Source organism: Pseudophryne corroboree, chromosome 4, assembly GCF_028390025.1.
Source record: "Pseudophryne corroboree isolate aPseCor3 chromosome 4, aPseCor3.hap2, whole genome shotgun sequence".
Classification (NCBI taxonomy): Eukaryota; Metazoa; Chordata; class Amphibia; order Anura; family Myobatrachidae; genus Pseudophryne; species Pseudophryne corroboree.
This window is the reverse complement of record NC_086447.1, coordinates 700,161,031-700,449,388: the sequence shown is the minus strand read 5'-3', so window position 1 is coordinate 700,449,388 and position 288,358 is coordinate 700,161,031. Positions and strand designations below refer to the sequence as shown.

The following is a 288,358-nucleotide window of genomic DNA, read 5'->3' as shown; positions in this document are numbered from 1 at the left end:
CTATAACCTATAACTGGCACTGCAGTAGTGCTCCCCAGTCTCCCCCACAATTATAAGCTGTGTGAGCTGAGCAGTCAGACAGATAATCAGATATATATAATATTATATATAGATAATAGATGATGCAGCACACTGGCCTGAGCCTGAGCAGTGCACACAGATATGGTATGTGACTGAGTCACTGTGTGCTGTGTATCGCTTTTTTCAGGCAGAGAACGGATTATAAATAAAACTGGTGGTCACTATCAGCAAAACTCTGCACTGTACTGAGTACTCCTAATGCTCCCCAAAATTAGTAAATCAAGTGTCTCTCTAATCTATTCTAAACGGAGAGGACGCCAGCCACGTCCTCTCCCTATCAATCTCAATGCACGTGTGAAAATGGCGGCGACGCGCGGCTCCTTATATAGAATCCGAGTCTCGCGATAGAATCCGAGCCTCGCGAGAATCCGACAGCGTGATGACGTTCGGGCGCGCTCGGGTTAACCGAGCAAGGCGGGAAGATCCGAGTCGCTCGGACCCGTGAAAAAAAACATGACGTTCGTGCGGGTTCGGATTCAGAGAAACCGAACCCGCTCATCTCTAGATACCAGTATTCAACACAGTATTATCATCAGGAGCATTTTTCCCCACAGAAACTTCACGCTGAGCAGACATAACGATCCACCTTTTACCTGGCTCCTGTTGGTCGCCATCATTGAGGAACATGGTGCTCCAACTAATCTGACCCTTGATTATTTACTGAACCGACACCAGACAGCTCATTATTATCACAGATGCTGAAAAAAATAGGGTTATCACATATCGTTGCATCAGTAATTACATCACCATCATTCATGCTGGTGGAGTGCATTCGCCCCAAACCAGATTCAAGTACCTTACTCTTAGGCAAGTTGGGTAACACACATATTGGACAGGGTCCCCTATCCCCGACTCGTGTTAAGATGCCTGTGGAAAGACAGGGTTACATCCCATCACATTAATCGTGGTGGCACGGGACACATTGTTGCATATGGCATTAAACCCACTACTTATACAGGTGGTACATAATCTGCTAACTGCACCCCACACAACTCTATTTCAGGGCATGCACTATCTGACAGAATAGATTCGGCCCCGTGTAACGACAAAGAGTTTTTTCCAGAACACACCGGTTTGCATCACCCTTATAATCACATATATTTGTAACCAGATGCCAATCAGCAGGTGTCACCTGAGGAAAAGAAGGGTTAGTTCCTGCAGCAACACAGTTCATATCACTTGTACTATCACAAGTCTCTGTCACAGTAGAAAATGCAAAATGTTTACGGGGCACTACGTTTACCCAGGTTCACTTCTGTACAAGATCCAGCAGTATCACATTTGTCCAGAGCAGAGTCACAAGGTTCAATATAAACAGAAATCGCAGTAATAACAGTTTCAGGAACATAATGGCATATCACATGTCACATGTCCACGGTCAGTATATACGAACCCATCTGTGCGAGTATCTGCAGACACTCCCACCTCTCTCCTGGACAAAGTCTCCTCAATAATTCTGTCCTTTTTAACATCAGTCTCCTCTAGCCGCAATCTCTGCACGTCTTGTGGTAGTATGCTGCTCACACCCTCAGCTGCTCCTAGCAGGGTAAGCTGTGCCGCGGGGGGACGATATCTCAATAGCATAGTCCAATGACTGTAGCTTGTGGGGGTACCTTTTCCTGCTTGGGCACCTTGGCAAGCTGGGCTGTTGCTTCTTCAGCTGCTGAACGAAGCTGCAGTAAGGTTTGTTGCTCTGCTTCCACGCAGTGACACTGATCTTGCCAGAACGGGGTATCATCATTGCACGCCAGGACTTGCAGCTGACACTCTTTAGTTAATTCCTCCATGCTCAGCATGGTAACTAGTTCATCCATGTTTTGGTAACCGTCCCAACTTTGGTTCTCTGGCGATGTATTGGATTGCCGCTCTGCAGCCTCCCTGGCCGACTCATGTTCTGCAGTCTCCCTGGGGCTGGCAGAGTTGTCAGACCTCAGTTTGGTATCTGTTGTACTGTTAAAAGTCAGCTGATTCTCCAAAATGCAGCGGGCATTTGTTTGGCTGCCTCCGTCCAGTTGCAACACAGGGGAATCCTCTGACCAGGGCTTGCTGACAGGAGAGTCTTTGCCTGCGGACTGACTTTTGAGCCTGGCCAGCTCCAACTGGTATAGGCGGTCAGCCTGCCTTTCCTCCCTGGCAGCCTCACGTTCCAGAGCTGCTTGGCATTTGGCATGGAACTGTTACACCAGCTGGATAAGCCATGTCTGAATATGTCTTCATATATGTAAGCGCACTCTGTAAATATTTATCCAGGTCAGGACCTTCAATGTAGATGTAAGAGGTTCCCGACCTCCGCTGGGTATTTGCAGTACTGTCTAAGTTCCCATAGTCAGTCATACTAGGGACTTGTTTCAGGCAAGGTTTCCCCATGGTCTCATGGTGTCGCGAGCAATCACTTTCTTGTCTCGGAGCCATTTGTAGCTTACATTCTCTCTCAGCCTGTCGGTTTCCAGAACTCCTTACTGCCATAGAACTCTCCCTTTGCACCAGCTGTGCAGCACTGGCAACCTCTATCTCTCTCGCCTCTCGTGCACTGGAACACTTTCTCCCTGCCAAGCACGCAGCTCCGACATTCCAGGAATTCCACAGCAGGCCTCACATCAATAACAGAGTCCACATCAGAATCCAGCGTCGCACTGTCACATCCCGCAGTACATAACAGTCCAGCAGTGATCGCAAAAACGCGCTATAGCGCGTTTTTTACCCGTTTTTGAAGACATGGGACTCAAGTTTACAAAGTGGGCGGGTCCCCGGGGACGCGCTCCTCATTCCGCCAATCTGTAAGGGGGATTTGTTTAACTGACATGCAGGCCCCGTGCTGGATGATATAAAGAGGAGGTGGAGCCAGTTTCCCCTCCTCTTTGGCGCCAGGCTGCTTGCAGAGGAAGGGTGACTCTGTGTCCGTAAGTTTATAGTGCGGATGGGGGACGGGGGTTGCCACAGGGACTCTGAGAGGTGCTGGCAATTATGTGCAGGGATCGGAGTCCGTGATCTAGTGGGTAAAGCTGGGCAAAGTGCCTGGGGCTTCCCGCGGTGCCGTCTGAGGCAGTGGCCGCGCTACCGCTCTTGCTTTGAGAGAACACATCAAAGGCAAGAGCGGTAGCGCGGCCACTGCCTCAGACGGCACCGCGGGAAGCCCCAGGCACTTTGCCCAGCTTTACCCACTAGATCACGGAGGACGCCGATCCCTGCACGTGTGGTGCGTTCCCTGTCTGTGTCCCTGTGTCTGCTATGGCCCGGGGGGGGGGGGGGGGGGAGGGAGGGAGGAGGAGGACGACGGTGATTACTGCAGTGTGCCTCAGTGCTCTTACCTGGTGCAGTGTGCCTCAGTGCTCTTGCCTGGTGCAGTGTGCCTCAGTGCTCTTGCCTGGTGCAGTGTGCCTCAGTGCTCTTACCTGGTGCAGTGTGCCTCAGTGCTCTTACCTGGTGCAGTGTGCCTCAGTGCTCTTACCTGGTGCAGTGTGCCTCAGTGCTCTTACCTGGTGCAGGGTGCCTCAGTGCTCTTACCTGGTGCAGGGTGCCTCAGTGCTCTTACCTGGTGCAGGGTGCCTCAGTGCTCTTACCTGGTGCAGTATGCCTCAGTGCTTTTACCTGGTGCAGTGTGCCTCAGTGCTTTTACCTGGTGCAGTGTGCCTCAGTGCTCTTACCTGGTGCAGTGTGCCTCAGTGCTCTTACCTGGTGCAGTGTGTATAACATGCTCTACCGGGCGCATTGTATATAACGTGCTTTACTGGGCGCATTGTGTATAACGTGCTTTACTGGGCGCATTGTGTATAACGTGCTTTACTGGGCGCATTGTGTATAACGTGCTTTACTGGGCGCATTGTGTATAACGTGCTCTACCGGGCGCATTGTGTATAACGCGCTCTACCGGGCGCATTGTGTATAACGCGTTCTACCGGGCGCAGTGTGTATAACGCGCTCTGCCTGGCGCAGTGTGTATAACGCGCTCTGCCTGGCACAATGTGTATAACGCGCTCTAACTGGCGCAATGTGTATAACGTGCAATAACTGGAGAAATGTGTATAACGTGCTGTACCTGGTGCAATTTGTATAAGTCCTCTACCTGGTGCAAAGTGTATAACGTGCTGTACCTGGTGCAAAGTGTATAACGTGCTGTACCTGGTGCAAAGTGTATAACGTGCTGTACCTGGTGCAAAGTGTATAACGTGCTGTACCTGGTGCAAAGTGTATAATGTGCTGTACCTGGTGCAAAGTGTATAGCGTGCTGTACCTGGTGCAAAGTGTATAGCGTGCTGTACCTGGTGCAAAGAGTATAACGTGCTGTACCTGGTGCAAAGTGTATAACGTGCTGTACCTGGTGCAAAGTGTATAACGTGCTGTACCTGGTGCAAAGTGTATAACGTGCTGTACCTGGTGCATTGTGTATAACGTGCTGTACCTGGTGCAAAGTGTATAACGTGCTGTACCTGGTGCAAAGTGTATAACGTGCTGTACCTGGTGCAAAGAGTATAACGTGCTGTACCTGGTGCATTGTGTATAACGTGCTGTACCTGGTGCATTGTGTATAACGTGCTGTACCTGGTGCATTGTGTATAACGTGCTGTACCTGGTGCAATATGTATAAAGTGCTCTACCTGGCGCAGTGTGCATAGGAGGTTCTACCTGGTGCAATGTGTATAAACGGCACTACTGTGTGGTGTAATGTGAATTGGCACTATTATGTGGTCACGCCCCTTCCCCACGAAGCCACGCCCCAAAATTTTGTGGGGCGCCTTCGGCGCGCATTCCCTCTGCTTTGCAGTCTGGGAAGTGGGACACCAATTCACTTCCTGCCTAATGCTACACAGCCCAGCAGCATTGTCACCCCCATCACCCCAGCTTGCAACACTTTTGTAGTGTCCAAACAAGATTAAGTTTAAAAGAACCTTCATTCCGATGGGACCCAGAAAAAGACCGGTAGGACCCCAATTTTCAAAAGTGAGGGGTCCCTGGGACCCACTTTTTTTTGGGCTCAGCGCGATCACTGGTCCAGTACGTAATACATCTCCTACTGCCTCAGCAGCCCAGGCCTATGCATCATTCCCACGAACAGGTTTGCAGCCATCATGATGCTCTGTATCTTTTCCATACTTGATAGCAGTCGGCGAATATTTATCCAAGGCCATATGCACAGGCCTCACATAGATAACAAGTCCACATCAGACTTCCCGCAGTACATAACAGTCCAGTATGCAATACATCTCCTACTATCTCAGCAGGCCAGGCAGATGCACTATTCCCATGCACAGGTTTGTCATCATCCTTCATCAGATGCACTCTGATGAAGATCTTGGATCTCACTTTCATCAAAATAAAATAGAAAGAAAAATGAGAGAGGGGGAGGTGAACAGAAATTGCCTTTCATGTGTGCCTTTTAAAATGATTATAAAGCTCTGCGTTCTAGTTCTGGTAAAGTGGATTTTCCTCTCAAGGAATTATTCCCAAATTCGCTTAAGTTCTTATAAAAAAAACAATTATTAATCCCACCGCTGCCAGCCACTTTGTCACGACCACCAGCCGATTCTCCAGATACTCCAATCCGAGAATCGCCATCCATGAAGAAATGAACAACACAGTGTGGGTGAGAGGGGAAGATATAGCCCCCTCACAGCTGCAGCCCCCGCCATTTCCTTAACTCTCTCAATGCTGTGTATCTGGCCTGGCTTTCCTGTAATGTTTCTCCTAACTATAGTTTATAGCTTCTTAGATAAGTGTCAGGTCCGGGTGTTTTTGTGAATCCGTTAACCCGGGACCAACCACAGGTGTAGGTGCTGGGGTATGAAGAAAGCAGCGAGGACGAAAAAAGTTCCGTTTCATATATTTATTAAAAATAACAATTCAGTAAAGAGTTAAATGACAAGTTGTTAATCATCATATTATACTGAAGTATTGCAGGAATGGCAGAAATAATATGCAGGATGAATCTCAAAGACAAATAAAAGAAATGTTCATGGAACTGTATATGAAACAAGCTGATGAATAAATGTTGAATTGTCCAAATATAAACAAGCTTTGATGCTGAACGGCAGAATGTGTTTAACTGGGTAATGCAGACATGAAGAAATAACTAAGGATTTGCAATGAAGTTTTGAGAGTTAACTGAGAGGCTGTGAAGAATTATCCTTGTTATGGTAACATAGAAAATAAAAGTACTTAATTGGGTTACTTGCGGGTTCCGGAGATCACTGTGAAAACTGTAGCAGATGACAAGGTGATGAACGGGTTAAATGCCGAGTAGAACAAACGAACAGCTGAGGGTAATGGAATCCTCCAAACTTTGTATGGTAGGCAGACAAGTTAACCTCATGCAAGACTCTGGGAATCCAACTGCTTCCAGTAGGTGTGCAATTAACTGACAGCACAGCGGGGAGCTGGTGGATCTTTTAGCAGTGAAGGCTGCAGACGGACCTCTGGGAACGGAGGCAATATCTGGACCACGGGAATCACACAGGAATGCACGGAGAGAGCTCAGAGCTAGAGCACAGCGTTGATACAACAAAGCACTGGCCCAGAGTAACATAATCCCAGCCTACTTAAAGGCAGCACAAGCACGGGATTGGCTTACACCTGCCCACAGGTGTTTTCACAAGTGCTCTGTATTACCTATTTGGTCTCCAACATGGCCACCTCCTATACAGCAGACACACCGCAGTGCCTTAGGCCATTTGGTCCCCGCACTCCCAGTTCCCAGACTCTGCATTACCTGTGCCACTGATCACGCCGCGTCCCCACACGGGCGCACAGCACCGCGAGCAACCGCACTGGCAACGGATGAACCCCAGAACCCGCAAAGGTGAGAGACCGGTTCGTGACAGTACCTCCTCTTCTACGGGTGGTCTCCGAACACCTTTGAACCTTGTCAGGATTTCTGGAGAAGTATTTCTGTACCAGTCTTGGAGCATGAACATCTTCAGAGAAAACCCAGGATCTCTCCTCCGGACCGTAACCCTTCCAGTCGACCAAAAACTGTAAACGTCCATATCGTGAACGTGAGTCCACAATCTCTTTAACTTCACATTCCTCATCCTGCACAGAGTGAACTTTAGGAGATTTGGACTGGGTAGTACGGAACTTATTGAGAATCAAAGGCTTCAATAAAGATGTATGAAAGGCGTTAGGAATTCTCAAAGATGGTGGCAACTTGACTTTGTATGACACAGGATTGAGTACCTTTACAATGGGAAATGGACCAATAAACTTGGGAGCAAATTTCTTAGAAGGAACTTTGAACCTGAGATTGCGCGTAGAAATCCAAACTTGGTCTCCCACCTTGTAATTCGGTACAGCTTTACGTTTTCTATCTGCAAAAGATTTATAACGAGCGGAAGTTTTGACCAACGACTTACGCACACAACTCCAGATTCTAGATAGACGTTGAAGCTCTTGATCTGCTGCTGGAACCTCTAGGGCTGGCAATGGATGGAACTCTGGCACACGAGGATGAAAGTGTTATGCACACCAGTGCCTGCAGGAATGTACTGGTGTCTGAACTGTTATGCACACCAGTGCCTGCAGGAATGTACTGGTGTTTGAACTGTTATGCACACCAGTGCCTGCAGGAATGTACTGGTTTCTGAACGGATAGGGATGCAAAACAAATGAACTCACAGACAGACTAGGGAATATGACATTACGTACACAGAAGGTGATAGGGTAACAAAATAAACACAAAGTGAACAGAGAAGCCCAGAGGCTAAGAAACTGGGTGTCCCCATAGTATTAGTAATTGCTCTGATGGAAAAAGCAAGATGTTGCGTTTTAATACGTAGAGAACCCGAAATGCTGTTGCTAAGGGCAACAGCAAAACCCTAAAGGGTTACCAACGGGCGTGGCAGTAAACTCCTTGGTCAGAGATGGAATAATAGACACAAGGAGAGTCTCCACAATCCTAATCCTCACTTGCAGTGCACAGGTTCAGCTTACTGCCACTAAACTGACACCTGAACCCCTTGCACAGTGAGACAGGATTTAGGCAGGCAAATCTGAGAATACAGCCGCAAACTTGCTAAGTTCACAGAGTAGCAAAAGAACCCCAGCAAGTTAAACGACTGACTCCAGTCTTACTGCTGGGTCTGGATTGGCAGAGTGTAGTACCAAATCCCCAGGCCTATTTGCAGTAAGCAACAACAAATACAATGCTACACAGTACTGGCTAACTTTCAGGAACTGACTAACCAACAAAGATTCAGCAGCATCTGCTTAACCTGAGAAGAGGCCTTATATAGCAGGTGCTGTCCACGCCCCACTCAGACCTCACAGACTGTGAGCACAAAAACCAGCACCGGATCCCCTGCCGTGCACAGAGCCTGTAACCACTGCACAGCAAAAGACCCGAACCGGAGTATCAGCTGCGCTCAGGTTACTCTGCTAGCACTTGTCTCCCGGTTGCCTTGACGACGTGGCAGCACAGGGCAGGAGACCCTAACAGTACCCCCCCCCCTCTGACGAGGGGTCAAAGAACCCCTACCAACGGGTTTATCGGGGAACTGCGAGAAGAAAGAGCGTATCAGTCTGGGGGCATGAAGATCACAACTGCGCACCCACGACCGCTCCTCCGGGCCATACCCCTTCCAGTGCACCAAAAATGACAGCCGACCCCGAACCATCTTGGAGTCAAGAATCCTTTCAACAACAAACTCCCTCTGGCCACGTATCAGAAGAGGGGAAGGTCTTCCACTGGAAGAAGGATTACTAATCGCCCGTTTTAAAAGGGAACAATGAAATGTTTTATTGATACCCAAAGAACGGGGCAGATCTAACTGAAATGCCACCGGATTGATAACCCTGGTGATCTTATAAGGGCCGATGAACCGGGGGCCTAACTTATGAGATGGCTGTCTCAACTTCAAATTCTTGGTAGACAACCAGACGAAGTCTCCTAATTTGAAGCTGCAGGGTCTTTTCCGCTTATCAAAAACCCTTTTGGTCACTAATGACACAGACACAAGGGCTTTCTTCACTTTCCTCCAAATACCTCTAAGGACCGAAACCACAGAGGAACCACCAGGCGTGGAGTCCAGGGGGTCAAAAGAATTGGCCTTAGGATGATGCCCATACACACAAAGGGAGAGATCCCTGTAGCAGAGTGAGCCGCGTTGTTATAGGCAAACTCCGCCATGGACAGATGAGCAACCCAGTCAGTCTGACACTTGGAGACATAACACCTGAGGAACTGCTCCAAGGACTGGTTCACCCTTTCAGTCTGCCCATTAGACTGCGGATGGTAGCCTGACGACAAGCTGACAGAAATCTGGAGATCGGAACAAAATGCCCTCCAGAATTTGGCCACAAACTGGGATCCGCGGTCAGAGACCACATCAAGTGGCAACCCGTGGAGACGCACAACATGCAGCATAAATAATTCAGACAGGCGTCTGGCCGATGGCAGCCCAACCAGTGGAACGAAGTGCGCCATCTTTGAAAAGCTGTCAACGACAACCCAGATGGCTGTCATCCCCGAGGATTTGGGCAAGTCCACCACAAAATCCATTGAAATGTGGGTCCATGGCTTAGATGGGATAGAGAGTGGATGTAATGGGCCAACAGGAACCCCTCTAGGAGTCTTATTTCGGGCACAGATGTCACATGCCCGAACCCACTGATCCACATCCTTAGCCACCGAGGGCCACCACACCGCCCTAGATAGCAACTCCCGAGTTCTGGCAATACCCGGGTGACCTGCCGACTTCTTGGCATGGAATTCCAGGAACACTCGCTGTCTTAACCTAGGAGGCACAAACAAAAGACCTAGCGGAAGGTCTGGAGGAGCCTGCTCCTGTGCTCTAAGGACTAATGATAAGAGGTCCTGGGTAATGCCCACTTTAATACATGATGGGGACACAATGGGCAACGGCTCCTCGGTGGTCTCCTGGATTGGAGCAAAACTCTGCGAGAGCGCATCAGCCTTGATGTTTTTTGACCCAGGGCGATATGTTATCAAAAAATTAAAGCGAGCAAAAAACAAAGCCCATCGTGCCTGCCTGGCATTGAGACGCTTCGCTGACTCTAAATATGCCAGATTCTTATGGTCGGTGAGAATTGAGACCACAAACTTAGCCCCCTCAAGCCAGTGTCTCCACTCCTCGAGTGCATCCTTAATAGCCAACAATTCCCGGTTACCCACGTCATAATTCATCTCGGCAGGCGAAAATTTACGGGAAAAGTAAGCACAGGGATGAAGGCGATTATCAGACACTCCCATCTGAGAGAGCACTGCCCCAATACCCATCTCAGAGGCATCCACCTCCACCACAAAAGGACGCTCTGGATCTGGGTGTCGCAGCACCTTGGCCGATACAAATGCCCTTTTGAGACGGGCAAAAGCCGCTTTAGCCTCACAAGACCAGTGAGCAACATCCGCCCCTTTCTTAGTGAGTGCCACCAAGGGCGCCACTATAGACGAAAATCCAGCGATAAATCGTCTATAAAAATTCGCAAAGCCCAGGAAACGCTGAAGCGCCTTCAAACTAGTGGGCTGCACCCAATCCAGGACTGCCTGTACCTTGGAACCCTCCATTTGGAAACCTTCTGGGGAGATAATATATCCTAGAAATGCGATTTGCTGAACTTCAAATTCGCACTTCTCCAGCTTCGCCCCAAGCCGGTGGTCTCTGAGTTTCTGGAGGACTAAGCGTACATGCTTCCGATGTTCCTCCAGGGAATGGGAGAAGATTAGGATGTCATCTAAGTATACAACTAAGAATCTATCCAAATATTCCCTGAGTACATCATTCATGAAATCCTGGAAGACTGCCGGGGCATTACAGAGCCCAAAAGGCATCACCAAATATTCATAATGCCCTGAGTGGGTATTAAAGGCAGTCTTCCATTCATCCCCCTCTCTTATTCGGATTAGATTGTACGCACCGCGTAGGTCAATCTTAGAAAAAATGGTGGCAGTACGAAGCTGGTCAAACAAGACCGAAATGAGAGGCAGTGGGTATGAGTTTTTAATCGTGATACGGTTCAATTCCCTGAAGTCGATGCAGGGTCGCAACGAACCGTCCTTTTTACCCACGAAGAAGAACCCCGACCCAACTGGAGACTGTGAAGGTCTGATAAATCCCTTAGCCAAGTTCTCCTGAATGTACTCTGCCATAGCCTGAGTCTCAGGACGTGACAGGGAGTACAACCTGCTCTTGGGAAGCTTAGCATTCGGCAACAAATCAATGGCACAGTCATAGGGGCGATGGGGAGGTAGTACCTCTGCAACGTTTTTGGAGAACACGTCCGCAAAATCTGCATAACACCCTGGCAATCCTGGCAAACTTAGCTGCGAGAGCCTGACTGGAAGGCTCAAGCAACTCCTGAAACAATCAGTACCCCAACTAAGAATCTCCCCAGAGACCCAGTCAAATTGAGGATTGTGGGCCCTTAACCAGGGTAACCCCAACACCAATGGGGCAAAAGTACAGACAGTCACATAAAAGGACAATTTTTCAGAGTGTGTGGCTCCAATAAACAAAGAAATCTGGCTAGTGCAAGAGGTAATTTTACCTTGGAATAATGGTTCCCTGTTTAACCCACAAATCTCAATTTCCGATGCCAAGGGTACTAAGGGAACAGAGTGTTTCAGGGCGAATTGGCGGTCCATAAAAACCCCGTCGGCCCCACTGTCCACAAAGGCCTCAGTCTTGACAGTTTGACCGAGGATCTTCAAGGTCACCGGAATGATAAAAGTCTTCTTGGGAAATTCTGACTTCTGGCCTGACAGGATATTTCCCATCACCCTCAGGCCCTGAAGTTTTCCGGCTTTTCTGGGCATGACACTACCACATGACCTTTATTCCCACAGTACAAACACAACCCCTGCTGTCTCCTCCGCGTCTTCTCACGCGAGGAGAGGCGGGTAGCCCCAATCTGCATAGGCTCCTCAGAAAATTCCTTAGAGTCTGAGGTTCCCTTGGGAAAGAAGGAAACCTCGGTCTCCCTTTCAAGCCTACGCTCTCTCAGCCGTCTATCCACCCGGATGGATAACTGCATGAGCTGATCCAAGCTATCAGGCAAGGGATATTGTACCAGTTGGTCTTTTATCTGGTTAGAAAAACCTCTTCGGCACTGGTGTCTCAGGGCTGGGTCATTCCACTGGGTATCATGGGCCAACCTCCGAAACTCCGTACAGTAAACCTCAACTGGCCTTTGACCTTGCTTAAGGATCGAAATCTTAGCCTCGGCTGAGGCCGTCTTGTCAGGGTCATCATACAACATGCCCAGGGCCGTAAAAAAAGCATCAACACTTTTAAGCGACGGACAGTCAGGCTGCAACCCATATGCCCAGACCTGTGGGTCTCCTTGTAGCAAGGAAATCACTATGCCCACCCGCTGAATCTCCGACCCAGAAGACTGAGGCCTAAGCCGGAAGTATAGCTTGCAGCTCTCCTTGAAACAAAAGAACTGCGAGCGATCTCCAGAAAAACGATCCGGGAGATTTACTTTCGGCTCCTTAACCCCTGAAGGTGCTGCTGCTGCGGGAGCTCCGCCAGCGGCCTGGGAGGTGTGCATTTTAATGGACAAATCATTAAATTGTCGAGTCAGGACCTGCACCTGATCGACCACCTGTTGCAACGTATTTTGAGGGGTATGCTCCATATTCCCACAAAATTTCAACAGGAGTATTGGGCTGCTGAATATGTTATGCACACCAGTGCCTGCAGGAATGTACTGGTGTCTGAACTGTTATGCACTACAGTGCCTGCAGGAATGTACTGGTGTTTGAACTGTTATGCACACCAGTGCCTGCAGGAATGTACTGGTTTCTGAACGGATAGGGATGCAAAACAAATGAACTCACAGACAGACTAGGGAATATGACATTACGTACACAGAAGGTGATAGGGTAACAAAATAAACACAAAGTGAACAGAGAAGCCCAGAGGCTAAGAAACTGGGTGTCCCCCTAGTATTAGTAATTGCTCTGATGGAAAAAGCAAGATGTTGTGTTTTAATACGTAGAGAACCCGAAATGCTGTTGCTAAGGGCAACAGCAAAACCCTAAAGGGTTACCAACGGGTGTGGCAGTAAACTCCTTGGTCAGAGATCGAATAATAGACACAAGGAGAGTCTCCACAATCCTAATCCTCACTTGCAGTGCACAGGTTCAGCTTACTGCCACTAAACTGACACCTGAACCCCTTGCACAGTGAGACAGGATTTAGGCAGGCAAATTTGAGAATACAGCCGCAAACTTGCTAAGTTCACAGAGTAGCAAAAGAACCCCAGCAAGTTAAACGACTGACTCCAGTCTTACTGCTAGGTCTGGATTGGCAGAGTGTAGTACCAAATCCCCAGGCCTATTTGCAGTAAGCAACAACAAATACAATGCTACACAGTACTGGCTAACTTTCAGGAACTGACTAACCAACAAAGATTCAGCAGCATCTGCTTAACCTGAGAAGAGGCCTTATATAGCAGGTGCTGTCCACGCCCCACTCAGACCTCACAGACTGTGAGCACAAAAACCAGCACCGGATCCCCTGCCGTGCACAGAGCCTGTAACCACTGCACAGCAAAAGACCCGAACCGGAGTATCAGCTGCGCTCAGGTTACTCTGCTAGCACTTGTCTCCCGGTTGCCTTGACGACGTGGCAGCACAGGGCAGGAGACCCTAACAGAAAGCCGAAGTTAATATAAAAGGGCGTAGATTCTGAAGATGAATGGAAGCGATTATTATGAGCAAATTCTGCCAATGGAAGGTAGTCAACCCAGTCATCCTGTGAGGACGATATATATAGCCGGAGAAATGTTTCAAGGTCTTGGTTGACTCTCTCAGTCTGAGGATGATATGCAGAAGAAAAATTCAACTTGACATTTAAAGATGAACAAAGCGACCTCCAAAACTTGGCCACAAACTGTGTTCCCCGATCAGAGATAATCTCTCGAGGAAGGCCATGCAACTTGAAGATTTCAGAGATGAACAATCTGGCTAGTAAAGGGGCTGATGGTAACCCAGTTAATGGAATGAAATGTGCCATTTTCGAAAATCGATCCACTATCACCCAAATGGTATTTCGCCCTTTTGATGGAGGTAGATCGGTCACGAAATCCATTGAGATATGAGTCCATGGTTGTTTGGGTATGGATAATGGATGTAATAAACCTGGTGGAGAACTTCTTGGACTCTTATGTTGGGCACATTTAGGACATGCTGCTATAAACTCTTGGACATCGGCTTTGAGACGTGGCCACCAATAAGACTGTTGAATAAATTTGAGAGTCTTTAGAACCCCAGGATGACCCATGAAGGAAGAGGAGTGAGCCCAGGTAAGCAGCCGTTTTCGAAGATTTGTGGCGACAAAGGTCTTGCCAGGCGGAGGAACTGGAGAGGTTCGAGTCATTAAAAAGGACGTAGGATTCACAATGGCTTGATTCGTGGTAGCATCATTTAATTCAGAAGAAGCAAAGGACCGGGAAAGGGCATCTGCCTTTTTGTTCTGAGACCCTGGACGATAGGTGAGCTTGAAATCAAATCGTGTGAAGAAAAGCGCCCATCGAGCTTGTCGTGGATTCAAACACTGAGCTGACTGCAGATATAGAAGATTCTTATGATCAGTATAAACTGTAATGCGATGTTGTGCTCCTTCTAGAAGGTATCTCCACTCCTCAAATGCCAACTTGATGGCAAGTAATTCTTGCTCACCGATTGCATAATTACGCTCGGCCGGGAGGAACTTACGGGAGAAATATCCGCAGGGATGGACTTTTTTTATCTTCAAAGACTTGTGACAACACAGCTCCTACTGCTTCTGTAGATGCATCCACCTCTAGTAGAAAGGGACGATTCAAATCAGGCTGTCGAAGAATGGGGGCTGACACAAAGGCTTGCTTTAAATCAGAGAAGGCTTTGATTGCTTCAGAAGACCAGTTCGTAGGATTTGCTCCCTTGCGAGTTAGGGCTGTGATGGGAGCAGCTAACGTAGAATAATTCTTAATGAATCTCCTATAGAAATTAGCAAAGCCAAGAAATCGCTGAATCCCCTTGAGAGTTGTAGGAGTGGACCAATCTCGGATAGCTTGTACCTTACCGGGATCCATACATAGCTCTGATCCAGAAATGATGTAACCAAGGAACGGTATGGAAGATACTTCAAAAGTGCACTTCTCTAACTTACAATAAAGTTGATTTTTCCTCAGACGTGTCAGTACCTCTTTAACTTGGTGACGGTGAGACTTTAGATCCTTAGAGAATATTAGGATATCATCCAGGTACACTACTAGACACTTGTAGAGAAGATCACGAAAAAGTTCATTAACATAGCTTTGAAAAACTGCAGGTGCATTACAAAGACCAAAAGGCATTACAAGGTATTCGTAATGCCCATCCCGGGTATTAAAAGCAGTCTTCCACTCGTCCCCTGCCCGGATGCGGATTAAATTGTAGGCCCCTCGGAGATCCAGTTTTGTAAACACAGTAGCTCCCTTTACCCGGTCAAATAATTCTGGAATTAAGGGTAATGGATACTTGTTTTTCACAGTGATCTCATTGAGTCCACGGTAATCTATGCATGGTCGTAACCCACCGTCCTTCTTCTTAACGAAAAAGAATCCGGCTCCTGCAGGTGAAGAAGATGGTCTGATAAATCCTTTGGTTAGATTTTCCTGTATATAATCAGACATAGCTTGCGCCTCTGGGATGGATAGCGGGTAAATTCGTCCCCTAGGAGGGGTTTTGCCCGGAACCAGGACGATTGGGCAGTCCCATTCGCGATGAGGAGGTAGAGAGTCTGCTGCTTGTTTACTGAAAACATCCGCAAAGGATTGATACACCGGAGGTAGGTCGGGAAGGCTAATTGACCGGAGAGGTACAATTGAGGCTAAACAGTCCTTGGTACAAGATTTACCCCACGAAAGGACTTCCATGGTTTGCCAATTAAGTTGAGGATTATGTTTCTGCAGCCAAGGTAAACCAAGTATCACATCTTGAGAGGCTTTGGGAATCACGTGGAAGGAGAGGTATTCGGAATGGAGCACACCAACTTTCATCTTGAGACATACGGTTCGATGAGTAATTATACCATCTGGAATTCGACTTCCATCCACTGCTGTAACAGCAACTGCTGCTTCCAGAGGCATGGTTTGAACTTTAGACCGTATGACAAAGGCTGAGGAGATGAAGTTCTCGGCTGCCCCGGAATCTAGGAGGGCTGAAACTTTCACTGTAGAACTTGGAACTTTTAATTAAATAGACAAGGTCGGCTCTTTCCCAGAACGTGATTCTAAAGTAACTCCTAGCTTAACCTCCCTTGGATAAGCTAGGAGCGAAAGTCTCCCAGGCCGGAGTTTGCAGGATTTAACTAAATGTTTGGAGGACCCGCAGTACATGCAGAGGTTACCCTGTCGACGACGAAGTCGTTCCTCCTCTGTGAGGCGAGAGCGACCAATCTGCATAGGTTCTTCTGTCGTCACCGGAGACTGTGATGAAGAATCTTGTCGAGGCCTAGGATGATAACGTGGACTGGATCGCTCTGCCCTGGATTTCTCTAAACATCGCTCCCTGTAGCGTAGGTCAAGTTTGTTACAGAGAGAAATCAATTCATCCAGTTTAGTTGGCACATCCCGGATAGTTAAATCATCCTTGATTCTCTCTGAAAGTCCATTCCAAAACGCGGCGATCAGGGCCTCCTCATTCCAGTTTAACTCTGAAGACAACGTGCGAAACTGAATAATATATTGACTGACAGGACGTAAACCTTGACGTAGACGGAGAATCTCCAAAGATGCTGAGGTGGTCCTGCTGGTTCGTCAAAGATTCTCCGGAAGGATGATACGAACTCTTTGTAATTAGAGAGGATAGGATCACCTCTTTCCCATAATGGTGATGCCCACTCCAGAGCCTGACCGAAGAGGAGGGCAATAATATATGCAACCTTAGAACGAGCTGATGGGAAACTGGCGGACAACAGTTCGAACTGTATCTCGCATTGATTCAGGAATCCTCTGCAAAGTTTTGGAGTTCCGTCAAACTTACTCGGAGAGGGTAACTGCAAGCGGGACGTAGGCAGCGTCACAGGAGAAGCTGTAGTGGTAACTGGGACAACCGGAGTTGGAATCTGGACTTGAGACGTTTTAATAGCCGTATGAAGAGTCTCTAAACGGTCTGCCATAGTTTGCATAAACTGCACTATTTGTGTCTGTATAGACTCCTGGTTTCCCAGACGGGAAAGGATATCTGACGTAGCACCGCCTCCTGCGAATTGGTCACTTGACGGATCCATGTGGCCAGTGCTTACTGTCAGGTCCGGGTGTTTTTGTGAATCCGTTAACCCGGGACCAACCACAGGTGTAGGTGCTGGGGTATGAAGAAAGCAGGGAGGACGAAAAAAGTTCTGTTTCATATATTTATTAAAAATAACAATTCAGTAAAGAGTTAAATGACAAGTTGTTAATCATCATATTATACTGAAGTATTGTAGGAATGGCAGAAATAATATGCAGGATGAATCTCAAAGACAAATAAAAGAAATGTTCATGGAACTGTATATGAAACAAGCTGATGAATAAATGTTGAATTGTCCAAATATAAACAAGCTTTGATGCTGAACGGCAGAATGTGTTTAACTGGGTAATGCAGACATGAAGAAATAACTGTTTGGATTTGCAATGAAGTTTTGAGAGTTAACTGAGAGGCTGTGAAGAATTATCCTTGTTATGGTAACATAGAAAATAAAAGTACTTAATTGGGTTACTTGCGGGTTCCGGAGATCACTGTGAAAACTGTAGCAGATGACAAGGTGATGAACGGGTTAAATGCCGAGTAGAACAAACGAACAGCTGAGGGTAATGGAATCCTCCAAACTTTGTATGGTAGGCAGACAAGGTAACCTCATGCAAGACTCTGGGAATCCAACTGCTTCCAGTAGGTGTGCAATTAACTGACAGCACAGCGGGGAGCTGGTGGATCTTTTAGCAGTGAAGGCTGCAGACGGACCGCTGGGAACGGAGGCGATATCTGGACCACGGGAATCACACAGGAATGCACGGAGAGAGCTCAGAGCTAGAGCACAGCGTTGATACAACAAAGCACTGGTCCAGAGTAACATAATCCCAGCCTACTTAAAGGCAGCACAAGCACGGGATTGGCTTACACCTGCCCACAGGTGTTTTCACAAGTGCTCTGTATTACCTATTTGGTCTCCAACATGGCCACCTCCTATACAGCAGACACACCGCAGTGCCTTAGGCCATTTGGTCCCCGCACTCCCAGTTCCCAGACTCTGCATTACCTGTGCCACTGATCACGCCGCGTCCCCACACGGGCGCACAGCACCGCGAGCAACCGCACTGGCAACGGATGAACCCCAGAACCCGCAAAGGTGAGAGACCGGTTCGTGACAATAAGGTAAGGGCCATAAACTAACCTCTGACTCCCCACTATACATCAGTGTCCTCTACTCCTATATCTGTGTAGCTATGAGTTCACTTAGTGGACAGGCTGGCAGCCATGTTGTGTCACAGACTCCATTAGAATATACATGTAGACATTACATACAAGTCTTATATCTCTGGGTGCGAGTGAATGTCCCATTTGCCACAGGTGTGTTCAAACTGAAATCTAAATTGCAGTGTAAAAATAAAGCTGCATAACATTTGAGGGTTACATGCAAAAGCAGCTAGTATTTACCCTGTACAGAAATGAAAATTAGGGATTAGGGCTACTGGCAACACCACCCCCCATTCCCCCCCCCAAAAAATAAAAAAAATAAACCCTTAAAACTTTAGGCAGCCACCTTATGGGTGTGTTGGAAGAGCTGCTAATTACTTTTTAAAATGTTGACAGTTACATCCAACTCATTGATATCGTAAGTACTTGAAAAAATCGATTATTTGGAACTCTCTAGTTTTCTATGTAAGGGCACATAGCTCAATGGATAGAGTGTCTGACTGCAGTGCCACATGCAGTGGGTAGGAATCCCAGATATGTCAACATCTTGAAATGTAATAAAGGACTGTGGCCCAGATTTATCAAACCTTGGAAAGTGGTAAATTGCATGGTGATAAAGTAGCTTGTAACATGTCAGTTAGGAGCTGATTGGCTAGTACTTTATCACCGTGCAATTTACCACTCTTCAAGGCTTGATAAATCTGGGCCACTGATGTGACTGAATAACAAAGAGCTCTCAAGTTAAGTTCATGAATGTTGTATAGGTATTAGGGAAGGAAGGGTTGGAGACGGCGGTCAGGAGATTCTGGGATTCAAACAAGAGGTAAGCTAAAAGTGAAAGTGATTAAAACAGATAATTGACAAGTGCTACCACCATCGCCCCCTCATCCTGCAGCGCTATGTGCAGTGGCACACTCCGCATAAACCTAGTTACGACCCTGGTTCCCAATATGGTTTTCTGCTCTTCAGCTGTTTGCTTCCTACATTTCTACTTCTCACCTTTATTCTTCATGTACCTCAGATACCTTTTTCCTCCCCAGTCTATGCCTCACATGCTCACCTTGTCACCAGCTTATGTCCAACATGTTTTCCATCTCTCCTGAAATCTCTACATCATGACACTGGAATAGTCACGTGAAATTGTAATGTCCTTAATCATACCTCCCAGCATGACCCTCTCCAGGAGGAACAAAATGCTCTGATTCTGGACAGCACTCTAAATTTATGATTGCTGGCACCTGGTTTGAACAGGTTAATGGATAAGAAAGGTGTTTCAGCACAGGTGAGGGCAATCATACAGTAAGAGGGAAGTCCAGGAGCAGAGCATTCTGTCCCTCCTGGAGAGGGTCATGTTGGGAGGTATGCCTTAATGCAAGAAGAACATTCTGCTACGGTAGCAGAACAGCAAAGTAGGGTATGGACATGATCAAACACAGTGGTTGGTACTGAAATACTGTAAGTGGTGAAATGGAGCTGTATCACATTTCCTGACCATTCCACGCTCCAGCTATGGGTAAATGAATAAAACTTACTTTGCTGACAGGATTCCAACAAAAACCAGCAGGTGGCGATATAAGTCCAGCACTACGGTTTGTAATTTGAATAAACTTTACAGCTCTAACAAAAGCTGTCAAATAAGAGTTTTCTATAATGTGAAAGGGCGGAAAAGAAAGACTGTGTTGGGGCACACTTATATATGAAAGTAATATTGCTAAAATTTAGCTTATAATATATACATTAAAAAGAGAATTTTCTCACACACACACAAAAAGACAAAACAACAATACCTTTTCTCTTTTCTTTTAAAATTGCATACAGAAATATGGACACTTATGGGAACCCTTGCATGGTGATCAGAAAACCTGTACTCAGGCTCTGAAAATCCTTATAGTTACAAAGATACACTGCCAGACCCTCCAACATGACCCGCCCCACTAGGTACAAAATGCTCTGTTCCTGGACTTCCCTCTTAATTTATGATTTCCATCATCTGTGTTGAACTAGCTAAACGATAAGAAAGCTGTTTCTTCACAGGTGATGGCAATCATAAATTAAGAGGGAGGTTCAGAAACAGAGCATTTTGTACCTCGTGGGGCGGGTCATGTTGGAGGGTATGCACTGCCTGAGTATAATCTCGGGAGTCACCAGTCTCATTGGGGCAAATGTATTAAGCCTGGAGAAGGCATACAGAAGTGATAAAGCGGTGATACGTGCAAGGTGATAATGCACCAGCCAATCAGCTCCAATATGTAAATTGCAGTTATGAGCCGATTGGCGGGTGCGTTATCACCTTGCACTTATCGCTGCTTTATCACTTCTTTATGCCTTCTCTGGGCTTAATACATCTGCCCCACTCTCCCATAGTGTCACATGAAATGCAAATGTATAAACAGTCGGCATATATATTAATTAAGTAACATCACATTTGATGGCATTGTGTATATTCAAAATCTCTACTAGGAGGTATTCCGACTCCCGTGACAGATTAACAAAATATATGCCCAGATTTATCAAGCCTTGGAGAGTGATAAATAGCATAGTGATAAAGTACCAACCAATCGACTCCTAACTGTCCTTTTTCAAATCGCAGGTAGATGTATTAACCTGTAGAAGGCACAAGGAAGTGATAAACCAGTGATAAAGCAGTGTGAAGTGCAAGGTGATAATGCGCAAGCCAGTCAGCTCCTATCTGTTAATTTACATATGGAAGCTGATTGGCTGGTGTGTTTATCACCTAGCACATATCACTGGTTTATCACTTCTTTATGCCTTCTCCAGGTTAATATATCTGCCCCATCGTCCAGTGTGTATACAGTATTGTGCAAATCAGGCCCTATATTTCCTGAAGGTTTGATGCAGGGGCAGTTTAATGGAGGAGGGGGCCTGCGTGCCCCCCAATTGATCTCTGTCACAGATTTCAAGGTAGACTTTGGCACTGTGCAGGTCTCTGAGAATATGGCGCCATGTTCCCAGTGATTTCTGCAGTGAAAGCACCAGACTCCAAAGAGGTAAGTATTATGTCTGAATGTAGGGTGTGCAGTGTAGGCCTCCCTGTATCCATGGGCCCAAGTGCACTGCACACCTTATACCCATTATAGATACACCCATGGGTTGATACATCTACACTCAGACAAGCAGGCCCCGGTGGCAGTCAGAACCCCAAAGCAACAGTACCCCTGCACCCATTGTAGGTACACCCAGTGGCGTCACTAGGGTTGGTGTCACCCAGTGTTGTAACTCGTGGTGTCACCCCCCCACCCACCATGGAACTACTCTCGTATCAGTCCATACAGAAACCCTGAGAGCAGGGGCCAGTGCTAGGGTGTTCGGTGCCCCCTGCAAATGACAAATTTGCGCCCTCCCTCCATATGCAATAAAGGGACAGTGTGTGCCGCAGGCACTTGCTGCAAAAATGGAGTGTGGTATAACAAGGTAGGGGTGTAACCACCGACCGTACCCCCAATTCAAATTACAACACACAGTAGCACAGTCTTATTCACATTACACTGCACGTAGTGTCCATGATTCATATTGCACCACATGTTACAACACACAGTAGTGTCCCTTAAACACAGTACCCACAGTTGGTTCCCTTATGCACATAATACCCACAGTCTGGGCTGGCCACATAAATCATGGGGCCACATACACTGATATAACTTTCTTTTAATTAATTTGTAGGCAGCCTTTAAAAAGCACTCTTCAGTGCTGTGTCCCCATTTATTGATCCCCGGACTCCTCTGGGGACTCGAGGTCTGGTATGAGTGTCCCCTTTGTCCCCCCTGCCGCCGGGCCTGCCCATGGTACCAGTGTCCCTTAGAAAATAACGCCCACAGTAGTAGTGCCACACAAATGCTCACTCTAGGAGTGCCCCTTACACATAACGCCAACAGTAGTGTCACACATAAATCCCACATCACCCTCCACTTTTATAACCCACCCCTAATATATTTTATGCCCATCAGCCCCCACCAGATATATACTTTTAGCACATCAGACCACCATCCCCTTATATAATGTATGCACATCTACCCCTTATCTATCCTACACTGCTGCACACTTTTTAATGTACCTTTAGTTGGCTGTAGCTTGGGGCAGTTCTTCAAGGAACGCAGCAGGTTGCTTCAGGCAGCACAGTGCTGGATGTAACTCCAGCCAGGGACATAGAGATGCAGGGAGCCAGGGACAGCCGAGACCAGGGCTGTGTTCTGCTACATTATCAACATACAAGTTCTACAGCGGGCGCCCGGCAATGCTGCTTGTATCGGCTGAGGCAGCAGCATAACATTGTGGGTGGAGGAATCGGCCTGGCTGCACTACCCATCCCGCGAGCTTCCCCATCTACTGTCAGCGCGGACAGTCACTGAGGCTACGCTGCTTGTTAGGCAGAGTTAGCTCTGTGATAGCGGAGGAGGAGGGGGGGCGTGTAGGAGTGCATCCTGTCATCTGAGGGGGTTGAGTGCAGAAATTAGTGCAGCACTTGGTGACACTTGAGGTGCTCACTTTGCTGCAGCACAACAGCCAGGTCCTTCCTCTTAACAATACGAAGCAGCACTGATTGAAGTCTCCCCCATTTGTCCCTCCCAGAATGGCATGCGGTGCCGGCGTGCATGATGATGTCACAAGGAGTGACGTACAGGACTGAGCACCCGGCATCGTTTCCAGGGAGATTGCGGCAGTACGGACCTGGCGGCTCCGCCGCGGCGTACAGGCAGGCGGGTGTCTGAAGTACGGAGTACTGGATTACATGAGTCGGCGGGGGTGCGGGAGATTGGTGTCGGGGAGGAGTGGGTGCCCCAACAGACAATTCAGTGGTTGGAATGGGGGTGCGTGTGTGCAGCTCGTTTTGGTGTCACCCCATTGTAGGATGACACCCGGGTGCGGGCCGCACCCCCCGCACCCCCCTCATGACGCCACTGGGTACACCCCTATCTATGAGCAGAGACAGAGTAACAGGTCAGCCAGGGTGGTTTCCCCTGAGCCCCCCAAACTTAGCTACATCACCAGTGTGGGGGGACATTGTAGTATATATGAACTGGGGATTCTGTATGACATACTGTGAGCTAGGGAGTACTACAGTGTGTTTACACAGTACACTTTTTAATAACATTGCCAGCTTATTATATTAGCTTTATTGGTAGCGCCCCCCCCCCAAAAAAAAAATAATAATATATATATATATATATTTTTTTTTTAAACTCCAAACCTTACTACAGCCCTGTCTATGTTGACACTGCAGCAAATCTATTGATTTAACTTGGTTGTGCTTTGTGTTATAAGACACATATTACATATACTGTATTTTGTAAATGACGAACAGAGGTAAGTGTGATGTTGCCAATGTTCCTCATACAGATGGAGCCATGCTAATCGTGGCTCCATCTGTGCCGGGGGGCGCGCCCGCCTAGGTGCGCCTATCACAGCATCTGGGACGCGTATGTGTGTGAGATGCGCACATGCCCCCATTCACTGCAATGGGAGCGTCTCTGTGTACTCCCGTAGCGTGGCTAGGCACCGGATCACCTAGTCACGCCGGGAGTGCACGTTTGCGATGGAGTCGCATCAGATGAGCATGGTTCCATCTGTACACCTCACAAATGTGATTAGATTTACTACATTAGGTACATTAGGACATATAAATGATAAAGTGGGAGTATTCAGTGAGGCAAGAAAGCTCTCCCATCAGCTCACAATCTGAAAGAGAACATAATGAATAAACTTGATTTTTAATGGACCAGTCAGAAACTATATTGGCAAGCATGTACTTAATAAAATGTTATTTGGACTAGCCACCCAGCAAGTTTCTAATTAAAATGAAAACACAATTTGATAATTGTAATGTACTATTCAAAATAAGGATATTAGAAATCTCCTTGGAGTTCTATAACCTATATAATTCTTTATACACTGCAACTTTACATGGTAAAAATACTTGTGTATTCTAATATCTCATAACCTATCAGGATCACAAAACATGTGTATAGTGCAGTGGTTCCCAAACATGGTCCTCAAGGCACGCAAAAGGGGCATACACATGAGAAGATATTATCATGCATATCGTCCAGTGTGTATGCATGATAACGGTAACAATGCGTGCTCCCGCGGGTCGTTATCATTAATCTTTACCAAGTGAACATGCATACCTCCCAACATGGCCCTCTCCAGGAGGGACAGAATGCTGTGCTCCTGGACTTCTCTTAATTTCTGATTTCCATCTACTGTGGTGAAACACCTTTCTTATCCATTAACCTGTTCAAAGCAGGTGCCAGCAATCATAGATTAAGAGGAAAGTCCAGGAGCAGAGCATTCTGTACCTTCTGGAGAAGGTCATATTGGGAGGTATGAACATGCATGTCAATTTTGTCTATGTCATTGATGGTTATGTGCATATTGTTCAGTGTGTATGCACTGAACGATAATGATAATGATAACGATGTCATCATGGCTGCTCCCAGGACAAAATAGGTCTTCCTAGTTGGGGGAGCTTCAGAAGGAAGATATGTAGACTTACCTGCAGTAGCTTTGGAGATCCATTTGTCTAGTTTGTCTCCAAATAAGGCCTCTCCTGTGAAGGGTAGGCCTTCCATGCCATTCCTGGAGTCCGCGTACGCAGTCCACTAGCGTAATCATAAGCCCCTGTGTGCTGACACTGCCATAGCCATGGTGCGTGCATTAGGCAATCCCACTTCTTTTATGGCTTCCACCATAAAGTTCGCAGAGTCCTGTATATGTTGCAGGAGTAAAACAATCTCCCCCCTAGATAAGGAATCCAACCCCTCAATTAGGTTACCTGACCATCTAGCAATGGCTTTAGTAATCCACGCACATGCTATAGTGGGTCTCTGGGCCACTCCAGTAGCCGTGTACAAGGATTTGAGTGTAGTCTCAATCCTGCGATCAGCCGTGTCTTTCAGGGAGGCTGCACCAGGGACAGGCAACACAATTTTCCGTGACAGCCTGGATACCGATGCATCCACTATCGGTGGATTTTCCCATTTTTTCCTATCCTCAGGAGGAAAAGATGAGATTAACCTATTAAGGATCTGAAATTTCTTATCAGTATTAACCCACTGTTCTTCAAACAGGGTATTCAATTCCTTTGACACAGGAAAAGTGACTGAGGATTTCTTTTTTACATTAAAATAAGATTCCTCACACTCCTCTGCCACTTTATCAGGAATTTGTAGCACATCTCTGATAGCTTCTATAAGAGCCTCTATTCCCTGTGACAGAGCAGCGTCCCCCCCTTCTGAATCCACATCCCCCTCCTCCATGTCTGACCCCTCAGTGTCAGAGTCAGACTGCAGGATATAGGCCAGAGTTCGCTTTTGTGGACAAATGGCAAGGGACTGAAACGCTTGTTTGGGGACTGAGTCTCTGTTTTTAATCTCATCCACAGACTGTCTTAAGTATTGCGTCTCTTTCTCATTGTGGGACAATTTATTAGAAATATTTTAAATAATTCCTTTGAGGGAATCCAGCCACGCTGGGTCAGCCCTGCTAGCCTGAGAAGGTGCACCACACTGAGTACATAGTAGTGAGCTCCCTGGGGAAGAGGAACACCCTGCCATACATGAAATACACTCTTTGCCTGACACATTGTAAATGTGACAGCACACACACACACACACACACACACACACACACACACACACACACACACACACACACACACTTAAAAGCACAAATAACCCACAAAGAGCCCTTCCAGGGAGACACAGAGGTATTTGGAGCCAGCACACCGCGCCCTTATTGCTAATGCCAAGCTTAGGCGGGTCGCAGACTAAGTATTCAGATTGGGGACTTAGTACACTAATAATCGCTCCCTCCTGCTATGACCCCCTGGTACAACTGAGGTAATCTGGAGTTACACCGGAGGAGCTGCGCGTCCCTGACAGTCAGCGTCTGTGTCCACTGCAGAGGGAAAATGGCGCTGGTGAGCTGCTGGATCCTCTCATAGTGAAACCCTGCCCTTTCAATGGTGAATGCAATCTGCCCCGGTGAGAAGCCGTGCGTCTCCGTACCCTCATGCCACCATAATGGCCGGCAACCTGCTACTTGGGACGCCGGCTTAGTTCTCACCACTCTTCTTTTTTCTGGCTCTGTTAGGGGTGGCGGCGTGCTGCAGGAATATACGCTCGCCGTGGTGGGGCTTGCGAATAGTTCCCTCAGAAGCTAGTGTCCAGTCGGTGGGGAACGAGACCATTAACCCTTCAAGAGGATGGGCCATCGCGCCCCCCTCCCACCCCCCATAAGTCCCACGAAGCAGGCAGGCTGGTGCCACCCAGACCTGCCTGAAAATAACAAACAGAAAAATAAATGCAGAAAACTCTTCAGGAGCTTCCATAAGCGTGACCGGCTCCTCCGGGCATATTTTCTAAACTGAGTCTGGTAGGAGGGACATAGAGGGAGGAGCCAGCCCACACTATCAAATCCTTAAAGTGCCCATGGCTCCTAGTGGACCTGTCTATACCCCATGGTACTAAATGGAACCCCAGTATCCTCTAGGACGTAAGAAAAACTGGGGGAAGTGTTAATTATAGGGGACTTTAATTATCCTAACATTAATTGGTCATTGAAGGCAGGTGGAACAGCAAGGGGTAGGGCGTTTTTAAACGTACTTAGAGATAACCATTTGTCCTAAGTGATTGAGAAACCAACTAGAAACAACACCATACTATATCTGGTGATAACCAATAATGTAGAGACAATAATGAACATTAATGTAAGGGAGCCCTTGGCAAATAGCGATCACAATATGATCACATTCGTGATATGTCACCAAAAACAGCGTTATAAGGTTTTGACTAAAACTTTTAATTTTAGCAGAGCGAATTTTACCTTGCTCAGACAATCGATAAAGGGCGTAGATTGGGACCAAATTTTAAATGGTAAGCGTACTACAGAAATGTGGGTCACCTTTAAAACGTTGCTGTACAAATTTATGCATAAACACATTCCAATGGGCAACAAAAGCAAGAGTAGCAGGTTCAAACCTATCTGGCTAAATAAGAAGGTAAAGGAATTGATGGACAAAAAAAGGGGAGCCTTTAAATCGGACGGGAGTATGGAGACCTTCCACTACTACAAAGAATGTAATAAACTATGCAAAAAGGAAATTAGAGCAGCAAAAATAGAAAATGAAAAACTGATTGCAAAGGAAGTTAAATCTAACCCCAATTTTTTTTTTTAAGTTTATCAATGGTAAAAGGATAAAAAAGACAGCATAGGACCCCTAAAAAATGAAGTGGGTGAATTGTTAAATAGATGACTATGAAAAAGCAGAGTTATTGAATAAATTCTTCTTGTCTGTATTTACTAGAGAGGATAAAACGGTAGGAATAGAATAAGATACAAGTAAGGCTAAGGACCAAAATTATTTCTTGTGTTTAAGTGAGGATGTAGTCAAAGAACGACTGAAAAAAAACTAAGATCAATAAATCACCGGGGCCAGATGGACTGCACCCAAGGGTTCTCAAGGAGCTAAGCTCAGAGATAGCAAGGCCATTACATTTAATCTTTAAAGCTTCCATCATGACAGGCGTGGTTCCAAGGGACTGGTGAATTGCAGATGTGGTGCCACTTTTTAATTAGGGAACTAAATCTAATCCTGGGAATTACAGACCAGTAAGCCTAACATCTATAGTGGGGAAAATAATGGAAGATGTATTAAGGGATAGCATTCAGGAGTATTTGGGATGCCTTAACATAATTAGTGAGAACCAGCATGGGTTTATGAAAAATAGGTCATGTCAAACTAACTTAATTAACTTCTATGAAGAAGTAGGTGAAAATTTAGACAAGGGAAATGCTGTGGATGTGGTCTTTTTAGATTTTGCAAAAGCCTTCGACACAGTACAAGAGGTTGTGACTTGAATTAAGAGAGCTGGGGTTTGGAGACAGCGTTTGTACTTGGGTCAAAAATTGGTTGGAAAATAGAGAACAGCGAGTGATAGTCAATGGATCATTTTCGAGTTGGACTAAAGTATTAAGTGGTGTACCTCAAGGGTCTGTACCAGGCCCTCTGCTGTTTAATATATTTATAAATGATATAGGAAATGATATTGAATTTGAGAGTAAAGTATCAATTTTAGCGGATGATACTAAACTGTAGGATAATTAGATCAGATCAGGATGTTGACTCTCTTCAGAACGATTTAACTAAACTAGGCGGTTGGGCAACAAAGTGGAATATGTGGTTCAATATAGAGAAATGTAAAGTTATGCATTTCGGGATCAAAAACAAACAGGCAATCTATACATTGAATGGGGTAATTCTTGGAAAATCAATATTGGAGAAAGATTTTTGGGTGATCATTGACAATGGACTTAACAGTAGTCTGCAATGTCGAGATGCTGCAGTAAAGGCCAATGGGGTATTAGCATGCATAAAACGGGGAATAGAGACCAGGGATGAAAGTGTAATCCTGCCACTGTATAAAGCATTGGTACGGCCCCATCTAGAATACTGTGTACAATTTTGGGCTCCGTACTATAAAAAAGACACAGTTGAACTAGAAAGGGTTCAGAGAAGAGCTACAAAATTAGTTAAGGGCCTAGAGTCATTGGATTAGAGGATAGACTTGTTAAAGTCTAAAAATATTGAAGAACACACAGCACGTATAAACTGCACACACATGCCCACTGCGCGTGCACTTGTTCTGCCGGGCGTGCACATATCCGCAATTTGCGTATATGGTCGCTCCAGCGGACCTGCGCATCGGCGCGTGGTATGGGTATTTACGGCAGAGTTTGTGTACGCATGGAGAGCCATCAAAACACATTACATATTTAATCCAAATAGTGCACAATGGTACACATAGTCTCCTTGCACCACATCAGAAAGTTATAGCTGTTTAAATGGTTGCAGAACAAAGGGATTCACCTTTACAGGATAAGAGGGGACAGACTAAGGTTATAAGGTGGTATTTGGTATCCAGCTGTAGGGTATTTTAAGGGTAACATTCCGGTGTTGGTCTGCGGAAGATCGCATGTTCCTGCGGATAGTTATGTGCAGAAGCAGAATATAGAGATAAACTGTATTTACTGTATATTAAGCATGCGGCGGGAATCCAGAGGAGACCACCCACCAGAGCAGTTGAGAAAGACATCGCCTACCTTTTCAAATCAACCTATGACCTCTCCTGTACTGTAAAAGTGCATTCCTGTGTCCAATGGACAACGGGAATACAGTATCCATTGTATTGCTTTTGGAAGACTTGTATAAATAAAGCCTGCTGCAGCCCGGCCAGACACAAGACTCACAACGTTATCTATTTGATGACGGAGGACCGGACCGGGAAGCGCACGCGAATATACTCACGTATGTACATTGACTGTAGCCATTATTCTGTTATATATATTGTCTTGAATTGTAGTGTATAATTTGTATTGTAAACCCCCTTTCAGAAATAATCCACTGTGGTGTCGGAACCCAGCGGTAAACTCACAATTGGTGTCGTGTGCTCATTGCCCTGCTAAGGTTTAAAGTGTACTATTATTGCACAGCATTGCTGTAGGTTTAAAGTGTATCGCTGGGTGTGTATGCGCTGCGAGTACTTTGTACCGTCAGCACGGCGTGTGTACGCAAAGTCCGTACACTACGGAACCCTTTTACGTTAATAGTGTAAAAGGTGCGTAGTGTGAATTAAGTATAGCGGCCACAGCGGCTAAAGGTTTAAAGTGTATTTAAGGTGTGTTTAAGGTATAGCTTTCATTCCTGTAAAGATAATCAGCTTTATCAGACTACTTAGGCTGGATATGTTTACACTGGAAAAAAGACTCATAAGAGGGGACATGATTAATATCTTCAAGTATATCATGGGGCAATATAAAGAGCTTTCAGGGGATTTACTTATTAAGAGCTCTGTACACAGGACACGTGGTCATCCCCTTAGGTTGGAGGGGAGGAAGTTTAAGACCAAGCGTAGGAAAGGTTTCTTCACAGCGCGGACAGTGAGTTTATGGAATTCACTGCCAGAGAGAGTGGTAATGTCGGATTCAATCGAGACATTTAAGAAAGGATTAGACAAATTTTTAGCTGGAAATAGCATTGAAGGTTATAAGTAAATTGGAGATAATACAGGATATAGCACTATAGGTTGAACTCTATGGACAATTGTCTTTTTTCAACCTCGACAACTATGTAACTATGTAACTCTGACACCTAAAGCCCCGTACACACGGGGAGAGATATGTGCTGAGCGATCTAGCACAAACCGCTCAGAACACATCTCTTCCCCGCTTAGCACATAGGGGGTCAGTCCGAGTTGATTGCTCGCTAGCTACTTTAAGCAGCCACGCAACGCATAGTTGCCGCCCACGGGGGAGTGTATTTTCGCTTTGCAAATGTGCGAATGCGTGTGCAGCCGAGCAGGACAAAAAAGTTTTTTGCAGTTTTTGAGTAGCTCTGGACTTACTCAGCACTTGCGATCACTTCAGTCTTTTTGGTACCGGATTTGACGTCAGACACCCGCCCTGCAAATGCTTGGACATGCCTGTGTTTTTCCAAACACTCCCTGAAAACGGTCAGTTGACACCCACAAACGCCCTCTTCCTGTCAATCTCCTTGCAAACGGCTGTGCGAATGGATTCTTCGTTATATCAATCGCTCAGCAACGATATGCTTTGTACCCGTACGACGCGCCTGCCCATTGCGGTGCATACGCATGCGCAGTAGTAACCTGTCCGCTGCGCTGCGAAAACGTCAGCGAGCGATCAACTCGGAATGACCCCCATAGCATGATGTGTGCTGAGTGAGGGGGCGACTGGGACGACGACGCTCATTTCACCTGGCGGTGAAATGAGCGATCAATAGACTTGGCAAATCTAGAGTTAGCGATAGCGACGCGCGGGGTCGTGCATCGCTATCGTTGTGGGGAATACACACGTAGAGATCCGTGATTAAGTTCTAAGCATAGAATTTAAGCCCGGATCTCTCCGTGTGTTTCCCCCTTTACTGCTGTCCTCTTTCTAACACTCGGAAGCTTCTCTCACTTGCTTAACGCTGATTTTTCACTTCTATCCCTCATTTGTGTGATGCCCTGGGGTGGTATGGCTGGGGTGGTTTGGAGGTGCTCTGCACCCCAGAGGCGAACCCCTGTGATGTTAGGGACCTCATATATTGCTAATATATGCCAAGAACCTCAGATATGATGGTTGTTACAATTATAATTTTAATGGTGTATGGTGCACCTGCACCCTTGTTCCTATATTGTAACACTCATGAAATACATAGGTTCTGTAGTTGGCTGACTCAAGCCTGAATTTGACTTGGTTTTAATTAGTGATGTGCACTGGAAATTTTTCGGGTTTTGTGTTTTGGTTTTGGATTCGGTTCCGCGGGCGTGTTTTGGATTCGGACGCGTTTTGGCAAAACCTCCCTGAAATTTTTTTGTCGGATTCGGGTGTGTTTTGGATTCGGGTGTTTTTTTTACAAAAACCCCTCAAAAACAGCTTAAATCATAGAATTTGGGGGTCATTTTGATCCCATAGTATTATTAACCTCAATAACCATAATTTACACTCATTTTCAGTCTATTCTGAACACCTCACAATATTATTTTTAGTCCTAAAATTTGCACCGAGGTCGCTGGATGGCTAAGCTAAGCGACACAAGTGCCGACACAAACACCTGGCCCATCTAAGAGTGGCACTGCAGTGTCAGACAGGATGGCACTTAAAAAAAATAGTCCCCAAACAGCACATGATGCAAAGAAAAAAAGGGGCGCACCAAGGTCGCTGTGTGACTAAGCTAAGCGACACAAGTGGCCGACAAAAACACCTGGCCCATCTAGCAGTGGCACTGCAGTGTCAGACAGGATGGCACTTAAAAAAATAGTCCCCAAACAGCACATGATGCAAAGAAAAAAAGAGGCGCACCAAGGTCGCTGTGTGACTAAGCTAAGCGACACAAGTGGCCGACACAAACACCTGGCCCATCTAGGAGTGGCACTGCAGTGTCAGACAGGATGGCACTTAAAAAAATAGTCCCCAAACAGCACATGATGCAAAGAAAAATGAAAGAAAAAAGAGGTGCAAGACGGAATTGTCCTTGGGCCCTCCCACCCACCCTTATGTTGTATAAACAGGACATGCACACTTTAAAGAACCCATCATTTCAGCGACAGGGTCTGCCAGACGACTGTGACTGAAATTACTAGTTGGTTTGGGCCCCCACCAAAAAAGAAGCAATCAATCTCTCCTTGCACAAACTGGCTCTACAGAGGCAAGATGTCCACCTCATCATCATCCTCCGATTCCTCACCCCTTTCACTGTGTACATCCCCCTCCTCACAGATTATTAATTCGTCCCCACTGGAATCCACCATCTCAGATCCCTGTGTACTTTCTGGAGGCAATTGCTGGTGAATGTCTCCGAGAAGGAATTGATTATAATTCATTTTGATGAACATCATCTTCTCCACATTTTCTGGAAGTAACCTCGTACGCCGATTGCTGACAAGGTGAGCGGCTGCACTAAACACTCTTTCGGAGTACACACTTGAGGGAGGGCAACTTAGGTAGAATAAAGCCAGTTTGTGCAAGGGCCTCCAAATTGCCTCTTTTTCCTGCCAGTATACGTACGGACTGTCTGACGTGCCTACTTGGATGCGGTCACTCATATAATCCTCCACCATTCTTTCAATGGTGAGAGAATCATATGCAGTGACAGTAGACGACATGTCAGTAATCGTTGCCAGGTCCTTCAGTCCGGACCAGATGTCAGCACTCGCTCCAGACTGCCCTGCATCACCGCCAGCGGGTGGGCTCGGAATTCTTAGCCTTTTCCTCGCACCCCCAGTTGCGGGAGAATGTGAAGGAGAAGCTGTTGACGGGTCACGTTCCGCTTGACTTGACAATTTTCTCACCAGCAGGTCTTTGAACCTCTGCAGACTTGTGTCTGCCGGAAAGAGAGATACAACGTAGGTTTTAAATCTAGGATCGAGCACGGTGGCCAAAATGTAGTGCTCTGATTTCAACAGATTGACCACCCGTGAATCCTGGTTAAGCAAATTAAGGGCTCCATCCACAAGTCCCACATGCCTAGCGGAATCGCTCTGTTTTAGCTCCTCCTTCAATGTCTCCAGCTTCTTCTGCAAAAGCCTGATGAGGGGAATGACCTGACTCAGGCTGGCAGTGTCTGAACTGACTTCACGTGTGGCAAGTTCAAAGGGTTGCAGAACCTTGCACAACGTTGAAATCATTCTCCACTGCGCTTGAGTCAGGTGCATTCCCCCTCCTTTGCCTATATCGTAGGCAGATGTATAGGCTTGAATGGCCTTTTGCTGCTCCTCCATCCTCTGAAGCATATAGAGGGTTGAATTCCACCTCGTTACCACCTCTTGCTTCAGATGATGGCAGGGCAGGTTCAGGACTGTTTGCTGGTGCTCCAGTCTTCGGCACGCGGTGGCTGAATGGCGAAAGTGGCCCGCAATTCTTCAGGCCACCGACAGCATCTCTTGCACGCCCCTGTCGTTTTTTACATAATTCTGCACCACCAAATTCAATGTATGTGCAAAACATGGGACGTGCTGGAATTTGCCCAGATGTAATGCACGCACAATATTGGTGGCGTTGTCCGATGTCACAAATCACCAAGAGAGTCCAATTGGGGTAAGCCATTCTGCGATGATGTTCCTCAGTTTCCGTAAGAGGTTGCCAGCTGTGTGCCTCTTATGGAAAGCGGTGATACAAAGCGTAGCCTGCCTAGGAACGAGATGGCGTTTGCGAGATGCTGCTACTGGTGCCGCCGCTGCTGTTCTTGCTGCGGGAGGCAATACATCTACCCAGTGGGCTATCACAGTCATATAGTCCTGAGTCTGCCCTGGTCCACTTGTCCACATGTCCGTTGTTAAGTGGACATTGGGTACAACTGCATTTTTTAGGACACTGATGACTCTTTTTCTGACGTCTGTGTACATTTTCGGTATCGCCTGCCTAGAGAAATGGAACCTAGATGGTATTTGGTACCGGGGACACACTACCTCAAACAAGTCTCTAGTTGCCTCTGAATTAACGGTGGATACCGGAAACACGTTTCTCACCACCCAGGCTGACAAGGCCTGAGTTATCCGCTTTGCAGCAGGATGACTGCTGTGATATTTAATCTTCCTCGCAAAGGACTGTTGGACAGTCAATTGCTTACTGGAAGTAGTACAAGTGGTCTTCTGACTTCCCCTCTGGGATGACGATCGACTCCCAGCAGCAACAACAGCAGCGCCAGCAGCAGTAGGCGTTACACTCAAGGATGCATCGGAGGAATCCCAGGCAGGAGAGGAGTCGTCAGACTTTACAGTGACATGGCCTGCAGGACTATTGGCTTTCCTGTGTAAGGTGGAAATTGACACTGAGGGAGTTGGTGGTGTGGTTTGCAGGAGCTTAGTTACAAGAGGAAGGGTTTAGTGGTCAGTGGACTGCTTCCGCTGTCATCCAAAGTTTTTGAACTTGTCACTGACTTCTGATGAATGCGGTCCAGGTGACGTATAAGGGAGGATGTTCCTAGGTGGTTAACGTCCTTATCCCTACTTATTACAGCTTGACAAAGGCAACACACGGCTTGACACCTGTTGTCCGCATTTCAGTTGAAATAATTCCAAACAGAAGAGGTGATTTTTTTTGTATTTTGACCAGGCATGTCAATGGCCATATTCGTCCCACGGACAACAGGTGTCTCCCCGGGTGCCTGACTTAAACAAACCACCTCACCATCAGAATCCTCCTTGTCAATTTCCTCCCCAGCGCCAGCAACACCCATATCCTCATCCTGGTGTACTTCAACAGTGACATCTTCAATTTGACTATCAGGAACTGGACTGCGGGTGCTCCTTCCAGCACTTGCAGGGGGCGTGCAAATGGTGGAAGGCGCAACCATTTCCCGTCCAGTGTTGGGAAGGTCAGGCATCGCAACCGACACAATTGAACTCTCCTTGGGGATTTGTGATTTAGAAGAACGCACAGTTCTTTACTGTGCTTTTGACATCTTAACTCTTTTTAGTTTTCTAGCAGGAGGATGAGTGCTTCCATCCTCAGGTGAAGCTGAACCACTAGCCTTGAATATAGGCCAGGGCCTCAGCCGTTCCTTGCTACTCCGTGTCGTAAATGGCACATTGGCAAGTTTACGCTTCTCCTCAGACGATTTTGATTTAGATTTTTGGGTCATTTTACTGAGCTTTATTTTTTGGGATTTTACATGCTCTCTACTATGACATTGGGCATCGGCCTTGGCAGACGACGTTGATGGCATTTCATCGTCTCGGCCATGACTAGTGGCAGCAGCTTCAGCACGAGGTGGAAGTGGATCTTGATCTTTCCCTATTTTACCCTCCACATTTTTGTTCTCCATTTTTTAATGTGTGGAATTATAGCCAGTAATATATCAATAGCAATGGCCTACTACTATATGTACTGCGCACAACTGAAATGCACCACAGGTATGGATGGATAGAATACTTGATGACACATAGGTAGGTAGAGCAGTGGCCTACTGAACCGTACTGCTATATATTATATAAACTGGTGGTCAGCAAACTGTACAAAACTGAAATGCACCACAGGTATGGATGGATAGTATACTTGACGACACAGAGGTAGAGCAGTGGACTACTATACCGTACTGCTATATATATAGTTATACTGGTGGTCAGCAAAATTCTGCACTGTACTCCTACTATATACTACAATGCAGCACAGATAAGGAGCGTTTTTCAGGCAGAGAACGTATAATACTGGTGGTCACTGATCAGCAAAACTCTGCACTGTACTCCTCCTATATAATACTGCTGCTTCCCAGTCCCCACAATAAAGCAGTGTGAGCACAGATATATGCAGCACACTGAGCACAGATATGGAGCGTTTTTGAGGCAGAGAACGTATAAGATATCACCAGGTGAGAGTGACTGCTGTACAGGACTCTTATAGAGACACAATAGGTGACTGTATTATAGTAATTAACTGATAGTGATGTATATTGCCTAGGTAGTGTGAGCCAGGATCACTGAGTGTATAGAGAGATATCAGCAGGTGAGAGTGACTGCTGTACAGGACTCTTATAGAGACACAATAGGCGGCTGTATTATAGTAATTACCTGATAGTGATGTATATAGCCTAGGTAGTGTGAGCCAGGGTCACTGAGTGTATAGAGATATCACCAGGTGAGAGTGACTGCTGTACAGGACTCTTATAGAGACACAATAGGTGACTGTATTATAGTAATTACATGATAGTGATGTATATTGCCTAGGTAGTGTGAACCAGGATCACTGAGTGTATAGAGGAGAGATATCACCAGGTGAGGGTGACTGCTGTACAGGACTCTTATAGAGACACAATAGGTGGCTGTATTATAGTAATTACCTGATAGTGATGTATATAGCCTAGGTAGTGTGAGCCAGGATCACTGAGTGTATAGAGAGATATCAGCAGGTGAGAGTGACTGCTGTACAGGACTCTTATAGAGACACAATAGGCGGCTGTATTATAGTAATTACCTGATAGTGATGTATATAGCCTCCTAGGTAGTGTGAGATAGGATCACTGAGTGTATATAGATATCACCAGGTGATAGTGACTGCTGTACAGGGCCCTTATAGAGACACAATAGGTGGCTGTATTATAGTAATTACCTGATAGTGATGTATATAGCCTAGGTAGTGTGAGCCAGGGACACTGAGTGTATAGAGATATCACCAGGTGAGAGTGACTGCTGTACAGGACTCTTATAGAGACACAATAGGTGACTGTATTATAGTAATTACCTGATAGTGATGTATATTGCCTAGGTAGTGTGAGCCAGGATCACTGAGTGTATAGAGTAGAGATATCACCAGGTGAGAGTGACTGCTGTACAGGACTCTTATAGAGACACAATAGGCGGCTGTATTATAGTAATTAGTACCTGATAGTGATGTATATAGTCTAGGTAGTGTGAGCCAGGATCACTGAGTGTATACTGGTGGTCACTGATCAGCAAAACTCTGCACTGTACTCCTCCTATATAATACTGCTGCTCCCCAGTCCCCACAATAAAGCAGTGTGAGCACAGATATATGCAGCACACTGAGCACAGATATGGAGCGTTTTTCAGGCAGAGAACGTATAATACTGGTGGTCACTGATCAGCAAAACTCTGCACTGTACTCCTCCTATATAATACTGCTGCTCCCCAGTCCCCACAATAAAGCAGTAAGCACAGATATTTGCAGCCACATGAATAAAACAGAGAGGACGCCAGCCACGTCCTCTCACTAACATTTCCAATGCTCCTTATATAGAATACGAATCTCGCGAGAATCCGACCGCGGGATGATGACGTTCGGGCGCGCTCGGGTTAACCGAGCAAGGCGGGAAGGTTCGAAGCGCCTCGGACCCGTGTAAAAATGCTGAAGTTCTGGAGTTCGGGGGGGGGGGTTCGGATTCCGACGATCCGAACCCGCTCATCTCTAGTTTTAATCAGCCATAGAACCTGTGTAATTTATGAGTGTCCTGGTTTAAAAGGATGTCATGGTAAGCCTACTTATTTAGAACTTCAGTCAGTTTGATAATGCCATCTGTGCACAACCATGGATAGCCTTAAAACCTGGACTGTTGGGGTGTCTTGAGAACCGAGTTTTGGAACCACTAGTATAGTGTTTTCCTAATTGTCACTCTCCACCATACCTCCCAAGATGACCCTTTCCAGAAGGGACAGAATGCTCTGCTCCAGAACTTCCCCCTTAAGTTAATATATGATTGTCATTACCTGTGCTAAAACACCTTTCTTATCCATTAACCTATTCAAAACAAGTGCGGCAATCATAAATTAAGAAAAAAGTCCTGGAGATGGTCATGGAGAAGGTCATGTTGGGAGAGGATGTAGTTATGTGACCAGTGGTCAGGAGACCGCCAGTCACTTTACCGACTTCTACATCCCGCCCCCCTCTAAATCCCGACAGTCAGCATGTCGACTAGCAGGGACTATTCCCACTCGTGGGTGTCCACAACACCAACAGAGTGGGAATATAACTTGTCACAGAGCCCGCAAGGGGCTTGTTGTGCTCGCCCCCCTGCCGGCATTCCACCGCTGGATTCCTGTGGTCGGTATGCTGACCAACGGGATCCCCAGCGGTGGTTACACATACCCAACCTGTTGGAAGGTATGCTCTCCACCCCTTTATGTAACTGCAATCATTTTTTCCACTGCTTTGTAAAAGTAGTCAGGCTAGTGGTTCTACTCTAATACCCCTTTTGCACTGCAATCCCGGGTCACTGAACATGGATTTCAAGCCGTGTCACAGAGTGCTGGAGAGCCGGCTGTCCATACACTGTAAACATAGACTTACCATACTATACCTTTAAACCAGGACACTCATAAATCACAAGTTTTATGAAAAAAGGCTTGATAAATAGGCTCCTTAGTGCTTCATAAATTGATGTGTCCACAGGTGCCTTCACATATATTGTCCCGAAGATGAGGTTAAAATAAGTTGATGGTTTTCTAATTTGTCAATGAATCAGTTTTCACCGGTCACGTGACCAATGTCCAGCACAGAGAGCAGCAATCTAAGAGATTAATACAATTAACTGTGAGATCATTCGCAGTGGGAGTAAGTGTGGCTGTATGCCGCACTTACGGTACCGCCAAACTTAGATTTTTGTTCATAACCTCATAGAGGTGTGTACAAAAATCCGCAAGTCCAGGGAAAGATCGTTCCGCAAGAGGGTGGGGAATTATGGTGCCATTGCTGGTGTTTCTCGCCTTCTTTGCGAATAATTGGATTGACTCCTAAGTATCCACATATTGGATAGCAAAAATACCTTTAATCTTTCCTTCTTTCCTGGTTTATTGAACGTATGCAAATAATAGGATTTTAGTACCTACCGGTAAATCCTTTTCTCCTAGTCCGTAGAGGATGCTGGGGACTCCAAAAGGACCATGAGGTATAGACGGGATCCGCAGGAGCATGGGCACACTGAAAAGACTTAAACTGGGTGTGAGCTGGCTCCTCCCTCTATGCCCCTCCTCCAGACCTCAGTTGTAGGAACTGTGCCCAGGAGAGACGGACATTTAGAGGAAAGGATTTTTGTGTAAACTAAGGGCTACAAACATACCAGTCCACACCACAAACATACCGTACAACCGGAGTAACAGTAAACCAGATAACAGTATGATTAACAACAGCAACAAGCTGAAAACCAGAAATACACAACCCGTGTATAAACTAATTTAACCAACAAGAATACACTGCAAGTAACAGTCCGCACTGGGATGGGCGCCCAGCATCCTCTACGGATCCTCTCCTTTCACAAACGTCTGAACCTCTGGGAAGACCGCTAATTCCTTTTGAAAGAATATAGACAAAGCCGAAATCTGCACTTTGATGGAGCCTAATTTCAGGCCTGCATCTATACCTGCCTGCAAAAAGTGGAGAAAACGACCAAAATGAAAATCCTCCTGCAGGAGCCATTTTAGTCTCACAGAAGGAAACATACTTTCTCCAAATACGGTGATAATGTTTCGCCGTAACCTCCTTCCTAGCCTTAATGAGAGTGGGAATGACCTCCTCGGGAATACCCTTACGAGCTAAGATCTAGCGCTCAACTTCCATGCCGTCAAACGCAGCCGCGGTAAGTCTGGAAACATGCATGGACCCTGCAACAACAGGTCCTCTCTTAGAGGAATCGGCCAAGGATCTTCCACCAGTAAGTCCTGAAGATCCGGATACCAGGCCCTTCTTGGCCAATCTGGAATGACGTGAATCGCCTGAACCCTTGCTCGTCGAATGATCCCCAGTACCTTTGGAATGAGAAGAAGTGGAGGGAACACATACACCGACTGGAACACCCACAGAGACACCAGGGCGTCCACTGCACTGGCTTGGGGGTCCCTTGACCTGGAACAATACCTCGGGAGCTTCTTGTTGAGATGAGACGCCATCATGTCGATCAACGGAATTCCCCAACGCTTTGTCACTTCTGCAAATACCTCTTGATGAAGAGCCCACTCTCCCGGATGGAGATCGTGTCTGCTGAGGAAATCTGCTTCCCAGTTGTCCACTCCCGGTAGGAAGACTGCTGACAGGGCACTCACGTGTTGTTCCGCCCAGCGAAGGATTCTTGTGGCCTCCGCCATTGCTGCTCTGCTCCTTGTTCCGCCTTGACGGTTTATATGTGCCACCGCTGTGATGTTGTCTGACTGTACCAGGACAGGTCGACCCTGAAGAAGGCTTCTTGCTTGTAGCAGGCCATTGTAAATGGCTCTTAACTCGAGAACATTTATGTGGAGACAAGCTTCCTGGAGCGACCATCTCCCCTGGAAGTTTCTTCCTTGGGTGACTGCACCCCAGCCCTGGAGACTTGCATCTGTTGTCAGAAGTACCCAGTCCAGGATATCGAACCGGCGTCCTTCTAGGAGGTGAGAACTTTGTAGCCACCACAGGAGAGAAATTCTGGCTCTTGGAGATAGACTTATCTTCCGGTGCATGTGCAGGTGAGACCCGGACTATTTGCTCAGCAAGTCCCACTGAAACACCCGGGCATGAAACCTGCCAAACGGAATGGCTTCGTACGCCGCAACCATTTTTCCCAGAACCCGAGTACAGTGATGGATTGACACACTCGTCAGCCTCAGAAGTTCCCTGACCATCGACTGCAGTTCCAGAGCTTTTTCTTCTGGAAGAAATACTCTCCGTAACTCCGTGTCCAGAATCATGCCCAGAAAAGACAGCCGAGTGGTCGGAATCAACTGAGATTTCGGCAAATTTAGCACCCAACCGTGCTGTCGCAGCACCGACAGCGCCAAATTTACATTCCTCAGCAACCCTTCCTTGGACCTCGCCTTTATCAGGAGATCGTCCAAGTACGGGATAATGGTAACCCCTTGCTTGCGAAGGAGAACCATCATTTCTGCCATGACCTTGGTGAAAATCCTCGGGGTCGTGGAAAGCCCAAACGGCAACGTCTGAAATTGGTAATGAGAATCCTGTATCGCAAACCTGAGGAAGGCCTGATGCGAAGGATATATCGGGACGTGTAAGTAGGCATCCTTTATGTCGACTGACGCCATAAAATCCCCCCCTTCTAGGCTGGAAATCACAGCTCGAAGAGATTCCATCTTGAACTTGAAAACTTTCAAGTATGGATTGAGGGATTTTAGATTCAGAATCGGTCTGACCGAACCATCCGGTTTCGGCACAACAAAGAGGCTCGAGTAGAACCCCTCCCCCCATTGTGACGGGGGAACGGGAACAATGACCCTCTGTTGACACAATTTTTGTATCGCTGCCAGCACCACCTCCCTGTCCGGAAGAGACACTGGTAAGGCCGAAATGAAAAACCGGTGAGGGGGCACCTCCCGAAACTCCAGCTTGTATCCCTGAGACACAATCTCTAGGACCCAAGGATCCAGGTCTGATTGAATCCAGACCTGACTGAAGATTCGCAGACGGACCCCACCGGTCCGGACTCCCCCAGGGAAGCCCCAGCATCATGCGGTGGACTTGGTAGAGGCAGGGGAGGACTTTTGGTCCCGGGCACCTGACACGGCAGGCGACTTCCTTCCCCTTCCTCTACCCTTAGAAGCGAGGAAGGACGAACCTTTTCCACGCCTGTATTTATTGGGACGAAAGGACTGCATCTGCTGATGTGGTGCCTTTTTGTGTTGTGTGGGAACATAGGGAAGAAAAGAGGACTTACCCGCCGTCGCGGTAGAGACTAGGTCTGCCAAGCCGTCCCCAAACAAGACATTACTTTGAAGGGTAAAGCTTCCATAGCTCTCTTGGAGTCGGCATCAGCATTCCATTGATGGATCCACAATGCCCTCCTGGCCGATATCGACATGGCATTGGCTCTTGATCCCAAGAGACAAACATCCCTCGCCGCAACCTTCAGGTAATCTGCAGCGTCCTTGATATAACCAAGAGTCAAAAGAACATTATCTTTATCAAGGGTATCCATATCATTAGCTAAATTCTCAGCCCATTTAGCAATAGCACTACTCACCCATACCGACGCCAGCGCAGGTCTGAGCAATGCACCCGAATTAGCGAAAATGGACTTCAGAGACGTCTCCAGCTTGCGATCCGCCGGATCCTTGAAGCTGCCGTGTCAGGAGACGGAAGCGCCACTTTCTTAGACAAACGAGATAGAGCTTTGTCAACATTTGGAGACGACTCCCATTTTTCCCTGTCATCAGAGGGGAAAGGATACGCCATGTAAATCCTCTTGGGAATCTGCCACCTCTTGTCCGGCGACTCCCAAGCCTTTTCACAAAGAGTATTCATTTCATGAGAGGGCGGAAACTTCACCTCAGGTTTTTTCCCCTTGAACAAGCAAATCCTTGTTTCCTGTACCGCAGGTTCATCAGAAATGCGTAAAACATCTTTTATAGCCACAATCATGTATTGAATACTCTTAACTAGTCGTGGATGCAAAGCAGCCTCCGTGAAATCGACCTCGGAATCAGAGTCCGTGTCGGTATCAGTATCTACCACTTGAGTAAATGGCCGCTTTTGTGACCCCGATGGGGTCTGCACCTGAGACAAAGCCTCCTCCATGGACTTTTTCCACACATGCGTCTGTGACTCAGACTTATCCAACCTCTTTGATAAAGAAGCTACATTCGTATTAATTTTACTTAGCAATGTGAGTAAATCAGGTGTCGGCTGCGCCGACAGGCCCAACTCTAGTCCCGCATCCGCTCCCCCAATAACCTCCTCCGGTGAATAACATTCAGCCTCAGACATGCTGACACGTATTATCGACACACGGACACACACAGAATGTCTCAGCTAGGGGACAGGCCCACAATGAAGCCCAGATAGAGGACACAGAGGGAGTATGCCAGCTCACACCCCAGCGCCCAAATATCCCGTAAAGGGATATATGTGACCAGCGCTGCTTAAATTATAATAAAATGCACCACAAACTGCCTCCCCCCCCTCCCCCGATTAGCTCCCCGTTACTTTGAGAGGAGCTGTGGAGGTCCCGGGCCAGCGTCTCCTTCAGCCGCGTGTGGAGGAGAAAATGGCGCTGTGAGCCGCGTGGCTAAGCTCCGCCCTTTCCCGGCGCGCTTCAGCCCGCCAAATTTGAAAGTTTGAAAATGCCGGCGGGGGTCTGCGAAACGGTGCCAAGGCACCAAAAAGGTTTCTGCCGGCTCCCGGACCCCAGTAACATGCTGCCCAGGGCGCCCCCCCCAGCGCCCTGCACCCTGTGAGTGCCGATAGTGATAGTGTGTGGGAGCATGGAGCGCAGCGTTACCGCTGCGCTGTACCTGGTTACTGAAGTCTTCTGCCGTCCTGAAGTCTTCTGTTCTTCTCATACTCACCCGACTTCTGTCTTCTGTCTTCTGTGAGGGGGTGACGGCGCGGCTCCGGGAACAAGCAGCTAGGCGCACCAAGTGATCGAACCCTCTGGAGCTAATGGTGTCCAGTAGCCGAGAAGCAGAGCCCTTAAACTAAGAAGAAGTAGGTCCTGCTTCTCCCCCCTCACTCCCACGCTGCAGGGAGCCTGTAGCCAGCAGGTCTCCCTGAAAATAAAAAACCTAACAAAAGTCTTTTCAAGAGAAACTCAGGAGAGCTCCCCTAGTGAGTGTCCAGTCAGTCCTGGGCACAAAGTCTAACTGAGGTCTGGAGGAGGGGCATAGAGGGAGGAGCCAGTTCACACCCAGTTTAAGTCTTTTCAGTGTGCCCAAGCTCATGCGGATCCCGTCTATACCCCATGGTCCTTTTGGAGTCCCCAGCATCCTCTAGGACGTAAGAGAAATGTAACTATAAAAGTTGCTAACTCCAGACTACATAAATATAATGTACGCAGGGCCCAATTCAGACCTGATCGCTGCTGTGCGTTTTCACACAGCGGGCGATCAGCAACAGACTGCGCATGCGTATGCACCGCAATGCGCACGCATGTCGGCAAACAATAGACATCGTCGGACAGCGACAGGATGGTGTGAAAATTTAAATCGCACAGGCGTTCGCAAGGTGATTGACATGAAGAGGCCGTTTGTAGGTGGTAACTGACCATTTACTGGGAGTGTCAGGGAAAACGCAGGTGTTCCCAAGCGTTTTCAGGAAGGGTGTCTGACGTCAGCTCCGTCTCCGGCCCCGATCAGCCTGTTCTCATCACACTGTAGGAGTAAGTCCTGGGCTGTGCACAAACTGCACACACCTGGATATTTTGCAGCTCGGCATACACATGTGATCGCACGGCAATTATACACTCCCCTTGGGCGGCGACTATCTGAATGCAGGACAACAATTTTAGCAGCCCAGCGATCAGGTCTGAATTAGGCCCACAGTATGCTGCGCGGCTGTGACAAGTTCTCTTTGCTGGCTGTGCCAGTCTGTGAATCACAGGTTTCCCTGGTGGGATACTCAGGGCAGTGTCAGGGTGAAGCCCCTAGTTGGGGATCCAGTCTCTAAGTCGACAGTAACTAGGTCGACAATGTCTAGGTCGACCACTATTGGTCGACAGTAACTAGGTCGACAGGGTGCCTAGGTCGACAGGGTCTTTAGGTCGACATGTTCTATGTCGACATGTCAAAAGGTCGACATGAGTTTTTCACAATTTTTTTCTTTTTTTCAACCTTTTCATACTTAACAATCCACGTGGACTACGATTGGAACGGTAATCTGCCCGAAGCATGGCGAGCGAAGCGAGCCATGCGAGGGGACGCGGTGCACTAATTGGGGTTCCCGGACACTCTAAGAAAACAACACCAAAATAACATAAAAAACTCATGTCGACCTTTTGACCTGTCGACCTAGAACATGTCGACCTAAAGACCCTGTCGACCTAGACACCCTGTCGACCTAGTTACTGTCAACCAATAGTGATCGACCTAGACATTGTCGACCTAGTTACTATCGACCTTCCATACCACATCCCCTAGTTGTGGATGGGTGCATGGATATATAGCACCAATTAAGAGTACCAGTGTGCACTTCACTCATTATAATTACTGTATTACACGGCTTTTTTTAGTACATTTAGAGTTCTCTTTCCAAAGCTGTCCCCAGGGGCCACTATGCCATGTACATGGCTTGTTCGGATATCATATACTGAGAATTCTATAGAGACGTGATCAGTCTGCAATGTAGGCTTTCTATACCAGTATAATGAGTGATAGAAACTGTGCTGCTGTTGCACAAAAGACTCTGGAATTCAGCTGCATGGATGTTGTTCTTTACATAGTGACGCTGCTGATGCTGCTGGCTTTAAATATCACTTTCCACCACAGCAGCCTCCTCCTCCTTATAATGATGTGTGACTCAATCCGCACACACACACAGGGAGGGGGGGGAGTGCTCCCAGCTCCAGCCAGGACTGTGCCAGCTTCCCAGAGCTGCAAATACAGCAGGCTTATCCTCCAGGCCTGAGCTGAGCTGCACAGGAAGGTACAGGAAAAGTCTATATGTTTATATCATCCTTTTATAAGCCCCATTGTACAGTATTACAGTTATTTATATTGACAGCATAGGTATTTACCGGTTTGTGTCACTGCTTGTTGTCATATAGTGCTAGTACTGTATGTGTGGCTTCTATGCTTCCTCCCCCTTCCTCCCCAATAGGGCGGACATACAGCAACACTGGATTCATATGACAAGACTACTTGAGAATAAGAATTAGATTCTTCCCTCACACGTATCCTCTGCTATTCATGGCTTTATTTATTATTATTATTATTATTATTATTACAAAAATAAAATGGTACTTCCTCTTCTTTGCGGCCCCCGCTACGTAACTAATGGGCCCTACACATATGGCGATGTGTCGCCGAGGTGCCCGACGGCCGATACGGCCGACGGGCGACCCGGCGGCGGGGGGGCAGTGACGGGGGGAGTGAAGTTTCTTCACTCCCCCCGTCACCCGGCTCCATAGACGTGCAGGCAAATATGGACGAGATCGTCCATATTGGCCTGCATGCACAGCCGACGGGGGACCAGCGATGAACGAGCGCAGGGCCGCGCATCGTTCATCGCTGGAGCCTCCACACTGAAAGATATGAACGAGTTCTCGTTCATTTATGAACGAGATCGTTCATATCTTTCAAAAAAATCGGCATGTGTGTAGGGCCTATTACTTATCCGCTACGTAAGGTACTTAACTTACGTAACTTTCTTAAAAAATTTACTACTTCCGCTACTGGGGAGGAGCCATGGCCGAACAGGGTACCCAAACTGTAGCCTCGTGGGCTCGCTTCGCTCGCCACCGGGTTACTAAAGGTAGTAGTTAGTGGCGTGGATAGTAGAAGAACTATCCCGCTGGCCTAGCTCCTCCCCCTGGTGACGTGGCCCCTGCATATGATGTATCTTCACTAGTCAGTGAAGATACGTAAGTAGCGTAACCAGCGCATCCAGCCGGGGGCCGCAAAGATGAGGAAGTACCAATAAAACATCATTTTCAGATTTCACTGTAAAATTAATTTGATCAAGTCAAAATGTAAGTCTAAATTGCTTCACCTTTTTAATTAACATGTCTCACAATAGAACGCCCACAAAAAATATGCAAAAAATATAAACAAATTTCATCACATCTTTAATCACATTTTTGCTGTGTCAAACTGCAGCTTTCATGATACAAATACATAAAATGCTAAAATGCCTGTATATTGGCTACCCTACATTGCTGTGTTTTACATGGAGTAAATGATGGATATTGGGGGTAATTCCAAGTTGATCGCAGCAGGAATTTTTTTAGCAGTTGGGCAAAACCATGTGCACTGCAGGGGAGGCAGATATAACATGTGCAGAGAGAGTTAGATTTGGGTGTGGTGTGTTCAATCTGCAATCTAATTTGCAGTGTAAAAATAAAGCAGCCAGTATTTACCCTGCACAGAAATAAAATAACCCACCCAAATCTATCTCTCTCTGCACATGTTATATCCAGTGGCGTAAGGTGTGTGTGTAGTGTTCTGACAAAAATTATATACTGTATTTATACATTTAATTGTCATTTATTTTAAATCACACATTTCTTAGCAGTCATACCCAGGATTAGAACCCATGACCTGTTACACTAACAGCAGACACTTTACTGATGGAGCTATTTGTTCCTGTACAGGAAGAATGGGAATGCTAACTATATGAAGTTACGTGTAATTATCAGAGAAGTATCTTCATATAGTTAGAATTCTCATATTTCCTATACAGGAGCAAACAGCTTCATCAGTAAGGTGTCTGCTTCCTGTGTAATAGGTCGTGGGTTTTAATCCTGGGTATGACACTTGTAAAATGTGTATCTACAGTATAATAAAAAGGGTGAGATTTGTAAGGTGCAGGGACCAGTGAGGAAGTTGGCCACTGAAAAGACAGCAGCAGCTATCAAATAACTTATTTCAATGGTTTCACAGAATGGGAGGAGAGGTGCCCCCCTACAGAGCAGATGACTCCATTGCCTCCCAGAGTTCTGCCTCTGGTTATATCTGCCTCCCCTGCAGTGCACATGGTTTTGCCCAACTGCTAAAAAATTTCCTGCTGCGATCAACTTGGAATTACCCCCATTGTACTTGGTATTATAGGAGCAGTACCCTAGGTATGAATCCTACCACAACTTCACTAACTAAAAACTCTATCTGCATCACAGTAGCATGGTGTCCTGTTCACCGCACTTCTGGGCCCCAACACAGAGCCAGAGGTAGGAGCTCAGACCAATAGCCAAGGGTGGGATAATTTCATACCTTCCAACATTTTACACAAAAAAAACAGTACAAATTTTGAAAAGGGGCGTGGCCATGGATAAAGGGTGCATGACCACGCCCCCTTTCCTATACTTTCACCGGAGATTTAGTGAGTCAAAAATCGGTACAAAGCTCTTTTTGGCCGGTACAGACCATAAAAAACTTTACTGTACCGGCCAAAAAGGTACAGTTGGAGGGTATGTAATTTGCGGAGAGTCTTCCCTGGTGTCAGACGGCTGCGGCTCCCAGGGATTCAAATTTGTGGCTGGCTGAGCCGAGTGATGAATAACCCCAATAACCGGCGTCCTGCCCAACCGACAGTCATAACCCTGCATAGATGCCAGCACTGCGGTACGTAAGCACCCCCTACAATATTTGTGCTGAAACTGTCATTTTTAGTCATAAGGGTGAGGGTAACATGAGCACCCCAAGCATTTTACAAAAGTGCCTACTCTTCATGTTATCCGTAATAATGAATGTTTGGCTGACGTACAGCAATTGAATGAAATTTATAGAGACAAATGCAGGGTTTCTAAAGGAGGGAAGTCCCAATCCTTGATTTCAGAAACTTTTGTGTTTTGAAATTGCTTTATTGTATATAACAAGTGCAGCATAGAGTACCTTCCAAAAGACCTGATTTAGACAGTACAGTCCCAGTTAGAGGGAACTGTCTTGCCGTTGCAATGGTCCCAATGTTTGTTCCAACATTTGTACTCCCACACCATGATGAAAGTGAGTCACTATGATGTGAGGGTTACCTCAGAGGCAGGTGTGCGCCGGAGTTCAAGGGTGTTTTAACAGAGGTACATTAGGAGCATCTAATGGTTTCTTAGGGGCCCATTTATCATTGCATATACTGTATGCGGCTATTTGGGTGTTTTGGGGGTCAGCCACAAATATTAGGTAGCACATGAATGATTGAAGGAGGGACCGCAGCAAGTGTACCCGATACCTGCTGCGATCCCTCCTCTTCCGACGACAGCCGCATCCCCCATAGGTTTCTATGGCGGATCCGAAGCAGCCTGATTTACCATTATCCGGAATGTGAAACATTACCGATATTGGCTACCGCCATCGATAGCCCATTGCAGCCTTTGGGCTACACATCATGTAGCTGGCCAGCAGAGGGTTCCCCCGGAATCCTCCCCGGAAGTGGCCGCTGTGCTGTGCGTTCTTAGCTGACTGCACATGTGCAGACCCCCTGGTAGCTTTCACAGCACATTGCGGTGACAGGCTTTTTTCAGAGCTCTTCTCTTGTCCCTGCGGGTGCTGATTGATATGTCGGCCCAATGAGATCACATATTACATATTGCAGTGCTATCCTGGGCGGTAAGATCCCACCCATTGAATATGCAACCTATGATAAATGGCCCCCATAGAGCTTAGCTCCTGAGTACTGTACTGAGATTGCCATGACATCTAATCAATGCCTGTGATACCAGGGGAGGCAAATGTTGGGATGTATTAGTAGAGGTGTAGACACCTCCCAACCTTCCTTATGTAGGCCATACAGTCCCCATATAGAGTGAACTAACCTACTGTCCCAAAGGAAAGCCACAATTACATATGGTCACTTTCCGTGTAGCGTGGCCATGCCGTCAGGTTAGGAAGTGTGCATTTGTATCGCATAGAGTCACGCTCCAACCAACTGGAATAAACAATGCAACAGAGTATAAGAAGCTCACTGTGGGCCTGATTCAGAGATCGATGCAATATCCATGTACGCTGTGGAGTGATTAACTACCACTGTGCATACGTCTGAGTGCGCATGTGCTGTGATGCTCTTGCAGCGGCGGTCGCAGAGAGAATTTATTTGCAAAGTGAATAACAGTCAAGGGTAGTAATAAGCCAGTGGAGACTTAAATACAGATGTGTTGCAACAAGGGCTGGACTGCCCATCTGGCACGTCTGGCAAATGCCAGAAGGTCCGAAGGGCTGGTGGGCCTGTCCAGTCACACAGAAATGCGAGAAGGCTCTCTGGTGTAGCCGCTCCCCCCCCCTCCTCCTGGAGCGTGCATCTCCATGGACATGGAGGCGTGCCACAAGTCCACGTCCCCCTGACTCGTGGCACATTCCCGTGGCTAGTGTCTAAGTGCCTCCTTTCACGACGCACACGGCCCTTTCCAACAGCCATGCTGCACAATCATGGGGTTACTGTGCTTCTGATGTCTCTGTCTTTGTACACAAGCAGTTGATTTGACACATCTCCAATGGGCATCTCAACACAATCCCGGTGCATCTGACATTTGCATATTATTGCACAGCTGCTTCGTACTAGGGGGGTATTTAGTATCAAACACATCTGAGATGCGTTTGCAAACTCGCCGGGTCCGCCTTAGTGCATACGTTCAGGACCCGCACTGCGCGTGCGTGGGCTGGGGAGGTTCCCTGATTTCTGGGCCGGTGATGCTGTGATTCTGCGTTGGGTGGGCGTGTCATGAGAAACGGGGCCAGGTTCGGGGCGGCCGCATGACATCACACGTGGCAGCTGCTACCCAAAAAATGGCTGCCCTGTGCCTGCCTTCGCAGCCCAGCTGCAGAGGCAAGGAGGCTTCTACAAATCATCGATGAGTCCCCTTTTTACACATTATGGTAGTAGAGTCCCATTTTATAAAGGGAGAGAGAGAGAGAGAGAGAGAGAAAGACAGACAGATAGATTGTTACACTCACGTTTGCTGCGGGGCAGCAGCATCGACCGGCCGGCAGTCCTCTTGTCATTCCTGCCCTACACTACGGCTCTTCGCAGTACAGGGCACTGTGGGTGGGATGGGGGCGGTCTGGGAGAGACGCCATCTTTCCCACGAGACAGGGGCAGAGAAGGGGGAGCAGGGAGGCTGGGCTATCGAGTTGCAGCGCTACCCGGCTATGTGAGAAAAGGCAGCTGGCTAGCTGCAACTCAGCAGCGGTGCAGGTGATATACAAGGCAGGCTGGTGGCCGGTGGACCCCACACAGTGTGGTGGCGCGAGCCAGCGGGTGTTGCCAGTGGCGGCAGTCCACAGTGCATATGCGCTGTGTGCAAGGCACCACTGGCACACACATAATTCTGGCCCTGCAATAGTGCTGATTGTACACATTGCGCCAGGCAGAGCATTTATACACATTGCACTAGGTAGAGCACTTATACACATTGTGCCAGGTAGAGCCCCTTATACACATTGAGCCAAGTAGAGCCCCTTATACACGTTGCACCAGGTAGAGCACTTATACACATTGTGCCAGGTAGAGCACTTATACACGTTGCACCAGGTAGAGCATTTATACATGTTGCGCCAGGTAGAGCACTTATACACATTATGGATGCTGTAAGTTTTGTTTACTTACTGACTGTCACACAGTCAGAATCAGCTGGCCTCCCGCTGCTTGCTCCTTTGTATGCTGCTGCGGCTGCTGCTCTGCTTTGTGGGGATGGAGCAGGAAACGGATTCAGAGGCGGAGCCATCAGTTGTTACAGACGGGCTCCGCAAAGGCTTATGGGAGGGACTGCTGCGGCCGGACATGAGCAGGTACTCCCCCATTGGTCATGTTAGTGAAGCATTCTTGATGCTTTTTGTGTTAATGCTGCCTGATCGGACCTGAGAGCTCCGATCGCGGCAGCCGGCCAGCCAGTGGAGGGGGTGAGTCTAGGTCGGCGACCACTGAGGGGACAATGGGACTGGCATCCCATGTGTGTGCCAGCGGATGCACCCACGGTGCAGATGTGCTGTGTGCAACACCCCACAGGCATACACGTAGTTACTGCCCTGGCTTTGCTATCACTTTACTTGTAAAGTATTCTAGACAAACTCATTAGCTTCAATTGATCTGCTTGCTTAGATACAAATACTGCTCTATTGTAACGTATTTCAGCACATTATTAAAGCTTAGTATCTATTTTGACTGCCAATATTTGAGTAATAAGTTTTATTCAGCTACAGTTTAGTGCTAGTCGTCACTGTTTGTGAGATCTCAGCCCACTCGCCTACTCCCACTGGTGTTCATATATCTGGGGTATTTACTGTCTCAGATCAAAATAAGACTATAATCACTGTATTTCAGAGCTTTTCTTTTCCCCCCACAGTTTTTGTTATTGGTCTGTGCAAGCACACTTTATATCATTGTATATTTGTAGGTAGGACAGAGTACTTTGAAAGAACAATCATAATTTTAGTTACATGTTATCAGCAGCTTTGTAAACAACAGTGGGCCTGGCTGAGAGGTGGGCGTTGCGGTATTGGCCGTGACTCTGGCTTCTTAGCCGCTACTGAGAATTTATGCTAATATTGCAGTCGGTGGTCTGTCTACTGAGATGCCCAGCTACTGGCTGCCCTAATTCTGATGCAGTGCGCAAATAATCGCATCATCGAGCGGGCACCGACTGCCCATCGGATATTAGAGCAACCCTTGAATAAGGTCCTGCAGTCGTAAATGGGAGCGTGTAATGAGTGTGGATGAGAACCGTACTGTAGATCTTGTGAAGAGGTCAGGTTGGGAGATAGTTTGAGATAAGCAAAGAGATGCTCGTTGGTGTAGTTTGGTTAATCGCCTTGTGTTTGAGTAAAAGTATTTTATATCGAATATGGTACAATACAGGTAACCAATGGAGGGACTGACATAGTGGATCTGCAGACGATGAACATCTAGCAAGGAAGATTAGCCTCGCATCTGCATTCAGAATGGATTGTAGTGGTGAGAGTCACTTTTTGGTAAGACCAGTAAGAGGACTATTACATTAATCAATGCTGGAGATAATGAGAGCATGGATAAGAGTTTTAGCAGTGTCTTGTGTAAGGTATTGTCTTATTTTGGATATGTTTTTTAGATGCATGTAATATGATTTTGAGATAGATTGAATGTTAGGAACAAAAGACAGTTCAGAGTCAAGGATGACAACCAGGCAGCGAGCTTATGGGTTTGGATTGATTGTCGAGTTCTCAATAGTTATATAGATATCATGTTGGTAACTATTATTGGCCGGTGGAAATATAACTGACTTTGTTTTGGAAATATTAAGTTTGAGGTGGCGAGATAACATCCAAGATGAAACGGCAGAAAAGCATTCAGTGACACGGACCAATACTGATGGTGACAAATCTGGGGAGGATAGGTAGATTTGAGTATCATCTGTATACAGATGATACTGAAATCCAAAAGAGTTGATTCGTTTTCCAAGAGATGTGGTATAGATTGAGAAAAGCAGAGTTACCTAAGACTGAGCCTTGTGGTACTCCAACTGATAGAGGTAGCGAAGAAGAGGTGGATTCAGAGAAGCGGACACTGAAGGTGCAATTAGAAAGGTAGGATAGGAACCAATAAAGGGCTGTGTCTTTTCACACTAATGTGCGAATTTGAAGTGTTTCTTATGATTCGAATTGATAAAGTTGTTGAAAAGTGATTCCAGCATGCATATGTGTTTTTAAAGTACTTTTGAACAGCTTTTTAAAACTTTTGCTGCCATTTGTTTTCACAAATAAATACATTGGGCAATATTCAATTGTTTCTCTTGCCGGCAGCCAGTAGATGGAGCCCAACGGATCTTATCAATTGTTGCGCAATTTGGGCACAATCGGTTGCAGTCACCAGTGTTTCAGCTCACCATGCGACCCCCCCCCTGCCGTTGCGAGCTGAAATGAGTTAAAAGTGACCCGTTTCAACGCTCAAACTGGCCTTTTCGCGCTGCACCCATTACTTTGGTCGAGTTTAGCCGCTTTATGCAGCTAAACTCAACCTTTCTGGGCGTGACAAGCGTGATAAAAATAGACAAATAAAATGTGTGTGTGTCCCCTCCTCCAATCTCCCGGCACTTTAGATGGGAGAGTGGGAGTGATAAACTATTACATATCGCCCATTGTGTAAACTGACAACAACTACTGTATGTAGTTAATGGTAAATGTACTTTATTGATATGTATGATGCCTGTGAGGTGGTTTTTCAGACATACAGGTAAATTGAAAATGAAAATACATTTTAGACTAAAATTTTATATTGCAAAGTGTGGTAGCAGTGTAACACCCACCATATGTAATGGTAGTATGCTGCATATATTTTGTGTTTATATAGACATAAATCTTACTCTTTTGCAGTGGCCATGAAGCAGATGCTGTTCCGGTTTGGTGTAGTCATCACTTTGAGTCAGCCAGACACTGAACTGCTGGTGATTGGATCACGAGCGGAGATGGGAGCCTGGGACCCTAGGTTTGCTGTCGCAATGAAGCCAACTCGCTGTCCTTTATCCACAACTGAACCATCGCTATGGGTGGGGGAGGTACTACTGGAAGAACCATATACTGACAACTTTTGGTTCAAGTTTATCAAAAAAGAAGTCGGAGTCCTACTTTGGGAAGGTACTGAAATGAAAGCACAATCACTAGCTAAATGTAAATGCAATATTACCGAAGATCAAGCTGTTTTTGTATTCCATTTCCTTAAATAAATCCTTAAATCACATCCATTTTGCTAATGCCATGAAATCCGTATGAAAAATAACTTATTTCGTCTTTTGCCATTTTCCAAATTTGTCTTTAAAAGGCAGAGCCGTAACTAGACTTTTTGGTGCCCTGTGTCAGAGAGAGAATTGGCGCCCCCAATTTTTCCAATAGGGACATAAGGTGCATGCCTCGTGAGGCATAACAAGATTGATCCCAGAGAAAGTCCATGCTATGATGCCCATTCCCACATTGTATATGTATATGGATTCAAACCTATAACCTGTTGAATTCTAATCCCACACCCTACTCATTGAGCTATTTGATCCCACATAAAAACTGTGAACACTATATGAAGCTTCTGGTACTTTGTAAAAAAATAATCAACATTGCAACTGTGCAGATCTCTGTAATGTGCAGCCACACATCCAACCTATTGCAGACACACACTACATAGATCTGCTCAGCAGCAATGCTGATCATCCCTTCACAAAGTACAAGGTAAGCTTCAAATAGTTAGAATTCTCTAGCTTAGAATTATCTACCTTTCTATGCAAGGGCAGATAGCTCAATGGAAAGATTGTCTGACTGAAATGCCACAGGCACTGGGTTTGAATACCGGGTATGTTAACATCTTGAAATGTAATAAAGGACAATGTGACTGATTAACAAAGAAATATCAAGTTGAGTTCATGAATTTTGTATAGGTATTAGTGACCAAAGGGGTCAGGGTAGGAGACAAGGGCAGTCAGGAGATGCTGGGCTTCAAAAAAAGGGGGAAGCTGAAAGTAATCAAAACAGATAATTGACAAGTGCTACCAACAGCACACCCTACCCTGCAGCGCTATGTGCGATGCCACTTCCGCACACACCTAGTTATGGCCCTGTTAAAAGGAGCACTGTATGCAGGTTTGTGTTCTTGTGTCGAGGTTAGAGACATGGGAGCAGGGGCATAACTAGAACTTTGGGGGCCCCATAGCAAAAAATTTAAGGGGCCCCCAAGTCAGGTCTCCAGAAAAAGATGGGCAGCAGGGACGTAGGGACAGATAGAGGGGAAGCAGGAACATAGGGACAAAGAGAGGCAGCAGGGATGTAGGGACAAATAGAGAGGCAGCAGGGACTGAGGAAGGAGCAGCAGGGACGTAGGGGCAAAGAGGCAGCAGGGACATAGGGACAGATGGAGAGGCAGCAGGGTCGTAGGGACAGATAGAGAGGCATCAGGAATGTAGGGACAGATAGAGAGGCACCAGGAACGTAGGGAGAGATAGAGAGGCAGCAGGGACAGATAGAGAAGCAGCAGGGACGTAGGGACAGATAGAGAAGCAGCAGGGTCGTAGGGACAAAGAGAGAGGCAGCAGAGACGATAGAGGCAGCAGGGACATAGGAACGCGTTGGGTAGGAAATGCCGGCGGTTGGGATGTGAAAATAAAATTGCACATTTTCTTAATAAACAGATTGAGAAGTCAAAACAAATTATATTAAGCTGCAGAAAAAATAAAAACGCTTTAAAATGTATTCATTTTTAACAATCCATAGTTGATTTGTAGTTATTTCATAATGTGTTTTCCTATAGTAATTGGGTTTTAGCTTTCCCAGTACTGATGATAAATTATAGTTTGTTTGTTTTGCTACATTGTTTTTTTCAGCATACAGTATCTCTTTAAGAGGCTTGTGTTTTGCTTTTTTAAACTATAAAGTGCTATTGTTTGCTACATAAATATTACATATAGTAAAATGTTGGAAAGATTTTACTATATTCAATCCCATAGTTGGAGGTTCCCAATTTTATTATTAAATCCTTGTCATTATAATTTATGTATATAGTGCCCATGGTGCTACAAGGGACAGCAGCACATTAAGAGACACATTCTTCCCCCACACCCACGGGACCCATGCTTACCTGCATAGGGGAGGCGGTCCTCCGTGGATAGTCTCTTCAAGTGATCCGCTGCAGCCAGCAGCTGCAGAGGTGTCCATGGGGACGGCCAGGGAGCAGAGGATGAGAGTGAGTGGAGAGCAGCCCTCTCAACCGGCCCCATGGCTCTCTGCAGCCGAATTTCTGCAACTCTGGCTGGGGACGCTGCTGAGCAGAGAGCGTGTATAGCACCCACTACTTCAGGGGTGGTGAAGGGGGACACTTTCGGCCTTCTACGCAGGGGTAAGCCACGGGCCTTAGAGCTGGCTGGGTGCAGGGGGAGTTGCAGGCCCCGGAAGCATCTCGGGCTCCATAGCAGCTGCACCCCCAGCACCCTGGTAGTTACATCCAAAAGTTCCAATGCTGGTCGAGCAATAAGCTTCCACCAGATCTGGAGGGTAACCCGCACCGAGATTTGTAAATTACGATGTAAATCACAAAGTTGGAGTGCCTATTGTCATATCTAATTAAACCCTATTTTAGGGATTCGCATATACAATTATATATATGAGAAAAGATTAGAAGGCTCCTAAAGGTGCCACCGACTGGTTTAAACAAGGATATGGAGTCAAATCCCCATAGAGAGGGGAAAAGGAGAAGAAACCAGTTAAATTTAACGTGCACTCATCCAACTACTAAATCATTGATATGATTGTTGTTATGAAACATTTATATCCACAGCAGCAATATCAAATAAAGGCTTAAATGCTCAATAACCTAAAATGATATAGAGGTTTATTTTATTATTCATTTATATGGGACTTAATTGTCCTTTATTGAAATTAGAGCGAAATATTAAAATTCATAGAGTAAGAGACAGAGAATAGAAGGTGACAGAAATTGAACTATATGTGAATAAAGATTTAAAAACAAAGCTGATGTGTTTTTCCCTTCATATATTTTCCTGTGTTTATTTCAATTGTGCATTTACATACATATATTTGTGCAGCACTGTATCAGTGCTATCTTTATATGAGACCTGCAGTTTTCATATTCATTGGAGCCTCATTAAGTGCCCTGAGGAAGCTCATTAAGAGTGAAATGCGCATAGGCTTCAGCAATGTGTTTCCGTATTAGTAATAATGTTTAAAATGTGCAATTGGTATACAACATACATGTGAGACCTATAGTGTATTATTAGGAGCCAAACCTGCTCATGTTAGAGAGGAGTCATTGAACGTATTCATATTCACCTGAAACTCTATTTCATATGCTGTGGGCTGGCTGACATCAATATCAAATAAGAGAGACAACGGGGTTAATGCCAGATACAAGATTGTCTCTGTGTCTAGCGGATATTTAGTGCTATTGTATGTGTACTGCAGTCAGTCGGTAAACAGGGGCACGATCCTCTGGTACCTATACAAATTATAATTTACTTTAACTTAACTAGCAATATTTAAGTGGTAGTAATATGTCCTGCATGGACACAACCCAATATTGCTGAGTACCAGTAACGACTGTTGCCAATATTAACCCATACATACAGTGTAAAACACTGTGGATGAACATCATATGGGATATATTAAACCCATCTTTCCAGCACATTTATTCATGCATCATTAATAACAGTAATTGGGGTCAGAGACAGTGGCGGAACAAGCAAGCGGTGGGCCCAGGTGCGACAAAATGCTTTGGGCCCCCCCCCATCCCATCCAAGTCCACCCCATGGGCAGTGCGCGCCGTAGGCGCGCGCAAAAATACATAGTGGCGTGGCTTCGTGGGGAAGGGGTGTGTCCACAAAATAATACCAATTCATAAAACGGTGCACAGTAGTCTCCATTCTTCAAATTACGCCGCACAGTAGCACCACTACACCAGGTAGAGACCCTTTTACACCTTACAGCGAACAGATTCCCCTTTTTACACATAACGGCAGACAGCGTGCACTTTTTACACATAACGGCAGACAGCATGCCCTCGTCACACATAGCGGCAGACAGCGTGCACTTTTTACACATTACGGCAGACAGCGTCCCCATTTTACACATTACGGCAGACAGCATACACTTTTTACACATAATGGCAGACAGCGTGCCCTCGTTACACATAGCGGCAGACAGCGTGCCCTCGTTACACATAGCGGCAGACAGCGTGCACTTTTTACACATTACGGCAGACAGCGTCCCCATTTTACACATTACGGCAGACAGCATGCACTTTTTACACATAACGGCAGACAGCATCCCCATTTTACACATTACGGCAGACAGCATACACTTTTTACACATAACGGCAGACAGCGTGCCCTTTTTACACATTACGGCAGGCAGATTCTACCTTTTTACACATAGCGGCAGGCAGATTCCCCATTTTTATACATAGCGGCAGGCAGATTCCCCATTTTTACACATTGCGGCAGGCTGATTCCCCCTTTTTACACATTGCGGCAGGCAGATTCCCCATTTTTACATTGCGGCAGGCAGATTCCCCCTTTTTACACATTGCGGCAGGCAGATTCACCATTTTTATACATTGCGGCAGGCAGATTCACCATTTTTATACATAGCGGCAGGCAGATTCCCCATTTTTATACATAGCGGCAGGCAGTCCCCCCTTTTTACACATTGCGGCAGGCAGTCCCAACAAATAAAAAAAGAAAGAGACAGAAAGAAAGAAAGAAAGAAAGAAAGAAAGAAAGAAAGAAAGAAAGAAAGAAAGAAAGAAAGAAAGAAAAATTATACTTACCCTCTCTGTTGGCTCATGCTCCTTGTGCAGCTTCCCGGGCAGTAGAGAAGAAGGAGGAGGGAGGTGGAGGAGGGAGCCGCAGCAGCGCTGTGTTATTGGTGGAGGCGCTGCTGCCCCTCTGCTTCACTATAGGCTGTTTTCAGATACAGCCTATAGTGAAGCAGAGGAGCAGCAGCAGCAGCGCCTCCACCAGTAACAAAGCGCTGCTGCGGCTCCCTCCTTCACCTCCGTCCTCCACCTTACCCCGTACCACTGCAGTGCGCACCGCTCCTCTCCTCTCTCTCCGGGCGGCTGTGCGCTGCGGGCAGCGGTTGCCCGCAGCGCACAGCGGCATGTAATGAGTCAGTTTGACTCATTACATGCTTGGGCCCCTGAACAGAGGCGGACCCCAGTGCAACGCACTGCTTGCACTGCCGGTAGTTCCGCCTCTGGTCAGAGATTATTAAGATCTACAAAGTAGACAGCCTTTAATACAGGGTAGTGAAACTATTTACCCAGGCTCATCCCCATCAGTTCTCTCAAACACTGAATTTATTTATACAATGTCATACCAGCATTTTCTGCACTATGTGACACTCTAGGACAGGGGTGGCCAACCAGTCAGAGACAAAGAGCCAAGAAATCTTGTTCGGTATATCAAAGAGCCGACTTCGAGCCGAAGACGCACTTGCAAAAATGAGGTGTGACCTTGTGCCTGCTAGGCCACGCCCCTGGTATAAAATACATTGAAAAAGCCAGATCCAACATAAAATACAATGAAAAAGCCACTTCTACATCAAATAATTGATAAGCCAGATCTGCATAATATACATTGAAAAAGTCAGATTCACATAAAGCACTTCAGTTCCCCCATGTGTCACTCCAGCCAGCACCCGCCTATGTCACTCCAGACAGCTCCCCCATGTGTATTTGGCTCCCTCAGTTCTCAGTCTACGTAGTGCTGCTGCATGTCTGGCTGGAGTGCAGCGGTTTACAGATCTCTTGTGGTCACGTGACTTTGAGTGTTGGGAGCCACATTTGAATAAAGAAAGAGCCGCATGTGGCTCAAGAGCCACGCGTTGGCCACCACTGCTCTAGGATTTCAGGCATAAGTTACATATTCAGCAACATCGTTTCACTCCTCCATTTATAACATTAGAAACAAGTTATCATAATTACAGCCTTAAGGGCAGGACTGAGAAAAACTTGGTTACAATTCTATGTAACAGTTTGTAACTTTTAAGCAAGACAGCATATTTCCCTCTATCGCAGCATAACAGGCTCCAATGAATATGAAAACTGCAGGTCTCATATAAAGATAGCACTGATACAGTGCTGCACAAATATATGTATGTAAATGCACAATTGAAATAAACACAGGAAAATATATGAAGGGAAAAACACATCAGCTTTGTTTTTAAATCTTTATTCACATATAGTTCAATTTCTGTCACCTTCTATTCTCTGTCTCTTACTCTATGAATTTTAATATTTCGCTCTAATTTCAATAAAGGACAATTAAGTCCCATATAAATGAATAATAAAATAAACCTCTATATCATTTTAGGTTATTGAGCATTTAAGCCTTTATTTGATATTGCTGCTGTGGATATAAATGTTTCATAACAACAATCATATCAATGATTTAGTAGTTGGATGAGTGCACCTTAAATTTAACTGGTTTCTTCTCCTTTTCCCCTCTCTATGGGGATTTGACTCCATACCCTGGTAGTTACACCACTTCATGCGGGTATATTTACTAAAGGTCGATTTTGGTCGATCTTAATCAATGTTGGGCTTCCAGGGTTAAAACACACATTTACTAACAGTTAAAAATGTATATAAAAATCATGTGCTAGTAAATGTATGTCTTAACCTTGGAACATTGATTAAGATCGATCTGAAATAGGCCATCATCGACCTTTAGCAAATATACCCCATGAGATCAAGGCCTTCTTAACAGCATTGTAGGGCCTGGCAAAGCAGTGCACTGAGGCCCCTATACACCAATTCACGGGAACCATTTAAAAAATTCATAACATGCCCCTCCTGCAGTTTTGCGCTGTCTCTCCACATGTTTCCATACAGAGAATGGCTGTCTGCACTCTTATTGGTGGGCTAGTCTCCAGCTTACGATGGACAGCTTTTTGAACAGCTCTGGGTACTGTAACCACTTCTTTCTGGGTAGAGACTACAACTGCTGCAGTACTTCCTTGCTTTTAACTCTGGACGGATCTTCCTGACAATTTACTTTAGATTAAGTCTGCTGGTTAGCAGTACTAGAGTATTTGGTTTAGAGCTCTAGTATATAAGACAGTTGTTGGATGGATTAGAATCTTAGCTTTTATCTCTGGGTCCCAATGTAGGAAAGATAGAGTTAGTGAACAGTTAACCTGTTCAAAAATTCCTGGCGCAGGTAAATTAATAATAATAATAACAGTTCAATTTAACATAAATTGGATACAACGGATCCACACATTAAAATCTGCAGCTAGTGACAAAAGCCTGGTGAGGGCTTAAACAGATATCGAAACATATAAGACAAAAAGGATCACTGCGCTGATTTAACATAGTCATTTATCCAAGTGATATATGCTTCCCATTAAATAACAATAATAATGTATGTGAATTCAGTTAGTTTATTTTTATATACACATTCAGTTAATCATTTTAAAACATTTATAAAAAATTAGATTGCTAATTTCATGTATATCAATTACATTGATTGTCTTGGCCAAGATATACATTATGTAACATTAACATGGAAATTACAATGTAGCAATATAAAAAACACTTTTTATAACGCAAAATTGTATAAAATCATAGTCAGACATAAGAATCTCCTTAATAAATGGTGCCTGAGAGTGCCGTGCTATTCATTCACTTGTAATCTAGGTTAAACACTGGCGTCCCAGAGAGTCTGATGAACCAACAAAGTTGCCATCACGGTGGGTGAAAAAGTGTAAGAAAACACTTGCCTGAAAATAAATACCCTTCCCGGACAGATAGATGTCTTGTTACACCGAGCGACTATATCCTTTGTCCGTAACTTGGGACTACTCCTTGCAACTCAAGAGCAGTTTACAATGGGGGTCATTCCGAGTTGATCGCACATAGCAGCTTTTTGCTGCTGGTGCAATGAACTAGACGCCGCCTATGGGGGAGTGTATTTTAGCATAGCAGGGCTGCGATCGCTTGTGCAGCCCTGCTATGCTAAAAAAAGTTTTGTGCAGAAGTAGACTAGCCCTGCAGTTACTTACCCTGTGCGATCGATCCAGCGATGAAGGTCCCGGATTTGACGTCAGACATCCACCCTCCAAATGCCTGGACACGCCTGCGTTCGGATCTACATGCCCGGAAAACGTTGAGTAGACGCCACGGAACGCCTCCCCACTGTCAATCTTCTTGTGATCGCGCAAGCGATCACTTTCTTCTTTAATCTGGCCGCTGCCGCAATGACGCGCATGCGCAGTTCCGACCCATTCGCACTGCAGCAATGAACCGCTGCGTGCGAACGGGTCGGAATGACCCCTAATATTTATCCGGCTGTGGGACGCTTGCAGGATCCCCTTGTGCAGTGTGAGCCGGCGTCTGTAATGTGGCTGCAGCGGGAGCCATTCGATGTGCACTACACTGGAATGAATGGACTCCTGTCGCTCAGCATGCGGGAGCGACACGGCTGATGGTTTGTCGGATATCTGGCGGAGTCCGGCTGTGTAGATATCATAGAATCCCTTGCCGGGGATCTCAGGATAAATGTCTGATGTGCTAGTGGAGCTCAGGGTAAACTAATCAATGTGTTTCGTTCCTTATATGACGGGAACTTTTTCAAGATTGGTGTGAGTGAGCTACTGGACCGTATTTATTCTCTGTTAGCAATCACCTCTCAGTCATCAGTTAATTAGCAATTTCTTTTGTTAATAACACCTGTGGCACATACGTTTATGGTAGTTCAATGTTTTATTCACTTGCTAGTTAATGTTAGATGTCAGCTAAACAGAATAACTGTATGAGAAGTCACATATTATTCAACTTCTTTCAACATATAAAAAATATATATATATAATACATTTTAAACACAATTACATACACTAAATAGCAATAATGCTATGTAGGGTCTTCTATAGTAGTGATGTTTGTTTGCTCAGAGATTGTTTTTTTTTTTAGTTATTATACAACAACGTCCACTTAAGGTACAGTTGTTGCCCTAACCCACTTTGTGTGCTGTGCCGGGTGCTATAAACTAGGAGCACAGGTAGCGACAAGCTGGATTTTTCAAAGCCCAAATACCTGTTCCTCCAGTAGCTGGAAAATACTGCTCAAAGTGCTGTTTCAAGCCTGGTTACCCGCAGTGCCAATGTATGAGCGGTAGGGCTACAAGCCTTCATGTTTGTCCGCTCAACAACTGCGTATGTGCCCCAGTGTCCAGTACCACCCGAGATGGAAACTGGCAATACTGTAAGTTCCGCAGTGATGGCTATGTGATACGGGTGCTGTTTGACCATTAAAGTTTGTCCCACATCTCAGCTATGCCAGGTGCTGGAAACTTGGAGCGCAGATAGCGGTGAGCCAGATATTACAAATACCAGTTCCTCCAGTAACTGGAACGTGCTACTCTAATGGGCAGAACCATGTGCACTGCAGGTGGGGCAGTGTAACATGTGCAGAGAGAGTTAGATTTGGGTTGGTTATATAGTTTATGTGCAGGGTAAATACTGGCTGCTTTATTTTTACACTGCAATTTTTAGATTTCAGTTTGAACACACCCCACCCAAATCTAACTCTCTCTGCACATGTTACACCTGTCTCACATGCAGTGTACATGGTTTTGCCCATTAGAGGAAAATGTTATTTTTCAATCAACCTTGAATTAGGCCCTATGTCTGATCATTAATGAGGAGGTTGATGATTAGAGTGTTAGGGGTGGTGATTACATGTGCTGGTACAAACTGCTGGTAGCTGATACTGGACTGCTTGTTATTATTTTACAGGAATTTTTCGGAACTTGATTAAATAAATCACATATTAAAAGTGAATTCTATAAAAAAGAAGGTGAAATTAAGAAATTTGAAAAAGTGAAAAAAGGGGATTGGGGTACCACATTACAGTAGGGTGTTCTAAAAAAGCATCCCCTTGCATGCTAATAACGGAAATTTATTTTATAATAAAGTGAGAAAAGATAGCGTTGCATAATACAGACATTTATTTATTTATTTATATGTATATGTTTTCAATTCTAGGCTTTTCAGTGTGATTCATCAATTACATGATTTTTACAATTTAATTGATTTAAATAGGAGCTATTTTAGCAAATGACATGTTTGATGCATCACCCACTCGATCTTTATTGCTTATTATGTTCTATTCTTACATGAATCATAGTACTGCATTATTGTGGGATGTTTGTTCCCACAGGCTTTTAAAAAACTGGAACATTAGCTGTATAAATGTACAAGTAATTTAACAGTCAGGAAATGTAATATACACAGCACGGTCATTAAAATGTACTCTATTTTATTTGTGGCATCGTATACTGTATTTTGGTGTTACAAAAATTTGAGGAAATAGTAAAAGTAATTTTCAAGTAGTAATTTAACAGGTTTAGTATATAGGGGGTCATTCCGAGTTGTTCGCTCGATGCCGATTTTCGCTATGCTGCGATTTGTTGCTAATTGCAGGGCGCATGCGCTTAGTTATTTAACTAAAATCTTAGCAGTTTTGCTGTGGATTCTGCGGCGCTTTTCAGTCGCTCTGCTGATCGGTAAATGATTGACAGAAAAGGGGCGTTTCTGGGTGGTAACTGAGCGTTTTCCAGGAGTGTGCTAAAAAACGCAGGCGTGTCAGGGAAAAACGCGGGAGTGTCTGGAGAAATGGGGGAGTGGCTGGCCGAACGAAGGGCGTGTTTGTGACGTCAAACCAGGAACTAAACGGACTGAGGTGATCGCAGTCTAGGAGTAGGTCTGGAGCTACTCAGAAACTGCAAATAATTATTTAGTAGCAGTTCTGATAATCTTTCGTTCGCTATTCTGCTAAGCTAAGATACACTCCCAGAGGGCGGCGGCCTAGTGTGTGCAATGCTGCTAAAAGCAGCTAGCGAGCGAACAACTCGGAATGAGGGCCATAGACTGGTTGCTCTGGACGCTTTACCAGAATGGTATTAAAAGATATATTAAAGTGAAATGAGAAATTACAAACATCTTTTGATCAAGGTAAAAGGCACACTAGGCGATTTCTGGATAAAAAATAAACGATAACGATATTTACAATATGTCGTTATCGTTTATTTTTAGCCTGAAATCATCCAGTGTGTATGGGGGTGATATTGGTGAACGATACACACTCCCGCACGTCGTTCAGCATTCACCAATATTGAGCTGACATGCAGCTCAGTCCGTCAATGTCGGACTGAGCTGCATGTTTGGAAATGTCGGTGGTGACGTCACTGAACGTTATCGTTGAACAATAACGTTCAGCGTGTACGTACTATATCGCTGAACGCTATATCGTTGAACGACATAGTCGTTCACTGCCAGCATTTAAACATCAGGTAGTGTGTACCCGCCTTAACAGTAGATGCTGTCTACCAGGATTTTTCAGAGGCCCTAGTTATGGTGCAGTATAAAAGCTAATGTGGGAATAAAACTTGGGACGCTGGGTTTTTCCCATAGCCATGGAGTTTTTCTATTCAATTAAAGGACTGAAAATTAGACTTTTTTTCTTCTTTTTTTGGCTTTTTCTTCTTGCACTTTCAGAGCAAAAAATCACCAGGGTTTGCTCTGGTACCCCAGCGGCACCACCTCCCAAGGACTAATTAAGCAATTGGAAGTTTCCACTTAGCTTAATTAGTCAGATTTTACTCACCTTCCAAAGTGGTGTCTTTTTCATCAAACGCTAGGAGCCGGTCTCCTGCTGCAGGGTAAGTGTGTGTGCGCATGAGTGTGTGTGCCGGCCGCTGGAAGAACTATATCTCCCAGCAAACCTTGCGCATCCCAGCAGCCCTCTCTCCAGTGTCAAGATGGAGTGGAGGCCAACTAGAACCACAGAGACTACTGGAAAGCACCGGAGGGGCAAGCATCATTATTATTATAATTTTTTATTCACGCCACAGGGTTTTCAGTGCTGGAACCACTTTTTTTAATTGGATACCATGGGTATCGGGAACATGCATACTCGCACAAGGTACACAAGGTTTTTTTTACCAAAATTTGGTACAAGGTACGCAAGTTTTTTTTTACCCTGCTAAACCTCGCACCCAGTTGATTCCTACCTATAGTCTTACATAAGCCCAACACAAAAGAAGAGACAAAGGGGGAGGGACAAGGAGATGTTAGATACTTTGCAGATCTTTTCATCAAAGTTCTGTTTTGGATTATTTTTTATCTATTAAAAATTGTTTTTTATTATCATCTTAAAGTGTGTTTTGTGATAGCACTATTATGTATGGTAGTAAACTAAGACTATCATCTAGAAGTTCTCAAGTGATAAATACTGTACTACATTTATGGTCCTTGGATGTTTTCTTCTTGCATAATGGCAGTAGTAACACAATATATTGTATTGGGAGACCTTCATTTCAAGCATCTTAAAAAAATAAAAATAAAAAATAGTTCTACTGAATAGAAGTGTAAAATGCTATAGCAGTTTACACCCACCAGCAGCACAACTGTAAGCGTGATGAATTAGCATCATGTTTACATTTGTAATGCTGATGCGTGAAAAGTGCTTAAAGTAACATTTTACACTTGACAATACTGCGACACATGCCTTCCGAGGACTGCATTCTGCTTGTCCATATTTTGACTATCTACAAGCCATGCTGTATGCAGAGGTGTATCTAGGGGTCCTGGCGCCCTCCCCCCCATATTTGAAATAGGGAAGGCGCATGTTCACCATACTTTGGTATCGCACCACAGGGGCAAACACAGGATTTTTAGGGGGGTTCCAGATATGAGAGAAATGGGAAAGAGAGAAATAAATAAATAAATAAATAGAGAGAGCGCACATACAGTATAGGGAAACCTCCAACCCAATTCAAGTGTGTGTGTGATATTCTGTACACACAAAGCCAAGGAAACATGTGGAGGGAGAGACAGAGACAGAAATGGGGAAAGGGGAACATGAGGAGGGAGAGAGACATGGGAAAGGAAAGAGAGACAGAGAGAGCGGCAGGCATGCAGAGAGACAGATGGAGGGAGTGAAACACACAGACATGGGGAGGGAGGAGGAGACATGGTGAGAGAAAGAGATGGAGGGAGGGAGAGAGATACCGACATGAGAAGGAACTCAGAGAGAGGGACACACACACAGGGAAAGAGACAGAAAGGGTGAGAGATAGACACAGGGAGAGAGATGGAGAGAGACAGACACTGGGAGAAAAAGACATATGGAGGAAGAGACACATGGAGAGACACAGTGACAGACAGACATGCAGAGAGAGAGATGGAAAAATAAGATTTTACTTACCGGTAAATCTATTTCTCGTAGTCCGTAGAGGATGCTGGGGACTCCGTAAGGACCATGGGGAATAGACGGGCTTCGCAGGAGATAGGGCACTTTAACAAAACTTTGGATTCTGGGTGTGCACTGGCTCCTCCCTCTATGTACCTCCTCCAGACCTCAGTTAGAGAAACTGTGCCCAGAGGAGATGAACAGTACGAGGAAAGGATTTTTGTAAATCTAAGGGCAAGATTCATACCAGCCACACCAATCACACCGTATAACTTGTGATAAACTACCCAGTTAACAGTATAAACAATAACATAGCCTCGGTTCAAACCCGATCAACTATAACATAACCCTTATGTAAGCAATAACTATATACAAGTCTTGCAGAAGAAGTCCGCACTTGGGACGGGCGCCCAGCATCCTTTACAGCCGCCCAAGAGGAGACCACCTTCCTAGTGGAATGGGCCTTAACCGATTTAGGCAATGGCAATCCTGTCGAAGAATGCGCCTGCTGAATCGTGTTACAGATCCAGCGAGCAATAGTCTGCTTTGAAGCAGGAGCGCCAACCTTGTTGGCCGCATACAGAACAAACAGAGCTTCGGTCTTCCTGATCCTAGCTGTTCTGGTCACATAAATCTTCAAAGCCCTGACCACATCCAGGGACTCGGAATTCTCCACCTTGGGCAGAAATTGAGGGCGCGTCCTCAACTCTGCCCTATCCACGTGAAAAATCAGGTATGGGCTTTTATATGATAAAGCCGCCAATTCCGAAAACCCGCCTTGCAGAAGCTAAGGCCAACAACATGACCACTTTCCAAGTGAGGTATTTCAACTCCACTGTTTTGAGTGGTTCAAACCAAGGTGACTTGAGGAAACTTAATTCCACGTTAAGGTCCCAAGGCGCCACCAGAGGTACAAAGGGAGGCTGAATATGCAGCACGCTCTTCACAAAAGTCTGTACTTCAGGAAGAGAAGCCAATTCTCTTTGAAAGAAAATGGATAAGGCTGAAATTTGAACCTTTATGCACCCTAATTTTAGGCCCAAATTCACTCCCGTTTGAAGGAAGTGAAGCAGACGGCCCAACTGGAACTCCTCCGTAGGAGCAGTTCTGGACTCACACCAAGAAACATATTTTCACCATATACGGTGATAATGTTTCGACGTCACGTCTTTCCTAGCCTTGATCAAGGTAGGAATGACCTCCTCCGGAATCCCTTTTTCTGCTAGGATCCGGCGTTCAACCGCCATGCCGTCAAACGCAGCCGCGGTAAGTCTTAGAACAGACAGGGCCCCTGCTGCAGCAGGTCCTGCCTTAGAGGAAGAGGCCACGGATCTTCTGCGAGCAACTCTTGCAGCTCCGGATACCAAGTCCTCCGTGGCCAATCTGGAACAATGAGGATTGTTCTGACCCTGCTTATTCTTATTATTCTCAACACCTTGGGTATGAGAGGAAGAGGATGAAACACATAGACCGATCTGAACACCCAAGGTATCACCAGAGCGTCTACCGCTACCGCCTGAGGGTCCCTTGACCTGGCGCAATATCGCTTTAGCTTTTTGTTGAGACGGGACGCCATCATGTCTATTTGAGGCAGCCCCCACCGACCCGTGATCTGTGCGAAGACTTCTTGATGAAGTCCCCACTCTCCCGGATGCAGGTCTTGCCTGCTGAGGAAATCCGCCTCCCAGTTGTCCACCCCCGGGATGAACACTGCTGATAGTGCGCTTACATGGCCTTCCGCCCAGCGTAGAATCCTGGTCGCTTCTGCCATGGCCACTCTGCTTCGCGTTCCGCCTTGGCGGTTTACATGAGCCACTGCCGTGACATTGTCTGACTGAATCAGAACCGGTTTTTCCTGAAGCAATTCCTCCGCTTGACGCAGGGCGTTGTATATGGCCCTCAACTCCAGGACGTTGATGTGTAGATTTGACCAGAGACCTTGGAAATTTCTTCCCAGTGTGACTGCTCCCCAGCCTCGGAGGCTTGCGTCTGTGGTCCCTAGGACCCAGTCCTGAATGCCGAATCTGCGACCCTCTAGTAGGTGAGCACTGTGCAGCCACCACAGGAGAGATACCCTGGTCCTGGGAGACAGGGTGATACTTTGATGCATTTGTAAATGGGACCCTGACCACTTGTCCAAGAGGTCCCATTGAAAAGTCCTCGCATGGAACCTGCCGAAGGGGATGGCATCATATGAAGCTACCATCTTCCCCAGAACCCGTGTGCAATGATGCACTGAAACCTTTTTTGGATTTAATAGGTTCCTGACCAGGGCTATGAGCTCCTGAACCTTTTCGATCGGAAGAAAAACCTTTTTGTGGTCTGTGTCCAGAATCAGGCCCAAAAAGGTCAGACACGTTGTAGGGACTAGCTGGGACTTCGGTATATTGAGAATCCAGCCGTGTAACTGCAACGTCTTCATGGACAGAGACACGCTGTCCAGCAACTTCTCCCGAGATCTCGCCTTTATGAGGAGATCGTCCAAGTATGGGATAATTGTGACACCCTGCCTGCGCAGGAGCACCATCATTTCTGCCATTACCTTGGTGAAAATTCTCGGGGCCGTGGAAAGCCCAAACGGCAACGTCTGAAATTGGTAGTGACAGTCCTGCACTGCAAATCTCAGGAACGCCTGGTGAGGGGGGAATATCGGAACATGAAGGTAAGCATCCTTTATGTCCAGGGACACCATCCAATCCCCCCCCTCCAGGCTGGCGATGACCGCCCTGAGTGATTCCATTTTGAACTTGAACCTCTTCAAGTACAGGTTCAGGGATTTTAGATTTAAAATGGGTCTGACCGAACCGTCTGGTTTCGGGACCACAAACAGGGTTGAGTAATATCCCTCTCCTTACTGGAGATGAGGAACTGTAATAATCACCTGTTGAATATACAATTTTTGGATTGCTGCCAACACTAGCTCCCTCTCTGACGGGGAAGCCGGCAGAGCCGATTTGAAAAACCGGCGAGGAGGCAAGTCTTCGAATTCCAGCCTGTATCCCTGAGAAACAATCTCTAATGCCCAGGGATCCACCTGCGAGCGAACCCAGACGTGGCTGAAAAACCGAAGACGAGCCCCCACTAGATCTGCCTCCCCCCGGGAAGCCCCAGCGTCATGCGGTGGACTTTGCAGATGCAGGGGAGGACTTCTGCTCCTGGGAACTAGCTGTGTGCAGCCTTTTTCCCTTGCCTTTTCCTCTGGCAACAAAGGACGATCCCCGTACCTTCTTGCTCTTATTGGAACGAAAGGACTGCATTTGATAATGAGGTGCCTTTTTTGTGTGCTGCGGGGGGACATAAGGTAAGAAATTTGACTAACCAGCCGTAGCAGTAGAGACAAGGTCCGAGAGGCCGTCTCCAAACAACTCCTCCCCCTTGTAAGGCAAGGACTCCATATGCCGCTTTGAATCGGCGTCTCCCGTCCACTGTCGGGTCCACAAGAGCCGCCTAGCAGAAATAGACATAGCGTTTATTCTGGAGCTTAGTAAACAAATGTCTCTTTGAGCATCTCTCATATACAAGGCAGCCTCCCTGATATGCTCTATGGTCATTAAAATGGCATCCCTATCTAAGGTGTCAAGCTCCGTAGATAAGGAATCTGCCCATGCCACGACAGCACTACAAACCCAGGCCGACGCCATAGCCGGTCTAACAATAGTACCGGAATGAGTGTAAATGTGCTTCATGGTAATTTCCTGTCTGCGATCAGCAGGATCCTTGAGGGAAGCCGTATCCTGCGAAGGCAGTGCCACCTTTTTGGATAAGCGTGTCAGCGCCTTGTCTACTTTAGGCGAAGATTCCCATCGTATCCTATCCGTTTGTGGAAAAGGATACGCCATAAGAATCCTTTTGGGAACTTGTGGTCTCCTATCTGGAGATTCCCCAAGCCTTTTCGCACAATTCGCTCAGCTCAAATGAGGACGGAAAGGTGACCTCAGGCTTTTTCCCTTTATACATGTGTACCCTCGTGTCAGGGACAGGGGGTTCCTCAGTAATATGCAAAACCTCTTTAATGGCAATAATCATTTACCGAATACCTTTTGCCACCTTCGGCTGTAATTTTGCATCTTCATAGTCGACACTAGAGTCAGTATCTGTGTTGGTATCTGTGTCATCGATCTGGGATATGGTGCGCTTCTAAGGCCCCGAAGGTCCTGGCGCCACAGGGACAGGCATGGTCTGGCTACCTGACTGATCCCTAGCTTCAACCTTGTCTAACCTTTTATGCAATAGATTGACATTTGCATTTAAGACATTCAACATATCCATCCATTCCTGTGTCGGCGCTGCCGACGGCGATATGAAATTCAAGCACTCCCCCTCCACATTAAGCGAGCCTTCCTCGTCAAACATGCCGACACACGCGTACCGACACACTTCACACACACACACACACACACACACACACACACACACACACACACACACACACACACACACACACACACACACACACACACAGGGAAACTCTTTTCTGAAGACAGTATCCCCTTTAAGGCCCTATGGAGAGACAGAGAGCGAGTATGCCAGCACACACCCCAGCGCAATGACCCTGGAGACCAACACAAAATGTTTTTCCCCAGCCGCACTGTATAATATGTTACCCGCCAATTATGTGCCCCCCCCCCCTCTCTTTTAAACACCCCTTCACCGTGTGTAAGCAGGGGAGAGTCCGGGGAGCTTCCTCTCAGCGGTGCTGTGGAGAGAAAATGGCGCTGGTGAGTGCTGAGGGAGAAGCCCCGCCCCCTCGGCGGCGGGCTTCAGTCCCGCTCAAAGTTATTAAAAAATGGCAGGGGCTCTTTTATATACATGTACAGTGCCCACCTGTACATGTATATTGTCTTTTGCCATAAGAGAGGTGTTAAATTGCTGCCCAGGGCGCCCCCCCTGCGCCCTGCACCCTTACAGTGACCGGAGTATGTAAGGTGTATGGGAGCAATGACGCACAGCTGCGGTGCTGTGCGTTACCTCAGTGAAGCTCTAAAGGCTTCTGCCGCCTGAGACGTCTTCTGACTTAATTTCTTCTGGCTCTGTGAGGAGAACGGCGGCGCAGCTCTGGGGATGGACGCCCAGTAAGAACCTGTGTTCACCCCCTCTGGAGCTAATGGTGTCTAGTAGCCGAGGAAGCAGAACCTATCAATTAAGAAGGTCTGCCCCTCTCTCCTCAGTCCCTCGATGCAGGGAGCCTGTTGCCAGCAGTGCTCCCTGTAAAAATGTAGAAAAAATCCAAACAAAAATGCTTCCTAGGCAGAGAACTCCGGGGAGCTCCCTGCAGTGCACCCATCTCGCTCTGGGCACAGTGTAAAACTGAGGTCTGGAGGAGGGACATAGAGGGAGGAGCCAGTGCACACCCAGAATCCAAAGTTTTCTTAAAGTGTCCTATCTCCTTACGGAGTCCCCAGCATCCTCTAGGACGTTTGAGAAATAGGATTTTAATTACCTACCGGTAAATCCTTTTCTCATAGTCCGTAGAGGATACTGGGGTTCCATTTAGTACCATGGGGTATAGACGGGTCCACTAGGAGCCATGGGCACTTTAAGAATTTGATAGTGTGAGCTGGCTCCTCCCTCTATGCCCCTTCTACCAGACTCAGTCTAGGAAACTGTGCCAGAGGAGATGGATATACTTTGAGAGAAGGATAGATAAGGATAGTGGTGAGATTCCGAACCAGCACACACAAACAAGGGGAAAGCCAAGCTAACCAAACTTAAAAACAGGACCAGCGACAGCTGAACCAAACAACAATACTTAACCAAGTAACAGTGCAGGAAGAACGAAGCACCAGGAGGGCGCCCAGTATCCTCTACGGACTACGAGAAAAGGATTTACCGGTAGGTAATTAAAATCCTATTCTCTCTTACGTCCTAGAGGATACTGGGGTTCCATTAGTACCATGGAGAAGTACCAAAGCTCCCAAACCGGGTGGGAGAGTGCTGAGATTCCTGCAGAACTGATTGACCAAACCGAAGGTCGTCAGAGGCCAAAGTATTGAACTTGTAAAACTTAGCAAATGTGTTTGAACCTGACCAAGTAGCTGATCGGCAGAGCTGTAAAGCTGAGACACCCCGGGCAGCCACCCAAGAAGAACCCACCGACCTAGTCGAGTGGGCCTAAACAGATTTCGGAACAGGCAAGCCTGCTTTGAAGAAGGACACCCAATCTTACTGGGATCATAGAGAACGAACAGCAAGTAAGATTTCCTGTCCTCTTTACATACACCTTCAAAGCCCTCACAACATCCAAAGACTTTGAAGTAGCAGAGCTGTTGGTAACAGCCAGAACTACAATATGTTTGTTGATGTGAAACACGGACACCACCTTAGGAAGGAATTTCTGACGAGTTCTGAGTTCAGCTCTGTCCTGATGGAAAATTAAGTAGGGGCTCTTGTGAAACAACGCCCCTAGCTCCGACACACGTCTCCCTGAAGCCAATGCCAACACGTAAGATATTTAATATCTACCCCCTGTAACGGTTCACACCAGTCCGATTGGAGTAACTGCAGCACCAAATTGAGATCCCAAGATGCCGTAGGAGGTTGGATGTGCAGAACTCCTTTCAAGAACGTATGGATCTCAGGAAGAAAAGCCAATTGTTTCCGAAAGAAAATGGACAAGGCTGAAATCTGGACTTTTATTGAGCCCAGACATAGGCCCACATCCACACCCGACTGCAGAAAAAGCAGGAAACGTCCCAAATGAAATCCCAACACAGAATATTTTCTGTTCTCACACCAAGAGATGTATTTCTTCCAAATACGGTGGTAATGTTTAGACATTACCCCCTTCCTGGCTTGGATCATAGTCATGACGACTTTGTCAGGGATGCCTCTTCTGGCAAGAATCAGACATTCAGCTTCCATGCTGTCAAACGTAACCATGGTAAGTCTTGATAGACGAACGGGCCCTGTTGCAGAAGATCCTCGCGAAGAGGTAGAGGCCATGGATCTTCGAGGAGCATCTCCAGGAGGTCAGCGTACCAGGCCCTTCTTGGTCAGTCTGGAGCAATGAGAATAGTTTGAACCTTTTCTCTTTTTATTCTTTTGGGAATTCTTGGGATCAGAGGAAGTGGCCACTGCCTGTGGGTCTCTCAACCTGGAAAAATACCGCTTGAGCTTCTTGTTGAGACGAGAGGCCATCATGTTGATCTGTGAATATCCCCATCGACTTGTCAAGCACCTGAACACCTCCGGGTGCAGGTCGTGTCTGCTGAGGAAGTCTGCTTCCCAGTTGTCTACTCCCGGAATGAAGACCGCTGACAATGCCGCAGCGTGTTTTCTGCCCAGAGGAGAATTTTTGACACCTCTGACATTGCTGCTCTGCTTTTTGTTCCTCCCTGTCGGTTTATGTATGTCACTGCCATCATTGTCTAACTGGACCTGAATGACCCCATCTTGAAGAAGATATGAGGCCTGCAGAAGGGCGTTGTATATAGCCCTGAGTTCCAGAATGTTGATTGGAAGGACAACATCCTGACTTCACCATCTTCCTTGAAACTGCACCCCCTGGGTGACTGCAGAATCCAATTTTGAATCCCGAACCATCGTCCCTCGATCAGGTGAGAAATCTGTAGCCACCTCAGAAGGGAGATCCTGGCCTTTGGCGACAGATGGATCCTCTGGTGCATGTGAAGATGTGATCCGGACCATATGTCCAACAGATCGAGCTGGAAGGGTGGTGAATGAAACCTTCCGTACTGAAGAGCCTCGTAAGAGGCCACCATTTTCCCCAGAAGGCGAATGCATAGGTGCACCGATATCCGGGTTGGCTTCAGGACATCCGGACCATCGATTGGATTACCAATGCCTTTTCCAACAGAAGGAACACTTTCTGCAACTAAGTGTTACAGAAAGTATCCTTCCCAGAAATGGGAGCCTCCGAGATGGCTCTAAGTGAGATTTCGGAAGATTCAGAATCCAGCCGTGATCCAGGAGTAGTTGGGTTGTGAGGCCAATGCTGTTCAACAAACTCTCTCTGGACGGAGCCTTTATCAGAAGATCGCCCAGGTACGGAATTATGTTCACTCCCTGCTTGCGAATGAGAAACATCATCTCTGCCATCACCTTGGTTAACACCCTCGGTGCCGTGGAGACCAAAAGGTAGGGCCTGGCACTGGTAGTGACAGTCCTGCAGTGCAAACCATAGATAATTCTGGGGATGCGGGCAGATCGGAATGTGAAGGTACGCATCCTTGATATCCAGAGACACTAGGGATTCCCTCTCCTCCAGACCTGAGATCACTCAGAGACTCCATCTTGAACTTGATCACTTGTATGTACGGGTTCAGTGATTTTAGATTCAGAATCGGCCTTACCGAACCGTCCGGTTTTGGTACTACAAACAAGTTGGAATAATACCCCTTGTTGTGGAGATGAGATGGGACTGGAACAATGACCTGCGTTTGTACCAGTTTTTGAATAGCATCCTGTAAGGTTATACTTGCCTCCTGTGAAACTGGTAAGCCTGATTTGAAGAATCTGTGAGGTGGGAGTTCCTGAAACTCCAGTCTGTAACCCTGGGAAATAAGATCTATGACCCAGGGATCCTGGCATGATGTTGTCCAGATGTGACTGAAATTTTTTAGTCAGGCTCCCACCTGCCAGTCTTCCAGGCATTGCGGTCCACTGTCATGCTGAAGGCTTTGCGGAAGCAGAGCTGGAGCTCTGTTCCTGAGAACTGGCAGTTACTGGTTTGCGTGGTTTACCTCTAGCGCCTCTGTTGGCTGTAGAGGATCCTCTGGCTTTGGCCTTAAACTTGGCAGTCCTGTAGAGTAGGTCCTCAGTAGGTCTTCCTAGTTGGGGGAGCTACAGAAGGAAGATATGTAGACTTACCCGCAGTAGCTTTGGAGATCCATTTGTCTAGTTTGTCTCCAAATAAGGCCTCTCCTTTGAAGGGTAGGCCTTCCACGCCTTTTCTGGAGTCCGCGTCTGCAGTCCACTGGAGAAACCATAAGCCCCTGCGTGCCGATACTGCCATAGCTGTGGTGCGTGCATTAAGCAAACCCACTTCTTTTATTGCTTCCACCATAAAGTTTGCAGAGTCCTGTATATGTTGCAGGATTAAAACAATCTCCCCCCTAGATAAGGAATCTATCCCCTCAATTAGGTTACCTGACCATTTAGCAATGGCTTTTGTGATCCACGCACATGCTATAGTGGGTCTCTGGGCCACCCCAGCAGCCGTGTACAAGGATTTGAGTGTAGTCTCAATCTTGCGATCAGCCGTGTGCTTTTGGGGAGGCTGCACCAGGGACAGGCAACACTATTTTCCGTGACAGCCTGGATCCGGATGCGTCCACTATCTGTGGATTTTCCCATTTTTACCAATCTTCCAAAGGAAAAGGAAATGATGAGAGCAACCTTTTAGGAATTTGAAATTTCTTATCAGGGTTGACCCACAGTTCTTTAAACAGGGTATTCAATTCCTTCGACACAGGAAAAGTGACTGAGGATTTCTTTTTTACATTAAAATAAGATTCTTCACACTCCTCTGCCACTTTATCAGGAATTTGCAGAGCGTCTCTGATAGCTTCAATAAGAGCCTCGGGCCCTCATTCCTAGTTGATCTCTTGCGTGATACTTTTAGCAGCCGTGCAAACGCATAGTTGCCGCCCACGGAGGAGTGTATTTTAGCATAGCAGGAGTGCGAACACCTGTGCAGCAGAGCGGCTGCAAACATATTTTGTGCAGAACAAGACCAGCCCTGTAGTTACTTATTCTGTGCAATGATTGCTGCGATGAATGACACGGTAATGACGTCAGATACCCACCCAACAAACGCCCGACCACGCCTGCGTTTTTCCAAACACTCCCAGAAAACGGTCAGTTGCCACCCAGAAACTCCCATTTTCTGTCAATCTCCCTGCTTTCGCCAGTGCGACTGAACCTGTGCAAAACCACAATGCTCTTTGTACCCGTACGCCACGCGTGCGCATTGCGGTGCATAACCATGCGCAGGTTTGCAATTTTTTTTAAATGAACGCTACGCAGCGACGGCAGCTAGCAATCAACTCGGAATGAGGGCCTCTATTCCCTGTGACAAAGCAGCGTCCCCCCCCTTCTGAATCCCCCTCCCCCTCCTCCATGTCTGACCCCTCAGCGTCAAAGTCAGACTGCAGGATATGGGCCAGAGTTCGCTTTTGTGGACAAATGCAGAGCCGTAGCTATGTGTGTGCCAGGTGTGCCTGGCACACAGCGCAGTTGCCCTGAGGGTGCACGGCCAGCAACTATGTCAGCCTGTGCTGTGTGCGCCGCCGGAGGAGAAGAGGAGCAGCGTCAGGGAAGGACCCGGAGGAGGGAGGGGGACTGGAGCCGCAGCAGTGCTATGTAATAGGTAGCGGTGCCGCTGCAGCAGTCCCCCTCCTTCCGCATTGGCTGGCCGGCGCTGCTGTGAATGCTGGGATGCGCTTCCCACATCCCAGCATTCACAGCGGCGGCGGGCAGCCAATGCAGAAGCAGAGGGACAGCTGCAGCGGCGCCTCTACCAATTACATAGCGCTGTTGCAGCTCCAGTCCCCCTCCCTCCTCCTCTTTCTCCCCTGCCCGGGATCTGCCAGCACCGAGAAGCCTGACTGCCTGAGCAAGCGGGGAGAGATAGTAAGTGTCACACAGGGCCTGAGCTGACAGGAGGAAACCTCAGTTGTAGGGGCTGAGGAGAAACTAAACTTCGGAGGTTTAATCAGACCCCTGGACATATGAGTAAGCTGTAGAAAGGTTGCCCGAAGGCGTGACCACGACAACCAGGATTAAAAGTCAATAAAAGTTTATTAACAGAACTCCATGTATTCACAGCAGTGATAAATGAATGAAGATATACAGCAGATATGATAAAACAGTTCCTGGATAACTATGGGTTTGGCAATGGCCACAGGGTACTGGTAGCAGTAGGTACAGTTCTTAATGTCCCAGAGATGGAATGTCCTTACCAGATCCGTCCGTAGTATTAAGTGTAGCCAAGGAACACACCAGCAGATGTATCACTGGAAGCCGGTAACACTGTAGTTGAGGTAGCTGCTGTGGACGCTGGATGGAACCAGCCAGGTGTTAGAACATGGAGTGGATGCTGGATGGAACCAGCCAAATAGTAGAATGAAGCTAGGGAGCGAGGATATAGGAACCGATGGTGTGCGGGTACCGATGGTTTGCAGGTACTGATGGTATGCAGGTAACCGCTGGAGAAGCACCGGCTCTTTGTGGAAGCTGATCACTGCTGGAAGCTGACCGCTGGAAGCAGATGAAACTGTAGCTGGAAGCTGGAGCAAACACAGAAGACTGCAGAGTCAGGCTGCACCGCAAGGTGGTAAGCTGGTGCGGGTCTCTTAGTGGTAACTGGAAACAGGAGCTGGAAACCTGGAATGAAAACAACCACAGGAGAGAGAGACTGGAAACAAGGTTTGACAACCAAAGCACTGACGATTTCCTTGTGCAGGCTCAATCCCTTTATACCCTTAGGTATGCAGGGATTGAATGAGCAATTAGGCAGACTTCAGCGGAGCTATGGATTGGCGGTCAGGATCATGTGACTAGAACTAAGATGGCTGCGCCCATACCGGCCAGTGGAGGGAAACCTTGTTTGTAACACCACATGGAGATTCCTCTGTAATGGCGGCGGTGAACACAGAGAACGCCGACTTGCGTCTCAAACCTCCAGCATGGATGGCCGCGGCCGCAGTAGGTGAAGAGTGCCACATACCCTGTAGTGCATTGAGAATAGGAGACGATGCCCGAGGCCCCGCCGGCACGGATCAGCAAAGATGAGACATGACATATGAATGCTAGCAACATAGCTGGGAACCGGGCCTAGGATGCTGAGCCAGCCTTAGGAGACACCTGAAAGGTAAATAATAGCGTCCAGATACCCGGATCGTGACAGCACCCCCCCCCCCCCCTTTAGGAGTGGCCCCAGGACACTTCTTAGGCTTCTGAGGAAATCTGGAGTGGAAATTCCAGACCAAGGTAGGAGCATGGACATCTGAAGCATTGGTCCAAAAGCGTTTCTCAGGGCCATAGCCCTTCCAATCAATAAGATATTGTAACTGACCATAACGGAATCGTGAATCCAGAATCTTGGCAACTTCATACTCAACTCCCCGTTGAGTCTGGACTTTAGGAGCCGAAGGTAGTGCAGAATGGAATCGATTCAGGATCAGCGGTTTCAGAAGGGAAACATGGAATGTCCTAGGAATTTTCAAGAATGGGGGTAACTGGAGTTTGTAAGCAACAGGATTGATAACTTGTTCAATTTGAAAAGGACCGATGTAACGGGGCGCAAACTTCATGCTTGGAACTCTCAATCTCAAATTCTTTGTAGACAACCACACACGATCACCCACTTTGAGGGCAGGAACTGCCCTACGCTTCTTATCCGCAAACTTCTTGTATCTAAATGATGCTTTGAGCAGGGCCGCTCGAACATTTTTCCAGTTGTTTGAAAACTGGCGCAAGGTGATATCAACTGCTGGTACAGAAGTCGCTGGAAGCGGCTGGAATTCTGGAACTTTAGGGTGGAATCCGTAGTTGATGAAGAATGGTGTTGAAGAAGATGAGGAATGATATTGGTTATTATGGCTGAACTCGGCCCAGGGAAGAAGTTGAACCCAGTCATCTTGAGAGGAAGACACATAGATGCGGAGGAAGGCCTCCAAGTCCTGATTCACCCTCTCAGTTTGACCATTGGTCTGAGGATGGTAAGCTGTAGAGAACTTTAATTTGACTTGGAGGGCTTGACACAAACTTCCCCAGAATTTGGCTACGAATTGTACTCCTCTATCAGAGATGATCTCCTCGGGAAGACCGTGAATGAATACTTGAGCCAACTTGGAAGCTGACGGAAGACCGGTGAGGGGAATGAAATGTGCCATCTTGGTAAACCGGTCTACCACTACCCAGATGGTATTAAACTTGTTGCACATAGGCAGGTCTGTGACGAAGTCCATCGACAAATGGGTCCACGGTCGACGGGGAACAGATAATGGAACCAGTTGCCCCGCAGGCGACTGGCGGGATACTTTGTGTTGGGCACACTTTGGGCAAGAAGCAATAAACTCCATGACGTCCTTCTTCAGAGTTGGCCACCAATAAGACCTAGAGATGAACTCAAGGGTTTTCTGAATGCCTGTATGTCTGGCAAAACGGGAAGCATGTGCCCAATGCATGAGCTTCTTCCTTAACACTGACTTCACAAAACTTTTCCCTGGTGGGTGCGTAGAGTCCATCCTTACCGTGGAGAATGCCAACGGATTAATAATAGGATGCTTGTCAGAAGACTCTGACTCATTTTCTTGCTCCCAAGAGCGGGAAAGGGCATCGGCCTTGCGATTCTGAGAGCCCGGACAAAACTGGAGTTTAAAGTTGATCTTAGAAAAGAAAAGTGCCCATCTGGCCTGACGAGGATTAAGACATTGTGCACCTTTCAAATACAAAAGATTCTTGTGATCGGCAAGTATGGTAACAGAATGAGAAGCTCCCTCCAGCAGGTATCTCCACTCCTCCAGAGCGAGTTTGATTGCCAGCAACTCCTGATCGCCAATGGCATAGTTGCGCTCAGCTGGAGAAAACTTCCGGGAGAAGAAGCTGCAAGGATGTAGATGACCATCTTTAGCTCTCTGGGATAGTACCGCCCCTACTCCAATGGAAGAGGCATCCACCTCAAGGATGAAAGGTGAGTTGATGTCGGGTTGTTTCAAAACCGGAGCAGAGATGAATCGTTGCTTTAATAGATGAAAGGCTTGCATAGCTTCTTCAGACCACTTGGACGGGTTAGCACCCTTCTTGGTTAACGCAGTGATAGGTGCCACAATGGTGGAAAAGTCTCGTATAAACTTTCTGTAATAATTGGCGAAACCTAAAAATCTCTGGACCCCTTTGAGGGTTAAAGGTATCGGCCAATTCTGGATTGCTTGTAGTTTCTCAGGATCCATCTCTAGTCCGGAACCGGACACAATGTAGCCTAGAAACGGAATGGATTTAACTTCAAAAACACACTTCTCCAATTTGCAATAGAGATGATTGACAAGGAGTCGGGACAGAACTTCCTTTACCCAGAAACGATGTTCTTCCAGATTGTTGGCAAAGATAAGTATATCATCTAGATAAACCACGACATGGCGATATAAGATGTCTCTGAAGATCTCGTTCACGAAATGCTGGAAGACAGCTGGAGCATTACTTAATTCGAAAGGCATGACGAGGTACTCACAATGTCCATCACGGGTGTTAAATGCGGTCTTCCACTCGTCACCCTCTCGGACCCGGATGAGGTTGTAGGCACCCCTCAAATCTAATTTCGTGAAGATGGTTGCTCCGCTAACTCGATCGAAGAGTTCTGTAATCAAGGGTAAAGGATATCGGTTCTTGACAGTGATGTCGTTCAAGCCTCTGTAGTCGATGCATGGCCGCAGGCCACCGTCTTTCTTCTTAACGAAGAAGAAACCTGCGCCAGCTGGGGAGGAAGAAGGTCAAATGAAACCCTTCGCCAGATTCTCCTTAATATATTCTTCCATAGAATGCGTTTCTGGTAAAGACAACGGATAGGTTCGGCCTCGAGGTGGAACCTTCCCCGAGATGAGATCGATTGGACAGTCCCATTCCCTATGAGGAGGAAGGATATCGGCAGAACCTTTACTGAACACGTCCGTGTAATCTTGATACGGAGGAGGTGGAACATCAAACGACTTGGAAGAGGAAGAACATACAGGAAGCACTTTGGACAAACAGGTCTCAGTACAGGAAGGACCCCATGCCAGGATTTGAGTAGTCGTCCAGTCAATCGAAGGGTTATGGAGATGAAGCCATGGAAGGCCCAAAACCACTGGATGTGTGGCTCTTGGAATAACTAGAAAATAAATTAATTCTGAGTGAAGAACTCCTACTCTCAGACGAACTGGTAGAGTACTTAAAGAAATAACTATATCAAAAATCTTACTGCCATCCACGGCAGTCAAAAATATGGACGAGGAAAGTCTCTCAGTGGGTAGGGACCACCGTTTAACATATGCTTCAGTTATGAAATTCCCAGCTGCTCTGGAATCTAGGAGGGCAATGACGTTCCTATAACGTTGAGCAATTTGAAGCGAGACTGGGAGATTACAATCCTGAGGAGATGGAGAGGAGAGCATTACTCCTAGCCGACCCTCTCCTTGGCGGGCTAGGACTTGAAGTTTCCCGGAAGTTTGGGACAGGCATTGATTGCATGAGACGGAGCTGCACAGTAAAGACAGAGGGACTCAAAAAGACGTCTTCGACGCTCAGCTGGAGATAGACAGGAACGACCAATTTGCATGGGCTCATCTTTAGATGGAGACGGTTGACGAGGAGGAGGAGCAGAAGATTTTGGGATAAATGACCTTCCCCGCTCAGTTGCTCTTTCTCTGAACCGTAGATCAACTTTTGTACATAGAGATATTAGCTCATCCAACTTAGAGGGCAAGTCTCTGGTAGCTAATTCGTCCTTGATGCGTTCAGATAAGACATGCCAGAATGCAGCATACAGGGCTTCGTCGTTCCATGCCAGTTCGGATGCCAGGATCTTGAACTGTATTAGGTACTGTTTCACAGTACGCGTTCCTTGGCGTAAACGAAGGATCTCAGAAGAAGCTGAAGTTACACGGCCTGGCTCGTCGAAGATGCGCCTGAATGTCGTTACAAAGTCAGTATATGAGGACAACAGGGTGTCGGATTTCTCCCATAAAGGTGATGCCCAATCAAGGGCTGAGCCACTAAGGAGGGAAATAATATAAGCAATTTTAGTGCGTTCACTAGGGAAACTGCCAGGTTGTAGCTCGAAATGTATTTCACATTGATTGAGAAATCCCTTGCAAGATCTTGGAGATCCATCAAATTTTGCTGGCGTTGGAAGATGAAGACGTGGAGCAGAAATGGGCAAGGTGGGTGGGGTCACAACTGGTGTCACTGTGGTGGACGCACCGGACGCCCCTGATCCACGGAGGGTCGTTTGGATCCCATCCAGCCGAGTAGAGAGATACTGGAGACAGCGGATGATGTGGCCTTGTGCAGCCTCCTGATGTTCGAGTCTGGCTGCCAGTTCTTGCATTGGCCTGGCCGCTTGATCCTGGTCTCCGGCTGGATTCATATGGTCAGTGCTTACTGTCACAACTGAGGGCCTGAGCTGACAGGAGGAAGCCTCAGTTGTAGGGGCTGAGGTGAAACTAAACTTCGGAGGTTTAATCAGACCCCTGGACATATGAGTAAGCTGTAGAAAGGTTGCCCGAAGGCGTGACCATGACAACCAGGATTAAAAGTCAATAAAAGTTTATTAACAGAACTCCATGTATTCACAGCAGTGATAAATGAATGAAGATATACAGCAGATATGATCAAACAGTTCCTGGATAACTATGGGTTTGGCAATGGCCACAGGGTACTGGTAGCAGTAGGTACAGTTCTTAATGTCCCAGAGATGGAATGTCCTTACCAGACCCGTCCGTAGTATTAAGTGTAGCCAAGGAACACACCAGCAGATGTATCACTGGAAGCCGGTAACACTGTAGTTGAGGTAGCTGCTGTGGACGCTGGATGGAACCAGCCAGGTGTTAGAACATGGAGTGGATGCTGGATGGAACCAGCCAAATAGTAGAATGAAGCTAGGGAGCGAGGATATAGGAACCGATGGTGTGCGGGTACCGATGGTTTGCGGGTACCGATGGTATGCAGGTAACCGCTGGAGAAGCACCGGCTCTTTGAGGAAGCTGATCACTGCTGGAAGCTGACCGCTGGAAGCAGATGAAACTGTAGCTGGAAGCTGGAGCAAACACAGAAGACTGCAGAGTCAGGTTGCACCGCAAGGTGGTAAGCTGGTGCGGGTCTCTTAGTGGTAACTGGAAACAGGAGCTGGAAACCTGGAATGAAAACAACCACAGGAGAGAGAGACTGGAAACAAGGTTTGACAACCAAAGCACTGACGATTTCCTGGTGCAGGCTCAATCCCTTTATACCCTTAGGTATGCAGGGATTGGATGAGCAATTAGGCAGACTTCAGCGGAGCTATGGATTGGAGGTCAGGATCATGTGACTAGAACTAAGATGGCTGCGCCCATACCGGCCAGTGGAGGGAAACCTTGTTTGTAACACCACATTCCTCTGTAATGGCGGCGGTGAACACAGAGAACGCCGACTTGCGTCTCAAACCTCCAGCATGGATGGCCGCGGCCGCAGTAGGTGAAGAGTGCCACATACCCTGTAGTGCATTGAGAATAGGAGACGATGCCCGAGGCCCCGCCGGCAGGTGACGCCATGCCAGTCGCCCGGGCATTGGAAGGACAATATCCACGGATCAGCAAAGATGAGACATGACATATGAATGCTAGCAACATAGCTGGGAACCGGGCCTAGGACGCTGAGCCAGCCTTAGGAGACACCTGAAAGGTAAATAATGGCGTCCAGATACCCGGATCGTGACAGTAAGTATCTGTCTGTCTGTCTATCTCTCTATCTATATCTATCTATCTATTCTGTCTGCCGTAATGTGTAAAAGGGACGCTGTCTGCTGTAATGTGTAAAAAGGGGGATGCTGTCTGCCGTAATGTGTAAAAAGGGGGACGCTGTCTGCCGTAATGTGTAAAAAGGGATGCTGTCTGCCGTAATGTGTAAAAAGGGGGGCGCTGTCTGCCGTAATGTGTAAAAAGGGGGGCGCTGTCTGCCGTAATGTGTAAAAAGGGGATGCTGTCGGCCGTAATGTGTAAAAAGGGGGACGCTGTCTGCCGTAATGTGTAAAAAGGGGGACGCTGTCTGCCGTAATGTATAAAAAGGGGGACGCTGTCTGCCATAATGTGTAAAAAGGGGAACTGGCTGCCGTAATGTGTAAAAAGGGGGACTGTCCGGCGTAATGTGTAAAAGGGGCTCTACCTGGTGTACTGGCGCTACTGTGTGGCGTAATTTGAATAATGGAGACTTCTGTGCACCGTAGTATGAATTGGTATTTGTTTTACATGATGGTGGCGCCAATGCCATTTCTTGCACACAGCGCTAAAATGCCTAGTTACGGCACTGGACAAATGTCAGGGGACTGAGACGCTTGTTTGAGGACTGAGTCTCTTTTCATAATCTCATCCACAGACTGTCTTAAGTATTGCGTCTCTTTCTCATGGCGGGACAATTTATTAGATATATTGGAAATCATTCCTTTAATGGAATTCAGCCACGCTGGTTCAGCCCCGCTAGCCTGAGAAGGTGCACTATACTGAGTACATAGTAGTGAGCTCCCTGGGGAAGGGGAACACTCTGCCGTACATGAAACACACTCTTTGCCTGACATATTGTAAATGTGACAGCACACACACACACAGTAAAGGTTAAAGGCACAATTAACCCACAAAGAGCCCTACCAGGGAGACACAGATATTTTGGAGCCAGCACACCTCGCCCTTATTGCTAATGCCAAGCTTAGCCAGGTCACAGACTAAGTACCCAGATTGGGGAATTAGTACACTAATAATCGCTCCCCCCCTGCTATGACCCCCTGGTACCGCTGAGGTAATCTGGCGTCACAGCGGAGGAGCTGCGCATCCCTGTCAGTTAGCGTCTGTGCCCACTGCAGAGGGAAAATGGCACTGGTGAGCTGCTGGATCCTCTCATAGTGAAGCCCTGCCCCTTCAATGGCGCGCGGTCTTCCCGCTATTTTTATACTGACTGAGGTAATTATGTGCTTAAAATGGAGCCAGATCTGTTTTAAGGCTTTGTTTGCCAGTGTGGGTACTGTGTACAGTGTACTGAGACGCAGTTGTGTACTGAGTCTGGAGACACAATACGCCCTGGTGAGAAGCCGTGCGTCTCCGTACCCTCATGCCACCATAATGGCCGGCGACCCGCTAACCGGGATGCTGGCTTACTACTCACCACTCTTCTTTCTTCTGGCTCTGTTAGGGGTGGCGGCGTGCTGCGGGAATGTACGCTCGCCGCGGTGAGGCTTGCAAATAGTTCCCTCAGGAGCTAGTGTCCTATCAGCGAGGAATGAGACCATTAACCCTTCAAGAGGTTGGGCCATTCCCCCTCCTAAGTCCCACGAAGCAGGCAGGCTGGTGCCATCCAGACCTGCCTGAAAATAACAAACAGAAAAATAAATGCAGAAAACTCTTCAAGAGCTTCCATAAGCATGACCGGCTCCTCTGAGCACATTTTCTAAAATTAGTCTGGTAGGAGGGGCATAGAGGGAGGAGCCAGCCCACACTATCAAACTCTAAAAGTGCCCATGGCTCCTAGTGACCCCGTCTGTACCCCATGGTACTAAATGGAACCGCAGTATCTTCTAGGACGTAAGAGAAATAAAGAGTGGCGTGGGGAGGGAGAGAGAGACTGACATGAGAAGGGACACATAGAGAGAGAGACACACACACACACACACACACACACACATACACACACACACACACACACGGAAAGAGACAGACAAGGTGAGAGATAGACACAGGGAGAGAGATGGAGAGACAGATAGACAGGGTGAGAGAGACACAGGGAGAGAGATGGAGAGAGACACAGGGAGAGCGATGGAGAGAGAGGCAGATAGACAGGGTGAGAGAGAGAGACAGGGAGAGAGACAGATAGACAGGGTGAGAGAGACACAGAGAGATGGAGAGAGAGACAGAGACAGGATGAGAGAGACACAGGGAGAGACATGGAGGGAGGGAGACACAGGGAGAGACAGACAAGCAGAAACAGGGAGAGACAGACATGTAGAGAGAGGGAAATGACATGAGGAGGGAGAGAGACTGACAGTTGAAGTGACTCAGAAAAACATGAGAACCGGTGGAAAACAGTTCTCAATCAAAGTTCTTTAATGTATCACCAGTACGATCCTCCCGGGTGGACAATCTGGGATAGGTTCCTGGCAATAGTTAGGTCCTCCACGTCTCCAAAGCAAACTCCGGGATGCACTGTTCACACTAGCCAACGCGTTTCGATCCTGTACTTAGGGTCTTTATCAAGGCAATTAATTGCCTTGATAAAGACCCTAAGTACAGGACCGAAACGCGTTGGCTAGTGTGAACAGTGCATCCCGGAGTTTGCTTTGGAGACGTGGAGGACCTAACTATTGCCAGGAACCTATCCCCGATTGTCCACCCGGGAGGATCGTACTGGTGATATATTAAAGAACTTTGATTGAGAACTGTTTTCCACCCTTTCTCATGTTTTTCTGATTATACGGGAGTAGAAGAAAATATCCTTGGAAAGAACTATTCCACGCATATGGAAGGAATGTATTACTGAGTATTCTTCCCATTAATTATTTTTGTTGGTTTGTGTGGCGCTCTGTGTAACGTGTACCGTTTACTTTTACTCTAATGTGAAAAAGGGTGTTTAGACACCCTTTTCACATTATTTTAGTATTGAAAGTATTAAAGGACTTTCAGAGCAGTTTTCGTGAAAAAACTACACAAACCCTTTAATTCACTTTTTTTTTTAAATTAAGCAAGATCACATTTCCCATACTTTTAATTATCAAATTTACCCCCCCCCCCCCCAAAATGTTAAAAAATAAATACCGTAGTGAGCTCTGTGTACTTCTGCACAGCTTTCTCTGTCGTTAGGCATAGAAAGCTGTGCAGGAGGCGGGTTTGTGATCAGCTCTGTGTCTCCGATGGAAAGCTGCCTCCCAGAACTGAATATAGACATCCACTGAAGCCAACGTAAAGTCCTAAGCATCTGCATACATGTATGCAAAATCAATGCAATAATGAGGAGCATCCACTGCTCATAGTGCTCCTCCACTGCCTCATAGTGCCCACACTTATCTGTACTGTCATCATAGTGCGCCCACTTGTCTATACTATCCTCACAGTACCTCCCTGTCTATACTCTCCTCATAGTGCCCACACTTATCTGTACTCTAATCATAATGCGCCCACTTGCCTGTACGCTTCTCATAGCACCTTCCTTGTCTGTATTCTCCGCATAGTGCCCCCGTGTCTTTACTTTCCTCACAGTGCCAATACTTGTCTATACTATCCTCACAGTACCTCCCTGTCTGTACTCTCCTCATAGTGCCCACACTTATCTGTACTCTCATCACAATGCGCCCACTTGTCTATACTATCCTCACAGTACCTCCCTGTCTGTACTCTCCTCATAGTGCCCACACTAATCTGTACTCTCATCATAATGTGCCCACTTGCCGTCTCATAGCACCTTCCTTGTCTGCACTCTCCTCATAGTGCCCCCGTGTCCAGAGCCGGCCCTAGGTATAGGCAAACTAGGCAATTGCCTAGGGCATCTGGTATGCCTAGGGGCACAATCAGCTTCTGCTGATTAAAATGATATGTGGCATGCCTATATTCTGTGTGTAGCATTTCGTATACAGCCACAGTCGCACACAGTATATAGGCATGCCACATATCATTTTAATCAGCAGAAGCTGCTTGTGCATCCTAGCCACATAGCAATGCAAATAAGATACATTTTCATAAAAAATAGGCACCCGGGACTTCCGGTGGGCGGAGCATCGCGATGGCCGCATTTTACTGAAGGCTCCGTCTCTATCTGATTTTATCTAAACCCATCAGCGGGTTTCAAGTGCTCAGCCAGTGCTAATTTAATAAAATTCGAGTGCTGGAAGACTGGACCAGCAAAGGAAGCTGCATATTGTGCCGGACGGAGCCATACTGTCGCCGGCGTCTTGCCTAATCGTGCAGAGGCCTAGTGGCGCGCGGAGCCGAGCCGCCATTGCCACGAGGCTGATCCCTGTGCCTGCTTTCCCCGCCTTGACAACAGCTAGAAGGGCCGGGCTGACTGTCTAACCAATCTGGCTCACCTGTGAACCGTGCGGAGAGGGTCCACTGCGGGAGACCGGGACTGAAGGCTGCGGCGGGTCCGCTGAGAGCCGGTGAGTGCGGATGCCGCTTTGTGCCCGACGGCGGAGATCGGAGAGGCGGGAGGACGCGCTTGAGCTGCTGGCGGCTGGAGAGGACATCGCGGTGGGAGCGGCGGTGAGTGAGCGAGGAGAGACCCGGAGCTGTGCTCGCGCGAGGAGGGGAGCAGGGAGGCCGCTGTTGGGACTGCTCTGCTCGGCCTGCACTTGACGGCGCATCTAACCCCCACTGCTAAGACCTCGGAGACCGCTGCTGCTGGCCGCTCGTGCCGGGGTGCGGCAGGTAAGCTGCTGTGTGGTGCCCGGGCCTACCCTACGGTCCCTGGGGAGGCTGAGGAATATCTGCTCAACTGTGGCTGACGCTACCTGACTGACAGGGGAGGGAGTTCTCGCTTTCGCGGCCGAGCCCTGCCGCTCTCGGGACTGGGATCAGTGAATCCCCTTACACTGACCTACGCAAAAAGCACAGTGATTTTCAGTCACAATTTTTTTCCCCTCTATTTGCACTGAACAATATTGGGAACTGCTTTTGAGGAGAGTTGATTGGGATCTCATGATAACCCTGTGCTGCCTTTCTATCAAGCTGTCAGCGTACTGAGACATATTGCAGGTCAGCACAGCTTCTGACTCATCCCAAGGCTCACAGAACACCAGCCGTTCTCTCTCCCTTGCTCCATAGCTGAACCAGTATTATTGCCTAGGGATTCAGTTGTCACTGATCAGTAATTAGATTTTTCTATGATACATCCAAATCCTATATAAGTAATGCCTCTCTAAAATTGTTGTTCTCTAGCAAACATCTTGTTATTTGATATTTATCTACCAACTGTATTCACGGCAGAACGTATCCTTGTGATCTACAGTGCCACCCGGTGGTGTAAAACCATAATTACATGTCTAATGTTGTCTCAACTCAGTATGGAAATTATGCAATGTGGCAAATATACTTCATAAATACCCTTTAATATTGTGAACACAAACACAAAATGCTTGATGTTTAAAGTTTACATGCTTAGAACCTAGAGGCTGACATTCATTACACTATAACGACACATACAACGCTACCTATTGGTCAACATATAGTGACTGCTGTCAGTAAGGCTAAAGGCCATTGACTTCTGTATTTTCCTTTTATCGTAGTAAACTGTTACTGTCGCTGGTAATATTAGTGACAGTTCACTAGATTGTATACATTATATTGTGACGTAAAACCTCGCAAGGAATTTATTGTCTGGTTTGACGTGAGGGGGGAGGGTTTTTTTTTTTGCGTGGTGTTTGTTATAGACCAGGCAAGGCTGTGGCTGGAATTAGTACCTAACTCAATAAGCATAGCTTACCCTTTACAGCCTCAGTAGTTGAATTCAACTTTCATTATTTGTATGTCTCTAGCTATGTAGATACCTCAAGACATCCGTCCATAGGTGGTATAGAATCTCTAGTTAACCTGGTTATTGTCCCATAGTATGGACAAATTTGTAGATAAATATCCAACTGATACCATGGTCAGAAACGGGAAATCTCAATCCAAAACCCCTTCGGTTAGGGAAAAGGTAAATACACCCCAGCCCAATCGTTCACCTCCCTCGGCATCTCAGGATCTTTCCTCCTCACCTATTATACCTTCCCTTTCTGTGGAAAACTCATTACCTCTAAATCCAACTCTGGAAAAAAAATTAGACGCGATTCAAACAACTTTAAACACGGTCTTGTCCCATTTAGAATCACACACCAAACGATTAGTGGAGGTGGAACAACGCGTTAGTACGGCAGAAGATGCTATTGTATCTCTGCAAAATTCTGATGACTCTCACTTTCAACAAATAGCATTTTTGACCTCAAAGATTGATGACCTCGAAAACAGGGATTGCGAAGCAATCTTAGATTTATTGGCATCCCAGAGTCAATATCAGGTTCAGATCTCTTTGACCTATTAAGTGTTGACATAATTCACAGCCTCAATGTTCCTAGTACTTCGGGAACAGTGCTCATTGAAAGAGCACATCGTATTGGTCCCGATAGAGGTCCTCCTTCATCCCAAATACGTCCTCGCCCTGTGATTGCCAAATTTCTTAACTTTAGAGATAAAGAGAACATACTTATGGCATACAGGAAAAAACGCACTCTTGAGGTGCGAAACTTTAAAGTGCTGATATTTCAGGACTTTTCGGCCTCTGTGGCTCAGAGGCGGAAAGAATTCACCCCAATATGTAAACACTTGTTTACTGAAAATGTTAAATTTGCCCTTTTATACCCTGCTAAATTGCGGGTCTTCACTGATGGGAAGATCCTTAATTTTGATACCCCTGACCAAGATAGAGATCACTTGAAGATTTTGCTACAAGGTTCCTCTACAAATCCACCTCCAAATGGATGAGTTGATAGTTTATCTTCTTAGAAATTTACAATTTACTCTGGTTTCACGGAAAAAGAATAATTTCCTACCTCTCTTGTGATAGAGGGGATAGACTCTCATAGATAAATTGTTGAAAATGTATCACAATTTGTTCATATGTTATTTTTGGTGTGCTCTACTCTTTTTCTTTCCTTTTTCTTTTCCCCTTCCTACTCCTTTCCTGGATCGCCTGTGGCCTCTTTCCATTATCTTAATGCAGTTGCCATGTCCCATTGGTGCTCGGAGCGCCTGTCTCACTAGCTGGGATGGGATGGGCGCGCTAATCAAGGAAATATTGTCTACATTCTCCTTTGGTAAGTGTGGAATTGGATGACGACCTATGTTGATTCTTCTAATTTAGCCCCTCAATTGACATCATCCGCTATCCGGTTTTTATCTTGGAACGTAGCCGGACTGAACTCCCCATGCAAACGAAGGCGGGTATTATCCCATCTCAAACGATTAGCCCCTGATATTATTTTATTGCAGGAGACGCACTGGCTGCGCGGCCCCCATGCGACCCTTAAAGCGGCATGGATTCAGGAATGTGTCTCGGCCTCCTTCGATAAGAAGAAACGTGGTGTTGCGATTTTACTCAGTAAACATCTTCAATATACTATTGATAATGTAGTGACAGATAAGGAGGGGCGGTTCTTGTTGGTGCATCTTTCAGTTCATGGTGAGAAATTTACTATTTTAAATATTTATGCCCCTAACATATCTAATATGGTCTTTTATAAAAAACTATCAAACCTTCTTATGAAACATGACACTCCCAACTTAATTATTGGCGGAGACTTTAATTGCTTACATAATCCCCTATTAGATCACTCCGCCTTTACATCCCCTACTTCTTCAAATCGTGTGAATGGGGTTGATTTTCTTTGTTCCAACCATGATGTGGTGGACCAATGGAGACTACATAATCCTTCCTGTAAGGATTTTACGTTTCATTCTAGGGTTCATGATGTATTTACTAGAATAGACTATATTTTGGTGGCGGACACTCTGTTCCAGCGAGTTCACAATACTATAATAGACCCTATCATTATCTCGGATCATGCCCCTATACTTTTTGATTTAACCAGATCTATTCCTTGGTACTCCTCACGCCTTTGGCGTTTCCCTTCCTTCCTGTCTCAGAATGATGACTTCCAATTTTATTTGAAGGCTAAATGGAGGGAATATATTGACGATAATTTAGAACATTGGGACGATCCTGTTTTATTTTGGGAGACCTCAAAGGCAGTGATGAGAGGGCATGTGATCTCTTACATAGCCAAACGCAATCGGAACCACAGGGAGACATTGCATTCATTAAAAAACAAACTGAAGGAAGCCTACCATCACTATTTGCGATTTTCAACGGCAGATAATAAATCTATATACTTACATCACAAACAAATTTTGGAGTCCTTCCTTATGAAGGAAGCTCGAATCAAATTAGATTACTCTAAGAACACTTATTACCGCTGGGGAGGTAAATCGGGGAAAGTTTTAGCTTATATGGCCAGCCGACAACGGAAGAAACAATTTATTATGAAAATTATGAACCCAAACTCTAATGTACTGGCTACTAAACCCGCTGATATTAATAATGTGTTTCATTCATACTTTACTTCTCTTTATAAGGATTCTCCAATCGATCCCCTTTTATCAGATTCCTTTTTTACAGAAGCCAATCTACCATGTCTAACAACTCAACAAAAAGAATTCCTATCTAGTGATATAACGGAGGAAGATATTGGGATTGCCATTGATAGTTTATGTCTCAACAAATCACCGGGTCCTGACGGATTTAATGGGAACTATTATAAGATACTTAGGGATGACATTATTCCCTCTCTAACTCATGTTTTCAAACAGATTCAGGAGGGTAACCTTCAATATCCAACATTTAATGATGCTTATACTATATTGTTACTGAAACCTAATAAAAATCCTGATTTAGTAACCTCATATAGACCTATTACGCTCTTGAATCAGGATTACAAAATTCTTTCAAAAATTCTGACGACTCGCTTACAAACAATCCTTCCTTCCCTCCTAACGTCCCACCAATCTGGTTTCACCCATGGTAGGAACATGGTTCGTAATGTTCGAGTGGCGGTAGTGGCCTTATGTTCTTCAGCAACTCAGAATCAATCTTCTAATATATTACTAAGCCTAGATGCCGAAAAGGCATTCGATAAAATTTTATGGCCCCATTTATATGCTGTATTGCAGAAGAGAGGGTTTGATTCTTCCTTCATTAATTTAATTAAATACTTATATAATTCCCCCAAGACAAAATTGTTAATCAATGGTCTCTTAGGCGACTCCATTCAAATGTTTAGGGGAACTAGACAGGGATGCCCTCTGTCACCCTTACTCTTCAATCTTGCATTAGACCCCCTGCTAAGAATTCTCCAATCCTGGCCCCTTTTCCGAGGTATATCCTATGGCAGTACAGAAGTTAAGATAGCCGCCTTTGCTGATGATCTTCTTCTCTTTATTTCTAATCCCCATGAGTGCTTATTGCCCCTTCTCTCTAAACTAGAAGACTTTGGTGAGATATCGGGTTTCACTATCAATCACTCCAAATCTACTATTATGGCCTTAAACACATCCTTTCGTAGGGGTACGTTGCAGGTTGGTGATCTGAAGTGGGCAGATACCTATATCTCTTACCTAGGGATTCGCCTTCCCAGAAATATTTATGATCTATATACTATTAACATAAAAAGTACTATTGATACAGTTCTTAAGGAGCTGGATGGTTGGCAACATTTATGATTATCTTATCTGGGAAGAGCTAACCTTATAAAGATGATTACTTTTCCGAAACTGCTATATCCCATTCAGGTTCTGCCACTTTTGTTTACTAGGACGGATCTTAAACGAATTGATGCGGCCTTTCGACAATTCATTTGGAAAAAAACAAAACCTCGCCTTAGTCTTCGGTTGTTACAAAGAACTAAATCCGAAGCAGGCATTAATTTTCCAAATATGGAAATATATAACCATGCTGCTATATGTAGACACATCAAAGATTGGATTTCACACTCTGAACTATATTCCAATTTTTCAGTGGAACAATCCTTTCTTACCAATACAGATTTGGTTTGTTTTTTGCATTTTCAGAAATCCGATATCCCGCCAGAAATACTAGATAACCCTCTCTTAATGTCAGCATGGTCAGTTTGGCATACGATCCTCAATAAGTGGAAACTCAACGCTTCATATTCCTTGTTTCTTCCCTTTATTTGTAATGTAAACTTCCAACACGGATTGGCTTCTGCTCCCTTCACTTTGTGGGCTAAAAGAGGACTTACGACGGTTCGTCAGCTTACTAATGCAAATACACAACGTACCCTCACCTTTTCTCAGGCTCATTCTAAATTTTCCTTTTTACAAATTCATAATCTAGCCTTTTTGCAAGCACAACATTATGTTTCCAAAGTGATTTCTTATCTTTCTCCCATGGACTGGGTGAACCGGTTGGACATTGCCCTTCAGTCTACATTTAATACTAGAGGAGCTATTTCTATGTTTTACAAAATATTGCGAACACCGTATTATGGAGGCCACTACGACACTGGTATTACTAGATGGCAGAGACACTTTCCTGATCTTAGCGAAGCAGTCATTCTAAAAGCGCTTCTGCATTCCAATCGCACTCTCCCAACTATTATGTACCAAGAAATGTTTTTCAAAATTTTTTATAGGGGCTATCTATCACCCTCTCGATGTCAATTGATGGGGATGTCTTCCACTTCGACATGTCTAAAATGCACGGGACCTGAAGCTACTCTTTTTCACTGTCTGTGGGATTGTATTCATATAAAAAAATTCTGGCTTCAGATAAAACAATTTGCCATTGCAGAACTAGTAAATTTTTTACCGTTGTCCCCGGAATGGGCCATTTTTGGTATACTATCAACCACCTCTAGAATTTCCCCGGGATGTCGTAAATTATTGCTGATTCTTTCAGCCGTGGCAAAAAAATGTATCTTACAACAATGGATACACCCATCCCCTCCTTCATTACAAATGTTCAAGGATAAATTATTTTATGTATTCAAAATGGATTGGATGGAGACTTCCCTTCACAAAGAACAACGCATTGAGAAATTTTTTGATGTTTGGGAATCCTTTATTGATACTTTAAACATTTCAATAAAGAAACAGATTCATAATTATTTTCGTACAACTTTATGGTATGAGACTACAACACTTCTATCTGAACCCCCCATTCGACTGAGTTGAATGTTGGGAGTTATTGGGCTGCAGGCGATCCGTCCTCTTCCCATCCCCCCCGCCCCCCTTTGTTTTGTTTTTTTTCTCTTTCTCCCTCCTCTTTCTTTCCCTCGTCCACTCCTTCACTCCCTCTTCCTACTTTTAAATACCTATTTCTCTTCCCCTTTTCTCTTGTTTCTCGTTCTCTATTCTCTCTCTCAGAAGAAACTGCTCTTTCATGATTGGTTAAATATCTTGCTGATATTCTGTATATTTAATATTACGAATACAATGTCCTATATTACAGTCATTCTGTAATGTAACGTTTCTCAACTACTTTTCAAGTACTGCTTTGTTGGCATTGTAATTTAAAATGTTTAAATGAAAAATTGAAATAAAAACATTTTTGAAAAAAAAAAAAAAATAGGCACCCGACATTAGCAAAGCAGCCAGTTGACTCACGCCAGGATCTATATGTGTCATTATGTGTATAAGGACATTAATAATGTGTAACATATGTGTAAGGGGCACTATGTGTGTCATTATGTGTAGAAGGGCACTAATAATGTGTGGCATATGTGTAAGGGACATTGTGTGTCATTATGTGTATAAGGGCATTAACAATGTGCGGCAAACGTGTAATGGAAATTATGTGTATAAGGGCATTAATAAAGGTTGGCATAATGTGTAAGGTGCATTATGTTTATAAGGACATTAATAATGGGTGTCATGTGTAAGGGGCATTACTGTGTGGTATTGTGTATAAATGCATTACCAATGTGTGGCATTATGTGTATAAGGTGCTCTACTGTGTGGCGTAACGTATAAAAAGGGCACTACTGTGTGGTCTAATGTGAGTAAAGAGCAATATGGTGTGGTGTAATGTGAATAAGGAGCAATATGGTGTGGTGTAATGAGAATAAAGAGCAATATGGTGTGGTGTAATGTGAATAAGGAGCAATTTAGTATGATGTTATGTGAATGAGGGGCACTACTGTAAGGAGTAACGTATATAAGGTAAAGTGGTACTACTGTGTGATGTAATGTGAATAAGGGACACTATCGCATGATAAATTGTGAATAAAGTTGCACTACTGTGAGGCATAATTTGAATTGGGGGTACCATTGTGTGGCCATGCCCCTTGCCAGCAAAAACACATACCTTTTTGGGCTGTGCGCCGAATGTGCACACTGTTCTTATTTAAATTACAGGGGGTAGGAAAACAAAAAAAGGACTGCTATGGGTGGGGGTTGATGGTGCTGGGAAACGGGTGTAGGGTCAGAGGCGGAACTAGCGGTGGTGCTAGGGGGCACCAGACAAAATCTTGCCTAGGGCATCATATTGGTTAGGGCCGGCTCTGCCCGTGTCTTTACTTTCCTCACAGTGCCCCCACTTATCTGTATTCTCCTCATAGTGCCCACTTATCTGTACTCGCCTGTATGCTTCTCATAGTACCTTCCTTGTCTGTACTCTCCTCATAGTGCCCACACTTATCTGTACTCTCATTATAGTGCCCCTGCGTCTTTACTTTCCTCACAGTGCCCCCACTTATCTGTATTCTCCTCATAGTACCCACTTATCTGTATTGTCATCATAGTGCCCCCCCCTTGCCTGTACGCTTCTCATAGTACCTACCTTGTCTGTACTCTCCTCATAGTTCTCCTGTGTCTTTACTTTCCTCACAGTGCCCTCACATGTCTGTACTCTACCCATAGTGCCTCAACTTGTCTTTACTTTTCTCATAGTACTGTACCTCCTTAGTCTGTAGTCAACTTCAACCATCTGCGGAATCCTCAGGTTACTTAGGATGTCTGGTGTTTTCATTCTGCCTTGGCCATGGGGGAAATCACAAATCCTGGCTGAGGCACGCCTTTGAAAAGCAGCCTGCAATTTCCCTACTCTGAACCAGCCCTATAGCCTGAGCGTAATTTTATACAATAGTTTTAATAATTTTGTGCATGAACAAAGTTTGTGTACATAGGACCTAATTCACCAAGGATTACAGTTGCAAAGCTGTTTGCAGCAGCTTTGCAATTGCAATCCTTAGCAATGCAAATGCAGGAGGCGGTGCATACCACCTTCTCCCTGCATCTGCGATGCAATCTGAGATGACCCGCGATGGTCATCTGTGACGGCAGGCTGAGTAAGCCTAAGCTTTCTCAGCTTTGCTGTCACTTGGCCTCGCCACTCCCAGAAAATAGGGCGACATGCCCTCATATTCCCTGAACGCCGGCCACCCCCGCCACCGTCCCTCCCCGCAAATGCGGCGTTTGCATACCTGCTCTGAGATCGCAGGACCCATTCTGCATATGCGCGTCGGCGTAAATGCAGTAATCCTTACTGAATCACTCCCATAGATATATCAAAAAGCACAAATATCACTATCAACATTTTCGAAATTTCAGAATTTTTTGGATATTGGATTTTCGGATACAGGAGACAACCTGTACTATTAAAAATAATATCAATACATTTTAACAATTTAAGGCACACAGAAATATTTGGCTTATATCAACACATTTATTTGAGATTTGATACTTTACAAGAAGCACAGCTAACACATTTACAGTTTTTGTTTATGCAATTGCAGTGTCTATAGAAAATTATCCATGGGACCTGCGCATGCGCATTGGTGCCTGATAAGGCAAATTGCGCAATGCAGCCTGATTATGGCCAACAGCCAACAGTTCGCTTTTGACTTTTTTGTGGCAAAAGCCTATTTACAATACTTAATTCTAAGACGTAATCATGGGAATAGTTAAACACCTTCTGTGCATTATATTTCAGATGGCAGAAAGCGTTATGAAGTGTAACCATTAGATGTCAGTATTTACCTTTTCATTATGACTATATGGATCACTCTAGATACCAAAAGGAGCCTCTGCGGAAACTGCCAACTAAACAATTACTAAAGCCAGACCATTTTCCCTGCAGATCGTTCTGTATTGCTCTATAAGTGACATATGGGGAGTCGTGCTGCATGAATTGCTTGTATATTTTGATAGCATAGCAGTACAAATCCTGTATCAGTGTTGTACTATCGGTTACCGTGATTTTCATCAATTATTTTTTTATTGTTTAATAGTAAAACATGGCAGTATTTCTTTTCAGTTTGAAAAAAAGGTTCCAATTTAAGAAAGGCATCTGGAAAATATATCTGTTTATTTTTTTTCTATCTTTTTCAATTTATTTTTTTATGTGAAAAAAAGTAAAGGTAGGAGGGAAACAATTGTTATAAAAAGAAAAGTTCCACGCTGCAACTCTACAAACTAAGGGGGTTATTCAGATCGCATTGCTAAGCGCTGCGACCGCAATAACCCCGGCGACGGCAGTGCGCACAAACAGCTACCATTCTGCGCAGACGCCAAATGCAATGTGATCGCATTGGTTGCAAACGCCTCTGCCTGAATGACAGGCAGAGGCGTTCACGGGGCATTCGAGGGGTGGTGACGAAGCGTTGTGGGGGGTGGGTCGGCTGCATTTTCGGGATGGCTACGTGACATCACACGCAGCTGCGTGTCTGTTAAATGAACTGCCGGTTCGTGAGCTCTGATTGGCTCATGAAGCGGCAGTTCATTTAACAGACACGCCGCTGCCGCCGGAGACCCAGGAGGGACACACAGGAGAGGCGCGCATTGTGCCCTCCCGTGTCCTTCCCAAAACAGCACAGCATCGGGGGAGCCCGGGGTGGGGTGGGGGGATGGGGTGTACCTGGCACTGGGGGAGTATATTTGGCACTGGGGGGGGGGGGGGGGGGAAATATATGTACCTGGCACTGGGGAGCATATTTGGCACTGGGGGGGTATATATGTACCTGGCACTGGGGGAGCATATTTGGCACTGGGGGGGGGGTATATATGTACCTGGCACTGGGGGGGTATTTCTGTACTTGGCACTGCGGGATCATATTTGGCACTGGGGGGGGGGGTATATATGTACCTAGCACTGGGGGAGCATATTTGGCACTGGGGGGGGGGTTATATATGTACCTGGCACTGGGGGGGCATATTTGGCACTGGGGGTATATGTGTACCTGGCACTCGGGGGACATATTTGGCACTGGGGTTATGTGTGTAGCTGGCACTGGGGGCATATGTGTATCTGGCACTGTGGGGGAATATCTGGCACTAGGGGCATATGTGGCACTGGGAACACAGGCCTAGCAACATGCATTACCCCCTGGTTACAAGCACAACACCCAGCTCATGAAATACCTGGCAACAAGCATTACCCCCTAGCAACGAGCATGACACCCAGTGCATGAAACCCCTGGCAATGAATATTACCCCCTGGCAACAAACTTGAAACCCAGCACATGATACCTCTGGCAACAAGCATAACACCCAACGCATGAAACTCCTGGCAACGAGCATGAAAACCACTGGCACCATGCATGGAATCAAGAGCATGAAACCCCTGGCAACGAGCAGGTAATTTAAAAGTAATTAGAAGCCTTACTGTAGGACTTAATGTGTAATGGGTATTACGGTGTGTGGTAAACTAAATCACAGGCATTGTGGTATGTGGTATAATGTCTCAGGGTCATTGCAGTGTGTGGCATAATGTATCACGGACATTGTGGTGTGTGGCATAATGTATCACGGACATTGCGGTGTGTGTCATAATGTGTCACAGGCATTGTATGTGCTATAATGTATCAGGGGTATTGCAGTGTGTAACATAATGTATAACGGGCATTGAGATGCGTGTCATAATGTGTCACAGGCATTATTGTGTGTGGCATAATGTCTAAGGGCCATTGCAGTATGTGGCATAATGTATACTGGGCATTACTATAATGAGGAAAAATTACAAATAATGTAAGGGGCATGAATCAGAATAATTTTTCTTCCTGTGGTGGCCAACGTCTGGGCGTGCAGGTTTCAAAACTCGGGTATATGGTAGTCTTTTCCTGCAATGCCACGCCCCTTTATGCAAAGCCACACCAATTTCAGCAAGGCCACACCCCTTTTTGCGGTGTGCGCAGATTCGTCGCTTTACTAGTGCCAATTATTGGGGGAGAATGTTTTGGCTTGGGGGAGAAAAATTTCTAGTTACGCCCCTGGGTGTGATGTCAGTATTATGCTCTGCTGTGTAATGTAGGTATGATGTCAGTATTATGCTCTTCTGTGTAATGTAGGTGTGATGTCAGTATTATTCTCTGCTGTGTAATGTAGCTGCAATGTCAGTGTGTAGCCAGTACTGAGCTTTATACTTTGGTTTTCACCTGCCACTGCAGGACACACCCCTGATTGACAGTAGATATGCCCATAGGTGGAGATAGGCACGCCCCTTGGGTGGAATGTGACATGCTCCCTCAATGGTTCGCTGTATTAGAGTGCGATCTATAATCTCCCTGAAACTACTTTTCAAAAGTAGGCAAGTGTGCTCTATAACCTCATCTTTTACTGATAGGTTACTTTTAGAATTATGGTAAAGTTGCTGCACCATGCTCATACTGTATAATAAGGAGCAAATTTGCTACAATAGAATTTCTATGCTCTGATTGTCTATTTTTTTTAGACCGTTTTTATTTGGCCAGCTGTTGTAAAGTCTGAGCATAGACACCAGGTTCATGCTATTAAATCCTCATCCCATTTCATTTCTATTTTACAGTTTTCCTGTTCTGACTACTAGCAATACAGTATACTACATGTTTAATTTGTTTTTTACTTTTTGTACTATAAGATGATTATGATCTACATGGGGCCGTTCACACTGCACCGTTCACGTGCAATAAATCCCGGGAAATGTATGCTAATCTAAAAGGGGTATAAGTGGCTCTCTTGTAGTTTGATCAGCACAGCAAGTAATGGGTGGTCTTCAGTATGCCGACTGTCGGGATTCCGGCGCACAGTATACCGGTGCCGGAATCCCGACAGCCGACACTTTTTCTCCCTCGTGGGGGTCCACGACCCCCCTGGAGGGAGAATAAAATAGCGTGGCGCGCGTAGCGAGCCCGCAAGGGGCTCATTTGCGCTAGCCATGCTGTCGGTATGCCGGCGGTCAGGCTCCCGGCGCCGGTATGCTGGTCGCCGGGAGCCCGGCCGCCAGCATACCATACTACACCCCAATAGCTTTCTGCAGATTGTTGCTTCTGCAAACCCACCCCCCTGTCTTTGTCATCCACAACAATCTGTCTTCCTATAGCACTGTTGCTGGCAGGGCAATATGGTGGTGCAACATGTGCCATTGCACATGACATCGCAAAGCAGGGGCGCTATTCTGCAGCACCTGTCACTTTTCTGTTTTAATCAATATCACCTCAGCATCACCTGCCCACCCCCATCTCCCCCTTACGCCCCTAAGCACCTTCAATCACACAATCCTTTATCTAAGGCACACATTTCAAAATAATCTCATAATCTGGGTATGAACGCTAAGAAATGTGTGATTTGGTATCTGAATCAATTTTCTTGGGATTGTTCCGTAAGTATAGGTGATATATATATATATATATATATATATATTTACCAATCCCGCTCCCGCTGTGATCCTCCTGGCGTCCGCTTCACTGCGCTTCACTCCGCTCCTCAGCAGATACAGAAATGCCCCCAGAGTGCCAGATATACATTGCCTCACAGTGCCAGATATGCACCCTGTGCCAGATACAGAGATGCCCCCAGTGCCAGATACACATGTCCCCACAGTGCCAGATATGCCCCCAGTGCCAGATACAGAAATTCCCCCAGTGCCAGATACACATGTCCCCACAGTGCCAGATATGCCCCCAGTGCCAGATACAGAAATGCCCCCAGTGCCAGATACAGAAATGCCCCCAGTGCCAGATATGCGCCCAGTGCCAGATACAGAGATTCCCCAAGTGCCAGATATGCCCCCAGTGCCAGATACACATGTCCCTGCAGTGCCAGATATGCCCCCAGTGCCAGGTACACATGTCCTCACAGTGCCCCCCCCCTTCCCCTGCTGATTACCGCGCTGCTGCTGTCCTGTGTGTTAGGGGAGGAGAATGCAGCATGCGCCTCTCCTGCCCCTCAGTCTCAGACAGCAGTGCGGGTGTCTACCTTCAATTAGGTGCCGATCCATGAGCCAATCAAAGCTCGCGGTCCGGCAGCCATTTAGGAGTCTTGGCTGCTGGTCCGCGAGCTCTGATTGACTCAGGGGCCGGCGCCGAATTGAAGGTAGACATTGAGGGGCAGGAGAGGTGCATGCTGCGCTCTCCTCCCCTCAAGCAGCAGCAGCGCGGTGAGCAGCAGCGGAGGGACTGAGCGGCGGCCCAGCGGTGGTGGGTACGGCGTACCCACGGCTAAATTCTTAAGGGTACACTGTACCCACCCATACACACCCACTTGCACTGCTGCATTGTTCCCTCCCAGTGGATGTCAGCCAGGAGTGCTGCCACCCAATCGCTATGACTGACTGAGAGAGGCTACAGGGGGCTGTCTCAGCACACCAAACTGAGAGTGACTCGAATCATTCGAACTTCTAAATAATTTGAGTCATTGTGTTGTGACAGCAACTCAGTAGCCATCTCTAGTGTGGGGGCCTCGGGATGACCGTCCCTGACGCCCCACCTATAATCCGGCCATGCATCCATGTGGTGCCAGTGATTGGTTGTTCAATGATATCACTTAACATGTTAATACATTCAATTAACTTACAGTTTGAAGTGAAAACTTTAACTAATTGTGAAAACAATCACACGACTTCACAGAGCCACCTGCTCAGTAGGAATTAGAATTGAACTGGAAGAGGTCCACCTTTGATGGCTTGGATTTGTATACATTTGCCTATTGGTGCCTTTTACCTTATGTGTACTCAACCTCACTGCTGAACACTAATGCCAGTTACTGCTGACTTGGTTACTCCATCATCTGCTACAGGGTAAATGACTTATGTTTAGCACTTTTATACATTTACATTGTCTTCACACTCCCCTGGCACTGCTTCCCTCTCTGTGCTGTTGCTAAACCTTGAATGGTGCTTCACCTTTCACTTATTTATTTTGAAATCAGCCAATCAGCTCCAATATGTTAATTGACAGTTATGAGCTGATTGGCTAGTGTGTTATCACCTTGCCATTATCACTGCTTTATCACTTCTCCAGGCTTAATACATCTGCCCCTATGAGAGAGACGTCATGACATCTCTCTCATAGCGCGCATTGACTGAGCCGGGAGCCAGAAGCTGGAGCTCAGTAGTGAGCTCCTGCCGCCGGCTTCCGCTGTGCAGGGAGAGCCGGGCACCGCTGGTAACACAATCTCAGCGGGCGTCCGGCATCTCCCTGCGGCGCCGGCACACATAGGGCGAGGTAAGCATGCACACTTTAACCCCTGGGGTTAGGCTGCAGGCAGAGGTGTAGCAAGGTGTCATGGTGCCTGGAGCAAGGTATGTTTCGGCGCCCCCCTCCCCTGTACTGAATTGGGGCATGGCCACCAGGGCCGGTTCTAGACCTTGTGGCATCCAGGGTGAAAGTTTCCTTTGGAGCCTCCCCACACCCACAGGTTAAACATAGTGCTCGCCAAAGGCGTGCGGCAAACAATAGGAGCATGGCTTCATAGGGAAGGGGCGTGGCCACAGTTATGCCCCCTGTAGTTATGGACCCAGTAGTTGTGCCCCCTGTAGTTGTACCCCCTGTAGATTTGCCCCCTGTAGCTGTGTCAGGAGTAGCTGTGTCCCCTGTAGCTGTGCCCCTAGTAGGTGTGTTCCAAGTAGGTGTGCCTCCTGTAGCTGTGCCCAGAGTAATTGTGCACCCTGGTGTGTGCCCCCTGTAGATTTACCTCCATTAGATGTGCCCAGTGTAGTTGTGCCCCATGTAGATTTGCCCCCAGTAGTTGTGCCCCATGTAGATTTGCCCCCTGTAGCCGTGCCCGGAGTAGTTGTGACCCCTGTAGATTTGCCCCCAGTAGATGTGCTCCCTGTAGCTGTGCCCGGAGTAGTTGTGCCCCCTGTAGATTTGCCTCCAGTAGATGTGCCCCCTGTAGCTGTGCCCGGAATAGTTGTGCCCCCTGTAGATTTGCCCCCAGTAGATGTGCTCCCTGTAGCTGTGCCCGGAGTAGTTGTGCCCCCTGTAGATTTGCCTCCAGTAGATGTGCCCCCTGTAGCTGTGCCCGGAATAGTTGTGCCCCCTGTAGATTTGCCCCCAGTAGATGTGCCCGTAGTAGTTGTGCCCCCTGTAGATGTGCCCCCAGTAGGTGTGCCCAGAGAAATGATGCCCCTGTAGGTGTGCCCCCTGGTAGCGCTGCAAACACAAAAGAAAAAAAAAATACTCACCTGTCCGCTCCTGCTTCCCGACTGCTGCTGGCCGCGTCTCCGCCCGTCCGTGTGTGTGATGTCACACGCAGTCACGGACCGGCGGGAAGCGGGGGGGAGGAGGAAGGGGAGGAGGGAGAGACGATGCAGCTCGGGCTTCCTGCTGTCAGTGCCTGACAGCTGCGGCTGCGAGCTGCTTGCTGGAGGGAGATTCCGGCGGAGTCGAGCTGCGGCGCCCTGTACTGTCTTGGGCGCCTGGAGCTCGAGCTCCACCGGAAACACCCTACCTACGCCCCTGGCTGCAGGAAGGTAGGTTTAGGAATAGGGGGGAAGGTTAACATACTTACCTGACCCCTGTCGGGATTTTCTACTTCGAGATGCCGGTATTGGCCATATGACCGCTGACATCCCATCCGTAGGAATATCGTATGTTTCTTGGAATGCCTATGAGAACTGAGTTTGAGGACAATGTGTGCTACCCCAGGACAAATGAACCCCGTGCTAAATAGCACTTGGGTCCCTCCATATACCCATGGGAAGTGGAAGTGATGTGTTATTCACTGTGAAACATCAGTATGGTCATGGCAGCCAGTGAATGCTTGTCTGTGTTGGAACTTGTGGAACTAGAAGTGACAGAATGCCTTGGAAGCAAGGACCTTCTGGAATACGTGGATCTACAAATGTTCCTAATAGAAAAAAAAAATCAACTTTAAAAGGCTTTTAACGAAAATTAAAAATCCCCCAAACAGCTAAATCCACTGGAAATCTATTCTCTGGAGTAGTCCATGCTGGAATCTCCATTTTCAGTATAATTCATAGGGAAATAAAATGAAAATAACAAGACATGAATGTGGTCTCTTCATTGGTTTATAGATCATTTATGGCTTCCTTTGGCTGTCACTATTGTTGTCTCCGATATTTGTATATACAGTAAGATGCCAAGTATTTGTTGTAACCGTAGTAATACTGTATCTTTCTTTCCCCATTACTGTAGACTGCTAATATTGGACCTAATTCAGAGTTGATCGCAGCAGCAAATTTGTTAGCAGTTGGGCAAAACCATGGGGGTCATTCTGACCTGATCGTAGCTGTGGTAAATTTAGCACAGCTACGATCACTGACACACACATGCGGGGGGACGCCCAGCACAGGGCTAGTCCGCCCCGCATGTCAGGCTCGGACCTAACCGGACAGGTACAAAAGCATCGCACAGTGGCGATGCTTTTGTACTTGTAGAGTAACTCCCGGCCAGCGCAGCTCCTGCGGCAGGCCGGGAGTTACTTGTCGCTGCCCAGTGACCGCCTCTGCCTATCAATTTGGCAGAGGCGATCGCTAGGCAACAACGGCCATCGGCCGTCTGGCATGCGCCGGCACATGCGCATTTCTGACCCGATCGCACCGCTGCGAAAAACTGCAGCGTGCGATCGGGTCGGAATGACTCCCTATGTGCACTGCAGGGGGAGGCAGATATAACATGTGCAGAGAGAGATAGATTTGGGTGGGGTGTGTTCAAACTGAAATCTAAATTGCAGTGTAAAAATAAAGCAGCCAGTATTTACCCTGCACAGAAACAAAATAACCCACCCAACTCTCTCTGCACGTGTTATATCTGCCACACCTGCAGTGCACATGGAGGGTCATTCCGAGTTGTTCGCTCGTTGCCGATTTTCGCTATACTGCGATTTGTTGCTAAATGCGCATGCGCAAGGCACGCAGAGCGCATGCGCTTAGTTATTTAACACAAAACTTAGCAGTTTTGCTGTGGCTTCAGCGGCGCTTTCAGTCGCACTGCTGATCGGTGAGTGATTGACAGGAAAGGGGCGTTTCTGGGTGGCAACTCAGCGTTTTCCCGGCGTTTGCAAAAAAACGCAGGTGTGTCAGGAAAAAACGCGGGAGTGGCTGGGGAAACGGGGGAGTGGCTGGCCGAACGCAGGGCGTGTTTGTGACGTCAAACCAGGAACTAAACGGACTGAGCTGATCGCAATCTGTGAGTAGGTCCGGAGCTACTCAGAAACTGCAAAGAATTATTTAGTAGCAGTTCTGCTAATCTTTCGTTCGCTATTCTGCTGAGCTAAGATACACTCCCAGAGGGCGGCGGCCTAGCGTGTGCAATGCTGCTAAAAGCAGCTAGCGAGCGAACAACTCGGAATGACCCCCGTGGTTTTGCCCAACTGCTAACAAATTTGCTGCTGCAATCAACTCTGAATTACCCCCATTGTTTCAGTAGTGTATGTGCTTAAAAATATATAATTTTCTAATATCAATATTTTATTATGCTTTATGTCATGGGGGTCATTCAGATGCGGTTGGAGGTCGTTTGAAGCAGCAGTGATAGCGCTGTATTGTAATGAAGCATGATGCGTCTATTACAAGCAGACACCTCCTGCTTCAGTAGTGATTCGAGCTGCGTTTTAGGACGCAGGCATCAGATCAGTCACTCACCATCATGTAGCTTACGACACCCATGGTGCAACGCATGCTGCCCCTCGCGCAGAGGCCAGGAAATCTCCATCCTACGTCGGAGATCTCTCTCCTCTTCCCACCCCCTACACAGCGGCGACAATAATGGGCACAGGTGCACACCTGAATGAGGTCCCATATGCATTGATTTCTTTATGTCCTAGAGGATGCTGGGGTCCACATTAGTACCATGGGGTATAGACGGGTCCACTAGGAGCCATTGGCACTTTAAGAGTTTGAGAGTGTGGGCTGGCTCCTCCCTCTATGCCCCTCCTACCAGACTCAGTTTAGAAAATGTGCCCGGAGAAGCAAGTCACAGCTAGGGGAGCTCCATAGGAGTTCTTTTAGTTTTATTATTTTAAATAGAGTTTAGGCACAGGGAGGCTGCTGGCAACAGCCTCCCTGCTTCGAGGGACTAAGGGGGAAGTAATGTCCGCCCTGCGGGGTCTGAGCCACTATCTCCACTGACAGGACACTGAGCTCCTGAGGGGATCGCTCACCCCAGCAGCATGCCGCCACCCCCTTACAGAGCCAGAAGATCAGTGGCGAGTTAGTCACTGGCCCCCCTGGCAAGCGGGGAGCCGGTGTGAAGATGGCGGCAACAGGGTATGGATCGCAGTACTAACTGCGCTCCGGGGCTCAGCGGTACATAGGCCCTCATTCCGAGTTGTTCGCTCGCTAGTTGCTTTTAGCAGCCGTGCAAACGCTAAGCCGCCGCCCTCTGGGAGTGTATCTTAGCTTAGCAGAAGTGCGAACAAAAGGATCGCAGATCGGCTGCAAAATAATTTTGAGCAGTTTCAGAGTAGCTCCAGACCTACTCGGCGCTTGTGATCACTTCAGACTATTCAGTTCCTGTTTTGACGTCACGAACACGCCCTGCGTTCGGCCAGCCACGCCTGCGTTTTTCCTGGCACGCCTGCGTTTTTTCGAACACTCCCTGAAAACGGTCAGTTGACACCCAGAAACGCCCTCTTCATGTCAATACCTCTACGGCCAGCAGTGCGACTGAAAAGCTTTGCTAGACCTTGTGTGAAACTACTTAGGCTGTTGTGAAAGTATGTCGCGCGTGCGCATTGCGCCGCATACGCATGCGCAGAAGTGCCGCTTTTTTGCCTAAATGCTGTGCTGCAAGTGAAAACAGCTAGCGAACAACTCGGAATGACCCCCATAGTGTGGCGCTGTGAGGGGCGCCCTGAGCCAGCGCCTACACACTACACTGACCACCAAGCTTGTCAGGGTCCCCGGATCGCTGGCAGCACTTTTCCTCAGGCCAGTATAATCTTCAGCAGAGCGGGAAGCAGCGCCATGAAAGGGGGCGGAGCTTCTCCTCAGAGCGGACCCAGCAGTGTTCAGCGCCATTTTCCTGCCTGCAGAAGCGCTGTCAGTGAGAGCTGTCCTTCCAAATCAACTCCAGCTATCTTTTACGGTACCAAGGGGTTGTAGAAGGGGGAATGCTGTATATCTGTACTGTGCTACCTATTAAGGTACACAATAAGCACTGGTTAGGGGTCTCCCTATCAGTGCTGTGTGTGGGTTGGCTCCAATCTCTGTGTCTGTCTTGCCATTCTCAGGGGGGAAACTCTGTTGCCCTTCCGTGTGTGTGTGTGGAGAGTCTGTGGTCTCCATTAAGCTATGTCCAGGGACTCTGTGTCATATGCTGCAAAGGATATGTCCTCTCAGGATGATCCCATTCCATGTAATCAGGATTGCACTGTGTTAGCGCAGGTTCCAGCAAGGGAGCCTGAGTGGTTAGCCTCTATTAAAACTATGATTTCTCAGATTTCTACTAGGGTTGCACAGAATAAGTCAGCAACTCAGGTTTTACAGAACTCTATGGCAGTTTGGTCCGGTTCTGTTACTTCAGGGCCCCCTACTGTATGTTCCCACAAACGTGCTCTTGCCCAGATTATGCAAGATGACATGGACACCGATTCTGACATGACAGATGGTGATGGGGATGTGCTGTGTGTGTGTGTGTGTGGGGGGGGGGGGGGGGGGGGCGGCGGCAACTCTTGCAAAAGGGGTGCAGTTGATGATAGAGGCCATTAGAGATGTGTTGAATATTGCTGATACAACACCTGAGCAGGTTGAGGAGGCTTACTTCACTGACAATAAGATCTACCGCGTTAAAAGAACCGGCTGATCGCAAAATTGATACTACGCTCAAATCCATATACACGGCTTCAGGGGCAATACTACATCCTACTATTGCCTGTGCATGGATTTCCAAAGCTATAGTAAAGTGGTCAGGTACGTAAAAGTGACGTTGAATTGTATTTACGTAACATTCAGGATTCTGCAGGATTTATGGTGGAATCCATGAAAGAGCTGGGTTCAATGGCTGCAGGGATATCTTCCATGTCTGTCTCAGCTCGTAGAGGACTTTGGCTGCGCCAGTGGTCTGCCGACGCGGAATCCAGGAGAGGTGTGGAGACCCCACCCTACACAGGTCAGGCTCTCTTTGGGAAAGTGTTGGATGCGTGGATTTCCACGGCTACGGCGGGTAAGTCACCTTTTCTTCCCTCAGCTGCACCTGCTACGAAGAAACCTTTTTCTTCAGCTGCATCACAGTCCTTTCGGGCTGCTAAAACAAGAAAGGCCAAGCCGTCCAACACCTTCTTTAGAGGAGGTCGGCCAAAATCCAAGAAACCTGTTGCTGCGGGTTCCCAGGAACAGAAGCCTGCTTCAGGTACACCAAAGTCCTCAGTCCACAACATGACGGTGGACAGCGCGGCCTGGAGGTGGGGCCGGTGGGGGCGAGACTTAGGCATTTCAGTCACGTCTGGGTGTCGTCCGGCCTGGATCCCTGGGTGCAAGATATTGTGTCCCAGGGGTACAGGCTGGAGTTTCAAGATCTCCCTCCTCACCAATTCTTCAAATCAGGCTTTCCAGCTTTGCTGGCGGACAGGGCTATCCTACAGGAAGCCATCCAGAAGTTGGTAGCGTCACAGGTCATTGTACCAGTTCCACCCCATTTGCAAAACAAAGGTTACTATTCTATCCTTTTCGTGGTACCGAAACCGGATGGTTTGGTCAGGCCCATTTGGAACTTAAAATCGCTAAACCCCTTTCTGAGGTAGTTCAAGTTCAAAATGGAGTCTCTGAGGGCGGTGATATTGGCTCTGGAAGAGGGGGAATTCCTGGTATCCCTGGATATCAAGGATGCGTACCTCCATATTCTAATTTGGCCACCGCATCAAGCTTTTCTCCGATTCGCACTGTTAGACAGTCATTTTCAGTTCCAGGCCCTGCCATCCGGCCCCTCCACAGCACCGAGGCTCACCAAGGTGATGGCGAAGATGATGGTTCTCCTCCGCAGACAGGGGGTGAACATAATTCCATATCTGGACGATTTGCTGATAAAGGCGTCGTCCAAGGAGAAGCTGTTACATTCCATTGTTCTCACGACCCATCTACTCAGGGAACACGTTTGGATCCTGAATCTTCCAAAATCACATTTGGAACCGACCAGGAGGTTATCCTTTCTGGGAATGATCCTTGACACAGAAGTGCAGAGGGTGTTTCTTCCAGAGGAGAAAGCGTTGGTGATACAAACAACGGTCCAGGATGTCCTGAAGCCAGCCTGCGTGTCGGTTCATCAGTGCATTCGCCTTCTAGGGAAGATGGTGGCCTCTTACGAGGCTCTGCAGTACGGGAGGTTTCATGCTCGGCCCTTCCAACTGGATCTCCTGGATAAGTGGTTGGGATCTCATCTACACATGCACCAGAGAATACGTCTGTCGCCAAAGGCCAGGGTTTCACTCCTCTGGTGGCTACAATTACCTCACCTTCTGGAGGGCCGCAGGTTCGGGATTCAGGACTGGATCCTTCTAACCACGGATGCAAGTCTCCGGGGCTGGGGCGCAGTCACTCAAGGGGAGACCTTCCAAGGAAGGTGGTCAAGTCTGGAAGCCGGCCTACCAATAAACATTCTGGAACTAAGAGCCGTCTACAACGGTCTTCTCCAAGCGGCCCATCTTCTGCGAGATCGGGCCATTCAAGTGCAGTCGGACAATGTAACGACAGTAGCTTACATAATCCGACAGGATGCAATGTCAGAGGTAACAAGAATCATCCTCTGAGCAGAAAAACACACGTTGGCGCTGTCAGCAATCTTCATTCCGGGAGTAGACAACTGGGAAGCGCACTTCCTCAGCAGACACGATCTCCATCCAGGAGAGTGGGGACTCCATCCGGAGGTGTTCAAGGAGGTAACAGATCTTTGTGGTGTACCTCAAATAGACATGAAGGCCTCTCAACAAGAAGCTTTGACGGTATTGTTCCAGGTCGAGAGACCCGCAAGCCGTGGACGCCCTAGTGACTCTGTGGGTGTTCCGGTCGGTGTACGTGTTTCCTCCACTTCCACTCATTCCAAGAGTTCTCAAACCTATAAGGAGAACAAGAGTTCAGGCGATCCTCATTGCTCCGGACTGGCCAAGAAGGTCTTGGTATGCGGATCTTCTGGATCTTCTGCTAGAAGAGCAGAGGCCTCTTCCTCTTCGGGAGGACCTGCTTCAGCAGGGGCCATTCGCTTATCAAGGCTTACCGTGGCTACGTTTGATGGCATGGAGGTTGAACACCAGATATTAGCTTGGAAGGGCATTCCGAACAAGCTTATTCCGACCCTGATACAGGCTAGGAAAGGAGTAATGTCTAAACATTACCATCATATTTGGAAAAGATATGTATCTTGGTGTGAGTCCAAGAAGTTCCCTACGGTGGAGTTTCAACTGGGACGGTTTCTCCTCTTCCTGCAAGCAGGTATGGATATGGGCCTGAGGTTGGGTTCCGTAAAGGTCCAGATTTCGGTCGGTTGGCTTCCCTTCCTGAGGTTCAGACTTTTCTGAAAGGGGTTATGCACATCCAGCCTCCCTTTGTGCCGCCTACGGCGCCCTGGGATCTTAACGTGGTGTTACAGTTTCTCCAATCGGATTGGTTTGAACCTCTGCCGGTGGTTGAGGTCAAGTTTCTCACGTGGAAGGCTTTCACTTTGTTGGCCTTAGCTTCTGCTAGACGTGTGTCAGAGTTGGGGGGCTTTATCTAGTAAGAGCCCCTACTTGATCTTCCATGAAGATAGAGCTGAGCTCCGGACATGTCAGCAGTTCCTTCCAAAGGTTGTGTCGGCATTTCATATCAACCAATCGATTGTGGTGCCAGTGGCTACTGACTCCTCAATTTCATCAAAGTCCTTGGATGTTGTAAGAGCTCTGAAAATCTATGTGAAGAGGACTGCTCGTCACAGAAAATCGGACTCTCTATTCGTCCTGTATGATCCCAAGAAACTTGGGTGTCCTGCTTCTAAGCAGACAATATCTCGCTGGATCAGGTTCACTATCCAGCATGCGTATTTTACGGCAGGATTGCCGTGTCTACATCTGTTAAGGCCCACTCTACTCGTAAGGTGGGTTCTTCCTGGGTGGCTGCCCGGGGTTTCTCGGCTTTACAGCTCTGCCGAGCGGCTATTTGGTCTGGGTCGAATACGTTTGCAAAGTTCTACAAGTTCGGTACTTTGGCCTCTGAGGACCTGAAGTTTGGTCAATCAGTTCTTCAGGAGCCTCCGCGCTCTCCCTCCTGTTCTGGGAGCTTTGGTACATCACCATGGTACTAATGTGGACCCCAGCATCCTCTAGGACGTAAGAGAAAATAGGATTTTATTTACCTACCGGTAAATCCTTTTCTCGTACTTCGTAGAGGATGCTGGGCACACGCCCAGCGCCTCGTGATCCTGCATTGGTTACTTAGTTCAGTACTGCTTAGTTCTTGGTTAAGTACTGTTTTGTTACTTGGCAAGTAATCTTGTTCAGCCGTTGCTGATGTTTCAAGCTAGTTAGCTTGGTTTGCCTTGTGTGTGAGCTGGTGTGAATCTCACCACTATCTGTGTATAATCCTTCTCTCGAAGTTGTCTGTCTCCTCGGGCACAGTTTCTAGACTGAGTCTGGTAGGAGGGGCATAGAGGGAGGAGCCAGCCCAGAATCTCAAACTCTTAAAGTGCCAATGGCTCCTAGTGGACCCGTCTATACCCCATGGTACTAATGTGGAACCCATCATCCTCTACGGACTATGAGAAAAGGATTTACCGGTAGGTAATTAAAATCCTATTTTTTTTGTTTTGTCTTTCGATATTGTTTATTACTATATTATAAAGCTGCAAAAGGGAACATATTTCCCTTTGCAGACATGCATTGACGTTCCAACTGAAAACTTGCAACACGTCATTATTTTCAGGAAATGCATTTGCTGTAAGCATACACTATATAGCCTCTTGTTTCTAAACATGACAGTAAATGCAGAAATACTTGAAAAAATTAAAACGCACAATAATGTAAAGGTGCTTAAGAACATATACTGAGCAACATACCGTATTGTCAGGAAATGCATATGTTATGTGTTACAGGTAATGTAAAATATTTACATAACAGACTGGACTTGCTCTTGGCCCACCTGCAACTGCTTCTGAGACTGGTAGCATCTTTGACTAAGTAGGTCCAATTCCAGGATGCTGTTTGGGTGGAATATATTGCATACCTCCCAACATGACCCTCTCCAGGAGGGACACAATGCTCTGCTTCTGGATTTTTCTCGTAATTTATGATTGCCAGCACCTCTGTTAAACAGGTTAATGGATAAGAAAGGTGTTTCAGCACAGGTGCCAGCAATAATCAGTAAGAGGGAAGTCCAGGAGCAGAACATTCTGTCTGTCCTAGAGAGGGTCATGTTGGGAGGTATGATATTGTGGAGGGTATTGTCCCCCGTTCCCCTCCGGCGCAGCGGGCTTCGGCTTGGCGGCGGACTCCGGCGCAGCGGCGGCTAGGTTCCAGCTTGGAGGGGCTTGCATCTGTTGAGATTCAAGCCCCTCCAATCACATAGCAGCGTTTTGAATGGCGCGCCAAGCGCGAGCCAATCGGGGCTCGCGCATTGGCAGCCAATGGGGAGACGTCGCGGCGAGCCAATCAGGGCTCGCCGCGTCATAGCTCCGCCTGCTCCCGGCGTCATATAACAGACGCTGCAGAGCGAGAAGTGTCAGTCGAGCGCCGGACGCGGAAGGAAGAGGAGCTCAAGAAGAAGAAAGAAGACCGAGCAGCGGAGGCGGCGACGGCGGAGGCAGCGGCGACGGCAGAGACAGCGGAGTCGGTGAAGAAGAAGAGGAAGACGACGGCGGTAGAAGACGCCCAGCGATGGGAGTCCTGCGGAGAGTGCCGCAGCGCGTGGAAAGCGAAAGAGCTAACGAAGGTCCCCGCTGCGGCCTCTCCCACCGTGACGGGTAGGCGGCCTTGGGCCACCTTTACTTATCTCTAATCCACCCTAGAGCACCAGGGACAGGCACTAGGCCTGCGGGGATAACCAGGCCCTCCCGGCCTGTGGCCACTTAGTCAGGCCTCCTGCCTGTACCCACACGTCAGGCCCTCCAGCCTGTGCCCACACTTCAGGCCTCCCGGCCTGTGCCCACACTTCAGGCCCCCCGGCCTGTGCCCACACTCCAGGGCCTCCAGTCCTGTGCCCACACTCCAGGGCCTCCAGTCCTGTGCCGACACTTCAGGCACTCCAGGCCTGTGCCCACACTTCAGGCCTGCTCCCACACTCCAGGCTCCCAGGCCTGCGCCCTCGCCCAGGCTTCCAGACCTGCGCCCTCACCCAGGCCTCCAGGACTGCGCCCTCACCCAGGTCTCCAGGCCTGCGCCCTCACCCAGGCTACAGGCCTGCGCCCTCACCCAGCCTTCCAGGCCTGCGCCCTTACCCAGGCTTCCAGGCCTGCGCCCTCACCCAGGCCTCCGGTCTGCGTCACCTACTGCATCTTACAGGACTCGGGGTGGTATTGTACAGACCAGCCCGGACAGGATCGGTTGGGAGTGGGTCCGTGCATCAGCATGCGAGGGTTTCGCGACTGGTCAGGCGTGAGGAGCCGGCTGGCCCCACGCGGTGTATAGTACAAGGGATTAGGGAATGTGGAGTAACGTTCCCGTCCCATGCGCCTCTATTTCCCGTTAAACTGGAGTGGATGGCCGTCCACTCTGGACCCCCGCTCGCGTCCTCAGTTAAGAGCGGAAGGAAGTAGTCAGCGACCAGCATTCGGTAAGTGGAATTGGGTATTCGGGGTTAACCTGTTGATCCGGGGGATTATTCTACTGACTTGTTGGTTAGTGATTGTGTTTAGTTAGTCCGGTCTCTGCTAGTTTGGAATAGAACCAGTAGCCCCAGTTGCTGAAGTTAGTTTGCTCAGGTAGGCGTAGTTGGCTGTAATTTGTTGTTTGCCGTTATTGTAGCCTGCAGTTAGGGAGGCTGCTCTTCTTGCCCCAACAGAAGCAGAGAGGTGCGACCATCAAGGTGACCAGCGAGTCGGGAGTGAGTATTACTCTGTGTTCGTTTGTCATCGTCCCCGTATACCGGTCAGGGGTTGCGCTCACGGACGTGAGTACCCCTCTCACCACACAACGTGCGAGAGTGCGAGTGTGTGAGAATTGGGTAGTTGAGGCCTTTTGGCCATTGATGACCTTTCGCCCAGCCGGTGAAGGTTGCAGCTACCCCTGACGTGCCCTGCTCTTCCGACGGAGGTTGGCACGCACGTCTTAACCGGTACGGTCCTTCCTTTTAGGTTGTTCATCGACCGCTGCAGAGGGGTGTTCGTGTCGGCGATCGATCCGGAAGGCGGAGTTCCCAGACGCTTCCGGGTACCGTATGTGACAGGAGCGGCCACAGGTGGGTAGAGTGACGACACCTGCACGGCAGCAGGCACTGCACCACGGTCCAGGCCCGTTACAATATTGCACTGGTTTCCCTTTGAGGGTCCGATTCTCATAGAGAATTCTACCCTGTGCTAAACAGAATGGTGTTTGTATCATTCACGGGGACCCCACTTCGAAGATCTCCTTGTTATTGAGAACAACCAAGCATGACACAGCCTGGTACTGTTCACCGCTTCTGTAGGGAAAGGCATGATTTCTTAATAATATGTGTATGGACCATTATATTATTGTTGCATAGGGTTGTTATGTAAAGAAACATATAGTTAAATGTGTAGTATAGTTAAATGTGTAGTGTAACATTCAGTAACGCGAAATGCGGCAGTCTTTGAGGCTATATAGCACTCGTATAGATGGATGGCATGCGAGTGGACCGCGAGGATCTGGGGAGAGAAAGACGTTGTGAGCGAGGACGAGCGGCAGTTGTGATAGCGTCATTACTGTAGGAGAGAGGAGACGGAGCGGCTGTGTGCAAAGGCGGCCCGCTGTATCGGGAGTGATCGGGTGTCAGAGCGGAAAGGACAGCCAGTGTTACCTGGCTCAGAGCTCCACTGCTGCAGGGAACCCTGGGGCCGGGGGAGCGGAAGCCAGGAGAGACGGACGCCCAGCTGGAGCACCGGCAGTCAGAACCGCCCAGTGGGTGGAGCTGTTTGCCGAAGGTCCCTCCTGGCCGATACGCCTCTAGGTGTCAGCATCGTCCTGGGAGCCGCCCAGTAGGAGGAGGACTCCAAGGATACACGCCCTACCATCAGGGCCGTCTTAACAGCAGTGTAAGCCCCTGGGAACAGCAATGCGCTGGGCCCCCTACCCATCCTCCAGCGGTAGGGGTGGGGGGTTCTATCAGCAGCAGCATTGATGTCGCGTGGGTGGTAGGGGGTGTTCTATCTGCCACTCAGTATGTAGGACCTGGAGCAATAATTTGTGCTAATTACTCCTTTACTGCACAGATAGTGGAAGATGGGGCAGGAGGGAGAACACTAAACTGTAGAAGAGGCATTGGGATGAATGAAGGGGAATAACTTCCAGAGTGCTAGTGAGTGTGTAATACACAGTGGAGGGGTGGATAGTGGAGTGGACTTAATATTCATAATTTTCTGGTGGGAGGGCAGCTTGGTTGACTGCAGATATCTCCAGTTCCTGAAAATAGATTTCTTAGCTTCTAATGCGATAAAAACTAGAGGGTCCCACCTTTCAGGAGATACTGGGGACTTGGGGATCAGAGCTCAGGAGCCAGAGCAATCCACCAGCAAATACAGTATATAAAATTGCAAACAAGATGCATGGAGCTGGAGCAGGGACCAGCTGCTTGAAGGCTTATATCTCCGGTTCTGGGCATAGTAGAGACAAGCTGCCAGTGTCCACTGAAAGTCCCATCTTTTGGCAATTACCCTAAAAAAACTCTAAGTCATACAGAACCCAAGATATCTGGATGGGAAGAGGAATTAACAGTCTTAGATGGGGACCACTGCTTCAAAGTCAGATATCTCCGGTTCCCCAGGGCCGATTTTCAAAAATCTGGTACCCCTGGAAAGAGGGGAACCCCTGCTATCAGCCTAGGGCCCTTAGACTCCTGGGTCCCCTTGGGCAAGAGCCCATTGAGCCCATACGAAAAGACGGCCCTGCCTACCATCGGTACCACAGAAAGCAGCCCTGGAGAGCGTGAGTGACAAGTGAATAGCCCGGCCAGAGCACACATCAACAGAACCCTGTCAAAGCTGGCACAGCAGGCTATAGGACAGAACTCAAGGGGGCAAAGCTACTCACTGGCACCCCTAAGCCAAGTGGGGATACTGTCTTAATCACACTCATCATACTCCATATAGAGACACTCACTAGATCTTCTGAGAAAGTACTCACCAGCCTATTGCAGTATGGTCTCGCAACCAAGGCAGAGGAAGGGGATTCCATTGTTGAGGGACGAATCTCTGTAATAAAGCACAACGGAGCAGCTAGAATTATATATACACACTAATAGGGACACTCCGCCAGCTTACCCTAGAGAACTGCGCTAAGATACTGGACCCTTTGCCTCATCCAGACTAAGAGTAAGATTTACTAGTGGGGGGCTCAAACCCGGTGTTAAGGTGAATTTCTCCGTTTTAAAGGCAGTTGGATACTTGGATAACGACTGGAAGCTAGCAAATAACTGTGGGAATTCGCTATAGACCATCCAATTCAACCAGATACTACGAAGTTGTTGTGTAGGTACGCCACATATATACCGCTACCTATTACGTAAATCAGAAGTCACTGAGGAGAGCTAGTGAGAGTATTAAGGACATACAAACTCCGGGGGGCTATTTCAGTGCACTGACTATATAATATATTTGCAAATATATAAACTTGGGTAGGGTTTGGGGATAGGTAGGGGGATCTATTGTATCAAATTGTTGTTAATGTACTCCTATCCATGCATGAAAGAGTAATAGATTATTGCAGTGATGTTCTAGTCCACAATTGACTGAAGTCAAATAATCTAAACTTTATTGTATCGTGAGCACCATTACTATTGTTCCTGGTCCGGAATTGTGAGTGAAGATGAAAAAGAGACCAGGTGAGGCTACATATTTTCTTCCCACTGCCTGACCCATCCACCACTACCCCAAAGGGGGAACCCTGGTGCGTAACCCAGGGGAGCTAGATAGCAGGACATACAACATACTTAAGGGTTTTCTCAAGCTTGCCCTATACCACCATCTCGGCATTGTGTTAAAAAGGTTTGAGTGGAGGCACTTATACATTCATTTAATACGCCCAAGGGAGTGTGGGTTACATATGACACAGGAGCAGGTGCCCATTTGGATTCGGTATGATATAGCGATGGATGGGATGCAGGCAGTCAGAATACAGACAACGGCATCCCGTCCATCAGTATCCTGACATGCCCCCCAGAAAGTACCATAACCCTCCCCGGTGGTGCCTAATCTTCCCTTCCCCACTGCCTAAACCTAACCCTCTTCGCTTGGTGCCTAACCCTAATCCCCCCTCCCTGGTACCTTACCATCCCCTTCCCATCCCTGCACCCTAACCCTCCTTCTAATGCCTAAACTTAACCAAACATGGCACCCACACGTGGTAGGATGCGAGTGCGTCCCACTAAGAGAACGTTCAGGATTCTAGGAGTATGTATTTTGATGCTGGGATCCTGGCACCGTCAGGATTTTGATGCCGGCATTATGCCTCCATTCGGGATTCCGGCATCGGTATTTCGACCATTGGGATCCCGTCCGGTGGCATTTTAGCTACATCCCGCCCATTTGATGCTTGCTATATCTGTATGTAAAAGAACCAGCATGAAGTGAGGAAAGTGCAGCTCAGCTTACCGTTACCATGACTGAAGGGCCAAGTCCAGCTTTGGGGTTATTCAGGTTTGTTAGCAAACCAAAAAAACAAGCAACTTGGCAAAACCATGTGCACTGCAGTGCAGGTGGGGCAGATGTAACATGTGCAGAGAGAGTTAATTAGGGTGAGTTATATTGTTTCCGTGCAGAGTAAATACTGGCTGCTTAATTTTTACACTGCAATTTAGATTTCAGTTTGAACACACCCCACCCAAATCTAACTCTCTCTGCACGTTATATCTGCCCCACCTGCAGTGCAACATGGCTTTGGCCACTTGCTTGCTTTTTTGGTTTGCTTACAAACCTCAATAAGGCACTTGATACACGACCACTGAGACATTTTCTCAATTGATGCATGGATCGTTGTGTTCTTTCTGCTGACAGGTACAATTTAAATAATTTGTATTATGTGATTTTTTTTTTTAATGTTCTGGTGTTTCTACAAAATGGTCTAGCTACTTGAAAGTTCTAATGCTCTGCCTCACCATTCTTTCACTGCTCAAGATATAAACATCTCAAGCAGCTCAGGCTTCACATCGAAGACATACAGTAGGGGCGTATCCAATTAGGTATGGGATTTACTGTGTTTGGAAAAGCTACTGTACGGTTTCACATTCAAAGCTATTCAATTATTTAGCACTTTCCCAGCACAGTAAAATCTTGTGTATCGTGCGGGGTCCTATATATTCCACATAAAATGCAGGAATTTGTGGGTTATCCCTGACGTTAAATCCCAAGGGTGCATTTTAGTGCAGACTGGTAAGTAACGTCTGGGGTTTTGGCAATTGATTTTATTGATCAGCACCGAAAATTAGCTATGTGGTAAACCCTGCAACTATCTGGATATCCCAGTGGCATTTTCCAATTGTATTTATAAACACTCTCAATAATGATGATGTTGAGTGCATTTGGATCATTATTGGTAATCATTGTTTTGGGGCCATGTGCACGGCTATATCAGGTCGGTTAACCAGTGTTGCCTAAACATCGCTGCTGATTATTAAAAAGGAATGGTCATGTAATATTTCATTTAAAATATCATAGTCATGTTTGCTTTATTTTCCTGCATCTAAATATGCACATATTGCACCTTTGCACAATCTGGATTCATTCAGTATGTTTTACTGAATGCTGGTTGTCAATATCCCGGCAGCAACATCCAGCCCGCCAGAATGCCGGCAGCGGGGCAAGCGCTAAGAGTCCCCACGCTACGGGCTCGGTGGCTTCCTGCAGGATCTATTTCCACTTTATGGGTGTCATGGACACCCACGAGTGAGAATAGCCCTGGTGCGCTGGGATTCCGGCTGGTGGCATTATTGGCGTCGGTATCCTGACCACGGGGATCCCGACAGCCGGCAAATTAAATGCATCCCAACAATCCATACTTGCCTATTCTTACGGAAGTTGTGGGAGGCTCCCGATTTTTGGGGTAGCCACCCGCACCCCCGGAAGAGCAGGCAGATCTCCTGTCTCCTGCCCGTACCCTAGTGATGTTGGAGATACTCACTGATATTCGCGGGTCCGTGTGACGCAAATCACATAATTTTTGCTCCGCCCCTTCCCCCGCGAATCGCTGCATTTTCCCGATGTGGGGGTGGGGCTTGATGATTTCACAACTCACCCCCCCGAAGTTCCCTCCAGTGTCTCCTCTGTAGTAGGTAACTATGCCACAATCTACTGTTATTAATTACATGACTGTAATCTGCTCTTTATGTCAAAATAAATTGTTATAGACAGCAATGGAACAGGGCTTCTAATGACAAAATGATAACTGCATTATACGTGGTAAAACTTGAATCTAGCATCTCTATTATATGAAAATACTTTTTCATTAATTACCTGTATGCTCCTTACAATGCTCCTTATTCCAGATAAACACTTTTTCTGAAATAACTTTAGCTACATGAAGAGGTTTCTGCACCTTTTTAGGAGATTTATATTAATTTTACTTATTTTCAAAGTGTGCCTGAGAGATTTCCCAGAACACAGAAGCCAAAAAAATCTGCCTAAACCTTTGAATATAATTTTCAGTTATATTTATTTTATCTCATTAAGTGCTATTATGAGAGGATGTGCTGAAAGAAAATTATATGCACTTGGCAAAAAATCTAAAAAATGTAAAAACTGATAAAGAATTCCTTTTGTGCTAGCCAAATGGAAATAATTCTGCTATGCTCTGTAATTGCAATATCCAGTAAGGGAATAGCATTGCAGGCTGTGTTTGCTGTATCTCGCATACAAAGCACCTTTTTTTTGTCAGTATCCTTTGGGTTTTTTATTTTTGTTAAGCTTATTTATGCTAAAAAACAATTACAAATTATCAGAAGGTCACTTAGTACCCATCCATCATACAGTCTACATAAAGAAACCTATTGATTGCTCTCAATATACTCTACACTATTATGGAAATTTGAATGAATAAATAAGTCATGGGCAGATTCACAGTCCATTTTTATTACAGTGTTATTATATTGTTCTCTTTGGGAGAATTCAATTTAATGCACTATTGAATAGCGTTGGGAATGAGTGGCCGGAGCTATTCAATTAGCCACATTGCGCCCAGCCCTTAATTTGGTGCAGGTTACCACTCTTATACCTCATAACTTTACAGTTCCCTAAAGAGGGACACACGCGCGCTCCTGAAAAAGGGGCATGGCCTAAGAAAAATGGGCGTGGCTTCGCTGGAGGACCCGCGATCGCGAGCCACGCCCTCGGTTTGGTCACTGAGGGGGCATGCCCAGCGCTCTGTGAGCCGCTGGCATGACCCCTCTCCCTCTGACTCCAGTGAATAGACGCTGTGCGCATGCGCACAGTGTATATTCACCGCTGCTCTGCTAAGCAGGGCAGCGAGACACAGAGACTCCCAACTGTCCCCCCCCACCGCGGGACACTGGGGCCCGCGGGTGGGACAGTCCCCAAAAAACGGGACTGTCCCGCGAAAATCGGGACAGCTGGGAGGTATGCCTCCTAAAGAAATTCTGACTAAAGTGCAGAGTGTGACGCTGTTAGCACGGTCGGTAAGCTTGCAACTTACATCACTAGTTTTGTCAGCTTTCTGCTCTCACCTCGGGAGGAAGCGATCAGAAATCCGCAGCTAATTGAGTAGCTCTGGGTACTCATTCCTGGCGCTATTCAATAATGAGTTTAATTGAATTCCCCCTTAGATTATACAGACTTAAATAACAACTGAACAGATAAAATTATATTTATTTACTGAGTAAACTGAGAATAGTGCTGGATAAATTATTGACTACTTTTGATTCGCAGTTTAAAGCCAAACAGTTGCTTTATCTAAATGATGTATAGTATGTATTGGGCTTGATGCAGAATTAGCTACAAAATGGGCATTTCTTTAAAAAAAAATAAAAAAAATTCTGGTATTTGATATGTATTTATGTATCTCACTGCAGTTAGTGGTGAGCCCCAGAGCTGTTTCTAGACAATGTGGCGCTCAGGGCGAAAGTTTCCTTTTGCGCCTCCCCCATTTTTAAAATAGGGACAGTAAGCACCAAAGGCAGGTGTCAATAATATAGGGGCATTACTTCATGGTGAAGGGGCGTGGCCCAGAATAGCACCAATTGACATTACACTGCTCAGTAGTGTCCGTTATTCTCAGTACACCACACAGTAGTATCCCTTATACATGTTACGCCACACAGTAGTGCACCTTATACACATTACGCCACACAGTAGTGCCCATTATACACATTATGCCACACAGTAGTGCCCCTTATACACGTTATGGCACACAGTAGAGCCCCTTATAAACATTACACCACAGTAGAGTAGCTTATTCATGTTACACCACAGTAGAGCCCCTTATACACATTATACCATAGTAGAGTCCCTTATACATGTTACACCACAGTAGAGCTGCTATGAAAGTAGCTGCATTTATCTATTTACTTGTTCAATTCACTCTCTGAATGAGCTTGCTAACACTGTAGTGTTCCCTGATTGGTGGATAGCCACATATTATTATACTAACAATGGAGTCTGCACCCCCTGTATTATAGTAACAGCGGCATCTGTGCCACCTGTATTATAGTAACAGGACACTACAGTATAACCCACCTGCACAATGATAATGCAGCACCAAAGTCTGCCCCGGCTGTACTATAACAAGACATCAGTACCTGCTCAGCTTATAGAATAATAATAATAATAATAATAATAATAATTAATAATAATAATATAATTTCCTGCTACCAGACACAGCAACTGATGATCCCTGTTCTTGCTTCCTTGTGGTAATAATGGAAGGAAGGCAGAGCTCAGACCAAGGGAAAATAGCTGCCACTCCTAACTTAACTATACGTCAAGGGAACATATTGCTGCTGGATCCACTCCAGGCTGCAGGCGCCCTCCTCACTGTGGCGCCTAACTCAGCCGTGTACCCCGCGTAAAGGGTGGGCCGGCCCTGGGACAGGACATAGGATGGCGGCAGCCGAGAGCGAGTGGGCGTTGGCGGGGTGACTGCGGCTGTGCCCTCAGACCGTAGTGCCCGGGGTGGTTGCCCTGCTTGCCCTCCCCCAGAACTGGTGAGACCCCAAGTACTACCACTACTAGTCCATGCAAAGCAACTTTCCCATGCACTCACCAATCAGAGGAAGTTCTTTATTGCCTAATGGCACAGGCATCATGCCTGTAATTCCCTGTGTGGCTCCTCAGAGAGCATCTCCATTGTGACCAATGTTTTTTTATTCTTCTCCAAATGTATTTACAAGCTGGAAGAAAGAAGATAATACATTATTTTTTCATTTATTATTTTTAACGTGTCATATTCTAATACTGTAGTATTTTTTTCTATTTGGAGAGACCCTATGCTGTTTATCACCCCACCCTGAAGATTTTTCTTCCACCAGCCTAAAATCTGTTCCTGTTGATATTATTTAATTATTTGATTTTCTACTTAAATTCATTTTTAGTGGGGTAGTTGGGTGGTTTTAAAAATGTATTTAGTTAATAGTTTCCTTAAACTACATCAGGCACCTGCAACCAGGGCCATTATCAGGGGAAGACTGCCGGTAATGGAGTCCTGGGCCCGGACAGTTAGGGGACGCATCCATTGTGGAACTAGCAGTGGTACATCATGTGCATTTAACCAGGGCCTGCCACAACGAAGAGGCCCACAGCCTCCGCCACTATAATGAGTCAGACTGACTCCTAAAAGTATGCTGTCGCTGCACAGAGGGGTGTAGCAAACAAGAGATGCGGTCCAGTAGCCAAAACTACAACTCCCAGAATGCCCTGCGCGAAGGAGCTACATGATGACGGAAGTACAAGTGTTCACGTCCTTTGTGTCTTCAGCTGCCATTTCTGGACCAGTGAGATGGAGACATAGTTGGGGTCCTTGGGAATGGAGAAATCTCCAATGCTGGGTAATGCACAATAATTAGAGTGACATAGCTAGCACAGGTTATATATCTGGCCATAGAGTTACAATATGCATGGTGTGGTCTAGTTCTACAAAAGCAGTGTGCATGGTGTGGTATAGTACTTGAGGTGCAGTGTTATTAGTTGTATGTGTGGTAGTCCTAGATGTGCAGCATGTCATTATAGAGGTATGCTTGGTGTAGTTGTCCTAGAGGTGCGGTATTATTATAGAGGTATGCTTGGCATTGATAGTACTAGAAGTATGTATGCTATAGTCAGGGCCATCATCAGAGAGGGACTGCCAGAACTGGCACCCATTTCCTCTTCCTGTCACCCTCTCCCTGTCACCCACTGCCTCTGCCCATAATCCTCTACCTCTCCCTGTCACTCACTGCCTCTGTTCATCATCTTCTGTCTCCCACTGCCTCTTCCCATTACATTCTGCCTCTCCCTGTCACGCACTGACCACCACTCACTGCCTCTCCCTGTCACCCCCTGCCTCTCCCTCTTCAAGTCACCCACTGCCTCTGTCTATTATCCTATCACCCTCTGCTCATCACCTTTTGCCTGTCACCCTGTGCCTATTGCTGGCCCCCTTTACCGATGCCTGTCACACTGCCTCTGCCCATCACCCTCTGCCTCTCCCTGCACATCAACTCTCCCTGTCACCCTCTGCCCGCCACCCACTGCCTCTGTCTATCACCCTATCACCTACTGCCTGTCAGCCTCTGCCTCTCGCTGGCCTCCTCTACCAATGTCTGTCACACTGCTTCTGTCCTTACAGTGGAATGCAGTTATTTTGCCGGCTGTTGGTATCCTGGCGGTTAGGATACCCACACCAGAATCCCAACAGCCAACAATGCCGACATCTGGAATCCCGACGCACAGGGGCTATTCCAACTCGTGGGTGTCCATGACACCCATACAGTGGGAATAGAACCTGTAGCGAGTGCAGCAACCCACCAAGCCCGCAAGGGTACTGTTTGCGCTTGCCCCGCTGCCGGTATACTGGCGTCCGGGATGTCAATGTCGATATATTGACAGCTGGTATATCCTACCAACCCCCTTACAGTATGTGTTTGCAAGCCACTTCCCTTCCCTGTTCTGTACCTCCAGGCGTAAGGATGCTCAAGTGTCAGATGCAAGTCACTCTGTATTGATGCATGTGTGTTATCTTTGTGAGCTTTCGCAGTATACATTTGTACTATACAAGCTGGAATAAGTTTAATTTAGCATTAGGTCCAATGTGTATAGCGTGAAAAAATTTCAAGAACTATAATAGTGGAAACCAATGTATGATATATTTATGTATGGTTTTGGCTGGTATAGCTATGTGTTTTGTACAGGTGTGTCTTCATACACCTAGCCTCCAAGTGTGTAGCTTCCATAGGTTACATAAAATTAACTGGGGCATTGTAATGTGTCACAATATGAAGTGGAGGCACTGTAGTGTCTTGTAATATGAACTGGGGACACTGTATGTAATAATGTAAATTAGGGGTACTGGGTGGTATAATGTGTACTGGCAGCCCTACAAAGTGACAGCCTGTAAACTAGGAATCTTCGATAGTTCATAAAATAAACTAGGGAACTAATATGGTTAGGAAAATTAACTAGGGCACTACTATGGGGCATAAAATTAACAACTTCTGCACAGAAATATATCTCTAGAAGAATTGGGACAGGGGCCCCTTCAAAATGTTTCTATGGGGTCAACAAAGTTCTAGCTACACCCCAGCAGTAGCCTCAATACGCCATGCAGTGTGAGATACCGGGTGCAAGTGAACTGCCACTTCCCATGAAAATGCATCTTAGCCACAATGATATGCGACACTTGTATGTGAAGCACAGTGGAACATGGCATGGAAAAAAACTGTGGCCGAAGCATTATAGCACTTCATATACAGATTCAGACTCCGTTGCACACAGATATGTGTCACATTTCAAATTAATGAGCTGTCTCCTGGTGCATCCTACGTGGTAGAGTCACATTATTATGACCACCAGCTAATAGCCAGAGTAACCGCTGTGTGCAGCACAGACAGCAGCTAGACGGTCTGGGATTGACTCAGTAAGGTGCTGGTAGGTTGTCACAGGTACATTTAGACGGTGAGCTGCTCCACTCAAGCACCTTCGTTGCAGTTGTTCACCTCTCACATCAATGGCACGTGGTGCTCCGCAGTGTCCACTTCGGTTATTCGTAATAGTGCTGTTTGCCCAGTCACGACACACCTTCACCACAGCAGCACACGAACAGTTCACATACTGCACTATTTCAGAAATACTGTCTCCCTTGGTCCAAAAGCCAATCATTATCCCTTTTAGCACACTGGATAAATCACCCGTTTTAACTATGACAGCAATGAGTGATATGTGTGAAGACAACCTCTCGCACACCTTATATACCTACCAAGCCAGCACACGTGCCCTGCCAAACGGTCACTACCTGTCAATCAAATTGCCATCACAATTTAGCCTTCGCGCGTGCACAATTCATTCACAGTGCATGCACAGTCTACTGATAACTGCAGTCTAAACCTAACCCTCCCCCTAGCAGAGCTGGATTAAGGGGTTAGGCTCCGGGGGTAAGTACCCCGGGCCCCCCTGTCTGAAAGGGCTCCCTGCCACCCACCACAGATCAGATCTGTAATCTGATCCGCGGCGCTGCGCTACCTAGTGACAGCCCAGCCACCGCTCATACAGCCACCGGCTTTCTGGTCTCCTTGCTGAGCGATGGCTCAGCTACCCAATAGAATGTCAAGCTGCAACTTGCAGCTCAGTGACTGGCTGAGCACGCAGGCTGCAGGAAAGAAGAACGTTCCCTGCTAGCATGTGCGCCGTGTGGAGACTTAGACAGAGGAACATTCAGGTTCTCACTCCTGTCCTCTCTGTACTGTAAATCAGAATGTCTTGTTTTTGTTTTTAAAGTTATGCTTTAAATTTGAACTATATATGTATATATTATATATATTTTATATGTGTGTGTGTGTATATGTATGGGATCAGGGCGCCCGGGATCCCAGCAGTCTAAATACTGACGCCGGAATTCCGACACTGCTCGGATCCCTGACCACCGTAATCCCGAACAAGTGTTTGCTAGTCGCACGGAGAGGTAAGCTGTGGTGGGCGGGTGGTTAGGTTTAGGTTGTGGCGGGAGTGTTAGGGATAGGCTGCGGTGAGGGTGGGGGGGGGGGGCGGGGTAGGTTTAGGCACTACCGGGGAGGGTTAGGGTTAGGCTGTAGTGGCAGGGGAGGGTTAGGGTGGCATTGGGGAAAGGTAAGTATACTTACATTGCCCCTGTCGGTGTTCCCACCACCGAGATACCGCAGTCGGTATTCTGACCGCCAGCATATATCAGGGGTGTATCTAGGGGTCCGAGCGCCCCTGGCAAATTAAGTGGCTGACGCCCCCCCCCCCACACACATTTGGAATAAGGTGTTAGTATTGGAAATGGGGCATGGTCTTGTGGGGGAAGGGTGTGGACACAATAGTACTTCCAATTCAAATTATGCCACACAGTAGTGTCCCTTATTCGCATAACACCGCACAGTAGTGTCTCGTATTCACGTTACACCATCCCTACACCCTAACCCACTTTTCCCACAGCCTGACCTTAACCCACCCCCCCAAAAGCCTCTTCAGTGGTGCCCAACCCTAACCCACCATTCCTAGTCTCCCTCCCTGCAGCCTAACCCTCCCACCCTCGCAGCCTAACCCTAACCCTCCCACGCGGCTTGCTAGTGGAGACTTTGGCACCAACTTGATCCAGATTTTGGCATTCTGCATCGTTATCTATGTTGGGATGCCAGCATCAGCATTCCGAGCAGTTTCGGGATGCTGGGGTCAGCTTTCCGACCGCTGGAATGCCAAACGCCGGCATCTTGACTGCATCCCGAATGAAATGCTAATGAGCTGCTGTGAGATGAGCCTCAAATGGACCCAGCCATTAACCAAACACCATTAGTTGGATGGTAGAAGGGCTTCCTGTTAGAAAAAACATCAGGGTGCCATCACTTCTAAGATAAAATTATCAATTATACAATTAACTGATATACATTTCCTTGAACCTGGCCTTGAAATAGATAAGATATGTATTTTCTTTATTACACGCAACAAGTTAAAGTTTTCGCTCACTTACTACTACTTACTTACATCAAACATGCATGAAAATCATGTAGTTTTCTAGGTACTACAGTCCCTTCTCCCATACACTGACACTTTTTTATTATCTTCAACAACAAATAGATCTATATCACTGTGCTATATAACAATTGCTGTGTACCTGGTGAGAGTCTGTTACTGCCGGTGCGGCGCCTGTCAGCACCGCACTGCACTAGTGATCAGACTAGTGTCCAGCAGCACCGCACTTGTAATCAGACTCAAAATAAACTACAGTTCCCAGCAAACCCTTGCTGCCTGGAGCTCCCAGCAACAAGGGCTGCTGGGAGCTGTAGTTTATTTGGAGTCTGATCACAAGTGCAGTGCTGCCGGACACCGGCGCCACTCCAGCAGTAACAGACTCTCACCAGGTACGGTCTGACAGTACTACTTTTCTACCCTTAGGCCACGGGTGGCACAGCCAGACGACACCCCCTCCTTGCCTGGTGCCCCTGGTGAGTGCCATCCTGGCTAATGGGTAGATACACCCCTGGCATATACTGTATATATATATATATATATATATAACATTTTAATTTTAGACTCTAGGACCCCCCTTTTTTAAGTACCCCGGGCCCCCCAATGCCTTAATCCAGCTCGCCCCCTAGTGTCTAACCCTAAAACTAATCCTAACCCCTACTTACCATCGGGACCTGTTGCAATTCCTCTTTCGGGATCCTGACCGCATGCCCTCTGAGTGTGTGTTGTGGATAATAGAGTGGACTGTGTAGAATTTGCTGAAAGTGTATACTGTTTTCAGGCATGTCTGTTGCATCGAGTATAGGGATTGTACACAAGCATACTGATAACGATGACCAACTCTGTGTTTAACTCTGAATCGATCCTTTGTGTCTGAAGTTATACTAACTTAAACTGAAAAGGATAAAGTAGCTGAGAGATACAGTCAATGCAGGTAGAAGATGAATAGAGTGATATTACTTACTAATCAGGATGTGTGTTTTCATATACAGTAGGAATAGAAATATTTAGAAGAGTATTTTTAAATACTTGTTTATTTTATGTTTATTTCATTCATACTTTTTGATGACTGACATATTAAATGTAAGTAATTGCAGTTTTATGTTCATCTGGTTATAAATCAATCCTAATGAGATTAGGCAATGGAAAACATGTTTACTAATAACAAATAAATCACTTAAGGTTTTCAATAAAATCATTGTTGAAAAACACTGCTATACAGTATATGGCGAATGGCAAAGCAGACGTCTGTGTTTCCTATGGATTAACTATATCACGCTCAAATCTGTGTGTACATGACTGCAACATGGGACACTGATAAGAGCTGTCTGATAATCCCTGAAATGTTGTATATCACAGAAAGAAACATTCCTTCCTGTTGTGCCTGTGAAATCTGCTTTCATCATCTTCTCGTACAGCTGTGAGAAGGCTGTTCCATGACATGTTTGCTGTTGTAAAGAAAATAGTAATGGCTTTGAAATATTCTCAAGAGCAAAAACGTTTCCACTGGCACAAATTAGGGTTCCATAAAGCCCCAGAAATAACATTTGCTCCATTAGACTAGAACTTCAGTTGAATGTTTGCAAATCATGGAAATATGAATGTTCTGCTACCAGATCTGATTTGATTGTTCTCAGCTCTGAGTTGGTTATTCCCAGCTCCGATTCATCCCATTATAATATTACCCGCAAGCTACAACTCTGGAGGAGTAGGAACAACAACAACACAGATGTGAAAACTAATTAGCGTGCCTAAAAGTTTATAGTTTCATATCTGTTTTTCTGTCTGTATACAGTGGCTACTTGTATGTGTGAAGACTACTATTAACTGTGTTCAGCATGAGCCATCAGTTCTGCAAATGGCTCACATTCAACAAACTAAAATGAATAAATTACAAAGATGCTTTTTTGTGAACTGCACATTTAGCAAGTGTTTTTTATTTGATAAACCTATAGATGTCAGTGGCGTGTTATGGAAGTCAGACTCAGTACACACAATGAATAACTTAACCAGGGATTGATTTATGTCAAGGTGGGTTACGTTCAATATCCCGGCTACCGAAATACCAACGCTGGAATCACGACACCCGTCAGAACACCGGCATCCAGAAAACACTGGGATCCCAACGCCGGAATTACGACAGTCAGGATCCCGAAGGTAAGTATAGCTGGGAGCTTAGGGTTAAGCTGCAGGGTGATGGGGGTGGGGGAGATAGCTTTAGCTGCTACCTAGGGTGGTTAGGGCTAGTGCTGGGGGGGGGGGGGGGGGGTAGGGAGGTTAGAGTTAGGCTGCAGACAGGGGGTAAGGGTTAGCCACCACTGAGGGGGTGGGTTAGGTTTAGGCATTAAGGGCTGAGGGGTTAGGCTGTGGGGGGTTAGGTTTAAGCACTAACCGGGGAGGTTAGGGTAAGGCTGCGGTAAGGGGGGTTAGGGGGTTGAGTTAGAAAGCTTAACTCACCTATGTCTGGATTTTCATCATCGGGATGCGAGTGTCGTTATTTTGACCGCCAGCATACCAATTCAAACAGCAGTGGAAATGTGACTTTTTTTTTTTCCAGTGGGGGCCAATTTGTTTTATTGTTTTTGTGGGGGCCAGTGTGTGTGTGTGCATGTGCGTGTGTGTGCGTGTGTGTGTGTGTTTTCCTGTGGTGCCAATGTATTTATTTTTTTCTTGTGCAATGTTTTTTATCTGCGCTTGCGTCTGAGTTGCACCGCGTATGTATGCACTGTAATGGTGTTCGTACAGAGTTGCACTACAGAATCAGACACACGCACCAAGAAGCATATTAGAAATGTGTTGGGCATTCCTGTGTGGTTACATGGGGTTGGCTAATCAGATGCAGATGTAACATAGTGTGGGCGTGTTGCTGAAAGTGGTTGCATATAGAGTTGCTCACATTGGAGGCCATACTCAGATGGATGATCGCACCTTGCATAAGGGTGAGGGGGCGTTCGCTGCGTCCCTGCTAACCCTCTCTGATACCCCCTGAAATCATACCCTGAGACAGCATATAGGATTGAATAATTGGCCACAGCTTTATTTACATTATTTACCGTTGCAGGGTAAGGACAGAGAACAGTGGGCAAGGTGAAACCTGTTATTGACCCTCCTTGCCCTCCTTGATTAAAAATGGGGCGTGCCCCTGCCTATGCTGTAGGCCCACATATACGCCCCCTGTGGAGCCAGCACCCACAGATCACGCTTACCTGGAACGCAGCCGACTGGCCCGCCGCCTGGCGTGTGGCCCCTTACCGAGGGTGAATCTGCAAACCTCAGCTGTCCCCCCCCCCCTCACCATGCCTTGCGCACCGCTTCTTCCCGCCCTGCCACATACATCACCATATCAACTGTGACAAAATGCATTACATTAAAGCGAGCGGAACTGCGTTCCGTCAGTTCCACTTGGAGACGGAACGCAGTTCCGCCTCCACTGGCTCACGTAACCCGATGTGTGCCTGGCGCTGCAGGGAGATGCCAGGCGCCCGTTGAGATTGTGTTACCAGTGTGCGCCCGGCTCTCTCTCCACAGCGGAAGCCAGAGGCAGGAGCTCACTACTGAGCTCCAGCTTCCGGCTCTGTCAGTGCACGCTATGGGAGAGACATCATAGTGCAGAGGAGCTGACGCCTTGAAGTCTGCAGTGGTCGGACTCGGGAGCGGGGCTTGGTAAGTATTGTGTTTTTTTTAAAAATATATATATGTGTTTTTATAAGTGCTACTACTGGGGGCAAGCTACTGGGGGCAAACTACTGGGGACAAACTATAAGGGGGCAAGCTACAAGGGGGCAAACTACAGGGGGGCATTACTACTGGGGGCATAACTACAGGTGCATTACTACTTGGGGAAATTACTACTTGGCGGCATTACTACTGGGGTTAAACAACAGGGGGGCTAAACCACAGGGAGGCATTATTACTGGGGGACATTACTACAAGGGGGCAATGTACAAGGGGGCTAAACTACTGGGGGCATAAATACAGGGGCTAAACTACTGGGGGCCTAAGTACAGGGGCATTACTACTTGGGGGCTAAACTACAAGGGGGCAAACTACTGGGGTGTATTATTACTGGGGGCTAAGCTACAAGGGGGCAAACTACAAGGGGGCTAAACTACTAGGGGGATAACTACAGGGACTAAACTACTGGGGGCATAACTACAGAGGTTTAACTACTGGGGGCATAACTACAGTGACTAAACTACTGGGGGCATTACTACTTGGGGCTAAACTACTGGGAGCATTACTAACGGGCTAACTACTGGCGGCAAACTACATGGGGGCATAACTACAGGGGTTAAACTACTGGGGGGAGTTACTACTGTGGGCTAAACTACAGGGGGGCTAAAACACATGGGCCAAACTACATGAGGGCTAAACTACAGGGGCTAAACTAATGGGAGCATTACCACTGGGAGGCTAAACTAAAGGAGGGTAAACTATTGGGGTCATAACTGCAGGGGCTTTACCACTGGGGCCATAACTACTGGGGCTAAATGACTGGGGGCATTACTACAGGCGACATTACTACTGGGGGCAATACTACACAGGGGCATTACCATTAAGGGCATTACTAATGGGGGCACTGCTAATGAGGGCATTATAAAGGGGGCACTTCATAAGGGGCATCACTCCTGGGGACATAAGGGGCACTACTACTGAGGGGCATTGCATAAGGGGCACCACTACTATGTTCTCCTATGCACGATTATTTTGTATAAAATTTTGACTGAAGTTGATGACTGCCTTTACGTTTTACCCCTCTTTTTTATAATAACCATAGTGCGTGACTATGCCCCGTAACCCTGGATATCCTTATCCATTAGGAATTTATCCAACCCATTCTTAAAGGTGTTGACTGAGTCGGCCATTAAAACTCCCTCAGGCAGGGAATTCCAAACACGTATCGTCCTTACCGTAAAAAAGCCTTTACGCCGTATTGTGTGGAATCTCCTCTCCTCTAACCTGAGCGAGTGTCCACGAGTTCTCTGTGTTGATCTTCATAAGGGGCATCACTCCTGGGGACATAAGGGGCACTACTACTGGGGGCATTGCAATAGGGGCACCACTACTATGGGCTCTATATAAGGGGCACTACCACTGTGGGCACTACCAGTACAGTGGACATTGCGTAAGGAGAACTACTACTGTGGTCATTTTATAAGGGGTGCTACTACTGTGGGAATTATGTGTATTACGGGGTGCTACTACTGTGGGCATTATGTGTATTAGGGGTGCTACTACTGTGGGCATTATTACTATTGTGTGACCACGCCCCCTTTTTAGACCACACCCCCTTTTGGGGCACGCGTAATACCTTTATAACATGGGCGCTGGGGGGAGGGGTAGTGAGTTCCACCACCTCTCTAGGACCACTTTAAGCACTGCGGTTACCCAACCATCCGCATAGCCACATAAGCAACATTACAAATGCCCCATGACCATACCAATGTATTCATACATACATGAACCCTTTATTCTTTATTTATTAATTCATTCCTTTCTCGTTTTTCCTTTTTTGTTTTGTTTACATTTTGAATTAACACACTACATCATGTACAATTACCACTTCGCCTGCTGTCAAGTGCACCAAACGTGGGGGTTGGTGGGGTGGGAGGGAATGCTGCACGGCGCTGCTCCAGGGTGAATGCTGCCGCCCCCACCTCCAGCCGGACCTTCCTACCCCTGAACTGATTGGCCACCTTGCTGCCCAGGTGTGAAAGAGGGGATGGGCATACCTGATGCGCCCCTGCTAACCCTCTCTGAAACTCCCTGAAATCATACTCTGAGACAGCATATGGGATTGAATAATTGCCCACAGTTTTATTTACATTACATTATTTACTGTTGCAGGGTAAGGACAGAGAACAGTGGGCAAGGTGAAACCTGTTATTGACCCTCCTTGATTAAAAAATGGGGTGTGCCTCTGCCTACGCTGTAGGCCCTCAGCTATGCCCCCTATGGAGCCAGCCCCCACAGATCTTGCTCACCTGGCACGCAGCCGACTGTCCTGCCGCCGACAGCTGAAGCCTGATGTGCGGCCCCTTACCGGGTGTGAATCTGCAAATCTCAGCTGGCTCCCCCCTCACCATGCGCTTCTTCTCGCCACTGAGGTTCCCGGGCCTGCCTGAGTACCGAAACCCCCCCACCCTGCAAACTGCCTTTCCTCAAACCTCCAGCGCCTCCTGCAGCGCATTGTTAAACAAATCACTACCAACATTTGACAAGTGCACCCTGTCTTCCCTAGACATGTCTTCAATCTTCTAATATCTTTGTGACATATGACCCTACCTCCCAGTGCCGCCACGCACTTACTGCCGCATTTACCTTTTTCCTGGTAATTTCTATGGCCGCTCCCCTTAATGCCCTCCGCCAGGCCAACCTGGGGATGATGCTGGACCATACTATCTCTGCCGCCTGCCAGCGCTCTTTTGCCCATGCCAAGTCAACACCCATCATTCTAATCAGATCGAGAGACTTTATGTCCCCCAAATCATTCCCTCCTAAATGTATTACTATTACGTCTGGGCTGCATGCCGTTCTCTCACTCCGCAATAACGCATCCCTGAGCCCGTGCCTCCTCATCCTCCTCTGTCCGAGCCAATAGACTTGTCCATCTTTTCTTGCCAGTCCTAGCTGCCTCCCATATGGCCTGGTGGTGGCCCTAACTGCCGCCCAATGAATGTATGAATGGCCGACGATCTATATATGCCTTGTTTCCTTGCGCTCTGCGGAGGAGGGGGTGATAATTAGTTTGCTGCTGCTCCACTGGTGACAGGCTTGATGTAAACTTTGTAATGATCTGAACTCCACCTGCCCAGCTCCCTGATTTCCTCACCTGCGCGGCCTTCACCAGCTGCCGACGTTGCCACCCCTATTCTGAATGAATGGGTGCTAAATTTCTTAGCCTGCCAGCCGCTAGCTGGCATGCATCTTTTAAGGACTGCCTCAAACTTTGTGCACAAGGAAATGTTCCCCATCTGCCAGCCAACCCTCCGGGAAGGCGCTGACAGCTGTCACTGGGCATGCGGAGGAGTCTGCATGCTTTCGCGACTGGACTCATTTTCCTTTTCAATTCTGATCTGTCTTAGACCTGTGTATCTTGCATAGCACCACCTGCTCGGTTACTGCCATGTTCTTGTGCTGCAACCCGCTCCCTGCTGCGAGCTTAGACCTCGCCACCAGCTCGCTGATCCTGAATGCCCCGCTAAAAGCCATTGTGAATGTGGCCCTGAAAAGGCCCGCCTTGCTCTGATCCCTACAAACCGCCGGAACATGGCCCAGCAGTGTCCTCAATCTATCTATTGTGATGGGCTCCCTGGCTACCTTGCCTCTGTCCTGGCCCAGCCCCTCATTATCGTGCGTACCATAAATTATTTTGTTTCGTCATTCCTCCCTGCTAACTTTTCAAAAAATGCAATGCTGCTTTCCCTGGCCCTGGATGCACCTTCGAGCCAGAGCTTGGCCAAGAAGGCGAGCAGCTGCTGCTGTGCAGTTTCACCCTCCGAGCTTACCGTAGCCTGAAAACTTTACCAACTTCCCCAGGCAGCCTTGTACGCTTTCCATGCCCTTTTGTGCCAGTGACTGCTCCACCAGTCTGCCTAAATCGGCTCCACTTTCTGCCAGATACAGGAGGATGTTAGGCCTGTCGGGCTTGCCTGCGGTGCCGCTGCCCTGAACACTTCCCAATTCTGTCTGGACAGTGCGTCAGCTATCACTCTCTCCCGGCACGTGATTTTCCCTTAATGTAATATTGTGGCGTAGGCATGCCGCCACTAATCTCCTAAGTAGCCTGACGACCGGCGGCGATGATGCCCGCTGGTTATTCACTGTCTGCACCACTCCCATTTCGCACCAGAACTGAATCTGCCTGTTAGCGAGTTTCTTACCCCAGATTGACACAGCTGCCACTATCGGAAATAACTCCAAGGCCGCCAGGTTCTTGGTGAGCCCTGAGCTTTCCCATGCCAGTGGCCACTTCTACGGACACCACTCTCCCTGTCAGTAACCCCCGAAGCCTGTCCCTCCTGCGGCATACGATTTTAAATGCATCGCATGATTTGGCAGCACTGCATCGGGCCAAACCCGCACTCCGTTGAAATGTCGGAGGAATTCCTCCCACACTCGCAATTCCTCCCTAAGTTCCCTGGAGATGCGTATAAAATGGTGCATTTTTGCAATGCCTGCGATGGCTTCCTTGAATCGCATTTTTTTTTTAAATTGTTTATTTTAATTTTCAGGGTATAAACTTTACAGGGTACAAACATTACTGCAGCCTTCCCCCTTACATGGGATGGGCTGTTCTGTCTAACATAACATTACCGATAACAGATATATAACCTTAAAATAAGGAACATGTGGTTCCCACAATGCAAAGAAACAGCAAAGAGTTATGTCTCAGGGTAGACAGAGACTATTCAGATGGGTGGGAACCGACACACAGGTTCGTAATTATGACTGTAGGAAGGTAGAGACTAAAGAGATAGAACCTGAGAGGCGAGAAAAAGAGACAGGGGAGATGGGGAGGGAATAGAGTAGGAGGAGAGGTGGCAGGGTTAGGGAAATGCCGCTGGTACGCCCCCGTTTTGCGTTGGTACGCGCATGGCGCTAGTACTAAGTGGAAAGTGCTACTCGGGGAACACGAAAAGGATATGTTGAGGATATCCTCTGAGCTACTTGTCGGGCTAGGAGAGTACAGGGGTCATAATAGTATGGCCGTCGAGCTCCCAGGGGGTCGAGCTCCGTGTGCGGGGGCCTGTGAGTCAAACCAGAGTTCCCATACTTGAAGGAACTGAAAAGATCTGTTATGGAGGTATGCAGTGATTTTTTCCATGCTTGCGAAGTACCATATTTTGTTGATGACCTGTTGTATAGGGGGGGACTCCCTCTTTTTCCAGTTTAGGGCAATTGCGCATCTAGCCGCGTTCAAGATCTGTGTCAGTAATTTACCGGAGTTCGGAGGTGCATTGGCAGTGGGGAGGCCTAGCAGAAAGGACCAAGGATCTTTGTATATCCGGGTCTGGAGCACTGTACTCAACAAGTGGGCGACTGAATCCCAGAATAGCTCGATTTTAGGGCATGTCCACCATATATGGAGGAAAGAGCCGTGTCCGCCGCATCCTCTCCAGCACAATGGCTGGGAGGAGGGGAACATTTTGTGAAGTCTAGAGGGGACTAGATACCACCTATATAAGATTTTATATGCGTTTTCCTTAACTAGGGTTGAAATCGAGGATTTCGCGGCAGCCGCAAAGACATCTGACCAATCATAGTCATCTGGTATCGGGCCAAGGTCCTGTTCCCACTTGAGTATAAAGGCCGGGGTCGTTTTCCTATCCCCTACCTGGAGAAGGGAATACAGTTGGGAGATGATTCCACGAGCGAGCGGTTTGTAATAGCAATAGGACTCCAGGGTGGAGAGAGGTTGGAATGGGGATGTGCTTGTTAAGGACGAGACAAAGTGTCTCACCTGTAGGTAGGTAAAAGGGTTCGCATCCGGGAAGTCATATTTTGACGCAATTTCCGGTAAGGGTGTACAGGCCCCTTCGGACAATACATCTAGAACAAAGCGGATGTTATGTGTCGACCATGAGTGCGAGCGGGTCATGGAATGGCCTGGGACGAACGAAGGGTTGTCCCACAATGGAGTAAGCGCCGAAGGGGCTGATAGCATGTGGAAATGGCGTGTACAATAGTCCCAGATCTGACAGGTGAATTCCAGAACCGGGTGGAGTTGCAGATGGGGAGATCTAGATTTAGGAGGGGATAGGAGTAGAGACGATAGAGGAGTGCGGCTAAGTGTCCTCTCTAACTGGAGCCAACGTATGGACTGCGTAGGGGCGAACCATGCAACCGCTTGGCTGAGATGGGTGGCCAGATAGTAAAGGCGGATATCTGGGAATCCTCTCCCCCCTTCTTGTACTGATCTGCGGAGGGTAGAGAACCCTATCCTAGGAGTTTTATTTTTCCACACAAAACGAAGCAACCACGTATGAATTTGTGCCAGTACCGAGTCCGGCACTTTTACTGGTAGCGTTTGGAATAGATAGAGGAGGCGGGGGATAATATTCATTTTCAGAGCTATGATACGGCCTAACCAAGATATGATTAATGATTGCCATTTATGGAGATCGGCCTTAAGATTTTTAACCAAAGGCGAGAAATTTTCCTTAAACAAGTCTCCATAGCGGCTCGTAATATAGACCCCCAGATATCGAATTTTAGAGGTGCACCAGGTGAATTTGAAGTTGTTTTGCATGTTGGCTATTTGGGGAGGGGAGATGTGGAAGGGGAGAGCTTCCGTCTTGGACCAGTTGACTTTGTAGCCCGATAACTGTCCGTATTCAGACAGGAGAGTAAAAAGGTTCGGCAGAGAGGTGTGAGGTGAGGAAAGTGACAGGAGGACGTCGTCTGCGAACAAGGAAATCTTGTAAACGGAGTCCCCTACTCCTAGCCCTCCGATGTCGGGCGAGGCTCGGATTCGGGCTGCTAATGGTTCTATCACTAAGGCAAAGATCAGGGGTGAGAGTGGGCAGCCCTGTCTGGTACCGTTGGAGATGTCCAAAGGGTCAGATTGTACTCCGTTTATAGATACCCTAGCGGAAGGGGTCGAATATAAGGCTTGTATCCCTGTAAGGAATTCCCCCTGAAAGCCCAGATGTGCCAGAGTTTCAAACATAAAGGGCCACCCTATTCTGTCAAATGCTTTCTCCGCGTCCAGAGAAAGCAAGAGAGCAGGGGTGTGTGTAAGGTTGATATAGTGGGTCAGGCTAATAATTCGTCTCGTGTTGTCTCGAGCTTGACGGCCGGGGATAAATCCTACCTGGTCGTTATGGATAAGGTGGGGTAAGACTCTATTTAGACGGAGAGCCAATATTTTGGCATAAATCTTGATATCTGAGTTAAGTAATGATATAGGCCTATAGTTAGCGCAACTAGATGTGTCCTTACCCTCCTTAGGGATGACTATTATCTTGGCCTCCAGTGCCGTTTTGGAGAAAGAAGCTCCCTGCAAGACAGCATTGAAAAGGGCTGAGAGGTGAGGTGTAAGTTGGGGGAGAAAGGTCTTGTAATATGCGGCCGTAAAGCCGTCTGGGCCAGGAGCTTTGCTAAGTTTTAGGGATTTGACAACAGTGGCAATTTCCTCTTCGGATATCTCCGAATTCAATTCGGCTGAGACCGATGAGCTTAGACGAGGGAGATGGCATTGGGATAGGAAGGTACGAATAGCCCCAATAAAGTCTGGTTTCGTCTGAGTGGTCTTATGGGCGTTGTATAGTTTCTCGTAGAAGCGAGAGAAAGTTTCAGTGATGCGTTTGGGGTCCCTAGTCTTCACACCAGAGGGATGCTGGATAGACATAACGTTATTCCTTGTGAGTTTAGCCCGGAGCCTGGAGGCTAGCAACCGGTCAGCTTTATCCCCTTTTTCGTAAAAGGATTGGTTGAGCCACTTCAAGCTGGTCTCCACCTTCGTCGTCAGGAGCATGTTTAACTCACCTCTGACCGCAGATAAGGCGGAGAGGTCCTTTTCGGACCCTGTTTTTTTGTGCTTCAGTGAGAGGGAGCCAAGCATGTCCGTGAGTTCCCGGATGCGTTTGGATCTGGCCTTCTTGTTATACGAGGAGGCACTGATCATGCATCCGCGTATGACCGCTTTGTGAGCGTCCCAAAGTAACATAGGGGGGACAGACGGGGATGTGTTTGTCTCAAAGTAGTGGGAGATTTCGGCGGCTATGTGAGCTTTCGTTTGGGGATTAAGAAGGAGTCTATCGTTCAATCTCCATACAGGGTGGCGAGCGGGTGGGTGTGGGCCTGCGACATCTACGGTGACCGGACCGTGATCTGACCACGTGTTGGGGTGGATGGAGGTGTCAATGATACTTTGTGCAGGCTCCGAACTCAGGAAAATCATGTCTAATCTCGTGTAAACATCGTATATGGGGGAATAGTAAGTGTAGTCTTTGGCAGTCGGCTCTTTTACTCTCCATGCATCGAAGAGAAGGTGCCGTGACAGCAGGAGGTTCAAAGCAGTTGCATTGCGCGTGTGTGAGGGGCGCATGGATCTGGGCAGAGGTTTAGATCTGTCCAGAGCGCTGTCTAGAGTCACATTAAAATCCCCCCCTAGTACCACATTGCCGCGTCTGTGTAGGGCTAAGAGGCTATTTAAGGAGTGGAAAAAGGGAGCCTGGGTCTGATTTGGAGCATAAACATTTAGGAATGTATAGGGGGTCCCGTTTAACAACCCTACTAACAACAAGTATCTGCCTTCAGGGTCGCTCAGTATTTCAGAGGGGATGAAATCTAAATGATTAGCAAAGAGTATAGAGACCCCTTTCTTCTTGTGTATGGGGTCGCAAGCATGGAAAGTGTGCGGGAAGTGTTTGGACTTAAGTGCTGGGTGTGATTTACCTGAGAAGTGGGTCTCCTGTAGGAAAACAATATCGCCTTTAAGTTGCTTAAGGGATTGAAATAAAAGGGAGCGTTTGCGTGGGCTATTTAGACCTTTCGTGTTCAATGTGATTATCCTAAGGACCATGGTTTGAGAACAGAGCACTTTTCATGTGGAGGCGCGCCAGCGGAGTTCCGAAAGACAGGGGGGAAGGAAAAGGAAAGAGGATCAGGAAGAAGGGAAGAGAGAGGGTAGGAGAACAGATGAAGAACAAGCATATATTAGCATCAGTGGTTAAAGGGCGGAGGGAGTCCGTTCTCGTCAGTCGGACCCAAGGGAGAGACAGACCCGCAGGTCTAGGTCGTCCGACGTCGACCCTAAAGGTCGAGTGGGGGGTGGGTGAACCCAGCTGCTCAGAGAGGAGACCGGGTCCCGTGTGTGATCATACTATATTTAAATGTACGCAGTGCGAACAATAAACTAGGGGAGCTTAAAGGGGAGGGGGGAAGGGGGGGGGGAGGGTAACAGCATTAGTAGAATTGGGGGTAAACATGGCATGCTGAACGCATATTAACAGCAATAATATTAAGACCCGTGTGAGGTAGAAAAGGAGAACAAGAAAAAACAAAACTCACCCCATACGGGCCTCCCGGGACCGAAGCCCACGCGGCCAGCCACGAAGAACCCCGGCCCCGAGGGCCCGGACAGGTCCCCCCACAACAGGATCAACAAGGCCTTAAATGGTAAACATTATCTTAACCCAAGGCTCTACACCGTATGGGGATCTTGGCATATTGCGGAAAGACCCCCTGTAGTCCGTTGTGGGCTCGTGTGGTCACAAGTCCTATCCTGGGCATCTATACATGGTAGTTCATGTATCTGGGGAGGTGTGTGATGCAGATCCGACGGTGGTCCATTCTGAGGCTGGAGCTGTGAGAGAAGGGGAGGTGTTGACTGGGAGAGAGTGATGAGGGGTGGCCGGAGGGCCGGAGATGTTCAGTTGGTGTAGTAGCTGAAGGGCCTCATCTGGAGATCTAGCGGAGAGGAATTTGCCATCTGCTCTGACTTGGAGTGCAAAGGGGAAGCCCCATCTGTATCGGATATTATGATCTCTTAGGGCTTTGGTTATGTCTTTTAATTCCCTCCGTCTGTTCAGCGTGACCGGCGACAGGTCCTGGAAGATCAAGAGATCGGAGCCTTCGAACGGGATCGTCGTCATCCTCCTAGTTTTGGCGTAGACTTGGTCTTTGACCGCGAAATAATGAAAGCGGAGGATTACGTCTCTTGGTGTTTTAGCATCTTGGGATCTAGGACGTAGAGCCCTGTGAGCCCTGTCCAGAAGAAGCATATCGTCTGGGACGGAGGGAGCAAGAGAACGGAAGAGGCGGAGCAGATAGTCCGTGAGGTGGTTTTGTTCTATCGTCTCGGGGACGTTACGAATTCTAAGATTGTTCCGGCGCCCCCTGTTGTCCAAATCTTCTTGTTTGTCCGCTAGGAGCATAACATCCGTGCGCATTTGAGATATCTCCTGTTCTGATTCTTGTTGGAAGGCGATAAGCTCTTCCTGTTTTCTTTCGATGGCATCTACTCTGGTGCCCAGGCTATCCACGTCCGATTTTAGACCCGAGATAGCCTCTTGTACTTCTGCACGTATTGATTTTTTAATATTGCGCATCTCGGATAGGAGAAGGGCGACATCAGCCTTTGTGGCGGGAGTGGAGGAAGAGTCATCGTCTGAGTCTTTGTCAGATATTGCTGGAGTAGGTGGGGGTGAGGTTGCTCTCCGGGTGGAGGATGGAGCAGGATTTTTGAAGTAGCCCACCAGGTTATGGGCGTTCGTCTTTTTCCCCCCTTTAGGCATAGTGGCGGAGGTGAGGTAGGTTACTTGTCAACACCTGGGAAGGATGAGGGAAGCTCCTATATCATTAGGATCACACACGAGACCAAGTGTAGTACATATCGAGATCACATGCTAGGCGCTTTGGAGAGGATGGTCAGACGGGCCCAGTCGGGCGTGCCATGTCCTGCGGGTAATGGACGGGCCTCAGCGCAGTGAGTGTACGCTCTCAGGTTCCAACAGGTTTGGGGTCCACCGGGGACCGGGGTTTCTTTTAGAGATGCCCAAGGCCCTGCCGGCGTAGTGTGTGTGGTTGCCAGGGGGGGGCCGACGACTCCGCAGGGTGTTTAGATAGTACCGGTATAGTGGTAATGGTGTTCCAAGGTGCTGTCTGGTCTAGTAGTACCAGCTCGTAAGAGCTCCTATAGAACACGGTTGGATGTTCAGGGGGTAGAGGTGAAAGCAGAGTGAGGTATTCCCTCAGCCACCCGGCAGTGAGCTGACCCGCCGTTTAATGTCAGGGGGGTCTCCAAGGGGAGCACTGAGTGAGGCTCAGATGATGGGATGGGGCCGGTCTTCTGAGGTAGGTATTGCCGTGTTTCTTCTGGGTCTGCCGTGCTGTCCCTTCTTTTTTAATTAATTTTTTTATTTTTTTTTATTTTTTGCTTTTTGTTTTGGTCTCCGGCCTAGGGGGATTGATGTGGGCAGCAGGGAGCACCCTATGATGTGCCGCACCGGGTGGGGGGGGCCGCACGTTCAGGTCGTGTTCAATGTGGAACACGTAAGGCTGGACGGGTACGCGAGGTCCCGGTCTGAGGGCCGCCGGGAGGCCGCAGCACGCGGGGGCTCAGGGCCTGCTTGCGGTACCCTGTAGGCCTCGGCTGGTGTTGCTGCAGAGGTGGGAGCCACGGAGTAAGGAGGGGAGCGCTTAGTGAGGTCCCAGGGACCAGATGGAACCGCAGTGAGCCGGCTTAATGGGGTGTGTGCTGCTCCCCAGCCGGCCTCCGGGCTACTCCTGAGTCTGCCGGGCTGCCTCTGTGTTGATCCGGATACCGGCCTAGGGGATTGGCATGGGTGGCAGGGAGCCCCCTCCAGAGTGCAGCGACGGGGAGAGAGAGGCCTCACTTCTTAGTAGGCCGACGTAGGACCCTTCGGGCTGGGCGGATGTGCGAGGCCCCGGTCCGAGGGCCGCCGGGAGGTCACAGTACGCGGGAGCCCAGGGCCTGGATGCGAGGCCCCGGTCTGAGGGCCGCCGGGAGGTCACGGTACGCGGGAGCCCAGGGCCTGGACGTGCTATCCTGCTGAGGCGGGAGGCTCGGGGCGAGGAGGTACGGAGCTCCGATGTCCGTCCTGGGTGCGTCAGCACTGGGGGACTCACCCGCCGCGTGGAGCCGTCTCCGTCGTCCGCTTCCCCTTCAAGTATGTAGAGGGTCTCCGGCGTTGGGGGTGACGGTGCTAATCTCTTCTGGTCACCGGACCTGTCCACCTGTTTTCTTCAGCTCCTCGGTCCGTCCAGCCGCGCTTCTGGTAGGGGGGGGAAGGGGGGGGGGGTCGTACCACAGTCCCCGGCTTCTTGGGGAGGGGAAGGCCGCAACCTGCAGGAGCCCTGAGAAGGGCTCCCCGGCTCCGCAACCTGGCCCCTCTGGTGAATCGTGCTTAGGGGAGCAGGGGTGCCTGATTGGAGGTGCCTGAGGACCTTTAATTGGTTTTATATATGCAGTTTATAGACGAGGCTAGCAGGAGCTCAGAGAGGACGCTTCCTCTCAGCTTGCAAGCTAGGCCACGCCCCCCTTGAGTCGCATTTTAAATATCCTGCCTGTGGGGATCACTCTGCATGCAAAATTGAGGCTCCCCAATAGTGACTGCAACTGCCCCAGCATAACCTTCTTCGCCCTGACGCAGTAACCTATTTCCCTTCCCAGCTTCTCCACCTTCTCCACGGGGAGTCTGCATTCTTGCATCTCTGTGTCAATCTCAATACCTAAGTAAGATAAGACCATCGTGAGACCCTCGGTTTTCCCCGGCGCAATAGGCATGCTGAATTCCTCCAGCATGACTTGCAGCTCGCGGAAAAGTTGGCCGCACTGCGCCGAGTCTGGTGGCCCCGCCATCAAGAAATTGTCTAGGTAATGTGCTATGGCACTTGACCCTGTGCGCTCCTGCCAGCACCATTGCAGGAAAGAGATGAAAGCTTCAAAAAATGCGCACGAAATGGCACAGCCCATAAGCAAACACTTGTCTATGAAGAAATATCCATCGAAACTTATTCCCATGAGACTGAAGCTCTCAGGATGCATGAGTAGCAGCCTAAAGGCCGACTCGATGTCTAACTATGCTATGAGGACTCCCTTGCCTTGTGCTCAGACCGTCTTGACGCCCGAGTCAAATGGTGCTGGATGAGTCTGAACTTCCCGGGCGCCTTCTTTGGTACCAGCCCCAAAGGTGAAATTATCTCCCCTGGCAATGGCGGGGCTATGAATGGCCCCGCCACCCTGCCCAACACTAATTTTCTCGCTCCCTGATGGATTTTAAGTTCCTGGAGCTACCGTAAGGCGTGACCTCTCTGGTTATTGGTATCCTAAAACCATCCCTGAAACCCCTCCCGCAGCAAATTGCCTTCTTGCCTTTGGGGATACCTGGCTAGCCACGCCAGGATTCTGCTCACGTTCACTGGACTAACCGCTTTTGCTAGGCCCTGCTGCTGCAGATACCTTTTGCGGGTGACTACCTTTTTTTCCCTTGCACTCCTTCGCGGCGTGGTTAGCACCGCAGATTGAACAGAATTGCTTGAATTTGCACTGTGTGCAGGTGCAATGCCGCTCGTTAAATGCCCAGCATTTAAGGTCCTGCTTCTGCATGCCAGGCCTCCCTGCACTGAATTTCTGTGGTGCTGCGGCCTTTTCCGCTAGCCCTGTGACCTTCGCTTTGAACCACACGTCCAAATACCTAGTTCCAAAGTCAATGGGCTTTCCGCCGGCAGCCTTTGTCCTGAAACCCTTGTCATATTTTCGCCATACCGTTTCCCTGTGCTCCTTATACACGGAATATATGAAATCAATGTGTTTTAAGTTTAACATGCTTATGGCTACCTCCGGATATTCCTCCATATAACAGCCTCAATAGGCTCAGCCAATGCTTTGTTGTTTTGTAGCTGTCTGACTGTGTTCCTCCCTTTGGCTTGGCCTTCTCCTTATCCCTTAAACCTGCCTCTGTCAATGAACATATATCTATAAAGGCCCCTTTCTCTATTTCCTTTCTGGTCAGTATAGGAAAATGGCCTGCCACTGACCCGAAAGCGCATCCCACTGAGGTGCCCCCTTGCACAAAGGCTGCTGCCTTATCCTGCCGCACCAACCCCATTTGCTCCCTGCCTGTGTCTGCACCGGGGATGCTACCCTTTTAATTTTTCCATCTGGCTATCACTGCCTTCAGCTGCTCCCTTAGCACTCTACGCGCCTCGCCCTCATCAGAGTCCACTGTGCCCTCCGCTAGCTCCAAGCCAAGCTGCCCGCCGTTGCTGCTATTATGCACCCCTGTAAACATAACAACAGTATTGCTAACGATCTGTACATTCTGCGCACTTGCTGGTGTAATAATGACATTATGAAAATTGCTATTATTGACCATGTTCTCACCGTTCCTGCATGCTGTCTTGCCCTTGATCGAGCCGACCCCGGCAATGTTTCTCTTGTTTAACGCGGTTTCTGCGATTAGCATTGCGCAAGGTGGTGTCCCCATTGTGTGGATGTGTTTCACATGGCCTGTGGGAAAAGTTGGAGCATCGTCGACCATAGCGTAACCCATGTCGTCATGTCCTTGCCTTGGTTCCCTGCATCTTGAGTGATTCTCGTGATGACACCCCTGTGGCATGCTGTAACGTGGGTCGTGATTCGCGCTGCTGCCCTGCGATGTCTTGCTCGGTGTGTAGAAAGCTGCTGACCTGTACTAGTGGTGATCCCGTTGCGCTGTGCTTTTGGTGCAACACCTCTGCTGACTGCGACGGTGTCTGCTGCTGTCCTGATACTGGGACTGATTAACCTGCCCCGTGGGCCCACACTGCTCTTGCCTCTCCACTTGCCCCGTGTAGCTGCAACTTCGACAGCGTGGTGTGCTGTAAGCCATTGTCGGTGAAAAGTGGCGGCTGCTGCTTGTCCCGGGTGTTGTTCTCCTGTGGAATTTTGAGTGATGCCGTCTGCTCCTTGGGGGGGAAAGGTACCCGGGGAACTGCCGCCGATGGAACGCCTCCTTGCTCATCTGCCATCTGTAATATATCTCCCCCTCGGTGCGCTGGGCCGGTACCTGCCCCCCCCTGCCTTTGCGACGTGGCCACCGGAAGTTGCGGCAAATCCTTGAGCAGCTGCGTGGCTGCTTCATGTACCCAAAAAATAAAAACCACAGAGAAGCGCTGTCAATGAAAGTATTAATAATACAATTTATAAAAAATTCTACATACAATATTTAAACAATGATCCTAAACCTATGGAGAGTGTTTAATATTATGGACTTGACACTCTGAATAATTTTAACCATTTGTTTGAATTTATATCAATTGAAGTATAACTGTAAAGACTTCCTCAAATGGAGTGTAACTGCATCAAACAGTCCTTTGGGTTATAAGCCTTTTTGCACTTAGAGAGCGTTGGCTCATAGACATGTGAACTCGTTAGATATTGGAAAACTCCGATGTTAATTGAAAAGTCCAGCAATGGTGTATAACTGGTAACCAGTTCAAATTGTTAATGTTCTTTTCAGTACTAATTTAAAGTGTGTAGCAGCTTGCACGGTGTTGTCATCCGGTAATTAAGAGGCTTTGTGAGGGTGGCAAATTGACAGCACTATTTGCATATACTGCTTAATGTTAATTGAAATGCACCGCTGTGAAAGGCAGTCTGTAAGTGTGCAGTGCTTACCCCAGCCTCTGTTATGTGGATGATCTACGCTTCCTTAACGATCGCGGGCGCTGGCTGCCCGTTCCACTCACCACGGTGAGGATGAAGCTGTCCAAGACGATGCAAAAGCTCGCGATGTGCAGCAATTGAGAGAGCGTGAGCCAGAGTCTTTGTCTGCTTGTCTCACAGCGGTACAGGGGGAGCTGCCAGAGACGTGCTATCAGCCGTTATGGTCACTCTCCAGTGCAGGTGATCCACAGGATAATGGGCAGGATACTTGACGCGTTTCTCAGCCTCAAGTCCGGGGCTGTTTCCTCAGAAGTTGTCCTGGCCCTGGCTTGACCGTTGGACTTGGGGTGAGAGGGATCTGCTCGGCTGCGCTGCCACATGTGTGCCCTGCTCCTCTGCCCCATCTAATTCTGTGACCACAGGGATCTCTTCATAGATGGCCGGCAACTCGCTCTCTCCATGCTCCTGATATGTGCTGTGGCTCGTTACTGGCTGCTTTTATCTCCTTGCAGCCTCTGCTGTAACCTTCGCTTTCCTTTTCTTTGTTACAGCCGGCCACCTTGATGTGCTCCAGCCACCAGGGGGAGCTCCCTCTGCATGACATCCTCCCTGCTGCTGCTGCTGATGATGATGATTTTTCTCACTTCTATGCTGCATAACTTCCCCCTCATCCCTGAATCTCTGGGGGATATTCCTTTTCCTGCTCAGCTTTGTTGCTTGGACTTCCATGATTGCTTGCTGCTGCTGCTTGGAACTAAAACAACTTCTAGTAAGTGACTCTGCTGCACAGCGCTGCTCCAGTGTGAATGCTGCCTTCCCCCCTGCCTCTACCTTTTAACCCCATCCTCCAACCGGACCTTCCTATCACTGCCCTAACTGTCCGCCTTGCTGCCCAGGTGTGAAAGGAGGGAAGGGCATATCTTCCCGCCGTTCGGCCTGCGGGCCCGTGTCCCTCCCCCTATGCCGCTCTGGCGCCATTTTGCCAGCCTGCGCTCCCTTAGGGCTGATGAAGAATACATTTCACAGCAGTCCAGTGGTCTCTTCCAGATTTGTTTACAAATTGGGTAATTTGACTGACTGCTTGTATAATGTCTGAACATGTGCCACTGCCAACACTTGCATGTATTAAAGGTTCAATGGCACATAGATACGGAGCTCGTCTTGTTTCCTGTATCTTTGCCTCTTAAGTTGGTATTATAGCTTTTGTTATTTTTGTACTTTTTTTCAGTTGGTGTGTTGACAGAATTGGCGTCCTCCTTACTAAATTTATTGAACATTGTTTCAGTGTTTTTGGTCAACAATAACAGTCCCAGCACTCACATTTTGTATGTTCCTCAGACTTATTGATAGGTGTGCAGACCCAAGGTCTTCTAGTTTCAACTTGTTACTCAGCAGCAGTTTCACCACGGCTTTTTGGCTTTCCTGACTAGCGAGCAGTCCTCATACACAACTATAATGATTAAGCTTTTTTTTTTCCTTCCATTTGTAGTACAAGCAGTGATAAGTTTTAAAATGTTCAAAGTCATTTTCTAAGAACACACAGTCTAGCTTAATATACCAGCGTAGCCACTTTGTTTTAGTTCATACAAAGATTTCTTTAACAGATATATTTTTCCCTCTGGAAATTCCTTAATATTAGTGTTCCTGTTTCTCATGTAAATTTCATCCATCACTGTAGCTCACCGTTTAGAAAAGATGAATCAAGCTCTAGTTTATACAGCAGTAAGTCATATACAGCAGACTGCAATGAGCATATATAATGTACTGTTCCTTGCAACAGGCGGAAAGATCTCAGCATAGTCAATGCTTGATTTCTGGGTGCAACCCTTGGCAACAAGTCCAGCTTTGTACCAAGCAAGACTTACATCAGTGTTTAATTTTTTGCAGAAGACTCACTTGCTTTTGACTGTTTTGTGGTCACTTGGCATGTCCACAATGACCCATGTGTCATTGTTGTCCAAAGCTGTTAGCTCAGTATCTGTGACATATTCATTTGCAGCTGCTTGATTTTCCTCTTTTGTAGATTGAGATTCAAAGCTGTTTGTTCTATGATTGATCACTTGTATCTGTGGTTTCTATTTCTGGCACGCTTCCAGTTGTCAGGCATATCCAACATCACAAGTTTTTATGGCGTTGTGGTACCTAACTTATCTTTGGTGGTCATTCCGAGTTGATCGCTAGCTAAAAATGTTTGCTGCGCTGCGATTAAGTAAAAAAATGGCACTTTTGCGCATGCGTATACGGCGCAGTGTGCACGCGTGACGTACTTTCACAATTTTCACACAAGGTCTAGCGAAGCTTTTCAGTCGCAATTGCCGCCGAAGAGTGATTGACAGGAAGAGGGCGTTTCTGGGTGTCAAATGACCGTTTTCAGGGAGTGATCGAAAAAATGCAGGCGTGTCAGGAAAAATGCAGGTGTGGCTGGCCGAACGCAGGGCGTGTTTGTGACGTCAAATCCGGAACTGAACAGTCTGAAATGATCGCAAGCGCTGTGTAGGTTTGAAGCTACTCTAAAACTGCACAATTTTGTTTTGTAGCTGCTCTGCGATCCTTTCGTTCGCACTTCTGCTAAGCTAAAATACATTCCCAGAGGGCGGCAGCTTAGCATTTGCATGATTGCTAAAAACTGCTAGCGAGCGATCAACTCGGAATGACCCCCTTTGATTGAAGCTCATTAATGAAACACTGCGGGGTAGATTCCAGCTATTAAAATGTCTATCATAGACTGTTCTTCATCCATCCGCATACACCAACATCCATAAAGAAATAACTGACACTGACACCAGAATAATGTTTGCCAATAGAATTGTCAGCTTTTATTAAAACCAATGGTATGGTGGCAAGGAGGGAAGGCCTATTTAAATGTCCCTATTTATTCTAACTTTTCCTTTTAACTGTGGCTGACCACAACACAAGAGGAGGCAAGGGCCCAACTTCAGCCCGGCCTCCATCGCATAACAAGGAGGGGGTTTTAAGGGCCCAATTTCAGCCCAGCCCCCATACATCCCAAGGGGAGGCTTTTAAGGGGCCCAATTTCAGCCCAGCCCCCCACTGATCACAAGGGGCTATCATAGGCCATTTGCCACCCCTTGTGTTACTTGCTCTTTATCGGGAATACCGTGGCCAACTCTCCACTCAAGGTATTCCCCAACTCCCACCCAAAGGTGCTCAGGTGTGTACCAACTCCACCGGAGACCGAAGCCCACCTGGTCCGATGGAACTCCGGCCCCGTAATGTATCAAACTCCACCACCTTCACATCTCTTTAAATTACAGCCACAATTTCAGGCCGTCCCAACCCGCCACAGTTTCAATGAAACCCCCGCCACCATACCTCTACCTTAAACCTATCCTTAACTACTCCTAAAATCCTCCAACCTATCAATAAAATTCCTGAGTAAGAACTGCTAACAATAAATCCTCCATAAAAATTTCCATACCCCTCAAATTCAGATGGACACCATCGGCCATATAAAGATGAGGAGCAGAAACTGAAATTGAGGGATGTGGGACCACAAACCCCCAATTTTCGCTAACAGCTCTGCCCACCACAGAATTGATCCGGCGCCGGATCAACTCAATGGCAGCAGGTCTGTCCGCACCTCTCCACACCAAACGAGGGATAATGTTCGACCATCCTACACTCAAAAAGCACAACCTGTTCTGCAGATTAACTAAGTCCCTAACTATAGCTTTACGAAGATCTAAACCAGACCTTCTGGTCAAATCATTTCCGGCAACATGGAACACCACCCTCAAGGGGTATCCCGACTTCTCCAACTGCTGCCAAAAAAGCGGGATGACTTGCTCCCACCGAAGTCCCCTCACTCCGATCCATCTGACCTAATTAGCTTCCGGGGACTGAAGGCACTCCACACCAGATCTTTCATCATAGTACACGTATGAGTGCCCCATAATCCAAATCGGACACTCATCCAAGCGCAAATCTGAAAATACAAAAGCATTCACAGAAACTTATCGAACAAAAACCCCTAACACCAAAATCTTGCAACAACATTACCCCAAAAACATCCCATTATAAACTTGCTAAAATGGTTTTATTATTAATTTATTAAATAGTTTAATTTGGCCTCTAATGTGAGAATTTTTGAAACGGGAATTACCTTTTATTACAAAAAAGGGGAGGGAGGTTAGGTAAGGGGGATCAGACTTGACGAGAGGCGAAAAACACACCTGCCAGGCGGGTATGAACCCCAAGGCTTAAGGCACCTGACAGGATAAAAAATTCCTTAAGACCCCCAAATATGGCGAGTGGCTGAAACCTCAAGTCTGATTTTTTTTTTTTTTTAAACAGGTCAAAACCTGATATATTTCCGAAATACATCAGACTTCCACCTCCCCAGAGCTCTAATTTGCCCGCTCGAACAGCCTTCAGCGGCTGCTGCTGTCGCCGCACCTATCCGAAACGAATGAGTACCATATCTCGATACCGGCAAACCCATCGTGCAAATACAACGTTCCAACACCCATCTAAATTGAAATTGAGTCACCGGCATACCATCCAAATGCTGCAACCATGGACCTGGAATATCAGTCCTTGTTTTCACATAAACCCTCGCCAAGGACACAGGACAAATCTCTTTGTCGTCCACACCTCTCAAGACAACCCAACAACCTTTGCCCAATTGGTCCGTTTTGGAACATTGTACTTTGCACCATAAGCCTCCTTCTTCCAATGACACGTGTTCACGAAGCATAGGTGACATTGCTGATTTTGAAGCTGCCACCAGTTCACTGACTCTAAAGGCCCCAAAAAAGGCCATAACGAAACACAATATAAATAAAAGTGCTTCGTAATCAGATGCACAGACATCATGCAACACGACCGCCATGCGCCGCAATATTGGAATGGTTATTGGTCTACGTGCATCTGGTACAGGGGGCATAACTCGAGCCCAACCTTTTAGAATCTTTGCTAGAAAGAAAGACTTAGTAAAATCATGCCGGCCATCAAGTCTCAAGAAATAAGAAAGAGCAGACAGTAAACGTGTTACAAACCCTCTTGATCTGCCTGCTCTAAAACATTCCCACACGTAATCCAATAACATTGCATAATCGGTCTTACCTTGTTCCTGATGCAAGCGAACATATCTTTCCCACTCTCCGAGAGCATTTCTGTACCCTCGAAGGGTGGAGGGAGCCAAGGATCGCAGAGCTAAGCCCTCCAATCCGGGCGTATCACCTGCCAGGCATAAGATGGGCAAGGGTCACCAGATACATTCGCATCCGGAGCTAGCACCCTAAACCTGCGCCACTCGAAACGCGATAGCGCATCCGCCACGCCGTTTTCAATGCCCGGAACATGCTTAGCGCGAAAACTTATATTTGATTGAAGGCAGCGCAACACTATTTATGCCAACAACCGCAGTACTGGCATGCCGGAAGCTCTCTGACTGTTAACCGCCTGAACCACCCCCAAGTTATCACACCAAAAAACTACTGACAAGTTGGCTAAAACCTCATGCCATAACTCCAGAGCCACCATGATAGGGAATAATTCTAATAATAACAAGTTGCTAGTGAGTCCCTCTTCAACCCAATATTTTGGCCATGGGGAAGCACATCACCTGCCCTCCAAAAATGCTCCAAACCCCGTAGAACCTGCTGCATCGGTGAATAATTGCAACTCAACATTGGAAATGGGTATGGACTGCCAAATAAGAACACCATTAAAGGTGGCCAGGAACTCTTCCCAAATGTGTAAATCCCTGCGAATTTCTTTGGATAATCTTATAAAATGACTGGGTTTTTAACACCCGCTGTGGCTCTCTCCAACTTTCTGCTAAAAACTTTACCCATGGGTATAACTCGACAAGCAAAATTGAGAGACCCCAATAATGATTGGGCCTGTTTAAGCGTCAACTTGTCGTTTGCCAATGCCACAATTATTTCCCCCTTTAATTTGTCTATCTTTTCCTTGGGTAAACGACAGTATCCTTCTATGGTATCAATTTCTATTCCCAAGAACGTCAACACCGATGTGGGACCTACAGTCTTCTCCTCGGCCACTGGGACCCCAAATTCCTTCAATAATGACAACGCATTTAATAAAATATTACCACATATGTCAGATCCGGCTGGACCCATAAACAAAAAATCATCTAAGTAATGCACAATTCCAAACTGACCTGAATTTTTGGAAATGCACCAATGCAGAAAACTGCTGAATTTTTCAAAATATGAACAAGATATGGAGCAACCCATTGGAAGACATCTATCCACATAAAAACCGTCATCCAGACGGAAACCTAGATAACGAAAAAATTCTGTGTCAATGGGCAACAGCCGAAAAGCCGATTCTATATCAATTTTACTCATAAGAGCCCCACTACCGAATGATCTCACCTTGTCTAATGCGTCCTTAAAGGACTGATACACTACCATGGACAAACTCTCAGGAATTGCATCATTCACTGAAGACCCTCTTGGAAATGATAAATGCTGTATTAGCCTGAATTTACCCGGAGCCTTTTTTGGAACAACCCCAACTGGGGACAAAATTAAATCAGGCAATGGGGGGCAACTAAAAGGACCTACCATCCTACCCAAAGCAACTTCCTTATCAACTTTTTCTTTTAACATAACTGGGAACTCCTGAGCCGAACGTAAATTGCCAATCCGACCACATTTAACTTGGCTTTTTATAGGCAATGGAAAACCTTTTGAGAAACCTAACCTTATAAACTCAGAATCGTCTCTATTTGGATAGTGATCCAACCAATGCAATAACTTGTTCAACTTAACTGGAGTAGGTGCCCTACTTAGACACACCCGTTGCTGGGATTCGTTGTTGTTGCTGCTTGTGCCAACTACCTCTCCCACTAGCCGTTTGCTGGCAGTTTTTAATGGGATGGGTTCCTTCACAGCGGATACAAACATGCCGAAAACGACACTTGAACCCTAGGGTACATTGACTATTATTGAAGGCATAGCATTTGCCTGACCGATTCTTACCCACCATCCATCTGTTACTGGAATTACCTCGTTTATCCGCCAGACCCTCTAAACCACTCTTGAGAGGTTGAGTAACATCTACAAAAATCTCCACATCTTTTTTACCAAAATCCATGATCTCCTTCCCATTTTGTTTTCTACGAAACTCCTCATCATAGGACCTCCATGCTGTTCCGCGCCCGGATCTGGCCAATTCATGTAACAAATACATATATTTAATTATGTTCATGTGCTCCTGAGGCCTGGATTCCAAATAACAAGCTGCAAAAATAAGCATGCCCTTCTGCCAGTTAGAGTAAGACTTATAAGCCTCCTCACCTATACCTGATTTCTTTTTAGCCGCTTCAAATGCTTTTCTCCCTTTGCTAGTTAAAGCAAACATATTCACAAATTTTCCTTGTCTAATCCGCTCCCTAATTCTGGGTCGTATTCCTCTCAAAACTGCAGTATTAGCGCATTGCAAAGAATCCTCAGGCCCCTCCTCCGAGGACATGCTGGAGCTACTATGTCTGCGCCTTCTTTTATGTCTTGCATTGTAACCCCTGCATCTGCTATCACATGAACCTGAGGACTCAGAGGAAGAAGTAGATGAGTCCCTGTGACCTCTGCGCCTATGCTTACGCTTTTGTGACGCTTTCTTCCCACATCCTTTCTCTGCAACTGCGCCCCTGTTACCTGACCCAACTACTGCATCATTTTGGCGTGCTGCAGGGTGCACGACCGACTCACCATAAAGATCTCCCTCGTCCAGTGCAGACTCCACCACCGCCGCTGATTCCCCAGAATCGTCCTGCACTTCAGGGGCTGCAAAGAACTCCTCTGTAGAAATGCAAGGAGAAACATCTACCAAAAACTCATTAATATTCCTATTGCCCCTATTACTTCCACCCGATCTGGGCTGTAAAACAGCCGCCCCTAATTCAGCAACGCCATTCCTCTGCAAACCGTCAGGATTCTGTTCCCTCAAAAAATTCCTTTCGGTGTTATTAGCATTCAGCACCGGGACCAGCGCTGATAAAACCGAGGTGCATATAGACGCTACCTCAGACGAGTTGAATCCAGCTCCATAACTTCCAAAACGCACCGCATCAGCATATGACTTCCCTGGTACTGTGCCCCTCATACAATGTACCTCTGGTGCTCCTCTTTTACCCCTAATATTACACGTGGCGGGCCTTCCTTGCTGCCTTCCAGCATTTCTAATACCCGATGTGCTCGCGCCCTGGCCCGCTCCAACCGCGTCAACGCCATTATTTATCGCATTAACCGGACCCTTGTTAATACCATTGTTAGGTGCCCCCTCTCCTTGCACCGACTCTTGTACCCTTGTACCTCTCCCATTGTGCTCACCTCTGGTAAGAACAGAACTGCGTCGACCACCTCTGGCAGCCACGGACCCCCGCGGGCCCACGGGGCGACCGCGTTGTACCTCAGGCACATGCACTCCTGAGGTAACTCCCCGGGATGTTACCATTCTCCTCAACACCCCTCTCAACGACGCCGCCATAGCCCCAACACTTCGCGACATGGTGTTCACGGTAACCGGTTCTTCAGAATAATTTCCTAAAGTACTAGTCAAACCAGCAGCTCGTGTCACAGACGCGCTACTGACCCGGCCTCTGCGTGACGCAGCTTCGCCCGCCAAAACCCTCTCAGGAGGTTGAGCCCGACCCCTGGCGGCGACATTACCAACATTGTTCCTAGCCTGACTTCTTGTTTGTAATGACCGCTGCTGCCCCCTCCCTGACACTAAGACAGCAGCATCCCTTTCCCCGCTGTCAATAAAACGAACAGGGGGACGCACCGCACGACTAGGCCTCGGCATGTTAAAAGATAGGAAAGATAGCTAAGAAAAAGGCAAAGAATAAAAGAGGGTTGAAAAGATTAGAGATGAGTAAAGATGGAAAGGAAATAAGAAGAAAAATACCACAAAATCACAAATAATACACAGTTCAATACAAAACAAATGCAGAGCACTTCACTGTTCAATTTTCACTGAGGAAAAGGGGGTGAACCTATTCAGTCCTCTCCTTATAAGGGCTAAGCCCCTCCCATCACCAGACTCCTCAGTCAACTCATAGGCCCACTGTTACCATGGATACCTCCACTTATCACAGCTGCTTCATTCAGCCAGCTGTTCAGAATTTTATGTCACTACAGCCATATAAAATGTCCTCCGTTCTCTTACTTCTCTGTTGCATTCTAGAAAATTATAGAATCTGATTGGTTGCTAAGGGCAACACCATCAATTGTGTGTTTTAGAAGCTTTAGTAAATTCACCACCACATCTCTTGACTTTATACTGTAAGCTTTTTATTGTTAATGTCCCACAATCTGTATCCTTTGTTCATGTGACAATATTCAAACATAACACTTGAGATGGACTTGGGATCCAACTTGCATCTCTTCTCTTTAGGGATATAGGCATATGCTCTGCAGCTAAAGACATGTATATGAGTGACACTTGGCTTTTACTTTGCCAAAGTTCCAATGTTAGTTTATCTTTAACTGCCGCTGTAGGTGCTCGATTCTTGAGGTACAGTATATTGCAGTTCCGTCTGCCTTTACCTATAACCTCTTATCCAGACCCTCATCATTTTCAAAGTCAGAGGTGGAACTATGGGAGGCAATGGAGTCGGCTGCCGCCGGGCTCCTGTTCTAAAGGGGGAACCACTCCTCAGGGATGCCACCACCAATAGTTGGCGACTGGAGTCCCAGCAGGCGGGGCAAATCACCCCGGTTGTGGGGGTTTCTTTTCCAAAGGAGATCTGCAGCTGCCGTCTCCGTTTATTTGAGCCGGCGGGCGCTAGTACTGTCCACGGCTCTAACAGCAAATGTCCATGCGCGACTCCTGTGCACAATGAAAAGTGCTTTGCCCAGCCTCGCAGCGGCACCCAGTCCAGACCACCAGCCCCCGAAAGCAGGAAGGAGCTTCCGGAGGAACTCTATGAGGTGCCCCAGATAGAGTTGGCTGGTAGGAGGGCGGGAGGCTCTGACTTCTCCAGACAGCACTTCTTCCCCTTTCCTCCTCACTGCCCTCCCCTTTGCGTGTTGCTGTGTGAGTGTGTGTGGAGGTGGGGGGGGGGGGGGTTTGACGGACAGCCTGGGTGTTGTGTGTACTGGACACAGGCCGGGTGTTGCTGTGCATATGTGTGTGTGCGTGTGTGTGTGTGTGTGGGGGGGGGAGTCACAGGTTGATTTTCACAGCGTGTGTGTGTTGGAGGCACAGGCTGCTTGTTACTGTGTGTGTATGTCTCTCTGTCTGTCTATCTATATACATGTCTATCTGGGGGTGGGGGGCACTAACATTTATCTTGCCTCCGGGTGCCTTGGACAAACTAACGCCACTATTCAAAGGCTGTTCTGTTTGCCCTCTAACTCCTCCGATTCTGCTCAGGCGTGTAGGCAATCATTACTTGGTGTTGAATGCCATTGCTCTTTAGAAGGATAGCAAGATCTCTGTTCTCATATTCTCCACTGTTATCTGACTGTAACACTATATTTTCAGGCCTTTTTCAGTTTCCACTAGATTTTTGTATTCTTCAAGTTTGATTATTCATGCTTGACTTTTAGGTAGTATATTTGTGTTATCCTTGTAACATCATCTATGTGGGTTGTGAAGTACACATTACCAGGGCCGGATTAAGAATGGGGCGGATGTAGCTGCAGCTCCAGGCAGGGGCGTAGCCAGAACTTAATGGGCCCCATACCAACATTTTGAAGGGCCCCTGTCCCAATGCTTCAAAGAGATACCTCTCCACGGTAGTTGTTAATTTTATACCCCATAATAGTACCCTAGTTCATTTTCTGAACCATAGTAGTGACTTAGTTAATGTTATGCAACGCAGTATCCCCAAATCACATTATGATACAGTTCATGTTATGCCACACTATAGTGCCTCCACTTTATACTGTGCCACATTACAGTGCTTTAGTTTATATGATGTAACAGTATAATGCCCTCCAGTTCATATTACAATGAGCAGGTCTAGTGGCACAACTAGATATATTGTAGCCTCCAAGGTAAAAGTTTGTAAGTGCCCCTATGTATCTACCAATGGTGAAAAATATATACTGTACAACATATGGAATTTTGACAGGGAAGTTGGGCCCCTCTCAGGTCTGGGCCCCATAGCAGCTGCACTCCCTGCACCTATGGTAGCTACGCCCTTGGCTCCAGGCCCCCCCATTGAAAATAGGCCCACCGCCCGCCACAGTGAAGAGGCCCAAAACCGCCGGCATTACAATGAGTCACAGTGACTCACTGTATGCCTGCCGATTATGTGACGCGAACTGCCAGGCCAGGATTGAGGAGGAGCCACTCTCCTCTCTCAGCTCCTCCCCCCTGACTTTAGTGCTGCTGAGGAGGAGTACGGCCAGGCCAGAGGAGGAGGAGGGGCACCGCAACGTAACAGCCACACCACCTCTGAGCTCGTTGCCCGCACCCCACTGGCCCCCTCCCGCACCCCACACCACGCTGGCCGCCTCTTGCACCCCACAACGCGCTGGCCACCTCCCGCACCACACACCATCTCCCACACCGCATCCGCGCTGGCCACCTCCAGCACCGCACACTGCTTTGGCCAGCACCCCCCCAGCTGCCGCCTGCTCCCCACACAATGCTCCCTCCCCCCCCCCCCCCCGGCTGTCTTCCGCACCTCTGCTGCTACTCACTTCTACCTTGCTTCATGCTGGGTAGAAGTAAAGTCAAAAACAGGGAGCCAGGGGGACAAACTGGAGCCGGTGCTGATGCTGGTTAGTGACGCGCACAAACGTTCTCCTTTTCTCTCTCCCTCCCTCTCCCCCCTCTCTCTCTCGATCCATCCCCCTCTCTCTCGATCTCTCCCCCCTCTCTCTTGATCTCTCTCCCTCTCTCTCGATCTCTCTCTCTCTCTCGATCTCTCTCTCCCTCCCTCTCTCCTTCCCTCTCTCCCTCACTCTCTTTCTCGATCCCTCCCTCTCTCTCCCTCCCTCTCGCTCTCTCCCTCTCTCTGGGCTACCTGTTGCAATGTATTAAAGGAGCTACCTGTCACAATGTATAAAAGAGGCTACCTGGTTCAATGTAAAAAAAAAGGGGGTTCCTGCTGCATTGTAGATAAGGGGCTACCTGTCACAATATATATAAGGGGCTACCTGTCACAATGTATACAAGGGGCTACCTGTCGCAATGTAGATAAGGGGCTACCTGTCACAATATATATAAGGGGCTACCTGTCGCAATGTATATAAGGGGCTACCTGTCGCAATGTGTATAAGGGGCTACATGTCGCGATGTGTGTAAGGGGCTACCTGGTGCAAAGTGTATAAGGGGCTACCTGGCACAATGTGTATGAAAGGGGCTCTGCCTGGTGCAATGTGTATAAAAGGGGCTCTGCCTGGCGCAATATGTATAAAAGGGGCTCTGCCTGGCGCAATGTGTATAAAAGGGGCTCTGCCTGGCGCAATGTGTATGAGGCTAGTCCTGGTGCAGTGTGTATAAGGGGCTCTGCCTGGCATAATGTGTATAAAAAGGGGCTCTGCCTGATGCAAGGTGTATAAAAACGGGCTCTGCCTAGCGCAATGTGTATAAGGGGCTGTACCTGGTGCAATATGTATAAAGGGTTCTACCTGGCATGTATAAGAGGTACTATTGTGTGGTGTAATGGGACTGACTGACACTACTGTGCGGTGTAATGTGATTTGGTACAATTATGTGGCCACGCCTCTTCCTGTGAAGCCACGCCCCTATATTTTTTACACACGCCTTCGGCGTGTACTATCCCTGTTGTCAATGGGAAGAGGGGGTCGCCAAAGGAAACGTTCGCCCTGGGTGCCACAAGGTCTAGAACCAGCCCTGACTACAGAATATACAGACTATGAGAAGAGGGGGCACGCTGATGCATATTAGAGATGAGCGGATTCGGTTTTACTCGGTTTTACTCGGTTCTCAAAACCGAATCTTATTGGCTATCCAAAACACGTGACATCCGTGAGCCAATAAGATTCGGTTTTGAGAACCGAGTAAAACCGAGTAAAACCGAATCCGCTCATCTCTAATGCATATACAGACTAGGAGGGGAGGTGGGCACACTTACGCATATACAGACTAGGAGGGGGGGCACACTGACAAATATACTGACTAAGAGGGAGGAGCACACTGATGCATATACAGACTAGGAGGGTAGGGGGAGCACACTAATACACATACAGACTAGGAGGGGAGGCAGGCACACTAATATACATACAGACTAGGAGGGGAGGCAGGCACACTAATACACATACAGACTAGGAGGGATGGGGGGGCAGACTGACACATATACAGACTAGGAGGGGAGGTGGGCACACTTACGCATATACAGACTAGGAGGGGGGGCACACTGACAAATATACTGACTAAGAGGGAGGAGCACACTGATGCATATACAGACTAGGAGGGTAGGGGGATCACACTAATACACATACAGACTAGGAGGGGAGGCAGGCACACTAATACACATACAGACTAGGAGGGATGGGGGGGCAGACTGACACATATACAGACTAGGAGGGGAGGGGGAGCACACTAATACACATACAGACTAGGAGGGGAGGCAGGCACACTGACGCATATACAGACCAGGAGAGGAGGGCGGCACACTAATACACATACAGACTAGGAGGGGAGGGGGGGGCAGACTGACGCATATACAGACTAGGAGGGGGCACACTGATGCATATACAGACTAGGAGGGGGGCACATTAATTGGTAGTGCCTAGATCCCCATTGCTGAAAGGACCTTTACCATAATAGGGGGGAAGGGGGGGGGCACACTAATACACATACAGACTAGGAGGGGAGGGGGGGCAGACTGACATATATACAGACTAGGAGGGGAGGGGGAGCACACTGACGCATATACAGACTAGGAGTGGAGGGCGGCACACTAATGCACATACAGACTAGGAGGGGAGGGGGGGGCAGACTGACACATATACAGACTAGGAGGGGGCACACTGATGCATATACAGACTAGGAGGGGGGCACATTAATTGGTAGTGCCTAGATCCTCTTTGCTGAAAGGACCTTTGCCATAATATACTGGGTCAACGTCACCATCTATTGGAATAGTAACCTGTGCCGAGTGAAGTGAGACTCCGGCCCCAAAGTGTGGCGAGTAATGCGAGCCTGCGAGGATACAATGGAGCCAAACTCTCCCCCCCCCCCCGCCCCCCCCCCCAAGAAAATAACTTGCAACAAACCTAGATTCGAGAAAAAATTCAAATGCTGCAACGGCAGAAGACAACTTCCGCCTACAGCTGATGAGCTGATGTCACATATGGGTCCTTAAGGCGCTGGGGATATAGATTCTACCCACACTACTGCATATACAGACTAGGAGGGGAGGAGGCACACTAATGCATATACTTTTAAGGACACACTCCTTTTCAGTGGCCATGTCCCCTTTTTAGGCGCACGCAACAGTAATCCCGTTTCATTTCCCATACCCCCCTTCAAAATTCCCACTTAGATGACCACTGTATGTATGGGTCTGTTGTTCTGTTCCTCTGTTAAATTGTTGAAGGTAGGCACTAGCTATGACCTCCATAGAGATAGCCATGGCACAGGCCACACCCCCTATTTTGACCACCTCCACCACAGCGCTTGGCACACCTCCTGCCAAGTCACACAATAGGCCCTTCATACATTTCAGCTCCAGGCCCATGTGGACCTTAATCTAGCACTGCACGTTACTGTTCATTGTCACCACCTCTGTTGGGCCACACATGTCTGTGTGTACTAGTTCCAATGGTGCTCTCACTGTGGATGCTAGCTTTGGAAAGGGGCAACATGTTTTCTTACACTTCAAGCTATTTTCATATTGTGATCTTTCTGAATGTTCACTGACATTCCTGTCTCCATATAAAAAAAAGAAAATGCAGGTACACAAACGCGGTCCTCAAGGCACCTCAACAGTACAGATTTTAAGTATAGCCATGCTTTGCCACAGATGACTTAATTAGTACCTTAGTTAATTTGATTAAATCATCTGTGCTGAGCCATGGATATACTTAAAATCTGGACCGTTGGGGTGCCTTGAGGGCTGCGCTTGAGAACCTCCGCTCCAAACATTAAGAACACTGGCAATCAGAACAGTTATAATAACCTCTGCAATTTAACATGGATTAAAATTGAGGTTCTTAGCATCATTTTTGTCCCAAAAATATGGATATGCCTACTACAGCCAGGTGACCTCATCAAGTAGGTCCCTAACATTCGTAAGGTTCAAGTCCAGAGCACAGGACCCCCCAGGCCAGCACAACCAAACCACCCTGAGGCATCACACTAGTGAGAAGTAGCAGTTGAGGGGGGAATGTAATAGGGTGTGAAAGTGAGAGATTTTGTGAGAGTTCTACTTTTTTTTTTAAAGGGCCAATCAGTTACATGGCAAATGCATATTGATTTTTGCCATGTAAATGATTGCCACTTTAAAAAAACAGGAGAACTCTCACAAAATCTCTCACTTCCTGATTCTCACACCCCATTAAGGGGGGTACACACGGAGAGATCCGTGCTTAATTTCTAAGCTGTCTGACTAGATTGCTTAGAAATTAAGCACGGATCTCTCCATGTGTATGCCCCCTAGCGATAGCGATGTGCGGCCCCGTGTGTTGCTATCGCCGGTTCTAGATTGACCTGCATGCAGGCACAATCTAATAGATCGCTCACTTCACCACTGGGTGAAGTGAGCATCCCCCCCTCGCTCAGCACACATCCCCCCTAGGTGTTAAATTTGTTATATTAATAAGAAGAACAGCTCAGTAGTAAAAATTTTACAAGTGAGAAGTAGTAATTAGGTTGTTAAAAAGTATTCCATTAATGAAAAGCAATTTAGATACCAAAAGTGTTAATTTAAGTGTTACAATAATGATGCCACAAAGCAGCCCGGCAACACCAACCCCGAACGCATTCCTAATGCTGACATATTATATTAATTTATCCAGGACTTACAACTCATAGTGTCTATTCCAATATGTAGTCTGCAAATGCAAGGACCATATAATAATTAAAAACACCCAAGGGCAGGTGGGAGAGGTGCCACTCCAAGCTGAAGGAGTCCCAGCCTTCAAATGTGTCATGTACACAATATTGAGTAATGTACACATATAGTAATAGGTGCTATCATGCTGAGACTTGTAGTTCCACAAATAAATAAATAATTCCACTATAACATTTAATTTAGCACTTTTTCTAACACTTTTAAATATTTTTTTCTACTAATACAGTGCTAAACTTGTTAGCATTTTAACACCTTTCACCTCTGTAACACTTTCTAACACATAGCTTTTTCTTCTTTCTTATTAAGACTCACTAACACCTTAGCTTTTCACCAGTGTGCTGCCCTGGAGTGACTGGCTTTCACCGGCACGTTTGGGTTCCATGCCCCGGATTTAAACTTAGTATTAGGGACCCACCAGAGACGAGGTCACCTAGACACTGGTTGGTGGGCTAGTATTTTATGGCCAAACAGTATACCAAGAAGCTCGAAAATGGTCTATATTAGATTGCAGAGGTTATTATAATTATTCTGACTAGCAGTGCTTGGTATTGTATTGTAGAGTGTGCATCTCTTTGTGTAACTACAAGTCTCAGCATGATAGCCCTTCTTACTATATGTGTAATTAGGGTGTGCAGTCCACACATAGTTCAAATTAACAAAAGGCTTGTCAAGGGCCCTGCTCCACAAACTTCTCATTCATGTCAGTTTCAGTGAATTGTAACATTGACTGATAACAAACGTTGATATCTTATCTCCATTCTATCTGTTATTTTATATTGTTTACCAGTTTCCTCTCAGCATGGTTATATATGCTAAGAAGTGCAAAATAAATATTTTCTATTTAAAACTTTTCTCTCAGGAATCAAGATCTCCTGATTCCAATCTAACATATGGTGACCTCTAATTTATCAGGAAACCGCTCATCACAAATCACGCTCAGGGCCTAATTCAGATTTGTATGTAAATTTTATGGTTTACGTGCAAATCCGATGATGTCATTTTATATCGCTCACACTCAGCCCCGTCAGCCGCAGCATGACTTACATGCAGCAATGTTTGAGGGGTGGCATTCAGCACCATTCTTCAAAATGGGGGCATGTTGCCCCCATTTTGAAGACGTGACAGGTCCAGGGTCTGTATTGCAGATTTACTGAACCCAGGTGTCCAGATCTGATGGCCAGCCTTAGTAAGCTTCAGCTTCCGAAGGCTGACCAGTGTCTGAAAACATATTGAATCGCAACCAATGCAGCAGGAGCCATCTTTATGAGATAGGCCCCTCCTGCAAATGCATGTGTGAGACACCGGCTGTATTTGAATTTTAATTGCACGGAATCGCGGCTGTGCAATTCCATACAAACATGAAATAGGCCCTCAGTGCACACTGCACACTTAACTTTGAAGTTACAGTAATGGGTCACAGAGGATTTCAGCACTCATCTTGGCACATAAATGCTGGTGTAACCAAAGTAAAAAGAGCAGAAGGCAATGGATGCAGTGAAACAAGTGGATTTATTATTTGTAAAACAGGAACACTAAGGCTTAAACGTAATAGGGTGCGAGAAGCCGCGGTGTGGGAGCTTGTGTGAGAATGCCTGTATTTTTTAGCGCCAGTCATTTACAAGGCAAAACCAGGTTCGTTTTGCCTTGTAAATGATTGGCGCTTTAAAAATACGGGCATTCTCACACAAATTCCCACACCTCCAGCTTCTCGCACCCTTATACATTTACCCTTAAGACTCCTTTTCCCCAATTGTCTGCATAGCAAATCACTTTATTTAATGTACGAGTTGAAATACATTTCCCTATTAGTGAGTATGTATTCACTATAATATTAATTATAGGAGTTATGTTTAAGAGGAATTAGGTTTTTCTGTAAAGTAAAGGAATCAACCTTGTGCTCGCAAAGCACGTTTCTTTTGTGTGGAATTGAACTCTGATATATTAGTTTAAAAAAAAAAAATACCCCAAAGGCAGGACATAGATCCCAATAGGGGCTCTTTGAATCTGCCCTATGAGGTTATCTCATAGTTTGAGTCACTTTGCATTTCAATACCCTTTTGTGTGCTGGCACAGAATGTCACGGGTAAATTCTTACCTGCTATCACATTTTGATACATTCATACTTATTTCATTGTCATAATTTCAACAATATCATCTTTCTGTTAAAATATTAGTGTAAAATGAGTTTATTTTGGATTGCCATATTTACAGTAGTATTTTAGTGTTCCTACTCAGGTTTAATCTGAGTATACTGTGTGTTCTTGCCAATTAATTCTGAAGGTAGGTTAATGACACTTCGGGTTAATGTAAGTTAATTACGCCTTGGCATTCCTCACTGTAAATTACTTTATCAGATTGCATTGGTTATCAGGTGAGTATTTGAATAATGAACCAGGATTTCCTGCATTCCATAGGAGACCTTTGGAAAGAGCTTTTAAGTTTGCTTGACCTTGAGTAACTAATTTCATCTTCTGATGCTGGAGGCAAAAAACATAGTCATTCTTTCAGCTTGATATGAACTGCCAACAAAATCACCATTAACTCCTGTTTTCTGCTTTTCATTTGAAACTGAAGTTTAAATGCTGTTATGTTAAATCATATTTACAGGTTGCTTCATTTCAACATGGAGTTGCAAACATACTGTATTTAGTAAAAATACACATTTAGTAATAGAATCACTAAATGAAACAATAATTTCAGGGGGGTTTCCAAGCAATAGTCTACTTCCAGGGACGGAGCTACAATTAGGCAGCTTTAGGCAGTTGCCTAGGGGTGCCATCTTCTGGGGGAAAGGGGGGCTACTGAAGTCGCCAGCACAAGAATTAAGAATTATGCTATTTAGTACAGACAGCAGAAGCGGATTATATAGACAACTGCTACACTCGTACTTTTACCCTGCTCTTTCTTCTATTAATGTGTAACATGCACGGCTGGTTTAGCACTGCAGGCAGGCAGGCAGGCCCGCCATCAGGGGGGTGCTACGGGCACTGATGTCCTGTGCCTGGCCCCTCTAACAGAGAGGGCCCGGGACCCTCATGCCGGGCACTGATGTCCTGTGCCTGGCCCCTCATGCCGCTGTCCACCCGCCGCGATGCTCCGCCCACTTTCTATTACCGAGTTCTGCCATTGTCAAAGGATGGGGAGAGGACGCTGCAAGCTATTGTAAACGTCCCTCCAAAAATGGCCACCGCCTCAGAGGAGACAGTTATTAAAGATACTAGAGGAGGCTTCTCTATTATCTTTAATAACTGTCTAATCTGAGGCGGCGGCCATTTTGGCAGAGACTTTTCAATAGAAGCTTGCAGCCTACTCTCCCCCCTCCTGTGGCAGTGCCAGATCTTGTCATGAAAAGGGGGCGGAGCTACATGGGACCAGACTGCTACAGCTCCCGCCAGCCTGTGATAGGTAAGTTGAGGGAGAGTGAGTGGGAGAGAGAGAGAGTGTGTGTGTGTATTTATTTTGTATGTTACATGCAGCATATATATATTTTATGGGGGGGGGGCCTGCCTATTTTGTGAGTCCCAGGCCCCAGAACTTCTGATGGCAGCCCTGCAGGCAGCAGTGTCCCTCCCTTCTTGTCCTTCCCTGCCAGTGATTCACTTATGCAACAAGGAGCTCAGCTAGTCTCAGACAGTACAATTCGATCCCAGACTTGCATACAAGATAGTGCTATGCTAGCCGCGCTGCACTGCCGCCTTTGAAGAAGTGGAGACTTGGCACCACCTGAGTAAGTGAGAGAACAGCATCCCCCGGACTCCACGCTCAGGAAGGAGGCCTCACCTCCCTTCTTCCGGGGAGACATCCACTAGTAGTACTCAGGTACTCCAGGGGTTTCACGCAATGAGAGAGGACTGCATTACAGAATGGTCCCTTGTTGGCTCTGGTAGAACTATAAGTCCTATCCTACTCTACCAGTAAATTAGGGCATCCTGGGACTCACCACAGATAATGTACAGTATACAGTCCCTGCTGCCTCCCATCACCAGAGATAATGTACAGTATACAGTCCCTGTTGTCCCCCATCACCACAGATAATATACAGTATACAACACAACTCATACTATTTGTGACAACTCAGACTCTTTAATAGTGACCAGTTGATCAAACAGTTGGAATGTAATCTAATTCTTATCCTCTTCCTGACAAGGTTAAGTCACCCAAGTGAAGCCTGCTTACTGCTGCTCTGTCCAATCTTGGCATGGCCTACTCGTCAGTCTTGGAGAAGTCTTTGATGAATGAGAGTCCTTTTGCAGGACCTGGATGATATTTCTGCCAGCTAGTATAAGCAGTAACCTACACCTGTCTAAATGAGAGATGTATCAAGCCTTTTAAATTGGACAAATGGAGAAGTTGCCCATACCAACCAATCACCTTTAAGCTATGAAGTAAATTCTATAAAATGATAAGTAGATACTTCTTGGTTACTATGTGCAACTTTTCTACCTGTCCCCTGTAGAAGGCTTGATTAATTTCCAAGTCACTCTTGAATCACAAGTGAGAACAACTTACTGCTTTACTGTAGTTACCTGCCTTTTTAATGACAAAGATGGGTTCCTTTGCAATTAACCCAAACTCCTCTGATTGGTCCTTATTTGTATTCACTCCCTTGTGATTGGAGCTATTTCTTAATGTCCTGTAGATTTTGACTCTGGGTTTGACTGTACAGTGCATGGGATTTAACCACCTGACATATCTATAATGGGTGCAAGGTGTGCGGTGCACATGGGCCCAGGCGGCCAAACACCTGCACCCATTTAATTATACTCACCTCTCTGTCGGCCCGGCACTAACTGCACAGCAAAAATCACTTGGAAAATCGCCGCTGTGGCTATTTTCTGGTGATTCGCAAATGCGCAATAGACATGTCCCTGGGAATGCGGCGGAAAGAGCTTACTGTCCGAGTCTGCTGCACCGCCGGAGAGGAGGGGGCCCAATCAGAGACTGCACACAGGCCCCCTCCTCTTTTAAAGCACCTCTGTATATAACGGTGGGATTTGGATGCCTCAGGTTTTAGTGATGGAGAAAGCATAGTTCTGAGGATGCATTTGTACCTACAGATAGAGTATCGCTGAAGGATACACAGTTTTGTCCAGGATATTGTTAGGTTGTTCAGTCACTTATGAACCAGAGGTTAATGTGAGCTGGAACGGGGTGGATCTGCATTCCCTCAGTATCATTTGGAGAAGGAACGCAGTTCCACCCCCTCCAGCTCACCTAACCCAGGGAGAAGTCAGGCGCCTGCTGAGATTTTGTTACCAGCGGGCGTCCGGCTTCTTTCTCTCAGTGGCCGCCGGACGCCGGAGCTATGACGTCTCTTCCATTGATCTGAAGAGTAGGCGGCCAGGCAGAGAGCAGCAGCGGTCCAGAAGCAGGAGCGGGGTTGGTGAGTATATTGTGTTTTTTTTCGTATGTGTGTAAGCGGCGCTACTAGGGGGCACATCTACTGGGGGCACAATGGCTGGGAGCACATTTACTGGGGGCATATCTGCTGGGGGTACAACTACTGGGGTCACATCTGCTGGGGGCACATCTACTGGGGGCACATCTACTGGTGTCACATCTACTGGGGGCACATCTACCGGGGGCATAACTTCTGATTGGGGGAATAACTACAGGGGGCACATCTGCTTGGGGCACATATACTGGGGGCACAACTACTGGGTCACATCTACTGGGGCACAACTACAGGGGGCATAACTACTGGGGGCATAATGTCTGACTGGGGGCATATCTACTGGGTGCATAACTACAGGGGGCATATCTACTGACTGGGGGCATAACTACTGATGGGGGGACATTACTGGGGGCATAACTACAGGGGGCATATCTACTGGGAGCATAACTACAGGGGCATTACTACAGGGGGCACTACTAATGAGGGCATTGCATAGGGGGCACTTTATAAGGGGCATCACTCCTGGGGACATAAGGGGCACTACTACTGAGGGCATTGTATAAGGGGCACTATTGCTGCGGGCATTATGTGTATTTGGGGTGCTACTACTGTAGGCTTTGTGTATAAGGGGCACTAATGTGTGGTGTAATGTTAATAATATTGTGCTACCGTGCAACATAATTTGAATTGGGGATACTATTGGGTAACCACGCCCCTTTCTTTTTGAGACCAAGCCCCTTTTTTGCGGCGCACGCAATCCCTTTATTTCACAGCCGTGGTGGAGGGGTAAGTTCCACCACCTCTCCGAGACCACTTTAAACACTGACTATAACCCCTATCGGGGGACACTTGAGCAGAGGTGTGTGTACTGTACATTGTTAAATAAGAGCTTAGAACTGGTGATTCTGTCAATCTCTGCACCCTGCTGTCTCCACAACATTGGTAAACAAGAACAGTTACAAATCATAAACAATTGAAGTATATTTGACAGGTTTTAGTGACTTGTTAACATGGATAGTAGATTTTATACATACACCTGACTAGAGCATTACACAAATGCCAGGAAGTGGAACCGGCTTTCTCCTAGGCACTGCTGATGGCAGAGCAACAGGCTGCAGATGCACGTTATATTTCAGTGTCATCTACATACATCCTGTATTTGGAGGCACGTGATATAGCTATAGTCTCCTATAACTGTACCTGTAAAACACAATGGAACTCACATGTGAAAAATACCATAGGAATATAGTTGTCAAGGAATATTTCACTGTAGTCAGACAACAATGCTCAAAAAGCATTCACTATTTGTTTTAAGCAAGCTGTCAAACAACACTGAAAAATGTCTTCATGTTCTACATGAAACTGCCTGAGGCAAGATTATCTTGTCTCTTTGCCCAGTTATTTGGTTAGCAATTAATGTTCACTGTCTCCTAATCACTTTAGAGAAAACTAATTGAAAGGCTTGCTCTGTTATAAGGCTTGCTCTGTTAAGCATCTTAAACCCCCCCCCCCCTCCCCGGCAGGATGCCCTATGTTGGGGTAAATTTACTAAGATTCGTGTTTTCCCGTTTGAGGTCAAAGTTCAATCACGAATGACATCGAAAGTGTAAATATGCAACTTTTTGAATTGATTACGACTAATTTACTAAGCTGCATTTTCGGGTTTTCCGATGTCGATGTCATTCGTTTTTTTAGGCAGTGTTTTACGTGAGTGACTTGTAAAACACTGCCGACTTTAATACAATGAATCTCGGCCAGATCTGAGAGATCCATGCTGGGCTTCATTGTGCACTTTGTTAAAAAAATAAATAAAGTTTAAATGTTTAAAAAAAATTGCGTGGGGTCCCCCCTCCTAAGGCAAACCAGCCTCGGCTCTTTGAGCCGATCCTGGTTGCAGAAATATGGGGAAAAAATGGACAGGGGTTCCCCCATATTTAAGCAACCAGCATCGGGCTCTGCGCCTGGTCCTGGTTCCAAAAATATGGGGGACAAAAAGAGTAGGGGTCCCCCGTATTTTTGAAACCAGCACCGGGCTCCACTAGCTGGACAGATAATGCCACAGCCGGGGTCACTTTTATACAGTGCCTTGCGGCCGTGGCATCAAATATCCAACTAGTCACCCCTGGCCGGGGTACCCTGGGGGAGTGGGGACCCCTTCAATCAAGGGGTCCCCCCCCCAGCCACCCAAGGGCCAGGGGTGAAGCCCGAGGCTGTCCCCCCCATCCAATGGGCTGCGGATGTGGGGCTGATAGCCTTTGTGATAAGTGTTTGATATTGTTTTTAGTAGCAGTACTACAAGGCCCAGCAAGCCTCCCCCGCAAGCTGGTACTTGGAGAACCACAAGTACCAGCATGCGGCGGAAAAATGGGCCCGCTGGTACCTGTAGTACTACTACTAAAAAAAATACCACAATAAAGACATTACACACACACCTTGACAGTATAACTTTAATACATCCATCCACACCTCCATATACACATACTTACCTTATGTTCCCACGCAGGTCGGTCCTCTTCTCCAGTAGAATCCATGGTGTACCTGTTGAAAAAATTATACTCACATAATCCATGGTTGAAGGCTCCTCGGTAACTCCTTTTGTAATCCACGTACTTGAAAAAATAAAAAAACGGATACCCGACCACGAACTGAAAGGGGACCCATGTTTTCACATGGGACTCCTTTCCCCGAATGCCAGAAACCCACTCTGACTGATGTCTAAGTGGGTTTCTTCAGCCAATCAGGGAGCGCCACGTTGTGGCACCCTCCTGATCGGCGCTCCATTGTAACCAATGGTGGGAACTTTCAGGTCAGCGGTTGACCGAAAGTGACCTCACCGCTGACCTGAAAGTTCCCACCATTGGTTACAATGGAGCGCATAGGCGCTACATTGTAACACTGCCGTGTGCCGCCTGTCAGACTGTACAGGAGCACACAGCCGATCAGGAGGGTGCCACAACATGGCGCTCCCTGATTGGCTGAAGAAACCCACTTAGACATCAGTCAGAGTGGGTTTCTGGCATTCGGGGAAAGGAGTCCCATGTGAAAACATGGGTCCCCTTTCAGTTCGTGGTCGGGTATCCGTTTTTTAATTTTTTCAAGTACGTGGATTACAAAAGGAGTTACCGAGGAGCCTTCAACCATGGATTATGTGAGTATAATTTTTTCAACAGGTACACCATGGATTCTACTGGAGAAGAGGACCGACCTGCGTGGGAACATAAGGTAAGTATGTGTATATGGAGGTGTGGATGGATGTATTAAAGTTATACTGTCAAGGTGTGTGTGTAATGTCTTTATTGTGGTATTTTTATAGTAGTAGTACTACAGGTACCAGCGGGCCCATTTTTCCGCCGCATGCTGGTACTTGTGGTTCTCCAAGTACCAGCTTGCGGGGGAGGCTTGCTGGGCCTTGTAGTACTGCTACTAAAAACAATATCAAACACTTATCACAAAGGCTATCAGCCCCCCATCCGCAGCCCATTGGATGGGGGGGACAGCCTCGGGCTTCATCCCTGGCCCTTGGGTGGCTGGGGGGGGGACCCCTTGATTGAAGGGGTCCCCACTCCCCCAGGGTACCCCGGCCAGGGGTGACTAGTTGGATATTTGATGCCACGGCCGCAAGGCACTGTATAAAAGTGACCCCCGGCTGTGGCATTATCTGTCCAGCTAGTGGAGCCCGGTGCTGGTTTCAGAAATACGGGGGACCCCTACTCTTTTTGTCCCCCGTATTTTTGGAACCAGGACCAGGTGCAGAGCCCGATGCTGGTTGCTTAAATATGGGGGAACCCCTGTCCATTTTTTACCCATATTTCTGCAACCAGGATCGGCTCAAAGAGCCCGAGGCTGGTTTGCCTTAGGAGGGGGGACCCCACGCAATTTTTTTTCTGTAAATTTAGAACATTTCACCCCCCTTCCCACTGAAAAACATGCACGGATCTCATGGATCCGTGCATGCCTATACAAACACGGGATAAAAAAGCAGGTCTGTTTTTTTTTAGCACTTTTTCACGATTTGTATTTTATCACGGCAGTGTTTGGCTATTGTCGGCAGTGTTTGTGTTTTGCACTTTTTAGTAAATTCCCGATTTCTAGCAAATTGCAGGTGTATTTGACCGATGGTGTATTGATTCGTGTTTTTTTCCTAGGACTTCCAAAATATTACGAATGCCCTCATCACTGCCGTGATTTTTGCTTAGTAAATTACCGAGATGACACTTTGATGAAAAAACGGCATCTCGGTCAAAATCGGGACCTTAGTAAATATACCCCGTTGTCAGGGCTGCCGTTGCATTACTTTAAAACAGTCTCTATTTTATTTTCACAGGGAACGTGTTATGATTACATAAATGCAGAATTAATGCTCTCACATTGGAGTCATTTTGTAAATGTACAGCTTTGTAAATATTCTAATCTTAAAAACCATTAGTGTCACTATCTCCGAGCAGATGATAGATGGTCATTAAATTGAAGTGCAATAGTTGAAGGATATTTTTACTAGAGATGAGCGCCTGAAATTTTTCGGGTTTTGTGTTTTGGTTTTGGGTTCGGTTCCGCGGCCGTGTTTTGGGTTCGAACGCGTTTTGGCAAAACCTCACCGAATTATTTTTGTCGGATTCGGGTGTGTTTTGGATTCGGGTGTTTTTTTCCAAAAACACTAAAAAACAGCTTAAATCATAGAATTTGGGGGTCATTTTGATCCCAAAGTATTATTAACCTCAAAAACCATAATTTACACTCATTTTCAGTCTATTCTGAATACCTCACACCTCACAATATTATTTTTAGTCCTAAAATTTGCACCGAGGTCGCTGTGTGAGTAAGATAAGCGACCCTAGTGGCCGACACAAACACCGGGCCCATCTAGGAGTGGCACTGCAGTGTCACGCAGGATGTCCCTTCCAAAAAACCCTCCCCAAACAGCACATGACGCAAAGAAAAAAAGAGGCGCAATGAGGTAGCTGTGTGAGTAAGATTAGCGACCCTAGTGGCCGACACAAACACCGGGCCCATCTAGGAGTGGCACTGCAGTGTCACGCAGGATGGCCCTTCCAAAAAACCCTCCCCAAACAGCACATGACGCAAAGAAAAAAAGAGGCGCAATGAGGTAGCTGACTGTGTGAGTAAGATTAGCAACCCTAGTGGCCGACACAAACACCGGGCCCATCTAGGAGTGGCACTGCAGTGTCACGCAGGATGGCCCTTCCAAAAAACCCTCCCCAAACAGCACATGACGCAAAGAAAAAAAGAGGCGCAATGAGGTAGCTGACTGTGTGAGTAAGATTAGCGACCCTAGTGGCCGACACAAACACCGGGCCCATCTAGGAGTGGCACTGCAGTGTCACGCAGGATGTCCCTTCCAAAAAACCCTCCCCAAACAGCACATGACGCAAAGAAAAAAAGAGGCGCAATGAGGTAGCTGTGTGAGTAAGATTAGCGACCCTAGTGGCCGACACAAACACCGGGCCCATCTAGGAGTGGCACTGCAGTGTCACGCAGGATGTCCCTTCCAAAAAACCCTCCCCAAACAGCACATGACGCAAAGAAAAAAAGAGGCGCAATGAGGTAGCTGACTGTGTGAGTAAGATTAGCGACCCTAGTGGCCGACACAAACACCGGGCCCATTTAGGAGTGGCACTGCAGTGTCACGCAGGATGTCCCTTCCAAAAAACCCTCCCCAATCAGCACATGATGCAAAGAAAAAGAAAAGAAAAAAGAGGTGCAAGATGGAATTATCCTTGGGCCCTCCCACCCACCCTTATGTTGTATAAACAAAACAGGACATGCACACTTTAACCAACCCATCATTTCAGTGACAGGGTCTGCCACACGACTGTGACTGATATGACGGGTTGGTTTGGACCCCCCCCAAAAAAGAAGCAATTAATCTCTCCTTGCACAAACTGGCTCTACAGAGGCAAGATGTCCACCTCATCTTCACCCTCCGATATATCACCGTGTACATCCCCCTCCTCACAGATTATCAATTCGTTCCCACTGGAATCCACCATCTCAGCTCCCTGTGTACTTTGTGGAGGCAATTGCTGCTGGTCAATGTCTCCGCGGAGGAATTGATTATAATTCATTTTAATGAACATCATCTTCTCCACATTTTCTGGATGTAACCTCGTACGCCGATTGCTGACAAGGTGAGCGGCGGCACTAAACACTCTTTCGGAGTACACACTTGTGGGAGGGCAACTTAGGTAGAATAAAGCCAGTTTGTGCAAGGGCCTCCAAATTGCCTCTTTTTCCTGCCAGTATAAGTACGGACTGTGTGACGTGCCTACTTGGATGCGGTCACTCATATAATCCTCCACCATTCTATCAATGTTGAGAGAATCATATGCAGTGACAGTAGACGACATGTCCGTAATCGTTGTCAGGTCCTTCAGTCCGGACCAGATGTCAGCATCAGCAGTCGCTCCAGACTGCCCTGCATCACCGCCAGCGGGTGGGCTCAGAATTCTGAGCCTTTTCCTCGCACCCCCAGTTGCGGGAGAATGTGAAGGAGGAGATGTTGACAGGTCGCGTTCCGCTTGACTTGACAATTTTGTCACCAGCAGGTCTTTCAACCCCAGCAGACCTGTGTCTGCCGGAAAGAGAGATCCAAGGTAGGCTTTAAATCTAGGATCGAGCACGGTGGCCAAAATGTAGTGCTCTGATTTCAACAGATTGACCACCCGTGAATCCTTGTTAAGCGAATTAAGGGCTGCATCCACAAGTCCCACATGCCTAGCGGAATCGCTCCCTTTTAGCTCCTTCTTCAATGCCTCCAGCTTCTTCTGCAAAAGCCTGATGAGGGGAATGACCTGACTCAGGCTGGCAGTGTCTGAACTGACTTCACGTGTGGCAAGTTCAAAGGGCATCAGAACCTTGCACAACGTTGAAATCATTCTCCACTGCACTTGAGACAGGTGCATTCCATCTCCTATATCGTGCTCAATTGTATAGGCTTGAATGGCCTTTTGCTGCTCCTCCAACCTCTGAAGCATATAGAGGGTTGAATTCCACCTCGTTACCACTTCTTGCTTCAGATGATGGCAGGGCAGGTTCAGTAGTTTTTGGTGGTGCTCCAGTCTTCTGTACGTGGTGCCTGTACGCCGAAAGTGTCCCGCAATTTTTCTGGCCACCGACAGCATCTCTTGCACGCCCCTGTCGTTTTTTAAAAAATTCTGCACCACCAAATTCAAGGTATGTGCAAAACATGGGACGTGCTGGAATTTGCCCATATTTAATGCACACACAATATTGCTGGCGTTGTCCGATGCCACAAATCCACAGGAGAGTCCAATTGGGGTAAGCCATTCCGCGATGATCTTCCTCAGTTGCCGTAAGAGGTTTTCAGCTGTGTGCGTATTCTGGAAAGCGGTGATACAAAGCGTAGCCTGCCTAGGAAAGAGTTGGCGTTTGCGAGATGCTGCTACTGGTGCCGCCGCTGCTGTTCTTGCGGCGGGAGTCCATACATCTACCCAGTGGGCTGTCACAGTCATATAGTCCTGACCCTGCCCTGCTCCACTTGTCCACATGTCCGTGGTTAAGTGGACATTGGGTACAGCTGCATTTTTTAGGAGACTGGTGAGTCTTTTTCTGACGTCCGTGTACATTCTCGGTATCGCCTGCCTAGAGAAGTGGAACCTAGATGGTATTTGGTAACGGGGGCACACTGCCTCAATAAATTGTCTAGTTCCCTGTGAACTAACGGCGGATACCGGACGCACGTCTAACACCAACATAGTTGTCAAGGACTCAGTTATCCGCTTTGCAGTAGGATGACTGCTGTGATATTTCATCTTCCTCGCAAAGGACTGTTGAACAGTCAATTGCTTACTGGAAGTAGTACAAGTGGGCTTACGACTTCCCCTCTGGGATGACCATCGACTCCCAGCGGCAACAACAGCAGCGCCAGCAGCAGTAGGCGTTACACGCAAGGATGCATCGGAGGAATCCCAGGCAGGAGAGGACTCGTCAGACTTGCCAGTGACATGGCCTGCAGGACTATTGGCATTCCTGGGGAAGGAGGAAATTGACACTGAGGGAGTTGGTGGGGTGGTTTGCGTGAGCTTGGTTACAAGAGGAAGGGATTTACTGGTCAGTGGACTGCTTCCGCTGTCACCCAAAGTTTTTGAACTTGTCACTGACTTATTATGAATGCGCTGCAGGTGACGTATAAGGGAGGATGTTCCGAGGTGGTTAACGTCCTTACCCCTACTTATTACAGCTTGACAAAGGGAACACACGGCTTGACACCTGTTGTCCGCATTTCTGGTGAAATACCTCCACACCGAAGAGCTGATTTTTTTGGTATTTTCACCTGGCATGTCAACGGCCATATTCCTCCCACGGACAACAGGTGTCTCCCCGGGTGCCTGACTTAAACAAACCACCTCACCATCAGAATCCTCCTGGTCAATTTCCTCCCCAGCGCCAGCAACACCCATATCCTCCTCATCCTGGTGTACTTCAACACTGACATCTTCAATCTGACTATCAGGAACTGGACTGCGGGTGCTCCTTCCAGCACTTGCAGGGGGCGTGCAAATGGTGGAAGGCGCATGCTCTTCACGTCCAGTGTTGGGAAGGTCAGGCATCGCAACCGACACAATTGGACTCTCCTTGTGGATTTGGGATTTCAAAGAACGCACAGTTCTTTGCGGTGCTTTTGCCAGCTTGAGTCTTTTCAGTTTTCTAGCGAGAGGCTGAGTGCTTCCATCCTCATGTGAAGCTGAACCACTAGCCATGAACATAGGCCAGGGCCTCAGCCGTTCCTTGCCACTCCGTGTGGTAAATGGCATATTGGCAAGTTTACGCTTCTCCTCCGACAATTTTATTTTAGGTTTTGGAGTCCTTTTTTTACTGATATTTGGTGTTTTGGTTTTGACATGCTCTGTACTATGCCATTGGGCATCGGCCTTGGCAGACGACGTTGCTGGCATTTCATCGTCTCGGCCATGACTAGTGGCAGCAGCTTCAGCACGAGGTGGAAGTGGATCTTGATCTTTCCCTAATTTTGGAACCTCAACATTTTTGTGCTCCATATTTTAATAGGCACAACTAAAAGGCACCTCAGGTAAACAATGCAGATGGATGGATTGGATACTAGTATACAATTATGGACGGGCTGCCGAGTGCCGACACAGAGGTAGCCACAGCCGTGAACTACCGCACTGTACTGTGTCTGCTGCTAATATATAGACTGGTTGATAAAGAGATAGTATACTCGTAACTAGTATGTATGTATAAAGAAAGAAAAAAAAACCACGGTTAGGTCACTGGTATATACAATTATGGACGGGCTGCCGAGTGCCGACACAGAGGTAGCCACAGCCGTGAACTACCGCACTGTACTGTGTCTGCTGCTAATATATAGACTGGTTGATAAAGAGATAGTATACTCGTAACTAGTATGTATGTATAAAGAAAGAAAAAAAAACCACGGTTAGGTCACTGGTATATACAATTATGGACGGGCTGCCGAGTGCCGACACAGAGGTAGCCACAGCCGTGAACTACCGCACTGTACTGTGTCTGCTGCTAATATATAGACTGGTTGATAAAGAGATAGTATACTCGTAACTAGTATGTATGTATAAAGAAAGAAAAAAAAACCACGGTTAGGTCACTGGTATATACAATTATGGACGGGCTGCGGAGTGCCGACACAGAGGTAGCCACAGCCGTGAACTACCGCACTGTACTGTGTCTGCTGCTAATATATAGACTGGTTGATAAAGAGATAGTATACTCGTAACTAGTATGTATGTATAAAGAAAGAAAAAAAAACCACGGTTAGGTGGTATATACAATTATGGACGGGCTGCCGAGTGCCGACACAGAGGTAGCCACAGCCGTGAACTACCGCACTGTACTGTGTCTGCTGCTAATATATAGACTGGTTGATAAAGAGATAGTATACTCGTAACTAGTATGTATGTATAAAGAAAGAAAAAAAAACCACGGTTAGGTCACTGGTATATACAATTATGGACGGGCTGCCGAGTGCCGACACAGAGGTAGCCACAGCCGTGAACTACCGCACTGTACACTGGTTGATAAAGAGATAGTAGTATACTCGTAACAACTAGTATGACGACGGTATAAAGAATGAAAAAAAAACCACGGTTAGGTGGTATATAATACAATTATGGTTGGACGGACTGCCTGCCGAGTGCCGACACAGAGGTAGCCACAGCCGTGAACTACCGCACTGTACACTGGTTGATAAAGAGATAGTAGTATACTCGTAACAACTAGTATGACGACGGTATAAAGAATGAAAAAAAAACCACGGTTAGGTGGTATATAATACAATTATGGTTGGACGGACTGCCTGCCGAGTGCCGACACAGAGGTAGCCACAGCCGTGAACTACCGCACTGTACACTGGTTGATAAAGAGATAGTAGTATACTCGTAACAACTAGTATGACGACGGTATAAAGAACGAAAAAAAAACCACGGTTAGGTGGTATATATTATAATACAATTATGGATGGACGGACTGCCTGCCGAGTTCCGACACAGAGGTAGCCACAGCCGTGAACTACCGCACTGTACACTGGTTGATAAAGAGATAGTAGTATACTCGTAACAACTAGTATGACGACGGTATAAAGAACGAAAAAAAAACCACGGTTAGGTGGTATATATTATAATACAATTATGGATGGACGGACTGCCTGCCGAGTTCCGACACAGAGGTAGCCACAGCCGTGAACTACCGCACTGTACACTGGTTGATAAAGAGATAGTAGTATACTCGTAACAACTAGTATGACTATGACGACGGTATAAAGAAAGAAAAAAAAAACCACGGTTAGGTGGTATATAATACAATTATGGATGGACGGACTGCCTGCCGAGTGCCGACACAGAGGTAGCCACAGCCGTGAACTACCGCACTGTACTGTGTCTGCTGCTAATATAGACTGGTTGATAAAGAGATAGTATACAATACTACTAATATACTGGTGGTCAGGCACTGGTCACCACTAGTCACACTGGCAGTGGCACTCCTGCAGCAAAAGTGTGCACTGTTTAATTTTAATATAATATTATTTATCATGTACTCCTGGCTCCTGCTATAACAACCTGCAGTGCTCCCCAGTCTCCCCCACAATTATAAGCTTTATATACAATACATTGATGTGCAGCACACTGGGCTGAGCAGTGCACACAGACTGAGTCACTGTGTGACTGTGTATCGTTTTTTTCAGGCAGAGAACGGATATATTAAATAAAACAAACAACTGCACTGTCTCTGGTGGTCACTGGTCACTGTGGTCGTCAGTCACTAAACTCTGTCTGCACTCTGCACTCTCTTCTAATCTACAGTATCACAGCAATCTCTCTCTCTCTCTCTCTCTTCTAAATCTAATCTAAATGGAGAGGACGCCAGCCACGTCCTCTCCCTATCAATCTCAATGCACGTGTGAAAATGGCGGCGACGCGCGGCTCCTTATATAGAATCCGAGTCTCGCGATAGAATCCGAGCCTCGCGAGAATCCGACAGCTTCATGATGACGTTCGGGCGCGCTCGGGTTAACCGAGCAAGGCGGGAAGATCCGAGTCGCTCGGACCCGTGAAAAAAAAAGTGAAGTTCGTGCGGGTTCGGATTCAAAGAAACCGAACCCGCTCATCTCTAATTTTTACTGATCTGGTAGAGCTTTAACAACATACTATATTGAAGGAAAGAGTAAATAGCCATGGAGGCTTGAAAGCCATTTCTGTCTAAGCCATTCACACGTTTTGTTTCTGGTAGTAGATCTGTAATGGATAGTGCAAAACACACCGATCTATTCCGTTAGTCGTGTTGGGTGATGTTAATTCACTGAAAGGAAAACCATTGTGCTTTGGCATTAAGTGCTTGATAAACTTACCAGACCATATAAAGTGCAGTATTATACATGATCGATTATTATTACCACAAGCTAATAGCCAGAGTAACCGCTGTGTAGCCCCCAGAGACGTCTGGTAACCCCCAGGTACATTTTGACGGTGAGCTGCTCCACTGTATCGTGTCAGTCAACCCTCATGCACCTTCCTAGCCGACGTTCTCATCTCACATCAATGGCATGTGTTGCTCTGCAGTTTTCACGTTGGTTATTCGCAATTGTTTCATTTGTCCAGTTACGATGCACCTGCACCACAGCAGCACGCGAACAGTTCACATTACTGCGATGTTTTAGAAATACTGCCTCCACTGGCCTAAAAGTCTATAATCATCTCTTTTTGCAGCTCTGATAAATGACCCCTTTTACCCATGACAGCAATAAGTGATATGTGTGCAGGCGGCCTATCGCACACCGTATATACCCACAAAGCCAGCGCACGACATGTGACGTACATCATGGGCTACACGATGCCAATGTCAAAAGTAGGAATTGGTCATAATAATGTGATTTGACCGCGTAGAAGACTTTTCCTTGCAATATATTTTATTTTTCATTCTGTATTCTATATGTATTTTTAATTGGTAGGTAATGGGCCGCATTACGACCGCTGCTGTGTTTACAATGAGAGCAACATAGTGGATGGAGTTTATTGCTACCCAATAGGTCATTGGATTGAAACTACTGGACATACTGATGAGATGAAGCACACTACGGACTTCTACTTCCACATTGCGGATAATCAGGCCATACACTTCTCCAGGTATTATCAATTCAAATATGAATGTGTGGAACACTATTTATAGAGCTCTCATTATTACTAAAAAAAAAATCAAGACAAATGAGGATATCTTCCCAAGCTACTAAATGAGACACCCCATCAGTTCCACTGAACCTATTTAGACAGCAGAACACATACTGTACACAGAATATATACTGTATGCAGGTGAAACAGCGATCTACCAACCACTCACTCCTCGAGGGACACCGACCCACAGGCGGGAGGGTGAGAGAATACGAAAAGCAAGCCTATCCTGCAAAACTCTACATGGTTGTGGGGTATGAGGATATCAGGACTATTTTGACAAAAACTGCTCTATTTAAAACCTGTCCTGTTATCATGAAAATGTGGTTTGTGCTGAGTAACTTCAGAGATTATCAGTGTCATGTCCGCTAGTTTATATTACTTTTAAAGCCCTCTAACATAGCTCTATAATACACACACATTCATTTAGCAAACAGATACCACAGACTCCTGTTATAATGACAAGAAAAACATCAATGGTAATTCTACATAACTAGAATACAATTTCTAGAATCAATTAGCTGCTGGGCTGCAGTGTCCTACCATATATTATGTAGCGCCTAACGTGACCACTGAAATGGTCATAATTACATTTTACTACTATTTCATCTTTTGCAAATGTTCATTTATAATACTTCATAATAAAAATACATAGTCAGTATTGTATCCAACTTACAAATCAAACACGTACTCTGCAGCAGAACAATATCATAAGACGTTGACATTGTAACAAACAAAGGGGGACGTGCTAAGCAGTGATAAAAGTGGAGAAGTTGTCCATGACAACCAATCAGCTGCTCTGTATACTTTCATAGTATTCAAATTATAAATGTAACATCAATGCTGAGCGGTAGCCATGGGCAACTTCTCCACTGGCTCACTTCACCACTTTTATCATTTCTTAGTACGTGTCCCTCAAATTTTTTAAGAAATTGTAGGCAACCTTGGAATGTAAATGTATGACAGCTGCCGGAACAACACAAAACAGAATCCTTGGGGTATATTTACTAAGATTCGTATTTGTGTCGATTTGGTGGGAGATTAAATACGAATGACATCGAATGTGTGAATTTGCAACTTTTTACATTTTGTACGCCTCATTTACTATGCTGTCGTATTCTGCATTTTCGTGTTTTCCGATGTCGATGTCTTTCTTAATTTCGGCTAGTGTTTTACGGGAGTGATTAGTAAAACACTGCCGAACTTAACACAATGAATCTCGTTCGGATCTGTGAGATCTGTGCAGGGCTTCATTGTGTACCTTAAAAAACTGTTTAAAGTGTTAAAAATCAGGAAAAAAATTGCGTGGGGTCCCCCCTCCTAAGCATAACCAGCCTCGGGCTATTTGAGCCGGTCCTGGTTGTAAAAATACGGAGAAGAAATTTACAGGGGTTTCCCCATATTTTAACAACCAGCACCAGGCTCTGCGCCTGGTCCTGGTGGAAAAAATACGGGGGACAAAAGACATAGGGGTCCCCCATATTTTTAACACCAGCACCGGGCTCCACCAGTCAGAGAGATAATGCCACAGCCGGGGGACACTTTTATATTGGTCCCTGCGGTCCTGGCATTAAATCACCAACTAGTCACCCCTGGCCGGGGTACCCTGGAGGAGTGGGGACCCCTTAAATCAAGGGGTCTTCCCCTCCAGCCACCCAAGGACCAGGGGTGAAGCCCAAGGCTGTCCCCCCCATCCAAGGGCGGCGGATGGGAGGCTGATAGCCTTTTGTGTAAAAAAAAGAATATTGTTTTTTGTAGCAGAACTACAAGTCCCAGCAAGCCTCCCCCGCAAGCTGGTACTTGGAGAACCACAAGTACCAGCATGCGGGGGAGAAATGGGCCCGCGGGTACCTGTAGTTCTACTACAAAAAAAATACCCAAATAGAAACAAGACACACACACCGTGATAGTAAAATTTTATTAAACATACATGCACACTTACATACATACATACATACTTACCTATGTTGACACGAAGCAGTCGGTCCCCTTGTCCAGTAGAATCCAGGGGTACCTGTAAATAAAATTATACTTACAAAGAATCCGGGGTAGATCGGTCCTCTTCTTAACAGTTATAATCCAGGGACTTGGTAAAATAAAAAAGCGGAATACCCGAACCACGCACTGAAAGGGGATCCATGTTTACACATGGATCCCTTTTCCCCGACTAGCGGGACCCCCCTGTGACTGCTGTCAAAGAGGGTCCCTTCAGCCAATCAGGGAGTGCCACGTCATGGCACTCTCCTGATTGGCTGTGCGTTCCTGCACTGTCAGTCAGGCGGCGCACTGTAGATACAATGTAGCGCGGAGGCGCAACATTATATCCAATGGTGGGAACTTTGTGGTCTGCGGTAAGCCAACCACAAGAGTGACCCCACTTAACCTCGTGGTCTACCGCAGACCGCAAAGTAATTGGGTATTTTTTTGTAGTAGAACTACAGGTACCAGTGGGCCCGTTTCCCCCCTGCATGCTGGTACTTGTGGTTCTCCAAGTACCAGCTTGCGGGGGAGGCTTGCTGGGACTTGTAGTTCTGCTACAAAAAACAATATCCTTTTTTTTAACAAAAGGCTATCAGCCTCCCATCCGCCTCCCTTGGATGGGGGGGACAGCCTCGGGCTTCACCCCTGGTCCTTTGGTGGCTGGAGGGGGGGGACCCATTGATTTAAGGGTTCCCCACTTCTCCTGGGTACCCCGGCCAGGGGTGACTAGTTGGTGATTTAATGCAGGGCCGCAGGGACCAATATAATAGTGTCCCCCGGCTGTGGCATTATCTCTCTGACTAGTGGAACCCGGCGCTGGTGTTAATAAAATACGGGGGACCCCTACGTCTTTTGTCCCCCGTATTTTTTGCACCAGGACCAGGCGCAGAGCCCGGTGCTGGTTGTTAAAATATGGGGGAACCCCTGTCAATTTCCCCCCCGTATTTTTACAACCAGGACCGGCTCAAAGAGCCCGAGGCTTGTTATGCCTAGGAGGGGGGACACCACGCAAATTTTTTTCCTGATTTTTAACTCTTTCACACCCCCTTCCCACTGATAGGCATGCACGGATCCGTAAGATCCATGCATGTTTATCAGAACACGTTAAAAAAAAGCAGGTCTATTTGAAAACTGTTTTTTTTTTACAATTTGTATTTTTTCACGGCAGTGTTTGGCTATTGCCGGCAGTGATTGGGAATTCAAATTTTTAGTGAATTACCGAGTTGTATAAAATAACAGGTGTGTTTGACCGATGGTGTATTCATTCGTATTTTTTTTCTTTAACTTCAAAAAAAATACGAATGCCTTCATCACTGCCGAGATTTGAGTTTAGTAAATTCCCGAGATGACACTTTGATGAAAAAATCGGGAGCTTAGTAAATATACCCCCAGGTGCTAGCACCGAGAAAGAAGACACACATCACATGGCGCAACACTCAAAGGGAAACAGGCTATCCCTACTAAAAATGTACTATTATCACAGCTCCAACAATGGGCCTGATTCAGAGGTGGACGCAGTGTACACAGCAGCTGTGTCTCTGGTGTGTGTTAATATCCTAATGCAGCAGAACCATTCTTGTGTAACTAGATGCCTCCTGAAAGCACCTGTGATCCGCTGCTGCATCTGAAAAAGCACCATCAGATTACTTGCGAGAACACTGGCTCTCTGAGTATTCCTCAGGTTACTCAGAACAGCCATCTGAGATCCGTAGCTGGGGCCAGTAATTCTACGTCGGAAGACTGCAGACACTGGCCAGCCATGTCACTCTACCTAAATGGCTGCAGTCTGCCAATCAGCATGCGACATCACAGCGCCCATTCGGCACATGTGCAGTCCTGCCACCATCGGTGTGCATATGCAAACCATTGGGTTTGTGTACAACACCATACCCTCCAACTGTACCTTTTTAATAGGTACAGTACATTTTTTTCATGGTCTGTACCGATTTTTGGCTCTCCAAACTTCCATTGAAGATATAGGAAAATGGGCGTGGCCACGCCCCCTTTACCCGCGGCCACGCCCCCTTTTCAAATTTGTACCGATTTTTCTGTGTAAAATGTTGGAGGGCCCAATATCCACACACCTGGGTTTTATCTAGAATGAGCGGATCAGTTTTGTTGAAAACCGAACACACCCAAACTTTGGGGTTTCGACTCGAGTTGAATTGAGTCCCAGTTAGGGTCACTTTGGGGCCAGCTTTCAGTTCTAATAACTGAATGTGGCATGTTTTTGATGACACGTAAGTCCCTTCCTCTTGATTTAATGCACCATTTCACACTGGAGATGACTGGAAGTGAATGTTATTGATGTCAATAATACTGTAGGAACCACAACAGGTCCAAAAATTACCTGATTTTGTCTGCTGGTTTTATCTGCTTTTATCAAGTTTAAAGAAAACCCAAACACTTCAGGTTTTTTTTTGCCAAAACCTAACCAAAACATTGGGATCCACTCACATCTAATTTTAGCACCATACATCCTGTTAATTTTGTTGATAGCTACTGTATGCACTCAATCAATATACAAACTATTGTTTTCTCCCCCTGCCCCCCCTTTATTTTAGCCTGAAGTGAGTATATCTCCTAATATAACATCTACTGTATGTCTTTCTGCTGCGGGGTACACTGGACTCCACAAGGATTAACATCAGGGTGTAGAGTAGGATCTTGATCCGAGGCACCAACAGGCTCAAAGCTTTTGACTGTTCCCAAGATACACAGCACCGCCTCCTTTTTAACCCCGCCTCAGTTTGTGAGTTGGTGCCATGCAGTGTGCAGGCACTTTACAGGTGGCTGCCTTAAGCAGCCTTTTCAGAGTTTATTTTACTAAGACTGAACAGAAGAATTTGTATGAAGACTTCAAGGGCTGCTGCTGGCAAAGTCTCAGAGACTTTCCAGCGTGCAGCTCCATCACCCCCAGCGGCGCTGTATACTCCCGAGCCGGGGTTGCCGGGTCACTGCAGCGGAGACGCAGGCTTCTTCCTAAATGTGAGTCACACACACGCCACCGTCTCCTGGATCGTGGGGCCGCAGACAAGGGGGCGGTAAGGGGCTCCTGTGCCACACTTTACCGCGATCCAGAGTGGCCATAGGAGGCGGGCAGCGCGCGTGTTGGCGTGGACACTGAGTACTGGGCAGCTGCTCCATTAGCCACCAGGGCATTATTTTGGGCACAGGTCAGGGGGACTTAGTCGATATGGCTCATTCTTCAAGTGTCTGATGATTCTGAGCCTGAAACTGTCTCCAAGAAACCGGATAGGTTTAAGCGTAAGAAGGTGGTTAAACAAGTTTTACCCTATTCTAAACACCTGTATGACATACGTCAGGAATACTGGGAAAATCCGGGGACAAAATTTACACCGAATAAGAGACTGTTGGCTCGCTATCCTCTCTCTGTGGAGGTTTGTACAAATTGGGAAACTCCTCCACCTGTAGATTCTCATGTGGCGCGTATGGTTGTTTCCTCCGCTCTGCCAGTAACTACCGTCACTTCTCTGAAGGAACCGATGGATCGTCATGTGGAGGGCTGTTTAAAAGCGATTTATACCCTTACGAGGGCTGTGCAAAGGCCAACTATTGCAACAGCTTGGGCTGCTGTAGCTGTTGAGGCGTGGGCTCAGGAACTTGAGGCGGAACTGCCTTCTGATGCATCTGAGCATGCTCAACAATGTCACTCATATATTGCCACGGCTTCTCTGTACCTTAAGGAGGCGGCCTCCGATGCCGGGGTGCTCGCGGCCAAGGCTGCTACTGCATCCGTTTTGGCCAGACGTATCCTTTGCTTGAGATCCTGGTCGGTGGATTTGGATTCCAAGAAAACCATGGAGGTGCTTCCGTTCAAGGCAGACATTCTCTTTGGAGAAGACCTCAATAAGATTGTGGCTGATCTGGCTACTGTTAAAACAGCTTGCCTACCTAGTACGGCTCCTTCCACACAGAAGGCTAAAAGTACTTTCCCTCTGCCCTTTCGTACTCCCGGTAAAGCAAAAGGTCAGGTGTACCCAAAGCAAGCTCGTGCTTCCAGACCTGCCAAGCCCAGACCGAAGCGTGCTGGGCCCCCCGTCAGCCAGTGTCCAAAACTGACAAGCCTGCCGCATGACGGGACGGGCCTTCCTCTGGGGGATCCCAGGGTGGGAGGCTGACTTCTAGGTTTTACCCAGGAATGGTTGAAAACCACTTCAGATACCTGGGTGAGGGAAGTCCTCGCTCGAGGTTACGCCATACCTTTCAGAAATCGCCCCCCCCCCCCCTCATCGATTTTGCCTGACAGATGTGCCTCTGGATCCGGCAAAAGCAAACACGTTGCACTCGGTGGTTCATTCCCTCCTGTCCACAGGAGTGGTGGTACAGGTGCCTCTGACCCAGAGGGGCAAGGGATTCTATTCACCGCTGTTTCTAGTCCCGAAACCGAACGGGTCCTCGAGGCCCATTCTCCATCTGAAGTCCTTGAACAAGCATGTGCGGGTCTCCAAGTTCCGCATGGAAACTCTGCGCTCTATTGTACTGTCCATGGAGCCTGGGGACTATATGGTCTCCCTGGACATACAGGATGCCTACCTACATATCCCTATTGCGGTATCTCATCAGCAGTACCTGCGGTTTGCGGTTGGCAATCTTCATTACCAATTTCGGGCGTTACCCTTTGGTTTGACAATGGCTCCGCGAGTATTCACCAAAGTTATGGCGGTCATGATGGTTACACTCCGCCGTCAAGGGGTCAGGATACTACCATACCTAGATGATTTGTTGATCCTGGTGAGTTCCCCAGAACTTCTCTGCTGTCATCTCGATTTGACGGTCCAGTGCATGAAAGCCCACGGGTGGCTGATCAACTGGAAGAAATCCTCCCTGGTTCTTGCTCGGAGCATGGTACACCTGGGAGCATTATTGGACACCCACAACCAGCGGTTGTTCTCGTCTCGGGAGAAAGTCCTGAAACTTCAGGACAAGATCCGTTGCTTCCTATCCTGTCCGCAAGTGTCGAGTCATTCGGCGATGCAAGTGCTAGGTCTCATGGTGTCGGCTTTTGACATGGTGGAGTATGCTCAATTCCATTCTCGCCCTTTGCAGAAGTTGATTCTGTCCAAGTGGGACGGCCTGCCTCACCGGATCAGATTTCACATGATCTCCCTATCTCCGGAGGTCCGCCTGTCACTGAGCTGGTGGCTGCAGGACCAACAATTGAGCAGCAGTCGTCCCTTCTGGATATCCAACTGGGTCCTGCTGTCGACGGATGCCAGTCTGAGAGGTTGGGGCGTGGTGTTGGAACCACACTCTCTTCTGGGTCGGTGGACCAAGGAGGAGTCGCTACTCCCGATAAACATTCTAGAACTGCGGGCAGTGTTCAATGCGTTGACAATACAGAACAGACCAGTTCAAGTACAATCGGACAACGCCACCACGGTGGCATATATCAATCATCAGGGCGGCAGTTAAAGCCGCATGGCAATGAGGGAAGTATCAAGGATTCTTCAGTGGGCAGAATGCCATCTGCCGGCCATATCAGCAGTGTTCATTCTGGGCATTCTGAACTGGGAGTCAGACTATCTCAGTCATCAGGACGTGCACGCTGGAGAATGGAGCCTACATCCAGAGGTGTTTCAACTTCTCGTGGACAAGTGGGGTCTCCCAGATGTGGACCTGATGGCGTCTCGACACAATCACAAGGTTCCAGTCTTTGGAGCAAGGACAAGGGATCCTCAAGCAGCGTTCGTGGATGCTCTGCCAATCCCGTGGAACTTTCGGCTGCCGTATGTGTTCCCTCCGGTGTCACTCCTGCCCAGAGTAATATGGAAGTTCAAGCAAGAAGGAGGAAACCTACTCCTAGTCGCTCCAGCGTGGCCCAGGCGGTACTGGTTCTCCGATCTACAGGTCCTCTCGTTGGATCGTCCCCTTCTACTTCCACAACGACCAGACCTCCTCATTCAGGGCCCTTGTGTTTACCAGGATTTGGCCCATCTGGCTTTGACGGCATGGCTCTTGAAGCTTCCGTCCTGAGGGCCAAGGGTTTTTCTGAGGCGGTCGTTTAAACTATGTTGAAGGCCCGTAAGCCGGCTTCTGCTCGGATATACCATAGGGTCTGGAATGCTTACTTTACTTGGTGTGCGTCTCACAATCATGACATTTTCAGGTTTAGTACGGCCAAACTATTGGCTTTTCTACAACAAGGTCTGAACTTGGGCCTGTGTCTGGCTTCCCTCAAGGTTCATATCTCTGCCTTGTTGGTTTGGTTTCAGAGAAAGATTGCTACCCTGCCTGCTGTTCATACATTCACTCATGGTGTGTTGCGGATTCAACCTCTGTATGTGCCACCTGTGGCCCCCAGGGATCTGTCAGTGGTTTTGGAGGCCTTGCAAGAGTCACCGTTTGAGCCTCTTACATCTGCTGACCTTAAGTGGCTTTCCCTTAAGGTGTTATTCTTGCTGGCTATCGCTTCAGCTAGAAGGGTCTCGGACTTGGGTGCCTTATCCTGTACGTCTCCCTATTTGATTTTTCACCGTGACCGGGTGGTTCTTAGAACACGGCCAGGTTATTTACCCAAGGTGGTGTCTTCCTTCCACCTTAACCAGGAGATTGTGGTTCCGGCCTTTAATTCTCCTGAGTTGTCTTCCAAAGAGCGGTCTTTGGATGTGGTACGGGCTCTCTGTATCTATGTGAAGAGATCTTCCTCTGTTAGGAAATCCAATTCTCTTTTTGTGTTGTTTGGTTTTCACAAACGTGGCTGGCCTGCTTCCAAGCAGATTTTGACCAGATGGATTAGAATGGTGATTGCACATGCTTATGTACAGGCTGTTCGTCCGGTTCCTGCTACCATCAAAGCCCATTCTACTCGGTCGGTTGGACCTTCTTGGGCGGCCCACCGTGGTGCAACCCTTGAACAATTGTGCAAGGCGGCTACGTGGTCCTCAAGGATCACGTTCATTAGGTTCTATGCCTTTGATACCTCCGCTTCCCAGGATGCTTCCTTTGGATGCCGGGTTCTTGTGCCCGCTACAGTGCATCCCCTCCCATAAGGAACTGCTTTAGGACATCCCCAATGTTAATCCTTGTGGAGCCCAGTGTACCCCGCAGCAGAAAATGAGATTTATGGTAAGAACTTACCATTGTTAGATCTCTTTTGCGAGGTACACTGGGTTCCACAAGGAGCCCACCCTGACGCACTTAGCTTCTTTGATTGGTATTGGCATAGCCGCTGGCACCCTCTACTGCGGTGAGTGTTTGGTGTTATGGGCTATGAGCAGTTGTCGTCTCTGGTACCTGCTACTGCATTGGGCTGGTTAACGAAACTGAGCTCACTGGCATGGAGGCGGGGTTATAGAGAAGGTGGCGCTGTGCATCTTGGGAACAGTCAAAAGCTTTGAGCCTGTTGGTGCCTCGGATCAAGATCCTACTCTTCACCCCAATGTTAATCCTTGTGGAGCCCAGTGTACCTCGCAGAAAGAGATTTAACAACGGTAAGTTCTTACCATAAATCTCAGTTTTGCTTCTTAAATCTAGAATACTGCCTAATATCTATCTGGGAAGCTGCCCTCGTCAGCTGGAACACATCACAATAAAGATGAAACATGAATTAGGAGTGAGCGCTGTCATGAACTTCCAGACTGAGTGGGACCTAGTGCAGAATTCAAAAGGCTGCAATCGGTATAATGAACCTATGAGTCCAGATACTATGTTCAAGTTATATAAAGAAGTTGGACTGACGTACATATGGATCCCCACACCCGATATGAGTACAGAAGGTAGGTAAACTATCTCTGGTGGATTTCTAATTGTATTGGTTTGAGTCATTAATGTTATGTCTTCAGTAAGTGTGATTTACAGGTCAGGAACTGAATATAGCATTAGCATGACCTATACTCCAGTGTTTCATCTCTGTATGCATGAATACTTTGTTTCCACTTTAGTGAATTTCTATCACAATTCCATGCAATCTATGGATAGTGAGTAAATCCACAGTATTAAGAGATTTAAGGGGTCTATTCATGAAGCAGTGAAAAGAGTGGAGAAGTGAGCCTGTGGAGAAGTTGCCCATGGCAACCAATCAGCTGCTCCGTACTATTGTGTAGTATACAAATTATAAACGTTACTTCAATGCTGATTGGTTACCATGGGCAACTTCTCCACTGGCTCACTTCTCCACATTTTTCACTGCTTCATGAATAGACCCCTTTTTCCATTATCAAATTAATATTTCCATGGAACACTATTTAATTAAACCACTGAGTGTGAAAATAAGATTTAATAGTCTTTGGGCGAGATTCAAATCTTTTTGACGCCGGCAGCCACTAGATGGCCCAGAATGGAGATATTCAAATGTAGCTCTGTTCGTGCGCGATCGGCTGCCGATGTCTGCATTTCAGCTTGCACCCACAGGCAGTGGCAAGCAGAAATGTGTGAAAAGTGATCCGTTTGGGTGCCCAAATGGCATTTTTTTTCCAATCGCGCCTATTAGTTTAGTCGGGTTTAGCTGCTTTACACAGCTAAACCCGACACTAATGAGCACGATCAGCGTGATAGGGGGCATCAAATTAATATTGCCCCCTGCAATCCCCGTCACTTTAGATGGGAGATGAGGGGCGATAACATTAGAATTCCCCCCTTTGTATACAACTGTCCTTGTGATTCATACACTGTGGAATTGACTCTGTTCACCCTGTGAATTCAGAAGGAGGACACAGTCCGAGCAAAACAACAGTTTATGTTGTGGTTTCAAAATTAAGTAATATAGTAAAGTCATTCCCAGACCTCTGGAACCCAGAATAAAGCAAATTACAAGAGGTGTGTTTTCTATTGAAACTGCATAGTGTACAGTAGTACCGTGTTCTGCAGTCACATCTCCAATCAGATACAGGTAATAGAGGTAGTTCTGCCAGGAGAGGTTGCTCAGAGTGCATGCTGTGATGAGTGCCTAGGATAAAGTACTATTTACATTTTGCGCACTATTCTCGGTGCAGTGATTTATAGTAGTGATATCATTAGTTTATGCTCTGCACTTGTGAACTGTGCTGGAATGGAAAAAATATTATCTATTACATATATAGAATATAGTATTGTATAATATATCAAATCAGGGACGTGCGTTGAGGTAAATGGCTCAGGAGGCACTGGCTAGTACCAGAGCCAGATTTACACACAATACATACCTCCCAACTGTCCCAATTTTCGCGGGACAGTCCCATTTTTTGGGGACTGTCCCACCCGAGGACCACAGTGTCCCGCGGTTGGGGGGGGGGGGGGCAGTTGGGAGGCTCTGTCTCTCGCTACCCTGCTTTGCAGAGCAGCGGTGAATAGACACACAGCGTCTCTTCACAGAGGGAGAGGGGGCATGCCAGCAGCTCACAGAGCGCTGGGCATGCCCCCTCAGTGACGAAAACGGGTGGCGTGACACGCAATTGTGGCACTCCCGTGAAGCCATGCCCCTTCTGATTAGCCACGCCCCTTTTGGAAATCGAGCGTGATGTCCCTCTTCCCACAAAGCCAATGTTGGGAGGTATGCACAATATATGAGCCAAAGGGTGTATGTGGGCATTATACACAGGTGCATCAGTATATACTGCTGGAAATTTGTGAGTTTTGATCAGAGATGTGCAGAAAAGGTAGGCAGGGGAGTTGCTGTCTGACCTGCCATAGACTTTTTACTCCAGAGTCTTGACTATAAACATGATAAGAATAAAGCAGAGAAGATATTTCTAATATATTCTTTGTATTTTTCGTATACTTAATATGGGCCCTCATTCCGAGTTGGTCGCTAAGTTTTTCGTTCGCACAACATATTCGCAAAGTTGCGTTAGTGTAGTAAATTTGCGAACATCCGCCCCCAACGTGTTTTTGCACATTCGTACGCAGTATTACACAAAGTGGGCGTACGCCAAATGACCTCGCTGTAATGCGAAACCATCGCAGCATTGCGAAACCTTCGCAAAAACACATACTTCATCGTAAAAATACTAAGTTGTAGTAGATTTACTCATTTTTCCATAAAAGTGCACACTCTTAAGGTAAACCGCTCAAAAATGTTTTTTTTTGCGATTAAGTGAAATTAGCCCTTTCATTTTAAAGTCCACAAGCCCTTGTCAATTACGAATCCAATTAGTGTAATGATTGGTAATGTTCCAAAACAATTAAGTCAGCCAAAAAACCCAGATTAACACTTTGTTGCCATAATTGGCCATCAACATGTAAAAGTGTAAAATAAAATTGTTTATTTTTTTTTTTTTTAAAGATGTTGTTTGTGAATGAAGGTGTTTACATGTTTATTAACACTATAATCTCCTAACTGTTTTTTAAAAAAAAAACTTACGTTACATGTGAGTAATGTTTTAGTAAAACAATTTCTGCCTGCCAATCTGCTGATTCTTTTTTGCATTAATAAGCACAACACCCGGTTAACTTGAAACAACTTTTTTTTATTTTTTAAAATTTAGAAAACATTACTTTTTTTTTTATAAATAAACAAATTCATGCAAATTTTTGCAATTGATCGAGACAAGTCAATAATCCATGCAGGTGTTGGCGCATTGTGTCAATAATCCCACCAAAACTTGTGGGATCTCCAACTGCAACATCTGAAATTAAGATGCAACAGAAACATTAATAACTTAATTACATAACTTATTATCCAAGCAAGGCACAAAGCACACTTAAATGCAGGCATGTCAAAACTGCTGGCCTCCAGCTGTTGTGAAACTACATATACCAGCATGCCTTTTCACAGTTTTGTGGTCAGAGAATGCCAAAGCTGTGTCAGGGCATGCTGGGATGTGTATTTTTTCACCAGCATGAGGGCCGCAGTTTGGACAGGCCTGCTTTAATGCCTAAGTGACTACATCATGGCTGCTTTAAGGCTAAATCAGTAGCATAACACACAAGCCTGCTCAGCAATGTTTTGTTTTTTTAACAAGAAAGTGAACCACACCATGTGGTACATTTACTACTACGGGAGTTCAATTTAAGATGGGAAGTAGACCATAGCAACCAATCAAATTAAACATGTTATCTTGTAAAAGTGGGCATAACAATTTAATTTATAATCTTATTGGTTGCTATGGTCAACATCCCATGTTAAAGATAACTACCATCTTAGTAAATGTAACACCATGTTGGCATTCATTCACATCTGTACTGAAGAGAATTAAATTTAAGGAGGTTTGGTCCTGCATCATCACACTGCATATCAACATCTTCAGAAGGACTACATATCCTAGCATGCCCACAATCCATGAAAAACCAGTTTACTAAATAAGGTCAAAGAGGTTTTGAAAAATAAAATTCGCATTTTGTGAGTGTAACTTTCACACCACAAATCATTGTGTTGTTCTGCTGGCTAACAAAGTGAAGCATGTGATTTGAAAGTGCAAACATTATGAATAGAGAGGCACAAGTGTAAAAGACTAACAACATACTAAACTCCACTCAGGTAGAAATGTTTGGCTGAAAAATGAGCACATATTAAACCATGTAGTCCTGGCAACCCTGTCAAACTAATTAGTGTTGACCTAGAGTGGACACACAAAACATTGCACACATAAACACTACATATAATGATACTCACAAAAATTACAATGCAACATGAACACCATCAATAATAACTGAAAATGTTTACCTTGCTAGCTGATTTTCAACAGTACAACAGTGCATGTTTTTACATTGTAAGTGTAAGTAGGTCATATTTTTAAATGAAATGTAAAAACACTTACTTTCCTCAGCAACATTATGGTCACCACTGACACCATCAGGGGCTTCTTCTGCCCATTCTGTGGGTGGTGAAGGCAGCTGGATGGGGGAAGGAGGAGGGATTGGGGAAGGAGGAGGGATGGGGGAAGGAGGCTGGATGGGTGAAGGAGGAGGGTTTGGGGAAGGAGGAGAGATGGGGGAAGGAGGAGGGATTGGGAATGTAATTTCTGAGGGTGGGTCTGATTGAGAGGGCGAGGGGGGCGGAGAGAATGTTAGTCCAATAGAGGGTGAGGGGGGCTGAGAAGGGGAGTTGGAAGTAGAAGGAGAAGGGGACTGGGAAGGAGGAGAAGGGGTCACAGAAAGAGAAGGAGAGGTGGGCTGAGAAGGGGAGTGGAAAGGGGAGTGGGCCTGGGAAGCTGAGGGGGCCTGGGAAGCTGAGGGGGACTGGGAAGCTGAGGGGGACTGGGAAGGGGAGGGGGACTGGGAAGGGGAGGGGGACTGGGAAGGGGAGGGGGAGTGAGAAGGGGAGGGGGAGTGGGAAGGGGAGGGGGACTGGGAAGGGGAGGGGGAGTGAGAAGGGGAGGGGGAGTGAGAAGGGGAGGGGGGCTGAGAAGGTGCCTGATGTGGCCTCCCTGCATGTGGTTGCCGTTGTGGTCGTCCTATAATGATATATGTGTTATAATTTAGTTTGCATGTTAAATTACTTTAAAAACATTTGTCAATTACACTGTTCTGTCCCATGTAAAAGACACAGGGCTTGTTTTTTGTTTAAAAAAATCATTTTTAAAAGCTCTTCATGTTGGCCACAGCAACCAAAATGATTCCACTAAATTTTTTTGATGCTCATTACTGAATCTATTCCATTGAGTCATATTGATTGGTATAGGCAACATCACCAGATCACTATTCAAGCCACCTTATTATATAGACACCACTGATCAAGTTTTTTGGTACAGTTTCCAGCCTGGGTATTAATTCTGTACAACATGCACTTGTTTGGTTACACTTTGCTACAGTCAGTACTGTTTGCCCTAACCACACACACTGTCATATTTATTAAATTTGTTCACTCAGTGTTGCAATTACAGACTACCACTTAGTGTAAATTAGCAAATTTTATGCTAAAAATCTCTGTTATGTAATGTAACTTACTGCGTGCACGCATTTCCCTGATTTGCTGGCGGATCTCCGCCAACAGTTCTGGAGTCCTCCTGCGGAGATCACTCCATCTCCTCTCCAGTTGGATGATGGTCCGCCTGCTGCGGACGCGAGACCGCAGTAGGTGGCGGACCTCCGCGTAGGCTTCGCGCTTAACACGATTTGGGATGAAGCGCCCAACGCGGCCTACGCGGCGGTCCATCACCGCAACCAGGACGCGGAGCTCCCGCCTGGTGAAAGGTGCAGCACGCATCATGGCAATGGCGTTTTCCTTATTTGGGCATATATTTATAGTGTGTGTTAGCATGTGATTGGTCCTAAATCTATGCTGTCATTTCAAATAACTTTATTGATCTTTGCAATGCTGTGAAGAGCAGAGTGGTAATTTCGCACGAGCGGAAATACGCAGTCGCGGAATAGAAATAAAAACACAACCAACTAAAACACCAACACAAACACAGACACACACACACACACACACACACACACACACACACACACACACACACACACACACACTTTTGTTAAAATTTCTAAACATATCTGTGTACTCACCACAGTTTGTGTGATAATTCAGCTGGACAGTCACAAAGTGGTCAACATTCAGTTTCATTTGTTTGTGTGTTTTTTTAAAAAAACAGGATTTTATTAAAGAAAACAAATAAGGACACTATTTAGCAACATCACATTATTAGATTTGCAAAGAACACATTGTAAGCTTAACCTGTTGACGGATATTTTTGAAAAAAATAATTAGAGATTCCCACACACCCAAATCATTACACAATGACCTTACAATAGTAAGCAAAATTTCAGCATTACAAAATGAACATAAGCATACTGTGGTTTTTAATATTTTGTAAAAGTAAATAAAAAAACACTATACCTGAAATATTCTGCAACAATGCTTGCCCTGACTTGGCTTCCCCTCCGTGTAACACTCCCCCCACCGAAGTGACGGACAACCCCTGGCTCCTCATCAGGCAATTCCTCTGTCTGAGGAAGCTCTACGCTACTCCTTACCGCGATGTTATGTAGTATAGCGCACAGGACCACTAGTTTACTTGCCATCTCCGGCGAATACATGATGTCGCCACCAGTGCGGTGGAGCACACGAAACCGCCCTTTAAGGACCCCAATTGTGCGCTCCACCAGCTGTCTAGTGGCAGTAAGCGCGGAGTTAAATGCCATCTGTGGTCCTGGCCTGGGATTACGGTAAGGAGTCATGAGCCAGGGGGTGCAAGGATATCCACGGTCTCCTGTTTGATGAGAAGTAACAATTAGAAATAGTATATTCCGATAATTTGGTAAAAATGACAGGAAATTATGTTGGCCAACTCACCCAATAACCACATGTCTGCTCGTTGACTTGATCTTAATCTGTGCCATATCCCTGATTGTCTAATGACATACGCATCATGTGAGTTTCCGGGAAACTTGGCATTCAGGGAAAGGATCTGGAGGGATGGCCCACAAACAACCATTACATTCAGAGAATGAAACAGTTTCCTGTTTCTAAAAATTTCTTCATTATGTCTTGGTGGCTGAATAGCTACATGTGTGCCATCCACAACCCCAATAACATGTGGGAAGCGACTACCACCTTCCTCAAATTGCCGCTTCACCACATCTAGGGCACCAACATCCAAAGGCATAGCAATAAATTGCTTAACCCGCTTTAGGAAAGCCTGGCTGACACGACGCAGGACCTTACTGAACTGGCCCTGCGACATGCCAACCAGGTCTCCAACTACATGCTGAAAAGACCCTGTAGCCAAAAAATGTAACACAGCAAGGAATTGTGTCAATGGTGGTATTGCTGTAGGATACCGAATTGAAGACTCCAGATCACTCTCTATTATGGAGAGAGTGTCTAGGATTAGATGTGGTGGCAGCCTGTATCTACGCACAACAACATCATCTGGCATCCCAAAAAGTAGGACACGGGTTTGGAAAATTGGTGGCCTAGCACGCCTCCGTTGCCTTGGTTGATGAGGAGCCGGTTGTGGTTGTGGGGCTGGCGGTTGGGGTGGGAGTGCTGCCGTGGGTTGGGGTGGGAGGGCTTCTGCTGCCACAAACACTGAGATCACACACTTTAAAAAAGATTAACAGATATGTTGAATAAGACAAATGCAAATCCAAAAAACTAAATTTTTTAAAAAATATAAAAAAACGGGGTGTCAACTTACTGCAGGAGCATAAGACATTTTTTCTGGGTTCAATTCCGGGAAAATGTGAAATTGAGACAAAAAAGGATAAACACAAATTAAAAGTGTGAAACCTACATATTGTTTTTATAAAAAAAAAAAAAAAAAACATAATAAGACCATCAAAGACATCACAAACACCTAAGTATAAATTTAAAAAAATAGGTTAGACATCTCAAAAAAATTAAAAAACAAAGTTAGCCCTTTAGTAGCTAGTACAGGCAAGAACAGCACTACTTTGCAGAACAATCCTGGGAAAAATATGATTAATTATTATAAAGATGGCTGACAAACATAAGCAAAACACTTTGAACAAACACAAACAGGCACCAACACAGGCAAATGGGACTTACCTGCTCCAAAGAAAGAAAATAAATGCCAATTAGTGTTCGAGGTCACACTAATGAACTAAAAGAAAACGGGTTTAAGTCACCACAAATAAGACACCTACAAGAGACCAAAAATGACAGTAAGAACAACATAGAGACCATTAACACAAACAGGCACCAACACAGGCAAAGGGGACTTACCTGCTCCAAAGAAAGAAAATAAATGCCAATTAGTGTTCGAGGTCACACTAATGAACTAAAAGAAAACGGGTTTAAGTCACCACAAATAAGACACCTACAAGAGACCAAAAATGACAGTAAGAACAACATAGAGACCATTAACACAAACAGGCACCAACACAGGCAAAGGGGACTTACCTGCTCCAAAGAAAGAAAATAAATGCCAATTAGTGTTCGAGGTCACACTAATGAACTAAAAGAAAACGGGTTTAAGTCACCCCAAATAAGACACCTACAAGAGACCAAAAATGACAGTAAGAACAACATTTTAACATTAGTCCACACAACAGCAACACTGAAGCACAGGTTTAGTGTTAAAAATGTACAATCAAAATATAGATTTACAAAATTAAACATTTAATAATCCAAAAGAAAAAAAAAAGAAAAATGGAAAATTGAACAAGACGAATGCACGAATACTCACAAACGGAATTTCGCAAAAAGTATGCAATACTGTCTATATGCTAAACGCGAACAAACGGACAAAGGTATGCTTGACAATTACTCACTCAGAAAAGTACTTTAGCACCTTCACGCACGGTCCAACAAACCAAACTGCAACTACGACAAACTCCAAACTACCAACACTCACAGCGTGCAAAGTAGGCCCTTAAATAAGCAGTGCAATCATTAGCAAGATTACCATACTGCACACCTGTGTGAATGAACGCGTCGCACGTAGGTATAAATAGGCACACACCTGGGCGTACACACGTCATCTCCAACATGGCTTCTCGTGAGGAATTAACAGCAGAGATGGACCGCATTGCACAGCAGCAGATGGCATTGGCGAAAAAACGCCTAGAGTGCCAGAAACGGATGTTGGAATACGCCTCTGCGGATTCTGAACAGGCAGGACCTAGTACTCTGCAAATGTCAGCTTCTGAGCCCCAACAATTGAGTGGGGATACCCTGCCACACACACATACTGGACAAACTGAGGAGGAATCAGCATTAGCCACACAAACACAACAGACAGAAGCTGCTAGTGAGGAGGAAGATGGTGAGGAGCAGCAGGAAGAAACCTCACAGGCTACCTCCAGACGTAAGAAAAGACAGCCAGCATTCACTAAGAGGGAGTTGCGTGTCTTGGTCACGCAGGCCATGTCCAAAGTACATAGAGGCCCCAAAAACATGGGTGCTGCTACAAAAGATCGCATCTGGAGGGACATCACACATTCTGTGAATGAAGTTGGCTCTGTCGTCAGAACATCGCAGGAAGTTAGACGGCGGTAAGTGCATCTTGCCAGTCCTTTTTCTGTGCTAAGTTGACTTAAAAATGTAGTGACATGTGATGTTATGTATAGCAAACAGAAGCAGAACATGTGTCCTAGATATTTACATACACAAATAAGAAGACTCTACTTTGCCCCTCTTTCACAATACATATGTAGGTGGGCCGACTTCAAATCCCGCCTGAAGGCAAAGAGGTCTGCGGAGTGGAATGCCTCAAGGGCTACAGGGGGAGGACCATCTGTCGCTGTGGAGTTTACAGACTTGGAGGAGATGGCGATGCCCTGTATCAGTTATGAGGAGGCCCAAGGGGTGTCAAATATGGACACGGACCTGCCTGAGATCCTGACGGGACAGGACTTGCCAGGTAAGTTTACACATGTATTTGTCTGCAATTTAAACTGTATTTATAAAATTAAATCTAATTTTTTATTGTACTCTTTTCCCACACATTCTTCTATTTGCTTGCCACAAAACACAGCACAGGGGGATGATCAGTTTGAGTCACAGGAGGGTTATGTGGCTGAGGCTGAGGTGGAGGGACCTAGTGGGTCTGCCAGTGTGGGGCCACAAATCCCACCTCTGCAGGTTCCTACTGGCCCCCCCACCCAACCCTCTGCTATCCCGGAGATCCTGCTTGAAATCGCTAGGTATGGTGAGTGCCTAAATGCGTTCCAAGACGGGGTCCTCCGGGAGGTAAGCCAGATAGCTGTCCGGCTCACTGAGCACCGAACCAGTGTTGAGCAAGGTGTTGCTCAACTCTGCCAAGGTCTGGCAGAGATCAGGCAGGGCCAAGAACAACTTGCCTCCTCATTCCAAAGCCTTGCAAATAACATCTTGCAAGGGCTCCAGGCCATCGCTGTCTCCCTTGCCCACAGTGGCAGAGAGCCACCCACATCGGCTCCCTCCCCTGCCCCTGCCCAGGAAGAACAGCCCACTTGGCAGGCCCAACAAAGGTCGCTCCGCAGACCAAGCCAAGAAGAACAGCCTCAGGCGGGGAGAAAAAAAAGAAAGTGATGTCTCTCCAGATGGGCAGCACCCATGTTTTTCATGTTGCCTCTATGTTATTTTGGAGTTGGCTTGTGTGGCCAGAATGGATAACTCCCTCTTAGTGAAATGTATTATTTATGTTTGGAGGTATTGTAGCCTGTGAGTTTTTGGGTATAAACACCAGAGCCATCTTCCTCTTACTAGTGTGCTATGTATTGTTGTGTTTGTGTGGTGGATCCTAATTCTTTCTCAGTTGTGGCAAAATTTTTGTGTGGCAGGGTGTGTAATATGTATTATTTTTGATTACAAATTATAATTTAGTCAGAAGCTGAATTTTGCAGAGTACTAAGTTCTGCTATATCATTTGTGTCAGTGCCATATGCTTGCTGCTTGGTCCATCTCTACCTGTGAGACTCACGTGTAGCCATGTTGTTTTCATGTTGTGAAATCTTACTACAGTAATAAAAAAAAAAAAATTAAAAATTGTGCAATTTATTCAAGGTAATGCATTAGGTAAATCTTAGTTCCAGAAAAATTAGGTCAGCATATAGACACTTGTGGACCAATCTGCAATTTCTCCCACAAAATTGCATCATCCAACAAATACATGTATGCTTTGCACCACACTTTAATGTCCATATTAAGTAAACTGACACAACACTTTTTAGATTTATCTATTGATCAACAGGCCATCATTTAAAACATTGTCAAATATTATAAACAAAAATTAATGTTACATTTCTGACAAAATGAAAGTGTATGCTGCATTATGTGGGTGTCGGTTTCTTTAGCAAAAATGTTGCAGCTTTAAATTTAAATGTTTAATTATTTCACTTGTTTGTATTTGTTATTCTTACAAACATAAAAAAAAAAATTAAAAATGTTTACACACCAACTTTAACACTAAAAACAACCTTATTTGGCAGTGTGTGTGATTTATATGTGAGTAGAATAAACATGTAATGTTGGTTCAGACAATTGCTATTTGCTAACTTTCATCTGCGCAGTAATTAGCTAGTAATTGGCCATCAGATGAATGTGCTCTCCAATTAACAGCTAATTACTGCATACACACTTGGTAACAGTACTTCGCAAATGTAGAGTAACTGCAGACCTACTCGGCTGCTGCGTGAAGGTTGCTACGGTTTCCTATGTTAGATTTAACAGCGACAAGGTATAATTGCGAAAAACACGCCCATTGCGAGTTGCATACTCCCACACTGTACGCCCACTTTCACGCCCATGTCGGAGCATTGCGAAGTCTCGCCTCCGCCACGCCTCCACCACTCCTTGTTTTCGTTTGCCAGTTACGTGTTGGTTTAAATTTGGCATTTTTGCACTAATGTCGTACGTATGTACTCGCGCATGCGTATTTACGCTTTTGCGCATGCGCAGACACTTAGTTTTCGTACATTTGCGATGCGATGAATCTCAGCGACCAACTCGGAATGAGGGCCCTTGTCAAAACCCTGGCATATATGTTAGTATGACATGAAGGGCTCTGCCTCACCTCTCCGCATATCACACTATAAAATATAGGCTGTAGTGGCAAGGTGCATAGAGATTCAAGTGAGTCAGAGATTGTTGTAGGAAATATTTCACTTGGAAGTAGCGCTAAAGCTCAAGGGTCTATTTACTAAGCCTTGGATGGAGATAAAGTGCACGGAGATAAAGGGGGTGATTCAGACCTGATTGTAGATGTGGTCAATTTAACACATCTACGATTAGCTTCCCTGACATGCGGGGGGACGCTCAGCACAGGGCTAGTCCGCCCCGCATGTCAGGGCCTACCCCGTCGTACAAGTACAAAAGCATCGCACGGCGGCGATGCTTTTGTACTTCAGGAGTAGCTTCCAGCCAGCGCAGCTCCTGCGCGCTGGCAGGGAGCTACCCGTTGCAGCCCGGGTCACAGTGGCTGCGTGTGACGTCATGCAGCTGCCGCGGCCCGCCCCCCCAATGGTCCGGGCACACCTGCGTTGCCTGGACCGCGCCCCCCTAAACGGCGGGTAAACACCACCAGTCCGCCCCCTCCCACCCAGCGACCGCCTCTGCCTGTCAATCAGGCAGAGGCGATCGCAGGGCTGAGACAGCACCGATCAGGTCTGAATTAGCCCCAAAGTCCCAGCCAACCAATTCCTAACTGTCATTTTTCAAACCCAGCCTGTGACATGCTAGGTAGTTGCTGATTGGCTGGTACTTTATCTCTGTGCACTTTATCTTCATTCAAGGCTTAGTAAATAGATTCCTAAATTCTCAAGAGACCAATATTCCTGTAGAGTGGGGAAGGAAGACACTGCATAATTCTCCACCAGATGACCACGTTGCAGCGGGTTCGATGTTCGCCACTGTGGGAAAGATTTAACGTGTAAGCCAAGCAGAAAGTCACGGTTATAGAAGTGTTAAGTTTGTGGTAAAGGCAAGGAGGAGACGTTTGAGAGTCCTGCATTTTTTCCAGCAGGATAGCATAGGGGAAATCATCGGGTGTGTCGTAAATGGGAAAGTCAGTACCTAAGGAGCAATGTTGACAAGTATAGGTAAATAGTTATAATCAATGCCAATGCCCGCTGCCTGCCTGCTCATTATACTTGTGATATATTGTACATTTTCATAGAAAAAAATAAATAAATGAGTGTTTGGGACTGAGAAGGAAGTGGGAGGAGGACATGAATGCAATTTTGTTGTCCAGGGCTTCCATTAACTTAATAGCACCGTGGATGCGGCGCTATTAAGTTAATGAAAGTCCTGGACAACAAAATAGCCAGCAGTGGGTGCCAGGGAGAGGGTGACGCTAGAGAGAGGGTGACAGCAGTGGGTGACAGGGAGTGGGTGATGCCGGGGAGAGGGTGACAGGAAAAGCGTGACACCAGGGAGAGGGTCACCAGGGAGAGGGTGATAGCAGTGGGTGATGCCAGGGAGAAGGTGAAGGGGAGGGTGATGCCAGGGAGAGGGTGACAGCAGTGGGTGATGCCAGGGAGAGGGTGGCAGCAGTGGGTGATGCCAGGGAGAGGGTGACGGGGAGGGTGACAGCAGGGAGAGTGTGATGGGGAGGGTGGCGCCAGAGAGAGGGTGACAGCAGTGGGTGATGCCAGGGAGAGGAGGAATCCAGGGAGGGGGTGACAGCAGTGGGTGATGCCAGGGAGAGGGTGGCAGCAGTGGGTGATGCCAGGGAGAGGGTGATGCCAGGTAGAGGGTGACAGCAGTGGGTGACGCCGGGCAAAGGGTGGCTGTAGTGGATGACAGGGAGAGGGTGATGCCAGGGAAAGAGTAACAGCAGTAGCAGCGGGTGAGAGTGTAAAAGAGAGCAGTAAAGGGTGATGGGAACAGACAGTGAATGACAATTATATTGGTATTTACTTACTTGGACCTGAGCCTAGAACTGCGGGGATCGCCAGTGACAAGAGCAGCCTGAACAGGAATCTGAGGTCAGGAGAGAGAGAGAGTGAGAGAAGAGGGGAGAAGCGGGGGATCGTGGACCCTCTCCCCCTCTGGCCAGACTGGACTCACTGGGGTATATTTACTTATGTCCCAATTTCATTCGAGTTGGCTTTTTTTTCTATGTGTTTACTAAACTCAAATCTCGGCAGTGTTGGGGCTATTTGTATTGAGATACACTGCAGACCACACAAATACGAATCAATAGACCATCGGTCAAACACGGTTGTTATTTAATAGAACTCAGTAATTTACTAAGAATTTGTATTCTCAGTCACTGCCGACAATAGCCAGACATTGCAAACGCTGCTGGGAAAGCATGGAATTCGTTAAAAAAAGGGAGCTTTCAAATAGACCTGCTTTTTGCTGGCGTGTTGTGATAGTCATGCACGGATCAGTGAGATCTGTGCATGCTTATCTGTGGAAAAGGGTGTGAATGGGTTAAAAGTTAAAAAAAGAAATGCGTGGGGTCCCCCCTCCTAAATATAACCAGCTTCGGGCTCTTTGAGCCGGTCCTGGTTGTTTAAATACTGGGGGAAAAAATTGGACAGGGGTTCCCCGTATTTAGACAACCAGCACCGGGTTTTTAGTCCGGTATTGGTTCCAAAAATATGGGGGACAAAAGATGTAGGGGTCCCCCGTATTTTCAAAACCAGCACCGGGCTCCACTAGCAAGGGAGATAATGCCACAGCCGAGGGACACTTCTATATTGGTCCCTGCGGCCGTGGCATTACCCCCCCAAATAGTCACCCCTGGCCAGGGTTCTCTTGAGGGGTGGTGACCCCTTAAATCAAGGGGTCCCCCCCTCCAGGCACCCAAGGGCCAGGGATGAAGCCCGAGGCTGTCCCCAGAACCCCTGGGCGGTGGGTGCTGGGCTGATAACCATAAGTGTGTTTAAAAAAAAGGATATTGTTTTTTGTTGTGGAACTACAAGGCACAGCAAGCCTCCCCCGCTTGCTGGTACTTGGAGAACCACAAGTACCAGCATGCGCGGAAATAATGGGCCCACTGGTACCTGTAGTTCTACAACAACAAAAAATACCCAAATAAAAACACGCACACCTTGAAAGTAAGAATTTATTAAAACACACTTATGCACTCACACAAACTTACCTACATCCCACGCTGAGAATCACGTCCACTTGTCCAGTAGAATCCAATAGGGGTACCTGTAGAGGAGAGAGAGAGAGGGAGGTGGCACACAACTTGCTCTTTAAAAGACTTCCCTCCCTATGTGCTCAGGCTTCCTCTTATATTAGCAAGGCCCCACTGCTATAGAATGCATACATTTCTAAAGCAGTGGGGCCTTGCTAATGTAAGAGGAGGCCTCAGTGTATAGTGAGGGAAGTTGTTGGATGTTCTATTTCCTAAAATGATGTGATTTCAGGAAGAGAGAGCAGTGATCGTGACAAGCGAAAAAATGTGTGGGTCCCAGGGACCCATTACGTTAAAAAATGGGGGTCCTACTCCACAGTTTCTGGGTCACAACACTGATTGTGGGGGGAGAGGTAGGAAAAAGCTGATTAGAGGGGGTAAGGGCAGGCAGTGTTGGAGGTAGAGAGGGAGTAAATACAGACAGGAGTTGGAATAGTGTACAGACATGGGTTGTAATAGTGTTCGGGGTCAAGGAAGGGGCTAAGGGCAGGCAGTGCTGGGGGTAGATAGGGGCTAAGGGTAGATAGCAGCTGGGGTAATGCTGGGGGCAAGGAGGGGGTTAGGGGCAGGCAGTACTTGGGGTAAGGAGGAGGAGGCAGTCCCAGCCTCTGTTGGGGGTCTCCGTGAGGTGAGGCATCGACCTGTCTGGATCACTGATCCAGGGAGCAGTGCGCTCAGATGGCTCTCTCCTCCCAGCTCCCCTCGGCCGGTGGCACAGCAGCGCAGTCTGTGGAGAACTGTGGGGCGGCGCTGATGCCATGGGAATAGGGATTCCATCTGCTCTCCAATGTCACCGCAGGCTGCAGCTACTGCTCGCTGCGGGAGGGACTAGTGGGTTGGCAGATGGAGGAGGAACACTTTAACCCCGGAGCATGGCTCCCTGCTGGCGGCATATGTACTTTTTAAAAAAGGGTGGGTCCCCGGCAACATGCTCCCCTAGGACTGGCTACAGGTTTAAATTAATGAACCCGCCTGATAGAGATAAGGCAATACACAGATCGTAGTGTATGTATAGTTAGCTTAGTTGGAGATTATACAAACAGCCCCTTACAAATTAATCAGATGGGAGTGAACAGAAAACAGAGTGCACTATATACAAAGGGATATACTGTACAGAGCATAAGATTTTTTTTGGGGGGGGAGGAGTGTGTAACGGAGTGTGGTTTCCAGGAGCACTGCCAGGCATCACAGCAGTACGTCACCCACGTGGGAGTCCCGTCGACAGTACTCCACGCTGGGTGATGATAGCAATGCCAGGTCACCCAGCAGATGCATGAGGCAGCGGGCGGCAGATGCAGGAAGTTTCTGGACCCCAGCTCACGGCAGTGGTATAGAAGCCGCCACGTCCCCTGCAGGTTTGAGGTCCCGGCATATGGCAGGGCAGTAGGCCACCCCCCCCAGCTCCACAATCTACACTGCCACTAGAGGTAGGGGAGGGAGGGGTCACCACGTCCTCCTTAGCCAGCTGACAGTCACAGGTTTAATGAATGATGTCTCCCTTGCCCGATTGGCTCCTCCTTCACTTTTATAGTCCTCTCTGCAGCGGACAAGGGAGACATCATTCATTAAACTTATAGCCAATCCCAGTGGAGCGCGTCCCCGGGGACACACCCTTTTTTAAAAACCAAGTCCCTGGTCCTCAAGATCAAGGTTACCGCGCCGGGGGACAGAGCGACACATGAAGGGAGGCGAAAGTCTCTGCATGGCGAACATGTAGGTGTATCCCGCCGGGGTACTGGAGGACGCGGAGGAGAGGGAGGTGCGCACTTATGCCGCAGCTTATGGGTGATTGGACCAGCAGAACCAGCCCTGGATCTGCTGTCCAATCACATCTGGCCCTATCAACGAGGCACTTATACTAGTGCCGCTTTCTCCTCTTTTTGCAATGAACTTTTACAGCCCAGTGCTTGGCCCCGCCCCCAATTTTATTCCCATTCACATTCACAACAGGCGACACTGTTATCAGTGCCTCCTAAACTCTTTTCAGGTCTTAAAATGAATACAATAATATAACGAAGATACTTATGACATAGAATATGTGTCATAAGTATCTTCCTTGTATTATTTTAATCATTAATGACAGGGGAGTAATGACAGGGGAGGCACTGCCTCCCCTGACTGGACGTCCCTGGAAGGAGGACAATAAGAAGGTGTCTTCCTGCTAAAGTGGATACCAGCAGTAGGCTGTTATAATGAGAAACAGACCTAGGGGCATTTTAATCTCCTATATAATATCCAAGATCGGTCACTCTGTGACTGTGTGGATAACGCTGGGCGTGGCTAGGAGCTCTCATTGGGTTAGCAGCAGGTCTATCACACCCAGTCCACAGCCTATTGGGCGAGAAACGCCCTCCCACACAGGTTACATCCAATGGGAGGCTCTGCCCTTTGGCTGCTGTGTGTTCCCAGAGCAGGATTAACAATGGGGCTGATGGAGCTGCAGGTCCAGCTCCACACCCCAAAATAGGCCCACTGCATCTGCAGAAACATATCCTCCAACAATTTACACATACAAATCGCTACAAATTCGAAAAGGGGGCATGGCCACGGGTAAACGTTGTGGCCACGCCCCTTTCTCTTACGTCCTAGAGGATGCTGGGGACTCCAAAAGGACCATGGGGTATAGACGGGATCCGCAGGAGACATGGGCACACTAAAAGACTTTGACTGGGTGTGAACTGGCTCCTCCCTCTATGCCCCTCCTCCAGACCTCAGATTCTGTGCCCAGGAGAGACTCGACACACTAGGGGAGCTCTACTGAGTTTCTCTGGAAAGACTTTGTTAGGCTTTTTTATTTTCAGGGAGACCTGCTGGCTACATGCTCCCTGCTTCGTGGGACTGAGGAAAGAGAAGTCAGACCTACTTCTTCTGAGTTAAGGGCTCTGCTTCTTAGGCTACTGGACACCATTAGCTCCAGAGGGTTCGATCACTTGGTGCGCCTAGCTGCTTGTTCCCGGAGCCGCGCTGTCACCCCCCTCACAGAAACCAGAAGTAAGAAGCCGGGTGAGTATTAGAAGAACAGAAGACTTCAGTGACGGCAGAAGACTTCAGTAACGGAGGTACAGCGCAGCGGTCGCGATGCGCTCCATGCTCCCACACACACACCAACGGCACTCACAGGGTGCAGGGCGCTGGGGGGGGAGTGCCCTGGGCAGCAAGTTACTGAGGGTCTTTTGACTGGCAAAAGATGCATATTCGGTGCCCGGGCACCGTGTACGATACCCCTGCCAGTATAAAAAATTTCAAATTTAAGCGGGACTACAGCGCGCCGGGAAGGGGCGGGGCTTAGCCGCACATCTTACCAGTGCCATTTTATCTCTTCACAGCCGCGGCAGAGATGCTGGCCCGGACCTCCACTCTCCTTACAAGTACAAGGGAGCAAAACTATGGTGGTGGTGGTGGGGGGGGGGGGGGGGCTCACAGGCAATTTGGTGCTATATATGTATATGCATTTACAGCACAGCCATCATATATTATTTATTTAGTAGTATATGGGCGCTGGGGTGTGAGCTGGCATACTCCCTCTGTGTTCTCTCTACAGGCTTCCCTGTGGGTCTGTCCCCTTTTGGACAGTGTGTGTGTGTCGGTACCGTATGTCGTCATGTCTGAGGCTGAGTGTTCCTCCCCGGAGGAAGTTACTGGGTGCGCGGAGAAAGAGTTGGGAATGACTCTGTCGGCACAGCCGACTGCTGATTGGGTAAATATGTTGAGTACATTGAATGCAAACGTGGCATTGTTGTCTAAGAGGCTAGATAAATCTGATTCTCAGACACAAACATGGAGAAAATCCATGGAGGACGCTTTGTCTCAGGTACAGACCCCCTCAGGGTCACAAAAACGTTCATTAACCCAGATGGCAGATACAGATACTGACACAGACTCTGACTCCAGTGTCGACTTCAATGAGGCCAGTTTACATCCGAAAGTGGTTAAGAGTATTCAGTACATGACTGTGGCTATTAAAGATGTTTTACATATTTTTGAAGAGCCTCCTGTTCCAGATAAGAGGGTTTGTTTGTATAAGGGAAAAAAGACTGAGGTGACTTTTCCCCCCTCTCATGAACTGAACGCTCTTTGTGAAAAGGCTTGGGAGTCGCCTGACAAAAGGTGGCAGATTCCCAAGAGAATTTTTATGGCATATCCTTTCCCCTCTGACGACAGGGAGAAATGGGAGTAGTCTCCCAATGTGGGCAAGGATCTGTCCCGACTATCCAAAAAGGTGGCGCTTCCGTCTCCTGACACGGCTGCCCTCAAGGATCCGGTGGATCGCAAGCAGGAGACGACATTGAAGGCCATTTTCGTTACTACTGGTGCACTACTCAGGCCTGCTGTGGTGTTGGCGTGGGTGAGTAGTGCTATTGCTAAGTGGGCTGATAATTTAGCTTCTGACATGGATACCCTTGATAAGGATAACATTATTTTGACTCTTGGTTATATCAAGGACGCTGCAGATTACCTAAAGGATGCGGCGAGGGATATTGGCCTCTTGGGATCAAGGGCCAATGCCATGGCGGTCTCAGCCAGGAGGGCGCTGTGGATTCATCAATGGAATGCTGATGCTGACTCCTAGAAAGCTATGGAAGCTCTTCCTTTTAAAGGTAGTGTCTTGTTTGGTGATGGCCTTGCTGACCTGGTGTCTACCGCTACTGTGGGTAAGTCATCTTTTCTTCCTTATGTTCCCACACAACAGAAAAAGGCGCCCCATTATCAGATGCAGTCCTTTCGGCCTAATAAATACAAAAAAGGAAAGGGCTCGTCTTTCCTCGCTTCAAAGGGTAGAGGAAGGGGAAAAAGGTTGCCTGCTGTGTCTGGGGCCCAGGACCAAAAGTCCTCCCCCGCCTCTACCAAGTCCACCGCATGACGCTGGGGCTCCCCTACGGGAGTCCGTGCCGGTGGGGGGCCGTCTCCAAATCTTCAGTCAGGTCTGGTTTCAATCGGCACTGGATCCTTGGGTCTTAGACATAGTGTCCCAAGGGTACAAACTGGAGTTTCAGGAGATGCCCCCCCGCCGATTTTTCAAATCGGCCTTGCCAGTTTCTCTACCAGAAAGAGAAGTGGTAAATGCTGCGATACAAAAGCTGTGTCAACAGAGGGTCATTGTCCCGGTTCCCCCTCTATTCGAGCCTCTTTGTCGTGCCGAAGCCGGACGGCTTGGTCAGACCGATTCTGAACCTAGAAGGGGGAAATTTTATGGTGTCAGTCGACATAAAGGATGCATACTTACACGTCTCGATATATCCTCCTCATCAGGCCTTCCTAAGATTTGCGGTACAGGATTGTCATTACCAATTTCAGACGTTGCCGTTTGGGCTTTCCACGACCCCCAGGGTCTTCACCAAGGTGATGGCGGAAATGATGGTACTCCTACACAAGCAGGGGGTCACAATTATCCCGTACTTGAATGATCTCCTGATAAAGGCGAGATCAAAAGAGCAGTTGCTAAGAAATGTGGAACTCTCCCTGACGGTTCTGCAACATCATGGTTGGATTCTAAATTTGCCAAAGTCTCACTTGATTCCGACAACTCGGCTGCCCTTCTTGGGCATGATTCTAGACATGGAACTACGGAGGGTGTTTCTTCTGGCGGAGGGACGCCGATTCGGATTCCAGGATTGGGTCCTACTGACCGCAGATGCAAGTCTCCGAGGCTGGGGTGCAGTCACACAAGGAAGAAGTTTCCAGGGAAAATGGTCAAGCCAGGAATCTTGTCTCCACATAAATGTTCTCGAGTTAAGAGTCATTTACAATGGCCTCCTGCAAGAGAAGAACCTTCTTCAAGGTCTCCCTGTCCTGATCCAGTCGGACGGACAACATAACAGCGGTGACGTACGTAAACCGCCAGGGCGGAACAAAGAGCATGGCGGCAATGGCGGAGGTCACAAGAGTTCTCCGCTGGGCGGAACAACACGTGAGCGCTCTGTCAGCAGTCTTCCTTCCGGGCGTGGACAACTGGGAAGCAGACTTCCTCAGCAGACACGATCTCCATCCAAGAGAGTGGGCCCTTCATCAAGAGGTATTTGCAGAAGTGACAAGGCGTTGGGGAATTCCTGAAATAGACATGATGGCGTCTCGCCTCAACAAGCTTCCGATGTATTGTTCCAGGTCGAGGGACCCCCAAGCCAGTGCAGTGGACGCCCTGGTAACTTCGTGGGTGTTTCAGTTGGTGTATGTGTTCCCTCCACTTCCTCTCATTCCAAGAGTGTTGAGGATTATAAGACGAACAAGGGTTCAGGCAATTCTCGTCGTTCCAGATTGGCCACGGAGGGCCTGGTATCCGGATCTTCAGGAATTACTCGTAGAAGATCCTTGGCCGCTTCCTCTAAGAGAGGACCTGTTACTGCAGGGGCCATGCGTGTTTCCGGATTTACCGCGGCTGCGTTTGACGGCGTGGAGGATGAACGCCAAATCCTAGCTCGGAAAGGTATTCCCGGGGAAGTCATCCCCACTCTCCTTAAGGCTAGAAAGGAGGTCACGGCAAAACATTATCACCGTATTTGGAGAAAATATGTGTCGTGGTGTGAAGCCACAACAGCTCCTGCGGAGGAGTTTCACTTGGGTCGTTTCCTCCATTTTTTGCAGGCAGGCGTGGATGCAGGCCTGAAATTGGGTTCCATCAAAGTGCAGATTTCCGCTTTATCTATTTTCTTTCAAAAAGAATTGGCCGCCCTTCCTGAGGTTCAGACTCGTGAAGGGTGTGCTGCATATCCATCCCCCGTTTGTGCCACCCGTCGCCCCGTGGGATCTTGAAGTGGTGTTAAAGTTTCTTATGTCTCACTGGTTTGAACCTTTGCGAAAGGTTGAGTTAAAGTTTCTCACTTGGAAAGTGGTCATGCTTTTGGCCTTGGCGTCTGCCAGACGAGTGTCAGAATTGGCGGCTTTGTCTCACAAGAGCCTATATTTGATTTTTCATGTGGATAGAGCGGAATTGAGGACTCGTCAACAATTTCTGCTGAAGGTGGTTTCTTCGTTTCACATAAATCAACCTATTGTGGTACCTGTGGCTACGGAGGCTGTTTGCGGTTCCAAAGTCTCTTGATGTCGTCAGAGCTTTAAAAATTTATGTCACCAGAACGGCTCTTGTTAAGAAAACGGAAACACTGTTTGTCCTGTATGCTTCCAACAAGATTGGTAATCCTCCTTCCAAGCAGACTATTGCACGCTGGATTTGTAATACGATTCAGCATGCTCACTTTTCGGCTGGGTTGCCATTGCCGAAGGCAGTAAAGGCCCATTCTACCAGGAAGGTGGGCTCGTCTTGGGCGGCTGCCCGAGGGGTCTCGGCACTTCAACTTTGCCGAGCAGCTACGTGGTCGGGTTCAAACACTTTTGCTAAGTTCTATAAGTTTGATACCCTGGCTGAGGAGGACCTCATGTTTGCTCAATCGGTGCTGCAGAGTCATCCGCACTCTCCCACCCGGTCTGGAGCTTTGGTATAGACCCCATGGTCCTTTTGGAGTCCCCAGCATCCTCTAGGACGTAAGAGAAAATAGGATTTTAATACCTACCGGTAAATCCTTTTCTCCTAGTCCGTAGAGGATGCTGGGTGCCCATCCCTGTGCGTACTGTTACTTGCAGTTGTATTGTTGGTTGTTGGTTTCGGTTACACGGAGGTTGTGTATCGGTTATGTTCAGCTTGTTGCTGTTTTTCGTTCATACGGTTATCTGGTTTTCCTGCTAATCCAGTTGTACGGTGTGTTTGTGGTGTGAGCTGGTATGTATCTCACTCTTAGTTTAACAAAAATCCTTTTCCTCGAAATGTCCATCTCCCCTGGGCACAGTTCCTATAACTGAGGTCTGGAGGAGGGGCATAGAGGGAGGAGCCAGTTCACACCCAGTCAAAGTCTTTTAGTGTGCCCATGTCTACTGCGGATCCCGTCTATACCCCATGGTCCTTTTGGAGTCCCCAGCATCCTCTACGGACTAGGAGAAAAGGATTTACCGGTAGGTATTAAAATCATATTTTTCCTATACTTTCCATGCCAAAAAGGTACAGCTGGAGGATATGCCACTGCATCTGCAGCAAGTCTCTGCACTGTAGATAGGGGTGGAAAAATCCTGTCACTGCAGTGTCCTATGTCCTACTGCCAGTCCGCCTGCCCCCTCCGGCATCAACAATCCCCACTCCCTAGCCGCAGCGCAGGTGAAACAAAAGTTGCTGGGGCCACTGTCGTAGATGTGTATGAAAGCAGCGCAGCGGAAAGCTTTCATAGCCCTCCCTGCGCCGCATACTCTCTGAGTCCTGGAGCCTCCTCTGCGCGTGATGTCACAGAAGTAAGTCCCCGCCACAGCCTAGCCCAGATCCCCAGAGGCCTGACTCTGCAACACAGCACCTGGCCTGCCAGCCTGGAAGCCCAGAGATGGCTAATGTAACGGATAGAGTGGCTGGTATCGTGGAGGGTAATGTCTGGACGCTGAATCAATGTAAAAGGTGACAGTGGTGTGCTGTGCTGTGCAGTGCAGTGGGTGTGCAGTGTCAGTTCTGCCAGCCAGTCACTATTGTTAGTGCCGGTGTCCCAACGCGCTGCATTACAGGGAAGTAGATGCACTAAATAAACTACAGCTCCCAGCAGCCCTTAGCTACAAAGCATTCCGGTGCTAAGGCCTGCTGGGAGCTGTAGTTTATTGAGTGCATCTTCTTCCCTGTAATGCGGCGCGTTGGAACACCAGCGCTAATGTAAAACCTTTTAAAGCTTATAGTGTAGGAGAATTGTCTATTCTTGTGTCCTTTCTTTTCTTACTTTGAGTCTTCCTGTGCTTTGCAGAGGGGTGAAGATGAATTTTTCACGGATGACCCTGATTTCACTAAAAGCCCACTTTATTTTACTTATTTAGTAATACGGTTCACAGAAGTACTGAGACAGTTATATCATGAAGCGTAACAGTACACCACACCATCAGATTAGTAATGTTTTGCAACAACTGAATTGGACAAACAAGAAATCTAGATAGTTTTATTGTTCAGCCACAGCGGATCTCAGTTTTCCTTAAGAGAATAAAATGCTACTACAGTAGGTTAAAAGTAACACACTTTCTAGAATAAATAAGGCCAGCTGGAAACAGTTACCATTTAGCATTCTGACTGGAAACAATATTAAATGAAAACAAAATTCACATGTAACATAGTAACATAGTATCTGAGGTTGAAAAAAGACAATTGTCCATCGAGTTCAACCTATTTGTGGTGTCCTATGCATGATGATTTTACTAAAATTTCTGACTGATGCTGCTGTCAGCCATTGCATTTTATCCCTATTCATAGTAACTATAATGCATGACTATGCACCATACCCCTGGATATCCTTATCCAATAGGAATTTATCTAACCCATTCTTAAAGGTGTTGACAGATTCCGCCATTACAACTCCCTCGGGCAGGGAATTCCAAACACGTATTGTCCTTACCGTGAAAAAGCCTTTACGCCGTATTGTGCGGAATCTCCTCTCCTCTAACCTGAGCGAGTGTCCACGAGTCCTCTGTGTTGATCTAACCAAAAACAGGTCCCGCGCAAGCTCTGTGTATTGTCCCCTTATATATTTGTAGATGTTGATCATATCCCCTCTTAGTCTCCGCTTTTCCAATGTAAACATGCCTAGTCTTTCAAGCCTTTCCTTGTATTCCATCGTCTCCATGCCCTTAATTAGTTTGGTCGCCCTCCTCTGTACCTTTTCAAGCTCCAGGATATCCTTTTTGTAGTACGGTGCCCAGAACTGTACACAGTATTCAAGGTGTGGCCTCACTAGTGATTTATATAACGGGAGTATAATACTCTCGTCCCTAGCATCAATACCCCGTTTTATGCATGCTAATATCTTATTAGCCTTCTTTGCTGCAGTCCTACTTTGGATACTACTTCTTAGCTTGCTATCTATGAGGACACCTAAGTCCTTTTCCAGTACAGAATCCCCTAATTTTACCCCATTTAGTAGGTAGGTGTAATTTTTGTTCTTGTTACCACAGTGCATTACCTTACACTTGTCTGTGTTGAAGCGCATTCTCCATTTGGCTGCCCATGCTTCTAATTTAACTAAGTCGTTCTGAAGAGACTCGGCATCCTCCTCTGTATTTATAGCCTTACACAATTTGGTATCATCTGCAAAAATTGACACCATGCTCTCTAGACCTTCTGTTAGGTCGTTAATGAAAATATTGAACAATAGTGGTCCTAATACTGAGCCTTGCGGCACACCACTTAGCACTTCAGTCCAAGTTGAAAAAGATCCATTAACCACAACGCGCTGCTTCCTATTATCTAACCAGTTTTTGACCCAAGTGCATATTGTGCTTCCTAGCCCTGATTCCTGTAGCTTGTATATAAGTCTCATGTGTGGTACAGTATCGAACGCTTTGGCAAAGTCTAAAAAGATTACATCCACGTCTTAACCTTGATCTAGGTTTGCGCTTACTGTTTCATAAAAGCCAAGTAAGTTGGTTTGACAGGATCTGTCCTTCATAAACCCATGTTGATTCCTTTTAATGACCTTATTGGTTTCAAGGAACTTCTGAATACTATCTCTTAGAATACCTTCCAATACTTTCCCCACTATAGATGTAAGACTAACTGGTCTATAATTATCTGGTTCAGCTTTACTTCCCTTTTTGAATATAGGCACTACTTCCGCTATACGCCAGTCTTTGGGAACCATACCTGATATAACTGAATCCTCAAAGATCAAAGATAGCGGTTTTGCCAGTTCAGAGTGAAGCTCCATTAGAACCCTTGGATGAATACCATCGGGCCCTGGTGATTTATTAATCTTTAAATGTTTTAATCGGTCACAGACTACTTCCTCGCTTAAATAAGTACCTATCAGTGTGATATTGTCATTATTGAGATTGTGTGTCAGTCCCTGAATTGGGTCCTCTCTAGTGAATACTGTTGAAAAAAACTCATTTAGTGTGTCCGCTATGTCATTATCATTTTTGCTTAAGACTCCCAACTTGTCTTTCAAAGGGCCTATACTCTCCTTTTTTAATCTCTTGCTATTAATGTATTTAAATAATTTTTTGGGATTCGCTTTGCTTTCCTTTGCTAATAGTTTTTCAGTTTCTACTTTAGCCGCTCTTATTTCCTTTTTGCAATTTTTGTTACATTGCTTATAGTGCTGAAATGACTCTGCTTCCCCGTCAGATTTGTATTTTTTAAATGCTCGCCTTTTCTTGCCCATAAATTCCTTAATCTTTTTGTTAAGCCACATCGGTTTATGATTTTTATTCCCTTTTTTGTCACTCATAGGAATATATTTGAGTGTATTTTTAGCTAGCAGGAATTTTAGTACCTCCCATTTCTCCGTAGTATTTTTTCCTAAAAACAAACCTTCCCATTCAATATCCCTGAAAAATACCCTCATCATTTCAAAGTTGGCTTTGCTAAAGTTTAAAGTCCTAGTTGAGCCAGTATAGGGCTGTTTGTAGAAACTGATATTGAATGTGACCATATTGTGGTCGCTGTTTCCTATGGGTTCCCCTACTATAATACCCGATACCAAATCCTGATTGTTTGTTAATACCAGGTCTAAGATTGCATTGTACCTAGTTGGTTCCTCAATTAGTTGGACTAGGTAGTTATCATTTAGTGTGTTTAAAAACATACTGCCCCTAGCAGTATCACATGAATCGTTTTTCCAGTTTATCTCTGGATAGTTAAAATCTCCCATCACTACTATGTCTCCTACTCCTGCTGCTTTTTCAATTTGCTTTAGTAACAATTCATCATCAGATGCGTTGATACCAGGCGGCCTATAGCATACACCCAATACTAACTTTTTTGTTCCTTTTTCCCCGCATGCAATTTCTACCCATAATGTCTCAACAGTGTCTACAGTCCCCTCCTGAATATCTTCCCATATAGTAGGTTTTAAAAACGGCTTTACGTACAGACACACCCCTCCACCCTTTTTATTTAGTCTGTCTCTCCTAAACAGTGTATAGCCCTCTAGATTGACTGTCCAATCATGAGATTCATCCCACCAAGTTTCAGTAATGCCTATAATATCATACTGTTTGCTTGCTGCAAGTATTTCTAGTTCACCCTTTTTACCAGTAATGCTTCTGGCGTTTACATACATACAACTAAGATAAGTATTTTCCCTTGCGTTAGGGGCATCTTTCACCTTATGTGGCAAGGATGACCTGTAATCGTCATTGGTTAGTGCTTTGGTAAAATCCCTTTTAGTACCCATGTTAGTAACCTTACTGCCTGCTCTTACCCTCCCCCCAACTTCTCCCCCATTTCGTTTACTTCCGCCATCCCCACTATTCTCACTGCATGACCCGTAGTTTCTAGCTAAACCCTCCCCCCAGGCTCCTAGTTTAAAATCTCCTCCAACCTTTCTAACCATCCTTCCCCCCAGCACCGCTGCCCCCTCCTCAGTCAGGTGCAATCCGTCACGACAAAAGAGATGGCGCCTGACTGAGAAGTCCGCCCAGTGTTCCAGGAACACAAACCCCTCTTTCCTGCACCAATCCCTAAGCCACACATTTACCTCCCTAATCTCCCTCTGCCTCCCTGGACTAGCGCGTGGCACGGGTAATAATTCCGAGAATATTACCTTAGATGTCCTTGCCTTCAGTTTCTTTCCTAAGTCCCTATAGTCTTTCTTAAGGACATCCCACCTTCCGCTAACTTTGTCATTGGTGCCAACGTGCACCAAGACCGCCGGGTCTTTGCCAGCCCCTCCCAACAATCTATCTACCCGGTCCGCGATGTGCCGTACCCGAGAACCCGGGAGACAACAGACTGTACGGCGATCACGGTCCCGGTAGCAGATTGCCCTATCTGCCTTCCTGATGATAGAATCCCCTACCACCACCATTTGACTAGGTACCTCTCTATCTTTTATCCCAACCGCGCCAGAGGGACCGCACCTCTGGATGCTAGAGGGAGCAGTCTCCTCCGGCACCGTAATTTCTTCACTATCATCCTCCGATTCCTCGTCCAATCGGGCAAATTTGTTCGGGTTTGATAGTTCGGAGATGTCGTGCCTCGCCCTCTTTTTCTTCCTTCTAACTGTGACCCAACTGGCTACCTGATCATCATCCTCTTCTACTAGTGACCCCTCCTGAAACTCCTCCACCGTTCTGTCTAAACTACGCTCGAGATTGTGAATCTCCCTCAGTCGCGTAACGGTTTGCTCTAGATCAGTTACCTGGGCTTCCAGGGCAACCGTTTGCACACACCTCGTGCAGATGTATTCACACTGGGCCGGTAGCTCCAGGTGTGCATACATCTTGCACGACATGCACTGAGTGAGGTCCTCAATCACAGCCCCTCCCATATTGTTTGCAAGGTCTAACTCCCTATTACACTCAAAGAAAAAGCAGCAAAAATAAAAAATAGAAGACAAGCAATATCACTTATACAATAATTAAGCTGGCTTATACTTATCTTTCTTTGTGCGGTTCTTGGTCCTTCACTTTTATGCAGCCGTAGTACTCTCTCCTGTGGCACCTATACTCCACTTAGCAGTTGCAGTTTTTCCAGCTCACTGCTCCTCCTTTTCACTCGGCTTCCAGCTCCTTTTTACTGTTTCCAACTCACACTTAGAAATCCCAGCAGCACTTGGAAGAGACCAGCCCCACACGAATGTATCGGTACCATTTGCTATAGCAAATACTATTATACTCTCTTAGTTCCTTATACTGCGCAGTTTTTTATTTTAAATGGCCATTACGGTGGTGCACATGGGGGTAAATTTACTAATATTCGTATTTTCCCATTTGAGGTCAAAGTTCAATCACGAATGACATCGAAAGTGTAAATATGCAACTTTTTGAATTGATTACGACTAATTTACTAAGCTGCCGTATTCTGCATTTTCGGGTTTTCCGATGTCGATGTCATTCGTTTTTTTGGGCAGTGTTTTACGTGAGTGACTTGTAAAACACTGCCGACTTTAATACAATTAATCTCGGCCGGATCTGAGAGATCCGTGCTGGGCTTCATTGTGCACCTTGTAAAAAAAAAAAAAAAAAGTTTAAATGTAAAAAAAAAATTGCGTGGGGTCCCCCCTCCTAAGGCAAACCAGCCTCGGGCTCTTTGAGCCGATCCTGGTTGCAGAAATATGGGGAAAAAATGGACAGGGGTTCCCCCATATTTAAGCAACCAGCATCGGGCTCTGTGCCTGGTCCTGGTTCCAAAAATACGGGGGACAAAAAGAGTAGGGGTCCCCCGTATTTTTTAAACCAGCACCGGGCTCCACTAGCTGGACAGATAATGCCACAGCCAGGGGTCACTTTTATACAGTGCCTTGCGGCCGTGGCATCAAATATCCAACTAGTCACCCCTGGCCGGGGTACCCTGGCGGAGTGGGGACCCCTTCAATCAAGGGGTCCCACCCCCCAGCCACCCAAGGGCCAGGGCTGAAGCCCGAGGCTGTCCCCCCCATCCAATGGGCTGCGGATGGGGGGCTGATAGCCTTTGTGAAAAGTGAATGATATTGTTTTTAGTAGCAGTACTACAAGTCCCAGCAAGCCTCCCCCGCAAGCTGGTACTTGGAGAACCACAAGTACCAGCATGCGGCGGAAAAATGGGCCCGCTGGTACCTGTAGTACTACTACTAAAAAAATACCCCAATAAAGACAACACACACACACACCTTGAAAGTATAACTTTAATACATCCATCCACACCTCCATATACACATACTTACCTTATGTTCCCACGCAGGTCGGTCCTCTTCTCCAGTAGAATCCATGGTGTACCTGTAGAAAAAATTATACTCACATAATCCAGTGTGTTAGGCTCCTCTTGTAATCCTTTTGTAATCCACGTACTTGAAAAAATAAAAAAACGGACACCCGACCACGAACTGAAAGGGGCCCCATGTTTTCACATGGGCCCCCTTTCCCCGAATGCCAGAAACCCACTCTGACTGATGTCTAAGTGGGTTTCTTCAGCCAATCAGGGAGCGCCACGTTGTGGCACCCTCCTGATCGGCTGTGTGCTCCTGTACTGTCTGACAGGCGGCACACGGCAGTGTTACAATGTAGCGCCTATGCGCTCCATTGTAACCAATGGTGGGAACTTTCAGGTCAGCGGTGAGGTCACTTTCGGTCAACCGCTGACCTGAAAATTCCCACCATTGGTTACAATGGAGCGCATAGGCGCTACATTGTAACACTGCCGTGTGCCGCCTGTCATACAGTACAGGAGCACACAGCCGATCAGGAGGGTGCCACAACGTGGCGCTCCCTGATTGGCTGAAGAAACCCACTTAGACATCAGTCAGAGTGGGTTTCTGGCATTCGGGGAAAGGGGGCCCATGTGATAACATGGGTCCCCTTTCAGTTCGTGGTCGGGTGTCCGTTTTTTTATTTTTTCAAGTACGTGGATTACAAAAGGATTACAAGCAGAGGAGCCTTCAACCATGGATTATGTGAGTATAATTTTTTCTACAGGTACACCATGGATTCTACTGGAGAAGAGGACCGACCTGCGTGGGAACATAAGGTAAGTATGTGTATATGGAGGTGTGGATGGATGTATTAAAGTTATACTTTCAAGGTGTGTGTGTGTTGTCTTTATTGGGGTATTTTTTTAGTAGTAGTACTACAGGTACCAGCGGGCCCATTTTTCCGCCGCATGCTGGTACTTGTGGTTCTCCAAGTACCAGCTTGCGGGGGAGGCTTGCTGGGCCTTGTAGTACTGCTACTAAAAACAATATCAAACACTTTGAATAAAGGCTATCAGCCCCCATCCGCAGCCCATTGGATGGGGGGGACAGCCTCGGGCTTCAGCCCTTGCCCTTGGGTGGCTGGGGGGGGGGACACCCCTTGATTGAAGGGGTCCCCACTCCCCCAGGGTACCCCGGCCAGGGGTGACTAGTTGGATATTTGATGCCACGGCCGCAAGGCACTGTATAAAAGTGACCCCCGGCTGTGACATTATCTGTCCAGCTAGTGGAGCCCGGTGCTGGTTTCAAAAATACGGGGGACCCCTACTCTTTTTGTCCCCCGTATTTTTGGAACCAGGACCAGGCGCAGAGCCCGATGCTGGTTGCTTAAATATGGGGGAACCCCTGTCCATTTTTTCCCCATATTTCTGCAACCAGGATCGGCTCAAAGAGCCCGAGGCTGGTTTGCCTTAGGAGGGGGGACCCCACGCAATTTTTTTCCAGAAAATTTAGAACATTTCCCCCCCCTTCCCACTGAAAAACATGCACGGATCTCATGGATCCGTGCATGCCTATACAAACACGGGATAAAAAAGCAGGTCTGTTTTTTTTTAGCACTTTTTCACGATTTGTATTTTATCACGGCAGTGTTTGGCTATTGTCGGCAGTGTTTGTGTTTTGCACTTTTTAGTAAATGACCGATTTCTACCAAATTGCAGGCGTATTTGACCGATGGTGTATTGATTCGTGATTTTTTCCTAGGACTTCTAAAATATTACGAATGCCCTCATCACTGCCGTGATTTTTGCTTAGTAAATTACCGAGATGACACTTTGAAGAAAAAACGGCATCTCGGTCAAAATCGGGACCTTGGTAAATATACCCCATGGAGTCTATTAATCGGTAGCCTTAAGGGCGGTAAACAAAGAGTTCTTACTATAGCGTGAGAGATAATTCTGTATAAAACCTCTGTGGATCTCTTTTTTTTTTATTCAAAATGTTTTTATTAAGGCAGTAGACAAACAAATATAACAGCATATTTCTGACAATTGGAGACAATATCGTTGCAGGCCATACATGTCAAGTACCTATATTTTGGTCTCCCAAAATAAAAAAGGAAACTTGTCTACTTTTCAATCGTAAAATATACATTCAGAGATAAACATTTTAATAAGACAGCTAAAGGAAAATCAGGAAAGAAGAGAAAGGGAGGAAAGAAAAGAGGAAAAGGAAAAAGAAGAGATATAAAAATTAGGGGTAAGCGAGAGTATTCTCAGTGAGAGAATGGGCCCATTAGATAAAAAAGGGAAGGTATTTCGTTTGATAATCTGTAATGTGCAGAAGAGATATTAGGGTGAATAGTGGGAGAAAGTCTAAATAACTACATAAGACTGATATACAGGTGACTCTTTGAAGTCACACCAGGGAGACCAAATGGCTGTAAAGTTAGTGGATCTTCCTACAGAAAAGTAGATAAGGTCCTCCATTTCTAAGAAATAATCAATCCTTTTAAACCATTGTTTGATCGAAGGCGGTGAGGTGGATCTCCAAAGAGTCGGTATAATGGCCTTAGCTGCATTATTAAGATGTCTAAGTAGTGAGAATTTGTAGGAATGTGTACCTGCCGAGGTCAGATTAAGGAGCCAAAACTCTGGGTCCCTGGGGACTACATCTCCCAATATCAGTTCGGAGCATTTAAAAACTTCCGTCCAAATGGGAGTTATGAGGGGGCAATCCCACCATATATGCAAAAAGCTCCCTGGGGCTCCCTTACATCTCCAGCAAAGATTCGAGAGAGTGGAAAACGTCTTATTGAGAACAAGGTGAGTTCTGTATCATCAGTATATAATTTTATAAAGAGTTTCCATCGTTGATAAACATAAGGAGCTCGTCTGGGTGTTACGGAATATAGAGTCCCAATTAGATTGTGTGGCTAATCCAGGCATCTCTTTCTCCCAGGAAATCGTAAAAGTAGGGTATTGAGGAAATAGATCTTCAATAATAAATGCATAGATCTGGGAAATAGTGTGTGTGGGAGATCGAGGGGAGACGCACATTTTTTCAAAAGTGGTGAGATCTCTAGTTATGTCAGAGAGATTCTTGGAAGATGTTAGGAAATGGTGAACCTGAAGAAATTTCCAAAAACCAGAACTTGATATATTCCAAAGAGATTGAATATCTGAAAATGACCGCACCCTGCCAGAACTCACAAGCCGACCGACCCTAAAAATCCCAGTCTCAGCCCACTGAGCAAAAGCTGTTCCATGGAGACCTGGAATATATTCGGGATTAAAGCGAAAGGAAGTTAGAGGGGACAATTTGGAAGATATGTGGCTGGGGATATGTGGGAGCTATTAACCTCCATGATGTTTTCTCCTAAATAGAATTTCATGTTTAAATCTAGGTGTGTTACTGCCCCAAACAAACGCTCGAATGAGATTCTGAATATCCCGGAACCATAGGAGAGGGATGTGTATGGGAAGGGTTTGCAGAAAAAATAATATCCTAGGGAGGGAATTCACTTTGACTACATTTATTCGTCCAAACCAAGATAATTGCAATCTCCTCCACCTCTGGAGGTCCAGGCGAAGTGTTTTCAATAAAGGGCTAAAATTCAAGGAAAACAGTTTGGATAAGTCGTTGGAGAGCACCACCCCCAAGTACTTCAATTTGTGGTTATGCCAAGTGAAAGGGAAGGAGCATTTCAAACCCGCAACCACATTAGGAGAAGTAGTTAGGTTCATAGCGATGGATTTGGAATAGTTTATCTTAAAGTTAGAAAGGGCTCCCAACCTATCAAATTCCAACATTAGGTTTAGAAGTAAAGTTACCGGGTTCGAAATTAGAGCGAGCAAATCATCAGCATAAAGAGCCAATTTGTATTTGTTCCCCTTCACTAGCAGACCGGAGATATTTTGGTTGGCTCTAATGCTTCTAGCTAAAGCTTCCATACATAGAACAAAAAGTAGGGGGGGGGGGGCAGAGGGCATCCCTGTCGCGTGCCATTAGAAATAGTAAAGGAATCTGATAGGGAGCCATTAATTTTTAAATCTGGCAGATGGGGTAGTATAGAGAGATAAAATTCTATGGAGACAGGCGTTACCAAGCCCTAGGTGTCTCAAGATGCCAGACAAAAAGCCCCAGTCCACCCTATCAAATGCTTTTTCAGCATCGGTTAATAACACAATAGAGGGGGATGTAGCTTGGTTAGCATAGTGGATCATATTGAGCACTTTAGAGGTATTGTCCCTGGCCTCTCGACCCAAGACAAAACCGGCCTGGTCTCCATGAATCAAATCCGGCAGGGCCGGTGCAAGGTTTCTCAGCACCCTAGGCAAATAGTCAACGCCCCCCCCCCCCCCCTGCCAAAATACAGAGCCCTCAGGTAAAATTTAGGGATAGGATATTAGGGTTGTTTTAGCAGTTTGGGATAAGGCACAGGTTCCCAAACGCGGTCTTCAAGGAACCCCAACGGTCCAGGTTTTAGGTATATCCATGGCTCAGCACAGACGGGTAAATCAAATTGACTAGGGTGCTAATTAAGTCACCTGTGGCCAAGCATGGATACATTTAAAACGTGTGTGTGTATGTGTGTATATATATATATATATATATATATATATATATATATACACACACACACAGTCGTCGAAGTGGAAATTTTAAGGTTGTAATTATGTGTGCGCTGCTCCGAAAAAGGGTGCGTGGCCACTCCATAGGGGGCATGCCATCAGTGTAGTTTACCACCCCTTATACACATTTTGCACCACAACAGTAGGACCCCTTATACTTTCTAGTACTGGTGCCCCTTTCACATTATACCACACAGTTTGAGCCAAAAATCACATTATAGCACACGGTATGAGGCGAAATTCACATTATAGCACATGGTATGAGCCGAAATTGACATTATAGCACACGGTATGAGACGAAATTCACGTTATAGCACACAGAATGAGCCGAAATTCACGTTATACCACATGGAATGAGGCGAAATTCACATAGCACACGGTATGAGCCGAAATTCACATTATAGCACACAGTATGAGCCGAAAATCACACTATAGCACATGGTATGAGCCGAAATTCACACTATAGCACACGGTATGAGCCAAAATTCACATGATACCACACAGCATGAGCCGAAAATCACATTATAGCACATGGTATGAGCCAAAATTAACATTAGAGCACACGGTATGAGCCAAAATTCACATTAGAGCACACGGAATAAGCTGAAATTCACATTATGCCACATGGAATGAGCCGAAATTCACATTATGCCACACACATAGCCACATATCTACACACACATGCATATATATATTTACACACACAGCCATATTTACACACAAATCCCACCATGACACTCTCCTCCATCAGTTTCCCTCTGCTCACCAGTTGCCGGGTAGCTGGGGGTATCAGCATACGGGAGCTGGAGCCGGGCCTCTGTGCTGTGGAGCGGGAGCCGGCCACCCGAGTTGTTATCAGGAGAAAGCCAGAGCTGGGCAGCGGAGCTGTCAGGGGGGCAGGAGTCGGAGCCTTGGCGTAATCATGCTGCATGTGGGAGCCGAACCTTGCAGCCGCACTTGTCAGGGCTCAGGGACAGGTGCCAATCAGGAGCTGCTGCTACTGATTGGCTGCCGGTCTGCGGCAGATTTTAAATAGTAGCGCTGATGTCAGCTTGATGCGGTGGCGGACCATCGGGGGACAGTGCTCAAAGAAATGCCGGTATACCATACCGTTGTATACCGGTCCACTTCAGGCACTGTAATATATATATATATATATATATATATATCTGTAACTATGTCTGCACCTGTTATTTGAATGCTTTGAATACACGTTTATATGCTTTCTAAATTCTGTGGAGGGGGGACAATTAGGGTCAGGCTGCAGGAAGGGCGTGTTAGGGTTTGGGGGGGGTGGGGGTTAGGGATCAGGGTTAGCTTACTTAATTAGTAAGTGTCAGGATTTTACAATCAGCTTGGCACTCCGTTTTGGATTGGCCCCGGTGCCCTCAGTGCGGAGGATAGTATATAGAATTGATACTGCGGCACTCGGAGTCGTTTAAAAAGAGCAAAGTGCGGTTAAAAAAATTGACATCACATAGTCCAACGTTTCGGGGTGCCTAACCCCTTTGTCACATCCTATATACTATCCTCCGCACTCAGGGCACCGGGGCCAATCAACATCCAAAACAGTGCCAGGCTGATTGTAAAATCCTGACACTTACTAATTAAGTAAGCTAACCCTGATCCCTAACCCCCACCCCCCCCAAACCCTAACACACCTTTCCCCCAGCTTAATCCTAACCCTCCCCGTTGGTACCTAACACTAACCACCCCCTTCCTGCAGCGTAAACATAGCCCTCCTTCCCCCCCAGCCTAACCCTCCCCAGGTGTGCCTAACCCTAACCCTCCCCCCACAACCTACACCTAACCTAAGCGTCTCACACGGCGGTCATGATGTAGGAGGATGTGGCTCAATGTCGGCTGCACGGATCACACAGGTGTAGGGCAGGGAGTGCAGATGCTGGACACTGGCAGGAAACAATGTATGGCGCGGCGCCTGCACGTCCCCGCGCTGCTACTCACCTCTCGGCAGGATATGGATGAGTTGCGAGGTGTGCGGAGGCGGGAGGCGGGGCGGGGGACAGCCCGAGCTCCCGGTAAAGACAACCACGACTTTCCCCGAACTGTCAGTTAAAGACCAGCCCTCTCCTCGTCGGGTGAAAGTCCCGCCCTCCACCTCCTCCACGGGCTCCAGCAGATTTGTTGCCTCCTTAGCTGGTTTGTGGACCCGGCGCAGGGAGCAGATCATCTGATGTTCATCAGGTCGGGACGGTGGGGGGGAAGTGAGTGACACAAGAGGCGGATGTGGGAATAGTTTTTCTGACACCGGGTTAGGGGGTAGCGGAAGCGGTTGCCTGACATCCCAAATGGCGAGCCGCGAGCGCAGAGCAGTCACTTCCTTTTTTTTTTTTTTTTTTTTTTTTGCTGCACTCAGCGCCGCCTTTCAAGTGCTGCCGCCCATAGGCAGCTGCCTAAAGCTGCCTAATGGTGGCGCCGGCCCTGAAATCCGGTAATAATAATTTAAGGCGATTTGCAATCAATTTGGCAAAAAGTTTTATGTCTATGTTCAGCAACGAAATCGGCCGATAACTGGAACATAGGATCTTTACCCCCTTTGGGTAAAACTGTGACATGAACCTCAAGGGATTGTGTAGAGAAATGTGATTTTTCAGAAATAGTGTTAAAGGCCCTTGTAAGAAGAGTGGTTAATTTCTCCTTGAAAGCTTTATAATAGGCAATAGAAAACCCGTCAGGGCCTGGACTTTTGCCGTTGGGCGAGGAGTCGATGACTTTCATAACCTCCTCAGTAGAAAAGGGCGCATCTAAACCATCTGCATCTTTGGGCAACGTAGGGAAGTCTAAGGATTTTAAAGTAGTCAGATACAGCTGCCTGGTGGGACATTACATCCGCCCTCCCATTCGGCCCAGAAAGGTTATATAAGGTGGAATAATAGGCCTGAAAGGCCTTAGCAATGCGTCTCGTGGTGAGGCTGACCTTGACCATCTTTAATAGAATGAATAAAAGTAAGTGCACGTTGTTCTCGGAGAGCCTTGGCCAACAGTTTTCCAGGTTTATTGCCCCATTGATAGTATCTGCTCCGGCACTTCCGATATGTTAATTTAACTCTATCGGAAAGTAATTTATTCAGATCAACCCGGGCAGCTTCAAGGTCAGAGTAATGTTGAGGGGTTTGAGATTTCTTATGCATAATTTCAAGAGATTTTATCTTAGCTTATAAATCGTCTCTAAGCTTCTCCCTTTGTATTTTACGAAGTGAGCCTATCTGGATACATACCCCTCGTAAGACGCATTTATGCACCTCCCAGACCGAAATTTTAGAAACATCATCCAGATCATTAGTACTGATATAGGAGTCTATGGCAGAATCAATTTGAGAGCGGCATGCCGCATCCTGTAAAAATGTATCATTAAAACGCCACTACCATTGGCTACGTGTATGCGTTGGAAGACGTATTGTAAGATTAACAGGGGCATGATCAGACCATATAATTTGCCCTATTGAAGCGTCAGAAATTAGATGGAGGTGCCGGTGACTTAGAAATAAGTAGTAAATTCTAGAGTATGTATGATGGGGGTGTGAAAAAAAGTAATAATCTACATCAGAAGGGTGTGTCAGTCTCCAGCTGGTGGTCAAGCAGGGTGCCTCTCACCCTCCTATTCTCCTTCTCCTTCTCCGGTCAATAGAAAACATTTTTAGAGGTGTCGTGGAGGGGATCGAGAGTCCAATTTAAATCGCCTCCCATCACCACCACTCCTTCAAGGAGAGGTTCAACTTTTTCCAAAACCGAGGACAGAAAGGAAGGCTGCTTAGTGTTGGGAGCATAAACATTCAAAAAGGAGAAACGTTGATTATGGATATCACATTTAACTAATAACCCTCTACCTTCAATTAGTCTGTGAGAAGTAACATTAAGGATAGGCAGGTGTCGCTAATAGAATAGCCACTCCTAATGTCTTACCAGAAGGGTTATTTGCTGTAAAAACATGGGGGTAATAGTGACATTTAAGCGACAGCACACTACCAATCTTAAAATGTGTTTCCTGAATAAGAGCAACATCAACTTTTTCATCTCTAAGCCATTTAAGGAGTTTAGATCTTTTCTCAGGAATATTCAGGCCTTTTACATTAAGGGTAGTTACATGTAAATCGTCTAGACCCATTATAAATCAAGCCATAACGGATATGCATTAATCATCACATCAACAACTAGATAGAGAGGGGTAGAAAAGGCACCAAGGAAAGGTAATAGAGATGAAAGGAAACCAAGAAAAGTAAAAGCAGAAATTGCCGTGTGGAGAGATACACTGCAAAATACATAAGTACCAAATAAAGCTAACAGCAATATGAGGGAAAGGACTGCTGCAAAAGGGACAGGAGCAGAAACCTGCCGTTCCCAACCCAAAGAGACAGAGGATGCAGCATAATGGGGGTCATACGGGGAGCCAAGGACAACGACCACCCACAGTACAAAAACTTACTTCATTCAAAAATTACCAAGGAATGAAAATGAGCACATTGCAAAATGTATAAAAAGAAGTCAAAATACAGAGAAAAACTGTTATCGTCAGTGGTAAACTTTCAGCATAAACATGTTCGAGGCACTTTCTAACGATAACATACTTCATATCAAAGAAACCATAACAAAACAGACCTCATACATTAGTAATATAATTTTGCACAAAGGGGAAAAACCAAGCATGCGTCAGTAATGGCAGGAACTATCTCACCAATACAAGGCAAAATGTCTCACTCATGGAGGCTCAGAAGATTGTGAACTTGTAGGATGTGTCCCCCGCATCCGCGGGGATCGTACTTGTTGCCACATGTCATCGGGAGGGACCACAGCAGGTATTTCAGGTTGGAGGTGGAAAGAGTCCCAGTCAGGTAACAGTAGTGGCTGTATGCTGAGGGTTGTGAAAAAGGCCGGTAAATCCGATGGCTTGAAGAGAGTAGCTACTTTACCATTATGGGAAACCTGAAGAGAAAAAGGAAAGCCCCATCTGTATTTCAGTTCAAGTTTCCGAAGGGAATCAGTAAGGGGCTTCAAAGCTCGGGGCTGTTGTAGGGTCGACCATGCGAGATCTGGACATAATTGAATCCTGTCTCCTTGGAAATCAATACCATCCAGTTGGCGGGCCTTTCTCATTATATCCTCTTTTTGAGTATAATAGTGGAGCCTACAAATCACGTCTCGTGGCCTATCTGATGGTATGCCATGAGGGCGGAGAGCACGGTGTGCCCTATCAAACGTGATATCCCTGTTTGGATCCAGATCAATAAGCACTCCAAATATTTTTGCTAGTGAGTTCGTCAGGTCAGCCTGTTGGATGCTCTCAGGGAGGCCTCTGACTCTAATATTATTCCGCCTCCCACGATTATCCATATCTTCAATACATGATTTGAGAAAGGAAATATCACTCCTCTGGTGAGAAATCACCTCCTGAAATGAGTGTCAACGGTAGATGTCTCATACCATTCCAATATATCAACACTAGCCGCAATTTGAGACATGTCTTGTTGGATTGCTGTCACCTCCTGCTTGATGGTGGATAGCGAGCGAGTCTCTAAGGCCGAAAAATCTTGTTTTGTGGGAAGTGATTTGACGTGAGATAGAATCTCGCTGATTTCTGCGGTCGAAGAAGAGGCCAACGGAGGTTGCGTGTTCCTGGGAATGGACATGTTGCCCGCCTGAGTATGCAAAATCGGGGAGTCGGGAATTGCTAAAGTAGAGGACAGGTCTGCGGTTGGTGGAGTTAAGAACTGACGCAGGTCTGATGAATGGCGGGCCACAAATTTTGGAGTCTCGTCTGGCTTGGTCTTGGCCTTTTTTTTCTTTGTGCCTCTCACCATGAGATCGGTCTGTAAGGAAAGGTGGTACTGTGTTCCTCTTTCCCATATCCTTGGTATTATAAAGATACGTGGATCGTCGCCGTGCAGTAGCCCCCCACGTGGCCTTAAGTGGACCCCAGGTAAGTACCAGCATTATCCGAGGAATAGCTAGCGGTCTTCACATTACTACAGATGATCCCGCTGCCGGGGCCAGTAGCCCACTTCAGATAATAGATGCAAAATATGTGTCGGAAAGAAGTAGGAGTAATTATTTACCTCCGCAATAGGGAGCAAGGGAAATAAATATTTCTGGCCAGAGACAGATGTATCACAGCTGGGGAGAACAGGGGGAGCAAGGCAACTTAGTGGGGCTTCTTCAATCTGCCCGATCAGATCTCTCCTGTGCAGCCAACACTGTAAGGAATCGCAGGGTGCCTCCAGATGTGTCTCAGCCGTTGGGTATCTACCCGTTTGACCCGGAGCTCACCGCCGGCCGTCTAGCAAATCCAGTCCCCAGCTTGGAGGCCGGAAGCAGGCCGCAACCCGCAGGAGCGCAATACCGCACTCCCCGATTCCGCGGCTCTGCTCCACCGCCGCTGTATACGTGCTGTTGGAGCTAGGGAGGAGGTAGGTGAGCCAGGGAGGAGGGGGTTGGCTCCAAGGTGGATCAACTGAAATCAGAGGGCCCAGCACAGTGTGCTGCAGCTTAGGGTAAAGTCTAGGCCACGTCTCCCTCTATAAAATTCAGCCCCCTACTGTATATGTAGTGCAGGCCAAGCTCCCAAGGGGCCCCACAGCCGGAGCCCAGAGCAGGCAGGGGGGGCTCAGGCACCAGTGTTCCAGGTAGGGCAGAGGGGCAGGACACAATCCGCGGTCCGCAGGAGGAGTCAGCCAGGTCCCCGAAGCTCCGCGCCGGCCGCGCGCCGCTTCCGAGATCGGCCAGTTACTCGAGGCAGCGGCTTCGTCGGGTAGTGTAGGCCGCAACCGGCGGTGCACAGCAAACGGGTCCCCGGGCTCCGTGAGCGGCACAGGCAGCGGCAGCAGGGTCCCCAGCAGACAGATGGGGGAACAGCCCCTCCGGGAATGCAGGAAAGGGGCAGTTAGGGCAGATAGCAGCAGGAGCTGGTTAAAGGCCAGTCCACGCCATTAGCCAGTCAGGCCACGCCCCCTCTGTGGATCTCTTTATCAAATGAATGAAAACAAACTTTGTATTCCAAAGTGTAAATTGAGCCCGACTAAATCCAGAAAAACTGAATTCTAACTTAAGCCCTCAGTAGCGTAGATTCAATCTGCGGTGACTTGGAAACACCTGTCTGCACTTAACTGCAAATAGTCTGGCATAGCTATATTGTACTGCAATCGGCTATCTGTCCTGAGGCATAACTGATGACCTGTCATTGAGTATCTTTCTCCAATTTAGCTTGCGGTAACTTTCAGGAGAAAGTTTGCTGTACCAAAAAATAGGATGATGGGCCGGCGGACATGGACGTCTCATATAACTATCAATTACTGCATCTGCGCTTTTGCATCAGTAAGTCTGTCTCTCAGGGAGCCAAAAGTACAGTGTCCTGCTGACTACATATCTCCTTAGCAGCAGAGTATTATTTTATTCAACCCAGGCAGCTGATATCCACAGGTTTGCTTAATAACTCTCATTCAAGGCTGGGCGAATAATGAATTAAGAGGTGACGTGCTAAATTCCCTTCAGAAGACGGACACCCTTTATCACTGCTTATAAGTCAATACGCTCTCTGCTATGCTGACGCTCCTTCAATCGGTTGGGTAACGGTAGCTGTCCATTTCTGATGCAGACTATATGTCCCTGAATGCCCCATCTAACATATAACATTTAGCGGCTTAGTTTATCCTGGTATAGTAGATCAGACTAGTTCATATGCTAACATCAGGCGACTCGGACTGTATTTGAACCGGACTAGACTGCACTTTAATTTAACCCAGCTGGAGGGATGTCAGTGTAGGAAGCCCTGTCATTGGGGATTTACAGACCTCTCCATAAGCTGTGCGGTACCTCAGGTTTTGAAATCACTTACAGGTAAACCTTCTCTGCTCGGTTCTACTCTTCCCAGGGGCTGGGGAAGGGAAGGCTGGCCTTTTACTAGCTACGCCTGGGTCCGCCTCTGACCTCGCCTCCCGGCCGCTTCCTTTCCTTACCCGGGTTGCCGCACTCACTCCGCCCTCTGCTGTCACTCCAGGCCGGGCCGCGCCTCCGGCCGCTGCTACAGGCTGTCACAAGCAGGGAGCCACTGCCTTACCAACGCCCTTGGGGGAGGAAAGTCTTGCGCCGTCCCTGTCACTGCTGGAGCTCACCTCAGCTGCCTAGACCGCTTCGCCGCTCTGTCCTCCGGCGGCTGGAATCGGGTAAGCCCGCGTACTCACTGTCCTTCACGGTCACCTCTGTTTCACAGCGCCTAGGGAGCCTGGGCTCGCTGCCGTATTCCACAGCGCAGCTCTCCCCCTTCTTCTCCTCAGACCGCCTCAACCGTTCCACAGGTACCTGGATCTGTTCCGCCAGCGGCACGCTCTCTGGCAGTTAATTCTTCTCTTCTGGCACGAGAACGTCCCGTAGCCATGCGCCCACTGTGTTCAATGGCGCTGTCAGTCCAGCCGACCCCAACTCCCCTCTGTGAGGATCACCCCCCATACCATCAGCTATGTATACAAATATATATATTCTAATAGTCAATCTAGAACCTCCTCGATATTCCCAAATAAACCCACCATAACAAACAGGGTGTTACATAACAATAGAGGGTCTCTGCGAAAATAGGAACCCCTCTTTTAGAAAAGCTATTCAGGCTATAATATTATAGAAATTATTACTATAATTTAAAGGGAGTTTAACAGTAGCTAAACAGCACTGATTAATCTTAACAATATTTCACTTGGCTTATAAAATTGTTTATACTTTTCTTGCCTAGCATACAATTTATTGTATGTTAATACCATTTTTAGGTCCAACAACATAAAATTCATTGGACGTTGATACCATTTTGAGGTTCTAGTCCTGTAGGCAATCCTTCCTTTATCAATCCTTGCACTTTCAGGCTATCAGATCAAACACTATGCCTGTTTATGGTGATTATTTTTAATTATGGAAATAAAAGTTAATATGTTTTTTATATAGAACAATTATTTCAAAAGAGTGCGCCACACACTAAGCCCTTTTTTTAGTGATAGGCCCACTAGTGGTTAACACTAATAACCTCTAGAAAAAAATACTGTAACTTAGCTTAGTGGCGCACCTCCAACCCCTGTCCATCGTATAAAGGACCCTTTCTGGTCCTGACAATAAATTCCTTTCCTGAATGGTTGGTTTCATTAATATTCCTCAATTTGTTTCTCTATGCCTGTGCAGTGTCCTTTGGACTTTATGTCCTCTCCATAAGAACACTAACAATAGTGACTAGCTGCTGTGCGAGTCTCCGGGAGAGCCACTGCCAAAGGGAGGACAGCAGTTTAGCTGCTTCCAGGAGGAGAAGCAGGAGAAGCATTACCCGCCCATCCCCCACTCACAGTACCTCCGGCCCCATCCGCGGCACCCCCCCTCCCTTACCCCCTCCCTCACCCGCAACACCACCGCACCCGCCCCTCCCCGTCGCACCACCGCACCCGCCCCTCCACTACCCGTCGCACCACCGCACCCGCCCCTCTCCCACCTGTGGCACCCCCGCCCCAGCCGTGGCTCCGGACCCCCTTCCGCAGCACCAACGCACCAGCCCCTCCCACACCCGCACCACCCCCAGACCTCCTCCCCCATCCGCGTCTCCCCCGCACCCGCCACTTCCCCAACCACAGCACGTACTAGGTGATTCAACAGGCCCTGCATTCGCTGTTCACACCGTTGCAAGGGGCTGCGACCCATTAACCATCGCATGCCCTTTGTCTGTGCAAGGGTTAAGGGGGCGTAGCCCCTTACGACGGTGTGAAGAGCGCCCATAGGGCGCGATGAATCACCTAGTTACCAATATTTTACTAAAGAAAACAAAATTAGAAAAGGAGTATTTTCACACCCTTTTCACATTATTTTAGTATCACTTAAATGTATTAAAGGGCTTTTGGAGCAGTTTTCTGGAAAAACTGCTCTAAACCCTTTAATTCACTTTTTTTTTAGTAATCAGATCGCATTCCCTATACTTAAAATGGGCAAATTGACAAAAAAAAAAAAATTGTAAAAAAAAACTGCAATGAGCTCTGTGATTATTACACAAGCTTCAGCTGGCGTAATCACAGGGATCACTGCGATATCCCTACTTCAGCACAGCTTTTCCTGCCCCCAGCAGAGAAAGCTGTGCGGGGTCCAGGCTCTATAGATCAGCTATGTGTGTCTGATGGAAAAAAAAAAAAAAAATCAACAGTAAAAAAAAACACCAAATATACTTACCAGTCCCAGGAGACGGTGATCGGTGCTCCGATGTGGGCTGCCGGTCATCGGGTCCTACTGTGCGCTGCTGTGACCCCCCCTGGTGCAGTAAAGTGATGCTGCAACATGGCAGCTCACTTTACATCACCGGGGGGTCACAGCAGCGCACAGGATCCAATGCCCGGCAGCCCTGCAGGAGCACTGATCACCGGCTCCTGGGACTGGTAAATATATTTACCAGTGGGGGGCGTCGCGGTGCTGGGGGAGTAGTCTCAAGAGGGGGTACGTAGCGGCGCATGCGCAGCAGTACATCGGGGTATTTTTTATGAAAAATACCCCGATAATGCTGTGGAGTAGCATTGTAGGGATAGAACTTTCTTGAAAGCTTTGTCCCTGCATGCGGTTATTGATACATCCATGCCAACTCTGGAAAGTTCTGGAGCACTTCCCAGAATCGCTGAAATTGCTAACTTTCCAAATCCAGTAAGTAATCCCTGTATAATGGTAAGGGATCCTTAAGACTGGGGTGGTATGCGTGAACGGCGGTCAGGAGACCGCCTGTCAGCATACAGTGCATCCAGAAAGTATTCACAGCGCTTCACTTTTTCCACATTTTGTTATGTTATAGCCTATATTCCAAAATGTAATAAATTAATTTTTTCCCTCAAAATTCTACACACAATACCCCATAATGACAACGTTAAAAAAGTTTTTTTTTTTCGATTTTTGCAAATTTATTAAAAATAAAAAACTAAGAAATCACATGTACATAAGTATTCACAGCCTTTGCTCAATACTTTGTTAATGCACCTTTGGCAGCAATTACAGCCTCAAGTCTTTTTGAATATGATGCCACAAGCTTGGCACACCTATCTTTGCGCAGTTTCGCCCATTACTCTTTGAAGCACCTCTCAAGCTCCATCAGGTTGGATGTAAAGCGTTGATGCACAGCCATTTTCAGATCTCTCCAGAGATGTTCAATCGGATTCAAGTCTGGGCCCTTGCTTGGTCACTCAAGGACATTTACAGAGTTGTCTCCTTTGATATCTTTGCTGTGTGCTTAGGGTCATTGTCCTGCTGAAAGATGAACTGTCGCCCCAGGCTGAGGTCAAGAGCGCAGTCGAGCAGGTTTTCATCCAGGATGTCTCTGTACATTGCTGCATTCATCTTTCCCTCTATCCTGACTAGTCTCCCAGTTCCTGCCACTGAAAAACATCCCCACAGCATGATGCTGCCACCACCATGATTCACTGTAGGGATGGTATTGGCCTGGTGATGAGCAGTGCCTGGTTTCCTTCAAACATGACACATGGCATTCACGCCAAAGAGTTCAATCTTTGTCTCATTAGACCAGAGAATTTTGCTTCTGAGAGTCCTTCAGGTACCTTTTGGCAAACTCCAGGTGGGCTGCCATGTGCTTTTTACTAAGGAATGGCTTCCATCTCTCCACTCAACCATACAGACCTGATTGGTGGATTGCTGCAGAAATGTTTGTCATTCTGGAAGGTTCTCCTCTCTCCACAGAGGAATTCTGTAGCTCGGACAGAGTGACCATTGGGTTCTTGGTCATCTCCCTGACTAGGGCCCTTCTCCCCCGATCGCTAAGTTTAGACGCCCGGCCAGCACTAGGAAGAGTCCTGGTGGTTCCAAACTTCTTCCATTTACAGATGATGGAGGCCACTGTGCTCATTGGGACCTTCAAAGCAGCACATATTTTTCTGTACCCTCCCCCAGATGTGTGCCTCAAGACAATCTTGTCTCAGAGGTCTACAGACAATTCCTTTGACTTCATGCTTGGTTTGTGCTCAGACATGCACTGTCAAGTGTGGGACCTTATATAGACAGGTATGTGCTTTTCCAAATCATGTCCAATCAACTGAATTTACCACAAGTGGACGCCAAATAAGCTCTAGGAACATCTCAAGGATGATCAGTGGAAACAGGATGCCCCTGTTTCCACTGGTCATCAAAGGTTGTGAATACTTATGTACATGTGATGTTTTATTTTTTTATTTTTAATAAATTAGCAAAAATCTAAAAAAAAATGTTTTCACATTGTCATTATGGGGCATTGTGTGTAGAATTTAGATGGAAAAAATTTATTTATTCCATTTTGGAATAAGGCTGTAACATAATAAAATGTGGAAAAGGTCTTCACTTTTTCCACATTTTGTTATGTTACAGCCTTACTACTTGAATACTTGAATATTAATGAATACTTGAATACTTGAATATCAATGAATACTTTCCGAATGCACTGTACCTCCACCGGTGGCCCAGCAGCGGAATCCCGGGGGTGTGTGTGTGTGTGTGTGTGTGTGGGGGGGGGGGTTTGCAAGCACAACAAGCTCCTTGCGGGCTCGGTGGCGACTTGCGGTCACCACGGGTTCTAATCACACTCTGTGGGTGTCGTGGACACCCACGGGTGGGAAAATTCCCTGTTGGTCGGCATGCCGACCATCGGGATTGTGAGGGGACGTTATGTAGGGGGAGGTAATGTGACCGTCGGTCTCCTGGCCGCCGGTCACATAACTACATCCCCTTAAGACTTATATGCTTGGGGTTTTTTTTTCTTAATAATGACAAAACACATATGGGGTTATGTAATAGGTTCTGAGCTTCCAAAAATAGTGTCATTTTAGTGAGATTGCCACTAAATGTAAAGATGTAGTCAGCTATAAGGCTGGTTTTGCTTTATAACTAACTGTCAATTTAAATTCCCTGTTGACCTAGCTGAAATCATGCCATATCCAGAAACATGGAACCAGTTACATAACCCCATATTGCATAGGTTAATTTTAGACAAACAAATGCAACTAAATAGTATTGCAATTTAAATAAAAGCAGAGTAAATAAAAAAAAAAGTGTTCCATATCTATATTGTACATACAGTATGTAGTAGAGATGAGCGGGTTCGGTTTCTCTGAATCCGAACCCGCCAGAACTTCATGTTTTTTTTCACGGGTCCGAGCGACTCGGATCTTCCCGCCTTGCTCGGTTAACCCGAGCGCGCCCGAACGTCATCATGACGCTGTCGGATTCTCGCGAGGCTCGGATTCTATCGCGAGACTCGGATTCTATATAAGGAGCCCGCGTCGCCGCCATTTTCACACGTGCATTGAGATTGATAGGGAGAGGACGTGGCTGGCGTCCTCTCCGTTTAGAATTAGAATAGATTAGAGAGACACTTGATTTACTAATTTTGGGGAGCATTAGGAGTACTCAGTAGTGTACAGTGCAGAGTTTTGCTGATAGTGACCAGTGACCACCACTTTTATTTATAATCCGTTCTCTGCCTGAAAAAAGCGATACACAGCACACAGTGACTCAGTCACATACCATATCTGTGTGCACTGCTCAGGCTCAGGCCAGTGTGCTGCATCATCTATTATCTATATATAATATTATATATATCTGTCTGACTGCTCAGCTCACACAGCTTATAATTGTGGGGGAGACTGGGGAGCACTACTGCAGTGCCAGTTATAGGTTATAGCAGGAGCCAGGAGTACATAATATATTATATAGTGAGTGACCACCAGACACACAGTGCAGTTTATTTAATATATCCGTTCTCTGCCTGAAAAAAGCGATACACACAGTGACTCAGTCAGTCACATACCATATCTGTGTGCACTGCTCAGGCTCAGGCCAGTGTGCTGCATCATCTATATATATATTATATATCTGTCTGACTGCTCAGCTCACACAGCTTATAATTGTGGGGGAGACTGGGGAGCACTACTGCAGTGCCAGTTATAGGTTATAGCAGGAGCCAGGAGTACATAATATTATATTAAAATTAAACAGTGCACACTTTTGCTGCAGGAGTGCCACTGCCAGTGTGACTAGTGACCAGTGACCTGACCACCAGTATACAATATTAGTAGTATACTATCTCTTTATCAACCAGTCTATATTAGCAGCAGACACAGTACAGTGCGGTAGTTCACGGCTGTGGCTACCTCTGTGTCGGCACTCGGCAGCCCGTCCATAATTGTATATACCACCTAACCGTGGTTTTTTTTTCTTTCTTTATACATACATACTAGTTACGAGTATACTATCTCTTTATCAACCAGTCTATATATTAGCAGCAGACACAGTACAGTGCGGTAGTTCACGGCTGTGGCTACCTCTGTGTCGGCACTCGGCAGCCCGTCCATAATTGTATATACCACCTAACCGTGGTTTTTTTTTCTTTCTTTATACATACATACTAGTTACGAGTATACTATCTCTTTATCAACCAGTCTATATATTAGAAGCAGACACAGTACAGTGCGGTAGTTCACGGCTGTGGCTACCTCTGTGTCGGCACTCGGCAGCCCGTCCATAATTGTATATACCACCTAACTGTGGTTTTTTTTTCTTTCTTTATACATACATACTAGTTACGAGTATACTATCTCTTTATCAACCAGTCTATATATTAGCAGCAGACACAGTACAGTGCGGTAGTTCACGGCTGTGGCTACCTCTGTGTCGGCACTCGGCAGCCCGTCCATAATTGTATATACCACCTAACCGTGGTTTTTTTTTCTTTCTTTATACATACATACTAGTTACGAGTATACTATCTCTTTATCAACCAGTCTATATATTAGCAGCAGACACAGTACAGTGCGGTAGTTCACGGCTGTGGCTACCTCTGTGTCGGCACTCGGCAGCCCGTCCATAATTGTATATACCACCTAACCGTGGTTTTTTTTTCTTTCTTTATACATACATACTAGTTACGAGTATACTATCTCTTTATCAACCAGTCTATATATTAGCAGCAGACACAGTACAGTGCGGTAGTTCACGGCTGTGGCTACCTCTGTGTCGGCACTCGGCAGCCCGTCCATAATTGTATATACCACCTAACCGTGGTTTTTTTTCTTTCTTTATACATACATACTAGTTACGAGTATACTATCTCTTTATCAACCAGTCTATATATTAGCAGCAGACACAGTACAGTGCGGTAGTTCACGGCTGTGGCTACCTCTGTGTCGGCACTCGGCAGCCCGTCCATAATTGTATATACCACCTAACCGTGGTTTTTTTTTCTTTCTTTATACATACATACTAGTTACGAGTATACTATCTCTTTATCAACCAGTCTATATATTAGCAGCAGACACAGTACAGTGCGGTAGTTCACGGCTGTGGCTACCTCTGTGTCGGCACTCGGCAGCCCGTCCATAATTGTATATACCACCTAACCGTGGTTTTTTTTTTTTTCTTTATACATACATACTAGTTACGAGTATACTATCTCTTTATCAACCAGTCTATATATTAGCAGCAGACACAGTACAGTGCGGTAGTTCACGGCTGTGGCTACCTCTGTGTCGGCACTCGGCAGCCCGTCCATAATTGTATATACCACCTAACCGTGGTTTTTTTTTCTTTCTTTATACATACATACTAGTTACGAGTATACTATCTCTTTATCAACCAGTCTATATATTAGCAGCAGACACAGTACAGTGCGGTAGTTCACGGCTGTGGCTACCTCTGTGTCGGCACTCGGCAGCCCGTCCATAATTGTATATACCACCTAACCGTGGTTTTTTTTTCTTTCTTTATACATACATACTAGTTACGAGTATACTATCTCTTTATCAACCAGTCTATATATTAGCAGCAGACACAGTACAGTGCGGTAGTTCACGGCTGTGGCTACCTCTGTGTCGGCACTCGGCAGCCCGTCCATAATTGTATATACCACCTAACCGTGGTTTTTTCCCTTTCTTTATACATACATACTAGTTACGAGTATACTATCTCTTTATCAACCAGTCTATATATTAGCAGCAGACACAGTACAGTGCGGTAGTTCACGGCTGTGGCTACCTCTGTGTCGGCACTCGGCAGCCCGTCCATAATTGTATATACCACCTAACCGTGGTTTTTTTTTCTTTCTTTATACATACATACTAGTTACGAGTATACTATCTCTTTATCAACCAGTCTATATATTAGCAGCAGACACAGTACAGTGCGGTAGTTCACGGCTGTGGCTACCTCTGTGTCGGCACTCGGCAGCCCGTCCATAATTGTATACTAGTATCCAATCCATCCATCTCCATTGTTTACCTGAGGTGCCTTTTAGTTGTGCCTATTAAAATATGGAGAACAAAAATGTTGAGGTTCCAAAATTAGGGAAAGATCAAGATCCACTTCCACCTCGTGCTGAAGCTGCTGCCACTAGTCATGGCCGAGACGATGAAATGCCAGCAACGTCGTCTGCCAAGGCCGATGCCCAATGGCACAGTACAGAGCATGTCAAAACCAAAACACCAAATATCAGTAAAAAAAGGACTCCAAAACCTAAAATAAAATTGTCGGAGGAGAAGCGTAAACTTGCCAATATGCCATTTACCACACGGAGTGGCAAGGAATGGCTGAGGCCCTGGCCTATGTTCATGGCTAGTGGTTCAGCTTCACATGAGGATGGAAGCACTCAGCCTCTCGCTAGAAAACTGAAAAGACTCAAGCTGGCAAAAGCACCGCAAAGAACTGTGCGTTCTTTGAAATCCCAAATCCACAAGGAGAGTCCAATTGTGTCGGTTGCGATGCCTGACCTTCCCAACACTGGACGTGAAGAGCATGCGCCTTCCACCATTTGCACGCCCCCTGCAAGTGCTGGAAGGAGCACCCGCAGTCCAGTTCCTGATAGTCAGATTGAAGATGTCAGTGTTGAAGTACACCAGGATGAGGAGGATATGGGTGTTGCTGGCGCTGGGGAGGAAATTGACCAGGAGGATTCTGATGGTGAGGTGGTTTGTTTAAGTCAGGCACCCGGGGAGACACCTGTTGTCCGTGGGAGGAATATGGCCGTTGACATGCCAGGTGAAAATACCAAAAAAATCAGCTCTTCGGTGTGGAGGTATTTCACCAGAAATGCGGACAACAGGTGTCAAGCCGTGTGTTCCCTTTGTCAAGCTGTAATAAGTAGGGGTAAGGACGTTAACCACCTCGGAACATCCTCCCTTATACGTCACCTGCAGCGCATTCATAATAAGTCAGTGACAAGTTCAAAAACTTTGGGTGACAGCGGAAGCAGTCCACTGACCAGTAAATCCCTTCCTCTTGTAACCAAGCTCACGCAAACCACCCCACCAACTCCCTCAGTGTCAATTTCCTCCTTCCCCAGGAATGCCAATAGTCCTGCAGGCCATGTCACTGGCAATTCTGACGAGTCCTCTCCTGCCTGGGATTCCTCCGATGCATCCTTGCGTGTAACGCCTACTGCTGCTGGCGCTGCTGTTGTTGCCGCTGGGAGTCGATGGTCATCCCAGAGGGGAAGTCGTAAGCCCACTTGTACTACTTCCAGTAAGCAATTGACTGTTCAACAGTCCTTTGCGAGGAAGATGAAATATCACAGCAGTCATCCTACTGCAAAGCGGATAACTGAGTCCTTGACAACTATGTTGGTGTTAGACGTGCGTCCGGTATCCGCCGTTAGTTCACAGGGAACTAGACAATTTATTGAGGCAGTGTGCCCCCGTTACCAAATACCATCTAGGTTCCACTTCTCTAGGCAGGCGATACCGAGAATGTACACGGACGTCAGAAAAAGACTCACCAGTGTCCTAAAAAATGCAGTTGTACCCAATGTCCACTTAACCACGGACATGTGGACAAGTGGAGCAGGGCAGGGTCAGGACTATATGACTGTGACAGCCCACTGGGTAGATGTATGGACTCCCGCCGCAAGAACAGCAGCGGCGGCACCAGTAGCAGCATCTCGCAAACGCCAACTCTTTCCTAGGCAGGCTACGCTTTGTATCACCGCTTTCCAGAATACGCACACAGCTGAAAACCTCTTACGGCAACTGAGGAAGATCATCGCGGAATGGCTTACCCCAATTGGACTCTCCTGTGGATTTGTGGCATCGGACAACGCCAGCAATATTGTGTGTGCATTAAATATGGGCAAATTCCAGCACGTCCCATGTTTTGCACATACCTTGAATTTGGTGGTGCAGAATTTTTTAAAAAACGACAGGGGCGTGCAAGAGATGCTGTCGGTGGCCAGAAAAATTGCGGGACACTTTCGGCGTACAGGCACCACGTACAGAAGACTGGAGCACCACCAAAAACTACTGAACCTGCCCTGCCATCATCTGAAGCAAGAAGTGGTAACGAGGTGGAATTCAACCCTCTATATGCTTCAGAGGTTGGAGGAGCAGCAAAAGGCCATTCAAGCCTATACAATTGAGCACGATATAGGAGATGGAATGCACCTGTCTCAAGTGCAGTGGAGAATGATTTCAACGTTGTGCAAGGTTCTGATGCCCTTTGAACTTGCCACACGTGAAGTCAGTTCAGACACTGCCAGCCTGAGTCAGGTCATTCCCCTCATCAGGCTTTTGCAGAAGAAGCTGGAGGCATTGAAGAAGGAGCTAAAAGGGAGCGATTCCGCTAGGCATGTGGGACTTGTGGATGCAGCCCTTAATTCGCTTAACAAGGATTCACGGGTGGTCAATCTGTTGAAATCAGAGCACTACATTTTGGCCACCGTGCTCGATCCTAGATTTAAAGCCTACCTTGGATCTCTCTTTCCGGCAGACACAGGTCTGCTGGGGTTGAAAGACCTGCTGGTGACAAAATTGTCAAGTCAAGCGGAACGCGACCTGTCAACATCTCCTCCTTCACATTCTCCCGCAACTGGGGGTGCGAGGAAAAGGCTCAGAATTCCGAGCCCACCCGCTGGCGGTGATGCAGGGCAGTCTGGAGCGACTGCTGATGCTGACATCTGGTCCGGACTGAAGGACCTGACAACGATTACGGACATGTCGTCTACTGTCACTGCATATGATTCTCTCAACATTGATAGAATGGTGGAGGATTATATGAGTGACCGCATCCAAGTAGGCACGTCACACAGTCCGTACTTATACTGGCAGGAAAAAGAGGCAATTTGGAGGCCCTTGCACAAACTGGCTTTATTCTACCTAAGTTGCCCTCCCACAAGTGTGTACTCCGAAAGAGTGTTTAGTGCCGCCGCTCACCTTGTCAGCAATCGGCGTACGAGGTTACATCCAGAAAATGTGGAGAAGATGATGTTCATTAAAATGAATTATAATCAATTCCTCCGCGGAGACATTGACCAGCAGCAATTGCCTCCACAAAGTACACAGGGAGCTGAGATGGTGGATTCCAGTGGGGACGAATTGATAATCTGTGAGGAGGGGGATGTACACGGTGATATATCGGAGGGTGAAGATGAGGTGGACATCTTGCCTCTGTAGAGCCAGTTTGTGCAAGGAGAGATTAATTGCTTCTTTTTTGGGGGGGGTCCAAACCAACCCATCATATCAGTCACAGTCGTGTGGCAGACCCTGTCACTGAAATGATGGGTTGGTTAAAGTGTGCATGTCCTGTTTTGTTTATACAACATAAGGGTGGGTGGGAGGGCCCAAGGACAATTCCATCTTGCACCTCTTTTTTCTTTTCTTTTTCTTTGCATCATGTGCTGATTGGGGAGGTTTTTTTTGGAAGGGACATCCTGCGTGACACTGCAGTGCCACTCCTAGATGGGCCCGGTGTTTGTGTCGGCCACTAGGGTCGCTAATCTTACTCACACAGTCAGCTACCTCATTGCGCCTCTTTTTTTCTTTGCGTCATGTGCTGTTTGGGGAGGGTTTTTTGGAAGGGACATCCTGCGTGACACTGCAGTGCCACTCCTAGATGGGCCCGGTGTTTGTGTCGGCCACTAGGGTCGCTAATCTTACTCACACAGCTACCTCATTGCGCCTCTTTTTTTCTTTGCGTCATGTGCTGTTTGGGGAGGGTTTTTTGGAAGGGACATCCTGCGTGACACTGCAGTGCCACTCCTAGATGGGCCCGGTGTTTGTGTCGGCCACTAGGGTCGCTAATCTTACTCACACAGCTACCTCATTGCGCCTCTTTTTTTCTTTGCGTCATGTGCTGTTTGGGGAGGGTTTTTTGGAAGGGACATCCTGCGTGACACTGCAGTGCCACTCCTAGATGGGCCCGGTGTTTGTGTCGGCCACTAGGGTCGCTAATCTTACTCACACAGCTACCTCATTGCGCCTCTTTTTTTCTTTGCGTCATGTGCTGTTTGGGGAGGGTTTTTTGGAAGGGCCATCCTGCGTGACACTGCAGTGCCACTCCTAGATGGGCCCGGTGTTTGTGTCGGCCACTAGGGTCGCTAATCTTACTCACACAGCTACCTCATTGCGCCTCTTTTTTTCTTTGCGTCATGTGCTGTTTGGGGAGGGTTTTTTGGAAGGGCCATCCTGCGTGACACTGCAGTGCCACTCCTAGATGGGCCCGGTGTTTGTGTCGGCCACTAGGGTCGCTAATCTTACTCACACAGCTACCTCATTGCGCCTCTTTTTTTCTTTGCGTCATGTGCTGTTTGGGGAGGGTTTTTTGGAAGGGACATCCTGCGTGACACTGCAGTGCCACTCCTAGATGGGCCCGGTGTTTGTGTCGGCCACTAGGGTCGCTTATCTTACTCACACAGCGACCTCGGTGCAAATTTTAGGACTAAAAATAATATTGTGAGGTGTGAGGTATTCAGAATAGACTGAAAATGAGTGTAAATTATGGTTTTTGAGGTTAATAATACTTTGGGATCAAAATGACCCCCAAATTCTATGATTTAAGCTGTTTTTTAGTGTTTTTTGAAAAAAACACCCGAATCCAAAACACACCCGAATCCGACAAAAAAAATTCGGTGAGGTTTTGCCAAAACGCGGTCGAACCCAAAACACGGCCGCGGAACCGAACCCAAAACCAAAACACAAAACCCGAAAAATTTCAGGCGCTCATCTCTAGTATGTAGTAAGTACAGATCTGGGGAATAAATTGGGAATCCCAAAAGACAAAAATTGCTGCTGCATACCTCGAGAGTATTACCAATTCTCTCAAACAAACATAGAAAAACAGAAAAGTAGTAGGTGGCGCGGAACATAAAAGTACAATAACCAACAAATATCAAATATCTTCTTTATTAAAAAGTATATCTATATAATACTGTGTCAATTTAGATATCAAAATACAATTACATAAAATCTAAGAACACTCCTGGGAATGTATGCAAGACATTATATGCGAGTTGCAGATTGCATACTGTACATATTGTATTTATTATTACACCATGATAAACTCTTTTGTCTGAAAGATAGACTGAATCTCAACCACTGTGCAGTTCAAAGTCACATAGTAGTAATTACCGCACTACGGAGAATCCTGCTAATAAATGCTGCTCTGTCCCAGATATGTTTATAGACTATACTTGCCGCTAGGACACCTCAGTGTCAGTGCAGTGGGAACGCTGCTCCTGTGATCAGGAGAATCCGCAGCTTGTGCAATGGAATGCAGGAAAACTCAGTGGGGAATATGATAAATATTGATGTAATAGGGCAGTGCTTGAGGATGTCAGTAACTGTAGCCAAATGATAATAATCACAGCATCGGATAACAGCCAATCAGTCCGTGGTGGTCACTTGAGTCACAGGATCCTGTATATAAGGTGACCAGTGATGTTGCTGACAGCTGGCTCAGGCTGTAATTCTGATCTGGCTAGTGAAGTCAGCCCTGTGTGCCCCCCTCCCCAGGTCACTGTAAACACTATCAGGTGCAGCACAGCCCCGTGCTAAGGACCAGTATATGGTTATGCACAGAGAGTTCTCCCCGGAGAGTGAAAGTCTGTATCTCTCAATGCATTTCACTGCCAATTGCAGCTTTTTCAGGAGACCACCTAGTACAGATCTGGGACCTATTATCTGTAAAAGCTTGGATCTAAAGTTATTTTTGTTTTATTAGTCTTTTAATTTTGGAGTCCTACAACTATAATCCTGTACTTATTAAATTGTTTAGCATTGCTCCTTTCAGTTATCAAAGGAATAATTTCCCTGTGACCATGGGGGTAATTCCAAGTTGATCGCAGCAGGAACTTTGTTAGCAGTTGGGCAAAACCATGTGCACTGCAGGGGGGTGGGGTGGGGTGGGAGGGGGGAGGGGGGCAGATATAACATGTGCAGAGAGAGTTAGATTTGGGTATGTTGTGTTCAATCTGCAATCTAAATTGCAGTGTAAAGATAAAGCAGCCAGTATTTACCCTGCACAGAAACAAAATAACCCACCCAAATCTAACTCTCTCTGCACATGTTATATCTGCCTCCCCTGCAGTGCACATGGGGGGTAATTCCAAGTTGATCGCAGCAGGATTTTTGATAGCAATTGGGCAAAACCATGTGCAGTGCAGGGGAGGCAGATATAACATGTGCAGAGAGAGTTAGATTTGAGTGGGGTGTGTTCAATCTGCAATCTAATTTGCAGTGTAAAAATAAAGCAGCCAGTATTTACCCTGCACAGAAACAAAATAACCCACCCAAATCTAACTCTTTCGGCACATGTTACATCTGCCTCCCCTGCAGTGCACATGGTTTTGCCCAATTGCTATCAAAAATCCTGCTGCGATCAACTTGGAATTACCCCCATGGTTTTGCCCAACTGCTAACAAAATTCCTGCTGCGATCAACTTGGAATTACCCCCAATGTCTATAAAATTATCACTGAAATGCAGCAAATATTTGATTCATGGGTTTCCATCTTATATATGCACAAAGTACTAATCAGTTTTTTGTCTGTAATATGCTTACAATTTTGATTTGATTTTAAACCTTGGGCATAGATCAGTGGTTCTCAAACTTTTTTTTAAACACGGCTCCTTAGAGTATCAGGATTTTTTTCACGGCTCCCCCTAGGCCAAAAGTTTCTTTCTGAGAAATTTAGAAATAAATATTAAATGACGTAAATTATGTCTATATGTCATCCTTACGTACAGTTATGTGGTGGGGAACAAGATTTGATTCTGTTTGTCCACATACTTTATGATTAACAGCCGCCAGCACTGGTTTTGCCTATTACATTGACCATAAATAATTTGAATTGGTCCTGGCCCACCAATCCAAGGCACCCCTGCAAGTGTCCTGAGGCACCCCAGGGTGCCACGGCACACAGTTTGAGAACCACTGGCATAGATTTAGGGTTTCTAAAATCGCACTATTTACATATCCATAGAACACTGGAGCCTGGGCTCTACCTGTGCCATCCCCACTGGAGTATTGTAAAGTGTACAGGGAAGTATCAGACATTTTGATAATGTGTTTATTATAGAATAGCAAAATAAATACAGAATACTCCTTTTGTTGTGCAAGACTGATCATATATATAGTATATCTTTAAACTTTTGACTCATGTTTGCATCCTGATTATGGCTTAGTCAGAATACTTCTGTAAACTGTTCAATTTCCTTTATGTCAATTTCTATGTTGCCTGCAGCGTTCAGAAGCTTTAATACTTGATAAAATGCAATCTAGTTCTATAGAATGTTCACTGAGTACATAGTAGACCATAAGTACCCACCATGGGGCAGGGACTAAATGATTGCATATTCTCTGTCCTCTCTCTTATTGGCACTATGTAAGTAAATGGTTAGAAATAGTACACTATGCCTAGGGAAGTTTTGAGAGGCATTAACAAGTGCACAAATAATGCTCTGTTAAAGCCAGGACATACAGTAGTACAAGATTGTGTTTTATTTAACCACTTTTTATTAATTCCCAAGAGGCCTTCGGTTTTCAGTGTAGTTTTGCTTATTACTGATTTAAGACGGGTTTAGTATGGGTTGCCGGCGGTCGGGATCCCGGCGACCAACATACCGGCACCGGAATCCCGACCGCCGGCATACCGACAGCTGGGTGAGTGCAAATGAGCCCCTTGCGGGCTCGTTGCGCTCGCCATGCTGCGGGCACGGTGGCGCGCACGCTATCTATTCTCCCTCCAGGGGGGTCATGGACACCCAAGAGGGAGAAAAGTTGTCGGTATGCCGGCGGTCGGGATTCCGGCGCCGGTATGGTGGTCGTCGGGAGCCCGGCCGCTAGCAACCTGAAGACCACCCATTTAAGACAAGTCACCCTGCATATACATTTTCAATATATTCACAATGGGCTTTATTCAGGTCCCTTTGGATTTGTGGCGCATGCCGCAAAGTACCAATGTTCAGTACTTTGCACATGTACAGTATGGGTCTGTGACATCAGTGATTGACAGCCTGCTGCCATTTAGGTGGTGTCCCCATCTGAGCCTGTTAATTGCTCTTCCAAGCCAGATATCTCGGGTTCTGTCTGACTTAGCGTTTTTCTGAGGGTAGACTCCAAAAGCTGGTCCTCTTCCCTTTAGACACTGGCAGCTTGTCTCTATTATGCTTAGAACCAAAGATATCAGCCTTCCAGCAGCTGGTCCCTGCTCCAGCTCCACACGCCTGGTATGCAGTTTTATATTTTCATCAGTGAAGTGCTCTGGCTCCTGAGCACTGATCCCAAAGTCCCCAGTACCTCCTGAGAGTTGGGACTCCATCGTTTTTTATCCTATTGAAAGCAAAGAAATCTTTTTCCAGGAACCGGAGATATCTGCAGTCAAACAAGCTGCCCTCCTACCGGAAAAAGGTGTAATATTAAGCCCACTCCACTATGCACCCCTCCCCAGTGTATTAAACACTGCCTACCACCCTGGAAGTCATGTACCAGGCTCCGGTCATTCAGCCCAATGCTCCCTTCTACAGTTTAGTGTTCTCCCTCCCGCCCCATCTCCCACCATCTGACGCTGATAGCACCCCCCACCCCTGCTGCTGGAGGATGGGTAGGGACCCCAGTGCATTGCTTTGCCCAGGGGCCTTCACTGCTGTTAAGATGGCCCTGCTAGCAGGGTGCCTACAACGGCACCCTACAGCCACTATTGCCGATGCTGGAGTCTGTGCAGCTGCTGAGAGCTTCCTCAGGATGCTTTAGGCAGTGCTTCACGTCTCATACTATCAGTCCTGCCTATCTGCGTGATGTCATGCATCAAGCATGGCCAAGAGTTGCACTGCTGCCATGGGACAACACACTACAGACAGAGGCAGGAAAAAAGGTGAGAGAGAAACTAGACTGGAGACTGAAAAACATTTTAAGTAAGATGCCGTAAAGTAGAGTAAGGTATGAGAGAGTAAAGAAAAGAATGTGAGTAAGGAATGAGAAGGAGTGAAAGAAAAGAGTAAGGCACCTGAGAGAGTAAAGAAAAGGAGTTGAGTAAGGTATGTGAGAGAAAAAAGGAGGCAAGTAAGTAGAGATGAGCGGGTTCAGTTCGTCGAGATCCGAACCCCCCCGAACTTCACGTGGTTTACACAGGTCCGAGGCAGCCTCGGTTCTTCCCGCCTTACTCGCAAAACCCGAACGAGGCAAAACGTCATCATCCCGCTGTCGGATTCTTGTGAAATTCGGATTCCATAAAAAGAGCCGCGCGTCGCCGCCATTTTCACTCGTGCATTGTAGATTGAGCGGAGAGGACGTGGCTACGTTCTCTGCCTGAATAGCCCAATATCAGCTAAATATCAGCTCAATATCTGTGCTCAGTATCAGTGCTGCATTGTGGTGACCAGTATACTACAGTACAATTGTCCATTGCTGTATCTTGCTGCTCTGTGTCAGTTCTAGTATCCTCATCAGTGCTCAATATCTGTGCTCAGTATCAGTGCTGCATTGTGGTGACCAGTATATAATACTGCAGTACAATAGTCCTATTACGTTCACTGTACTTGGTACTGCTGAAACTGGGCAGATGAGCCCCAAGTACAGGAACATAATGCTGGAGTTGGAATTGAGTTCAGCAGCAACCCCTACAGAAACCCTGACTCTGTTGTTCCACCCGCCGCGTGGTCAGTCTACACCTGCGAGACTATGTTTGCTTGGGCCCACGGCAGCCGTGTTTGAATGGCGGATTATGTCTGCCCAACTCCGTTGCCCCCCGGTCTTAGTTGGAGACAAGGCGTAAACTGAGACGGGGCAATAACAAGGGGAACCTCTAACTAAACAGAAACTCGAGTTAGGGGCAACTACAGAACTCAAACAACAGTATGTGCGGCACTGCCGCCAGGACAAACTACAACAAATGAAATGCTGTCCACACGCCGACACAATACTACTGTGTACCGGCAATGACAGCATACGCAGAACCCTCTGCAGAAAATCCAAAGCAAATATAATGGGCAGATACGGCCAAGGCCGTAAGGTGCGGCAAAGCCGCTACTCACAACACCGGTGTGCACACAGGCGGACAGACGGGAACCCCAAAGCCGCAGTCACAGGCTCACATGACAGGAAAGCCGGACAGATATCTTTAACAGGGTCCGGACACCAGGACTCAGGACTCCGGACTCCGGACTCAGGGCTACTGGATCACAGGAACACACCAGGGCAGGAACAGCTCACAGGAATCTCTGGACTCTGCCAGAGCTGAGTACACAGGATTCTAGTATCAGACAGGACCTGGACACAGATGCAATACTGGGCAAGACTCTATTCAGGAACATACAGGTATCTTAGCAGGACGTCTTTCACTAGCCCAGAACTGCAGAGTTAGCTAGGTAATAAGGGAACACGCCCCAATCAGGATGGCTGGAAGCCAGGCACAAGGTAATTGCACAAACACCTGCAGGTGAGAATTAACCCACAGAAAACAGGCTGCAATTACACAGACTCACCACCGGCGGCCAACAAGAGTCTTCTAAACAGGTATAATAGAAATCCTGGCATGCGCACAGAACTATAGTACAAAATAAATAAACGGAAAGCAAACAGGAATGAACCACTACTTGTGGTTCATAACAGTACCCTCTCCTTAAGGGTGGACTCCGGACACCCCACAAAAGCCAAGGGGGACAGAAACAGAAGTATAACATAAAATACATAGCAAAAATGCAAAACAGGAATGAGCCACTACCGTGGCTCATAACAGTACCCCCCCCCCCTTGAGGAGGGGTCAACGGACCCCAAAATTCAGGTTTTCCAAAACAAGGGATACATAAAAAAAAACCTGACACACTGGTCTAACAGGCAAGAAAACAAACAAGCTGTGGCAACAGCTTGTAACAGTGCCCCCCCCCCCCCCTTGAAGGTGGCAACTGGACACAAGACAAGGAAAAAAAATCTCTTTTCCTTTTAACAAGGCAAGAGTCAACAATATTATTTATTTTTTCTTCTTTTTTTTACATGGTTCTTGAGGTCTGACCAAGGTAATTCCACATACATTGTCAGAACCGATGGTACCTTCCAGCAAGGCTGGGTTCAATCCAGAGATTGGTTCTTTTACCTTGGGAGCTGAACTTTCAGAAGAAGTACTGCTAGAAGAAGATAGAAAAGCACATCCCACAGTCAAAGCAATAGGCTGAGACTTTTGTGCCGAGTTTATAACATTCGGTGGACTCTCGGCAGATAAGATGGGTGACCTAGAGGAACCTGAACCAATTTCTTTGGAACCATATCTCTTAATAACTGCATCGCTGAATGCCGGGGGATCCTGAAGAATGGGATCATTATTTTGATAAAGCTAACTGTTTATCTTATAATATTCACAATAATGGGTAAGAGACACAGTACGCAATTGGCGTATGAGGTACCGTAAGGGTACGCACTTAGCGTAGCATATGCTCAGCCGTGATCGAGACGCACATGCGACACGCTCGTTCACAGCTTAATGCGTGGTGTCGGGCACGCTATAGGCGGTTGACTACCGTAATGCTACGCTCCCAGCGTAGCGGACGCTCGAGACCACGAGGAGATTACGAGCGGCGCAGACGCTCACAGGATGACAATCAGTAAACCTTGAATGTAACACACAGAAAGGATACACTTATGCTGTAAACCTTGTACTGAAATACTGTAGCGATATAACGCTGCTTAACCTTGTTAATACTAAAGCTGATTTGGGCGATCGAGACGCTCCTATTACCCTCTGCAATGTAATGAACACACGATACCTTGCTAAGGTTCCAACACCTTTACTAACAAACTTTTAGTTATATTGAATAGGGGAAACAGTTTACAAGTCATACACTACAAGCTAACATATAATTCTAACAGAATATCTAGACAGAAATATACAATAGCGTCACAAACTGATACTATAACAGAGAGAGAGGGAATGGCCAATACAAACAGAGAATAAGTTGGTTTGCAGAGAATTACTTACACACACTGGGAATGATCGCTGCGCAGCTTTCTGGTACCAGCTCCAAGTTAGTCAAGATGAAAACCGTTTGTGGAGAGTGAGAGAGCTGCCCAGGCTGGCTGATCTTATATACACTGAGTACAGTATACTACAAAGGGACCTATAATCTCATTGTTCATTGGACACAGGAATGTCTCCTCGTATCATAACAAAAGGTCATAGGTTAGTTTGAACAGGTGGGCTGCGACTATATCAAAATGCTCAGGTGGGAGGGATTTGAAGATTCCCGCCTCATGGGTAATGAATCGCAAATATAGTAAATGTCCAGAAAATACTAATGGCCATATTATCTATACGCAGGAGCGATTAATCTTTACCTAACCAGCACCGGATTGTTTCTAATAAAATGTTCTTTAGTTAGGTACCAGACACAGCTGTTCAAACCCTGTCTGACCCTTCGTACCATACAAAGAGGAATTCCTCTGTCCAGCGATCATTTACATTAAACAAACTTACAGTCATTATTAAGGGGAACATTATCTATAAAACATACTATTTGGTTTTATTATTTAACGATTGAGTCGCCCGCTAGACGCACACAAACTCTACCGTAAATGCACATACCACGCGCTCGAGCGCATGGCCGAGGCGCCATCACGCGGCTGCGAGTATCCGCACGCACGGGAGAGAATGTGCACGTGCAGCAGGCACGCGCGTGGGGTGGATATATGACAATGTGTAGCATGATATTTTTCCGACTTTGACAGTCCACCCTTTGGCAGTCATCAATAACTGCCACTTCCTAAAACAGTTCAAAAGAGAAAAATATATGTCATATGTAAATACATTTCTATGATTAGGTAAGGGAGAAGAGGATCAGGTGGGAAAAAGGTATGACCTAGTGAGATAGTAGAAGCATGTGTGTATGAATCCATGTTTGAGGGGTCATGTATCATCGTGCCGTACGTGTTTTAGATCAAGCTTCGAGGTATTGCGAAGTATACATTTGAATTCCTTCTTATCCCGTATTACGGGTCTGTGGATGGGCTGTCAAACTTTACCGAGCTCTTTTCGGCTTTTGGTTGTAACAAAATGGGGGAGCACATTTTAGTTGATGATACATAATTGGGGGAATATGTGAGTGCTGATATCTGTGCCTATATTTCCTATTGACTATGTGTGTCATTACCTGAAGATTGTAGAAATGAAGATAAGAAGCAATTATGGTAAATGCAGTCATAAACTATGTGAGTTTAATATACATTTGCCGATTGAGGTCTTGTCTTGTGTCTTGTTTTGATGTACATGTTGACTGTAGTCTCCCGATGCTTTTGCTATAAATGGTGAGCAAAAAGCTTTCTCAATGTCCATAGACTTACAATATTTAAAGTATTGGGCTATCGTGAAAGTTAAAGTCACTAGGGATATTGGGGGTCTATGGCATTGTCCATCAATGGTCTGTATAAAAGAGGTTGTCAAATTCTTCTTCCAAGCGGATGTCTTTGTACCTTGGAGGAAAACAAAGGAGAAACGGGTGAAAGAAACGGACCGTGGAATCACATTTTCATCACAACATTGTCTCTATCGTTGGGTCATACATCAAATTAGTTGTTGTTAGTACAGTGTCCTCGCTCCTTAGACTCATCACCCTGGTATTACTTTTACGCTTCGCTAAAACCCGAACGCATCTAAATATCAGGCCAACCAATATGACGACTCCCAGAATACACAAAAGAAATTTCCCTACATCCATAATAATACCTTGGGCCCATTCTCCTAAGCCCGAGAACCAATTTCGTGGGTTCAACCATGACACCCAACTGGTCAGCTCATTACCCACAGCAGCGAGTGTGAGATTGTGTTTCCTTCGAAACTCCCACTTTAATTGTAAAATGTCATCCATCTTTTGGTCTATGACCTCGGCTGGGTCCTCCGTGCTGTTTGTAATGTACGTGCAGCACTTTATTCCATATTGAGTTGCCAGGGTAACACAATACCCGCCTGTCACAGCTGTGAGGTAATTGAGAATCATCCTATGCTGAACCAGTTCTGTTTTGTAGGCTTGTAACTCTTTCCCAGTGTACCTGAATGTGTCGTCATACATTTCGGTGATATTGTCTAATAAATTTGCAAGCGCAGATATATATTTATAATTTATCACTCCTCTGGCGGTACGAGTGATATCTAACGCGATTAGGAATTGAATCCCGGTGGATTCATGGATCAGGTCAGAGGCCGGATGCTCTGTTCTCTCTATCAGGTGCCGTTTAACGATGTGCTCGTAATGAGTGTGAGTATAAGGAGCTTGGGCGCTGCGGTGAATATCCTTCATTTTGTTATGGGTTACAGTCATTACTTCAGGCAGTACTTTTCCAATATAGCACAATCCCTCTGAGTTTGGGGAAAGCCACTTATACGCCTTCCTCCCGCATATGAAATATGCATCATCGGGGAGAACATATGGGACGGAGTATGACATTATCATGTTACAAATTTTCCATGTGAAATCTCCTAACCCTAATTCTCCCATCTGTTTAGTACACGTATCAGTTTGTACGATCTGTGCACAGTATCCTGGTGATACCTCTCCAACTCGCATCGTCCTACTTCCTAAGGTGTACCTATACCGGAAAAATTTCCTATGGTCGGCTATCTGGCGTATAAGTTCTGTGTCTATGGGCATTCTGTCGGGTCTGTATGAAAAGGTCATGGTTTGATTACTCCACGACACTTCCCAATTTCCCAGCTTTCGGGGATTGGAAATGTTAAAGCATACTAAAGACCTATCCACATGATATTGGTGGAGCTTCAAACTAGGAAGACTAGAGATATTAAACCTCTTGTCCACCGGCCTCCCACCACTTAGCTCAAGTACCTCTCCTACAGTTAATGGGAATGGTACTAGTCCTGATTTGCTATGGCCTTGAGGTACTTGAGAGCATACCCAACAGTCTGTCTGATTTAACACTTTACCCACTAAGGAGTGATAGTCACTCAATGGATGCCGGTCCATGTGGACATTAAAACTGGACTGACATTTCTTTATGCACCCATCCTCAACTATATTGTCACAATGCCTACAGATGCAGTTCTCTTCAGCTAACAATCCTTCACAATTCCTTCTATTGTCAATGCTACCAGATCGTTTTCTGATACTCGCCTTTACTCGGAGATTATGTTGTTCTTGGAAATCTACGCCTGCATCCTGGTCATCAGAACCCATTCCCGATCCTTTCTCGACCTCCATGGTACTCTCACCGAAACAGACTGCTCTGGTCAACATCATGGTCAACAGGAAAATCCGGATCACAGTCTCTTGGGGCAAGTCCATCTTAGAGGAGTAAAAGGAGAAAAATAAGAAGGGGGAAAGGAAATAGGAGGGAGGTGGGAACTGGAGAAAATAACAAATGGGAAAAAGAAATCTGGCTCGACAAGCTTCCGGTCTTGTTATTCTCAGCGCTCAGGTGTCGTCTCAATCCTCCCTGAACAGACACCCTAGTGATACAACCTCTACCGTCTGTTCTTTATCACGGGACCTCTCTGGGTCAGTGACCTTTTTACAATGAGACAAATGGACCCAAGTCTCTCTCTCGGCAACCTTCAAAGCAGTTGTGCTGGTCAATAAGACTTGATATGGTCCTTCCCATCTGTCAATAAGGCAACCTGAGCGTAGAAAATTCCGTATCATTACATAATCCCCAGGTTCAATGTCATGACAATCACTGTCTGGCAAATCAGGAATCACCAACTTTAGATTATCATTCTGATTCCTCAATTGCTTACTCATCTTAACCAAGTACTTTACGGTTACTTCATTGTTACATTTCAAATCATCCTGGGGGTTAATCATAACATGGGGTTGTCGACCAAACAGAATTTCAAAAGGAGACAGATTAAGAGGGGACCTGGGGGTGGTTCTGATGCTGTATAATACGATTGGCAAAGCTTCAGGCCATAACAGTCCTGTTTCAGTCATTACCTTGCTCAATTTATTTTTAATAGTGCTGTTTACTCTTTCCACCTTCGCGCTCGCCTGGGGGCGGTACGGAGTATGCAGCTTACTATTAATTCCCATCAACTTACACATTGTTTGAAAGACTTCACCTGTGAAATGGGTACCCCTATCACTTTTAATTATTCTAGGGATACCGTACCTACACACAAATTCCTGCACAATTTTCTTTGCAGTAAATACAGCGGTATTTGTGGCCGCGGGAAATGCTTCAACCCAATTTGAGAACACATCAATACAGACCAAAACATACTTTAAATTTCTACAAGGTGGCAATTGTATGAAATCAATCTGTATTACCTGGAAAGGACCATCTGTCGGAGGGATATGGGATGGCTCTGTCGGTATTGCCTTTCCGATATTCTTCCTCAAGCAGGTGAGACATGTCATTGCTCTTTTACCCGCATGGGAGGAAAATCCTGGGGCGCACCAATAAGCTCTTACTAGCTTACACATTCCTTCTTTGCCTAAGTGAGTCAGCCCGTGTGCTGCTTCCGCTAGACTTGGAAGGTATGCTCTGGGTGCCACTGGCTTACCATGTCCATCTGTCCAGAGTCCTGAGGACTCCTGGCCATATCCTTTTGACCTCCAGACTGCCTTTTCCAGTGGGGAACACAAATTTTGCAGTTCACACAATTTCTGTGTGTTTACAGTATTAAATACCATCAGTCGTGTACTATCTGTTTGTATGGGGTTACCGGCTGCTGATTTAGCAGCTTCGTCTGCTCGGCTGTTACCAAGTGATACCGGGTCTTGGCTATATGTGTGAGCTTTACACTTGATAACAGCCACTCTGTCGGGTTCCTGTATCGCTGTTAGAAGTCTTTTGATGTGGGCCGCATGCGCTACGGGTGTGCCAGCTGCCGTCATGAAATTTCTGAGGCGCCATAGGGCTCCGAAATCATGGACTACTCCGAAGGCGTACCTAGAATCTGTGTAAATATTGGCTGACTTGCCCTTAGCCAATTCACATGCTCTGGTTAGGGCAACCAGTTCAGCAACTTGTGCTGAGTGTGGTGGGCCTAGCGGTTCTGCTTCTATGGTACCTTGGTCATCTACGACTGCGTATCCAGTACACAAGTCTCCCAAGTCCGTCTGTCTGTGACAACTACCGTCAGTGTAGAAGGTAAAATCTGCATCTTCCAGTGGGTTGTCACTGATGTCAGGCCTTGCCGTGAAATTTTGGGTCAAATATTCCATACAATCATGCGTGTCATCCCCTGTATTAAATCCTCCTTCACCATCACTCTCATCCTCCACCCTTTGTGCCTGTCCAGGCACACCTGGGAGATACGTTGCAGAATTTAATGCGCTGCATCTCCTTATGGTGATGTTTACGGGGGCCATCAATGCCAATTCCCATCTTGTAAACCGCGCTGATGAGACGTGTCTGGTTTGGGCAGAATTCAGTAAGGCTGACACTGCATGTGGTGTATGAATTGTGAGGTTGTGTCCTAGCACTACATCTTCGCTTTTTGTGACTAGCAATGCTATTGCTGCAACACTTCGCAAGCATGTGGGGAGGGATCGCGCTACCGTATCTAGCTGAGCACTATAGTAGGCTACCGGCCTGCTGGCATCACCATGCTTCTGGGTTAAGACACCTGCTGCGCACCCAGCACTCTCTGTTCCGTACAGCTCAAAGGGTTTCCCATAGTCAGGCATACCTAATGCTGGTGCCTGCGTTAGGCACTGTTTAAGTTTCTCAAATGCCATCTCAGATTCGTCTGTGTGCGAAATCCGATCAGGTTTGCTTGATGAGACCATCTCCTGCAAAGGTAAGGCCAGTATGGAAAAACCTGGGATCCAGTTATGGCAATACCCACACATTCCTAAAAACGTTCTAATCTGTTGCTGGGTTTGTGGCAGGGTCATGTCACGAATTGCTTGGATTCTATCAGCGGTAAGGTGTCTCAGTCCTTGTGTTAGACAGTGTCCCAAATACTTCACACGGGTCTGGCATAATTGTAACTTGTCCTTGGAAACCTTGTGTCCTGTGTCTGAAAGATGAAACAGGAGCTGTTTCGTATCTCTCAGGGATGCTTCCAGTGAATCTGAACACAGTAGTAAATCATCCACATACTGTATCAATATTGATCCACTCTCTGGTTGGAAAGACTGTAAACAATCATGCAGAGCTTGTGAGAAAATACTTGGGCTGTCTATGAAACCTTGTGGTAATCGAGTCCAAGTGTACTGAACTCCTCTGTATGTGAATGCGAATAAGTATTGACTGTCAGGGTGCAGAGGTACCGGGAAGAAAGCGGAGCAGAGGTCAATCACAGTGAAAAATTTGGCAGTGGGAGGGATTTGCATAAGGATGACAGCTGGATTTGGTACTACGGGGAATTGACTCTCAACTATTTTGTTGATCCCTCTTAGATCCTGCACTAATCGGTAACCCCTCCCCCCACTCTTTTTAACAGGGAAGATGGGACTATTTGCAGTGCTGGACGTCCTTACCAGAATGCCCTGTTGCAGCAAGCGCTCTATTACAGGGAAGACTCCTAACTCCACCTCTGGCTTCAGAGGATATTGTGGGATTTTTGGAGCTATCCTACCATCTTTTACTTGCACAACTACTGGGGCTACGTTTGCCATCAATCCAGTGTCTTGTCCATCCTTGGTCCAAAGTGATTCCGGTATCTGGGAAATCATTTCCTCTACCTTGGACGGACACCTATTTACAACAACAGTGTGTGACATTAATCTTGTTGGGGAGTCTAGCATATCCTGCGCTTCCTGAGCGTGGTTTTCGGGTATGTCCAAGAACACACCTTCAGGAGTACAGTATATGACGCATCCCATTTTGCACAGTAAATCTCTCCCTAGGAGATTAGTCGGAGACGATGCAGCCAGCAGAAAAGAATGCTTGGTATGCAAAGGCCCTATCGTAATCTCTGCAGGTTTGCTTAAAGGGTAGTGCTGTACTACTCCTGTTACTCCCATGGCTGGAATTGTTTTACCAGTGGTTCTCATGCCCACGGTCGAATTTATCACTGACTTGGCCGCCCCCGTATCTACAAGGAAATTTAGAGATTTACCAGCTACATCAATTGTGACCTCGGGTTCACTTCCAAGGTTCGCAATTAATTTCACTGGCTGCAGATTACAGGTGTGGCCTCGCCCCTATGGTGCGTGGTGGCCTCCCTGCATTGCGCTGGCAGCTATTACCTGTGAGGGGGGTAAATGGGATCTATCAGTGACTTGCCAGTCTCTTTTTGGGGGATACCTTTTTGTTTCCCCTGCGTGTGGCTCTGCGGTCCTTGATCCCAATTTCGTGTGTCATGTCGTTGTCTAGGGGGTTGATATGATTTTTGTGCATTCTTTGATCTACAGTCTCGTGCATAGTGTCCCTCTTTATGACAGAAATAACAAGTTACCATATTTGACTTACCCACAGGGGTCTGAGATTTATACTGAGGTGGCCTTGTGGTCAGGGCCTGTATACTTACGGCCATTAACTTATCACTCTGCGACTCCCTGTGTCGGGTGATATTCCGATCATGATCAATAGCGGCCTCTCTCAAAGTAGCCACCGACAGACGTCGCCAACATGGTTGGGTGGTCTGTACCCTCGTCCTTAATACTTCCTTTAAACCATCCATTAACACAGATACTGCTACTTCTCTATGATTTACATTTGTCTTAATGTCTTCTATGCCTGTATACTTAGCCATATCCTGTAGTGCCCGATGAAAATAATCAGCTGCTGTTTCTCCCTCTTTCTGTTTGATGGAGAAAATTTTGTTCCATTTGACAACAGCTGGAAAATACTCTTCTAACTGTAAATTTATTCTCTTTACATTATCTTGATTGTACACATCCGTAAGGGGTACATCTTCATCTAATTTACAGTCAGCTAAAAATCTCGCTGAGTCGACATTGGAGGGTAAACATGCCCTCAGCAATATCTGCCAGTCTATGTTATTGGGCTCCACAGTATTTCCTAGCTCTCTAATGTATTCCTGGCTTGCAACTAGATCTTTCCTAGGATCAGGGAATTCAGACACCATTGATCTTAATTCCATTCGGTAAAAGGGGCAGTGCATGGCAATGTGTCTGAGAGGAGTGACTCCTGTGGTGTCAGTTTTCCCATTTGGCACTGCAATTACCCTAACGGGATTAAGTCCAATAACATCATTCTGAGTAGATTCTACAGCATGTGGTGAAATGGTTTCAGCATATTGTATGGTGCCGTACTTACCAGTTGATACAATCTCACCTGTCCCTCCACTAGGGGCCTTTGATACTAATCTTACAGGTTGGGCCGTGCCCACTGTTGTTTCTGCTATGGTGGCTGCTAGAGAGAGTGCCGATATTGTTGTTGGTTCATCCTCTTGGTCACAATCCTGGGGAAAGTTTAAAACAGGGTACAGCTTGCACGGGTTAACATTAGCATCAACAATCTTGGTTACATTAGTCTTAACATTTATACAGTTACTAAGTGCATGTTTATCATTCACCAGTGTGCCATTCTCTGCAACCACCTTCTCTCCCGTTATGTATGGTGGAGATGGCGCGGTGGCTATCAGTTTCCTGATAGGGTTAGATCCACCCGCTTGAGCCAATTCTCTTTGTATTTCACCTTCCTGTTGCCATAACTGTAAATAATCATAATGTTTGATCCGTCTCTTTGCAGATTTAATGAGACATATCCTTCTCCTTAGATTCTGTAACACCTCGGGACTAAAACTGCCTACCCGTGGGAACTTTTCCCAATCGTGCACAGTCATTCTTTCCCATTCATCGCACAAAACTTCTGTGTGTGAACCGTATTTCTCACACATTACATACCTTGCCGACCCGATTGGTCGGTTTACTAAGTCAACCCGAACCGAGGTTGATCGCCCCCTACCTGAACAACTGGCCCCCATCTTTGCAGGTGTTGCTTTCACTACCTCTGACCTTCAAATCAGGGTCTTCAGCGAACCCTTACAAAAACCAAGATGTCCGGGGTAGGCCGGCGGCGGAAGTTTACCGAGTACTCCACTCACTCGCCCATGTCGACCAATACGCCCACACACTGCTCTAGCGCTGGCGTACTCAACCTAGGGCTCCTGCGACCTGAACCTCTATTTACTGGAACATGTGGGTGTGATCCGAAGAGCACTTAACCCTTTCCAGTAACTATTGGTTGTTGGATAGTTCCCAAGTGACCAGCGAACTTCACTTAAAATAAAAAAAATTACACAAATCACGTTAGAATGTACAAATAGCGTTTATGACCCCTCTAGCGTACGCAAATGGTACTGGGTCAAGTTACTAACTAATGCACACAATTACGTGCGGTACAATCGTTCTGCACATAAGCAACTAATCTTATGTGCGGAGCGACCAGTGGAATCGAAAATTGCGGCTGCGAATTCCTTCAGCCTGAGCTTAATGGCCTATATGGGTACCGCACCAACCCTTTCTGGTATTGTGCTCTTTTACTCTTTATCTATAGCGGACATCTTAGTCTGCTGTACCTGGACCTCCTGGTCTGTCTGGACCTCCTGGTCTGTGCTACAGTAGACCTCCTGGTATGCTATACTCTAATGCTCTTTTTTAAATGTTTAACAAGGGATGCCTCCCAAGCCACCGTGCAGTCACTTACACATATGTACCTTCACGAGAACTCGATGATTTCCTTTGGTTCAACCCCAAAAATTAGAAACTTATATATATGTATACACACTCTTTCACCTCATATACTCTTTACTTTCGTTTCTGCGCAGAAATCCCTTTCATTCAGTATCACAGGCTAATCCCGAGGAGTTACAACTAGAGAAGGATCTATTAGCTTAAAATTTTGGACACTGAGATCGATTTGCGCTTATTATCGCGTTGCCTCCTTATCGCCTAACTAAAACAATACTATCGTGTGATTTGTATTATGTGGGCGTACCCAGACGCTCCGTTGCGTAATATACGCTCCGTGCGTCGGCCCTTGCGTCGCGTACACTAGTCCCGCCCTTTGTTAGAGACACATGTACGCCAGCCAGGTATATCCACAGAAATACAATTTTAACACGTTTATATCAATGTAGATGATCTTTAACTGTAATCATCTACTGAACACCACACCGAACTTCCTTGTATCTTAGGCAAGCCGTGTGTGTTTTACAAATTACCTCTTAATGTATTATTTTTACCCTTTAACTACCAATAACAACAAATCTTTCTCAGCACGTTATCAATTGTGAAATGGCAAACAGGAAAGTGATATGTGAAAATACACAAATGAAAAGAAATACAGGTGTGTGCGTGCGTGCGTACGCAAAACAGAAATAAACAGTTTTAAAAGACACTAGCGTATTGTTCTTACCTCCGGTTCCGGATTCCACCAGCACTCCTTCAACGTAGCAAAACAGGCGCTTATCTAGCCAGCACTACTGTATCCCGATACGAAGGGATACTGCCTTCCCGCCCTTGCTGACAGATAAAGTCTGTGTTCGCTAGTGCGGATATGTGGAGGACGGACGAGCCGCCAATTGATAAAGCTAACTGTTTATCTTATAATATTCACAATAATGGGTAAGAGACACAGTACGCAATTGGCGTATGAGGTACCGTAAGGGTACGCACTTAGCGTAGCATACGCTCAGCCGTGATCGAGACGCACATGCGACACGCTCGTTCACAGCTTAATGCGTGGTGTCGGGCACGCTATAGGCGGTTGACTACCGTAATGCTACGCTCACAGCGTAGCGGACGCTCGAGACCACGAGGAGATCACGAGCGGCGCAGACGCTCACAGGATGACAATCAGTAAACCTTGAATGTAACACACAGAAAGGATACTCTTATGCTGTAAACCTTGTACTGAAATACTGTAGCGATATAACGCTGCTTAACCTTGTTAATACTAAAGCTGATTTGGGCGATCGAGACGCTCCTATTACCCTCTGCAATGTAATGAACACACGATACCTTGCTAAGGTTCCAACACCTTTACTAACAAACTTTTAGTTATATTGAAAAGGGGAAACAGTTTACAAGTCATACACTACAAGCTAACATATAATTCTAACAGAATATCTAGACAGAAATATACAATAGCGTCACAAACTGATACTATAACAGAGAGAGAGGGAATGGCCAATACAAACAGAGAATAAGTTGGTTTGCAGAGAATTACTTACACACACTGGGAATGATCGCTGCGCAGCTTTCTGGTACCAGCTCCAAGTTAGTCAAGATGAAAACCGTTTGTGGAGAGTGAGAGAGCTGCCCAGGCTGGCTGATCTTATATACACTGAGTACAGTATACTTCAAAGGGACCTATAATCTCATTGTACATTGGACACAGGAATGTCTCCTCATATCATAACAAAAGGTCATAGGTTAGTTTAAACAGGTGGGCTGCGACTATATCAAACTGCTCAGGTGGGAGGGATTTGAAGATTCCCGCCGCATGGGTAATGAATCGCAAATATAGTAAATGTCCAGAAAATACTAATGGCCATATCTATACGCAGGAGCGATTAATCTTTACCTAACCAGCACCGGATTGTTTCTAATAAAATGTTCTTTAGATAGGTACCAGACACAGCTGTTCAAACCCTGTCTGACCCTTCGTACCATACAAAGAGGAATTCCTCTGTCCAGCGATCATTTACATTAAACAAACTTACAGTCATTATTAAGGGGAACATTATCTATAAAACATACTATTTGGTTTTATTATTTAACGATTGAGTCGCCCGCTAGACGCACACAAACTCTACCTGTAAATGCACATACCACGCGCTCGAGCACATGGCCGAGGCGCCATCACGCGGCTGCGAGTATCCGCACGCACGGGAGAGAATGTGCACGTGCAGCAGGCACGCGCATGGGGTGGATATATGACAATGTGTAGCATGATATTTTTCCGACTTTGACAATTTTTAACTAAGTTGGACGCCCATTCTAAAGGCTCCCCTCTAAAAGAATATATCAGATAGAACACCAGATTCTCTGAGGTGATCCCCAAAAATAGTCTAGGCAGCATAATGGTGAAGTAGTGTTTGTAAAGCGCCAGAAATTGGACTAAGTCCCCATCAAAGACTATAGATGTTGAGATATCAACAGAGTGAGGGTCTGCTTCCTTCCCATCTGACTGACTGGAGTGCATTGCTAGGACCAGGTCACTACTGACCTTACTTGAGGCTGTGGCGACCCTCTTTGGGGCAGTGACCTTCGGGACCCTCTTTGGGGCAGTGGCCTTCGGGACCCCCTCTGGGGCAGTGGCCTTTGGGACCCCCTCTGGGTCAGTGGCCTTCGGGACCCCCTCTGGAGCCAGCACCTCTGATTCTTTTGCTGGGACCGTACCATCGGACTCTCTCTCTGGGACCGGCCCATCGGACTCCCTCTCTGGGACCGGCCCATCGGACTCCCTCTCTGGGACCGGCCCATCGGACTCCCTCTCTGGGACCGGCCCATCGGACTCCCTCTCTGGGACCGGCCCATCGGACTCCCTCTCTGGGACCGGACCATCGGACTCCCTCTCTGGGACCAGACCATCGGACTCCCTCTCTGAGTCGATAATTATCGAGACTTCTCCCGGGATTATAACCTCTGGGACTTTTGCTGAAGCTATGACCTTCAGAACCTCCACTAAAGCTATGCCTCTGGAGTCCTTTCCTGGGGAAGTGACCTCTACACCCTTCTCTGGGGCTGTGCCTCTCGAGACCCCACCTGGGGACATAGCTTCAAAGATCCCTTCTGGGGTTGTACTTCTTGAGTTCCCTTCTGGAGCTATAGCTCTAGATACCCTTTCAGGGGTTGCGCATTTAAAGTCCCTACCTGGGGTAAAAGCTTCTGAGACCCCTTCTGGGATTGACACCCGAGCTATTATATCCAATGTCCCTCTTCGACCCGGAGCATCGGGTACCGCTCCTAGACCCAGAGCATCGGGCACCACTCCTAGACCCAGAGCATCGGGCACCACTCCTAGACCCAGAGCATCGGGCACCACTCCTAGACCCAGAGCATCGGGCACCGCTCCTAGACCCAGAGCATCGGGCACCGCTCCTAGACCATCGGGCACCACTCCAGGACCCCGAGCATCAGGCACCACTCCAGGAAACCGGGCATCGGGCACTGCTTCAGGTCTCTGGGCATCGGGCACCGCTCCAGGACCCTGGGCATCAGGCACCGCTTCAGGACCCTGGGCATTAGGCACCGCTTCAGGACCCTGGGCATTGGGCACCGCTTCAGGACCCTGGGCATCGGGCACCGCTTCAGGACCCTGGGCATCGGGCACCACTTCAGGACTCTAGACATCGGGTACCGCTTCAGGACTCAGAGATTCCACTACCAGGGTTTGCAACTCTGATTCGACAGGAAAGTCAAGAGAGGAGCAAAACATTCTCCTTTGGCTCCTGAATCTATAATGGAGCTCCCTAGCCCAAGGACCCCAATTATAGGACAGAGTGTTTTTTAGTATGGGTTTTGTGACAAGTACCTCTACCACAGTAGAGACAGGAGTAGGTCTTGAATCCTGACTCAACTTGGCCAGAGGGCAGGACTTGTCGCCACACCTTGTCTTACGCAACTCACAGGTCTGCAGATAGTGGCCTAAACCCCCACAATATAGGCTTAAATTTAAGTTTCTGCGACGCAGATGCTCATCTTCTGAGAGCCTGGGCCGCAGAGAACTTTTAAACCTTTTCTCTCCAACCAAACCAGAGGATTCTCTTGTCACAATATTGTGAGCAAGAGTCTCTTTAGAGATAGATGTACTCTCAACAACTTCTGGCAAGACAAGTAAAATTTTGGTTAGAAGGTTTTGCAGTTGCTTTAAGGATTGCTGCAAAACTTCCAGCCGCTCAGGTCTCAAAGCACTGAAAGCAGAGTTCAGGGCTGAGAGAGACGCCTGTAGGGCTTGCATAGTAGGCATAGGAGGATTTCAAACTAGACAGACAAGACTGGGCTGGATTCTGAACTAGACAAGACAAGACTAGGCTGGATTCTGAACTAGACAAGACAAGACAAGACTAGGCTGGATTCTGAACTAGACAAGACAAGACTGGGCTGGATTCTGAACACCGAACTGGATTCTAAACACCGGACTGGACCAAAAAAAGAAAAAACACTACTATTTAGCTTTGTTTCTTTTTTTGTTGTATGGCTGGTGATAATGTTATGTTCACTGTACTTGGTACTCCTGAAACTGGGCAGATGAGCCCCAAGTACAGGAACGTAATGCTGGAGAGGGAATTGAGTTCATCAGCAACCCCTACAGAAACCCTGACTCCGTTGTTCCACCCGCGTGGTCAGTCTACACCTGCGAGATTATGTTTGCTTGGGCCCACGGCAGCCGCGTTTGAAGGGCGGATTATGTCTGCCCAACTACGATGCCCCCCGGTCTTAATTGTAGACAAGGCGTAAACTGAGATGGGGCAATAAGAAGGGAAACCTCTAACTAACAGAAACTCGAGTTAGGAGCAACTACAGAACTCAAACAACAGTATGTGCGGCACCGCCGCCAGGACAAACTACAACAAATTAAATGCTGTCCACACGCCGACACAATACTACTGTGTACCGGCAATGACCCTCTGCAGAAAATCCAAAGCAAATATAACGGACAGATACGGCCAAGGCCGTAAAGTGCGGCAAAGCCGCTACTCACAACATTGGTGTGCACAAAGGCGGACAGACGGGAACCCCAAAGCCGCAGTCACAGGCTCTCATAACAGGAAAGCCGGACAGATATCTTTAACAGGGTCTGGACACCAGGACTCAGGACTACTGGATCACAGGAACACACCAGGGCAGGAACAGCTCACAGGAAGCTCTGGACTCTGCCAGAGCTGAGTACACAGGATTCCAGTATCAGACAGGACCTGGACACAGATGCAATACTGGACAAGACTCTATTCAGGAACATACAGGTATCTTAGCAGCCCAGAACTGCAGAGTTAGCTAGGTAATAAGGGAACACGGATGGTGTAATGGTTAGCATTACTGCCTCACAGCACTGAGGTCATGGGTTCGATTCCCACCATGGCCCTAACTGTGTGGAGTTTGTATATTCTCCCCGTACTTGCGTGGGTTTCCTCCGGGTACTCCGGTTTCCTCCCACAATCCAAAAATATACTGGTAGGTTAATTGGCTCCCAACAAAATTAACACTAGTATGAATGTGTGTGTGTGTGTGTGTGTGTGTGTGTACATGTGGTAGGGAATATAGATTGTAAGCTCCACTGGGGCAGGGACTGATGTGAACGGGCAAATATTCTCGGTACAGCGCTGCAGAATATGTGTGCGCTATATAAATAACTACCGTGGCTCATAACAAGTCCATTGCTGTATCTCGCTGCTCCATGTCAGTTCTAGTATCCTGAACAGTGCTCAATATCTGTGCTCAGTATCAGTGCTGCATTGTGGTGACCAGTATATAGTAGTACAGTACAGTAGTCCATTGCTGTATCTTGCAGCTCCGTGTCAGTTCTAGTATCCTGAACAGTGCTCAATATCTGTGCTCAGTATCAGTGCTGCATTGTGGTGACCAGTATATAGTAGTACAGTACAGTAGTCCATTGCTGTATCTTGCTGCTCCGTGTCAGTTTTAGTATCCTGAACAGTGCTCAATATCTGTGCTCAGTATCAGTGCTGCATTGTGGTGACCAGTATATAGTAGTACAGTACAGTAGTCCATTGCTGTATCTTGCTGCTCCGTGTCAGTTCTAGTATCCTGAACAGTGCTCAATATCTGGGCTGCATTGTGGTGACCAGTATATAGTAGTACAATACAGTAGTTAATTGCTGTATCTTGCTGCTCCGTGTCATTTCTAGTATCCTGAACAGTGCTCAATATCTGTGCTCAGTATCAGTGCTGCATTGTGGTGACCAGTATATAGTAGTACAGTACAGTAGTCCAGTGCTGTTCTCGCTGCCCAGTGTCAGTTCTAGTATCCTCATCAGTGCTCAGTATCACTGCTCATTGTCTTGTGCTGCATTGTGGTGACTAAAAGTCCAGTGTCTTGTGCTGCTTCTTGCTGCTGTAGGGTGCTGTGGTAGTGTCCTGTCACTGTGCATAGGTCATCATCATTCCAGTCACAGTGGTATCTGGTATCTATCTAGTGGTATCTAATTCCAGACATTACTGCAGTCTAATTCCAGATATATTACTGGCATATAATTCCACACATTAAAAAATGGAGAACAAAAATGTGGAGGGTAAAATAGGGAAAGATCAAGATCCACTTCCACCTAGTGCTGAAGCTGCTGCCACTAGTCATGGCAGAGACGATGAAATGCCATCAACGTAGTCTGCCAAGGCCGATGCCCAATGTCATAGTAGAGAGTATGTAAAATCCAAAAAACAAAAGTTCAGTAAAATGACCCAAAAATCTAACCTAAAAGTGTCTGAGGAGAAGCGTAAACTTGCCAATATGCCATTTACGACACGGAGTGGCAAGGAACGGCTAAGGCCCTTTCCTATGTTCCTCATGACTAGTGGGTCAGCTTCACATGAGGATGGAAGCACTCATCCTCCCGCTAGAAAAATGAAAAGAGTTAAGCTGGCAAAAACACAGCAAAGAACTGTGCGTTCTTCTAAATCACAAATCCCCAAGGAGAGTCCAATTGTGTTGGTTGTAATGCCTGACCTTCCCAACACTGGACAGGAAGAGGTGGCTCCTTCCACCATTTGCACGCCCCCTGCAAGTGCTGGAAGGAGCACCCACAGTCCAGTTCCTGGTAGTCAAATTGAAGTTGTCACTGTTGAAGTACACCAGGATGAGGATATGGGTGTTGCTGGCGCTGAGGAGGAAATTGACAAGGAGTATTCTGATGGAGAGGTGGTTTGTTTAAGTTAGGCATCGGGGAGACACCTGTTATCCATGGGATGAATAAGGCCATTGACATGCCTGATCAAAATACAAAAGAAAAATCAGCTCTTCGGTGTGGAATTATTTCAACAGAAATGCGGACAACTGGTGTCAAGCCGTGTGTTGCCTTTGTCAAGCTGCAATAAGTAGGGGTAAGGATGTTAACCACCTAGGAACATCCTCCCTTATACGTCACGTGGAGCGCATTCATCATATGTCAGTGACAAGTTCAAAAACTTTGGGTGACAGCGGAAGCAGTCAACTGATAACTAAATCCCTTCTTCCTCTTGTACCCAAGCTCCTGCAAACCACCCCACCAACTCCCTCAACGTCAACTTCCTCCTCAGTCAGGAACGTCCTAGTCCTGCAGGCCATGTTACTGTCAAGACTGAGGAGTCCTCTCCTAACCGGGATTCCTCATTAGGATCCTTGAGTGGTACGCCTGCTGTTGCTGCTACTGCTGTTGTTGCTGCTGGGAGTTGATCATCATCCCAGAGGGGAAGTCGGAAGACCACTTGTACTACTTTCAGTAAGCAATTGACTGTCCATCGGTCCTTTGTGAGGAAGATGAAATATGACAGCAGTCATCCTTTTGCAAAGCGTATAACTGAGGCCTTGACAGCTGTGTTTGGTGTTAGAGGTGCGTCCGGTATCCACCATTAGTTCAGTGGCACTTAGAGATTTGATGGAGATAGTGTGTCCCTGGTATCAAATCCCATCTAGGTTCCACTTCTCTAGGCAGGCGATACCGAGAATGTACACAGACGTCAGAAAAAGAGTCACCAGTGTCCTACAAAATGCGGTTGTATCCAGTGTCCACTTAACCACGGACATTTGGACAAGTGGAACAGGGCAGACTAAGGACTATATGACTGTAACAGCCCACTGGGTAGATGTATGGCCTCCCGCAGCAACAACAGCAGCGGCACCAGTAGCAGCATCTCGCAAACGTCAACTCGTTCCTAGGCAGGCTACGCAATGTATCCCCGCTTTCCATAAGAGGCACACAGCTGACAACCTCTTACGGAAACTGAGGAACATCATCACAGAATGGCTTACCCCAATTGGACTCTCCTGGGGATTTGTGAAATCTGACAACGCCACCAACATTGTGCGTGCATTACATCTGGGAAAATTCCAGCATGTCCCATGTTTTGCACATACAATTAATTAATTAATACAATTAATTTGGTGGTGCAGAGTTATTTAAAAAATGAGAGGGGTGTGCAGGAGATGCTGTCAGTGGCCCAAAAAATTGCGGGCCACTTTCGGCATTCTGAATCATTGGAGGTCCGAAACGCGTTAAGCAAGGTGCCTGTGACCGTGGAAATTTCGGAGGGGTGGAACTGGTACTCTTACCATCGGTGTGGACTTCCAGGACTCTCTCTGGGATTCATTTTCGCTGTTTGTGAGGAATAGAAACCCCCATATTTTATATGCTGATACTTTTTATGTGTAATGTGAGTGTGCTTTTAAAAAAATTAAAACTGTGTTAAAAAATCTCACAGTGTTGCACTAATGATATTTCTCCCGAGGTATTGACCTAAAGAAATACGGGAAAGAAGTACGATCTTGGCTGTATTGTGGAATTCAATATATGCGATTTCTAAGTCCCTTCATGTGAGTGGAATATTAATAAAAATTGGGATCGTTTTTGTTATCAAACGGTGTTGCACTATCAATCATTCTCTTTTTGAGGTCAATATCGAGAATGGATACATTCACTAACGAAGCAACACTAGCATCCATGAACGAGTTAATCAGGTTGTGATAGTTGTTATCATATGCATGTTCCTTCTGTCTGCGCCACTGGTTTTATTCAGTTTGTATCTTTGCACTGCGTGCCGAATACTGGAGCACCAGCAAACACTCCCGAACCTGCCTCGCCATCAACTGAAGCAAGAGGTGGTAACAAGGTGGAATTCAACCCTCTATATGCTTCAGAGGATGGAGGAGCAGCAAAAGGCCATTCAAGCCTATACATCCACCTACGATATAGGCAAAGGAGGGGTAATCCACCTGACTCAAGCGCAGTGGAGAATGATTTCCATCTTGTGCAAGGTTCTCCAACCCTTCGAACTTGCCACACGTGAAGTCAGTTCAGACACTGCCAGCTTGAGTCAGTTCATTCCTCTCATCAGGATTTTCCAGAAGCAGCTGGATAAATTGAAGGAGGAGCTAAGATGGAGCGATCCTGCAAACTATGTGGGACTTGTGGATGGAGCCCTTCATTCGCTTTGCCAAGATTCAAGGGTGGTCAATCTGTTGAAATCAGAGCACTACATTTTGGCCACCGTGCTCGATCTTAGGTTTAAAGCCTACGTTGTATCTCTCTATCCAGCAGACACAAGTTTGCAGAGGTGCAAAGACCTGCTGGTTAGTAAATTGTCAACTTAAGCGGAATGTGACCCGTCAACAGCTCCTCCTTCAATTTCTCCCGCCACTTGGGCTGCAAGGAAAAGGATAAGATTTCCTAGCCCACCCGCTGGCGGTGATGCAGGGCAGTCAGGAGCAATAGCTGACATCTGGTCCGGACTGAAGGACCTGCCAACGATTACTGTCATGTCTACTGTCACTGCATATGATTCTGTCACCATTGAAAGAATGGTGGAGGATTATATGATTGACAGCATCCAAGTAGGCATGTCAGACATATACTGGCAGGAAAAAGAGGCAATTTGGATGCCCTTGCACAAACTGGCATTATTTTACCTAAGTTGCCCCCCCTCCAGTGTGTACTCCGAAAGAGTGTTTAGTGCAGCCGGTAACCTTGTTAGCGATCGGTGTAGTAGGTTACTTCCACTAAATGTGGAGAAGATGATGTTCATGAAAATTAATTATAAATTCCTCCGGGAAGATCTTTACCAGCAATTGCCTCCAGAAAGTGCACAGGGACCTGTGATGGTGGATTCCAGTGGGGACGAATTAATACTCAGTGAGGAGAATGTACACGGTGAAAGGGGTGAGGAATCGGAGGATGATGATGAGGACGACATCTTGCCTCTGTAGAGCCAGTTTGTGCAATGAGAGATTGAGTTCTTCTTTTTTGGTGGGGGCCCAAACAAACCAGTAATTTCAGCCACAGTCGTGAAATGATGGGTTTGTTAAAGTGTGCATGTCCTGTTTATACAACATAAGGGTGGATGGGTGGGCCCAAGGACATTTCCATCTTGCACCTTTTTTCTTTGCATCATGTGCTGTTTGGGGACTAGTTTTTTTAAGTGCCATCCTGTCTGTAACTGCAGTGGCACTCCTAGATGGGCCAGGTGTTTGTGCCGCACACTTGTGTCACTTAGCTTGGCCATCCAGCTACCTCATTGCACTTCTTTTTCTTCTTTGCATCATGTGCTGTTTTGGGCCTAGTTTTAAAATCTGCCATCTTGTCTGCCACTGCAGTGCCACTCCTAGATGGGCCAGGTGTTTGTGCTGCACACTTGTGTCGCTTAGCTTAGTCATACAGCTACCTCATAGCACCTCTTTTTCTTCTTTGCATCATGCTGTTTGGGGCCTATTTATTAAATCTGCCATCCTTTCTGTAACTGCAGTACCACTCCTAGGGGTTTATTTACTAAAGTTCCGAGTTTGTCCGATTTTTGTTTTTTTTTCTAAGTGGCAACACGGGAATTTACTAAGCACATATCTAGGCAGTGTTTGGGCTATTTGTAATGGTTTTCACCGCAAAGTTCAGAAATACGAATGAATATACCATCGGTCAAACGCGGCTGTTTGTTCATACAACACGGGAATTTACTATTCATTCGTATTTGGGTGTTTGACTCTCAATGCTCAATTGCGATCGTATTTTTTTGCGATTCGTTAAAAAAAGGAGCAAAAAAATAGACCTGCTTTTTTCAGGCATGTTTACATGTGTTGCAACTTAAAAATCACTCACACCTGAATTAGGATGCCTATAAAAGGATCTTAGGCCCATTTCAAACAACCTACACTCAGAAATGGCTGCTGGAGTATGGTGCAGTGATATTTTGTGTGCTGTGGGATTCCTCAGACTCATACATCAGCCTGTAAGTAATCAGGGCCAAGAAACTGAACAAGGTCAGCAGGTTGTACAGGTTTCGCGTGGGCTGCACAGGCCTCGTTTTTTTAGGGGGCGTTTAAACTTGAACGCATTGTCCGACGACAGGGTCATACAGATGTTCTGTCTAAATCGTAACAACATTTTCCATCTGTATTACCTGGTCAAACTGGGCCTAGACCCTGAGACAGCACGCTCTCGCCCTGTCTCAGGCCTGCACAAACTCCTGGCTGTGTTGCACTTTATGGCTACTGGGAGCTTTCAGGCTGTGTCTGGGGATGTCATTGGAATCTCACAGCCCACCTTTTCCAGAATTCTAACACAGGTGACATATACCTAACAACCTCATCTGTTTGTTGTTATAATTACTCTCAGTAGCCAGTGATGATGTTATGTCATTAAATCACATTAACTTTTTTCCACAAATATACACACAGGTGTTTGATGTTTTGCAGCCCCACATCGATGCCTCAGTCTGCTTCCCTACCCAGGAGTCTCAGTGGCATGCCGTCAGGGTAGCTTTCTATGAGCTTGCTGGCATGCCCAATGTGCTGGGAGCCATAGATTGCACACAAATTCAGCTGAGACCACCTAGGGGCAAGCAGCACATATATACTAATCAACATCTAGACCACTCCACAAATGTGCAGGTGGTTTGTGATGCAAATCTAAAAATAATGAGTGTTGTTGCTGGTTACCCTGGGGACTGCCATGACTCCTTCATCCTCAGTCAGTCATCCGTCTTTGATAAGTTTGAGGATGGACAAATGCCAGATGGATGGCGCTGGGTATGTAATTTGATATGTGTAGGACTTTGTATACTATGCAAAAATACACTGTGTTACTTATGTGTTGCTGTATCTTAACATGAAGCACATTACTATATCTGTCTTTCAGATGATGGAGGAAATGGCTGTTTCTCTTGGCTTCTAACTCCATTGTCCCGACCTGATTCCCCTGCTGAACACAATTACAATAATGCACATAAGTCCACGCGGAATGTGATAGAAAGATGTTTTGGAGTACTGAAATTTAGGTTTTGGTGTCTGGATAAGTCTGGTGGGCTTTTGTTGCATAGTCCTTTGAAGGCGACTCAAATTGTGTTCTGCTGCTGCTTTCTTCATAACATGTGTTTGCAACAAGATCTGCCACATGTTGATGAGGATGATGAAGAAAGCAGTCAGCAAGCAGAAGATTTAGAGACATCTGGCGACACTTGGAGTACACATGTAGGGAGGCAGGTAAGGCAAGACCTCATAATTACACATTTTTAACGTAAGTATGTTTTGCTTCTTTCGTTTGTTGTGTAGGCCTAAATATATTATGGTAATTTATATTAAAAAAAAACATTACTCAGAATGTGTCTGTCTTCTTTAGACATGCAAACATACCCTTGCTATATGCAAAACAAATGCAGCATGCGTATTGTGTTTATTTAAATTGTCAAAACATCAGATTATGAGTCACATGTATGAAGTCTGGATAAGTATGAAATAAATAAAAATGTAAATTTGTAAAAAACACACATAATCCTGATAAGAATTGATTATGTTATTTACTTTATGAATGTGTGTTACGTCCTAATGTAACACTTTACCACATTTAATATCTTATTCTTGAGGAATACATGTGTCCCTATGTGTGATGTTCCATTGGATATAAGGGACACAAACGTAGTCTCATCCAAAATAATTTATTTGTTATGTTTGCTGGAGTAAACTTGCAGATTTGGAAGTCAATACACAGTTCTCCACATATATCCATTATTACACACTTTATTATTTTTTTATAAAAATGTTCAATTTCTTTGGTTATGCCTCATGTTTTAGAATCAGATTACTCCTTTTTACCACACACAAACATGGCAGAATAATAATTTCAATCATTTGGAAAATAATGATCTCAATTTGTTTATAACATATTAGGACACTCTTTTCTAACATAATAGTGTTATTATTGTAATGTCATCTATAGAAGAAATGTAAAAGAGTTAAAATTCACATTGTAAATTGTATTGGCCATGGATTAATCTGCATGCCTGCCAATTAGTATGGCTGCAGGATATGAGAGTGATTGGAATCAAGAAGTATTCATTAGATAATCAAATATAGTGGTCTTATTTCTGCATGCTAAAGACATTCTGCATGGCTGCCAATTAGTCTGACTGCAGGATACGAGAGTGATTGGAATCAAGAAGTATTCATTAGATAATCAAATATAGTGGTCTTATTTCTGCATGCTAAAGACATTCTGCATGGCTGCCAATTAGTCTGGCTGCAAGATATGAGAGTGATTGGAATCAAGAACTATTCATTAGATAATCAAATATAGTGGCCTTATTTCTGCATGCTAAGATCAATGTGCAGCTCAAAGAACATTTCCCTCCTTCAAAAAATACAAAGATGTTCAATAATAATTGTTAGGAAAAAGTCCTTTTGTTGTTTGTAATAATTCTAATTAATGATGTTGAATAAATTTACAAGGTGCTAAGTGGTATATATATTCAGACACTCATACACTTACTAACTGTGTTTGTTTTCTTCTCATAACAGAAATCGGTATCTATATGATTTATGTTTTTTTGGGTGGCTGCTTGGACTGGCCTTTGCCTTTACCACTGTGGTGTTGGCGTGCTCTGGTGCAGCACCTTGGTGGTGAGGACACAGGTGATATAATTGGAGTAGCTGTACCAGAACTGCTGCTTCTTTGCTGTTGGTGCTGGGATCTGAGTGTTTCATTGAGGTTAGTGAGGGTGTCATTGAGTTCACGTGTTGCAGCATTTTGATTTTCTAAAATTCTGGTGATAAATTAATCTATCATTTGATTGTTTTCTAAAATGTTGATGTAGCTTTGCTGTTGTCTGTGCTGTTCTTCCATTATGCGTTGTAAGTTGACATGTGTAATGTCTGCACGCATGATTTCCATGGTATTGGCAATTCTCGTGGTTGGTTCATTTTGACGGCTGATATTTCTGCTGATTCTTCTGAGGTGAGATGGTAGGCTTGAAAAAATTTGTGTCTGCCTACGCAGGCAATCCTGATTAGTGGCCTGCTGTGTAGCCCAACTGTCCCAAAACACTTGATCAGGGCCTTGTGCTACTGATGTTGTTGGGCTGTGTTGTGGTGATGGTGTGTTTTGCTGTGGTGGTGTACTCACAGGTGCTGGGGGGCTGTTTCCTCAATTACTGGCTGCATTTGTAAAATTATTGTCTCATCCACGTCACTGCGTTGCTGGTGTTGCGTAGGGATGCTGGTACCAGTACTAGAATCTGGAATAAAAAACATTTTGACATTCGTTATCCATATGTTAAAAAAATTACTCAAAAGCAATAAACATGGAACACACGCATTTGAATGGTGATTTCAGATATCTGCATAGCAACATCATCACTTATAACTTAAATACATACATATGCCTGTTTGTGGCAAATGTGTTTGGTTACTTCATTGTTAAAGCAAGCACATGAGTTGTATGGTAGATCAGACATACTAGACCATTAAAACACATTTGGAAGTATAATGTGTTGCCTTTTAGTGTCTAAACCAAAAACATAGTAATGTTTTTGCATGTTGGTGGCAATGTTAGATAAAACACACATGTTAAACTGAAGATTACAACCTTACTATTTGAGAAGCTTACACATGTGTTTATGTTGCAGCATCTTACAGACAATCTGCTACTGTATGACTGAAGTGGACATACATATCTTTACTGGATGTAGACAAGGCAATTTTGCTTGGGTTCCATTTGATGTTTTTGTGACTTCAGTAAGTAGGGCTGATTTTTCTGGTTGTCGAGTTTGAGTATAATTAAATGGATTATTACGAGATGACTAATATAGTTTTTTGTTACAGATTCTTACTCACAATCAAGATGAGGGGAGTTTGGTTGGCGTCTTGGAGGTGTGTCCAAAATTTGGAGTGGTGGGACCAAAGAAACTGCAGACAATCTTCGTGGCAGGGTAGCCTGCTGTGTTTGGGAGTGGCCATCAGACATGGCTTTCTTTGTTGGCACATGTGTCCTTTTTTTGTGTGGTTCAGGAGGCCGCCTTCTGCTGCTCAAGACTTCTATTGAGGGACCTATTATTTAAAGGAAAAAATTGGTATGGCCATACCTGTACTACAATGGACACTTTACCTGCTTCCGCAGCGTCATCATCATCAGATGTCATGGTACTGACTGTAGGGCGAGCAGTAGTGCTTTTTTTCCAACACTATAAATCATGAAACAAATAAAAGCACACATTTAATAATGCTATTGTTGTGAAATCCAACCATTATGTTTATAAACATTACTTCTTAAAAAAATTTCTTGGTTTTATTCCAAAAACAATTCATCCTAAAAAAAAAAAAAAAAATTGCAACCAAACACAATAGCCATATGCACTATGGAAAGTGCAACACAGGAAATAATGTACAGGACACAGACCTAGGACACAATTACAAATACATACACTAACAAGCCAAATCACACACATCTTGCTTTTCTTATCTAATGTAATTAATGAAAGTTGTAATATAGAAAATGCTCTGTGATGTGTCACTACAAACACACACTAGCACACAAATAAGTAAAGCATTGTTTACAAATCATAACCATCATAATAGTAATGTAACTAAGTCAGCAGTGTTGTGTCAGGGTAAAAATACAGCCTCAAACTGAACCAACAAATAGTGGGTTTGTCTTAAACATTACTACATTCTGTACTAATTAAAATACACATGTAACTGGTTTCAAAGTGACTTTGAACTATTCCAGCCTCTAACATGTCAACCACTGTTTTGTGAACATTGCACATGGATAACTTAAAAAAAAAACAAAAAAAAACCCAACCAACTTTAAAACACTAAAATGTGGTAAAGGACAAAATTACTGCGGTACAGTTCAATGACACAAGTCAAAAATACACATGGAAAATGTAATGTGAAAATACAACATGACATACAATAAAGTACTATGTTACATTGGCTTTTGTAGAAAACATTATCCAAAACTATGTATTTTCTGACGCGCACTTGAAGATGGTTGTAATGTGCAACGTCACATGACACACATTTTCCAAAAACATTAATACCTAACTAATGTAATAGAATGTTAAGAATAAAACACATGCTCACCATCCTTCCTGGGCCGATCGGAATCCTGGAAATGGGTTGCTGACTCTACTTCAGGAGGTATTAAACTCTGCATGGGCTCCTCATAGTCCAGATATCTGGCAATAAAGGGCTGACCACCACCGGTTCTGCGATCCGACTTCGCCTACTTGGCCATTTTGGACTTGACACGGCGCTTTATGTCATAGTACCGTTTGCGGCACGTGTCCTCCGTCCGCTTGACCACCCCCTCACTATTTACAGCAGCAACAACTTTCGCCCATAACACCGTCTTCTTCCGTGTTGGCACCTTGGCGGACTCAGGCCCAAATAGCTGCCGCTGATACTTCATCAGCTCCCGCACCAATGCCACATTTTCAGCATAGCTAAACCTTACATTCCGTCCAGTCTTAGTAGTGGTGCGTGGCTGCGGAGCTGTCTGTCACTATCACTCACTTGAGGCTGCTGCAGCAACCTCACCCACCTCCTCCACCTCAATAACCTCACTCTCACTTACCTCCTCCACCTGAACAACCTCCTCCCCCTCACTCACACCCTCCACCTCACTCACCTCAGCCACCTCTGAGTCAGACATAATTGTGTGGTTAAACAATTAACACAAAAAATAATAAGACAAACAACACACTCCTCCACTATAAATAAAAAAAGACTAGGACAAAAAATGAGACAAACCCAAAAAAACAAGACTACAAGAATGACAAGACTACTTTCAAACACAATACTACACTCAGAAATTGCTAACAAAACTCCTCACCAAACCAACTACTCACCAACCTCCACAGCACAACCTCTCTCCTCACCACTAAATAAACCCACGAGGTGTGGACGGTTTTGGGCGTATTTATATGGTTGCGCACAGACACTCCTACATCAGAAACACAACCAATCACAAACGTGGATGAAAATCGAAACTAAAAGTGAAAATGCGGCCGTGGTTGGTAAAAAAAAACCCTGCTGCGTTTAACAGTGAAAATAATCAAGTAAAAACAACAAAAACACGAACGCAAACGTCATTGACGGCCGTAAATGGTCCAAAAAAAATACGACTGCCATCGACATCGGAAAATACGAAAACCAATAACTTGACAGCTTCGTAAATTAGCGTAGATAGATTCAAAAAGTTGCATGAAAATGCACCCGATAAAAAATGAGTTTAAACTCTACACAAACCGACTCAAACACAAATATTAGTAAATAAACCCCCTAGATGGGCCTGGTGTTTGTGCCGCACACTTGTGTCGCTTAGCTTGGCCATCCAGCTACCTAATTGCACCTCTTTTTCTTCTTTGCATCCTTTGCTGTTTGGGGACTAGTTTTTGAATAATGCCATCTTGTCTGCAACTGCAGTGCCACTCCTAGATGGGCCAGGTGTTTGTGCCGCTTAGCTTAGTCATACAGCCACCTCAGTGCAACTTTTAGGCCTAAAAATAATATTGTGAGGTGTGAGGTGTTCAGAATAGACTGGAAATGAGTGGAAATGATTGTTATTGAGGTTAATAATACCGTAGGAGCAAAATTACCCATATATTCAGTGATTTTAGCTGTTTTTATGTTTTTTCCCCTAAAATCATCCAGATCCAAAACCAAAACACGAAAGGGTGGTTTTGGCAAAACCAAAGCACGAAAATGGAATTAGTACCAAAACACAAAACACGAAAAGTGACCACCGCACATCTCTAGTTGTTTGTAACTTATCAGGACATCATAATAACCTAGGTCCCTGGGATACCACTTAATGAAAAAATATTGTTTGTCATAATTTAATTATTCCAGAAGGTCAAAAGCTAGTAATGAATGCATGTCTACCGCTTGTAGATTCTACATTGATACCATGGCATGAAAACAAGATTCCTATTTATATGAAAGTTCTTAAAACAGGTCTTTGTCTCCATTAGGGAAACAGAACGATAAAGTTGCATTTTTAAATTCTGTGCAGTAACTTTTAAATCAAACTGGAACTCTCGGTGATTAAGACATGAAAACATATTAGCTTTTTTCAACCTTTCCTAATGAGCATATAAAAAAGAAATCAATGCCAGCATCGATCATTCGTCTTGAACATTTGGTCTCCGTGGTATGTGCTATTCAACTAAAAAAATAAATTACTTTTTTTTAGAGCAATTTACTTCATTTGCCAGGCTATGGAACCATGACTTCTTAAAAATATAAGAGGGCAAAATATCAGAGAAATAAAAAAACAACATAATGATGTTTATGAAATGTCTTCGAGCTTTCTTTTCTGTATAACAAAAATAATGTTTCCTGTAAATAAATGTTACCAGACATGTACTATTACGTTGGTTATACAGTACATCTGGATATTTGGTGGCAGTGGCGGTGGGGAGCAGGTACTAATCACCTGGGCCCGAGCTTGGTAATGGGGCCCTGGTCCACGGTCCCCCCTCCCTCGAGTATACTTATCTATATCTGAGAAGCGGATCCTTCCTCCATGTCCGGCGCCATCTTCCCAGTGACATCTTCGGGAAGCTGGAGCTGCACATTGAAAGCAAAGACTCCGGCACTGTGTCAGAATCTTTTTTCTCTAGTGCACATGCGCCATCTTCCCAAATATTACTGGGAAGATGGTGCTGGCCGAGGAGCAACCAGTGCTCCCCCACACCTCCCCGGCCTCTCCCTCCCCAGATCTGAATGGTGCTCCTCTGGAGCGCGCAGGGTTGCAATTGATTGATTTCTTTATTATTTTTTTGTGTGGGAACATGGACACCTCCCTCCTCACCTGTTTAGGCCACACTCTGGGGGTCAGACAGTGTGGTTTAGTGATGTCATAGTTATGGATCTATACATTTTTAAAGAAAGGTAAAGTATGTGGGAAACTATATATACAGGATCTTGGCAAGATCCCGGCGGTTAGGATCCCGGCTGTCAAATGACCAATACCGGAATCCTGACACTCGTAACCCAGACAACCGGGATCCCGATCGAGTGACTACTAGGTAGTCGGACGGGTAAGTGGTGGGGGAGGGGTTAGTTTGAGACTGCAGGGGGAGAGTTGGGGTTAGGCTGCGGAAAGGGGGGGGTTAGGTTTAGGCTGCGGGGAGCGGGGGTTAAGGTTAGGCAAGCCCGGGGAAGGGTATGCTGCGTGTGTGTGTGTGGGGGGTTAGGTTTAGTCTGTGGGGAAGGGGATTAGGTTTAAGCACCACTGGGTAGGATTAGGGTTAGGCTGCAGAGTGGGGGGGGGGGGGGGTTAGGTTTAGGCTGCAGTAAGGGAGGGTAAGAGTGTGAGAAATTGCTTGCTTCCCAACCCCTGTCAGGATTCTAAACAGCGGGATGCCCCGGTCGGTGTCTATGGGTGCGAATATACGCACATGCCTGTGAATGTGCGCATGCACCGCAAATAGCTGCAGCTCAGATTAGCGGGTGTGAATAGCCGCATCTTAGAAGGCCGCTGCTATAACTGTATATGCCAGTTTTGTCTGATATTAAACGACGTATATATTTTAAACTTAAAAAACTAAGCTTTTTTAAAAGTAGTTTTGTATAAAGTTACAATAACCATAATGTAAATGTGTAAACTTTTTGGGGCTAATACTGTCCTTTATTTCTGTTTTCAATAGGTCGAGTTCAGATGCTGCCACAAGCTGTGTATCTCCTGTACGGGCTTTTGGAAAATGGCCACACAGTGTATGTTCATTGCAATGCAGGGGTTGGCAGATCCACTGCTGCAGTATGTGGTTTTCTCATGTATGTGATTGGTTGGAGCCTCCGAAAGGTGCAGTACTTTCTTGCCTCTAGAAGACCAGCGGTGTACATTGATGAAGAGGCGTTGACACGCGCTGAGGAAGATTTCCATCAGAAGTTTGGTCAGCTTCGTTCTACTGTGTGTGTAATGTAGCACACAGTTGTCTAACTCATATACTTTAGGAATGCAGCATTTGTTGCATGTAGATGTTTCAAATGGGTATGGTATACAAGGTAGACAGTTAAAAAATAGATGGTCATTAGGCCGACACCATAAGGTCGACAGGGTCAAAAGTCCAACAAGTCCAAAGGTGGACAGGGTTAAAAGATCAAACACACACACACACACACACACACACACACACACACACACACACACACACACACACAAGAAGTGTTATTTTGTTTTATTAAACATGTTTGGGCTCGCCACAAGGTCCTAAAGGTAAAAGTTTGTGACATTGATAGTTAATGAAAAATAAAAGTTGTAAAGGCATGAAAAATTCTAACAAAAAATATGTCGACGTTGTCGACCTTTTGACTTTCAGACTTTTAACCCTGTTGACCTTTTGACCCTGTCGACCTAATGACTGTCTATCTTTTAACTGTCTATCAACCGCTTTCCATTTCAAATAGTTTTGTTTTCAAACTCTTCTTAGTTAATTATTAGAAGTTATAAAGTACAATATGATAAGAATAATATAAAACCAATCTTTTTCAAGCTGTTGCCCTTTGTGCACATTAAAATTAATAACAAACCTTTAATCCTCCTTAAATGTGCAAAAAGGGTGCGAAGGAAAGGACGTTGGTGGATTCTCAAGGGCCAGGGCAGTTTACCACCAGATGGCTAGGTACTAAAATGGAATCACTGAGAAATCATCTTGGTTGTTCAATAACAGTAGAACCTTAGATACTGACAACAACTTTTGACTTCAAATCAATTGATTCATATTGTAGGATACAAGTCAGAATAGTAGAAAGCTGGTTCTTCCCATATAATATTTCACAGAATTATCTTTGTGCACCTATTGGAGAATTTGAGATACTGTAGTGTATGTGGTCCTATTTGATTACTAACATTATGTCAGGTGTGGTTAAACATTAAGGTGCTCAAATATGTATGTCTGTTTTGTGTATACCTTGTTTTTGTGTAGTGTGGTATAAAATGAGGACATTGAGGATTTCAACATTCAGAATGTCAATATTTTCTTAATGTCAACATTGTGACTGACCATATTTGGCATGTTGACCATGTGGATTTCCATAGGCAAGATGAGTATCCCCAAACTTGACCCTAAACCTAACCAGAACCTAACACTAACTCTGTAATCATAAGAAATTCGCCTGTCAACATTCACAATATTGACATTACAGTATATTATGTCCACATTCTGTCATTGTCAACATTGTAAATGTCAACATTATGAAGGTTTGCCATGTTTGTGTATTCTCTGTTTTTATGTATTCTCTCTTCCAAACTGTCCGGCACTGGGAAGCACTGTAGCACATTATTAATGGAACATTTTCATAGTTTTAGTTATCCTAAACATCCCTGAGATCTTGCTCGCATTGATGGGCTTCTAACAGGATAAATAAATGCACATACAGTACAGTACAGCACAGCATAGTTGGTGGAGGCCGAGAACGCATTGCAGACAATCGGCTATTGTCAAACATATCATAATACAGACTGGGTGGATTGTATGTCCCAGATGCAGCTTGGTCAGACTGGACATTCTTCAAAGTGTGGATCACTAGATCAACCATAATTAGGTCAACAATCACTAGGTCGATAGGGTCACCTGGTTGACATGTAAAAGGTGACACCTGAAAAGGTCAACAGTTACTAAAGATCGACACAGTAATGGTTGACAGTTTATTTGTACATTAAACCATGTAAAAACCATAGACTGTTGACCTATTTACTGTCGACCTATCATCTGGATACCCTACAAGGACATGTACAGGTCATCTTTCATGAGCAGCATACCTCATCCAGTTTCCAAGGGGAAATGCCTCCAAATCACAAACAGCCAAACTACAGTATGGCGGCTGATCATCAATACTTTCCCACCTATGTGTGCTTCAAATGTTAACAATAAATGAGAAAACAGAAATCAAAGAAAAACATTATAGTATAAACAAAATAAGCTAAAAAGAAACCTGCAGAACAAACAACTGAAACACGTGGTGGGAAGCTCTCCCACAACCCATCTATTTATCTTGATCTATGCCCCACACCCACCCCGCCACATACACAAACACTTTATATTGACCAGTACAGCAGTAAGGGACACGTCAATCAACCTGACCTCTGGTATGTGCACCAGTGGCCACTGGAGGCCGCCACACAGAACAAATGAAAATGAAAGTGATTATGCAGGGAGATGTTACAGACTGCTGGTCTGACTGTTTTACACTTGCGAGAGGGTGCTGGAGAGAGAAAGAGTTTGGGTAGGGGTAGGTTTTTGGTGTGACAGTTGCCATATATAACAACCTTTTATATTCAAAATTGACTGGATTTTCTATCCTTTTTGTTGATTTCCACTTACGATTACATTAATCTAACTCTGCTCTTCACCTTTGTGGTGCTGCCAGCAGCCACTGGAGGGACAAGGACACACACACACCCTATGTACACTGCACCCTCCAAAATATACTGCCCCTATATACACACTGCACCATCATACCCCTCCATATAGTGCCCCCTATACACAGGGCACAACCCTCCTCCATATACTGCTACCACCATATAACGCATACTCAACCCCCTCCTCCATATACTATGCTGCAACTCCAGGTTGGGATCCGGCAACAAGTAGCAGCAGTAACCAGGAAACAGATGTAGGAACCACCAGACGGTCCTGCAGCACTCAGAGTGAAGACATTGGGGACATGTGTGTCCACTTACCAGCAGGGGGAGAAAGTGAATCAGTCTGGCAGGAAGGGGTAAGACCCTATGTAAGGTGAGCAGTGCGATGACCGGGAGGAGGAGGGCTTGGGGCTGTGGCTGCAGATGATGTGAGTGAGGAGGCAGATAATCGGGTCAACTGCCTTATACATACTGCACGCTAGTGGAGCGGTGGGTTCCTGTGCTTCCCCCTCCCACACCCCACACAGGCCATGCCCAGACCCCTCCAGCCAGCTTCGGGTGGCTACTGGTGTCCTCTACCCCCAGATTGGGTAAGGGCTGTGCGGGGACTGGTGGGCTTACGCATGCCAGTACTGGTGTATATAGTGCAGCATCATTATAGCCTGCCCATTACAGATACAGAGCATCTATATATATAAAAGGCTAACCCTACACCCATGACAGAGCCCCAGCTCCCAGCAGCAGGACTTCAGGAAAGTCGATAGCTCCTGTGTGAGTAGCGAGATTCCCCCTATAATCCTGCCCTGGTGTCCATCATTTTGATGGGCTTTTAACTAGTCAGATATAAAGATTTAAGGCATCCCCATATCCAGGGCATTAAGTGTCTTTGAGCTTAGGCAGCACTCAGTTGTCTTAAGCCATCTAATAGTTGATAGACGTCTAATAGGACATACTGAGTATAAAACCATGATAAACACTTCCCCCTCTAAACTAAGTACATGTACAACATACAGTAGTTGGTTGTAAAGTTCACAGCTTTTTTTAATTGAATAATAAAGACTGTTGAGTGCAGATGAAAGTAATCAATTACAGCGGAACATAACATAATACACATGGGGCAGATGGTATGCCAGAGATTAAACTTATCTCTGTGGGGAGAATAACCCCCCTGAATTGGCCAGACTGGATGCTCCTCAAGGACACGCCCAGGGCCATTCTCAAGAGCAATGCTTTTCCACTATCAATCCATTGTTCTAATGGGATCTCAGCACGCCACCCATGTGACCTACACCAATCAACTACAGAAACTAAAACAGCTACTGTAGAAACAAGTCTAAGCCAACCTTACTTCCGGTCATATCCCATTATGGACATTGACAAGTTCACCAATTGAGAAGAGGTAATAGAAGGAAAAATATCAGCTGCTAAACAACCATTGCAGGACAGAAGGGTAATACTGTCCACTGTGTTATTTTCTTCTAATTATGTTGAGCACTTTTTTTTAAATATTTTATGCAGTTTACACTCTGATGTCTCTCTCCTTTCATTTCAATTTACACGGTGAAAAAGACAGATCACCAGACATGAACTACATCATGTCAAATGTGTTAGTTATGAAAATAGTGCCCGTACTCTCATTGGAATTATTAGCTGCACTCCTGTAGATGCTACCGTGTTATATACACAGGACATGCTACAAATAAGAAACATAAAATTGGTCTGTCATTTACAGAGTTATATATGTGTGTGTATAGGGTCTATTCATGAAGCAGTGAAAAGTGTGAAGAAGTGAGCTGGTGGAGAAGTTGCCCATGGCAACCAATCAGCTGCTACGTATAA

At 46.6% G+C, this 288,358-nt stretch overlaps 1 protein-coding gene across 2 annotated transcripts; it reads left to right on the top strand.

Annotated features, from left to right (window-relative positions):
• Positions 1 to 45,733: 45,733 nt before the first annotated feature.
• On the top strand, positions 45,734 to 288,041 carry EPM2A (EPM2A glucan phosphatase, laforin). 2 transcript variants are annotated; one of them, XM_063917945.1, is made up of 5 exons: positions 45,734 to 45,829; positions 54,172 to 54,432; positions 182,212 to 182,386; positions 191,906 to 192,147; positions 283,803 to 288,041. In XM_063917945.1, the coding sequence occupies exons 2-5, from the start codon at positions 54,177 to 54,179 to the stop codon at positions 284,078 to 284,080; spliced, it is 951 nt and encodes a 316-aa protein (XP_063774015.1). In that variant the 5' UTR covers positions 45,734 to 45,829; positions 54,172 to 54,176; the 3' UTR covers positions 284,081 to 288,041. The 2 variants fall into 2 exon arrangements, with proteins under 2 accessions (XP_063774015.1, XP_063774016.1); XM_063917946.1 differs by lacking the exon at positions 54,172 to 54,432.
• Positions 288,042 to 288,358: the final 317 nt, after the last annotated feature.

What these genes read in the sequence shown, in the direction of transcription:
- EPM2A (XM_063917945.1), top strand. Translation starts at nt 54,177, where the DNA reads ATGAAGCAGATGCTGTTCCGGTTTGGTGTAGTCATCACTTTGAGTCAG. An exon ending in CGGAGTCCTACTTTGGGAAG is followed by an intron (nt 54,433 to 182,211) that starts GTACTGAAATGA and finishes TTTAATTGGTAG; the next exon opens with GTAATGGGCCGCATTACGAC. An exon ending in ACCCGATATGAGTACAGAAG is followed by an intron (nt 192,148 to 283,802) that starts GTAGGTAAACTA and finishes TGTTTTCAATAG; the next exon opens with GTCGAGTTCAGATGCTGCCA.